Here is a 288358-nt window from a genome sequence, read left to right on the forward strand (position 1 = left end):
TTTTTAACCATTCCATTGTAGATTTTGCTTTATGTTTTGGATCATTGTCTTGTTGGAAGACAAATCTCCGTCTCAGTCTCAGGTCTTTTGCAGACTCCATCAGGTTTTCTTCCAGAATGGTCCTGAATTTGGCTCCATCCATCTTCCCATCAATTTTAACCATCTTCCCTGTCCCTGCTGAAGAAAAGCAGGCCCAAACCATGATGCTGCCACCACCATGTTTGACAGTGGGGATGGTGTGTTCAGGGTGATGAGCTGTGTTGCTTTTACGCCAAACATAACGTTTTACATTGTTGCCAAAAAGTTCCATTTTGGTTTCGTCTGACCAGAGCACCTTCTTCCACATGTTTGGTGTGTCTCCCAGGTGGCTTGTGGTAAACTTTTAACGACATTTTTATGGATATCTTTAAGAAATGGCTTTCTTCTTGCCACTCTCCCATAAAGGCCAGATTTGTGCAATATACGACTGATTGTTGTCCTATGGACAGAGTCTCCCACCTCAGCTGTAGATCTCTGCAGTTCATCCAGAGTGATCATGGGCCTCTTGGCTGCATCTCTGATCAGTCTTCTCCTTGTATGAGCTGAAAGTTTAGAGGGACGGCCAGGTCTTGGTAGATTTGCAGTGGTCTGATACTCCTTCCATTTCAATATTATCGCTTGCACAGTGCTCCTTGGGATGCTTAAAGCTTGGGAAATCTTTTTGTATCCAAATCCGGATTTAAACTTCTTCACAACAGTATCTCGGACCTGCCTGGTGTGTTCCTTGTTCTTCATGATGCTCTCTGCGCTTTTAACGGACCTCTGAGACTATCACAGTGCAGGTGCATTTATACGGAGACTTGATGACACACAGGTGGATTGTATTTATCATCATTAGTCATTTAGGTCAACATTGGATCATTCAGAGATCCTCACTGAACTTCTGGAGAGAGTTTGCTGCACTGAAAGTAAAGGGGCTGAATAATGTTGCACGCCCAATTTTTCAGTTTTTGATTTGTTAAAAAAGTTTGAAATATCCAATAAATGTCGTTCCACTTCATGATTGTGTCCCACTTGTTGTTGATTCTTCACAAAAAAATACAGTTTTATATCTTTATGTTTGAAGCCTGAAATGTGGCATAAGGTCGCATAGTTCAAGGGGGCCGAATACTTTCGCAAGGCACTGTATATACAAAAGTAGTTGGACACTCCTTCAAATTAGTGGATTCGGCTATCTCAGCCACACCCATTGCTGACAGGTGTATAAAATCGAGCACACAGCCATGCAATCTCCATAGCAAAACATTGGCAGTATAATGGCTTTACTGAAGAGCTCAGTGACTTTCAACGTGGCACCGTCATAGGTTGCCACTTTCCCAACAATTCAGTTAGTCAAATTTCTGCCATGCTAGAGATTCCCCGGTCAACTGTAAGTGTTGTAATTGTGAAGCGGAAACGTCTAGAAGCAACAACGGCTCAGCCGCAAAGTGGTAGGCCACACAAGCTCACAGAATAGGACCGCCGAGTGTTGAATCGTGTAGCTCGTAGAAAACGCTTGTCCTCGGTTGCAACACTCATTTACGGAGTTCCAAACTACCTCTGGAAGCAACGTCAGCACAAAAACTGTTCGTCAGGAGCTTCATGAAATGGGTTTCCATTTCACACACAAGCCTAAGATCGCCATGTGCAATGCCAAGCGTCGGCTGGGTTGGTGTAAAGCTTGCGGCCATTGGAGTCTGGAGCAGGGAAAAAGCATTCTCTGGAGTGATGAATCACGTTTCACCATCTGGCAGTCGGACTGACAGATCTAGGTTTGGCGGATGCCAGGAGAATGCCACTTGCCCCAATGCATATAGTGCCAACTGTAAAGTTTGGTGGATGACGAATAATGGTCTGCGGCTGTTTTTCATGGTTCGGGCTAGGCCACTTACTTCCATTGAAGGGAAATCTTAAAGCTACAGCATACAATGACATTCTGGACGATTCTTTGCTTCCAACTTTGTTGCAACAGTTTGCTGAAGGCCCTTTCCTGTTCAGCATGACAATGCCCCTGTGCACAAAGTGTGGTCCATACAGAAATGGTTTGTCAAGATTGGTGTGGAAGAACTTGACTGGCCTGCACAGAGCCCTGACCTCAACACCTTTGGGATGAATTAGAATGCCGACTGCGAGCCAGGCCTAATCGCCCAACATCAGTGCCCAACCTCAGTAATAGTCTTTTGGCTGAATGGAAGCAAGTCCCCACAGCAATGTTCGAACATCTAGTGTAAAGCCTCCCAGAAGAGTAGAGGCTGTTATAGCAGCAAAGGGGGGACCAACTCCATATTAATGCCCATGATTTTGGAATAGGATGTTTGACAGGCATATGTCCACATAGTTTGGTCTTTGGTGTATGTACTGTATATCTTCCCCTGTTGAGTCAAACTTTTAGTCGGAAGATGACACATTATAACAACATTTGTGAATACATTTTATTCATTCATTTTATTTTACCTTTATTTAACTAGGCAAGTCAGTTAAGAACTAATTCTTATTTTCAATGACGGCCTAGGAACCGTGGGTTAACTGCCCATTCAGGGGCAGAACGACAGATATGTACCTTGTCAGCTCGGGATTTGAACCTTTCGGTTACTAGTCCAACGCTCTAACCACTAGGCTACCTGCCGTCCCCCCAAAAAATAATAATAATAAATAAAAAAATACATAGTTTAATATAGTTTTAATTTCACCAATCCCCTAATAAACAGAGTTTCATAAGATAGCAAGACAAAACCTTAAAGGTTATCTTCAATTTCACACATGTGAATCCCACTGTGTTGCAATCTACTATCAATGAATAACACATTAACTGGATTGCAAGGTGAGATGGACTGGAACCACAATCGATCAAGAGAATGGTACATATATCACAATGACCTATTTAGTCAGTCTTAGTTGACTTTCTTGGGGAAAAAGTGTGTTATCTTTTGCCACATCTTGCACATTATCACATAGAGGTCACCTCTATGTGATAATGTGCAAGATGTGGCAAAAGATAACACACTTTTTCCCCAAGTCCTGTGAATAGGGGGATACCTAGTCAGATGTTCAACTGAAACATGTCTTCTGCATTTAACCCAACCCCTCTGAATAATCGACACCAACGTCTTCGGTGCCCGGGGAACAGTGGGTTAACTGCCTTGCTCAGGGGCAGAATGACAGATTTTTACCTTGTCAGCTAGGGGACTCGATCCAGCAACTTTTAACGTCCCAGTGCTCTAACCACTAGGGTACCTGCTGCGAATACATCACACTAACCTAATATAGTTCACCATGTCCCCGTCTACAAACACTTAATATAGTTCACCATGTCCCCATCTAGAAACACCCTATGGACCCTCCCCCACAGGGCTAGGCACTTGTAGTGTAGACCTGAGAAGACGAGAAATGGGTCTCATTCTGCAAAGTTACCTTCCCACTCCCCTTGTTCACTCATCTCTATGAATATGAGACAAATGGGTAGGTGTAAGCAACAGCTCCACCTAGTTTCCGCCACGTTGTTTCACAAATCCAGTCCCCTGAGATCTGTGAAGGAGAGTGAACAAGTGCAGATTGGAGGGAACATCTTCCTGGAATAAAACACAGCCATGAGCTACTATATTGCCTTAACCTTTCAAATCATTTCAATGCTACACAAGTGTGTAGGGGTGGCTTCTGGACAGAGCTGACTTCTCATAAACAACACAAGCTTGCACACTCAAATGCTTGCACACTCAAAAGTTCAAGTAATTTGCTACAGCTTTGGCCATTTGACTGCCTCTGTCCCGTCCAAGAAGCTACAGATTTAGGATCTTAATTTGATCCAGTTTGGTACAGCAGGAAAATAATCCTTCAGCAAACATGAAATGTGGATTATTATATGGATTATGGGTTGATACATTTTTCGCTATGCAGGAAATTTCTTAGCAACAAAAGAATGATCAAATTAAGATCCTACTTTAGTATTGGACAGTCATAAGCCTTGGCTCTCAATACCTCACTGGGAAAAACAGACCCTTGTTTTCACTCACTCCACCGGACAATGCTGCAGGAATGGTATCAATTCCAACAAAATGTGTTTCTGCCAAAACATTCCCATTTACACATTTGGTAACACTATCTATGAAGTGCATACATATAACACATTATAATATCCTTTCTAATGGAATATAACACTGGCTTCAAGCATCTATAATAACTCATAAGTGGTTATAAAACTCAGTATGAGGTTTCATAGATTATTAACTATAATGATTTATAATACTATGGTGCATAATGTATTATAGCAATACTTGTTTGAAATCACAGACAAGACAGTTAATACACACAAGGCCCTATACTATTCTACAGCAATAGATTCACTTACTAATAAAACACCATAATAGGTATTTGTTGGTTTTAAGTAAAGTGTGATAATTTTTTAAGTAATGTGTGATCAGAAAGAAAAAAGTGCAACAGAGTTAACTAACATTACATTTTTTGTATGTCAGTATGATATGGACATTTTAACCAAAGCTTAGATTCTATACACAACAAACATAATGTTGACAAGTACATGGAAAGTGTCTGTCAAGCAAGGTGGTCACATGCATCGCATAACGTTCCCTTCCACCTCAAGTCTGTAGCCTGTTACTGCTGCCAGCGAACTTAGTCCCAGACCAGCTCTTTCAAACATTTATAAAGCCTTATCACTCATTAGCTAGCTCTCCATTCACACACAAATAGTGACTCACAACCTGGTTTTGGTCTTATGTAGCATAATTTGAAAGAGTGTTTTTTACATTAGATAAAAAATAGATACACAGAGCTACAAAATGGTATATCATACACAGCATTTGAGGAACAATGGGAAAGTAATTCTGCTTTGAAAGTCAATCAACTTGTTAATTCACTTTTGAGAAAATCGCCTTTGAATGTTTTTCTATCTAGTGAAGAGCTCTTCTTTGTTTACACCCATTCAGCATTGTTCACACCATTTTAAGCTTTAGCTCCACCCATCATGTTTCACTCTCAGAGCGCACACTTGACGCTCTGGCTGATGATTTGTTTACCTCTGGATAACATGAAAACAGCCTAACTAGCTCTGCTGGCAACATTTCATTATGCTTTTTTGCAGGCGTTTTCTGACACAGGTCATATTCATAGGGTGTTGTACACACGTCATGTAACGTTAGCTCATTTTTATTGATTTTATTTTTATTTCACCTTTATTTAACCAGGTAGGCTAGTTGAGAACAAGTTCTCATTTGCAACTGCGACCTGGCCAAGATAAAGCATAGCAGTGTGAACAGACAACACAGAGTTACACATGGAGTAAACAATTAACAAGTCAATAACACAGTAGGAAAAAAAAGGGGAGTCTATATACAATGTGTGCAAAAGGCATGAGGAGGTAGGTGAATAATTACAATATTGCAGATTAACACTGGATTGATAAATGATCATGTACAGGTAGAGATATTGGTGTGCAAAAGAGCAGAAAAGTAAATAAATAAAAACTGTGGGGATGAGGTAGGTGAGAATGGGTGGCTATTTACCAATAGATTATGTACAGCTGCAGCGATTGGCTAATGCGATCGGCTAATGAGCCAGCCAGCTAACGTTAGCTAGTTAAACAACAATGAACAGTGCCATGGTGCTGGGAGCTAACCAACCATGTTTAATGCTATTATCAGGCTGTAACTAGAACAGAAAACAGCTCTGGGAAACAAATAATAATGTCAACTAGGGAGCCAGCCAACAAACGTTAGCTAGCTAACAGTACACTTTAGCTTGAAATGAAACCACTTTCTGTCAAAATTAGAAAACGTGTAATATCTGAAAATGTAGCTAGCTAACGCTAGACTATTTTACCTGTAAACATCATCATGCATGATGGACGCTTCTCCCTGTCAGGAATGTCATGCCACGTTTGCCCTTAGTTTGAAGATGTAATCCGGAGACAGGTGTTTTCTCCATCTCTTTAGCTGTCATACTCTAATTACACTGATTTCAAAACTTGATCCTCCAGAAAGTGGAGAGCAACACTTTTGCAACTCCACTAGAGTAGACTAGAATATATATTTTTTAAAGTCGCGTTCGACAGGATTACCAACATAGACTGACAATCTCAAATAAGACAGAAGCCTTCTATGGCAGACCAATCCAAACTCCTCTCTCTGCATGTCCAGCACACTCATTATATCTGCCAATCATGGCTAGTGTGAAGGTTGCAAACTTTTTCTGTGGCTTAACCAACAAGGCTCGTAATTTAACAATTGTATTCGTATTTACAGATGGCATACAGGTTTGTTATTAAGGCACATGAACGTTATCATGTTCAAGAAGGCATTTCTGCCAAAAAACACAGTTTGATAAAAAAAAAATGTTACGTTCAAACTGCTCTCCTGTGAAGTGATTTGCAACATAAGCCTAGTTTCCTGAATCGGGTCACAATAGAGATGTTTGATCTTAATTTGATCATGTGATGCAGTGAATGTAGAACGTGTAGTGTATTTGAGGGTAAAAAGGCTTCTTAGGTTTGTAATTTCCACTTTGAAATGTCAGACTTCATCTTCCTTTACGAAAAATGTATCAACCACTCAAAAATGTCCATTAATATATAATCCACATAATATTTCACATTTCCTGTTGCTGCAGGATTGTTTTCCTGCTGTAGCAAACTGGCTCAAATTAAGATCCTACATCTGTAGTAGCACATGAGCACGAGTGACCCGTAGATGCTGATGGTTATCTTATCTATCTGCTAGTAGCAACGTTAGCTAGGAAACTTCACTAGCTACTGGTGCCTGAATTAAAAATCTTACTCTGCAGCACATCATACATCAATACTCTCTTTCACTTACTCTTTAAAAACATTCCCCTACATCTTAATACACAGTATGACCATCGTTATGTTTGGAGGGGAAAGGGAAGGCTTACAAGCCGATGAACACCATCCCAACCAATTTTTAGGGTTTGCCAATTACTACCGGAGATTTATCCTGGGTTTTTGTCAGGTGGCTTTCCTCACTACTGAAACGGGGTCCTGTATGTCTACAGTGGTCAGTTGAGGCGGACAGGGCTTTTGGGCAACTAAGGGCTCTGTTTACTTCGGTGCCCATGCTGGCCCATCCAGATCCCTCTTTGGCATTCATATGGAGGTAGACGCATGCAAGGCTGGGATAGGAGGAGTGCTCTCTCAGTGCTCGGGCACGCCACCGAAGCTCCGCCCATGTGTCTTCTTCTCGAAGAAGCTCAGCACGGCGTAGCAAAACTATGACGTGGGGGACCGGGAGCTGTTGGCTGTCGTCAAGGCCTTGAAGGTGTGGAGACATTGGCTTGAGGGGGCTAAACGCCCTTTTCTCATCTGGACTGACCACTACAATCTGGTATGCTTCCGGGCAGCGAGGAGCCTGAACCCTTGCCGGGTAAGGTGGTCCAAGTTTTTCACCCGTTTTGTTTTCACCCTTTTGTACAGACCAGGTTCCCAGAACGTTAAGGCAGACGCACTGTCCCGGCAGTATGACACAGTGGAGTGGCCCATGGATCCCACTCCCATACTCCCCGCCTCTTGCTTGGTGGCTCCGGTAGTGTGGGAGCTGGATGCGAACATTGAGCGGGCGTCACGTGCTGAGCCCACTCCCCCTCAGTGTCCAGCTGGACGTCTGTGCATTCCGTCTGCTGTCCATGACTGGCTGGTGCACTGTCTTAGTGGGAAGTACTGGTGGCCCACTTTGGCTAAGGATGTGAGGGATAATGATTCCTCCTGCTCGGTGTGCTGCCAGTGTAAGGCTCCTAGGCACCTGCCCAGAGGTAAGTTACAACCCTTACCCGTTCCACAACGGCCGTGGTCGCACCTGTCGGTGGATTTCATAACCGGTCTTCCACCTTCACAGGGTAACACCACGATCCTGGTCGTTGTGGATTGTTTTTCTAAGTCCAGTCGTCTCCTCCCTTTGCCCGGTCTCCCTACGGCCCTACAGACTGCGGAGGGCCTGTTCACTCATGTCTTCCGGCACTATGGGGGGCCTGAGGATATAGTGTCTGATTGGGGTCCCCAGTTCATGTCGAGGGTCTGGAGGGCATTCATGGAACGTCTTGGGGTCTCGGTCAGCATCACGTCAGGTTTTCACGCCGAGAGTAACGGGCAGGTGGAGAGAGTTAACCAGGATGTGGGTAGGTTTCTGAGTTTTTATTGCCAGGACCTGCCGGGGGAGCGGGCAGCATTCGTGCCCTGGGCAGAGATGGCCCAGAACTCGCTCCGCCACACCTCCACTAACCTCTCTCCTTTCCAGTGTGTATTGGGGTTTCAGCTGGTTCTGGCTCCTTGGCATCAGAGTCAGACCGAGGCTCCTGCGGTGGATGACTGGTTCCGGCACGCGGAGGAGAGATGGGACACCGCCCATGTCCATATTCAGCGCGCCGTGCTGCGCTAGAAAGTTGGCGCAGACCGTCACTGCAGTGAGGCCCCGGTGTTTGCACCGGGGGATCAGGTCTGCCTCTCGACCCGAAACCTGCCCCTTCGCCTGCCCTGTCGGAAGCTGGGTCCGCGGTTTAAAGTCCTGAGGAGAGTGAACGAGGTATGTTGTAGGTTACAGCTTACCCCCAATTACCGCATTAACCCCTCGTTCCATGTGTCTCTCCTCAGTCCAGTGGTGGCTGGCCTGCTCCAGGAATCTGAGGTGCGGGAGGTTCCTCCGCCCCCTCTGGACATCGAGGGGTCACCGGCTTACTCCGTTTGATCCATCCTGGATTCGAGACGTCGGGCGAGGGGCCTTCAGTACCTCGTGGACTGGGAGGGGTACGGTTCGGAGGAGAGATGATGGGTTCCAGAGGAGGACGTGTTGGACCCTTCTATGCTTGGACCCTTCTATTCCACCGTCATATGGAACATTATGGTCCACACACTCATAATTCCTGAAAATATATCATAACAAGCAGCAGTGTCTACAATACAAGTGGAAATGCAGTTGTCTACTGTTCAAATTGACATTATTAAGTAATTTAATATTCATATGTGTTTAAAAACAAGCAGTTTTTAAATACAGTTACCTCTGGCATGTAAGGGTTAAGGTTGATTAGTAAAATATTTTAAACAGTTTTATTGTCATGTAAACTGGATAGGTGCAGTGAAATATGTTGTTTTACAGGGTCAGCCATAGTAGTACAGTTCCCAGCAAGCAAATTATGGTATAGTGCCTTGCTCAATGGCACATCGACAGATTTTTCAGCTTGTTGTCTCGGGTATTCAAAATAGCAACCTTTCGGTTACTGGCCCAATTACAGGTACAGACTGTAGCGAAAATGCCTAAGGACTTAAAGCCCCATAAACACCATATATCACTGTCCACAGTCGACTATTCAAACCTCACTAATGCTACCTTGAGGGTTTTTTGTTTATATGATGTGACTTTAATTGGGTCCAAAGTGAGTGTAGAGCAGCATGCATATTCAAAGTGAAGATAAACAAGCAATGTGAGCATGTTGACTGTGTTTCATAAGCCTGTAGCTCTAAGGGAAGATAAAAGCTTCCATAACCTATTCAAGTCTCAAAGTCATTAGATGACAAAGCACTGAGTTGATGTGTTTGCCCTTGGAACTGCTCACCCTCTATATAATACATAGTATTTGATCAAATGAAAAATTCCCCCTCTGGAACCAAGTTTCAAGAAAGATACATTTTGTGAAGACTAAAGGAAAGAGTGTGACTCCCAAATCCTCTGAGTGAGAGAGAGAGTGGGGTGGGGTCATGAATCACTTTGTCAGACTTGTGGGATATTACATTGAAATCAATTTCTCCATTCTGTGTTCTCAATATTGTTGTCATTAAATTCCTTGTTATGAAAGCACAACCTATTTCTCATGTTACCAGAAGCCTAAAATAGAGAGGCAGGCTTCTTTTGATTTGAATGAAAAAAGCAGTTTTATTGGACAAGTTACATATTCTCAAATTGAAAAGGGGAAAATAGGGATACAAGTGCTTCCAGTGGTTACTGGGTTACTGGGTTACTGGGTTACTGGGTTACTGGGTTCAATCATGACATTTTACATGTTTGTCATTTAACAGACACTCTTATTCAGATTACTTAAAGGAGCAATTAGAGTTAAGTGCCTTGCTCAAGAGCACATCGACAGATTTTTCACATAGTTGGCTCGGAGATTGGGAGCAACAACCTTTCGGTTACCAGCCCAACAATCTTAAGCGCTAGGCTACCTGCCACCCACTCATTCTAATGCAACTTAAATCTTTCCTTTCTCTACAATTCCCTTTTACTCTGGCGCATTTGACATTTTTAGCACAGGGGACAAAGTTGTCAAATAAATCTGTGAATGGCATCTTAGTTGAAGATAGTAAACAAAGTCTTATGGGAATTGGAAAAGACTTTTGTCCATAGCACTGAAACATAATCTTTATAATCAATGTATGCCTAGAAACCCTTCTAGCCCACTTTGTCAGAAAACCAACATCACAATGAGACAGCATTGTTATTCACTGCTGCTCTTTAATGATTTGTTTTTCTTATCTCTTACTTGGGCTTGTAAGAATTTCACTGCACTGTTGTATTCGGCACAATTTTATTTTATTTGAATTTCAATCGACTCCTATATTTCTATTTCTCTCCCTTTCCAAATATATATTGCTTACGGTGTGGATGTCAGAATATGTTCAATGTTTCAAATAAAAGGTCCAATATTCTAGTTCTGCCTTAGATGTCTCTGTTCAGAAATTCCTATTGCGTTTTTCTCAGACAAGGGATTTGGGGCGTGTTGGTTTTTGCACAAAAGTTTGGCATAAAAAAAGAGAAAGTTAAGTCGGCAGATTCTGTGAAATGCTGACATTGAGGCTAGCAACAACAGAGAGAAGCCCCAGGGAAACGTTAGACAATGAAGCTTTAAACACATCTCATCACTCTTTAAGCATAGCCTACAGATGTCGGATCTTAACTTGTTCACTCTCTTGTCACCGAGAATTTTTCTTGATGCATCGGGAAATTTAAATGAGCCTGGTGAGTGGCTGAAAATGAGCAGATATTTTTCTCCTTGCACAGGCAGTAGAGTCATTGGGATCAGGACTTGCTATCAAAATGATGTTCTCTCGCTCTCTCTCAAACGCTAGGCATAAGCCCTATTACAGCAACATTTAAATGTACAAAAAAGTATCTGAAATGCAGCCATACACATCAACCACCATCGTTTTACATAGCCTAATAAAACAAGATAGATGTTGGTCTTCACTAGGCTATGACATACAAGTGTCTAGTGTACCTTAAGGTTACGAATGATGTCAAAATTGAGGTCAATTGTGGTCTGGGGTGGTCTAGCGGTTAGGCCCGCTGCATTCAGCGCTCACGTATAGGACCTACCATGTCGGGATGGGTTTGATTCCCACCCATGCCCTTCTGGCACAAACATAACTCAATCATATGATTGACATGATGTATAGTGGTTACACATTTCAAATATGGGCAGTCCTTAGTTATTTTATCCCCGATCTTGACAGGAAATGACCATACCAAACACTTTTGGATAACATAAATAGGAAACAAATAATCAACATTAGTTTCCATTCATACAAATTTTAGGGTAAATTGCCACATTAGATTTGTCGTGGCAAACAAGGAAATGCTTTATTTATATTGCATGGCATGCTTGTCAAATAGATAATTCACCTTTAGTCAGTTAAAAAAGGACTAAGTTGTTGCGATGACAGTACCAACCAGAGGGTGAATATATCCTCCCTAATCTTAAATGGCACTGACTGCCACAGGATTGCACTGAGTTCAAGTCATCGATTTAGACCACAATTAGATAAATTAGGTGTTAGTGAAGGGCTAGAACAAAAACCTTTAAACTCCTGTCCTGTGTATAAAAAAACCTGTGGCTGTCTGACAAAATTTGACCTCAAGCACTGAAAATACTTACATTGCATTTAGAAAGTATTCACATCCCTTTTTCCTCCCCAAAAATGTGTTACAGCTTGAATTTAAAATTGATTACATTTTGATTTTGTGTCACTGGCCTAAAACACAATATCCCATAATGTGAAAGTACTTTCATAACACTAACATGTGCCTACAGGATCAGAGTATCACATCATTCTAAATGGATTCACGTACAGAATAAGAAGAAATGCTCTGAGACCAGGTTGGAGAGGAGGAAGCTATACAATAGTAAGATAATTATTCTGGTTGGGGTCAACTTCATTCATTAACAGCTACTGAGGAGATTCTGTTTTTTGATTCTGTTACTTGTTTACTTGTTATTTGTGTCAGATATTTCCATTTTGAGTTAGTTATTCACTGAATTGCTAGCACTACTTTCTCACACTTATACAGTGGCTACAAACGTCTCCTGCTCAGTGGAATGTAAATGTGTCATCAAGTGATGCAGCCTTCAAATCCCATAATCGACAGGAAAAGTGCTACCTACTAAATTAGGTGCCTTTGGAGGTATGTATGCAGCAGCCGTTGGTTAAATAACAACATTAGTTTTTATTCATACAAAGTGTCAAAACCATTGCCCAGCACTGAGTTTAAACTCGTGATGCTCACATCCGAAGCATGCTGCTCAGACCACTGTGCTATGGCAGTTCACAATGTTCTAACAAGCTGTGAGAATACTTGATGGTATGAGGTTGGTTGGTTTGCAGAGCCTTCTCCAAACCATAGCCCCCTAGGTAAGTGACTGCATTGTATAGCCTATATTCACCACTTCCAGCTGTCCCCTCGCAGCAATTATAAATGTTTTAAATATATTCAAATTCTCCTGTTACAGTGAGACAATATTTCCGCTTTTTTTTTTTAATTGTAGAGACAGGGAGCTAAAAGGTGACTCTCAGGCCCTGAGAACTCACGTTCCTATTGACATGGATTGGGACATTGACTGGGAGCTCACCAGAACCTCGCTCATGCATGGATTTGGCAATCACAATGCAGTCACAGCATACATGGACCCATTTCTCTCTCTCTCTCCCTCACTCTCTCTGTCTCTCACTCTCTCTGTCTCTCTCCCTATCTCCCTCTCTCTCTCCCTCACTCTCTCTCTCTCTGTCTGGCTCTGATCTCTCTCATCACTCTCATTGGTCACTCCTCTCTCCAGCATGTAACTCTACTGCCGTTTGCCGCCTTTGACACCGTATTTCTGTTCCTATGTCTCTTTATCTTTGTGCACTTTCTCTTCCACTTTCTTCCTTGTTCTTTCTCCAATTTGTCACTTAAAGTGTTGCTCAGTACATCATTATGTCAAAGCAGAGAAATGCTTCATTGCCAGCTAACAGTAGCTAGGGTGGAACAAAGTTAGATTTTAATTATCACTTCCTTTTAAACATTCAGCTGGAAATCGAGAGCGTAATGTTTTTAATCAGAACCCATTATGTTTTGCCCACACTATTAACTCATTTAATATGGGAGAATGATGAGGTCAGTTGTTGTACCATTGCAATAACCATACACACGCGCCCATAGACAGACAGACAGACAGACAGACGGACAGACGGACAGACAGACAGACAGACAGACAGACAGACAGACAGACAGACAGACAGACAGACAGACAAACAGACAGACAGACAGACAGACAGACAGACAGACAGACAGACAGACAGACAGACAGACAGACAGACAGACAGACAGACAGACAGACAGACAGACAGACAGACAGACAGACAGACAGACAGACAGACAGACAGACAGACAGAAAAACACACACACATCTGTATGTTGTTATTTTTTCAAATGTAATAAAGGTTCCCTGTCAGATGGTGCTGTCAGGTAAGACAGCATTTGCTCTCGAGTTTAACAAATTGACAGAGGTAATTTGCATACTTGTGAGCTCTGAAGTAAATGCCAGAGCTGTCTTGATAAGGGCCACGTGTGACTGAACACTGATTTCTCTCTCTATTGTATTTCTTCTCATTTAATGTTATCATCTCTAACTCTTTACCTGTGGTGATTTTATTGTAGATTGAATATGTAATGCATATATATATTATTTTATAAAAAATAAAATAAATGTAATCACATAATACACACAACATAATACCAATTACAAACTAGGTGGTTCGAGCCCTGAATACTGAATGGCCGACAGCCGTGGTATATCAGACCGTATACCATGGGTATGACAAAACATGTATTTTTACTGCTCTAATTACGTCGGTAACCAGATTATAATAGCAATAAGGCACCTCGGGAGTTTGTGATATACACTGTATGGCCAATATGCCACGACTAAGGACTCTGCGTTGCACCGTGCATAAGAACAGCCCTTAACTATGGTATGTGGGCCATATACCACACCCCCTAAGGCTTTATTGCTTAATTGAATCAGATCATAATAATTTGATTCAAGGCGATTGACAAATAAGTGTTGATTTACCATAACATGTAATTGGTTAACAAATCCTCAGTAATGGTTTTACCATACTACTTGGCAGGGAAACTCATGGAATGTTTTTATTTTACCTTAATTTAACTAGGTAAGTGAGTTAAGAACAAATTCTTATTTACAATGACAGCCTACACCGGCCAAACCCAGATGACACTGGGCCAATTGTACAACACCCTATGGGACTCTCAATCACAGCTGGATGTGATACAGCCTGGATTTGAACCAGGGACTATAGTGACGCCTCGTGCACTGAGATGCAGTGCCTTCGACCACTGCGCCAGCCTTAGACCGCTGCGCCACCTGGGATCCCTCGACTGTTGCGTCACCCTTAGACCGCTGCACCACTTGGGAGCCCCTGACTGCTGCATCATCCTTAGACCGCTGCGCCACTCGGGAGCCCTCAACTGCTGCGCCACCCTTAGACCACTGCACCACTTGGGAGCCCTCGACTGCTGCGTCACCCTTAGACCGCTGCGCCACTCGGGAGCCCTCGACTGCTGCGCCACCCTTAGAAAGCTGCACCACTTGGGAGCCCTCGACTGCTGCGCCAACCTTAGACCACTGCTCCACTTGGGAATGTGAATATATTTCCATTTTCTCCAGCAGAATGTTTCACACAATTAGACACAGTCCTCTGTATTAATTTCCATGCATCAATGCGGTCAACCACATAGCATGAAATAGAGCGTAACATATATGATATGGTGGCAGAGCTTTGGATGAAGAACAATTGTCAGTGTGACTTTACTATCAGGCTCCCCGTGCAGTCAAAGACATTGAGTCATAGACACTCATGACCTTGTGGCATACATTAAAGACACAAAGGTGCAATTCAATAGTCACTGTCACTGTACCACGTTTACCAGTGTCCTGGTAACCACATAAAGGATATAGGTTGGTAATATTTAGTTTGTGTGTCCAAATAGGCCTCTGTGCTTCAGCAAACATCTCTCAACAGTTACCCTCTTTCATCATCAAATAAATTATGTTTGATTAAAATTGCTGCACAGTACTCATTTAAAACCTTGATTCTTTATAATAATCCTCTGATGCTGGCAGTGATTTCATTGACTATCCTTGGCTGTTAATTTCATCATATTAAGTCATGCCAAAATGATTCTCCCTCTGGCCTCAGACACTCAGAGAGAATATCTTTGTACAAGAGGACTTATGAGTCCAAGGTGATGTACGTTGTGACTTCCTTTAATTGCTATTACATAATGCACTTTTTCTTCAGAGACAATCTCAGAGACCATTTCTGTGTGTGACGGCATGCTGTGTTAATATCAAAGGATTAGTTCCAAGAAAACTCTTGAATTCAGTAAAGTTAAAGTCAAATCCACAGCGAAGAACACAATTGTAACAGTCATGAAACCAGTCATTTTTAGGAATAGCACAAGATTAAGGGATACAATCTATGTTGATATTTTAACACTTTCTCTGTGAATCTTTGCCCAATGTGAAAGCTGGTGTTGTGGAAAATTAGATCCAAAGATGAAGGCAGAGACTATTTAATTGTATAATAGAAAAATCTTGAATCAAGCAGCTGCAGGGAAGATCTATTGTATCTCTGATTTCACAGGGATGAACTCCAAGAGTGAATGGTTCCATGTCCCTTATATAGTGTGAGGTAACAATACAATCATACTGTTTACACAACACTTCTATATACAAGCAACCGTTCCGGAACACAATGGCCTTGTGTTAGGGTGCAGGCATACGAAGAGTCAATGAAAGGAACGGAACATTGAAAGGTTACAACAGTTCACCCCAAATTTTGCCATCAGACTGGTTTCTCTCTTGTTGGTGAACCCATGACTACAGAATAAACCCATAGACTTTCTGGACTTAATGTCCATTCCCACCAGCCACCACAGACAGAAGAATAGCATATTTACAGTAAACAACAGCAGAATGCACTCAGCCTGTAACATATATTCTGCCTTGTCTGAGGGCAACCGGGGTGATCTTAGACAACAATTGGTTTGCACATGCAGGCACCTTTGGGAAAAGGTCAGACTAATACAATGCCTCCTTCCACCCTGTGGGGAGCCAGAATTCTCCCCGGGTTGCTACTGAGATGACCTTGGAAAGGCCATTAAGATGGGGCTGCTATGGTGTGTTTTACTGTTCTCCTCTCTAATAGATATGGGAGCTGGGTGTTGCCTAAATAAGTCATACTGCTCACAGATGCAGCATATACAGTATAAATCTTTTTATGGATAGGGGGCAGTATTTGGAAATTTGGATTTTAATTTATTTACATATTAGGGTACCTGAGGATTGATTAGAAACATTGTTTGACTTGTTTGGGCGAAGTTCCTTGGTAGCTTTGTATGCATTTTGAACGAGGGAAACAGGTGGATTACTGAATCAAGCGTGCCATCTAAACTTACTTTTTTTGGGATATAAAGAAGGACTTTATCAAACAAAACAACCATTTGTTATGTAGCTGGGACCCCTGGGATTGCAAACAGAGGAAGATCTTCAAAGGTAAGTTATTTATTTTATCGCTATTTCTGACTTTTGTGACGCCTCTGCTTGTTTAGAAAATGTTTGTAATGCTTTTGTATGTGGGGCTCTATCCTCAGATAATAGGATGGTATGCTTTCGTCGTAAAGCTTTTTTGAAATCTGACAAAGTGGCTGGATTAACAAGAAGCTAAAGTTTTAAACAATGTTAGACACTTGTATTTTCATGAATGTTTAATAAAACAAATTTTGTATTTTGAATTTCAATCTCTGCAATTTCACCGGACGTTGTCGAGATGGGGCACGAGCACCCCACCTATCCCAAAGTATAAGGGTCTTTCAGGGTCAGCATTTCTAAATGCTTTGATATATATATTTAAATACGATTTTCTTGCAGCTTAACATCTGTAGCTACAGGAATAAGAGTCTGCATTGTATCCAGGTCTGTTTGTGCCTTAGTCAACGTATCAATCATTTATAGCCATGCTAAACCAGCAGAATGAAACAGCATTTCTATATTTATCTATGGTTGATATAAACATTTAATACAATTATTTAATACAATGGGTTCTGTCAACAAAACAATTGACAATAATAATAACCAATAATGAAATCATTATAATCAGTAAACTGTTCAAGCAATGTGTGAGTGTGTAAACTTAACATCATATTATTGCTTCCTCTGTCCTTGTTTTCTCCACTCATTACCTCTCCTTGAAAGTGCATTGGAGCCCAAGGGGACGAACCAATGTACTTTGAGAGGGAGAGGAGGAATGGAGGAAACAATGGAACAATCTCAATTGCATTTCCTTCATTCCTCACATTCCTCAAATCCTCTTTTCTCTGACCTTCTCATCTAATGGGTTTTGAGGAGAGAGAATGCAACGAATCAAGAAAATGCAATTAAGATTCTCCAAAGGACAGAGGAAGCAAGTATTTGACATCTAACATTATTTGACAGTGCCAGACTGACTGACTGACTGACTAACTGAGCTACCGTAATACCCACGGCATGTCCAGAAACAACCCCTAGCCCCTACTGCCCAGAGTCTAGAAACTTGTGGAGATCTGAGAGGGATTGTGGCTTTGTGGAATTTTGGGAGTATTGCTTACACTTGTCCAGATCTCCATAAGTGTCTAGTTGTAGGGGCTAGGGGTTGTTTCAGAACATGACCCCACAACCCTTCAGGTGTGTGGTGGATCTACAGCATGACACTTGAGGTATTGGTTGGATGTTTCATTCCATTGCTATAGACACAGATTTTCACAGGTGTAAGCTGGACACAACCACGGCACCCTACCAGGCTGATCAGACAGGTCTGGGTAGCTGGAGGCCTGCTGGAAACAGAGAAAGTATATATTTACATGTCTAGTAATCACACTCTGGCTTCATTCCAAATAGTTCGATGTGCAACCACTGACAAACTATAGCAAAGTATAGGGTACCTCTAGTCTAGCAATAGATACTGTTGTTTTGGCTGTATATCACCATTTAATCAATCAATCAAATGTATTTATAAAGCACTTTTTACCGATTCAGCCGATGTCACAAAGTAATGTACAGAAACCCAGCCTAAAACCCCAAACAGCAAGCTAATTATCTTGACCTCTGTAACAACATAGAAACCAAAATGTTCTGTCAAGCCTCCAGATTAACATTAATTAATACACTTTGGCTGTTGTAAAATCGCGTGCACTATCACACAAGCTCTTTATCACTTGACTGTCATTCAAAAATCCTTTCCTGAATCAGCTGATGTTGCAGCAATAATGTCCATAAGTAACTAAATAGCTAGACATCAAACGCCCATCAAACAACTATGATGCATAATTATTGACGAACACAGTTATTGGCAGATTTTTGTTTTATTAATCATATTAACGTTATTCATTCTGTTTCAAGAATTGGATTTTACAATCACATACTGTACATTATTTGAAATATGTGTGCCCATGAAAACTGTTTTCACACTTAGGTCTGTGGCAGTCATGAAATTTTGTCAGACAGTTATTGACATGCAAAAGAGGTATGCGTTTAAGTCCTGTGCCATTATTTTATATTATATTATTTTATAGAAAGTAGAATATAATTACTTAGCTGAATAACATAGAAAGGATATTTATACCATTCCAGAGGCAGTTTGCATGTGAAATGTCAGTTGAGTGTGAAAGTGATCATTTGAAACAGGTCCTATATGCTAGATTTAGAACAATTTGGCAACTTTAGTTGTGAATGATACAAACCTAAACATATGGGCTGCATGATGCGACTATTGTCTATTGCTGATCAGGCTCCTGAGTGGCGCAGCAGTCTAAGGTGGGTTGTGCTTGGGTTGTGCTGTGGCGGAGATCTTTGTGGGCTATACTCGGCCTTGTCTCAGGATGGTAAGTTGGTGGTTGAAGATATCCCTCTAGTGGTGTGGGGGCTGTGCTTTGGCAAAGTGGGTGGAGTTATATCCTTCCTGTTTGGCCCTGTCCAGGGGTATCATCGGATGGGGCCACATTGTCTCCTGACCCCTCCCGTCTCAGCCTCCAGTATGCTGCAGTAGTTTATGTGTCGGGGGCTAGGGTCAGTTTGTTATATCTGGAGAACTTCTCCTGTCTTATCCGGTGTCCTGTGTGAATTTACGTATGCCCTCTCTAATTCTCTCTTTCTCTCTTTCTTTCTCTCTCTCGGAAGATCTGAACCCTAGGACCGTGCCTCAGGACTACCTGGCATGATGACTCCTTGCTGTCCCCAGTCCATCTGGCCGTGCTGCTGCCCCAGATTCAACTGTTCTGCCTGCGGCTATGGAATCCTGACCTGTTCACCAGACGTGCTACCTGTCCCAGACCTATTATTTGACCATGCTTGTCATTCATGAACATTTGAACATCTTGGCCATGTTCTGTTATAATCTCCACCCGGCACAGCCAGAAGAGGACTGGCCACCCCTCATAGCCTGGTTCCTCTCTAGGTTTCTTCCTAAATTTTGGCCTTTCTAGGGAGTTTTTCCTAGCCAACATGCTTCAACACCTGCATTGCTTGCTGTTAGGGGTTTTAGGCTGGGTTTCTGTACAGCACTTTGAGATATCAGCTGATGTACGGAGGGCTATATAAATACATTTGATTTGATTTAAGGTACTGCATCTCAGTGCAAGAGGTGTCACTACAGTCCCTGGATCAAATCTAGTAAAACCAAATGCATACTTTTCAACCATTTTCTGCCCACACCTGCCCGCCCGACTAGCATCAATACTCTGGACGGTTCTGACCTAGAATACGTGGACAACTACAAATACCTAGGTGTATGGCTAGACTGTAAATTCTCCTTCCAGACTCATATCAAACATCTCCAATCCAAAATCAAATTTTGAATTGGCTTTCTATTTCACAACAAAGCCTTCTACACTCATGCCGCCAAACTTACCCTAGTAAAAAGGACTATCCTACCGATCCTCGACTTTGGCAATGTCATCTACAAAATAGCTTCGAATACTCTACTCAGCAAACTGGATGCAGTCTATCACAGTGCCATCTGTTTTGTTACCAAAGCCCCTTGTCTTTTTATGGCTGCAGTCCCTGTACAGGGATCAACATCAGGGGAAATTTCAGAGTGACAAGTAATAGTATTCGATAAAACTCAAACTTTCATTAAAACACACATGCAGGGTACTCAATTAAAGCTACACTCGTTGTGAATCTAGCCAACATGTCAGATTTTTAAAAAGCTTTTCGGCGAAAGCATGAGAAGCTATTATCTGATAGCATGCAACCCCCCGAAATACACGAAGGGGACGTAAACAAAATAATTTGCGTAGCCGGCGCTACACAAAACGCAGAAATAAAATATAAAACATTCATTACCTTTGACGAGCTTCTTTGTTGGCACTCCTATATGTCCCATAAACATCACAATTGGGTCTTTTTTTTTCGATTAAATCGGTCCATGTATACCCAAAATGTCCATTTATGAAGACCGTCAGATCCAGGAAAAAACTCTGTTTCAAAACGCAACGTCATTTTTTAAAATTAAAAAAGTTGCCTATAAACTTTGACAAAACACTTCAAACTACATTTGTAATCCAACTTTAGGTATTAGTAAACGTTAATAATTGATCAAATTGATCACGGAGCGATCTTTATTCAATAGCAGCAAGTCAACAAATCATGGACGATTTTCTCTCTTCCATAACTTTCTGTTGTGTACTCGATGACAGGAAGTGCCTATTTCTCATTCCACCAAGGATTAACTTCAACTCAATTCCCAGCACTGGCGACATCGTGCGGAAGCTGTAGGAACTGTAAACTGGATCCTATCTATTTTCTCTTGCCATAGACAATACAGAGACTGGCGGAGTGATATTTTTTTGTGTTTTTTGTGAACAGATTTCCTTGGGGTTTTGCCTGCAACAGACGTTCTGTTATAGTCACAGACAGGCTATCTGAGCAGCTAATCGATTGCTGCAGCTGTACATAGTCCATCTCTAAATAGCCCATCCAATCCACATACCTCATCCCCATATTGTTTTTATCTACTTTTCTGCTCTTTTGCGCATCAGTTTCATACTTGCACATCATCATCTGCTCAACTATCACTCCAGGGTTAATCTGCTAAATTGTAATTACTTTGCTACTATGGCCTATTTATTGGCATACCTCCTCCTTACCTCCACTCCATTTGCACACCATTTTTTCTATTGTGTTATTGACTGTACGCTTGTTTATTCCATGTTTAGCTCTGTGCTGTTGTTTGTGTCGCACTGCTTTGCTTTATCTTGGCCAGGTCGCAGTTGTAAATGAGAACTTGTTCTCAACTAGCTTACCTGATTAACAACTTCTTAGGGCTGCAGCCAGTGAAAGTTGAAAGCGCCAAATTCAAACAACAGAAATCTCATAATTAAAATTCCTCAAACATACATGTATCTTATACCACTTTAAAGGTAATCTTGTTGTTAATCCCACCAAAGTGTCCAATTTCAAATAGGCTTTACAGCGAAAGCACCACAAACTATTATGTTAGGTCACCGCCAAGTCACAGAAAAATTCAGCCATTTTTCTAGCCAAAGAGAGGAGTCACAAAAAGCACAAATAGAGATAAAATTAATCACGAACCTTTGATGATCTTCATCAGATGACACTCATAGGACTTGATGTTACAAAATACATGTATGTTTTGTTCGATGAAGTGCATATTTATATAAAAAAATCTCAGTATACATTGGCGCGTTATGTTCACTAGTACCAAAAACATCAGGTGATATTGCAGAGAGCCACATCATTATAAATGTCGATGAAAATACAATTGTTGGACATGGAAATATAGATACACTTCTCCTTAATGCAACCGCTGTGTCAGATTTCAAAAAAGCTTTACAGAAAAAGTAAACCATGCAATAATCTGAGTACAGCTTTCAGACAACAAAGCAGCCAAAAAGATATCCACCATATTGGGTAGTCAACATTAGTCATAAATAGCATTATAAATATTCACTTACCTTTGATGATCTTCATCAGAATGCACTCCCAGAATCCCAGTTCCACATTAAATGTTTGATTTAGTTCAATAATGTCCATAATTTATGTCCAAAGAGGTACTTTTGTTAGCACGTTTGGTAAACAAATCCAAAGTTATGAAGCGTGTTCCCTAGTTGCAGACAAAATGTCCGTTACTGTCCGTAGAAACATGTCAAACGATGTATGGAATCAATCTTTAGGATGTTTTTTAACATAAAACTTCATTAATATTCACCCCAGAGAATTCCTATGTCTGTAGAAAAGCAATGGAACGAGAGCTAACTCTCTCGTGACCGCGCCTCAGAACCTGTGGCAATATGCCAGTCACCTGGCTCAAAAAGCCCTTATGAGCCCCCACTTCACAGTAGAATCCTCATACAAGTTTCTAAAGACCGTTGACATCTAGTGGAAGCCTTAGGAAGTGCAACATAACCAATATCACACTGTGTATTCAATAGGGGCTGAAAATCGACCAACCTCAGATTTCCCACTTCCTGTTTGGATTTCTTCTCAGGTTTTTGCCTGCATGGGACTGAGGAGCAGGCCGTTTACTCTGGGCACCTTTCATCCAAGCTACTCAATACTGCTCCTGCAGCCATAAGAAGTTAAATAAAGGTGAAATTAAATTAAAAATCCATGCTATATGACATCCGGCTGTGATTGGGAGACTCATAGGGTGGTGCACAATTGGACGAGTGTGGCCTGGGGAAGGCTGTCATTGTAAATACATTTTTTTTTTTACCTTTATTTGCCAAAGCAAATCAGTTAAGAACAAATTCTTACTTACAATGATGGCCTAAAGGGGAACAGTGGGTTAACTGCCTTGTTCAGGCGCAGAATGACAGATTTCTTGCTTGTCAGGTGTGGGATTTGATCCAGCAACCTTTCAGCAAGTTTCCCAACACTCTAACCACTAGGCTACCTCCCGCCCTAAAACTTAACTGACTTGGCTAGTTAAATAAAGGCAAAATAAAAATTATTTGAGAAAGCTTGCTCTTTGTTCCTTGCCTGAGGCTGCACAGCTGTTCTCTCATCAAGTGATCATATTTTCACCCATCAGACTATTCTAAACTTAATCTTGTCTAATATGTAATATATACTAATATGTAAAATTAGTTCAGATTTAGGATGGCCTATTATCAAATTGGCAGAAACAGGTGCAGGGAAGAAAATACATAATTGGTATGTGCTAGAATGTGAATGGAGGCCAAAGGCTTTCCCGCTGTCAGGTTCTGACCTTAGTTATTTTGTTATGTCTTTGTTTTAGTATGGTCAGGGCGTGAGTTGGGTGGGTTGTCTATGTTCTTTTTTCTATGTTGTGGGCTTGTGTTTGGCCTGGTATGGTTCTCAATCAGAGGCAGGTGTCATTCGTTGTCTCTGATTGAGAATCATACTTAGGTAGCCTTTTCCCAACTGTGTTTTGTGGGTGATTATTTTCTGTTCTGTGTTTTTCTGTTCTGTGTTTTTCTTCACAGTACAGTTTTTCAGTGTTCAGTTGTTTCATTAAAGAATATGAACACTTACCAAGCAGCGCATTGGTCCTCCTCTTCTTCCACCCACGACGTGTGTGACACACGCTGGTCCGTTTTTCAATGATGCTGGATAGACTACTTCAGTCTTATAGTGGAGCTGTGCTTAATATGAGCAGCTGAGAAATAAATATAAAACACTTATTTAACTCCACACATCAATCACTGTTTGAGGAGCATGCTGTCACTGACTGACAGGTGATATTCGTGTTTGAGGAGCATGCTCTCACTGACTGACAGGTGATATTCCTGTTTGAGGAGCATGCTGTCACTGACTGACACGTGATATTCCTGTTAGAGGAGCATGCTCTCACTGACTGACAGGTGATATTCCTGTTTGAGGAGTATGCTGTCACTGACTGACAGGTGATATTCCTGTTTGAGGAGCATGCTCTCACTGACTGACAGGTGATATTCCTGTTTGAGGAGCATGCTCTCACTGACTGACAGGTGATATTCCTGTTTGAGGAGCATGCTGTCACTGACTGACAGGTGATATTCCTGTTTGAGGAGCATGCTCTCACTGACTGACAGGTGATATTCCTGTTTGAGGAGCATGCTGTCACTGACTGACAGGTGATATTCCTGTTTGAGGAGCATGCTGTCACTGACTGACAGGTGATATTCCTGTTTGAGGAGCATGCTCTCACTGACTGACAGGTGATATTCCTGTTTGAGGAGCATGCTGTCACTGACTGACAGGTGATATTCCTGTTTGAGGAGCATGCTCTCACTGACTGACAGGTGATATTCCTGTTTGAGGAGCATGCTCTCACTGACTGACAGGTGATATTCCTGTTTGAGGAGCATGCTCTCACTGACTGACAGGTGATATTCCTGTTTGAGGAGCATGCTCTCACTGACTGACAGGTGATATTCCTGTTTGAGGAGCATGCTGTCACTGACTGACAGGTGATATTCCTGTTTGAGGAGCATGCTGTCACTGACTGACAGGTGATATTCCTGTTTGAGGAGCATGCTGTCACTGACTGACAGGTGATATTCCTGTTAGAGGAGCATGCTGTCACTGACTGACAGGTGATATTCCTGTTTGAGGAGCATGCTGTCACTGACTGACAGGTGATATTCCTGTTTGAGGAGCATGCTCTCACTGACTGACAGGTGATATTCCTGTTTGAGGAGCATGCTGTCACTGACTGACAGGTGATATTCCTGTTTGAGGAGCATGCTCTCACTGACTGACAGGTGATATTCCTGTTTGAGGAGCATGCTGTCACTGACTGACACGTGATATTCCTGTTTGAGGAGCATGCTGTCACTGACTGACAGGTGATATTCCTGTTTGAGGAGCATGCTGTCACTGACTGACAGGTGATATTCCTGTTTGAGGAGCATGCTCTCACTGATTGTCAGGTGATAGTCCGGCCAAACTCTGTATGCCATGAGCTCTCCAACCCTGTTTGGGAACTTCAATAGTAACATGTTTTCGCAAAACAAAACATATTTCACTAAACTGTTGATAGCCCCGCTGCGCGCTTCGAGAAATTAATAAAGGAGAGAGGAGGAGATGGAAATGCATGGTGGTGAGATATTCTGTATAGCTAAATGTAATGTGTCAGCCAAATTCCCTATTAGTAGGCTATTCAAAATCAAATACAAATTCACTATAATTGTAGGCCAAATGTAAGCTACCCTGCACAATCAATGAACCAACAGCATTGCCTAGGGCTATACACTCTCTCCCAGACTTGTCAATGGAAATGTTGGAGTGTAGCACAAGGTAACCAGTCCATCCAGTTTACATAATAATACAGTCCACACTCAAAGGCAACAAATTATGTTTCTCGGAAATTAATAATTTGCTGTAGGCTATGTATTGTATAACAGCACAATCATAATGTTAATTAAGTTACGTTTTACACATCAATTACACATCAACCAACACACAGTACCCCGTAATGACAAAGTAAAAAAAGGTTTTGGAAAGGACATGCCCCTCAAGGACATTCAGAGACTTGTCCCGAAGTCACTCCTGCATTGTCTTGGCTGTGTTGCTTAGGGTCGTTGTCCTGTAGCAAGGTGAACCTTCGCCCCAGTCTGAGGTCCTGAGCGCTTTGGAGCAAGTTTTCATCAAGGATATCTGTGTACTTTTTTCTCCGTTCATCTTTGCCTCGATCCTGAATAGTCTCCCAGTCCATGCTTCACTGTAGGGATTGTGCCAGGTTTCCTCCAACTGTGGCATTTGGCACTCTTGGTTTCAATCTTGGCTACATCAGACCAGAGACTTTAGGTGCCTTTTGGCAAACCCCAAGCGGGCTGTCATGTGCGTTTTGCTGAGTAGTGGCTTCGGTCTGGTCACTCTACCATAAAGGCCTTATTGGTGGAGTGCTGCAGAGATGGTTGTCCTTCTGGAAGGTTCTCCCATCTCCACAGAGGGACTCTAGAGCTCTGTCAAAGTGACCATTGGGTTCTTGGTCACCTCCCTGAGCAAGGCCCTTCTCCCCCATTTGCTCAGTTTCGCCGGCCGGCCAGCTCTAGGAAGAATCTTGGTGGTTCCGAACTTCTTCCATTTAAGAATGATGGAGGCCACTGTGTTCTTGGGGACCTTCAATGCTGCAGACATTTTTGGGTACCCTTCAACAGATCTGTTCCTCTACACAATCCTGTCTCGGAGCTCTACAGACAATTCCTTCAACCTCATGGTTTGTTTTTTGCTCTGACATGCACTGTCAACTGTGGGACCTTATAGAGACAGATGTGTGCCTTTCCAAATCATGTCCAATCACTTGAATTTACCACAGGTGGACTCCAATCAAGTTGTTGTAACATCTCAAAGATGACCAATGAAAACAGGATGTACCTGAGCTCAATTTCGAGTCTCATAGCAAAGGGTCTGTTTTTATTTGTAATACATTTGCAAAGATAGATATAAAAACCTGTTTTCGCTTCATCATTATGGGTTATTGTGTGTAGATTGTTGAGGATTTTATATTTATTTAAATCCATTTGAGAATAATGCTGTAGTGTAACAAACTGTGTAAAAAGTCTGAATACTTTCTGAAGGTACTGTATGTGTCTGGGTGTTTTGAATGAATCATCACCTTAGAAATCGCTCTCCATTTCGTTGTGAATATTGCTTTGAAATAATATCCCCACGAAACATTTGACACTCAGTTTCAACCTACTATTGACCTTCTTTCTTCAGATTATCACAGTGAGGCAGTTACTGTTTAGAATGTGATTTTCGATTGCATTTGTATTGTCAGAGTGGTTAGAGAGACAATAGAGCCCCGAGTATCAGGCCATTAGGACCTGTTGGTCGTTACCAAGTTGGGTACTACCAAAGCATGTCTAGAGTGCATAAAAGGAGATTACCGTGACTCAATAGTCACATAGAACTTTACTGCGGTCATGACTGCCATGTGGTGGTAATATGGTCACCGCAACAGCCCTAATCACACAGTAAGATAGGGAAATGTTACAAGGTTACAGTACACTTAAGAGATCTCCATAGAAAAAAAGAGTCTTACAGCAATATCCAGGAATTTCACAGGATTAAGGTCAATGTGTAATTCAGTTGTTCTATGCTTAGTATGTGATATAACAACAAAGAACAGTTTCATAAATGTAAGGAAAGAAAGTTAATGTTTTATGTCACACTATTGTTGCCAAATCTGTGAAGACTCCAAGCATGAGAAAGGATTTAAATAGACTATAGGTTTTGATTCAATTCATAAATTATATATGTTTACCTTTATTTGACTAGTCAAGTCAGTTAAGAACAAATACTTATTTTCAGTGACAGCCCAGGAACAGTGGGTTAACTGCCTTATTAGGGGCAGAAGGCAGATTTTTACTTTGTCAACTGGGGGATTTGATCTTCCTACCTTCAGGTTACTAGTCCAACACTAACCACTAGGCTACCTGCCACCTCATGGGATGTAGATACATATTGAATGTATCTACATTCCCCCTCTATATCTTAATGTATTCACATGAAGAAAGAAAAGCTATTCATTATTCAAGATTTTGGAACAGCTCCAAACAGTTGTCCACTACAAGACATGCTCATTGGTAGCCTAGGTTATAGAAAGACCCATAATGCTTAGCTCACGGTAGATCTGGCCTAAATAAGATACAGGAGAGGAGTTTGCCTGGCAATCTCTGAAGCTTTTTGGTAGCATACTTGACTTACTTCAATGGTCCATAGGTACCTGGAATCCCAAATAACATTAGCAACAATTTAGTTAGAGAAGGAAATGCTGCGCACAAGGTTGGCCCAGGTCTGCCAAAGACTCCCCACAGACTCCAAAAACAAGATAACCAGAAAGATTTTGCACCGTACGCAAAACACATGCGCCCACAATTGTGAGTGTGACAAACACAGAGCCATACAGACAAATTAGGTAAGTGTTTACGACAAAAATCTGCTATAAATAACTAGCATTGGCTTCTATGGAAATTCATGCAGTCTCCTTTTTGGAAAACAGCTGACAAGCCCTTTGATGTTCTTCTTGAGAATTATTTGATTGAATAGTTATTTGTCTTCACAATCCTTAATATACAAAGTGAGTTTACTGAATGATAGAAAAAATATTATATTCAGTTTTGTGATTTTAACTGTCTGAAAAATACAGTACATTAGACATTGTTACAGCACATTAGTGCTGTAGAGATAAAAAATGTTTAAAGTCAATGTGATCCCTGGAATAGCATCTGTAAACATATTTAGTGGCAGCTGATCTAATTCTCTAGCGCTGTTATATTCAAATGTTGTGGGTGGCAGTCTGCATGGAGGCTAGTTAACTGCATTCATACAGTACAGTAGCTTATACACACAGCAGTCTGAATAGAGGCTAGTTAACTGCATTCATACAGTACAGTAGCATAAACACACAGCAGTATGGATGGAGGCTAGTTCACTGCATTCATACAGTACAGTAGCTTATACACACAGCAGTATGGATGGAGGCTAGTTAACTGCATTCATGCAGTACAGTAGCTTATACACACAGCAGTCTGGATGGAGGCTAGTTAACTGCATTCATACAGTACAGTAGCTTATACACACAGCAGTCTGGATGGAGGCTAGTTAACTGCATTCATACAGTACAGTAGCTTATACACACAGCAGTCTGGATGGAGGCTAGTTAACTGCATTCATAGTTTCCACAAAATCTTACTGGTAGTTCTGTTCTATTGTCTGCTCTGAAACCACAATGCCGATGCAAGTACTAAGCCACTCCAGGATTCAATATTATCACAATAACATAGCATACTCATAAAGCTACTAACACTAGTATATAATATACTACAATTCCATAAAACAAAGGTATCTATCTGTCAGGGATGTCTGTACTTTGGCTCTTCCAGAAGGTGACGGTGAAGGTCACTGTGAACTACTAAGCTAGCCATCCGCTACTCCCAGATGCTTGTTCAGCCATTTTGCAACTACGAAACTATGAAATTGAACCTTAAGCACCTTATCATGATCATCAGATTCCATATTTTCAAAAACCATATATATCTTGACTCAGACACAGAAGCCACAGAGAAGGAAACTTTTTAAACCTGTAATCAGTGCTTGAAATCACATTATGCATAAATGTAGCTGTCTGTATGAGCTGGAAGCTACCATTGTGGTTCAGCAGTAAATCTCATTAACCTTTTACTGCAGTGGGCTAAATCAGGGTCACACAGAGTGATTCTTGGTATTCTTAAACAAATCTACTTTGAAACTAAAGTATACACCTCACAGACATGTTTATGGGCTCAAAAAGAAGAAGACACCATAAAAAAAACATCTTTATTAATTATGAAATTGAGAAAAATATGAATAACATTCCACCAATGAGGCCAAATAGTGTGCTACATCCTCCATCTCTGTGACATACGTAATGATATATTTCCTTATGAACACCTCATAAAATATAGCATTTTAAGATGATACCTACACAGCCATACTTTCTCTTTCCCGCTATGTCTCTAAATCTCTCACACACACACACACACACACACACACACACACACACACACACACACACACACACACACGCACACACACGCACACACACACACACACACACACACACACACACACACACACACACACACACACACACACACACACACACACACACACACACACACACACACACACACACACACACACGCACACACGCACACACGCACGCACGCAAGCACACGCGCACGCACACACACGCATGTACACACACACATACTGTACACACACGAACACACACACACGCATGCACACACTTGTTTGTTTTCCTTCCTTTATAGACAATAGGCAAAACATATTGATTTGGCTAATGCAATAATTCTACATCATTAAGGGCTCAGCAGCAAACTGTCCACCATGACTCTGCTTCAATGTGCATGTAAGACAGTGACTGCAGACCTCTGTTTGAACAACCACTGCTGAAAATCTCCATCATGTCGTCTGCACTACATGGAATATGGAGTGATCAATGTCTTGACATGCCTCATGACTAGTTCTCTAGATGTCACTAGTAAGGATGTCATGTTCCCGAACGAGGATTCCGCACACACAGGTCAGCCCTTCATTAGGTTACGCAACAACAAAACTTTTCTCTGCTATTTATTCTGTGCCTCATCAGTCCCCCTGCCTCTCCTTTGGTCAGCCCATCTGACAGAGCGTGTGGGCTCTGCCTGTTAGAACACACGGGAACAGCGGGGGAGACTTCTCTGTCATGCAAGTGCTGTCATTCCTGTTCAGCTGATAATGAGCCACTTCACAGCGTCCCCGGTAGGGGTGGACAAACTCCTGATGGGTACGAGACCTTTAATCTCCATGTCATTCTGCAAATAACCTCACGGACTCCAAATTAAATTCCACTCACCAAGCACAACTTTTGTTCTCAGCACTTAACATCAGATATTAATAGCAGATATTATGTATTGTCCATTTCCTCTTGCAGTCGGGAACACAATTGGAGAGCAGAAAGAGAGACAACAATATTTTGAAATGGGAAATATCAATGCCTTCCCTATTGAAACCATAACATAATCCAGTTATTATTTTAGGAAAAAAAGTATTGGCTTCAATACATAATGAGGGAATAAAATTTGTTCACAAAGCTGGATTACGGCAGGGGATACAGCTCTTCTGTAAACGGCTGGAGACGTTTAATGGAATTGAAATACATGTAGTACAGAACCTGAGCCATCCCACTAGATTTGACATTGGATGTTAAAATGGAAAGATAAATATTCATCAAACTACCAGTTGACATCAGAATTAGACATTCATCCATGCTTCTCAAAAGTGTCAAAGTGTTTAAGGCTAAGTTTAGGTATGAACTCCAAATTATTAATGTTAGGCATGAACTCTGAATGGTTAAGATAAGGGTTAAGGTTTGGGATAGGCTTCAAACAAAAATATGAAAAACTACTTTCAGTCACTGAATTTCAACTTGCAACCTTTGGTATCAGAGGCAGATGTGTACGCTCTTCCACCTCCCCCCATCCGTAGCAAAAGTGGAACCTACTTGAAGCTAAAAGCGCTCACTGTTGCCCTTAGTGGACAATTTCCACCATATCTCCAGAGGTCCTCAGACATGAATGGACGTTGAATACGGGCTTGTATCGCGGGTGACCTGGTTGTCCCCAAATGCTTGTGTTTGGAATAATGATGTCTTGGGAAAGCAGATGCGCTTTGCACAGTGAGTGTTTGGTTGTATTGTAGATGTTCAGTAGCCAGCAACATGTTGTTGGTTGTGTTTGGGTTTTGAGGGGCAATCAGATGACTATAGTTCACAGGGATGCTTCAGAAATGTCACACGGATCATGGAAAAGTAATTGTATCTCCCTTACACTGGATCTGCCATTCTATTCAGGTGTACACACATCTTTCTTAGAGGTGGTCTTGTTTTGGTAATAAATGACTTCCTGTATCTCCAAATAAACTCACATTTAACTCGAAATCATACAACAATTTACAGTATTGCTAATTATGAGCAATAATCTATAGTAATGTAAAATATGTAAGACTATATAAGATACTTCACACTTTGGTCACAACTCAGCAGTTCTGAAAGCACTTGCATGCATGGTTACACACGAACGCACACACGCACACACACACACACACACACACACACACACACACACACACACACACACACACACACACACACACACACACACACACACACACAGACACACACACACACACACACACACACACACACACACACACACACACACACACACACACACACACACACACACACAGACACCCACACACACACACACACACACACACACACACACACACACACACACACACACACACACACACACACACACACACACACACACACACACACACACACACACACACACACACACACACACACACACACACACACACACATGCACAGGGCGAGTGAAGGGGGAAGGTGTGAGGCTGAGAGCATGTGAGTGTGTCAGCAATGTCAGACCTGGTTACTATATAGACAGAGATGCATGGGGTGAACTGACATGGATTGACATGATCTTCACTCACTCTTCAACAAGGGAGTCAACGGAGTTGTCAGGACCTGTCAGGGCCATAGGTACCACGCATCAGTCACTGAAGCAAGGTGATGGAGTAAAAGTCTGGCAGGTCTAATTCAAGGTCCTGGTCTGGGTTGACAGTCTGAGGCCTTCCTAAGTACATTTCCATCTAATCCTTTGGTCTGGGGTTCTTTGAGTGAAGTGACCTTATGAATTCCAATTTCCTTCTGTCAGTGAACAGTAGCTTGCTGTACTGACATTTGTTTACTTTTTTCCGTGGTTATTTTTTTGCACAACCTTAAGGCAAGATGAAAGAATGGTACAAAGCATACATATTTTGTATAAGTAAAGATGTGTGAGAGGGTGAAGACATTGAATGTAAATTGGTTTCCAAAGACTATACTACCTCTACTCTAAGAAAAAAGACACCTTTGATTATGTGCAAAACTATTATTTATTACAATATGCATTTAACCTCAAATAAAATAAAGCCTCTTATAAAAGCTCTTTATGCTCAACCTCAATGTTATTATCCAAGTTACAGCCTTGTTAGCTGCTTTAGATTCTTTTATATACATACATTTGAAATATAACTACACACAAGGCAAGTTGAAGGCATGGCTATGTCTATGCTAGGAATGCAAAAAAGGCTGTGTATCCGTCATTCTCTCAAATTTCTCCAGGAAGCTTTCATCCAGAGCCTGTTTACCAGGCTGCAGTTGTAAATCAGGCTGGGGCTCTGCTAAGACACACTCCTCATTCCACCGGCATCTCCTCTTTTCCGGATCATGCTCTAACGCAGGGTTTCCCCAAACTGGGTCCTGCTCCCACCCCCTCACCTGGTTGTCTAGGTCTTAATTGAAAGGAAAAAACAAAAATTAGCAGACACTCGGCCTCCATGGAATGAGTTTGACACCCCTGATATAACGGATGGGGCAGGCAGACTAAACAGATTGTTTTCTAATCAGCTTTTAATTGGTGTGCAACTTCACTCACCTGAGTTACGAGGCAATTATCTCCCCATACGGGATCTCACGTAATTGATTCATTAATAGACAGTGTAGTTTCACGTTTGGCCTTCGACTCACGTCTTGATCCCCTGCCACAGCAAAGAGAATGAAGTTGAAAGTGCAATGAAGGAACTAAGCATGGCAGCCTACGGTAAATCAATGAAGGCGACACGCTAAAGCACAGCCACGTGTAATCAGACGCTGGGAGAAAGCAGAGCATGATCAGAGAACGAGAAAAGACTCTCCTATTAAAGACGGGTAACGTGACACCTTTGCGAGCAAAAAAAGGAAAGCCATTCAATTCACAGACATATTTTTATTGGTCAAACTGAAAGAGCTCTTATTTGAAGCAACATTTTTTTTCAGCTGTACACAGTATTAGTTTCTGACTCTCCTTCGCAAGCTTGGACTAATCAGCATATAATTGGTACACTTTGCTAGATAGCGCTTGAAACTCAGAATGAGTTGACACAGAAACACAATATGGACATCCTGGTTCCCCTTCACCAGTTAGCCAAGGTTTTACAATGCAGCAATGGTGAGTGCAAAGTAAAGGACCTGTAACATAATGCTATAACAAAATGTGCCTGTGGACATGGACATATTTGATACTGTATCCCTCCTAATATGTCATGCTGCCATATCCATTGGTCAGTAAAAATCCCGTTGTGAAAAGTGCACACAGGCAGCCATCTAGGATGATAAATCAAGCAGACAACCTTATGGAGACAGGAACAGCTGGACAAGAAATACTAGTAAATAGCTCGATCAAAAGCCAAGATATCAAAATATTAAACAAAAAACATTATGCCTAGCCAAATACATCCATTATAAAAAGTGAGTTAGTTGTATGGCATGACGCTTATGCTGTGTCCATGGATCTAACAAATGTTACACTGTTTTACACCAATACCAACTTCACATCCAGTTTTGTTCAAACAAAATCGCTCTATCAGCGTATATGGGTTTCAGGATTATGAACGAATAACATCGGGAAACTTTCTTTTTGGGACGTAATGTCCCAATATCATAAAGGTCACTCCAGGGACATTCCGATTGGAAATTGCACAAACTAGGGTAAAAGTCAAGTGGCTTTTTTCCCCAATCATATTGCAAAAAATGGGCATAAGTCCTTGACTATTCTGGTATTTCTGGTGTCAATCAAATATATATTTTTTATGTTGCACGTAATGATACTTTAAAATGCAACACTGAAATACAGTGACATACTGAAACAACAACTGATAATGTGCATTGTACATATCAAAGACAAAGACAGATATTTATATATTCAAAGTTCTTACTTCGTTTTTTTTTGGAAAATGCATGAATAGAAAGCTGTTTGTGTTATGCTGTCACTATGTATTTTGATATAAAAAAGAAAATATAATAAATAAAGAAAATATTTCTGTGAAGTAAGTTTGTCATTTTATTAATTTGATTGCCATGGTAATGTCTGTAAACGTAAAAAAATAATAAGTAAAATATTATATTAAAAGGAGGGCTTACTCTTAGAAATGATAAAATTGTGGGTATGGATGGATGTCTTCTATCCTGAGCTCTTCAAATTGATTCAAAAGTATATTGTAAAGGCAGAATTGGGCAGGATAAAAAAGCAGACAAAAAGAAAAGTAAACAGTATACAATTCTACAATTGTGACGTAATTATCTTGAAATGCTAATTACATTGAAATAAATTAAAGAAGCAATAAAAAGCTGAGAGCATTTGGACTCGTCAATCAGCTAGCCCATCAAGCTCAGTGTCTATACTGCTTGTTATTCGTTGAGCAGATCAGTCACTCTTTAAGCTTTTGAGGTGTGTATCAGAACTATTTAAAATGCACGTAAAAATAGATCCCTAAAACAAAGCGATTGCTCGTAGGGAAGGAGTTATAAATGATTTGTCATAATATACATTTAATATAATAATTTATGCACCATGCAATTATTAAGTGTTTTACATAAAATACAATGGCATTGTTGTTGTTTTTGACTTGCGTTACAATGTCAGTGTCAGCAATGGTAAAAGCCTGGCTTGAAGAGGTGTAAAATATATCTGTCACTGTAGTATTTTAGTTGTCATCGTTGAAGGATTTCTTGGATAGTTCCGCTATGAGTTGAAGTGGGGTTAATAATGTCCAATGAAGCATGGTAGATAGGTTTCATGTCGTCTTTGTTAAAAAGTGACACTGTACAGTAGCTTCCATGGCAATACGTTTAAATCAGAGTGTGATTCCCCTCCCCACTCCCCCACCCCTGCCAGTCAAATATGTTACACAAGTTCATTCCAAACACCATGGAAATCTGGAGAAAAATAAAAGACATTAACCACAAAAGAAATAAAAATAGGACAAGGACAGGTTTAAATCATTGTACAAAAAAACAAACAGCAACCCAACACAACCAAACACGTATTCTTGAAAAATCCATTTGAAATTGATTTCTTTTTACAGGTTGCACAGTTTATATTGAAACACGGGATCTGGGCTAGATGATCCATTATTAAAGGGGGGAGGGGCGGTCACTCTTCCTCTGTGCATCCCAGTAACTCTGCACGCAAAGTGATCCTGCTGTACCACGACCATGGAAGGATCCGGACAAATCGGGCGTAGATGGGCGGAGCTATCACGTTCTTTCTGTGCGTGTCATTGTCAAAGTTTCCTTGGAACACCTGCGAAAGGAAGGACAGTGGGAATGACATTAAATGAATTGTGATCTTGAACACCCACACAGAGCACAGAAAGCTTATTAGCATATGTGCACCTCATCACGCAAACAAAGGGAAATAAGAAAGGATAGCAAGAGCAAAGGTTAGAAGAAGATAAAGAGAGATGGACATGCTGTGTAGGCTACATAATTCTGATGGCTACATTTCCATAACGTCAATGCCCAGAAAGATGGTCAAGACCTGTGCTTTGTGGCCATAGAAACACATGGCAGTGGTGTTACTGTAGCATCCTATTGTCATTTCCCTCACGGCAGACCATTCTTGGTGCAGTAGCATCCAACAAAACCCAATAGATAGGCAGTTTGCTAAACAACAGCCCAGAAGTAAATTATCAATCTCTCTGCTGATATGTAGTTAAGCGAGCGAGAATAAAATATTCAAATATAAACAAGCATAACAAATGTATTGGGATGCACACTGTGTTGTTGATAAATACAAGCCTTGTGTCTAAGTGTGGTTAATCGACAGTAGAATTAAATGGAATATGGGTGATAGGTACCTACTGGGACCGCTTCATTGAAGGCCGTGATCATTTCAATTAAACAAGCGTGATTATGACTATTTAATTGGGATGTAATGGGACTCGCCATTATGTGAAATGGAAAACCAGTGGGACGGACCCCTGCAGGTGTTGAAGACATTCTGAGTGGTTGACTTGACATCAGCCAACTATGATCCCTAGAAAACCTTCTTTCAGACACCTTTCTATGGTTTTCTCAGGCTTTCTCAGTCCTGTTCCTGGGGCCCCACTGGGGGGCAAAACCTTTTCTTGCCCAGCACCAACACATCTGATTCATTCAACTAATCAAGGGCTTGACGATTAGGTGTTGATGATCAAATACAAAGTTCATTCCTGTTGGTCCCCCAGGACCAAGGACATTCAGTCGTGATGTAAGGGAACTCGAGCTGGTATATATGGTAGAAAGGTCTCAAAAGCTGAACACATTCCGTTTCTGATCTCCTTTGACGTGTTCTGCTGCATGGTGCACAGGATTCCTGTGAAATAATGACACTTGAGCAAGCCACACCGCATTTCCACTCGAAGAATCCTGCTCCTTACTGAAGAGAGCAGTGAGAAGGCCTGCATTATCCTCCTACTGCAAGACACTTCATAGTCACTTCAGACTGCTCAATTCCCAAAATATTCCACAGATCGCTAACACGCACTAAGGTAATTCCCCCACTAGGGAGGATGTCTTCTCAATGGCTTTTCTGGGGCCCTGGGTATGATCAGCGATAGCACTCATACCAAGTCCTTATCATCAGCCCTATACAAGCCCTGGGAGAGTATGCTGAAAGCTCTAGAATTACTGCAGTTCTGACTGGGCACAGTGAGTAGGGCACATAAAGCCTCCCCCCAGTACCCTGCCCTGAACTTCGTCACTTTTACTAGCCAGCTACCACCCACCTGAGAGACTGCCGCCCTATGTACATAGTCATTGAACACTGGTAACTTTAATAATGTGTATATGCTGTTTTACCCACTTCATATATACAGTATATACAGTATTCTAGTCAAGGCTCATCCTACTGCTGTACACACCTTTATTCATTTACTGTCCATAATGTCTATACATACCATAATATACATACATATTTATATTCAGAATCTGACATTGCTCTTTCTGATATTTCTTCATTCCTTAATTCCTTTCTCATTTCATTATTGAATTCGTGTGTATTGTTTTGCATTGTTAGGTATTACTGCACTGTTGAGGCTAGAAATACAAGCATTTTGCTGCATCTGCGATAAAATCTGAAAGATATATGTATGCAACCAATAAAATGTTATTTCATTAGGGCCAAGCGTTTTTCCCTGTAGATCACATAGTCAGGAAAAAGTCCTAACTCTGATTTAGTAGTGTAATAATGGAGAGTTAGAACTGGTTCCGTGCCGTTTTGTATACATCAATATGGGCCTTGTTATCGTTCATGTTGCTTTTATGTAAAAAAAAGTAGACATTATGTAATTCGACACGAGATATGTGGATGTGACCCTTTTGTGCAAATCTCCCATTGACTTCCATACATGATTTGATTTATAACTGTTGACGTGTGCGTCAGATATGATCAACATGTCTGACGCACTCACTAGAGTCTGTATTTATGTACAATGAATGATGTTGTCTTTTATTGCAATCTGCAAATACATTCACAAAAGATTCCCACACCTCCCTATTCCACAAACATGTCAGGTTCCTCTCCAAAAACCACTCCACACTTACTTAGAGGCGTGAATGCCAAAGGTGTGAATTCTTACAAAATAAGTGTCATCTTCGATACCCCTCACACTCAAGGTGAAGACATTATCCAGCAGACTGGTTTAATGGTCCAGACCAGAGTCCTAAAAACGGATGCAAATAGTGATACATGCAGCTATTCAAACATCAAAGTTCCGGCATCGCCAGCATAGCAAACCCACCAATGCAACCACATTTCATTTTGCTGGAACAGAGGAGGTCTTGGTGGAAGCAACCGACACACATGTTATAGACTCATGACCACACAAGACTCTGATCTGGACCATTAAACCAGTCTGCTGGATGCAGATACAGTGAAGGTCTAAAGTGAACACAATATTCTGATGGAGGTATTTAACCCAAAAAGGGCGACAACAGATACACAACCACCCTACAGTCCCTTGAGGAGCTGTTGGAATGGGTTTAGGTAGAGTGGTTGCAGCATACTGCAGTTTACCCCCTGGATCTCTGGTGGTAGTGCAACACAGGGGTCTCAAGGGCCCTTATCTGCATGAAGAGAGGATGACAGGCAATCCAGCCTCTGATTGATGGGGTAAGCAGTATGGTAGGTTTAAACACACACACACACACACACACACACACACACACACACACACACACACACACACACACACACACACACACACACACACACACACACACACACACACACACACACACACGGCATGCAAAACATGGACATGTAAGTAATGACTTTCTCTCTCCTCATGTCTCTCCTCATCTGTTTCTCTCTCCTCCTCCTGTGTTGTTTGGTCTTTTTCTCTTGATCATGTCTCTCCTACTCTGGATTCGATTAAGAATGTCTTTGGTATTCACACGTCTACTCATACAGCATGCTGTACAGTTAAGGACCAACTCTTCATCCTTCATTCTTTTTCATGGTTTCCCTCCCTACAGTTTCTCGTCCCTAGTTGTTTCCTACCGCTCTTTCTCCCACCTCCATTCCACATGAGGCTTTTGAGGGGAGGAAGGCTCAAAATAATGGCTGGAATAGAGTGAATAAAATAAAATATATCTGTTACATGCTTCGTAAACAACAGGTGTAGACTAACAGGGAAATGCTTACCTACGGGCCCTCCCAACAATGCAGAGATAAATAGTGGAAAATCTATATAAAAAATACAAATAATAGGAATAAATAGAAAAACAATAACACAAGGAATAAATACACTATGAGTAACGATAACTTGCCTATATACACGGGGTACCAGTTCCGAGTCAATGTGCAGGGGTACAGTGTAACTGAGGTAGATACTGTATGTACATATACGTAGGGATAAAGTATAGGTAGGAAACGTTGACGGAAACATTATGTACAAAAAAGTTAAGATTAGTGCAATAAAATACACCAAATACCTCAATTGGTCAGGAGCCCATAAAAACAACTGCCATCCCCTCCAGAATGGAATGGTATCAAACACATGGTAACCATCTGTGTGATATGTTTGATACCATTCCATTCACTCCGTTCCAGCCAATTGAGGTGCCAACAGTCACCTGTACTCCAATCTTTCCCCCTATATTGTCACATGGATCTCAGGCTTTAGTCATTCCCTACCACAGGTCTGCAGACAAACACCCTTAACCCTAGAACCGCTAAAGCATTAATTGTAACTATGTGAAAAATATGTGATTACTCTACCATTTTTTAAGTCATGCCCTCCTCTGTCCTTGACTTTTCCTAAATAAGTCTATATAATACACTGACACTGTTAGAAACTTAATATCACAATAAGAACTGGAGTGATAACCAGTTTAGGGAGGGCATGTCCTCTTTTTGAATGGTTTACCCCGTAGCCCCTCCTTTTCTCAACAGTGTGGCCTGCTCCTCTCCTTCTCCCAACAGTATGGCCTGCCCATCTCCTTCTCCCAACAGTATGGCCTGCCCATCTCCTATTCCCAACAGTGTGGCCTACCCATCTCCTTCTCCCAACAGTATGGCCTGCTCCTCTCCTTCTCCCAACAGTATGGCCTGCTCCTCTCCTTCTCCCAACAGTATAGCCAACCAGTCTCCTTCTCCCAACAGTATGGCCTGCCCGTCTCCTTCTCCCAACAGTATGGCCTGCTCCTCTCCTTCTCCCAACAGTATGGCCTGCTCCTCTCCTTCTCCCAACAGTATGGCCTGCCCATCTCCTTCTCCCAACAGTGTGGCCTGCCCATCTCCTATTCCCAACAGTGTGGCCTGCCCATCTCCTTCTCCCAACAGTATGGCCTGCCCATCTCCTATTCCCAACAGTGTGGCCTACCCATCTCCTTCTCCCAACAGTATGGCCTGCTCCTCTCCTTCTCCCAACAGTATGGCCTGCTCCTCTCCTTCTCCCAACAGTATAGCCAACCAGTCTCCTTCTCCCAACAGTATGGCCTGCCCGTCTCCTTCTCCCAACAGTATGGCCTGCTCCTTCTCTCCTTCTCCCAACAGTATGGCCTGCCCTCTCCTTCTCCCAACAGTGTGGCCTACCAGTCTCCTTCTCCCAACATGGCCTGCTCCCAACAGTATGGCCTCTCCTTCTCCCAACAGTATGGCCTGCCCATCTCCTTCTCCCAACAGTGTGGCCTAGTCTCCTTCTCCCAACAGTATGGCCTGCCGATCTCCTTCTCCCATCTCCTTCTCCCAACTGCCCAGTATGGCCTGCCCATCTCCTTCTCCCAACAGTATGGCCTGCCCATCTCCTTCTCCCAACAGTATGGCCTGCCCATCTCCTTCTCCCAACAGTATCTCCTTCTCCCAACAGTATGGCCTGCTCCTCTCCTTTTCCCAACAGTGTGGACTGCTCCTCTCCTTCTCCCAACAGTATGGACTGCTCCTCTCCTTCTCCCAATAGTGTGGACTGCTCCTCTCCTTCTCCCAACAGTATGGCCTGCCCATCTCCTTTTCCCAACAGTGTGGCCTGCCCATCTCCTTCTCCCAACAGTATGGACTGCTCCTCTCCTTCTCCCAATAGTGTGGACTGCTCCTCTCCTTCTCCCAACAGTATGGCCTGCTCCTCTCCTTTTCCCAACATTGTGGCCTGCTCCTCTCCTTTTCCCAACAGTGTGGCCTGCCCATCTCCTTCTCCCAACAGTATGGCCTGCTCCTCTCCTTTTCCCAACATTGTGGCCTGCTCCTCTCCTTTTCCCAACAGTATGGCCTGCTCCTATCCTTCTCCCAACAGTATGGCCTGTCAGTCTCCTTTTCCCAACAGTATGGCCTGTCAGTCTCCTTCTCCCAACAGTATGGCCTGCCCGTCTCCTTCTCCCAACAGTATGGCCTACCAGTCTCCTTCTCCCAACAGTATGGCCTGCTCCTCTCCTTTTCCCAACAGTATGGCCTACCCATCTCCTTCTCCCAACAGTATGGCCTGCCCATCTCCTTCTCCCAACAGTATGGCCTGCTCCTCTCCTTCTCCCAACAGTATGGCCTGCTCCTCTCCTTCTCCCAACAGTATGGCCTGCCCATCTCCTTCTCCCAACAGTGTGGCCTGCTCCTCTCCTTCTCCCAACAGTATGGCCTGCTCCTCTCCTTCTCCCCAGTCTATCTCCTTTTCCCAACAGTATGGCCTGCTCCTCTCCTTCTCCCAACAGTATGGCCTGCCCATCTCCTTCTCCCAACAGTATGGCCTGCTCCTCTCCTTCTCCCAACAGTATGGCCTACCCATCTCCTTTTCCCAACAGTATGGCCTGCTCCTCTCCTTCTCCCAACAGTATGGCCTACCAGTCTCCTTCTCCCAACAGTATGGACTGCTCCTCTCCTTTTCCCAACAGTATGGCCTGCCCATCTCCTTCTCCCAACAGTATGGCCTGCCGATCTCCTTCTCCCAACAGTGTGGCCTACCAGTCTCCTTCTCCCAACAGTATGGCCTGCTCCTCTCCTTTTCCCAACAGTATGGCCTGCTCCTATCCTTCTCCCAACAGTAGGGCCTGCCCGTCTCCTTCTCCCAACAGTATGGCCTGCCCGTCTCCTTCTCCCAACAGTATGGCCTGCCCATCTCCTTCTCCCAACAGTATGGCCTGCCAGTCTCCTTCTCCCAACAGTATGGCCTGCTCCTCTCCTTTTCCCAACAGTGTGGACTGCTCCTCTCCTTCTCCCAACAATATGGACTGCTCCTCTCCTTCTCCCAATATGGACTGCTCCTCTCCTTCTCCCTGGCCCCATCTCCTTCTCCCAACAGTATGGCAGTATGGATGCTCCTCTCCTTCCCCATAGTGTGGACTGCTCCTCTCCTTCTCCCAACAGTATGGCCTGCTCCTCTCTTTTCCCAACAGTGGCCTGCTCCTCTCCTTTTCCCAACAGTGTGGCCTGCCCATCTCCTTCTCCCAACAGTATGGCCTGCTCCTCTCTTTTCCCAACATTGTGGCCTGCTCCTCTCCTTTTCCCAACAGTATGGCCTGCTCCTATCCTTCTCCCAACAGTATGGCCTGTCAGTCTCCTTTTCCCAACAGTATGGCCCCAGTCTCCTTCTCCCAACAGTATGGCCTGCCCGTCTCCTTCTCCCAACAGTATGGCCTACCAGTCTCCTTCTCCCAACAGTATGGCCAGCCCATCTCCTTCTCCCAACAGTATGGCCTGCCCATCTCCTTCTCCCAACAGTATGGCCTGCCCATCTCCTTCTCCCAACAGTATGGCCTGCTCCTCTCCTTCTCCCAACAGTATGGCCTGCTCCTCTCCTTCTCCCCACAGTATGGCCTGCCCATCTCCTTCTCCCAACATCTCCTTCTCCCAACAGTATGGCCTACCCATCTCCTTTTCCCAACAGTATGGCCTGCTCCTCTCCTTCTCCCAACAGTATGGCCTGCCCATCTCCTTCTCCCAACAGTATGGCCTGCTCCTCTCCTTCTCCCAACAGTATGGCCTACCCATCTCCTTTTCCCAACAGTATGGCCTGCTCCTCTCCTTCTCCCAACAGTATGGCCTACCAGTCTCCTTCTCCCCAGTATGGACTGCTCCTCTCCTTTTCCCAACAGTATGGCCTCCCTCCTTCTCCCAACAGTATGGCCTGCCCATCTCCTTCTCCCAACAGTATGGCCTGCCCGTCTCCTTCTCCCAACAGTATGGCCTGCCCATCTCCTTCTCCCAACAGTATGGCCTGCCAGTCTCCTTCTCCCAACAGTATGGCCTGCTCCTCTCCTTTTCCCAACAGTGTGGACTGCTCCTCTCCTTCTCCCAACAGTATGGACTGCTCCTCTCCTTCTCCCAATAGTGTGGACTGCTCCTCTCCTTCTCCCAACAGTATGGCCTGCCCATCTCCTTTTCCCAACAGTGTGGCCTGCCCATCTCCTTCTCCCAACAGTATGGACTGCTCCTCTCCTTCTCCCAATAGTGTGGACTGCTCCTCTCCTTCTCCCAACAGTATGGCCTGCTCCTCTCCTTTTCCCAACATTGTGGCCTGCTCCTCTCCTTTTCCCAACAGTGTGGCCTGCCCATCTCCTTCTCCTAACAGTATGGCCTGTCAGTCTCCTTCTCCCAACAGTATGGCCTGCTCCTCTCCTTCTCCCAACAGTATGGCCTGCTCCTCTCCTTCTCCCAACAGTGTATGGCCTCCCAACAGTATGGCCTGCCCTCTCCTTCTCCCAACAGTATGGCCTGCTCCCCATCTCCTTCTCCCAACAGTGTGGCCTGCTCCTCTCCTTCTCCCAACAGTATGGCCTACCCATCTCCTTCTCCCAACAGTATGGCCTGCTCCATCTCCTTCTCCCAACAGTATGGCCTGCTCCTCTCCTTCTCCCAACCCTGCTCCTCTCCTTCTCCCAACAGTATGGCCTGCCCTCTCCTTCTCCCAACAGTGTGGCCTGCTCCTCTCCTTCTCCCAACAGTATGGCCTGCTCCTCTCCTTCTCCCCATCTCCTTTCCCAACAGTATGGCCTGCCCATCTCCTTCTCCCCATCTCCTTCTCCCAACAGTGTGGCCTGCTCCTCTCCTTCTCCCAACAGTATGGCCTGGACTGCTCCTCTCCTTTTCCCCATCTCCTTCTCCCAACAGTATGGCCTGCTCCTCTCCTTCTCCCAACAGTATGGCCTGCCCATCTCCTTCTCCCAACAGTATGGCCTACCCTCCTTCTCCCAACAGTGTGGCCTGCTCCCCTCTACCCTTCTCCCAACAGTATGGCCTGCCCATCTCCTTCTCCCAACAGTGTGGCCTGCTCCTCTCCTTCTGTATGGCCTGCCCATCTCCTTCTCCCAACAGTGTGGCCTGCTCCTCTCCTTCTCCCAACAGTATGGCCTACCCATCTCCTTTTCCCAACAGTATGGCCTGCTCCTCTCCTTCTCCCAACAGTATGGCCTGCCCATCTCCTTCTCCCAACAGTATGGCCTGCTCCTCTCCTTCTCCCAACAGTATGGCCTACCCATCTCCTTCTCCCAACAGTGTGGCCTGCTCCTCTCCTTCTCCCAACAGTATGGCCTACCCATCTCCTTTTCCCAACAGTATGGCCTGCTCCTCTCCTTTTCCCAACAGTGTGGCCTGCCCATCTCCTTCTCCCAACAGTATGGCCTGCTCCTCTCCTTTTCCCAACAGTATGGCCTGCTCCTCTCCTTTTCCCAACAGTATGGCCTGCTCCTCTCCTTCTCCCAACAGTATGGCCTGCTCCTCTCCTTCTCCCAATAGTGTGGCCTGCTCCTCTCCTTCTCCCAATAGTGTGGACTGCTCCTCTCCTTCTCCCAATAGTGTGGACTGCTCCTCTCCTTCTCCCAACAGTATGGCCTGCTCCTCTCCTTTTCCCAACAGTGTGGCCTGCCCATCTCCTTCTCCCAACAGTATGGACTGCTCCTCTCCTTCTCCCAATAGTGTGGACTGCTCCTCTCCTTCTCCCAACAGTATGGCCTGCCCATCTCCTTCTCCCAACAGTATGGCCTGCTCCTCTCCTTCTCCCAACAGTATGGCCTACCCATCTCCTTCTCCCAACAGTGTGGCCTGCTCCTCTCCTTCTCCCAACAGTATGGCCTACCCATCTCCTTTTCCCAACAGTATGGACTGCTCCTCTCCTTTTCCCAACAGTGTGGCCTGCCCATCTCCTTCTCCCAACAGTATGGCCTGCTCCTCTCCTTTTCCCAACAGTATGGCCTGCTCCTCTCCTTTTCCCAACAGTATGGCCTGCTCCTCTCCTTCTCCCAATAGTGTGGCCTGCTCCTCTCCTTCTCCCAATAGTGTGGACTGCTCCTCTCCTTCTCCCAATAGTGTGGACTGCTCCTCTCCTTCTCCCAACAGCTCCTCTCCTTTTCCCAACAGTGTGGCCTGCCCATCTCCTTCTCCCAACAGTATGGACTGCTCCTCTCCTTCTCCCAATAGTGTGGACTGCTCCTCTCCTTCTCCCAACAGTATGGCCTGCCCATCTCCTTCTCCCAACAGTATGGCCTGCTCCTCTCCTTCTCCCAACAGTATGGCCTACCCATCTCCTTCTCCCAACAGTATGGCCTGCTCCTCTCCTTTTCCCAACAGTATGGCCTGCTCCTCTCCTTTTCCCAACAGTATGGCCTGCTCCTCTCCTTCTCCCAATAGTGTGGCCTGCTCCTCTCCTTCTCCCAATAGTGTGGGCTCCTCTCCTTCTCCCAATAGTGTGGACTGCTCCTCTCCTTCTCCCAACAGTATGGCCTGCTCCTCTCCTTCTCCCAACAGTGTGGCCTGCCCATCTCCTTCTCCCAACAGTATGGCTCCTCTCCTTCTCCCTGGACTGCTCCTCTCCTTCTCCCAACAGTATGGCCTGCCCATCTCCTTCTCCCCAGTATGGCCTGCTCCTCTCCTTCTCCCAACAGTATGGCCTACCCATCTCCTTCTCCCAACAGTATGGCCTGCTCCTCTCCTTCTCCCAACAGTATGGCCTACCCATCTCCTTTTCCCAACAGTATGGACTGCTCCTCTCCTTTTCCCAACAGTGTGGCCTGCCCATCTCCTTCTCCCAACAGTATGGCCTGCTCCTCTCCTTTTCCCAACAGTATGGCCTGCTCCTCTCCTTTTCCCAACAGTATGGCCTGCTCCTCTCCTTCTCCCAATAGTGTGGCCTGCTCCTCTCCTTCTCCCAATAGTGTGGACTGCTCCTCTCCTTCTCCCAATAGTGTGGACTGCTCCTCTCCTTCTCCCAACAGTATGGCCTGCTCCTCTCCTTTTCCCAACAGTGTGGCCTGCCCATCTCCTTCTCCCAACAGTATGGACTGCTCCTCTCCTTCTCCCAATAGTGTGGACTGCTCCTCTCCTTCTCCCAACAGTATGGCCTGCCCATCTCCTTTTCCCAACAGTATGGACTGCTCATCTCCTTCTCCCAACAGTATGGCCTGCTCCTCTCCTTCTCCCAATAGTGTGGACTGCTCCTCTCCTTCTCCCAACAGTATGGCCTGCCCGTCTCCTCCCAACAGTATGGCCTGCCCGTCTCCTCCCAACAGTATGGCCTGCCCGTCTCCTTCTCCTAACAGTATGGCCTGCCCGTCTCCTCCCAACAGTATGGCCTGCCCGTCTCCTCCCAACAGTATGGCCTGCCCGTCTCCTCCCAGTATGGCCTGCCCGTCTCCTTCTCCTAACAGTATGGCCTGCCCGTCTCCTTCTTCCAACATTTGAAAGTGCCCAGCTGACAATGACCCCGACAATTGCCTCAAAACTGAACCTAAACTATATACCGAAACTAATTTCACACATATAACAACAGAATAAATAAATTAAGTAAAGTGATGGGGAGAATGGGTGAGTTGATAAGTGAGGGGAAGCGAACGATGCATAATTATTTAATCACCAATTGTGAATGAAGAACAGGGCGGGCCATTCTATTGTAATTATAGGCCTCATTTTAAAATGGTATGTACTCTATATCAGTCCACCGAATCAAAGCAGTCTTATCAGTCAACTCTGGCCTATTTAGAGTAGCCTATACAGTGAGAGTGTGCGTAATTGTACATTCTGAATGGCTTTCAATATCTGGGATAATTCCACTTCGCCTAGCAGGTGAGCTAGTGTCGGAGAATGTGGTGATGAGGCTTGTGGAACTTTATGTAGGCAAGGGGAGAAATGTCAACACGGACAATTTCTTCACTTCAGGGTTATTGGCGAACAAGTTGCTTGAAAAGTCTGGCCGGCACCATGAACAAAGTGAACAAAGTGAGCTCTCTCACTCTGTGCAAAACAAGGCATCTGCACAGCCATTGTACTCCACAATGGTGCAATAAAATGCAAATTAATTACTTAAAAATCATACAATGTAATTTTCAGGATTTTTGTTATAGATTCCGTCTCTCACAGTTGAAGTGTACCTATGATAAAAATTACAGAACTCCACATGCTTTGTAAGTAGGGAAACCTGCAAAATCGGCAGTGTATCAAGTACTTGTTCTCCCCACTGTGGAATGTTGCAGTCAGAATGACTCCTCATTAGTTTGAAGGGGGCGTCCATCGAGGCCCAGCGGTTCTAGTGTTAACGAGTATCAGAGCTCGGCCCTCTCCCGGTCATCCATTCCCTCCCCTCTCTCCTGTGCCTGACCAGGCCCACTGATCAGAATACCTGAGTAGGAGAATACCTGATTAAACTGCTTAAAAACACAGGGGAATAAAAAAGAGAGAAATATTCAACATCACTTCACCTTATCCGCACTTCTTCCACCTGCACTTTAATGTGTCTTTTCTATCTAAATCTCACAGGCAGCCTGACTCGGCACAGTGCCCTGAAAGACATTAACTCAACATGGTAAGACATGTACTCAACATTGAAGTGTAGTGCTGACAGGGTGCAGTGGAAGTGTTCATTCCACAGAAGGGATTTTGCTCTTGAGTTGTTAACTTGTTAGTTGAAGTGATGAGCATGCGATTTGAGGTGCAACACGTACAGAAATAAAGGCTGTGTTAAAAACAAATCCCATTTCTAGACCATGAATACGACAATAAGAGTGCAATAGATTACAAGGTTACTATTGATATGGATATATCTGGAAATCCATTATTGGGGACCTTCTTAACCGTTTTCAGCTCACTATTAACATTTCTATGACTCCATTTTCTCCACAGCAGTGCAATTTGTGACATGTTCTACCTCCTAAAAACAAAGAAGAGTGGTCTTATCCCATCAAGTTTCGGTGCAGAGAGGCAATTTACAGTAGATTTAATAGAGCAATACACCAAATATTGAAGCTCATTCTATCATGGAGGAATGTTGGAGAATAAAAAACATTTTGGAGAAGGGCCTGTATCAAATCTTACACGTTGTTAAACCGTTCTGTGTGGACCTAAAATCTTTACCCTTGCTATTATTGTACAGTTTAATTGAAGTCTATTGGGCTCGGGAGAAGAGAACCGGTGGTATCAATTGCAGGAGTGCTGCCACAACGGTAATATAGCAGACACAAGATACAGTTGAGCTATTACAACAGGGAGGCCAGCAAGAATAGAAAAACAGCAGTTGATTGAAATATGACAAGGATCTCTCCGGAGCCATCCAGAGACTTCCACTGTCAGGCTCTCTCTATGAAACAAACAGGGTGGAACAAGAGATGTGCAGGACCACTAAAAAAGAACAAACAGTAACAAACAGTGAGAAAGAGGAGAAGAGAAAGTGAAAAAGAGGATGAAGCCTACCGACTTGCCCTTGTGGTTTTACTTGGAAAATAGTAGACCTGGGTTCAAATACATGAGTATTTAGTTATTTGTAATTGAGATACTTATGTACAGTGTATTTTCATACGTTCTAATAATATGACCCGAATCAACTACTTCTATTGTAAGCCTTTCCTAATAATTTCCTACAAATAGCTTACTATTTAAAACATGTTTTTCATATAATCTTTTTTAAAAATGAATTATTTCAAATACCAAACAGACCTTTTTTGAAATGCATGGAAATGTTTAAATATTTAATTTAAAATGATACTTCAGTATACTCCAAAACTTTCCAGGTGTATTTCCAAATACATTCCAATATTCAGCTCGTTACATTTTAAAATAATAAAATGTCAAAATACTAGATCAAATAATATATATTTGTAAGTAATTGAAATACAGTAAATAGAAATTGAAAATCTAGAAGTTCACTGACTGGGTCCAATCTTTATAACGCACAAGTCTCTTGGTATAGTAAAATAAAGTCAATTATTTGTATATTTTCTCAAAAACAGTCTTTAAAAAGGCAAAAATGTCAAATAAAGAAATGCATCTCCCTGCCAAGATGAGGGGAGTTGGAAGAAAAGGCCAGATGTTTGGGTCTAGTTACTTCTGCAGCCTCTCGGAGAAGGCACACCGTGTTCCAAACCTCCTCAAACAAAGACATCCATTTATGTGTCCTCACATGCCCTCACTGACAGTCTAGGGTGGACTTCTATGCTACAGAGTGAGATTTGCAATGACTGCTTACTGCTTTCGCTCTAATCTAATCGCCAATGGTTGTGTACCGAATAGTCCATCTCCTTCCGTTCTGCGGCGCACCTTTGGTTTGACCCAGGAGCCGGCCTTTTCCCCAGCATTGATTTTACTGCCTGAGCCAGTCAAGGGCGTACATTACCGGACGAGCCTGGGGGGACTCAGGGGGTTGACCACTGACCATACTTCATTATTCAAAACTGCTGCAGAGGCGAAGAGTGCAGGTCTCTTAGGCCTAGCAAACTCCAGCTCTTATGTAGCTTGTGGCTAGCTCGGGTGACGCAAGGCAATCTCAGCTCAGCCTTGCCTTCATTGGTTCCGCTCAATCAAATTCACATCCGCAAGCCAACCACTTCTTCAAGCGGCGAGGCAATATAGACCGAATCACAGCTAATCTTGACCCTTCACCGCATGTTTCAGATGTGGTGGTGTACAGAGCAATGCCAAAGGGGGAGGAAACGAGAGCTATTAGTGGTTAATCTTAAACTATGATTGTATTTACGCCATCTAACATGCTGTTACCCTCTGACCTGAGGGGAATTGGCAGGTCCACTGACTAATTAACCCTTTGGCACCTAAGTGGAACACCATTACACATGAATCAATTACTTCTGTGCTTGATTTCCCCCATCAACGTACTCTGCAAATATTGGCAAATAGGAATCCGCAGTGAGATCGGTGGGCTGCTGCGAAGATGGTGCTATCATTGAATGTGTACATTTTTTTGAGTGCAAGTGTGAGGATTTGCATGTTGACGAGTCTGCTTGTGTTAAATCAATGTGTGAGTGTGTCAGTGTTTCCATGTGTCAGTGTATAAATGGAGGTGTGTGGTCCTGTGTGAATAAGCATTTGTTTGATAGATAGACAGATAGATAGCGACGGAATGTATGGTTTATAAATACATGCAACATCTAGGTGAGTGACAGCCAGTAGTGTCTGCGGCCATGTCCCTGGTAGTGTCTGCGGCCATGTCCCTGGTAGTGTCTGCGGACATGTCCCTGGTAGTGTCTGCGGACATGTCCCTGGTAGTGTCTGCGGACATGTCCCTGGTAGTGTCTGCGGACATGTCCCTGGTAGTGTCTGCGGCCATGTCCCTGGTAGTGTCTGCGGCCATGTCCCTGGTAGTGTCTGCGGACATGTCCCTGGTAGTGTCTGCGGCCATGTCCCTGGTAGTGTCTGTGGACATGTCCCTGGTAGTGTCTGTGGACATGTCCCTGGTAGTGTCTGTGGACATGTCCCTGGTAGTGTCTGTGGACATGTCCCTGGTAGTGTCTGTGGACATGTCCCTGGTAATGTCTGTGGACATGTCCCTGGTAGTGTCTGTGGACATGTCCCTGGTAATGTCTGCGGCCATGTCCCTGGTAGTGTCTGCGGCCATGTCCCTGGTAGTGTCTGTGGCCGTGTCCCTGGTAAAGTCTGCGGCCGTGTCCCTGGTAGTGTCTGTGGACATGTCCCTGGTAGTGTCTGTGGCCATGTCCCTGGTAGTGTCTGTGGCCATGTCCCTGGTAGTGTCTGTGGCCATGTCCCTGGTAGTGTCTGTGGACATGTCCCTGGTAGTGTCTGTGGACATGTCCCTGGTAGTGTCTGTGGACATGTCCCTGGTAGTGTCTGTGGACATGTCCCTGGTAGTGTCTGCGGCCATGTCCCTGGTAATGTCTGCGGCCATGTCCCTGGTAGTGTCTGTGTCCAAGGGTATCTGTATGCTGACCGAGGCCTCTCCTCTCGGTCTCTGCCACACTGAGGCTCAGGAGGGGAGAGACTTGAAGAGAATATTTACAAGGCTCAGTCACTCTGCCCAACCAGACCCCCACCCAGACAGAGCCACAGACACACAAACGTTCGCACACTCTCCATATTGCACACACACATGCATGGATGTGCACATACAAACACACACTCAGATTCTCTCCCAAACAGTCAGGCATGAATCCATAGACACACACGCAGGGCTCTTAGCCCAACCTCTCCAAGCCTGTGGCGTAACAGGAAACGCCTATTGAGTCCTCTAGCATTAAATGCCTGAGAGGGGGAAACACCTTGAGAAGTAATATATCTGGAAAGCTCATCACAGCTTTGTCCTGGGACACACTGATTAACAGCCCTCCAGGCCTTGCTCACAAATATGCTCCAAAACACGTGTCACTCATTCTACGGAGCGCCAAGGGTCTGCGGGTTTTCGAATTAAGGTCACTAATTAGGATGTTTTGATAGAATATTTTGTTGTGGCTTGCATAGTTCATTAATAGTTATTTCATATGTAGCATATGAATGTGCCATTATATAGTATCGCTGTATTCTTAGTCTACGCTTATTGTTACAAATGAGGAACTATAGATTTCAAAACAAAAGGTTACTAGGATCCTGCCATTGTCTCCTTTACCTCTTCTCTCTCGGTCCTGCCAGGTTTAACAAACGTTTGAAAGTCTTCCAGTGCTCAAAATTGAGATTGGTTGAAAACGCGGTGGCCTGCATCCAAAGATCATCCTGGGCATTGAAATGATAAACTCCTCAAGCGAGGCATTCAATCAGCGGATGGAGAAGTATTGTCAGGCATGGGCCGCTAAACTGACCATTTATTGGCACATGAGGGCATACAGTAAATTGATGTGTGCCCATTGGAGGGTGATATGTGACATAACAAGTTACCATTATATATCTGTTTTAGAATCCTTATCTTCGCCATTCTCCCGTTATGACAGCCTGCTTCAGGAAACAACAGCTAATTTGATCACTAGTCATAATGCTCATTTGGTGAATTTATGTTTCTGGAAAATGTAGTTCACTATATTCTGTTAAACAGAGACTGGAAGCTGCCAGTGTGTTTTACAGGATTTAATAAATAAAGAGATCTCTGTGTGTGTGTTTAGGTGTGTTTCCTCCCAGGTTAGCTCTACTCTGACCATCCTAAGACCATAAGCAACAGCACCATGAAGTCCTTATCTTTAAGCAACACACCGAGAGTAGCAAAGTAAACAGGCCTCATCTAAAACAACAGCCCGAGTAGTTTTGCTGCTCTCCTGATAGCAGGGAGCCTGCCACAGCCTCCTTCCCTTCCGCTGGCTGCCGTGGGTGATTGGAACAAACACGTGTACTCTATTGAAGGACCGCAAACACATTTTCGGGCAGTGTACCTACCAGGACTGCTAGACAACATGCCCTTATCTGATCCAAGAGACGAGACAGCGGCAGAGAGGCCCCAGCAAGCTGTGCTGGAGCCCGAGATAAGAAGATGCAATGCTAACACAGAGATGAGACAGGGACAGATCTGGACAACTACAGGCTGCACAACACATTTCTCCATTAATTCTGCTTCTCCCATTCATTTACTATTTCATTCAATGGGGTGCTATTCTTGTTTTCATAATGGACATTTTTATTTGGATGCATTTGGGATATTACTGCTGAATGTTGAAATATTGTTTGGCTTTTATAACTCCTAATACTTCTGCTTGAGTTCTGGTAGACACTGTTCCTTCCATTACTCAGGGAATGCAGTGTTTGTGTTCCATGTATTTTCTAATGGAGCAGTTTGGTTATCTTCATGGAGTGTGGATGGCTCACCTTGTCCTTCTTCTGTTTTTCATCTTGATATAGGAGCCACCTCTCTCCATCGTTGCTGTAGGCCACCTTGTAGGAGCCGACGAACTGGACATGGCCAAAGTCCTTGGCCCCCTGGGTGATGATCCCGGTGATTTTAGTAGGGAGGAGCATGTCAACCTGAGAGACAGAGAGGGAGATAAAGAATGGGGTGGGTGGGGTGGAGGGGAGAGGAGAGAGAAATAAACTTAGTCACCTCTCTGACTCAGCTAAACGAAAGTGTCAGTGATGCTGAATTTTCTCCATCCAGTCCGTCAGCATCTTTTCTCTTCTTATCTCCAGAGACGATTTATAAAGACATTGTACATTTGGTTGCAAGAAGTAACCTTCAATTATTCACAGCATATTGAACAACAAGGCCTCTCCTCAGCAGAGCAGAAACCGCCGGCCATTGCAGCTTCTGAGAGCCGGGCAGCATCATATGGGTAAATGTTTTAACACACTCTCATTTGTAGCCTACATCAAAGGGTTTGGTAGTAAACAGCTTCTGAGAGCCGGACAGCATCATATGGGTAAATGTTTTAACACACTCTCATTTGTAGCCTACATCAAAGGGTTTGGTAGTAAACAGCTTCTGAGAGCCGGGCAGCATCATATGGGTAAATGTTTTAACACACTCTCATTTGTAGCCTACATCAAAGGGTTTGGTAGTAAACAGCTTCTGAGAGGTGGGCAGCATCATATGGGTAAATGTTTTAACACACTCTCATTTGTAGCCTACATCAAAGGGTTTGGTAGTAAACAGCATCTGAGAGCCGGGCAGCATCATATGGGTAAATGTTTTAACACACTCTCATTTGTAGCCTACATCAAAGGGTTTGGTAGTAAGCAGTGTAGCTGTTACATCATTTACTTTTAAGGTTCAATTATTCCTCATTATTTAGAGCTAACACAACAGTCCATGTTACTGGCTGTTGTGTTAAGCCTGGACTTTAACACACAATAACAACCATGTTCAGAATGTACCATAACTATCTGTTTTACTATCACCAAGCCCATGCAGGATTTCATGCAATTACCACCAATTAAGTCAATGGTTTGTCTGGGTTAGCATCTCTATACTTATTATGCATTGATTATGGTCAATGACTAATGTATGTGAATTCACAATGCCAAAAACAATACATTGTTTGAATCTAAATTGGAAGAACCTGCGAGCAAGGCACACTGAATGTAAGATGGGTATCCCTGGAGTATAGAACTGTGCATTGAGGGAAAATGCATCTATAGTATCTGAGCAGAATTATGGACTTATAGGTGTTTTCACTTTATCTTTCATAATTTAGCCTCAATCAACATAGCCTTGCATCTGAGGAAATTAACAAGCAAATGTGTGCATGTCCCTAATCATACCAGGTTGCATCCCACAGAGGAACCAGGGAGAAAAACAGGTAATGTTCGGGCCATACATTTTGCATTCTGTCAACGATAAGATCCTCTAAATCTCTTTCACATGACAATAAAAATAACACCTTAATGTGTGGCTTAAGGATCAAATAAATTGCCTGACATTGCACTCTCAGGTAATGTCTTAGAGCTCAACATAGTAACCATGGATGACAGTTTAAAAGAGGAACCATAAATAGTTTTTGACCACAAATGATTTTTTGTATTTTTTATTTTACTTAACTAGGCAAGTCAGTTAAGAACAAATTCTTATTTTCAATGATGGCTTAGGAACAGTGGGTTAACCTCTTGAAACTCTAGGGGCGCTATATCATTTTTGGATAAAAAGACGTTCCCGTTTTAAGCGCAATATTTTGTCACAAAAAGATGCTCGACTATGCATATAATTGGTAGCTTTGGAAAGAAAACACTCTGAAGTTTCCAGAACTGCAAAGATATTTTCTGTGCGTGCCCTAGAACGTGAGCTACAGGCAAAACCAAGATGAAACGGCATCCAGGAAATGAGCAGGATTTTTGTGGCTCCGTTTTCCATTGTCTCCTTATATGGCTGTGAATGCGAGAGGAATGAGTCTGCCCTTTCTGTCGTTTCCCCAAGGTGTCTGCAGCATTGTGACGTATTTGTAGGCATATCATTGGAAGATTGACCATAAGAGACCACATTTACCAGGTGTCCGCCCGGTGTCCTGCGCCGAAATTGGTGCGCAAACCTCAGCTGCAAGTATTTTTCCAGGGAATTCAGAGAAGAAAGCAGGCTTCCACGAACGATATATCAATGAAGAGATATGTGAAAAAACACCTTGAGGATTGATTCCAAACATCGTTTGCCATGTTTCGGTCGATATTATGGAGTTAATTCGGAAAAAGTTTGACGTTGTTGGTGACTGAATTTTCGGTTCGTTTCGGTATCCAAATGTGATGTACAAAATGGAGCGATTTCTCCTACACAAAGATGCTTTCAGGAAAAACTGAACATTTGCTATGTAACTGATAGTCTCCTCATTGAAAACATCCGAAGCTCTTCAAAGGTAAATTATTTTATTTATTTGGTTATCTGGTTTTTGTGAAAATGTTGCGTGCTAAATGCTACTCAAAATGCTAAGCTAGCTTAGCATACTCTTACACAAATTAGTGAATAGCGATGGTTCAAAAGCATATTTTGAAAATCTGAGATGACAGTGTTGTTAAGAAAAGGCTAAGCTTTAGAGCAGGTGCATTATTTTCATTTTATTTGCGATTTTCAGAAATCGTTAACGTTGCATTATGCTAATGAGCTTGAGGCTATAACTGTATACAGGTTTTTTTCATAGCCAAACGTGAACAAAACGGAGCGATTTGTCCTACACAAATAATATTTTTTTGAAAAACTGAACATTTGCTATCTAACTGAGAGTCTCCTCATTGAAAACATCTGAAGTTCTTCAAAGGTAAATGATTTTATTTGAATTATTTTCTTGTTTTTGTGAAAATGTTGCTGGCTGAATTCTAGGCTTATAGCTATGTTAGCAATCAATACTCTTACACAAATGCTTGTTTAGCTATGGTTGAAAAGCATATTTTGAAAATCTGAGATGACAGTGTTGAAGCTTGAGATGACAAAGTCTAAGCTTGAGAGCAAATATATTTATTTCATTTCATTTGCGATTTTCATGAATAGTTAACGTTGCGTTATGCTAATGAGCTTGAGGCTATAAATAGAATCCCGGATCTGGGATTGCACAACGCAACAGGTTAACTACCTGTACCTTGTCAGCTTGGGGATTTGAACTTGCAACCTTTCAGTTACTAGTCCAACACTCTAACCACTAGGCTACCCTGCCGCCCCAGAAATGATCCAGAAGTCCAGGGCAGCAGAAAGTCTAGTGGTTAAAAGCGTTGGGCCAGTAACTGAAAGTTGGCTGGTTCGATTCCCAAGTTGACTCTGTGAAAAATCTGTTGATATGCACTTTTGCAAGGCACTTAACCCTAGTTGCGCTGGATAAGAGTGTCTGCTAAATTACTAAAATGTAAATGTCTGGATTTGAAAAATGAAAAACATTTGTTGACCAATATCATCAAACTCTCTGCAGTTGCATGGCCAAACTGTGGTGGCAAAGTATCAAGACCTAATGTCTATAACATCATGACTGTAACTGTCATTTCAGATCCATGGACAACAAGTTCCATGCACGTGCTGGAGAGAGGACAGGGTGAGTTTTGCCATTGCATGGAAACTAACAAAACATATTGGCAGAGAGAGAATAGCGGTCAAAAAGGAGAGAGGGGAAGTACGATTCAGAGAACTGGATTTCCTAAACTGAATTTACAACATGCAGCAGGAGCCCATAGATTATCCCGATTAGTCTGGTCAGAGTGAGTATGTGATAGTGTGGCTTCTCTCTCATGTTTTCAAGACCCTCACATGACTCTACGTTACTGTACATCATTCCAGACATTATATTAGTATGCATTGCAATACAATTTTACATGAACCTTTTATCCAGAGTGACTTACAGGAGCATTTAGGATTCATGTAGGCTGTAGATTCTTCACCTAGTCGACTCCGGGATTCAAACCAATACCATTTCGAGTACTGGACCAACTCTCTCTTAACTGCTAGGCTACCTGCCGCCCAATACAATATATCACAATGCATTACACACACAAACATGCCTCACTATGGCACGTGTTGCACATGAGCTCACATCTCCACAACACCTGTCATGAAGCCCAGATATTGCTTCAGAGCATGCCTTCAGTCCAGTTCAACCCTCCCAGCTCCTGACAGACTTCGGGGTGAATCCCCAGGGAGTCATAGAAGTTTTCACTACAGACACCCTGTTGGAGGAGCAGGCAGGCAGGCTCAGGCCTGCTCTGTGACTTTTAAGGAGGAAAAGCCATGGCTTGCTGTCAATCTTTCTGTGCTCTTATAAAACAGAGTTACGTGATATGGAGTAAGCAGCCAGCTCTTGGGGTACTGAAAACAACATAACACGGGTTCGCTTTCTGCGGTAGTACGTCAGTTGCACAGTTATGGTCCTAATTTAAGTCCTGGTACAAGGTCACTTTACCATGATATCATGTAGGAGATTATACACATGGGCTTAAATCGTTTGCTATGAATACACTATTCATGAGATACCTCCTTCAAAACCAGAATTGAAAGACCCTCCATCCTCTTTGTTTAACGAAGTGTTCAACAAAGTGTTCATGGGGGGGGCGGGGGCTACAGTATGTTCTTATGGTGCATATAAATATGTTTATGGTAACATCTCTTTTATAATTACAATAATTGCAAACAGCTTTAGAGGGAAGCTGCTCATTGAGAAAAGGAGTGACACGTCACATTGTAATGCTTGATTACCCTCCAAGCAGAGCACAGCGCAGAGGTAATCTCATTCTGGCCAACCAGTCGAGTCTGCCACCAAAACAAAGGCACGCTTGAAGGGGAACCTGTAATTGCTGTCACAGGTAGCGGTCAAAAAATACGACTGCCTCTGGCGCAGCCAGCTCCCAACACTTTGATGGCCCAAACCGAATTAAAGGGTGAGATAAGCTTGTTAGAGCCAGGCAACCCCCCAACCTTCCCCCAACACACTTAACCCTGGCACACCGGAGGCTTTTGAAGTCTTTGCAGCAACCTCTGCATGGTTGTGGTGGAGAAAGACACACAAAAAACAATACCAGCATTCCTTTCTTTCTCTGTCTCCTTCTCCTAGGGGAGTAGAAGACGACACAAGAGTCCCACCCCCCCAACCCCTGTTGTCCATTTCCACCCGTTTCCCCCAACTGCGGAAAACATTTGCGTATTCACAAAATGTATTTTGGAGAATTAATTAGCACTGCCCCTGCAACACCTGGGGGTGCTAGAATTTGTGTCATGGTGCTAAGAGGCGACATATGCATGTGTTTCTCACAGACAAAGAGAGAGAGAGAGAGAGAGAGAGAGAGAGAGACAGAGAGAGAGAGAGTAAGGGAAGAGAGAGAGAGAGACAGAGAGAGAGACAGAGAGACAGAGAGAGTAAGGGAAGAGAGAGAAACTCCCTCGTCTGCTCATTAAGATGAAAGTCGACGTGTAATCCCCATGTCCATATTTGAAGTGGTGGTGTTGTCTGAGGGCTGACTGCTGTAGAGGAACACAGTTATCCCCTCTGCTGCTCCATACCATACATCTATAGCAGCAGACAGCAGCTAGCTCCCCTTCAAGCTGTGCTGATTTAATTGTGTGTGTTGAAGACTCATTTAATCTACACTGCTCATATAACCTGACCCAATTTCTATCCTGCGGGGAAGTGTGCATGTGCTTGTGTGTGTGCCTGGGTTTGTGAGTGTGTGTGGAGTGTACACAGTGCATAGGACAGGAGCCAGGTTAGTATACTGTAAGTACAGTTCGTGCAGGGATGTGGACTGGACAGGATGATATCATGGCCCATCAAACCCAAACTGGGGCCGCCATCGTTAAAGCTTAAAGCAGAGGTGTGAGAGGAATAGGCCAATTCCCATGGTTTTCCCTAGCGTGACATCTGTGCTCAGAAAACTAGATAGGAGTGTCTCTTCCTGTATCTTAGCAAGGGGCCCTGTATTTGAATAAAACACCATAGTATCGAGACATGCAAGTATAATGCTGTTGAGTTTCTTTTTATGAAGGGAGAAATGTGTGTGAGTTTCTATATGTCAACTGTTTGAGTCAACACAGATCCCGACCTGTGAATCCCCTAGCAACCCACAAAGCAGGCTCCAAGCATGTTCTAGAACACCACCTCAATGGATTTAACAGGCCAAACGCGCTCAGGGAAAGCCTGTTGAAGAGGTGGTCGTGTTGAGGCTTAATTAACCTCTTGAAACTCTGGGGGCAGTATTTCATTTTTGGATGAAAAACGTTCCCGTTTTAAACAAGATATTTTGTCACGAAAAGATGCTCGACTATGCATATAATTGACAGCTTTGGAAAGAAAACACTCTGACGTTTCCAAAAGTGCAAAGATATTATCTGTGAGTGCCCCAGAACTAAGGCTACAGGCGAAACCAAGATGAAATTTCAAACAGGAAATGCCCCAGATTTTGAATGCGCTGTGTTCCAATGTCTCCTTATATGGCTGTAAATGCTCCAGGAATGAGCCTACACTTTCTGTCGTTTCCCCAAGGTGTCTGCAGCATTGTGATGTATTTGTAGGCATATCATTGGAAGATTGACCATAAGAGACTACATTTACCAGGTGTCCGCCTGGTGTCCTCCGTCAAAATTATTGCGTAATCTCCAGCTGCATGCACGTTTCCATTTGTTTCAGAAGAGAAAGTCAACTGCCACGAATGATTTATCATCGATGGATATGTGAAAAACACCTTGAGGATTGATTCGAAACAATGTTTGCCATGTTTCTGTCGATATTATAGAGTTCATTTGGAAAAAAGTTCACGTTGTAATGACTGAATTTTTGTTTTTTTTTCTTAGCAAAACGTGATGAACAAAACGGAGCGATTTCTCCTACACAAATAATCTTTTTGGAAAAACTGAACATTTGCTATCTAACTGAGAGTCTCCTCATTGAAAACATCTGAAGTTCTTCAAAGGTAAATGATTTTATTTGAATGCTTTTCTTGTTTCTGTGAAAATGTTGCCTGCTGAATGCTAGGCTTAATGCTATGCTAGCTATCAATACTCTTACACAAATGCTTGTTTAGCTGTGGTTCAAAAGCATATTTTGAAAATCTGAGATGACAGTGTTGTTAAAACCTGTAAGAGATCGCGCTACTTTTTTCAACATTCTGTTAAAAACCGCGCAACATTTCAACGTCCTGCTACTCATGCCAGGAATATAGTATATGCATATGATTAGTACGTGTGCATAGAAAACACTCTGAAGTTTCTAAAACTGGTTCAATGATGTCTGTGACTATAACAGAACGTGTTTCGTGGTCAAAATCGCAAGGAAACCTGATCACAAAATCGACGAAGAAAAAATCAATCCGCCAGTCTCTGTATTGTGTATTGCAAGGCATAATAGACAGTTCCTACAGCTTCCACACGATGTCGCCAGTGTTGTGAAATCTATGCAGCTAAATAATTGGTCATCTGAGTAATAGGCACTTTCTTTCGTCGGGTACACAGCAGGAAAAAATGGAAGGGGGAAAGTGGACTACCTTTTCCAAACTTGTTGCTATTGAATACAGATCGCTCCGTGATCAATTTGATCGTTTATTAACGTTTACTAATACCTAAAGTTGGATTACAGAAGTAGTTTGAAGTGTTTTGTCAAAGTTTATAGGAAACTTTTTTAATTAAAAAAAATAACGTTGCGTTTAAAAACGGTGTTTTTCCTGGATCTGACGGTCTTCATAAATGGACATTTTGGGTATACAAGGACCGATTTAATTGAAAAAAAGACCCAATTGTGATGTTTATGGGACATATAGGAGTGCCAACAAAGAAGCTCGTCAAAGGTAATGAATGTTTTATATTTTATTTCTGCGTTTTGTGTAGCGCCGGTTACGCTAATTATTTTGTTTACGTCCCCTTCTGGTATTTCGGGGTGTTGCATGCTATCAGATAATAGCTTCTCATGCTTTCGCCAAAAAGCATTTTAAAAATCTGACTTGTTGGCTAGATTCACAATGAGTGTAGCCTCAATTGAGTACCCTGCATGTGAGTTTTAATGAACGTTTGAGTTTTAACGAGTGCTATTAGCATTTGGCGTAGCGCATTTGCATTTATTGTTTGCAAGGTGGGACGCTTGCGTGTCGGGTTGCCCAGAGAGGTTAACAAAAGGCTAAGCTTGAGAGCCAATATATTTATTTCATTTCATTTGCGATTTTCATGAATAGTTAACGTTGCGTTATGGTAATGAGCTTGAGGCTATAATTACGATCCTGGATACGAGATTGCTCGTCGCATGACCTGATAATCACAGTCTTGGCTCCAACTCCAGGCAACACTCAGGCCAGTCCAACTGGGAGACACCACATGGGAATATAAGAGTGAAACACCTAACACACACACACACACACACACACACACACACAATCCCAACTCCCAACCCCTTCAATGACTACCGTTTCCACTTGAAGCAGCGGGATGTCAAATCACATAAGGCCTCCGCTGAGCACTGACATGGCAAAAGGCGGGTTCTGTCAAGTAAGAGGTGTGTACACCTCTGTTGCCTCGGGGCCTAACTCACAGTGGAGGTACTAAAGGCTCAGTACTGGCTGTATTGGCGTGAGACCAGCCTCTACTGGGATGAGCTAAGTGCAAGACATGCAAAGTTCAACACAGAACTTCCTGCTCGCTCTGACAAATCGACCTGTGTGCACTGCTTTTAACATTGCCACATGTCGCCTCACCCTCCTAGAGCAAAGGTTCAGTGACAGTTGTGGCGCATACCGAATCCACTTTAGGAAAAAAGTGTCAAGTGTTGAGTGGAAGTAATTGGCTATGTGGAGAAAATTGTGGAGAAATATTGGTGACAGCTTCCCAATATTGGTCAAAAATGAGCTAATAAAAGTGTGCATCTTCAAACCAGAGTGGTAGTTTTAAGCCTTCCAGTAAACTGTAAATCGAAGGACACTACAAAGCAGTCAATGTTCGAGCCAATTATTTTCTCATGTCCTTGATATTAGCATGCATCACACTTCCTTTGTCCCTCCCTCCTTTCCTCACCTCACTCTGTTTCCTTTGACAAACTTAGCACAAACAACTGTCAAATACTCTTTCCACCCTAGGTATAGACTGTTCTCTCTGCTACCGCACGGCAAGCGGTAGCAGTGCACCACGTCTGGCACCAACAGGACCCTGAACAGCTTCTGCCCCCAAGCCATAAGACTGCTACACAAGACTGTTAAATATCAAATGGCAACCCGAACTACCTGTAATGAACTCTCTTGTACTTACTCTTGGATTCTACCCACACACTCACACATGCTTACACTGACACATCAACACAACATATACAAAACATGCACACACATGTGTACTGACACCACATACACAAACACACAATCTCACACACATACCTTTTCCCACTCACCACATATGCTGCTACTGTCTATTTATTATCCTGTTGCCTCGTCTCTTTACCCCTATCTATATGTTCTTAGCTACCTCAATTACCTCGTACCACTGCACCTCGACTCCCTACATGTTATTTTTACTCTGTATTGTAATTCATTATTCACTGTGTATTTATTCCTTGTCACTATTTCTATTTTTGTAATCGTATCTTTATCATTACCTCCGCATTGTTGGAAAATGACTCGTAAGTAAGCGTTTCACTGTTAAATAAAATTAGATTGTATCTGATGTGAAAAAACGTTATACCAAAACATGCAGGTGTAAAACTGTTGAGTGCCTTTGAGGAGAGACGACTGTGATCAGAGTGAATTTGACACAGCACACACAGTTGAAAAGACTTGACAGCCTTTTGTCCCCATCATTAAAACCAGCGGGCCCAAGCTAAGTGCTTGAGAAGAAGATTTAAGCATACATTCACCTGGGTGACAAAAGACAAAGACAGAATGGACTATAAAAACACAATTAAGGTGGGGGATCAATTTCCAAAAGAAAACTTGGATCAAATCCAGTTATTAAAAGGTAAACATTCTACATCCTTCTGGAAAATAAATTCCATGTTTCTAGGGATGGGCTAGAGATAGACTCTGCTTGTCTCATTAACTCAAATCAAATGGGTGGAAGAAAGCGGGCCACGGAATCAACCACGCTGGCAGATCATTTAAAGCACCCATTCATCCTTTGTAATTGTATTTTTAAATCATCACTGTATGTCTAATAAATCACTGTGTGCGTTTCTTTAATGAAAATAACTCATTGCAATGCCCCTTTAAAGCTTTGACAGTGTGGAGAGACTCCATTGGTTCAGTGTGTCGTGTCCCATATCTGTTGGAGAGTAGAGAGAGACACAAATCCACGGGGCATATCCAAAGAATAGCTGTTTTCACCTGAAGTGTGCACACGTAAGTAATCCCCACACGTTTAAAATCATTGGATTGGTGTAGACATGGGCTATAGTATCCGTTATTTCCTTTAATCCATGAAGGGAAGTAAACAAGTGCACTCTTTGGGAGAAAGGATAGATTATTGGGATGCAGGCAGAAATGACCTCGACTGACCTGTACCCCCACACATTGACTCGGTACCGGTACCCCCTGTATAAAGCCTCATTATTGTTATGCAAATGTTCTGTGTTAGTTTTTGAAATATATATATATTTTTTTACTTTAGTTGACTTAGTAAATATTTATTAACTCTTGAACTGCATTGTTGGTTAAGGGCTTGTAAGTAAGGTCTACACCTGTTGTATTCGGCCCATGTGACAAATAGACTTTGATTTGATTTGGTCTTACAACAGCAGAGAGAACGCTGGAAATTACACCCACTGTGATTCTCATAAACAGCATTTACGTTGGATTTGGCAGGTGGCAGGGTTAACACAGGGTTAAGACTTACAGATCAGGCACAGATTAGTATGTCTGTACTCTCTTTTCATCTACTACTGCGATAAAGGGCAGCCATTAATTTTGTTCAAAAATCAATGACAAGTTTATTATACGTTTCTCTTTCCTTAGTGGTCTTTTTGAGTGCTAAAAGTCGCAAGTGCGAAGCATGCACGCACACACGCACACACACACACGTACGCGCACACACACAAGCAAACACACGCACACACACACAAAGACTGTTGACAGACACAAACTGTGAATGCCAAGCAAGTCCTCTAATATGATCTATACCTAGTTCCCTCTAGTGTTGCACCCTTTCTTAAAATGGACAGCTCCAGATCAATCATATTATCATCGTGTGTGACTGACAAGATGCTACATCTACAAGGTGCTCCATCTACTTGTGAATATTCAATAAGAATCTCTGATAGAAAAGCAATAAGATAAGCATATGGATACAAGTCTGGTCTTGGAGTGGGAGATTGGCTTTGATATATGTTGAAACAGCCAGATAGACATGTAAAATGCATAGGAGGCAATCTGGGCAGCACTGATTTGAGTCGAGGCGCCTTCAATCCTTACGTTCCTACAGATCCCTGAGATTAAGGCTCTCTCTCTCTCCACTGGAAACTCATGAATCAATCATTCAAAGATAAAAATAAATAAATAAATAAATAAATAAAATAAAAACATCCAGCATCAGTTGAGGAGAAAAGAGACAGGGGGATGAGGCCGACGTGTGCTAGAAGATAAGAAGAGAGAAGATAATGAAAGGTGAGGTGTAGCATTATCCAGGCTCAAAGGAGGGCTGTTCGTTTAAAGATGTGATGGCCGGGGGACACTAAAAAGCACCCAACTGAATCCGGGAAGCAGATGGATCTAGCGTCCCCACAGTAACTTCGTTTGGAGGCTAATTGAATAAGCGCGCTAGCTGCGTGGAAATTGAATAAAATAGAGCTAAGTAAGGGCCATATTGGACTGGATTGAAATTAGGCTCCACCAATAATGCTTTCATTAAATTAGTATCAGATGTGTTTTTCAAATTAGTTTAAGTTACTTCTAAGATATTCCTGGAATCATGAATTCACCTTTGATGTTCTAATGATTACAAGAGACAATGACGTTTGACGTTTCCAAAGATTCCTGAGCAATAGCTCTTAAATGTTTTTCTCTATTTTTCTCTACAGGCCCCCTGGAGATGAGTATGATGAGTGTACCGACCACGAATCTTATTGTTAGTCTCATCCCGTACTCTGCCCTGGTGGACCAGTCCACACACCTGCCCTAGAGGACCAAGGGCACGCACGCACAGATACACGCACACACACATACACACACACACACACATGATACAGGCTCCATATTTCATATTTGCCATCTTCATCGAATATCACAGCTGTGGCTAAATGGTTGTGTGCTTCTCTCTGATTGCATTGGGAACCACCTGGAGATTTTGTATCTGTAACACTCTTTCTTCAATTAGTTCAGCAAGGCAACTTGGCCGCAGGTGCTGTTCCTATTGATTCCCTTATGCGTGTGGAGTAATAGGACAAATAATGATAAAATGCCAGGTAGCACCGAGAATAAAGAATGCATTTAAACTGATTAGAATTTTGAACGCTCATGGATCCTCAGTCTGCGCGGACAAAATGGCATCATGAATACTTTGGACTAGATCAATATGGAAGGCTGGCAATAGCAATAGTTAGGCTGCAGGGGACTCTGCTGACTGCCTGAGAATACATGACCAGATGCCTCCAGTGGTCCCACAGGGGGCCTATCCTGAAGGACACCGAGGACAGATCACCCTTCAACACTACTTGTTGCATTCCACTTTTTCACCATGCATGTCATTTAATCAAAACACCAATGTCTTCTTTCTCCCAGACAATCAAATCCCTCTATCACACAGCTTTTGACTGCTTTGGAGAGAGACATGCTTCAACTCTGTGCTGTGTTCTGCATAAACACTCAAGACAAGATGTGAGTTTCAACCGGGAGGCATTAGAACAGTTCTCTAGTGTAGATGGAAATAAACATCCAGCTAATTTTATTGATTAAAGAGATTGAGTTTGTGGTCAGAGCAGTATTGCACCAATTTCATTAGGGAAGCAGTGCATTGCAGAAGCCAAGTAATCATAATACTATAATAATACTTTCATTTCTGCAAATACATGTGAAGAGGAACAGAGCAGGTATGTATCAAGTATTACTTCTAATTAACATCCCTGTTTTCTTATACCTAGGGTTTGTCAGTGTCCCTGACGTGTTAGGGAGCGTTGCAGCTTGCTTCATCCACACGTTTCCTGTGACACTTAGAAGATGTCATAATGATTCATTCTCAGGTTCATGAATTTAAACAGAGTAAGTCTACTGTAAATAATATCTGCAAAGGGTTAAGGGTCTATTCAGAATGACAAAGAGGAAGCAGAAAAACAGGAAGTAGACTTCAATTGTATGAAATTCCATAATTATAAAGGATATGAGAGCTTACTAACTTTGGCTAGTGTTCCTTCCTTTACTTTCATGTTTGAAATACATGCCAGGCAACTTTAACTCATTCAGTTCACTTGGAAAGCATTCATACCCTTCCCTTTTCCCACATTTTGTTACGTTACAGCCTAATTCGAAAATGTATAAAATATTTTTTTGCCCCATCAATCTACACACAACACCCCATAATGACAAAGCAAAAAACAGGATTGAGTCGGGGCACAGATCTGGCGAAGGGTACACAAAAATGTCTGCAGCATTGAAGGTCCCTAACAACACAGTGGTTCCCATCATTCTTAAATAGAATAAATATGTAACCACCATGACTCTTCCTAGAACTGGCCGCCCTTGCCAAACTGAGCAATCGGGGGAGAAGGGCCTTGGTCAGGGAGGTTACCAAGAACCCGATGGTCACTCTGACCAAGCTCCAAGGTTCCTCTCCGGAGATAGGAGAACCTTCCAGAAGGACAACCATCTCTGCAGCACTCCACCAATCAGGGCTTTATTGCAGAGTGGCCAGACGGAAGCCACTCCTCAGTAAAAGGCACATGATCGCCCGCTTGGAGTTTGCCAAAAGACACCTACAGACTCTCAGACCATGAGAAACAAGGTTCTCTGGTCTGATGAAACCAAGATTGAACTCTTTGGACTGAATGCCAAGCGACCCGTATGGAGGAAACCTGGCACCATCCCTATGGTGAAGCATGGTGGTAGCAGCATCATGCTGTGGGGATGTTTTTCAGTGGCAGGGAGTGGGAGACTAATAAGGATTGAGGGATAGGTGAACAGAATACAAAGAGATCCTTGATGACAACTTGTTCCAGAGCACTTAGGACCTCAGACTGGGGCGAAGGTTCACCTTCCAACAGGACAACAACCATAAGCACACAGCCAAGACAACACAAAAGTGGCTTTGGGACAAGTCTCTGAATGTCTTTGAGTTGCCCAGCCAGAGCCCGGACATGATCCCGATCTAACATCTCTGGAGAGACCTGAAAATAGCTGTTCAGCGACGCTCCCCGTCCAACCTGACAGAGCTTGAGAGGATCTGCAGAGAAGAATGGGAGAAACTCCCCAAATACAGGTGTGCCAAGCTTGTAGCGTCACACCCAAGAAGAATCTAGGCTGTAATCGCAGCCAAAGGTGCCTCCAACAAAGTACTGAGTCAAGGGTCTGAATACATATGCATACGTGATATTAAATACACATTTTCTTTGTCATTATGGGGTATTGTGTGTAGATTGATTTTAGAATAAGGCTGTAATGTAACAAAATGTGGAAAAAGACAAGTGGTTTGAATACTTCCCGAACACACTGTATTTGCTGCCAAAAAATATGCAGTCTTATTATAAATAGCCTGCAGCTTCCAAACTCAATTTCTCTGCCTAAACTAATCCAATTCAATTTACATCACCTGCCATACATATTATGAGCAGAGCAATAATGAAGATTACAGCACTGTTTTCATTGCAACATGACTTAGTCATTATAACCCCGCAATTAACTCTGCTGTTCTCTTTCTTCAGTCTGTTTAAAGTTGGAGTCCGTAGCGGTGAAACAGCCACATCCGTTTGCCATATTACAACAACAAAGACGTTACTTCAAACAAAGAACACTGTTTTATTTCCCTCTGACATCATTGCACATCATTACATGCATGATAGAACAGGAAAGAATTTGTAACATTTGTTTTACCACAACACTGGTGCTCCTCTTCTCTGTGTAGCCCTTTGCTGCAGTCAAATGGCCTCATGGCCTATAATGTTGTATGGCCTATAATGTATAATATATGTTAACATAAACATATATGGGGGATTGGAAATTATGCAGAATATTACATTGATGGTAGCTACAATCTATATGCATTATTAAAGCTGATGTACCCTCTATTCATTATTTTAAAAACCTGACGAAAATCCTGTGTTTCTAAGGTCATATGGTTTTGTTATATTTCCGGATTCTGTGATGTACAGTATATAAAGTGTTGGGATGAACACTAACACTTAACTGTTTAAGCCCATAACCATGTGTGTGAGGTGCATACTTTTGTTTCTAACTAGATGTGTTTAAGAATAACTAGAAAGACTATGTGACCCTGATTTAGCCCACTGCAGAAAAAGGTTAATAAACAAAACGAAAACAGTAATGATGAATGCCAACAGATACAATAGGGTTCACCAGCTACGCTGCTGAATCCCTAAATACGCCTGGGGCAGCCAGTGGCGCTGTTTCCCTTTATGTGGATCTCAGCTTTAAGGGATTTACTGCAAAAGATAGGCATTTAGAGACATGCCTACTGTATGCTTTCACCCACATTAAGTTTTAAAAGCAGAGCAATCAGAAACACTCCTCTCAACGCATCATTCTGAGCAGTAATGGAGAATCCATCCATCATCCAATCATTGCCTTGTTTTAAAGCGGTTTATTATCCATTTCTGCTCCAATTTCCTACTGAATCGGATCCCATTGCGCTCTGACAATTACAACAGGGTGGCTGGCCTTTGGTCCCTAACCCCATTATGACACACATTACTCTGTAAGGAACACAGTCCAACCTGTTAGATGAACAAGTAACCAGCAGGGTAATGACCATCAGGACAGTAACCAGCAGGGCAGTAACCAGCAGGACAGTAACCAGCAGGCCAGTAACCAGCAGGAGAGTAACCATCAGGGCAGTAACCAGCAGGCCAGTTACCAGCAGGCCAGTAACCAGCAGGCCAGTAACCAGCAGGGCAGTAACCAGCAGGCCAGTTACCAGCAGGCCAGTAACCAGAAGGGCAGTAACCAGAAGGGCAGTAACCAGCAGGCCAGTAACCATCAGGGCAGTATCCAGCAGGGCAGTAACCATCAGGGCAGTAACCAGAAGGGCAGTAACCAGCAGGGCAGTTGTACAGCTATGGCTGTAGTTACTGCATTACACTCTTAGAAAAAAGGGTTCCAAAAGGGTTCTCTGGCTGTCCCCATAGGAAAACCCTTTTGGGTTCCATGTAGAACCCTATATGGAAAGAGTTCTACATGGAACTCAAAAGGGTTCTACCTGCAACCAAAATGGGTTATTCAAAGGGTTCTCCTATGAGGACAGTTGAAAAACCCTTTTAGGTTGTATTGTAGTGTAGCGACTCGCTGATAATTGACTAAGGCAGTGCGCTGCATTTAATATTATCAGAGACCAGTTACACACATGCCCAACTGGTTCTCTCTCAAAGTTTCCATGCAGACGTCCCCCCACCCCCCTCCTCTCCCTACTCCCCATCATCAGAGCTGGGTATAATTATCAGGGTGCCACAGACAATCACCACACATATTTATCACTGTACTGGAGATAATTAGCTGTGAAAATGAAGTGGCCAAGGGATGACAAACGAGCAGGCGAAATGGGATTTATTTTATAGCTTGTTCATAACCTTTGCAGGTTATTGAGAGCAGAATAAATGGATACATCCCAACTGAAGTAGCATGACGACCCAGACATTGTGCAGGTGGTTCTGCCCGATTACTGGGTGACAAATGTCCTTGTAGCAGTCTGGTAAAGTGTTTTGTATTGCCAGTTGATTAACTCATAAACAACTCAAAGCAGTTCAGTGTACAGTGTTACAAGACAGGCCGTGTTTTGTTCTTAAATATTGTAAAGTAACAAAACCTTTAAACTCCAACAAATGTAAGAGAAATTCTTGTCTGTATGACGCGAGCTCCACAGAAGAAAGATAGTGGAATGAGCCCTAGCATCAATCAGTCCTGTCTTATAGCGAAGTGGCTTGGCAGTACCACCCTCTTTATAAATGAATGAAATGTACCCATTGATTCTTGAAGAATATAACTTATAAATGCCTCATGAGCTTAGTTTAGCTGTCGCATCCCATCAGAATCCAAACGATAAGCTTTGTTTTACTTCAATGTTTGTAAACAAAGTGAATGTAATACTGCACAGCCTAAAAACATGGTTAATTAAAATTAGAATTTTGATGTCATTGGATGGTCAGTCCTTGCATTCATAGAATACCTCAGCTTTTTACCGACACAAGGGTGAGGAGGATGCTTTTTTATTGTTTCTACTGCTGATTGCTGCTTTAACATGCTAGCCCAGTGCCCACATTCACCCCAACACAGTTTCCAATAAATACTTTTTTCTACATATTTCAGTTGGCCAGTGCACAGCAGTAATGCCACGTGGAGGTATGGCTGAGAAGTTAACATCATATCTCCACAAAATGAACCAAGGCGGTAACTCCCTCTCACAGGGCTCTCTGGAACAGCCAAAGAGGGCTTGTATTGCATTTAATCCTCCTTGCAGAGCAAAAAGACGACACTGAACCACCAGAGCAGTGCTCACAGGCCATATTTCATCTCTCTGCCGGTGCCACAGGGACATGTAAGCTTATAAGAAAGGCTGGATAGAGGGACTTAAACCTGGTCTACTGAGGTGAAAGCAATTTGTTTACAGTCCTTTGGTTCCTCACTTACAGTGGTGAGGTGCTGCTTCCTATTAGAAGTACTATTTTACACAGGAAAACAATAATGTTGGAAAGGGTGAGCTTATTTTGAAATGAATAAATAGTCTGTTATGAGGTCCCAACAACTACTGGAATACCACATTTGAATTCCAGTATTGTCTTCATAGGGGAATACGCAAGACATTGAGAATACAGTAGATACAATGACATCAGAAGAGTATTCACACCCCTTGACTTTTTCCACATTTTGTGGTGTTACAGGCTGAATTTAAAATGGATTACATTTATATTGTGTCACTGGCCTAAACATAATTCCACATAATGTCAAAGTGGAATTATGTTTTTTGAAATGTTTACTAATGAATGAAAAATCAATAACAGTGCTTAACATGATTTTTTTTATGACTACCTCATCTCTGTACCCAACACATACACTTATCTGTAAAGTCCCTTAGTTAAGCAGTGATTTCAAAAACAGAGTCAACCACAAAGTTTTCCAATGCCTCACAAAGAAGGGCATCTATTGGTAGATGGGTAAAAAAATGTAAGCAGACATTGAATATCCGTTTGAGCATGGTGAATTTACTAATTACACTTTGGATGGTGTATCAATACACCCAGTCACTACAAAGATACAGAAGTCCTTCCCAACTCAGTTGCCGGAGAGGAAAGAAACCGCTCAGGGATTTCACCAATGGTGACTTTAAAACAATTACAGAGTTCATTGGCTGTGATAAGAGACAGCTGAGGATGGATCAACAACATTGCAGTTACTCCACAATACTAACCTAAATTACAGAGTGAAAAGAAGGAAGCCTGTACAGAATATAAATATTCCAAAACATGTCACCTGTTTGCAATAAGGCACAACAGTAAAACTGCAAAAAATGTGGCAAAGAAATTAACTTTATGTCCTGAACACGAAGCGTTATGAATACGAACCATCATTTTATGAGTATGCTTGTCATCGGCAAGGACTAGGGAGTTTTTGAGGATAAAAATAAACAGAATAGAGCTAAGCACAGGCAAAATCCTAGAGGAAAACCGGGTTCAGTCTGCTTTCCAAAATACACTGGGAAACAAATGTACCTTTCAGCAGGACAATAACTTTAAACACGAAGAGAAATATACACTGGAGTTGCTTACCAAGACATCATTGAATGTTCCACAGTGGCCAAGTTACAGTTTTGACTTAAATTGGCTTGAATATCTATGGCAAGAACTAACTTGACAGAGCCTGAAGAATTTTAATAATGTGCAAATATTGTACAATCCATCTGTGCAAAGCTCTTAGACACCTATCCAGAAAGACTCACAGCTGTAATCGCTGCCAAAGTAGATTCTAACATGTATTGACACAGGGATGTGAATACCTATGTAAATTAGACATGTTTGTATTTCTTTTTCAATCAATTTGGAAACATTTAAAAAATATGTTTTCTCTTTGTCATTATAGAGTATTTTGTGTATGGGTGAGAGAAAAACATATATTTAACACATTTTTACTCATGTTGTAACAACAAAATGTGGAATATGTCAAGGGGCTTGAATACTTTCTGAAGGCACTGTATAAATGTGCGTGTATTTGTGCAGGCGTGCGTGTTTGCGTGCGTACATGCGTGTGTGTATGTTAGTGTTGCACGGTACACCGAAACTTCACTTCACTTCGTCTCCCCTGCCTCACATCTCTCCCAGTCAAGATCATCTTTGCTTGAGCCTCGAACTGACTTTGCATGTGAATGACATCATGGATCTTAAAGAGACAATGCACAGTTTTATAAAATAAGCGATTGCTTATTCTATGCATGATCAGTACCATAATATAAGACCCAAATGCAAGGTAAACAGTTTTTCATCTGTAGCCTCATGAAAACATGCTCAATATCTCCATGCACGTACACACTCCTACTGAATATGCATTCACCTGTATTGTGAATAGGTCTAGGTTACTGTACATCTTGATTTACCCAGTTTACCAATAGAGATAAATTATTACAATTGTAGTGTTATGTAGTTAGACTGGTAAAAGCCAAAGTGAAATTGATTGTATTTTTATATAATTGATTCATTAATGCATACATTCAAATACCTACATTTTCAAATGCAATGATATTGAGCTAGAAAGATCTGTCTGGATCAAATGCCACTCTGTGACTTTGGCTAATACGCCTTGTTTTTTGCCGTGGAATGGCTTGGTATTGTTTTGGTATAAGTATTGTGATGGTATCGCGTATTTTGATACTAAACTTGAAGTCAAAATTCTGCTATCGTGACAAAACTAGTCTGTGTGAGTGTGTGTGTGTGTGTGTGTGCATGCTTGCTAAAGGGTATTTTAAAAGAGAGGGGAGTGAGGAGTCTGACTGAGAAATAATGGATAACAGGTCCATCTGTACTGGACACCTGACAGTGAGAAAGAACTAAAGGGGAAATTCCAGGAAAGTTTCACACAGTGTTGAGTCATAGTTAAAAACACACACCCTCTATTATGGAAACGGCAGGGGAGGAATGCCTGTAGAATGCATGTCTTCATGAAGTGCTCTGGACCTACACAATTAGGTTTTAGAACAAACATCAGAACTATGACAACCCCGCATGTTCAGCGTTTGATAATCTCACAATGCAGTGGTGGCTTGTCTATGCAAAACACGATTAACTAGGGCCTGGCTTGTTTATCATAGTCTACACAGACATCTGTTAGTCTTACACTGATGTCGCTTAGGTCAAGAGCTTAAACATAACGGTGTTCTAATATTTTCTGTGTTTGTGTTGCCATAGCAGAATCTACCTGTGTCTTTTGGATTTGAGTGATGGCAATGTTTAACTTCCTGTGGATATGAGAGTAGTGCATTCCCACAGTTTCAAGCATTCTGCTCAGTCACTTCATAACAATAATGATTACAACACTTGTCTCACCACTGGGCTCCTTAGTACGCTGCATGACCAGTTAAAGAATGGAGAGAAGCAGTGGAAAGCAGTGCTGGGGTACGGAGAGGAGGGAGTTTTGTTAGACAAACGGGATGATATTATGTTATGGGATGCTGTTCTTGGGTTGCTACAGTACACTACTACAGTCTCTCTGCTCACCAATCTGTATGGTTGACTCTAGGAAAATGATGCTTTTATAACCTATTCCCAAACAATTTGAGTCAAGACCTGAAGAGATTTTGGTGTTATTTTTCAGGACAAGCAGCACATCATGTTTACACTTTAATGTAGGGCAGTTACTTCAATAACAAACTTGTAACTAGAAAGTAATTCTGTCGCCTGTCTAATATACTGTAAGATAGTCACAATGAGAGAAGGACAAAGAAGGCCAAACCCAAATGTGCATTCTTAATAATGACACAGACAATCAATGGACTATCAGAAGTTAAGAGGCAGAGATTAAGCACTCCATTCCTCCTTTGGTCATTTTTTTTCTGAGGACTGTTTAGCATAACCAGCCAGTCTTACTACTGCTCAAACAATACATGCCAGAAGTTCCATATGTATTCTATGCTGTAGCAGGGATATTGTGAAACTTGAAAAGCACAGTGTCTGGAATGTTCCCTTTGCTATATGGACATGTTAATGTGCATAATTAACTAATCAGCTTATGCCAGCTGGAACGCTTGGCAGCTCGCTTCGATGGCTTCCAGCTTCCATCCTGGCAACATCTTGACAGATTATAGTTCAGGCTCCTCATGTGTAATTGCATCTCCCACAAGGCGTGAATAGATTAAGCAGATATATACAGAATATGTAGTTTGATTTGATATTTTATGTTGTCTTGAAAAACATATTACAAAAATAGTTTTTATTAATATGTAACTTGGAATTTATTGATATAATCTAAAAAAATTGCACTCAAACTCTCAGGTAAGGAAAAACGTAGTATAGACTGTCCCCAATGTAATATCTACACGGCATTCGGAAAGTATTCAGACCCCATCCCTTTTTCCACATTTAGTTACATTACAGCCTAATTTTAAAATTGATTAATTGATTATTATTTTTCCTTATCAATCTACACAAAATATCCCATAATGACAAAGTGAAAACACAAAAAAACAGAAATAACTTATTTACATAAGTATTCAGACCCTTTGCTATGAGACTCGAAATTGAGCTCAGAAGCATCCTGTTTCCATTGATCATCCTTGATGATTCTAAAACTTGGAGTCCACCTGTGGTAAATTCAATTGATTGGACATGATTTGGAAAGTCACTCACCTGTCTACATAACGTCCCACAGTTGACAGTGCATGTCAGACAAAAACCAAGCCATGAGGTCGAAGGAATTGTCCATAGAGCTCCTAGACAGAATTGTGTCGAGGCAAAGATCTGTGGAAGGATACCAAAACATTTCTGCAGCATTGAAGGTCACCAAGAAAATAGTGGCCTCCATCATTCCTAAGTGGAAGAAGTTTGGAACCACCAAGACTCTTCCTAGAGCTGGCCGCTTTGCCGAACTGCGCAATCGGGGGAGAGGGAGGTGACCAAGAATTCCGATGGTCACTCGGACAGAGCTCCAGAGTTCTTCTGTGGGGATGGGAGAACCTTCCAGAAAGACAACCATCTCTGCAGCACTCCATCAATCAGGCCTTTATGGTAGAGTGGCCAGACCGGAGCCACTCCTCAGTAAAAGGCACATGATGGCCTGCTTGGAGTTTGCCAAAAGGCATCTAAAGTTCTCTCAGACCATGAGAAACAAGATTATCTTTGGCCTGAATGCCAAGTGTCAGGTCTGAAGGAAACCTGGCCCCATGCCTACGATGAAGCATGATGGTGGCAGCATCATGCTGTGGGGATGTTTTTCAGCGGCCGGGACCTGGAGACGAGTCAGGATAAAGTGAAAGATGAACAGAGCAAAGTACAGAGAGATCCTTGGTGAAAACCTGCTCCAGAGTGCTCAGGACCTCAGACTGGGGCGAAGGTTCACCTTCCAACAGGACAACTACCCTAAGCACACAGCCAAGACAACGCATGAGTGGCTTTGGGACAAGTCTCTGAATGTCCTTGAGTGGCCCCGCCAGAGCCCAGACATGAACCTGATCTGGGGCGGCAGGGTAGCCTAGTGGTTAGAGTGTTGGTCTTGTAACCGGAAGGTTGAAAGTTCAAACCCCTGAGCTGACAAGGTAAACATCTGTCATTCTTCCCCTGAACAGGCAGTTAACCCACTGTTCCAAGGCTGTCATTGTAAATAAGAATTTGTTCTTAACTGACTTGCCTAGTTAAATAAAGGTAATAACATTTTTGGAATAAGGCTCAAGCGTAACAAAATGTTGAAGAAGTTAAGGGGTCTGAATACTTTCCAAATGCACTATACATACACATTTCTTTGTTATTTTTTGACAGGATTTCTAGTTACAATGTTATTGTTCACAAAACATGTTAATACAATCTACTTAAAAAGCTGAGGAAAAAAGAAGCTTAACAACTTGGGCAATTGTACTGGAGAGTAGTTTTCCATCTCAGGTAAACTCTAAAAGTGCTGGTTACAATGTTGATTGTGATAGTACATCAAGTTCGTCTGTTAATGTTCCCCTCATCAATTGAGAACATGTGGCACACAACGGAAAACATGTGGTCATTTACAGCAACTGCCAGACCAGGCGGCATTAAAACACAGCACTGCAGTTAAATTTTTTTGTGGAAAACTGTATCTTCTCTGTTGTTATATTTGGCAGTAAACATTTGGTTTTATGTGTTATCCAAAAATGTGGGTGAGCGAGTAGGATGAGATTAATGGAAAACTCATTACAATTCAATCCAACCCCCTCTGTCCTTTCTCACAATGGTTCTAGATCAACTTTGTCTTTATCTGTTATCAAGTATAATACTCTGGAAAAAGCATTGCCAGGAAAAAGGAAAAAGCATTGCCAGCGAAGACAACGCTTAGAGAATGTATTTTTCACTCAGTCTATAAAGGCAATAATTAGATTAAAAGCTCTATTGATAAAATCTAACTTTGTTTGTGAAAAATCTAGACAACATTTATTTTTCAAACAACCTATCGAATAAAAGTATCTTTTGACAATATCTCACTTTCTTTGTGAAAAATCTGTCATAGAAACATGATTTGATGGCAAAGGCCCTCTCTCTTATTTGAGCACAATATTTCAAAATACATTTTGGTGGACATCACTCAATTCTCTCTTTGTTTGTTTCAGTTATACAATAGAATTGAGAAGAAGCCTGTCACACTAGTCATAGGGAGATGTGCTTGACAACCTAACACTTTCAATTCAGTACCAAACCTTTATGGAACATATATTCTGTATCTGATAAACATGGGGAAACAAATCAAATCAAATGCTTTTGAGCTGATTGATAATACCATACAACATTGAGCTGATTGATGATACCATACAACATTGAGCTGATTGATAATACCATACAACATTGAGCTGGAATTAAAAAAATGAAGTTAAGGACTTTAAACAGAACAAAAAAGACAAACAAAACATGTATATCTTATTGTTAGTTTATCTTCTACAGGTCAACAACCTGTCTAATGCCACTCCGTAGACCCCTATGAGATATGGACAGAAAAGAGCTGTAGCTCTGTACTCTCTGTAAAAGCACACCAGACAGATCCAACTAGAATACTGAGGGTCTTCTACAGGAAAACCAATATGGTAGGCAAGGCAGGCAAGAAAGGAAAAAGGAAAACATGGAGAAGCAATTTAAAGCCATAATTAGGATAACAACTCGTCTGAAAGAAACTAAGTCAGACCGGCGAGATACTCTCACAGGGAGAAGAGACCCATGGTTCTCATCGTCAGGTTTTGCAGAGATCTGCCTGTCAGACTTTCACCTGGCTCAGTAATTTTGAGTGTAGTTAGTGGTGGATGTGCAGAATTATACAACGGTGGGTCTAATCCTGAATACTGTTTGGTTAATAGCGCATTCCAGAAAGTGTCTATTCCACAAGTTACCACCGGCTAAATCTATGACATTAAAATGCCTATTTACTCTGTTCCATCTGACTGTGCACTCCACTGTCGCATAAACGTAATCTCCACAATCAAAAGCATCTAGACATTATCTCACATTTCTTTTAGACTAATTAACATTTAGTTTTCAACCGCAGAGATTTGTATAAACCTTACTGTCTGTGTCTTCGACAATAGCAACATTGCTTCAATATTAAGAACTGTCCCATACTAATGAACGTCTAGGGGTCGGGAGTCGGGACGAGAGAAAGAGGGGCAGGCAGCGTTTCTCAGGTCGAAATCATGAATCAGTTGATATCTTTTATATGTATATATACAAAGAAATATCAATTGAAAAAAGGTCAAACGAAATGAAGTGCAGCTAGTTTGCAGTCTTTCCAGATTCAGTTTGAAGTTATTGTGTTAGCTGTGTTGTTGGCTAGCTCCTCTGAACAACAGTGTCCTAATGAGGGAGCATATGTTTTACACCATGTGAAATTGTGCCTCATTAGCTCATTGTTATGGATGTATCGAAATAAATGTCACTAGAAAACAGCTTAAACAAATGCAGCTACTGTTGTTATTCTGTCTGTACTGTTTGACATGACTGTAAGTTAGCTGTAGTTGGGTAGCTAGCAAGCAAGGGATAAGAATGTTACCAGCCAGTATGGCAATAGGACATTTAGAACGAACGACTGGGTCGCGTCCATAGATACAGAACAAAAAGACTGAACGACTGCGTCGTGTCTCTGGCAACTGAACCAATAGAACGAACGACCAGCCGACTTGGGTAGCAACGCTAGATTTGTTTCGGACTATATCTTGTGGAAGGATGTAATAGTGTGAATAAAGTCATCAAAATAATGTTTTTATTGAAAATATGTCAATCATCATTTGAATATGTTGGTAACCCATTGTATAAAAGTGATAATGCCCTTGAAGCCGGTTTTTATTGTCCTCGAAGCCGTGGGGTTTGAATGGGGTTTGAACAAAGAGAAACTTGTCTGCATTAGTTTATGGGAGCTTGGATAACCCAAAGCGTCCAGCCTTGACACTAAGATTGATTGTTCACAGGCCGTATTGATCTTTCAACCATGTGAACAAAATACATCAATTCGAGGCTCATCACTATCTCAGTTAAACTCTCCATGCCGTAATAACCATACTGTTATTCTGTTCATGTTCATAGTTCTAGGAAACCTATTGTCAACAGCCCTAATGTCTGTCTTTTGGACTACATCCTTTTGTTGTCATGTTTAAGGTTTGTTGTAATGTTTAAGGTCAAGGCCATGGCTTTCTTTGGGGAAATAAATCAAGACAGCTGACCATATTTTACTCTCCCCAAAGTGTTGTGTGCTACCAATGTACTGTCTCAAAGTGTAGGACACACTCCATAACTTCTAATATAATATGTTCAGAGTGCCGTCTCTCACTCCAGCCACAGCAGTAGGGTTAATGGGACATTAATACTCATCCTATGCATGGGCATTCTGTTGTGATGGCTATTCTGTTGTGATGGCTACCCGCTGGGTAGAAACGTCAATGTCTAGTTTTGATTTACATTTGGTTGAGTTGTCAAGTAATGTGAATTCAATGTGAAATCAACAACACAAATTACTTTTTGTAAATCCAATCCGTTTCCCATGTTGATTCAATGTCATCACATTGATGTTTTGAGTTGAAAACAAGGTGGAAACAAAGTTGATTCAACCAGTACAGTGGATAATGAGCTCATTAGTGATTAATTCTTCAGGTTAATCTGTTCATATGCAAACCAGGGGCCACTTGCAGCCACATCCCTAACACCATTTAGGGGCAAGGCAGGAACTTAATCCATAAAACAGCACAGCTCAGGATAATTTAATTACAAGAGCCTAACACTACAAGTGCTAGTGCTATTGTCTTTGTCCACTGCCTGAGGTGGACTTCACTACTCTCTGGTCCACCCTTTTGACTGCACTACGAAACAAAGATCTGTTAGCAGACCTGCCAGAAGAACGGCCACATCATCTGCCACTGTTGAGGCTCCAAATGATCTGTTTGAACAGATAGAGAAGCTGGTGGAAGAGAGACACTCAGATATCATCTTAATCAGCAAAGAGAAGTTCTTGATCAAGTCAAGATAAAGACATCCACCAATAGAGCGGTATGTATTATTTTTGAAATTACACAACTTAAAAAAGTAGCAATGCACTTCTATATACACTGAATATACAAAACATTAGGAACATCTGCTCTTTCCATGACATAGCCTGACCAGGTGAGTCCAGGTGAAAGCTATGATCCCTTATTGATGTCACCTGTTAAATCCACTTCAAGCAGTGTTGATGAAGGGGAGGAGACAGTTTAGATAATGATTTTAAGCCCTGTGACAATTTTTTAATTTTTTATTTCACCTTTATTTAACCAGGTAGGCAAGTTGAGAACAAGTTCTCATTTACAATTGCGACCTGGCCAAGATAAAGCAAAGCAGTTCAACACATACAACGACACAGAGTTACACATGGAGTAAAACAAACATACAGTCAATAATACAGTATAAACAAGTCTATATACGATGTGAGCAAATGAGGTGAGATAAGGGAGGTAAAGGCAAAAAAAGGCCATGGTGGCAAAGTAAATACAATTGAGTAGGGTATTGGAGGCTATCTTGTAAATGACATCGCCAAAGTCGAAGATTGTTAGGATGGTCAGTTTTACAAGGGTATGTTTGGCAGCATGAGTGAAGGATGCTTTGTTGCGAAATAGGAAGCCAATTCTAGATTTAACTTTGGATTGGAGATATTTGATATGGGTCTGGAAGGAGAGTTAACAGTCTAACCAGACACCTAAGTATTTGTAGTTGTCCACGTATTCTAAATCAGAGCCGTCCAGAGTAGTGATGTTGGACAGGCGGGCAGGTGCGGGTAGCGATCGGTTGAAGAGCATGCATTTAGTTTTACTTGTATTTAAGAGCAATTGGAGGCCACACAAGGAGAGTTGTATGGCATTGAAGCTTGCCTGGAGGGTTGTTAACACAGTGTCCAAAGAAGGGCCAGAAGTATACAGAATGGTGTTGTCTGCGTAAAGGTGGATCAGAGACTCACCAGCAGCAAGAGCAACCTCATTGATGTATACAGAGAAGAGAGTCGGTCCAAGAATTGAACCCTGTGGCACCCCCATAGAGACTGCCAGAGGTCCGGACAGCAGACCCTTCGATTTGACACACTGAACTCTATCAGAGAAGTAGTTGGTGAACCAGGCGAGGCAATCATTTGAGAAACCAAGGCTGTCGAGTCTGCCGATGAGGATGTGGTGATTGACAGAGTCAAAAGCCTTGGCCAGATCAATGAACATGGCTGCACAGTAATGTTTCTTATCGATGGCGGTTAAGACATCGTTTAGGACCTTGAGCGTGGCTGAGGTGCACCCATGACCAGCTCTGAAACCAGATTGCATAGCAGAGAAGGTATGGTGAGATTCGAAATGGTCGGAATCTGTTTGTTGACTTGACTTTCGAAGACCTTAGAAAGGCATGGTAGGATAGATATAGGTCTGTAGCAGTTTGGGTCAAGAGTGTCCCCCCCTTTGAAGAGGGGGATGACCGCAGCTGCTTTCCAATCTTTGGGGATCTCAGACGACACGAAAGAGAGGTTGAACAGGCTAGTAATAGGGGTGGCAACAATTTCGGCAGATAATTTTAGAAAGAAAGGGTCCAGATTGTCTAGCCCGGCTGATTTGTAGGGGTCCAGATTTTGCAGCTCTTTCAGAATATCAGCTGAACGGATTTGGGAGAAGGAGAAATTGGGAAGGCTTGGGCAAGTTGCTGTGGGGAGTGCAGTGCTGTTGACCGGGGTAGGAGTAGCCAGGTGGAAAGCATGGCCAGCCGTAGAAAAATGCTTATTGAAATTCTCAATTATGGTGGATTTATCAGTGGTGACAGTGTTTCCTATCTTCAGTGCAGTGGGCAGCTGGGAGGAGGTGTTCTTATTCTCCATGGATTTTACAGTGTCCCAGAACTTTTTTGAGTTAGTGTTGCAGGAAGCAAATTTCTGCTTGAAAAAGCTAGCCTTGGCTTTTCTAACTGCCTGTGTATAATGGTTTCTAGCTTCCCTGAACAGCTGCATATCACGAGGGCTGTTCGATGCTAATGCAGAACGCCATAGGATGTTTTTGTGTTGGTTAAGGGCAGTCAGGTCTGGGGAGAACCAAGGGCTATATCTGTTCCTGGTTCTAAATTTCTTGAATGGGGCATGTTTATTTAAGGTGGTTAGGAAGGCATTTAAAAAAAATATCCAGGCATCCTCTACTGACGGGATGAGATCAATATCCTTCCAGGATACCCCGGCCAGGTTGATTAGAAAGGCCTGCTCCCTGAAGTGTTTCAGGGAGTGTTTTACAGTGATGAGTGGAGGTCGTTTGATCTCTGCCCCATTACGGATGCAGGCAATGAGGCAGTGACGCTGAGATCTTGGTTGAAGACAGCAGAGGTGTATTTAGAGGGCAAGGTGGTTAGGATGATATCTATGAGGGTGCCCGTGTTTAAGGCTTTGGGGAGGTACCTGGTAGGTTCATTGATAATTTGTGTGAGATTGAGGGCATCAAGTTTAGATTGTAGGATGGCTGGGGTGTTAAGCATGTTCCAGTTTAGGTCGCCTAGCAGCACGAGCTCTGAAGATAGATGGGGGGCAATCAGGTCACATATGGTGTCCAGAGCACAGCTGGGGGCAGAGGGTGGTCTATAGCAGACTGCAACGGTGAGAGACTTGTTTTTAGAGAGGTGGATTTTAAAAGTAGAAGTTCAAATTGTTTGGGTACAGACCTGGATAGTAGGACAGAACTCTGCAGGCTATCTTTGCAGTAGATTGCAACACCGCCCCCTTTGGCAGTTCTATCTTGTCTGAAAAGGTTGTAGTTTGGAATTAAAATTTCAGAATTTTTGGTAGTCTTCCTAAGCCAGGATTCAGACACAGCTAGAACATCCGGGTTGGCAGAATGTGCTAAAGCAGTGAATAGAACAAACTTAGGGAGGAGGCTTCTAGTGTTAACATGCATGAAACCAAGGCTATTACGGTTACAGAAGTCGTCAAAAGAGAGTGCCTGGGGAATAGGAGTGGAGCCAGGCACTGTAGGGCCAGGATTCACCTCTACATCGCCAGAGGAACAGAGTAGGAGTAGAATAAGGGTGCGGCTGAAAGCAATAAGAATTGGACGTCTAGAACGTCTGGAACAGAGAGTAAAAGGAGGTTTCTGGGGGCGATAAAATAGCATCAAGGTATAATGTACAGACAAAGGTATGGTAGGATGTGAATACAGTGGAGGTAAACCTAGGTATTGAGTGATGAAGAGAGAGATATTGTCTCTAGAAACATCATTGAAACCAGGAGATGTCATTGCATGTGTGGGTGGTGGAACTAATAGGTTGGATAAGGTATGGTGAGCAGGACTAGAGGCTCTGCAGTGAAATAAGCCAATAAACACTAACCAGAACAGCAATGGACAAGGCATATTGACATTAAGGAGAGGCATGCTTAGTCGAGTGATCAAAAGGTCTGGAGAGTGGAGAGGTTGGTTGGGGGTCACGGCGATTTAGACAGCTAGCCAGGCCATCGGAAGCAAGCTAGCATAGGATGGACGTCTGTTATTAGCCACCTCTTGCGTTCCGTCAGTAGATTAGTGGGGTTCCGTGTGGTAGAGGCGATTAATCCAAATCACACAACAACAACAAAAATAAAAACAATAGATATAGCTAGAGGCCCAAGAAGAAGAAAAAAAGTATGACAATAACAATTAAAATAAAAATAAATAAATAAATTGTCCGATTGTCAGATAGCAGCCGATAAGACAGCTAATGGCTAGCAGGCCGCAGATGGGCGCCCAGGCAACGTCGCGACGGAGGAACCAACCGGATAACTCCTTCGGGTAGATAACGTCGGCAGTCCAGCCGTGAAGGCCCGGTGGGGCTCCGCGTAGGCAGCAAAACGGGTCCGGATAGGTGACCGCAGCCCAGGAGTGATTGATGGAACTCCTCAGCTGGCTAGCTCCAGAAGAACTGATGTTTGCTCCGGAATCGACGAAAGCTTTAACTAGCTTCTGATTAGCTTCTGGATTAGCTTCTGGCTAGTTTCTGGCTAGCTTCTGTCCTAGCTTGTGATTAGCTTCTGGATTAGCTCCTGGCTAGCTTCTTGGAATTTCTGGCTAGCTTCTTGGAGGAGTACAGATTTGAGGTAAATAACACTTTTTTATACTTTTTTATAAATATAAATTGGTGAGGCGGGTTGCAGGAGAGTGTTTTAAGGATGAGTTTATGGAAAAAAAAATTAAAAAATGTACGAAAAAAGTTGTAAATATATATATACAGTATATATACGGGACACGACAAGACGAGGACAAAAGACGTCTGAACTGCTATGCCATCTTGGTAACAAGATTGAGACATGGATTGTGCATGTGTACCATTCGGAGGGTGAATGGGCAAGACAAACGATTGAAGTCCCTTTTAATGGGGTATGGCAGTAGGTGCCAGGCGCACCGGTGTGAGTGTGTCAAGAACTGCAACATTGCTGGGTTTTTCACGCTCAACAGTTTCCCATGTATCAAAAATGGTCCACCACGCAAAGGACATCCAGCCTACTTGACGCAACTGTGGGAAACACTGGAGTCAACATGGGCCGCCATCCCTTTGGAATGCTTGCCACACCTTGTATTCCATGCCCTGATGAATTGCGGCAGTTCTGAAGGCAAAAGGGGGGTGCCACTCAATATTAGGAACTTGTTCCTAATGTTTGGTATACTCAGGGTATATTTTAGTTTGTCTGATACATTAGAAATATTTATTTACTTAGACTTTTCCAGCTGTCTTTCAGCGGGAAAGAGGAATGGTACGCAGAATACTCACACCACATAGCGCAACAGATCGAAATGTTAAGAGATATTATTTATAATGTTGATTGTTTCTGTTTGGTTTTTTAAAGCTGCTTTATTTTTCTAATCAGGGAAGTACTTGTATATTTTCCAAACGAACTTCAAAAGATGCAAATGCTTGTATGCTAAATTAGTTTGATCTCTATGCTTCACAGGATTCTATCCTCCTCCCTCACCATTATCATGTCCCATCTACATTGGAAGGGGTGGAACAACAATTTCAGCAGTATCTGACTGTGAAACAGGAGGAGTGTGACCTGGAAGAGGTTGAGTTCAAACAACAGAGAGGAGAGCAGAAGAGGTCATTGGTAGGCTGAACCCAACCCTGCACAGCAGCCCCAAAGCCACATCCATCTGCCATACAGAGTCCTGACCCTCTGGTTCTAAGGAGAAGCCAGCACCACAACCCATCTCTGAGAACTCTTTGAGGGAATACCACACTGGACCATCACGGCAAATGTCAGCTCACTTCTCCCCAGCATTCCTCAAGTCCCTTTCAGAATAGTAGCTGCTCCAGATGAGGAACTAGACATTGACGTCTATGAGTGAGGGGAAGTTTATTCGCAAGAAAGCTTGTTTAAAATGATGTAGAAGCAAGCTGCCAGTATACTTTAGTTGGAGCAGTTGCTAAAGGAAAGGAGAGCCACCACCTCTATGGCTTTGCCAGAGAGCACCTCTAGTACCCTGGGCCCTTATTATCATTCATCTGATGATAAGACAAAAAATCTAATCTTTGCTAACGTATGATGGGGTCCCTGTGTCGCCGGTTTCCCTGATAGGGGGTCCCTGGGATGTACCAGGCTACAGCTGACTCAGCTACTTGAAGGGCTAATGAAAGTCAAATAATACTTTTACGTGTCTATTTTCAAAGGATTCATCTTTTACGCGTCTATTTTCAAAGGGTGAATCTAAGAACAATAACAACTTTCAAAGTTAAGAACGCTACAACAATATGGAAGAAAATGGAAGATTCTGCAATAACCAATATCACTCACCAAAAGCATAACCAGATGGCATAATCCTTGGATAGCTTTTCAGAATGCACTGGAAAATTGTTCCACATGTTAAATTAAGGCCACAGAAACCTTAAATTACTTGATAATAGAAAATACATGTATTTCCACGAGATGATTAAAAAGCAGTTTTGGGCTGACCAATGTAGATATTTTCAAATACAACCAATTTAAAAGTTTCAAATCACAATTTTTTATTTGAAATATTTTGGACATCAGAGCAATCTTGAGTGAATCCTATTAGAGTCAGAAAAGGATATTCATATGATAGGTAAGTTAAACAAAACCCTGCAGAGAGCCTATCCAACTGACTGTCTCTTACTATTGGAAGAAAGGCTTACAAATAACTGATGTTGGTACAAGATGGAGGATGTTGGAACATACAGTACCAGTCAAAGGTGGACACACCTACTCATTCCAGGGTTTTTCTTTATTTTTACTATTTTCTACAATGTAGAATAATAGTGAAGACATCAAAAATATGAAATAACACATTTGGAATCATTTAGTAACCAAACAAGTGTTAAACAAATCAAAATATATTTTATATTTGAGATTCTTCAAAGAAGCCACCTTTTGCCTTAATGACAGCTTTGCACAATCGTGACATCCTCTCAACCAGCTTCACCTGGAATGCTTTTCCAACAGAGTTTCCACATATGCTGAGCACTTGTTGGCTGCTTTCCTTTGCTCTGCGGACCAATTGGGTTGATTGGGTTGAGGTCGGGTGATTGTGGAGGCCAGGTCATCTAATGCAGAACTCCATCACTCTCCTTCTTGGTCAAATAGCTCTTACACAGCCTGAAGGTGTGATGGGTCATTGTCCTATTGAAAAACAAATTGAAGTCCCACTAAGCGCAAACCAGATGGGATGGCGTATCGCTACAGAATGCTGTGGCAGCTATTCTGGTTAAGTTTGCCTTGAATACAAAATAAATTAAGAGTGTCACCAACAAAGCACCCCCACATATTCACACCTCCTACTCCATTCTTCATGGTGGAGATCATCCATTCACCTACTCTGTGTCTCACAAAGACACAGCGGTTGGAACCAAACATCTCACATTTGGACCAAAGGACAGATTTCCACCGGCCTAATGTTCATTGCTTGTGTTTCTTGGCCCAAGCAAGTCTCTTCTTCTTGTTGATGTCCTTTGGTAGTGGTTTCTTTGCAGAAATTCAACAATGAAGGCCTGATTCATGCAGTCTCCTCTGAACAGTTGATGTTGAGATGTGTCTGTTACCTGAACTCTGAAGCATTTATTTGGGCTGCAAATTAACTTATCCTCTGCAGCAGCGGTAACTCTGCGTCTTCCTTTTCTGTGGTGGTGCTCATGAGAGCCAGTTTCGTCATAGAGCTTGATGGTTTTTGCGACTGCACTTGAAGAAACTTTCCAAGTTCTCAATATTTTCTGACCTTCATGTCTTAAAGTAATGATGGACTGTCATTTCTCTTTGCTTATTTGAGCTGTTCTTGCCATAATAATTTGGTCTTTTACCAAATAGGTGTCACGCCCTGGTCGTATTATATTGTGTTTGTCTTCATTTATTTGGTCAGGCCAGTGTGTGACATGGGTTTATTGTGGTGTGTTTTGTCTTGGGGGTGTCTAGCATAGTCTATGGCTGCCTGAGGCGGTTCTCAATCAGAGTCAGGTGATTATCGTTGTCTCTGATTGGGAACCATATTTAGGCAGCCATATTCTTTGAGTATTTCGTGGGTGATTGTTCCTGTCTCTGTGTTTGTTGTCACCAGATAGGCTGTATAGGATTTCACGTTCCGTTTGTCGTTTTTGTATTGGTCATTTTTCATCGTGTCACGGCTTTTGTTGTGGGAAGGAGGAGCGGACCAAAATGCAGCATAGTTGTGATTCATTTTATTTAATAAGGAAACTATACACGATTAAACTAACAAAATAACAAACGTACGAAAACCGAAAACAGCCCTATCTGGTGCAAAACACAGAGACAGGAACAATCACCCACAAACACACAGTGAAACCCAGGCTACCTATATATGGTTCCCAATCAGAGACAATGACTAACACCTGCCTCTGATTGAGAACCATATCAGGCCAGACATAGAAATAGACAAACAAGACATCCAACATAGAATGCCCACTCAGATCACACCCTGACCAACCAAAACATAGAAACATACAAAGTAAACTATGGTCAGGGTGTGACACATCGTCATTAAACATGTCTCTAAAATACCACGCTGCATTTTGGTCCGCTTCTCCTTCACCAGACGAAAGCCGTTACAGAATCTCCCACCACAACGGGACCAAGCGGCATGGTAACAGGCAACAGCAGGAGAAACATAATAAGGATTTCTGGACTTGGGAGGAAATCCTAAACGGAGAAGGACCCTGGGCTCAGCCTGGAGAATATCGCCGCCCCAAAGAAGAACTGAAGGCGGCGAGAGCTGAGAGGCGTTGGTGTGAGGAGAAGCAACAGCGGCAGCAGGAGCAACAATATCTGGACTACACAACTTGGGAAGAGATAGACAGGTGGGCGGTCGACTCAGGGAGAGTGCCGGAGCCCGCCTGGGATTTGATGGAGCAGTGTGCAGAGGGTTACGAGAGAATGAGGTTGGCGAAGCAAGCACGGCGGTGCGGAAGGAAGCCTGAGAGTCAGCCCCAAAAATGTCTTGGGGGGGGGGGCCCTGGGAGAGTGTGGCAGAGTCAAGAGTCAGACCTGAGCCAACTCTCCCTGTTTATCGTGAGGAGCCAAGGAGGAGACCAGAACCAGAGCCGGTGTTGGAGCATGGAATTCGCCCGACGGAGCGTGTCGGGGATTTGATGGCACCTGGGTCAGCGCTCCATACTCGTCCTGAGGTGCGTGTTAGTCGGCTGGTGAAGATGGTGCCAGCCTCACGCACCAGGCCTCCTGTGCACCTCCCTAGCCTTGCACGTCCTGTGCCAGCACTGCTCTCAAGATCTCCAGTACACATTCACGGTCTAGCCCATCCCGTGCCACACACCAGTCCTCCGGTGGCAGCTCCCCGCACCAGGCTTCCTGTGCGTGTCCTCGGCCCAGTACCACCAGTGACAGCACCACGCATCAGGCCTACAGTGCGCCTCGACTCTCCAGCGCTGCCGGAGCCTTTCTCCTCTCCTGCGCTGCCGGAGTCTCCCGCCTGTTCAGCGCTGCCGGAGCCTTTCTCCTCTCCTGCGCTGCCGGAGTCTCCCGCCTGTTCAGCGCAGCCGGAGCCTTCCTCCTCTACAGCGCTGCTGGAGTCTCCTGCCTGTTCAGCGCTGCCAGAGCCTTCCTCCTCTACAGCGCTGCTGGAGTCTCCTGCCTGTTCAGCGCAGCAAGAGCTGCCAGCGTGCATGGAGCAGCCAGAGCTGCCAGTCTGCATGGAGCAGCCAGAGCTGCCAGTCTGCATGGAGAAGCCAGATCCGTCAAGGCTGCCAGGATCCACCAGATCCACCAGTCAGCCAGGATCTGCCAGAACCGCCAGCCAGGATCTGCCGGATCCAACTACCTGCCTGAGCTTCCTTTCAGTGCTGAGCTTCCTCTCAGTGCTGGGCTTCCTCTCAGTGCTGGGCTTCCTCTCAGTGCTGGGCTTCCTCTCAGTGCTGGGCTTCCTCTCAGTGCTGGGCTTCCCCTCAGTGCTGGGCTTCCCCTCAGTGCTGGGCTTCCCCTCAGTGCTGAACTTCCCCTCAGTCCCGAGCTTCCCCTCAGCCCCGAGCTGCCCCTCAGTCCCGAGCTGCCCCTCAGTCCCGAGCTGCCCCTCAGTCCAGTGGGTTTCTGGGTGAGGACTACTAGGCCATGGTCGGTGGCGAGGGTGGACTATCCTAGGACGCGAGGAGGAAGGACTAAGACAATGATAGAGTGGGGTCCACGTCCCGCGCCGGAGCGGCCACCATGGACAGACGCCCACCCGGACCCTCCCTATTGTTTTGATGTGCGTCCGGGAGTCCGCACCTTAGGGTGGGGGTTCTGTCACGCCCTGGTCGTATTATATTGTGTTTGTCTTCATTTATTTGGTCAGGCCAGGGTGTGACATGGGTTTATTGTGGTGTGTTTTGTCTTGGGGGTGTCTAGCATAGTCTATGGCTGCCTAAGGCGGTTCTCAATCAGAGTCAGGTGATTATTGTTGTCTCTGATTGGGAACCATATTTAGGCAGCCATATTCTTTGAGTATTTCGTGGGTGATTGTTCCTGTCTCTGTGTTTGTTATCACCAGATAAGCTGTATAGGTTTTCACGTTCCGTTTGTCGTTTTTGTATTGGTCATTTTTCATCGTCATTAAACATGTCTCTAAAATACCACGCTGCATTTTGGTCCGCTTCTCCTTCACCAGACGAAAGCCGTTACAATAGGGCTATCTTCAAGATACCACCTCTACCTTATCACAACACAACGGATTGGCTCAAATACATTAAGAAGGAAATACATTCCACAAATTAACTTTTACAAGGCACACCTAATTATTAAAATGCATTCCAGTTGACTACCTCATGAAGCTGGTTGAGAGAATGCCAAGGCAGTGCAAAGCTGTCATCCAGGCAAAGGGTTGCTCCTTTGAAGAATATCAAATATCAAATATATTTTGATTTGTTTAACACTTTTTTGGTTACTACATGATTCCATGTGTGTTATTTCATAGTTTTGATGTCTTCACAATTGTTCTACAATGTAGAAAATAGTCAAATAAAAGAGAAACCCTGGGATGAGTAGGTGTGAGTAGGTTCTGCAACTAACAAAATTACAGTTAACGAAAATGTTCACTTAATCCAGTACAAACTAATGTATAGAATGTATTATACAAGATACACAATTCACAAATTCTACAGCACAACATGGAGTCATGTCTTAAGTGTAAAACTTACAATGACTCAATAATCCACGTCTTCTGGGAATGCTATAAATACCAAAGATTATGGTGGAGTTAGACCAGTTGGGTCCCGATTTAAATGACATGCAGCTTATAAAGGATTCATAAAGACTTCATAAACACTACATAAATGTGTTATAAATCTTCTATAACCATTTGTCATGCTTGATAAAGGGTTCATAAATGTATAAACACCAATGTCAAATGTGACATAACCCACTATGTAAAAAATGTATTCATTATTTAACCATTATTTTACCAGTTAAGTGGACTGAGAACACATTCAAATTTACAGCAATGACCTGAGGAATAGTTACAGGGGAGAGGAATGAGCCAATTGTAAACTGGGGATGATTAGGTGACCGTTATGGTATGAGGGCCAGTTTGGGAATTAAGCCAGGACACTGCAGTTAACACCCCTACCATACAATAAGTGCCATGGGATCTTTAGTAACCACAGAGAGTCAGGACACCTGTTTAACGTCCCATCCAAAAGAAAAAAAGCACCCTGCACAGGGCAATGTCCCCAATCACTGCGCTGGGGCAGTGGGATATTTTTTAACAAGAGGAAAGGGTGCCTCCTTTTGTCACTCCAACAGCACTTCCAGCAGCATTTGGTCTCCCATCCAGGACCAACCCTGCTTAGCTTCAGAAGCAAGTCAGCAGTGGGATGCAGGGTGGTATGCTGATGGAATTCTGCTGACATAAACCTGTCCTTTATAAAGGGTGGCATAAGCACCGCTTAATAAAGGCTTTATAAATTCAATTAAATTGAGGCTTCACAAAGAGCATAGCAAAGCCAGGATATGGGATTCGATTCCCAGAACTACCCATAAGTAAAAATGGATTTACACATGACTGTTACTCTCTTTGGATTAAAGCATCTACTGAATTTGATATATTATATTTCACTACAACATTTCTAGGATGGCCGAACCACTTTAACTCTTGGCTGGATAGTCCTTCACCCAAAATGCTGTGCTGCAGGATTACACACACTCTAAAGTGGAGTCAATCATGGCAAGAAATGTTGGTAGGGCCTTTTAAAAGCAGGTGCGGTAGATGTTTAAACCACATCATCGGATGACTTTTGAGGTCTTGTAAAAATCGAAGAAATGTGTATTTTTGAGTGTAGTTGCCCTTTAATAGAGTGAGCATGCCCTGCACTGTTGTTTGGTTAGCGGGTTTTCAGTAGCGCAGTAAGCGCACATAAGATGTGAATCGGTCTCCAATAGAATGGGTGGAGTAAAGTAAAATGCCATTTGTGCTGCCACTGGACAGTGAAAAACACGTTAACCTGTAACGGCTTTCTTCGTTTGTCGCAAGAAAGTCGGACCGAAATGCAGCGTGTTGGTTACTCATGTTTTTTAATAAAACAAATGACGATTACATGAAAATACTGAGACAAATACAAAAACAACAAAACGGAACGTGAAACCTAAGTACAGCCTATCTGGTGAAACTACACAGAGACAGGAACAATCACCCACGAAATAAACAGTGAAACCCAGGCTACCTAAATACGGTTCCCCATCAGAGACAACAAGAATCACCTGACTCTGATTGAGAACCGCCTCAGGCAGCCAAACCTAAACTAAACACACCCCTAATCAACCACAATCCCAATGACTACAAAAACCCCAATATGACAACACAATAACATAAACCCATGTCACACCCTGGCCTGACCAACTAATTAACTAAAACACAAAATACTAAGACCAAGGCGTGACAGAACCCCCCCCCCTCCCTAAGGTGCGGACTCCCGGACGCACCTCAAAACCATAGGGAGGGTCCGGGTGGGCGTCTGTCCATGGTGGCGGCTCCCCTTCATGTCCTGGGATAATCCACCCTCGCCGCCGACCATGGCCTAATAGTCCTCACCCAGAACCCCACTGAACTGAAGAGTAGCTCGTGACTGAGGGACAGCTTGGGACTGAGGGGCAGCTCGGGACTGAAGCAGCTCGGGACTGAGGGGAAGCTCGGGACTGAGGGGAAGCTCGGGACAGAGGGGCAGCTTGGGACTGAGGGGTAGCCCAGCACTGAGAGGAAGCCCAGCCAGGCAGTTGAATCTGGCAGATCCTGGCTGGCTGGCAGTTCTGGCAGATCCTGGCTGATTGGCGGATCTGGAAGAGTCTGGTTGACTAGCAGATCTGGAAGAGTCTGGTTGACTGGCAGATCTGGAAGAGTCTGGCTGACTGGCAGATCTGGAAGAGTCTGGCTGACTGGCAGATCTGGAAGAGTCTGGCTGACTGGCAGATCTGGAAGAGTCTGGCTGACTGGCAGATCTGGAAGAGTCTGGCTGACTGGCAGATCTGGAATAGTCTGGCTGACTGGCAGATCTGGAAGAGTCTGGCTGACTGGCAGATCTGGAAGGGTCTGGCTGACTGGCAGATCTGGAAGAGTCTTGCTGACTGACAGATCTGGAAGAGTCTGGCTGACTGGCGGATCCTGGCAGACTGACGGCTCTGGCTGCTTCATGCTGACTGACGTCTCTGGCTGCTCCATGCTGACTGGCGGCTCTGGCTGCTCCATGCAGATTGACAGCTCTGGCGGCTTCTTGCAGACTGACTGCTCTGACTGTTCCATGCAGACTAACAGCTTTGGCAGCTCCTTGCAGCTCTGGCAGCTCCTTGCAGACTGGCAGCTCCATGCAGACTGGCAGCTCCTTGCAAACTGGCAGCTTCTTGCAGACTGGCAGCTCCATGCAGACTGGCAGCTCCATGCAGACTGGCAGCTCCATGCAGACTGGCAGCTCTGGCTGCTCCATGCAGACTGGCAGCTCTGGCTGCTCCATGCAGACTGCCAGCTCTGGCTGCTCCATGCAGACTGGCAGCTCCTTGCAGACTGGCAGCTCCTTGCAGACTGGCATCTCTAGCTGCTCCATGCAGACTGGCAGCTCTAGCTGCTCCACACAGACTGGCAGCTCTAGCTGCTCCACGCAGACTGGCAGCTCTAGCTGCTCCATGCAGACTGGCAGCTCAGGCTGCTCCGAACAGGCAGGAGGCTCCGGCAGCGCTGTAGAGGAGGAAGGCTCTAGAAGCGTTGAACAGGCGGGAGGCTCCGGCAGTGCAGGAGAGGAGAAAGGCTCCGACAGCGCAGGAGAGGCGAGGCGCACTGTAGGCCTGATGCGTGGTGCTGGCACTGGTGGTATTGGGCCGAGGCCACGCACAGGAAGCCTGGTGCGGGGAGCTGCTACCGGAGGGCTGGCGTGTGGAGGTGGTACTGGATAGACCGGACCGTGCAGGCGCACTGGAGCTCTTGAGCACCGAGCCTGCCCAACCTTACCCGGTTGAATACTCTCGGTCGCCCTGCCAGTGCGGCGAGGTGGAATAGCCCGCACTGGGCTATGTAGGCGAACCAGAGACACCGAGCGCAAGGCTGGTGCCATGTAACTAATTAACTAAAACACAAAATACTAAGACCAAGGCGTGACATAACCTTTATTTATTGTAATTTAAATTAGTTTGTAGTAGTTAAGTGTTGAGTTAGATTACTGTAGCTACCTCAATCATTAAAAAAAACAAGTTTAGTGACTTCACAACAATTGCTAGCTATCCGAAATTTAGCTAGCGAGCAGGCTCAGCTAAATACAAATCCCCTAGATACCACAAAAGAGGAATATAATAATATGATTTGAATAGAGTTTCCCATCTTTCCATTTCGCGTTTCTAGTGAAGCACAGGAATTCCCTTGTCCTGATGGTGTGACAAAGGCATTTCCTAACAGACCTGCTAACTTTCTTTGTTGTTACTTTTAATGTTGGAACAAACATGCAGTAACTGTAGCAGGAAGAAAGGCAATTACCATACGTCCACCTGCTTAGGGACAAGCTAAACTTTTCACAGCCCTGTGTAATGTTCAATGAAACTGCATTGCTGAACATTTTGAAGCTTGTAGATGTATTTGTATTGCTTAAAAAATGTACAAATAAAAGGAAATGTATGGTTTGAACATGTTTTTAATGTTTATTTGTTTGAGCTGTTAGTGATAATTCCCTAAGTGTTATTACATTTGTGTTGAACTCATTAAGCCTTTATATATGAGTTATGAATGACCAAAGGTGTCTGACCTTATCGTAAGTACAGAGTCATATGGTACAAGGCATTTATGTATGTGTTATAAGTGACCAAAAGTGTTTGAATTTAAATTAAGTACAGCATCATGCGATATAGTCTTTACGGATGTGTTATGAATTACCGAAGGTGTCTCACTTCAATCTAAGTATTACAGGACACTACATAAAATGTAAATAGATATCATTAACGTTATTAACGTTCTGTTGATTTAAGAAGGTTACTGTAGGGTGTGAGAGGTATTTAAATGATTTGATGGACCTGCAAAGCTTGCGTTTGTGTGCGTGTGTCTGAACCAAGATGATTTGGAGTAGTCCAACCTGAGACTACCACACCAGGCTATTCATCTTCTGTTCCCATGCCGGAGACAAGGGCTTGATTACAACCTGTTACAATGGTGACAACATTTTGTGGTTGATATTTCATCGGGGGAGTGGGTGAATGTGCCCAGCACCGCGCTGTATGGCTATTTTTTTGTGTGTGCATGTTTGTGTACTGAGGGACATGTAACTTGGTTCCAGAAGAAAGACACTTTCAATTTCTTTAGGTTGGGCGCTTTCATCAAGGTAAGTGTTTCTTCGAGTAACGTCGTCCCTAGGCTACTGCACACACAGCACATAGAGTATAATCCTGAGATATCAACCATTTAAAGTTGGCCTTTGTGGGAGTGACCATAGAATTCTATGGGAGTGACCTTACTGAGTAAATTATTTATAATCGTCACTATTTAACACAGTCAAAAAGTCAGAATAATGGCTAAACCACGCCCATTTCCACAATGTATCTTCTTAAAATTAACTGATGGCCAAGTTTGATGCTTTGATCCACTAGACCTTCCACACACGAAGTTCTGGGAAAGAGACGAGGTGTAATGTGACTAACATGACATCACTTTAGAGCTTATCAGCAAATGTTGTCACCCTTTATAAAACACTTGTTTATATCATATTCACCCTAGTGGGTTATGTCACATTTGACATAGGTGATTATGTCACACAGTTATGCCACATTTATGAACCCTTTATAAAGCATGACATATGGTTATAGCTGCTTGCAGCACATTTTTGTAGTGCTTTTGAAGGCATTATGAAGGCTTTATGAAGCATTTATAAGCTGAATGTCATTTAAAGTGGGAATTATTACAATGTAAATGTACTTTTAATCTGTCTATCTGCATATTTCAAGACACGGCATATGAGGGAGAAGTGAGATACCCGATTGGTTGGACAATACTTTTCTCATCAATCATCTTTAAAAAATGTATACTTAAAAACTGGAAATCAACTAATCCTTCAATGATAACAAGGGCGCAAAATGTTGAAAGTGTGTGGGCAATGGAGAGAAACAAAATGGTGCAGCTTGAGGCCATATGGCGGAGAGTGATGCAGGCACTGGAGATGGGGGTGTCAGCAGGTGGGTCTTACAAAAAAATTATGAAAGTCATAACAAAAGTCTGTCTCACCGTTATCATGCACAAAGTTTGTTTGGTCTCCTCAAGATAAAGATACATATGTGACAATATCAACATTTAATTACAGTGACTGGTTCGTTAGTCAGATGAGAGCGGGTTCATTCTCTTCCATGGCCAGATCTAGTCTGGCGTGTTTGCACTCTGTAAAGGATTTTTTTGCTGCTGCTCTACTGCAGTTGTCTTGATTAATTAGAATACTTAATTTGTCACTAAGTGTGATTAATTCCATTCATCTATCAAGTGTAAAGTCATCCAGTAATGTCACTGGTAATCAATTATTCACCATGGCAACTGGTGCGGAGAAGATATTGAACTGTGAGTAGAGTCACCGACATTCATATGTAGAGTATATCCATTCATACACATCCCACGTATCCATACACTACACATAAACAAACACATCCGCGCATTACCATATGAACATCAATACTTCCTGTGACAAACACACTAATGTGAGGTGAAAACATCAATGCTTCCATTTATTTTTCCTTGCCACAGGTCTAGAAGGTGTGGGGAGAAGTGGGTATCGCCATGTATCCTTGTCGTTGGAGGAAGCCATTGATTTAACAGCTGGCTTCATAGCCTCTCCCTCCTCCTGTAGGCACAGCATGTAATATCAAACCACGAGTTTCCCTCTATCCACAGCAATCAATTCAACTGAGCTTCATGGCCTGTCTGGAGCTAGTCTAACCGCACAGCCTTGCCTTTTCCTTCTTAGAAGGCCTTTGCTGTGATAAAAACATATCTCCCTCCAGGCTCAGCCAATCTAATTATGGCTAGACAAGGGGGCACTACTGCGGGGCACTGTTTATGTCACCGCTAAGCTCTAACGGACTATCAGAGAGGTGGGAGACGACAGAAAGGCCAGGGAACAACCGATCACAGAGGTGACCATCAGACACAAATGCTATGCCCTTTATTTTACTGTTTTAGAAAACAAAATATTCCTGTATTTTTACTGCAGTATGTCTAGGGCCAGGTGTTTTCTTCACCATGTCACTTAACCAGCTAGAAAACTCTGGGCCCTAGTCTGGACATGTTACTTAGGCTACTAGAATCCAGAGTTTTGTCCTTGTCAGGTCAGGTGACAGTGTCATAACGAGCAACGTTTTATAACAGATCTTGTGTAATGCCAGGATAGTTTAATTCATGTTGGAACCAGTGCAGCCTGTAGGGAGAAGGTTTTATCTCCTTCCCTGGAACTTCTCAGCATCTTAAGTCAACTGCGGACACTGCAATAAACAATAAGGACACACAGATGTAGAATCTTAATTTGAGTCAGTTTGTTACAGCATGAAAATAATCCTGCAGTTTGTAACAGCATGAAAATAATCCTGCAGCAACAGGACAATCATGGACATTTTTGTAGGGATTGACACATTTTCATAAGTGAACATCAAGTTTGAAATCCCAACGTGGAAATGAAAAACTTCAGAAGCCTTTTTTTTTACCTCAAGTACATTACAAGTTACACATTTCCTGCATTGCACTAAAGTTCTCCTGCAACGGGGTGATCAAATTAAGATCCTGCATCTGGACTATATCTACGGTTGTTTTGAAACACTGATGCACATTCACATCTGGCTAAGTCCCGATGATTCCAAACAGATGTGACCTGCTCTGTTCCCAACTGTTATTCTAGACAAAATCTTCTCATATACTCTCTAAGTCACTCTCTCACGCTTTTTGGTAACAATATACTTCTCAAGTTCCTGGGAGGACAAACTATAAGCGTCCATTGAGGGATGCGTCTTTGCTTAAGGACACGGCTGGGTCGTCTGAGACAATCAGTTACCTTAAAGCACGTACTGGGCTGCAGCTAAAGGTAAGAGGACCAGAGGACAGATTCACAAGCACAGTGCAGGCGTGGCCGGTGTTGCATTCAGGCGTAGTTATTGAAAAGGCAGTAGAATTAGGACGAGTTGGAGTTATGAGGTTCTGGTGGTTAAGTTAGTAGATGTATGATGCTTGCAAAATAAAGTTGAAGTATGTTTCCCCCATAAGGCACATGTTCTGAATGCATATAGTATAAGTTTCTTCATGCAAGTTTCTGCTGAAAAATAACTAATTAATTTAACCTGACCATGTGACTAGGCTATTCCTACGATCCTCTGTTTTTCCTGGTCAGATTATGTGGCCAGGAGAAACTCCAGTTCCTATGTTTCCTTAGATGGGAAGCAGGGGGGTAGCCTCCTACCTGAAGCCACTGGGACTGGTCACTGCGTCCAGAAGTCCAGGCATTGACCTTTCCCTGTTTGTCCAGACGGGCCTTGCTGGGTTCCCAGGTGAACATGTCCATGTTGAGTGTTCTGAAGAGGCTGGATGCTGTGATCTGGTAGTCCTGGATGTGGCCAGACTTCATCCCCATGGGCTCAGAGCAGCCTGTAGAAACAAACTAGTTAGTGGAAACAGTCCTTTCTAATTTGTAAGTCGCTCTGGATAAGAGCGTCTGCTAAATGACTTAAATGTAAATGTAAATGTAGAACTGCAAACTCCATAACAATACTTCCAAAGAAATACGATTTGTCAATACTCAATGGCGCCCCCTATTGTATTTCTTGAGAAATGCAGAACTATCCTGTTCTTACAAGAAGGGGAACTTCAACCCGCACCTAGGTGGTGCGACACCTGTGCAAACCTTTAGTCATGAATTATTACCTGTGAGTTCACAGCCAAGCAGCTCCATGCGCAGGGTGCAGTGTCTCCTACAGACCTGGGGGTAGATGCGCACGTACTGCGCCTCAATGGGGGGGGTGAAGGAGTTGGCAGAGGGAGCGTTGTTTTCCACATTTCCACGGAATATCTGAGGAGGGAAATTATACGACAGAAGAGGGGTTAAAAGCAATAGGAAGGGGGAAGCAAATTGTGAACAGTCTCTCTGTGAACAGTCTCTCACAAGGTCTCTAGTGTCTACTCGAAACTCAACAAATTGCTGCCATTCAATGAGCTCAAATTACTGGAAAAATATATTTTTTAAATTGCACGATTTAAGCAGGTAATTTGTAAGCACACGATGTGTTTCGAATTAGTGGACCAATTACCTTGCCATACAATATAGACTGTTTTACAGTGCTATCCCCAAATGAACTAACATAGTGTTTCACAGGACCCTCTCAGGTGGTATGTATGTTTGTGTGTGTGTGTGTTAAGGAATACAGCTCTCTCTGGATGAATTCAGGTCAGCATTGCACAGAGGTGCCCTCAAAAGGGGGGTCCCTCTGGGTCAGAACATCCGTCTACTCTATGCCTAGCACAATCACAGTCAGACTCAAAAATCTCAGGCAAGAAAATTAACAACTGGGTTTTGAGTTTAGCCTCTCATCCCGGTGTTCTGCATGCCTCATTAATCTTACAGTTGTTAGAGTAACAACTATATACTGTATATATAACAAAAATATAAACGCAACATGTAAAGTGTTGGTCCTATATTTCATGAGCTGAAATAAAATATACCAGAAATTCTCCATATGCACAAAAGCTTATTTCTCTCAGATTTTGTGCACACATCTGTTTACTTCCTGTTAGTGAGTGTTTATCCTTTGCCAAGATAATCCTCCCCCTGACAGCTGTGGCATATCAAGAAGCTGATTAAACAGCATGATCATGACACAGGTGCACCTTGTTCTGGGGATAATAAAAGGCCACTCGAAAATGTGCAGTTTTGTCATAGAACACAATGCCACAGATGTCTCAAGTTTTGAGGGAGCATGCAATTGGCATGCTGATCGCAGGAATGTCCACCAGAGCTGTTGCCAGATAATTTAATGCTAATTTATCTACCATAAACCACCTCCAGCATTGTTATAGATAATTTAACAGTACGACCAACCGGCCTTACAACCACAGAACAAGTTAATGATGTCGTTTGGGCAAGCAGTTTGCCAATGTCAATGTTGTGAACAGAGTGCCCCATAGTGGCAGTGGGGTTATGGTATAGGCAGTTATAATTTACGGACAATGAAAACAATTGTATTTTATCAATGGCAATTTTGAATGCAAAGAAATACTTTGACGAGATCCTGAGCCCTGTTGTGAGGCTCATTTTTGAAAGATATCTGTGACCATTTCAATGAACTGATCTCCTTATATGAACTATAATTCAGTAAAATCTTTGAAATTGTTGCATGTTGCGTTTATATTTTTGTCAGAATATACAGTTGAAGTCGGAAGTTTCCATACACTTAGGTTGGAGTCATTAAAATGTGTTTTTCAACCACTCCACAAATTTCTTGTGAACAAACTATAGTATTGGCAAGTCGGTTAGGGCATCTACTTTGTGCATAACACAAGTAATTATTCCAACAATTGTTTACAGACAGATTATTTCACTTATAATTCACTGTATCACAACCAGTGGGTCAGAAGTTTACATACACAAAGTTGACAGTTGACATCACCAGGAAAGAAAATTGTGTGGATATATTGAAACGAAGACATCAGTCAGGAAGTTAAAGCTTGGTCACAAATGTGTCTTCCAAATGGACAATGACCCCAAGCATAATTCCAAAGTTGTGGCAAAATGGCTTAAGGACAACAAAGTCAAGGTATTGGGGTGGCCATCACAAAGCCCTGACCTCAATCCTACAGACATTTTGTGGGCAGAACTGAAAAAGCGTGTGCAAGCAGGCCTACAAACCTGACTCAGTTACGCCAGCACTGTCAGGAGGAATGGGACAAAATTCACCCAACTATTTGTGGGAAGCTTGTGGAAGGCTACCCAAAACGTTTGACCAAAGTTAAACAATTTAAAGGCAATGTTACCAAATACTAATTGAGTGTATGTAAACTTCTGGGCCACTGAGAATGTGATGAAAGAAATAAAAGCTGAAATAAATCATTCTCTCTACAATTTTTCTGACATTTCACATTCTTAAAATAAAGTGGTGATTCTAACTGACCTAAGACAGGGAATTTTTACTATGATTAAATGTCAGGGATTGTGAAAAACTGAATTTAAATGTATTTGACTAAGGTGGTATGTAAACTTCCCACTTCAACTGTATACAGTTCCTGTCAAAAGTTTGGACACAACTACTCATTCCAGGGTTTTTCTTTATTTTGACTATTTTCATCATGGTGGAATAATAGTGAAGACATTAAAACTATTAAATAACACATATGGAATCTTGTAATAACCAAAAAAGTGTTAAACAAATCAAAATATACACTATTTTATATTTGAGATTCTTCAAAGTAGCCACACTTTGCCTTGATGAGAGCTTTGCACACTCTTGGCATTTTCTCAACCAGCTTCATGAGGTAGTCACCTGGAATGCATTTCAATTAACAGGTGAGCCTTGTTAAAACATAATTTATGGAATTTCTCTCCTTCTTAATGCATTTGAGCCAATCAGTTGTGTTGTGACAAGGTAGAGGTAGTATGCAGAAGATAGCCCTATTTAGTAAAATAACAAGTTCTTATTATGTCAAGAACAGCTCAAATAAGCAAAGAGAAACAACAGTCCAATATTTCGTTATTAAGACATGAAGGTCAGTCAATCTGTAAAATTTCAAGAACTTTGAAAGTTTCTTCAAGTGCAGTCACAAAAACCATCAGGCGCTATGATGAAACTGGCTCTCATGAGGACCACCACAGGAAAAGAATACCCAGAATTACCTCTGCTGCAGAGAATAAGTTCATTAGAGTTAACTGCACCTCAGATTGTAGCCAAAATAAATGCTTCACAGAGTAACAGACACATCTCAACATCAAAAGAAACACTCGCAAAGGAAAACATTTGAGATTTTTGGTTCCAACCGCTGTGTCTTTGTGAGACGCAGAGCAGGTGAACAGATGATCTCTGCATGTGTGGTTCCACCGTGAAGCATGGAGGAGGAGAGATGGTGTGGGGGTGTTATTCTGGTGACACTGTTGGTGATTTATTTAGAATTCAAAGCACACTAAACCAGCATGGCAACCACAACATTCTACAGCGATATGCCATCCAATCTGGTTTGCACTTAGTGGGACAATCAATTGTTTTTCAACAGGACAATGAACCCCAAAACACCTCCAGGCTGTGTAAAGTCTATTTGACCAAAGAGAGTGATGGAGTGCTGCATCAGATGACCTGGCCTCCACAATCACACAACCTCAACCCAATTGAGATGGTTTGGGATGAGTTGGACAGCAGTGGAAAAGCATGGAAAAGCAACCAACAAGTACTCAGCATATGTGGGAACTCCTTCAAGACTGTTGGAAAAGCATTCCTCATGAAGCTGGTTGAGAGAATGCCATGATTGTGCAAAAGCTGTCATCAAGGCAAAGGGTGACTACTTTGAAGAATCTAAAATCTAAAATATATTTGGATTTGTTTAACAATTTTTTGGTTATTACATGATTCCATATGTGTTATTTCATAGTTTTGATGTCTTCACTATTATTCTACAATGTAGAAAATAGTAAAAATAAAGAAAACCCTTGATGAGTAGGTGTGTCCAAACTTTTGACTGGTACTGTACATACATACACTGAGTATAACAAACATTAGGAACACCTTCCTAATATTGAGTTGCACCCCCCATTTGTCCTCAGAACTGCCTCAATCTGTCGGGCATGGACTCTACAAGCTGTCGAAGGCGTTCCACAGGAATGCTGGCCCATGTTGACTAAATGCTTCCACAATAGTGTCAAGCTGGCTGCATGTCCTTGGGTGGTGGACAGTTCTTAATACACACAAGAAACCGTTCAGCATGAACAACTGGTGTGCCTGGCACCTACTACCATACCCTGTTCCCTGTTCAAAGGCACTTAAAACTTTTGTCTTGCCCATTCACCCGCTGAATGGCACACATACACAATCCATTGGTGGCAGGCGTCAAAATGGGGATGGCTGGTTGGAGGACGGGACAGGGGACATGGTGCGCTGTCAAAAATGACAGAGTGTCGGGGAGTCTATTTGGTGGCCGTTCATCCCCAAATAGTATGAAACGCAATCTAAAAGTCATAAAAAGTGGAGGGGGGTAAGTGCTAGGAAGAGGAACCCGGAGTGAGCTGGCTAATTAAAAAGTAATCTCATCATGTCCTCCACTCTGCCCTTGACTTGGTGTGTGGTCTCCAGTTGCTGTGTGTGTGTGTGTCTCACCATGTCCTCGTCTGTGCCCTTGACTTTGTTTGTCCTCCAGGTCTTGCCATCATCACTAGAGGCCACTTTGTAAGACTTGACGTACTCTGGGCTGCCGATGCGCTTTGCACCCTGGGTAATTAGGCCCGTGACCCGCATCCTCCTCTGTAGGTTTATCTGTAGGGAAATAAGGGATAAAACAGCAATCAAGAACCTTGTGTTTGTGAGTTTGTGTGTCTGTGTGTGACTGTGCATGTGTGTACATTTTCATACATGTATGTAGTGTGTGTGTGAGCGTGTGTATTTGTATTTATTATGGATCCCCATTAGCTGCTGCCAATGTTTCTGGGGTATGCATGGATGTCCGAGCTGTGTGCCAGTAGTTTAGACAGAGAGCTCGGTGCATTCAACATGTCAATACCTCTCATAAATACAAATATGATGAAGTCAATCTCTCCTCCACTTTCCACCAGGAAAGATTGACATCTATATTATTAATACCAGCTCTCCGTTCACATCCAAGGGCCAGTACTGAGACAATTATAAATTCCCTATGTCCATTTTTGTGGCACATGACCACACAAATGAACAGTAGTCCAGGTACGACAAAACTGGGGCCTGTAGGACCTGTCTTGTTGATAGTGCTGTTAAGAAGGTAGAGAAGCGCTTTATTATGGACAGACTTCTCCCCAGCTTAGCTACTGTTGTACCAATATTTTTTGACCATGACAGTTACAATCCAGGGTTACTCCAAACATTTTAGTCACCTCAACTTGCTCAATTTCCACATTATTTGTTACGATATTTAATTGAGGTTTAGGGTTTAGTGTTTAGTGAATGATTTGTCCCAAATACAAGGCTTTAAGTTTTAGAAATATTTAGGACTAACTTATTCCTTTCCACCTATTCTGAAACTAACTGCAACTCTTTGTTAAGTGTTGCAGTCCTTTCAGTCACTGTAGTAGCTGACATGAATCGTGTTGAGTCATCCGCATACATAGACACACTGGCTTTACTCAAAGCCAATGGCATGTCATTAGTAAATATTGAAAAAATAAATGGGCCTAGACAGCTGCCCCGGGGAACTCCTGACTCTATGTGGATTTTGTTGGATTCCATTAAAGAAAACCCTCTGTGTTCTGTTAAACAGGTAACTCTATCCACAATATAGCAGGGGGTGAAAAGCCATAACGCATATGTTTTTTCCAGCAGCAGACTATGATCGATAATGTCAAAAGCTGCACCGCACTAACGAAACAGCCACCACAATCTTTTTATCATAATATTCTTTCAGCCAATCATCAGTCATTTGTGTGAGTGCTGTGCTTGTTGAATGTCCTTCTCTATAAGCATGTTGAAAGTTTGTCGTCAATTTGTTTACTGTAAAATAGCATTGTATCTGGTCAAACACAATTTTTACCACAAAATTTACTAAGGATTTGTAACAGGCTGATTGGTAGGCTTTTGAGCCAGTAAGAGGGTTTTACTATTCTTGGGTATCGGAATGGTGTTTGCTTCCCTCCAAGCCTGGGGGCACATATGGCAAGGAGAAGTGGAAATATTGTCCGCTATTATCCTTCGTCATTTTCCATCCAAGTTGTCAGACCCCAGTGGCTTGTCAATGTTGATAGACAACAATACTTTGCTCACCTCTTCCACACTAACTTTACAGAATTCAAGATTACAATGCTCGTCTTTCAAAATTTTGTCAGATAAACTTGGATGTACAGTGTCAGTGTTAGTTGCTTACATGCGTAAATTTGCTAATCTTGCCAATGAAAAAATCATTAGTTGGCAATAGTAGTTGGCAATATCAGTTGGTTTTGTTGTGAATGAGTAATATGATTCAATGAATGATATAGTTGAGTTTGCTTTTTCCCCAAAAATGTAATTTAAGTTGCTCCAAAGCGTTTTACTATCATTCTTTATGTAATTTATCTTTGTTTCATAGTGTAGTTTCTTCTTCTTTTTATTCAGTTTAGTCACAGGTTTTCTCAATTTGCAATGTTTGCCAATCAGACTTATTTTCAATTCCTTTTGCCTCATCCTTCTCAACCATACAAGTTTTCAATTCCCCATCAATCCACAGGGATTTAAACATTTTGTATAGGACTTTTCTTAATAGGTGGATGCTTATTAGAAACTGGAAAAAGCTATTTCATAAATGTGTCAAGTGCAATAAATATTATTTACATCAACAACATTTCTACAAAACCTATTGTATGACCTCTTATACACTATATTAGGCCCAGCCTTTGGAACTTTGGTTTTCCTAGATATGTCTACTATATTGTGATCACTACAGCCAATGGATTTGGATACTACTTTCAATCTCATTTCTGCAGCATTAGTAAAGATGTGATCAATACATATTGATGATTTAATTCCTGTGCTGTTTGGTAGGTTGACTGATAAGGCACTGGTTACAGTTTGAAGCTTTTTCTTGAGTGGGCAGCTTGATGAAAGCCAGTCAATATTTAAAATCACCCAGAAAATATATGTCTCTGTTGATATCACATACATTATCAAGCATTCCAAAGATGTTATCCAGATACTGAGTGTTAGCACTTGGTGGTCTATAGCAGCTTCCCACCAGAATGGGCTTTAGCTGAGGCAGATGAACATGTAGCCATATTACTTCAAGAGTATCATGTTATTTATGTTAGTGCAGGGTGAGCTGCACACAGTGGACTTTCTCCTAGGGCACATCAGTGTGTGTCAGACATCCTCTGGCTATTACACTCAGATCTTTTATCTGATCCTGTCAAGGTCATCTATCTTCCTCAGGACTGTGTGTGAATGCAACATTAGTCTATCCCCTCACACCACATTCAGCCAGCCAGCCAGCCAGTCAATCCAATCTAGCCTGTCAATATACTGCCAAACTAAAGCACTTCTGACAGAGACGGGTTGGGGCTTCAATTAGAATCCTTAAGTTTGACGCACAGCAGTATGACCATTATAAGAGAGAAGAGAGAGAGAGAGTATTTTCTTCAGTCAGAAGTTATTTTATTATTAATTTTAATAGCTCCATATGATGACAGAATTGTAATAGAATACAGCCTATGATGGTAACTAAGGACTGGTGCTGTAATAGAGGACAGCCTATGGTGGTAACTAAGGACTGCTGCTGTAATAGATGAGGATGTATGGTGGTAACTAAGGACTGGTGCTGTGCTGAATGAACACATATGGAAAGAAACAAAGACAGGGGCAAACACACACACACACACACAGTCTCAGCTAAATCTGATTCATTTTCACAACAGTCATAACTGGGTCAAAAGTAGGATCTGCCTAGAAGAATGGGAGAAACTTCCCAAATACAGATGTACCAAGCTTGTAGCTTCATACAAAAAAGACTGTAAGTTGTAATCACTGCCAAAGGTCCTACAAAGTCTGAATACTTAAGTAAATGTGATATCAGTTTTTTAATTGTAATACATTTGCAATAGTTTTTGCATAGTAATTATGGGGTATTGTATGTAGATTGATGAGGGGGAAAAACAATTTCATCCATTTTAGAATAAGGCTATAAACATAACAAACATGTGGACAGAGTCAAGGGGTCTGAATACTTTCTGAATGCACCGTACGTTTGGCAACTGCTACTTCCACATGACAGCTGCTACCACACGTAACATCCTGGAGTCAAATCAGGGGAAACTCAAATGAACTGTGTCCCACAAGAATGAGAGTCATGTGAAAACCAAAAAGGCCCCTGTTCATGATAATGATGGATTGACAATATTTTCTTGGAACAACACCACAAGGGCTAAACTTAGCCTCTGAGATTAAATACGCCTTTGCACTCTGAGCATGTACTTCTTCACTTGCTGACTACAGTAACTCAAGTCTTTTTGACAAAGTCTTACACAACATCCTCAATGCAATCAAAGACACAATGAACACCCACTTATTCTCCACTTATCTCTTGTTTTTTTTCATATTCTGGAGAACAACATTAACATCTTCTCTCTCTCTCTCATTAGTCTACTGTGACTAAAAGGCCTAGTGCTCAGGTAATTGGTGTGATTCTTTGCACGGATAATGACCACTTACAAACACACTTCAGTCACTCCACATAATACTGGAAGTGTCTTAGTTCACGCTGAGTGAGGCTCTGTTGAGAACATCTGCCTGGATACTGCTCAGCGGTGATTGTAAGTTTGAGAAAATTGATTCAGTGTGAGCGAACTGACATAAAAGGCCCATAATTCCCCCGGCCGTATATCAAAATGACACTGCATAACATGAGGATAATTTTCCCCATCATGATCTCAATTCGGCAGTGACAGGGATACGAGAAGAGCTCAGTGTGAACTCCATGGAGGGGGAGGTCTGGAAGAGATGTCCCAGTCGAGAGTCTCTGAGACGGGAAAGGGTTTGAGGTCAGATGGCCCCTCATCTGCCGCCATCATGGCTGCTCTTCAAAGTTTTGTAATTTGCTGGTGCTTATTGGGGCAATGGAACCTCACTTATCTGTACATTGCTACACAGTTTCCCCACTAACAGTGTAGTGTAAGTATGTACTCAAAACAAAACATCCACCCTTTATAAAACACAACCATTAAACCCATCTGCAAACAATATATATTTTTAGCAAATCTGTTAGAGCCAGTAGAGTCGGATCACATCTTGCCTCTTGAGTACGATGTCTCCTGCATCTTGAGAAAGATGCCTCCTGCTTCTTGAGTAAGATGCCTCCTGCTTCTTGAGTAAGATGCCTCCTGCTTCTTGAGTACGATGCCTTCTGCGTCTTGAGTAAGATGCCTCCTGCTTCTTGAGTAAGATGCCTCCTGCTTCTTGAGTAAGATGCCTCCTGCTTCTTGAGTACGATGTCTCCTGCATCTTGAGTAAGATGCCTCCTGCTTCTTGAGTAAGATGTCTCCTGCTTCTTGAGTAAGATGCCTCCTGCTTCTTGAGGTAGGACAGAAGTGAGACCGGATGTTATCAGAAACTCAGTCCTTCCAGCTACCTGCTGTAGTTCACATCATTCCACTCTTAAACTGCGATTTCAAGATATTCTGTCGTCCTTAAAATCCTCCACTCTTTTATACAGTAATTGTTTGAAAATGGTCAATTAGCTTTGGCAATGGTCTCCTCGACAAGCATTTATTTTTATTTCCCTGTGTTTTTTTGAAGTGGCAGAGGACCTGCCAAAGTATTCAAGACCTAAATGGAGGAAGCATTGCGTTTTAAGCCCCTAATGTGGCACATCGGTTGAGTCACGTAGATCCACCCCCCTCAGCGCTGACACTGTGTCATTCATACAGGCTGTAATAATGCTCCTACACATCCTTTAGAGACTCAGAATGGACCAGTCACATACTGTGTTCTTGTCAGAATTAAGAATATGTTTTCATGCCAGGCCGATTAGTTCCACTGACTTAGTAGACGCCTAAAGTCATGAATGTGAATGCCGTTTCCCTGCTGTCGTTTGAACTTTAAAGCTTACTGTGTGGAGGAAGTCAGCACTGACCAATAGAAATTACTGATCATGATTATTACTTGATTTAATTCATGTTGTTCACATATGTTCATATTGTGATCTGATAAACCCTGTGAGGTGTTCTGCAGTGTAGTGCCTACAGATGTAGGATCTTAATTTGATCCCTCTTTTGTTGCTGATGATTTTTTGGCACTGCATGAAAGGCAGATGAGCTTCGTGATTTTATTTTATTATTATTTATTTTTTCACCTTTATTTAACCAGGTAGGCAAGTTGAGAACAAGTTCTCATTTACAATTCCGACCTGGCATAACTTTACAATTTACATAACGTCATTGAAAATACACACTAACACACGGTTATATTAATAGTATTGCATTTTTCATGTAACCTACTTCTGGTCAGCTAACAGCCTAACCACCAATACAAGCAACATTAATGGACTAAACTTTAAAATCCTGTTGCTGCAGAAGTATTTTGCTGTGACAATATAGCTCAAATAAGGTCCTACAGCTGTACATGAAATAATGTACTTCCACATGTGTGAACTGCTAAGCAAAAACAACCTTGAGCAAAAACAGCTTGAGAAAGAACAATAGTAGTTCAGACTAAAAGTGACAATTACATTTTATTTAACTTGTATGTATTCAGGGGAGCCCAATTGAGACCAGGGTCTTATTCTCAATGGTGCCCTGAGAACAAACAACTCAAACATGATAAATCAATAAATCAATACAACAGCAAAAGATAAACTGCATGATACAGCAGATACAGACACACCACATCTCACCAACAGTAATAACCCACCACAATGAACCAAAACACTAATAAACCACAACAATCAAACAAAACACTAAGAAACCACCACAATCAGCCAAAACACTAACGGACCACCACAATCAACCAAAACACTAACAAACCACCACAATCAACCAAACCACTTGCAAAACCTGTGTATACAGAAATAAAGTTCAACATACAACTCCCTTGCAGAAGAGAAATGTGAAGCACAATGGGTGCTGAAAGTTAAAGGACAATGACAACACATTTTTTAATATTCAACATAGAAATACTACCTACATTTTTTTACTGAAGCTTGTAAGACATGACGGCGTCACCCATGATTCACCAAACAATATTTTGATATAGGAAGCAAAGTACTTTCAACATATGTTTTCGTTTCAGTCTCCTCCATCTCCACTAACCGAAGTTATATCCATAACGTTTTTTCTATGAATAATGTAAAATGAACAGCTGTACAGAAAGAGTCATGTGAAGGCCAACTAACAGAGGAGGAACTTCTAGATGCAATTAAAGCCATTAAGTCTCCAAATATAAAATAATGCTATTTCTAAAACAAGCAATAGAAAGTATCAAGTTACAATATTCTTGCAACCAATATAATGTTATATTAATGGAGGATACAACAATCCCAGCTCTGCAGATTTTGCTGTGAAGAGACAGAATCATTAGATAATTTGTTTTGGTACTGTCCATATGAAGCTTGTTTTTTGTTGCAGGTCTAGGAATGGCTGAACAATTGCAACATTTACCTGGAGCTAACTCTACAGATAGTACTGCTGGGTGATTTGAATGAGTTTCATTCAAGGATCAAATATTAACAGCTGTGCCATATAGATTGCAAAGTAGTTGAGAAGAGATTCCAAGGCACATTGTTTATGAACTGATACGCAAAAAGACGCCGGAATCAAAACTTTGAATTTTTTAATTAATATTATTATACAACATTCTTGGAACCAATATAATGTTATATATATGAAGGATAAAACCATCCCAGCTCTGCAGATTTTGGTGTGAAGAGACAGAATCATGAGATAATTTGTTTCCGTACTGTCCATATGTAGCTTGCTTTTGGTCGCAGGTCCAGGAATGGATGAAGAATTGCAGCATTATCTTGGCGCTTACTCTGCAGGTAGCACTACTGGGTTATTTGAAAAGTCCTAGTCAATTGATCAATAGTATAATAATACTTTTTGCAAAAAATTGTATCTTTAATTTACAATCTGAAGAAACTAGGAGAATAGAAAAGTGCAAATCAATCCCAGAACAACAGAAAAGGACCTTGTGAAGATGCTGGAGGAAATAGGTACAAACATTTTCTCTATCCACAGAAAAATGAGTCTTATATCGACAAAAGCTGAAAGGACGCTCAGCAAGGAAGAAGCCACTGCTCCAAAACCGCAATAAAAAAGCCAGACTACGGTTTGCAACTGCACATGAGGACAAAGATCATACTTTTTGGAGAAATGTCCTCTGGTGTGATGAAACAAAAACAGAACTGTTTGGCCATAATGACGATCTTTATGTTTGGAGGAAAAAGGGGGAGGCTTGCAAGTCGAAGAACACCACCCCAACCGTGAAACACTGGGGTTCCAGCATCATGATGGCATCATGAGGAAGGACAATTATGTAGATATATTGAAGCAACAGCTCAAGACATCAGTCAGGAAGTTAAAGCTTAGTCACAAATGGGTCTCCCAAATGGACAATGACCCCAAGCATACTTCCAAAGTTGTGGCAAAATGGCTTAAGGACAACAAAGTCAAGGTATTGGAGTGGCCATCACCAAGCCCTGACCTCAAACCTATTGAACATTTGTGGGCTGAACTGAAGAAGTGTGTGCGAGCAAGGAGACCTACAAACCTGACTCTGTTACACCAGCTCTGCCAGGAGGAATGGGCCAAAACTCACTCAACTTATTGTGGGAAGCTTGTGGAAGGCTACCCGAAACGCTTGACTCAATTTAAACAATTTAAAGGCAATGCTACCAAATACTAATTGAGTGTATGTAAACTTCTGACCCACTGGGAATGTGATGAAATAAATAAATGTTGAAATACTGTAAATCATTCTCTCTATTATTATTCTGACATTTCACATTCTTAAAATAAAGTGGTGATCTTAACTGACCGAAGACAAGGAATTTTTACTAGGATTAAATGTCAGGAATTGTGAAAAACTGAGTTTAAATGTATTTGGCTAAGGTGTATGTAAACTTCCGACTTCAACTGTAGATGGGAGGGGTCGAGGGTAACCGAAGGATAGGGGTAAAATCAAACAAAAGATAACTATTGTAAAATAGATTGTGTTTGCAAAATGTATATAGTATGTATAACCTGGAAGTAGAAGCCTAAGTCTTGTTGTTCATTAGTTTTCATTAGGGGAGGGGTGGAAGTGTTAGTGGAAAATAATTAACAAAAAAATATTTTAAAAAGATGTGCATACATATGCAGTACCTGTTAAAAGTTTGGACACACCTACTTAGGATTTTTCTATATATTTTACTATTTTCTACATTGTAGATAGCAAAGACATCAAAACAGCCCAATTTGGTAAAAGACCAAGTCCATCATTACTTTAAGACATGGTCAGTCAATATCCGGAAAATTTCAATAACTTTCAAAGTTTCTTCAAGAACAGTCGTAAAAACCATCAAGCACTATGATGAAACTGGCTCTCATGAGGACCGCCACAGGAAAGGAAGACCCAGAGTTAGCTTTGCTGCAGTGGATTAAATTCATTAGAGTTACCTGCCTCAGAAATGATCATGTTATGTTGCTACCATGTTGTTGTCATGTTGTGTTGCTACCATGCTGTGTCGTCATGTGTTGCTGCCTTGCTATGTTGTTGTCTTAGGTCGCTCTTTATGTTGTCTTGTCGCTCTTGTCGTGATATGTATTTTGTACTATATATATATAATTTTATATATAAAATATATAAAAAAATTATATATAATTTTGCACGGCCAATTTTTCAGTTTTTGATTTGTTAAAAAAGTTTGAAATATCCAATAAATGTCGTTCTACTTCATGATTGTGTCCCACTTGTTGTTGATTCTTCACAAAAAAATACAGTTTTATATCTATGTTTGAAGCCTGAAATGTGGCAAAAGGTCGCAAAGTTCAAGGGGGCCGAATACTTTCGCAAGGCACTGTATATGGGAACTCCTTCAAGACTGTTGGAAAAGTATTCCCCATGAAGCTGTTTGAGAGAATTCCAAGAGTGTGCAAAGCTGTCATCAAGGCAAGGCTACTTTAAAGAATCTCAAATATAAAAATATATTTTGATTTGTTTAACACTTTTTTGGTTACTACATGATTCCATGTGTGCTATTTCATTATTGTGATGTCTTCACTATTATTCTACATTGTAGAAAATAGTAAAAATTAAGAAAAACCCTGGAATGTGTAGGCGTGTTCAAACTTACAACTGGTACTGTATTAATTACAAACAAATATTGGAATTGGAATTGATAGAAGCAATTCAATTGATGGAAGCTACAATCGATCTGCAACATAAAAAAATAAAAAACACAACGGGCCCAAAACACATCAGCTGGATAGATATTCAGAGTTGATTATGCTCTCAAATCAAGATTGGGTGTAATTGTTGAGGGAATTACCAGCATTGTGGCCATCAGATTGACCTGTGTCCTTGACACAAGCAAAGAACCCCTGTGTGATGAAAAAAAGATCATCTTGCATGCTTTATTCCCCTTCTCCTGTGCCTATATGTGACTCGTTTCAGGAAACTAGGCATATGTCGTGGGTCAATACTTCACAGGAGAGCCATTTGAATGTGAACTTAGAAATGCCTTCTGGAACATGTGAACTTACCTGTGCCTCAATAACAAACTTGTATGCCATCTGTAAATATAAATACAAAAATTAAATTATGAGTCTAGTTAGTGTAACACACAAAAAGACAGGAACCTTCCTGCTAGCCATGATTGGCTGAGATAATGAGTGGGCTGGACATGCCCAGAGATGAGTTTGTATTGGTCTGCCATATAGCACATTTCTGTCTATTTGAGCTGGTTAGTATGTGTAGGTAATCCCGTCTGACGCGGCTTTAAAAAATATATATTGTGTAGTAGAACTGCATAAGTGTTGCTGTGGAAGACCGAATTTTGAAATAAGTGGAATTAGATAATGGTAGCTAAGGAGATGGAGAAAACACCTGTCTCCGGATTACATCTTCAAAATAAGGGCAGCCATGGCATCCGTGACCGGGAGAAGCATCCATCCATGATGTATACGGGTAAGATAGCCGAGCTAGCTACATTTTTGGATATTACACATTTCTAATTTTGACAGAGTCATTTTCATTCCAAGTTAAAGTATACTGTTATCTATTTAGCTAACATTAGCTGGCTGGCTCACTAGCTAATGTTACGTGTATGATCTTATTATTCATATCTCAAAGCCATTTGCTTTGCTAGTTGTAGCCTAATGTTAGCTAGCTAAAATTGAACCTGGCTGGTTAGCTACCTGTAGATTCATGCAGGTTAGTAACGTTATGAGTTGGGATTATGGTTCATTGTTTAGCTTGCTCGCTCGCAACATGACTTAACAAAAGACTCCACTATGCAAGTATGCATTTCAATAGAATGTCACTGCGACAACTGTTGATAGATGTAGCTGGTAAATTCTCTCTGGCTATCTACTCCGATTTCAAGCACTCTCGTCTGAGTGTGCCAGAGCGCAGAATAACTGACAAGTTTCTGAATGCTCAACACCCATTGAATATGGCTGGTGTCAGTAAACGTTGGCAAAAAAAGTGTAAATTGTTGCCAACAGTACAGTTGCAGTCACCAACGCTCTGGATAGAATAAAAACAGCCTAACCTACTCTGCTATGGCGAGTAAAATGGTCAGTGAGGTGTTCTCTCATTTGTGTCTGGAAGTAGCTAGTGAGCTAGCCAATGTTTTGCTGTTAGCTTGTGTGCTTGAATGCTGTTGTTAGGACAGAATGCTCAGATCAACCCTTAAAGAGATGGGTGGGGCTAAAGTTTAAGAGAGTGTGAACGATGCTGAATGGGTGAATGTTCTCTAAGGGCATTGTTGAGGCATCTGTTGATACTGATAGGATCAAAAGAAAGGAAGCACTGCTCTCGGATCAGCTTTCTCCCTTTCCAATCTCAATTTAACATTAGAATTATTCCACAATACCATTGACAGATCAGATCCTAGAGAGATGATATCACCTGTGGCTACAAATATTAAGGCGGTTTATTCTAATGCTTAACCTATTATAATGCACTAAATCAAGATTTTGTGCATCATTGTGCACGTTACACATAATGAAATATATAGAGTCAAAAATGACAGAGAATGGCGTACAAATAGCTAAATAAAACTCAATTCAATTAATATGAACTTGATTTCAATATCATTAAAATGTATAGATATATGCAGCCTATACTGCATGTACCTTTTTATACAGTCATCTCGGATTTCATTTAAAACATTTATCACAGGAGGCTGGTGGCACCTTAATTGGGGAGGACGGATTGTGGTAATAGCTGGGGTGGAATAGGTGGAATGGTATCAAACACATGTTTTCAATTTGTTTGATGCCATTACATGTGTACCGTTCCAGACATTATTATAAGCCGTCCGTCCTCCCCTAAGCAGCCGCCACTGATCTTTATATCCTTTGCTTGTATTGCAAAGAAATGGGCAACTTTGTATTTGTTGTCACTTGTAACATTAGTTCTAAAGATATCTGCGGTCACAGAAATACAGATAAACATCTTGATTTTGTGCTTAGCGGAGATTTTGTGCTTAGAAAAACATCTAACAATGTACTTCGCTGTTCTACGAGTGGTCTGCGGCAGTCATTAAATAACAAGTGTTTTCAAAAGCAACTGATGGTTGGGAAACGGAGATGTAATAATGCTCCTCCAAAGGTTCTAACGATGAACGTAGCCTTAAAATGCTTTTGGCAACCGAGTGCAGGACATCAGATATTAGGACGAGATCTACCAGAGAGGGACATTTCCGAGCTCCCACAATATACGGCACGTGTAAAAGCATAATACAACTCCTGTCCAAAAATGCTCATAATCCAACGTGAATAATGATTTAATGCTTTAATGTCTCTACAAAACTTTGACTCTTACTAAGGGCGTCTGTAAACCGTGACATATCAGTAAATGTCTATAAATGCCAAACCATGACACAAATACCAAGCCATGGCTGTTCTATAGTACTAAAGCAAGTGGTGGTGATTAGCTTTTTTCACTTTTAATTAACTCTTCAATGACTGTATGCAGAGCTTTGCATTTCCAAAACATTGGAGTTTTAAGGGTGGAGTGGAGTAGAGCAGTAGAAGCTGCATCCCCTCAATGAATAGTAACACTTTCTCTTCTCATCTATAGCCTAACCCTGTTAGCATTCACAAGTGATTTGATTTGTTTTAGACATGCATATCGCATCGTCACATCTCAATTCATCCAAGAACCACCAGAGAGGTATGTCGTCAACGTCACGCCAACACCATATTTCCCTGGAGTGTCGCCAAGCAATGTCATGTGTGTGTGAGCCCTAATGAGGACAATCCAGGCTCCCTTACAAAAAGAGACGCGTGAAGAAACACAGACAGGCTCACAAACACAGGCACACAGTTATAAAATGTTATATATACAGTTATAAATACAATACATTTGGAAATACAACCACAAAAGGTGTATGAATACACAATGTCAGTATTATTAAAAGTACCAGTATTGATTTATTTGCTATTCAATAATACAGAGCAGAGAGGAAGATGTGAAGCGAGAGGTTTTACTCCACCCAAAATCTGTCCGGGTGACATAAGCCCTTTTTGGTATGGATGTCTATGAGTGTCAAATTAAGTAAGGCTTATTTGATCAAATAGAAGTTTCATAATGTTTAAGCTGTTACAAATGTACTGATATAAGTGGATACATGTGGAATTCTGGCAACTTTGACAAAAACAACTTAGTTGTTGTGCATGTTGTTCACACACATATCTGCCTTCTCATTTGCTAGAATGGTCCCACCTGATCTTGTCTGCCTTCAATCATTGAGGCCATATATTTCCACTGTTAGAGCGGTCACTTGGCTATATTTTCAATATAATAAATCATCAGCCAAATACAGAACTGGTGTGTTAAACCTAACACCATGACAGGGCTGGCCCTGACACTAGGAAAACACAAAACACCCACACACACACACCCACATACACACTTTCAGAACATACCGCCCACGAGCCTAAAACCCCATAGCGCTGAGAGAAGTATACACCACTCTACTCATGTCCCAATTACCCAGAACCCCTCTCCTGAAGCCAGAGCGCCACAGAATCCCCAACATTATCCCACGTGGCGTCATTAAAGCCCAACAAACCACCTCAGTGGTTTGTTTGGCTTTAATGACGCCACGTCATCTCAGATTTGTCTTATATGCTCCATGCGCTTGGCTGCTTTTCTCTCGCTCCCTCTGTTTCTCTGTCGGTCTCGCTCACCTCTCCCTTCCACCCATGTGTCTCTCTGTCTTCTTTTGCACTGCCTGGCACACCTTTCCCTTCCACTCTGTCTTCAAATTGTATTAGTCACATGCGCAGAATACAACCTTGCAGTGAAATGCTTACTTATGAGCCCCTAACCAACAATGCAGTTTAAAACAAATACAGATACCATTAATTATAGAGCATCAGTAAAATAACAATAGCAAGACTATATACAGGGGGGTACAGGTACAGAGTCAATGTGTGGGGGCACCGGTTGGTTGAGGTAATATATACATTTAGGTAGAGTTATTCAAGTAGAGTAGCAACAAAGAGTAGCAGCGGTGTAAAAGAGGGGGAGGGGCAATGCAAATAGTCTGGGTAGCCATTTGATTAGATGTTCAGGAGTCTTATGGCTTGGGGGTAGAAGCTGTTTAGAAGCCCCTTGGACCTACACTTGGCACTCTGGTGCCGCTTGCCATGCTGTAGCAAAGAGAACAGGAGAGAACAGTGTATGACTAGAGTGGCTGGAGTCTTTGACAATTTTTAGGGACTTCCTCTGACACCACCTGGTATAGAAGTCCTGGATGGCAGGAAGCTTGGCTCCAGTGATGTATTGGGCCTTTCACACTACCCTCTGTAGCGCCTTGCGGTCGAAGGCCGAGCAGTTGACATACCAGGCAGTGATGCAACCAGTCAGGATGCTCTCGATGGTGCAGTTGTAGAACAGTTTCGAGGATCTGAGAAGCCATGAAAAATATTTTCAGTCTCCTGAGGGGGAATAGGTTTTGTCGTTCCCTCTTCATGACTGTCTTGGTGTGCTTGGACCATCTTAGTTTGTTGGTGATGTGGACACCAAGGAACTGCAGCTTAGCATCTGCTTTGTCTGACTACTTTTTTATTGATCTAGTCACTGGTGCTTCCTGCTTTAATTTTTCCTTGTAAGCAGGAATAAGGAGGACATAATTATGGTCAGATTTGCCAAATGGAGGGCGAGGGAGAGCTTTGTATGCGTCTCTGTGTGTGGAGTAAAGGTGGTCCCGCTGGTTGCACATTTAACATGCTGATATATATTTGGTAAAACAGATTTAAGTTTCCATGTATTAAAGTCCCCGGCTACTAGGAGCGGCGCCTCTGGGTGAGCAAAAAATAGGTAGATAGGTAGATAGTGTGGTCTAAAGCTTATCATGAGATACTCTACCTCAGGTGAGCAATAGCTCGAGACTTCCTAAGATATCGTGCACCAGATGCTATTTACAAAAATACATAGTCCGGCACCACTTGTCTTACTAGACGCCGCTGTTCTATCCTGCCGGTACAGTGTTAAACCAGACAGCTGTATGTTGATAGTGTCGTCGTTCAGCCACGACTCCGTGAAGCATAATATATTACAGTTTTGACTGTCCCGTTGGTAGTTTAATCTTCCGCGTAGGTCATCGATTTCATTCTCCAAAGATTGCACGTTTGCTAGCAGAATGGAAGGAAGTGGGGGTTTATTCGATTGCCTACGAATTCTTAGAAAGAAACTTGCCCTCTGGCCACTTTTTCTCCGCCTCCTCATCATGCAAATCACGGGGATCTGGGCCTGCAGTACATCATTCGCGTCGGGCTCGTCAAACTCGTTAAAGGAAAAAAAGGATTCTGCCATTCCGTGGTGAGCAATCACAGTCCTGATGTCGAGAAGTTATTTTCGGTCATAAGAGATGTTAGTGGCAACATTATGTACAAAATAAGTAAAAAAATACGTTACAAAACAACGCAAATAAACTTCTTCTCACACTCTCTGTCTCGCTCACCTTTCCCTTTCATGCATGTATCTGTCTTTTCACACTGTATTTCTCCTCAGATAATCTCTTTTGATCATTCTTTCTATATACCCTCTCCTCCTATCCCTCTTTGACACATTCTCTCGCCCCCCTTTCTGTTTATCGCTCTCTTTAATTTCTGTGATCTATAACAGATTTGGGACAAAAAAATAAAAAATAAAAAATAAAAAAATCCATAATTGATGTCTATTGTTAGAGACACAATGGGATAGTTATTATATCATTTCCTTTCACTAACTGCTTTCAATATCCTCACAGTGAAATGTACCTATTGTTGCGATTACGAATCCAACTAAACAGACACTTTGATGCCTGAACTGGCACCTCTGAGACAAATCTCGGAGTACATAACTGTGTAGGTCTGAGTAAAGGATATTTATTTGCATTTCAGAACGAAAGAACGGCAGAGGTTTAGCACATACATGCTGTGATTCGCTCCAGCAACCCCACTAGTAATACACACGGGAGTGGAACCAACAGCTGTTCTGTCCAGCTCTCACTGTTTAATCTGCCACTAAACCCAATCAGCACTGTGGCACTAGTCAACTGACACACTAATTAACTGCAATGTCACACCACAAGCAAAAATAGTACCTGAAATAGGACCCAAGCATAATATAAGTACTTTAACTTAAACTCTAAAAGCAGATACAGTACGTCACAAATCCTGACTTTCTAAACTCCAGGTAATAGTGCATTGATGCCAACATTCAGATGTACACACACATCTCCGATCATCATTCGCTCTGGTGTGTGAGGAGTTTTAGTGGGCACATCTGTCCCTGTCTAGTAACCTGAGTGACTCGTCTCTCCCAGCTGGTATCTGAGTCTTACCTGGATCCAGGGCCATCTGTCGTTCTCGGCAGCCGTCCATGCGTTGACCAGGCCCTTCTTGTTGAGCCGGGCGAAGTAGGGGTACCACTTCTGCAGGCCGAACAGAGCACGATGTGTGGATGAGGCTGTTATCTGCTGGTTGGAGATGATGCCCCCCTCCATGCCAAGTGGTCCAGAGCATTCTGAGAAGACAGAACAAAAACAGACATGTATAGGGTTAGATAAAGGATGAAATACGTTTGCAATCATACATTTCACAGTTATCTGGCTAGTGAGTTTAAGATCGAGGTTGTTCAAAACATGAATATTTTAATAAGGCATATGTATAGGTGTGCAACATGGGTGCAGCATTCTTTCTTCATAGGAATAATCTGATGGTCCACTGTCCCATTCTCTACAGCACTGCTGCTTTTCAATGTTCCTTCCTCAGTCCATGATTTTCTGTCCATGTCCATCTGTCTCAGAACAAGATGTACCTCATGGTTGGGCTCCCCTCCGTTACATCAGGCAGAGTCTCGGTCATAAACACTGAGTTTTTGCCTTCGTTAACCGTAATCTTATCTTTTTGCTGCTCTCTCCCATGGAAATCCTGTCCTTGATGTCGAAAAGAGTCAGGTCACCTTGACTTGTGTTCATCAAACTGTTGTCATTGATCTGGTTCATCTCCAGGACATCCTCAATGTTTCCACTATGACACAGTCCTCAATTAGAGAGCCCTCAGACTGGCTCCAAAGGAACTCCAACTATTTTGCCTGGACAACATCATCACCACAGTCAACAGACCCAAACAGGGTTTATATACCATCAGTGCTCCAGAGATAAAGTGGAGAGGCATGACACCAATATGGCTCTAATGAAATCACCCAAAGTGTAAGAATCCTTTTTACTGAGAATCTGCTAAGCAGCATGTCCAGGTACTTTAGCAGCATTTTAACAGCCGCATCTGTGGATTTTATACCCTGCCAAAGCTTTTCAAAGACAAAATGCTTCTTGTGCAGAACTTGGGAGTGCTTCCTTTTATTATATCCATTATAATGCACACCGTGTCAAATATGTAATTTCTTAAGCAAAATCAAACAATTGGGCCTCATCCCAGAAATTCTTACAAATATTCATTAAAAACATGTGAGAGTTGAAAACAAATCGAAAATTAGCTACATACTGTAGATTCCTCACATGCCCATCGCAGTGAGTGAATGTGGACCAAGGAATGGCACATTTTGGCTGCTCTTACATCAGTACTTGGAAACAAGTACAGAATCGTTTCGATTTTAACAAGAACACATAACAACCCTCGACTGTCAGGTGTTTAGCACCTTCTCTCCTTTTTATAATTGCTATTCTGTGTGCAAAAACATCTGTTTTGCTCTCAAAGAACACAACAGTTTGTAAGTTTCCACCTACCTCACACTGTAGTCAATTAGAGTGACATGATGCATGGGAATGGAACGATTTGACCATGTAGCAATAATAACTGTACGCTTTGGGTTTGATTTATCGTCCAGAGAAATGCAGTTATGCTACGTAAATTAGTCTTCTTCAAATGCAACTCCACAACAAATAATGGTCGCTTTGTATATGTAATGCAACTAGAACATTTCAGATTGTCTGACTAATCATATCAAACAAAAACAAAATCTCATTCTCTTTTCAAAATAGACCAACTCAATGTGCCTTATACCAACCATCCACCCCTGTGTTTCAGGTGAAGGGGAACCCTGGTTTTAGAGCTTCTCTAACTACTTTGGGCTTAATTCTATTTTTAGTGTTTTGCTCAAGCGTGCAATAACAGGCTTCTATGACACGGCTTTGCAAAGCATCTTTAAGACCTTTGCCCACAGCGTTCTCGAGCGTCCACAACTCACAGCTATGCATGACTGCTTAATATTAGGTGAGAGCTTCCACGCTGTGCAAAAACACTGCTGAGTAGAGGCACTCTTCTTAGGCGAATAAACCAGCATGTCATCGAGCTAGGCTTAGCATGAAGGTGTCATGTGCTTTCAGACCTGCTGTGTACGCTTAGTCTGTGATGAGTGCTTTTCTTCAGTCACCAACTTCACATAATTGCACATAATTACAGATATGTATTTTTCTAACTGAGGATGAATTTTAAGACCTGGGTAGGTAAAAAGCTTCTTACGACTGCTAACCCTTAGGATGTTTCCACACCTGTTCCCTTTCAGCCAATTTTTGTGAACTCAGTGCTGTCCTTTACCTACCCAGCCTCAATTTGATTTGATTTGATTTGATTTGTCCAAAGTAACTTCGACCCCTCAAAAGATCTGGAGAGATGGTCTGAGTGCTGTTCGTGTGAAGTCTCAAATCAAAATCAAATCAATCAAAATGTATGTCACATGCTTCGTAAACAACAGGTGTAGACTAAGAGTGAACTTATTAATTAGAGATCCTTTTCCAACAATGCAGAGTTAAGATAAAGATACATTTTCTAAAATAGAAATAGTGACAAAAGGAAAAAAAAACACAGTGAATAACAAAAACAAGTATTGTTATTGTAACAGGGACTACTGTACCAGTACCGAGTCAATGTGCAGGGGTACGAGGTAATTGAGGGAGCTCCATACATAGTAGGGGTAAGGTGACTATGCAACAGGATAGATAATAGACTGAGCTGTAGCAGCAGTGTATGTGGTGAGTGTAAAAGTGTGTGTGGGGTTGTGTGTGGGGGGCGTCAGTATGCATGTGAACCATGTTATACTGTATGTGTGTGTGGTATATGTAGTGTGTGTGTGCTTGTGTGTGCATATGTGTGTGTTGGGTTGTAAGTGTAAATATGTGTGAGTGTTTGGGTAGAGTCCAGTGTGTATAGAGTCAGTGCATGAGAGTTAGTTAAAATAAGGGTCAATGCAGGTAGGCCGGGCAGCCACTAAATTAGCTATTTGGAATAATTGTTTAGCAGTCTTACACGCTGACCAGACCAGACACGTCGCATGCGCGAGAGTTGCAAAATAAATATACACATACATGTTATTCAATCATTGCACCAACACTGCTCGCGAGCGTCGGCGTGGCCAGGCGCTAAAATAGAACATCATTCTATTTGTGATGCTCAACGCACTGCAGGTCCTGCCTCTCAAATCCCCTCATTGGTTTTTAGGAGCATATACCCACATGCCATCTCCTCATTGGATTTTAGGAGCATATACCCATGTGGATAATTGAAAGATGAGCGTAAAGTTGGTTGCCAACAGCCATATAAAGTCCAAAGAAGAAAAATAAGCCTGAAGGAAGGAGGAAAGATGAAGAGAAACAAATTTGGTTTACCATTATCTGTGGATTAATTGTCGGAGTAGAGGACCTTGTGCATTTCAGGAAAAATAAGCAACCCAATGTTTATATCCCAGGACAAATTAGCTCACAACAGCAAGCTAGTTAGATACATTTCCATAAATGTTTCATGCTTTACAACCTGTCCCCAAATTAATATAATTAGTTCAGAGTTTGCTTTTATATTTCAACCTGCGTGTTTTCATCGTGTCTGGTGTGGGGTACAAAATCGACATGCGCGAGATAGCACCTACAGGCGCGCGAGTGGTTTGGTCAGCATGTTAAGGCTTGGGGATAGAAGCTGTTCAGGGTCCTGTTGGTTCCAGACTTAGTGCACTGGTACCACTTTCGGTGCAGTATTAGAGAGACGTGGGGACGGCGTTGTCGATGCACTTATTAATGAAGCCGGTGACTGGTGTGGTAAACTCCTCAATGTTATAGGATTAATCGCTGAACATATTCCAATCGGTGCTAGCAAAACAGTCCTGTAGCTTAGAATCCCCATCATCGGTCCACTTCCATATTGAGCGCATCACTGGTATTTCCTGTTTGAGTTTTTGCTTGTAAGAAGGAGGAAAGAGTTAATATATGATTTTCCCAAGGTAGAGTAAGGGAGCGCCTTGTATGTGTTTCTGTGTGTGGAATAAAGGTAATCTAGAGTGTTGTCACCTCTAGTTGAACAGGTGACAGATCAGATCTTGATGATACATAGAAAAACCAGTAAGATGTATATCCATGTACTCGTTCAGCCACGACTCTGAGAAACATAGAATATTTCAGTTTTTCAGGTCATGTTGATAGGATAGTCTCAAACAGAGCTCATCCAGTTTGTTCTCCAGTGATTGCTAGTAAACAGGCGGTCATTGGCGGTGTATTTGCTCTCTGACGTAGTCTCAAAATGATGCCGGCTCGCCTGCCTCCCGCTGCTTCCTCTTTCAACTACTTGGGATTAGGGTCTGGACTGGGATAAGGAGAAATACCAGAGCTGCCAACTTGTTGAAGTAGACATTTTGTCCAAATCGGGGTTAGTGATCGCTGTTCTGATGTCCATAGGAAACTATGGAGACATTACCGTGCAGTACCCCATAAGGAAAAAGAGAAAACAGGTTTTTATGAATTTTTGCAAATGCATTAAAAGTAAAAACAGAAATACCTTATTTACATAAGGATTCAGACACTTTGCCATGAGACTCGAAATTGAGCTCAGGTACATCCTGTTTCATGTGAACATCCTTGAGAAGTTTCTACAACTCGATTGGAGTCCAGCTGTGGTAAATTCAATTGATTGAGCATGATTTGTAAAAGCACACATCTGTCTCGCTTTAAGGTCCCACAGTTGACAGTGCATGTCAGAGCAAAAACCAAGCCATGAGGTCGAAGGAATTGTCCGTAGCGCTCAGAGACAGGATTGAGTCGAGGCACAGATCTGGGAAAGGATACACTAACATTTCTGCAGCATTGAAGGTCCCATGAACACAGTGGCCTCCATCATTCTTAAATGGAAGAAGTTTATGCCACCAAGACTCTTCTGAGAGCTGGCTGCACTGCCAAACTGAGCAATTGGGGGAGAAGGGCCTTGGTCAGGGAGGTGACCAAGAACCCGATGGTCACTCTGGCAGAGCTCCAGAGTTTCTCTGTTGAGATGGGAGAACCTTCCAGAAGGACAAACACTCCACCAATTAGGCCTTTATGGTAGAGTGCCAGACGGAAGACACTCCTTATTAAAAGCCACATGACAGCCACCTTGAAGATTGCCAAGAGTCATTTAAAGGACTCTCGGACTATGAGAAACAAGAATATCTGGTCTGATGAAACCAACATGGAACTCTTTGGCCTGAATGCCAAGCGTCACGTCTGGGGGAAACCTGGCACCATCCCTATGGTGAAGCATGGTGGTGGCAGTGTTAATTGTACTATACTGACTCTGTTTTACAAGTCTTTCATTGAGAGTACTTTAACTTTTTGTATTTTTTGTTGGTTTGGCAATTCCACTGTCAGCCAGAGAAATATGCTGAGAAGGATTATCACCACAGCAATCATGGTACTTGGAGTCAAACAGGCAGGCCTGGATTAGATCTTTAACTTCTTATTGCCTGGGGGCAGTATTGAGTAGCTAGGATGAATAAGTTGCCCAAAGTAAACGGCCTGCTCCTCAGTCTCAGACCCTTATTATCAAGTAATAAACACTGTTGTGGGAGACGCAATGGCAATTTTGAAAACAACACCAACAGTAGATCCAGTTGCTGTAACAACGTAGCTAGGGAAGCAGGGAGCCGGTGATGTCTGAGGATTGTCCTCAGGAATAGTCTCTCTGTGTGTGTGTGTGTGTGTGTGTGTGTGTGTGTGTGTGTGTGTGTGTGTGTGTGTGTGTGTGTGTGTGTGTGTGTGTGTGTGTGTGTGTGATGAGTGGTGGACAGCCTTGGGGACACCATCCATGTCTGTATCCATGTCTGTGATGTCTGAGGATTGTCCTCAGGAATAGTCTCTCTCTGTGTGTGTGTGTGTGTGTGTGTGTGTGTGTGTGTGTGTGTGTGTGTGTGTGTGTGTGTGTGTGTGTGTGTGTGTGTGTGTGTGTGTGTGTGTGTGTGTGTGTGTGTGTGTGTGTGTGTGTGTGTGTTTGTGATGAGTGGTGGACAGCCTTGGGGACACCATCCATGTCTGTATTCCAGTCTGATAACTCACTCCATTTTCTTTCTCTGGTTGATTCATCATCAAACAGCTCATAGACTGTATGTTCTGGGTGTTTCTCAATATGCATACTACTGTGCTCCACACTTTCATGCTCCAAGTGCATTCTCTTGAGTACGTTCTTGTGAGGACGAGAGTGTGGAGAACGCATAAAACATTTCATTTGATGGCCTCCTTGAGTGGCGCAGCAGTCTAAAGCACTGTATCGCAGTGCTTGAGGCGTCACTACAGACCCGGATTTGATACCAGGCTATGTCACAGCCAGCCGTGACCAGAAGACCAATGAGGCAGCGCACAATTGTCACAGGAGTCGCCTGGGTTAGGGGAGGGATTGGCCGGCCGCGATCTAGTGACTCCTTGTGGCGGGCCGGGCATATGCATGCTGACTTCAGTCCCCAGTTGAACGGTGTTTCATCCGACATATTGGTGCGGCTGGCTTCCGGGCTAAGAAAACAGTGCGCCAAGAAGGCCGGGTGGTGTTTTGGAGGACACATGGCTCTTGATCTTCGCCTCTCCCAAGTCCGTAGTGGAGTTGCAGCGATGGGACAAGACTATAACTACCAATTGGGAAGAAAAAGGAGTAAAAAAAACATTTCATTTGAGAAGCACTCGCATTCCCCCTTCACTGAACCTTCTTCCAGCCAGGACAATGGTACACATGGAGATGAAGCAAGATATACACTAAGCAAAGATTTTACTTCATAATTATTAGCTAGATATATTTTAATCGTAATCTAGCTAGCCAGCTAACCAGTTAAACAGGCAAATTATCTGCATTATCTAATTATCTATTATCTATGTTATGCAAGGTAGATCATTATGCAAGGTAGGTCAATTCTTCGTGGCTATCTAGCTAGCCAGTTAGCCCTACTGACTTACTATGGACTTACCAATTCAAAGAACATTCCTTCTTCTAGCTAGGACAATGGCAATAAAGATGAAACGATATATACAAAGCAAACATTTGACTTAATATGTGAATTGTGATAATGTTGCTAACCAGACAGTAAAACAGGCAAATATGGCCTAAAACCAATGTAATCCAAAGTAGATTCTTCGTGGGTAGCTAGCTAACAATTCTTTCTGGCTATCTGGCTAGCTAATAGTATTAGCTAGCTCTATTGACTTACTATGGGATTACGACCTATGCACACTACATAGTGGGTATTGTATTGTAGGCAGGTAACCATGCCAAAATTATCACAGCATGTATTTATTAAATTATCAATATAAAATATTGTAGTCAGGCAACATACGAGATGTAATTTCGTAATATTTCCTTCCGAAGTCAGAGGTATATTCTCTCGCTTCAGCTCAAATAATGGCTCATTGACTTCAAGAAAATGTGTTTTTACATTGTTGCGTCATATTTCTGTGCATACTTTCCGTTGAAGCTTGCATCGATGCATGCTTCAAAATATGTATAAACAGAGTACACATTCGAGAAGTGCCCTCCTTGCTCCGTTTTGCATACATTGATTTGGATTCATACTCCGACCCTCCGTGCTCGGAGCACGGTTGTATGCATTTTGAGAAACACCCTATGTGTCATATGGTCATAAGTCCACCTGCTGTATATTAGGGGTAGTATGGTAAGAACATCTCCTGGCATGCCAGAAGGTCAATCCATTGAAAGAGCAAATGAGTACATTGGCAAGTGAGCGATGTCAGTGTCTCCAAAAGGCTTTTGTGTTTGCTCAAATCTGGTATCTCAACTCCATCTGTGCTCTTGTCAGCTTTGCCTGGTCGTCTGCCTCTACAAACAGAAAACTATTGATGGAAAAATGTTATTTTCTAAATAACCTATTTTTTGGGGGGGAGAAGAAATAGCTTATTTGCTAAAATTTTAACTAAAAGAATGAAATGGTTTGAGGGGACCGGTGAGGGAACCTGTCTTATCAAAGATTAATATTAAAGTGAATGCTAAGCATTGCTAATGCTCCATTGTGTTGACATACAATCCCAATTTCATTTGCAGGTTGGCAATCTCTGGCCAATCCCCTGGATTCAAAGCCATGAATACTAATGTTTACCAAAGGCTGCCTTTCTGAGGTACACCGCAGAAACCCTCTCAATCTTGTTATGCCAGAGCAGGGAATCTGTTTTTTCTTCATCCTTTCATCCCTCAATCAAAAGACGGTTTGGGTGGAATAAAAAAAGCACATCACAGGATAAACTTATGACACCTATATTCATGACAAGTTTTAACAAGGATTCTTTTCCTGAGCTGCGTCCGTAACTCAGAGTTCAATAATGTCGAAACAATATGCCTTGTTTTTTTCTCGTTTCCTGTCGCTCTCTATATTCTGTTATTCAATCTTCACTACAAAGAACTTGTCTTCTAAGGCTGATTTATTTTAGCATGTTTTTCCCCCTTGACATTACCTACCCTTTATGTTATGACTTGATATAGCACCTGGATTTGTATAATAGTCCTAATGTATAGCTGATATGATTAACCACAATTCTGTTTAAATTATAATGCCATTTTAATGCCAGATATCCGAATTAGTGTTGTGACCACAGATACTACAGTTGAGCATATTTAAAAACTATTTTTTTAAAGCGCTAGTCCAGTTCAACCCCCCCAACTGTACTGCCAGGGAAGCCATTCTATAACACTGAAGAAACACTGTAGCAACGAAGTCTTAGCAAATGCTCCAACACTTTACCAATACTGTTGCTTTAGACAATCTGTAACAACTCTGTGTAGAAACACTGTAACAATGTTGTAGCAATTCTCTACCAAACCTAGCAGCAACCCCTGCAGCAATGCTTTAACAATGCTACGACAACTCTGTGGCAACGTTCACCTTGTGGAGATAACAGGGCTCCTTTAATGATCTGTCTGCCAGCCATTCGTCCGTCAGTGCAGGGCAGATGTGGCTGAAGGCCCTAGGCCTCAGCTTGCTGCTCCCTGTGCATACTTCAGCCCCCCCGACAGCACACACATCCCTAACGCCACCATCGCTACCATGTGACAGCTGAATACATCTCCCACAAGGCTTACCTACAGCCCCAACAAATTCGAGGCACACTGAAATTAAGGCCACCGCAGCAATACTAATGAGAAGGAAGACTGGAGGACTGGGGAGAGAATGAAAACCTATTCTGAGGTGTGAATATGATTGCACTAATATTCAAAAAGTTAAGTTTGACTAATTTCCTGTGAATGCCCACCGGCTTGATGCAGGCTCTCACACACACAAACAAACACCTGTGCATGCACACACACTTTGCCAGTGGGCATTCACCAGTGTGAGTCCCAACTGCACTCCTAGAAATTCCCAGAAATGGCTTAATGAATGAACAAGGTCTTTTTGAGCCAACAGGCTCCAGGGTTTGGAAAAACAAGCCACTTCTGAAGATGAGAGAGACCGTGAGCAGTCCTCTCATTCTGTGCAGCCATGGAAAAAAGAAAATAAACATCTCTGGTACTCCCTCTCTCACCCTACTGCTCTCAGAATAGCTCAGCGTTGAATAAGTATTTCTCCACCTCTGATCTCCAGCTTTTATCCAAATCAAAGACAGGGTTTGCACTTGGTCTGGTTGGAGGTATACATTTTATATTTGTAAATTTTTTGGTTCAAGGCATTCAATTGGTTGACACTCTAGTTGCCCTATGTCATTGCCATTAGTGAATGTGTGGTGTCAAATCTCAGACAAGTATAGTTGTTAATTTCCAATAATTGCTTTTCAACTGATGAAGATTGCCTGATTGATTTACAATGACAAGCCCTTGAGTTTTGCCCCTCGGACAATTTGTTTATTGGTTGGTTTATTCACATGGATGATATGTATTTCAAAGACTTTATTATGGATTTCCTTTCCACATGCTTCACAGAGCAGGATGACGTTTATTGGGATGAGTTTTGTCCTGGAGGCAGAACTGAGCGATTTCTGCTAGATGGGCCAGCTGCAAAGTCAAAATTGGCTATATTGTAAAGATTCATGAAAACAACATTTCACTTAGGGCCCCCAAAAGGCAAGGGTCGGCTCTGATGGCATGTGGATGTGGGTGTGCAGATCTGTGGACCACTGCGGCCCCCTCATGATGAGTTCAGATTTGTGGCCCCCACCCCCACTAAAGTTGCCCATCCCTGCTCTACAATACAATAGTGTTGTTATTGCTCCAGTAGAAATTGTTCAGACAGCGACTATTTCATGATGATAACGTAAAAAATGAACTTTCACACTTGGGGCCTTCACAAAATGCAAACATAAAGATGTTGATTTCTGGTGCATATCTAGATGAAGTTGTTTACAGACTGTAAATGCTGAGGCACTTTGTAGTGACATTTCCCTCTGTTGGAAAAGGACTCTGCTATCTGGCGAGTGCAGGCTTGGACTAATCCATCAAACAGCTGTCTTCTAAGCAGTGGCTGTGGCCGAAACACAGAAGCCAGGTTAGAAAATAGTTCAAGGCTCCCAATCCTCGCCTGATTCCAAAAGTCCACTTTTGTCTGCTCTTGAATCAGTTCAAATTCATACAAAACCAAAGATATGAGGGGAAATCAGAACTGTAGCTCTGAGTGTGTCAAAGAGACCAAAACATGCTGGTGGAAATGGTATCCAGGGTGTTGCTGTAATGTACATATAGATGCTTATAAAAAATATATTTAAAAAAGGGTAATTGTGAGTGGTCTTATTTTTTTCAAAGAGAACTTCAGTACTAAATGACAGGAGCTGTACTTGACTGCACATATATTGTCATTGTCTGAAATCTGTCTTGCCTACTATTACCTAAACTGCATATTGTGTACTAATCATAATACATACTATTTAGAACATACTGTTTCGTAAAAACAATTGCATTAATCAACAAATATCAGCATACTAGGCTCATCCTACTGAGAATACATAATCTAATGCGCAATTACTTTGATTCCCACCATTCATTCATTTTGGTACAGTGCATCCCCTCAGTTGATTATCAGCTATTGTCAAACACACGTCTGTCTCAAAAGACAATTATCTTCCTTTAAAGTGTGCAACGAATTATACGAGATGAAAAGCCAAAAGTAATATGACATCCTGGTATTTAAAGCACACACATTTTCCTCAATTTAACATACTATAAATATTTTTTTTAAATTGCATACCCAAAATGCCTAGAATTGTATTGTTTATTTGTATTTATTTATTTTACCTTTATTTTGACAGATTATGAAACCATCGGCAAGCATCAGTAACCAACACTATCAAGGACAGTCTACAGCAGGCCAGGGCAATTATTTTCCATGGAGTGCCATATTAGACTACATTTTTGCCATTGCGGGCCAGATTCATATTACAGGATTATACATCATGTGTATGACTGTGTTGACAGATTTCTACTGTAAATCACGTCCAGGTATGCTACTTATTTAACTTTTTTAGCATGCACAGAAATAAACCACATCCATGTTCTTCTTTTGGTAGGTATTTTCATTATTAAACATGTAATGAACTACACCGAGAGAAAAGTACACTGTGTATTCAGCACCATGGACAGAACTATTGTTAATGGTTATGCACAAAATAAAAGAAAGAACTCAACATTACATTTACACTACTCAATCAGTGAAGGAGTGAAGAAGTGAAGATTGTGATTGGGCATTGACTAGAGCAGTGAAGTCAGGTATAGTTTCTGACATCGCTATGCGCAGGATTGCTGAGAGGTGAGAGTCAGTAAGAGATAATCTGTGCCTTGACATGTTATATTTCATCAACACAAATGTCTGTTCACATACATAGGTTGACCCAAACAGTACAAACATCTTCTGAGCATGGCTCCTAATGTTTGAAAAGGTTTGTTCATCGAGAGATGCATAGAACCTTGTCAGTGACTGTCACGATTTTTGTCGTCGGATGAGGAAGAGTAGTCGGACCAAAGCGCAGCATGGTAAGTGTTCATGTTTTTTTTATTGAACTGAACACTAATACAAAATAACAAGAGAATAAATTAAACCAAGGTGCAAACACTAAACAGAAAATAACTACCCACAAAAAACATGTGGGAAAAAGCTACCTAAGTATGGTTCCCAATCAGAGACAATGATAGACAGCTGTCCCTGATTGAGAACCATACCCGGCCAAAACAAAGAAATATAAAACATAGAAAAAGGAACATAGAATGCCCAACCAAATCACACCCTGACCAAACCAAAATAGAGACATAAAAAGCTCTCTACGGTCAGGGCATGACAGTGACATTGTTTTGAATAGTTCTCCAATCACTGTATTAGACTGAAGATCAAAAAACTGAAATTGCTGGTCAGTGGCAGCGTTATCCACATTGAAGGTGAAAGGAGAGGAAACAAACAGCAAGTCGTTTTCCAGCACTATGAAATCCTCAAAACAACGAGAAAACTCACAATTCCAAACACGCATCAGCAATATATACTTCTGCCGCTGGTCATCTGATAGAAAACAGACTAGTAGTGTGGGAAGGTGGGTGAGATTGTTGGCTTCTACTTGGCGGGTCAGGAGGAGTAATTTCCCTTAAAGGCTTTGACAAGGCTGTACATCTGATGTACAAAAAGGCCCTTCCCTTGTAGTTTGGAATTCAGTTCATTCACGAGGGCCATGATGTCCATTATGAAGGAAAAAAAATCAGCCAACCATTATTTATCTTGCAGTTGAGGGAAATCCACGTATTTCCCTTTCATTTGCAAAAACTCAGCAATCTCAGACTTCAGGTCCCACACACTTTTAAGTACCTCCCTCAAACTCAGCCATCTCACGTTTGTGTGGTAGGGGAGATCTGCATGACCTGTCTCTTCCAACAGTGATATATATTTATATTTTTAATTATTTTATATTTATTTAACAAGGAAAGTCAGTTAAGAACAAATTCTTATTTTCAATGACGGCCTAGGAACAGTGATTTAACTGCCTTGTTCAGGGGCAGAACGACACATTTTTACATACTGCCTAGGGTTTAAAGATTTTGTTCTTATGAAGTTTACCACTTCAGTGACTGTATCCACGACATGGCTCATTTTCAGAACACATTTACAGAGCACCTCCTAATGAATAATGCAATGCAGGAAAATAATTTCCTGATCTGGGTTCAGCTCAGCTACTTGAACTTGTATCCTTTTCAAAAGCCCAACATTTTCTCCTGTCAAGTTTAGGCACCCATCTGTGGTCACACTGGATAACTTTTCAAAACTCAGTCCCAGCTTTGCCACACACTTATTAACCTCCTCCAATACATTTTCCCTGTGGTTGTGCTCTTCATTGACTGCACTGAAGCAAGCTACTCTGTAATTTCAAATTCTGGGGTTATGCCTCGTAAGAATATCGACACGTGCATCACTGCTCTCATCCAGGGCCAAGGAGAAATAGGTGAAATTCTTTACCTTGTTTTTCAACTGTTGTTCCATATTCTCTGCGATGTCCTCAACACGCCGTGTCATTGTTCGTCTTGACAGGGAAACATTTTCAAACAGGTCTTTCTTGTCGGGGCAAAGTATTGCTGCAGAGTAAATTTAACATTCTTTAATGAATTCACCCTCAGCAAATGGCTTGCTATGTTTAGAAATTTGGTTTGACTGTATATAGCTAGCTCTCGCAATTCTGTTGTTTGCTGAATGCAGTTTTGTGAAAAGTCCTTGCTGCTTATGCAACTGAGAAAGCAACTCTTTCAATGCACTTGCCCTCATATTCCTATATTTCTCTGCATGCTTCGTCTGGAAGTGTTGGGACAAGTTGTAGTCTTTCAAGACAGCTATTATCTCTTTGCACACTAAGCACACATCTTTCCCTGATACCTCAATAAAGAAATATTTCGACGACCACTGTTGCTCGAACACCCTACATTCATTGTCTACTTTTCTTTTCTTTGAAAATCTCATTTTTGGCGCAATTTCTAGCTAGCTACTATTTGTAACTGTGACGTGTGTGTCAGCTTGTCAGTCACTGTCTGTCCTCGTGCAGTTGTTATTTATACTTGCCTTCAAAATAAATGTCCCACAAGCGGTGGGAGTTAAATCATTACACAAAGGTGAATATTCAATGGGCTTTTTATTTGAATAAAAATATGTTTTTCAAAACTTTACTATCGCAAATTCTACATGTGATCTGAGCATGATTCCGCGGGCCGTATCGAATCAGGCCGCATACGGCCCCTGGGCCGGCCTCTGCTCTGGTCTACAATATCATCTAAGGCATTTGCCATATCATTTACAGTGGTGTAGTAATGTTATATGATGTACTGTTTTATCTTTTGTTATGTATGTAATGTAAGTGCTTTAATATGTTTGGACCCTAGGAAGAGATAATGGGGATCCCTAATAATGTAATAAATACATAAACAACCATGGTAGCCGTACTGGTGCTATATTTAGATCTGAATCCAGATTGATTAACATTAAGAATACCACTTGCTGATAGAAAATAAGATGATTCTACTATTTTCTGTAAGAAAAGGAAATCTGGAAATGGGTTGATAATGATTAAGTTTACTACTATCCCTGCCCTTATGGAGTGATAGCACTGTTACGGATACAGTTATCCTGTGTGTGTGTGTATCCTGTGTGTGTGTTTCTTTTCTCTCCTTCTCCCCTCACAGGTGAAAATCATCACTCCCCAATCAGTCAACAATCAGAAGACACACCTCCTCCTATTTCCTGACCTATCACAGTTCCTTCCCCATGGTTTAAAAACCCCATCATTTGTTTGTTCTAGAGCTCAGCTCAGCTCAGTTCAATCTCTCTGTAAATGTCATGTCTGTAGGTCTCTGTGTTTCACTCTCGCTTTGTGTCTTAACCTCTCTTTTGTTTAAGCACCTCATAGCACTTTGTCATCACCTGTGAGTATTGTTTTTGGTTATGGTGTTTGTGTTTGATTGCTGGTGGGAAAAGGGGGAAACCAAGACAAGTCGCCCATGGGCATACACTACCCGTAGGTGAACTTTGTTAAATACACTAGTTAGAACTGGGCGGACCACCCACTGTATTTTTGGATAGTTAGTTAGCTGTTGTTAAAGTAGGCTAGTCTAGCTTAGGGGTGTTTTTGAATACTTATTGTTTCTTTCCTTGGGTCCAGCTCAGCCCCTTTTCCTGCTCCCCCCATTACCGTGTGTTTATAAATAAACCTAGAGTTTGACGGTAGATTTCTGTTGTCGTGGTTATTTCGTTCACACTTTTCCTTTGTCACAATAATAATTTGCATGAGTTATGTTACGGGTCTCATTACCATCCCCCCTAGACTGTCGGGCCAGAAGGGATTCATAACAAGCACAAAAGCTGATTTACACACTTTTGAAATATTTCCTAATACTAAAGTTTAAAAAAAAGATGCGTGTTACTGAACCAGCAATGTTGGGTGCTGCATACTTAAGCAAAGACGGACCTAAATTGTCAGCCCCTAATAACTTATTGGTGTCAATAGCTAATAAGGCAGCAAGAACTTCTGTTTCTGTCAGTTGCCAAAAAGAAAACCCCTGACTACCATTCCCCAAATCACGTGTGGTTGACTGATCATCCATCGAGGCAACTGCAGACTGTATGTGTGAAGAACAGTCAACTGACTGGCCAAGACCAGTATGACCACCATTTCTTTCAAATAGGAAACCAGCTGAGATAAATGCTGATTAAAAACATCACAAATTGTAACTTTTCAGTAATGATGCAGGAGTCTAAAACGACTTGCTTAGGCAGGGAAATACAGGTACTTCAGTAAATGAATAACAGTTTTCCAGAATTTAGAGGGATCACTAACAGAGTCTGTCATAGTGCTAAGGAAGTAGTTTGATTTGGCCTGTTTAACCGAGGCAGTTCACCTTTTTCTCAATTGCCTAAATTACTTCCAATCAGCTAACGGGCCAGTTTGTCTAGCCTTGGCCCAGGCTTGATTTCTTATGAAGAGGAGAGCACCATGGAAAAGTTCAGGTTTTGACTGAGTCACTTGAAAGGGGCATGTTTATCAGCCATATGGACTACAACAGCATCAATCTCTGTGTGCTGACAGAACGGTAGGGAGACGCTTAGTAATATCCTGTACTCAAGCCCTGGGTTAGCACACCCTGGGTTAGCACAGGGTTTTTGCTCGAGAAACACCAGAGCTGCCGAAGACTACAGCCGGCGAGATAGAAGAGGACATCTGCCTATTCCTACACCTTACATGATTTGGGAGACCCGTCGAGGACTTGTGAGAGGCAGAATCTCAAAAGGTCCTCAACTCTTGGACACGGTTCGAGCCTCCTATGACCAACAAAGTCTCATTCACCGTAAAAGCCAACGGAGAGGGAGTCAGAACAAGGGACGAAGGTGCAGGTACCTCTCGAAGCAGAAGCCCCCAGGGATGAAGGCTCTGGAACCTCTGGATCAAGGGCGATGAAGCTGTTTGAAGTCTGTATCTAGTCTGGGTTTCCTACCACCAAAGAGGCCCCAATTGCCAAAGTCTGCTACTTTCGTGCCTCTCTGGCTGGTTGGCAGGGTAAATAATAGGATCATCCACTAAGTCATCCAGAAGCATTCTACTAACTCAATTTTCCAGGGGAAGGGGGAGACGCCTTTACGGAGGGATCACTTCAGAGCTCCAGCCAGTCAGTTATGGAGAGATGACACGGGGGACGACACGCCCATCAGATCAGAGCAGCGTCCAGCTACTGGAGTAGAAGAGAAAGAGAATGTAGGCGGAAGTGGATTCCCCAGTAGCTTGTTTAAGTTGGCTACTTGTTTGCTAAGAGTAGCCACTTCGCCTTTGTAGTCCTCTACGAGCAAACAGTTGCTCCATTGAAAGTCTGGACGGTCCACAATGTCCCGGAATAGAGCAAATTAGATAATATATTTTTATATACATCTAGATAATATATTTTTTAAACCTTTATTTAACTAGGCAAGTCAGTTAAGAACAAATTCTTATTTACAATGGCAGCCTTACCGGCCAAACTCAGACGACGCTGGGCCCCCAATCACGGCCGGTTGTGATACCGCTGGATTTGAACCAGGGTGTCTGTAGTGACGCATCTAGGACTGAGATGCAGTGCCTCAGACCGCTACACCACTCAGGAGCCCATAATGCAGCATTGAAACCATTCATTAGCAACCACTATTTGAAACTACAGGCGAGCTAGGCCAGCTAGGCTAGCTAGGCTAACTGTGCTTCCGTGTCATTCTTCTTGACAATAATTTACAAAATAATTGCTATAAACTACAGTGGGTTCACAAATACAGCCTCACCCTGCCTCCCGAAACAAGCATAGCCTGTGAAAAGGCAAAAGCACAAGCAACACACACCTGAGTCACAGACCAGTATGGCAAACGGAGAGAAAGTAGAGGACTTGCTCATTGTATGGTTCCTGGCTGCACATACACTATACAAGTGGTGATGTAGAAGCAAGCAGTAAATTTCAGGGCAGTGAGCCCTTTGTCCAAGTCAGTCTCATCTCGAACAACCCAGAATCCTCACAACAATTTCCACAAAACACAGATACAGACCCTTGTGGATTTAGATACAGAAAGAGGTTAGAGTAAGAAACAAAGAAAAGAAACAAAGAAACAAAATTAAATGATTTGCCAGCACTAGTTACCAACAGTTCTGTACACCAGGCAAGGCTGATCATAAAAGAGAAGAGCCAGGCGAGGCTGATCATAAAAGAGAAGAGAAAATAAGAGAAAAATACAGCACTTACTGTATTGGCAGTTCCTTCCCATGTACTCCCCGGGGCATTCGCACGAGTAGTTGGCAACCAGATCTGTGCAGATGCCCCCATTTTTACACGGGTCTCTCTCGCATTCGTTAACATCTGTAAGAGCCAAGAAAACAGAAAAGAGGCACATTAATATCTTTGAAGCAGAAATGTTTGCAATTAGCAGGACATGGTTCCAATTAATTTGCATTCGTGGGGAATATTTATTGAATCTGCTCCATTTGATACTTGATTCTGCCTCCCCAAGATGCTTTCGCTGAGACGGAGCGGCTGGCTTCCTGAAGCTAATAAATCAAATGGTTTCCTGGGATCGACCGTTAATGCTACCCACCAATTTAGGTTTGGGACTTTCAACAAACATATATACAGGGGCTTGCAAAAGTATTCAACCCCCTTGGCATTTTTCCTATTTTGTTGCCTTACAACCTGGAATTAAAATATATTTTGGGGGTGGTTGTATCATTTTGATTTACACAACATTCCTACCACTTTGAAGATGCAAAATAATTTTTATTGTGAAGCAAACAAGAAACAAGACCAAAAAAAGAGACTTGAGCGTACATAACTATTTATCCCCCCAAAGTCAATACTTTGTAGAGACACCTTTTGCAGCAATTACAGCTGCAAGTCTCTTGGGGTATGTGTCTATAAGTTTGGCACATCTAGACACTGGGATTTTTGCCCATTCTTCAAGGCAAAACTGTTCCAGCTCCTTCAAGTTGGATGGGTTCCACTGGTGTACAGCAATCTTTAAGTCATACCACATATTCTCAATTGGATTGAGGTCTGGGCTTTGATTAGGCCATTACATGACATTTAAATGTTTCCCCTTAAACCAGTCGAATGTTGCTTTAGCAGTATGTATAGGGTCGTTGTCCTGCTGGAAGGTGAACCTCTGTCCCAGTCTCAAATCTCTGGAAGACTGAAACAGGTTTCCCTCAAGTATTTCTCTGTATATAGCGCCATCCAACATTCCTTCAATTCTGACCAGTTTCCCAGTCTCTGCTGATGAATGAATTCCCCACAGCATGATGCTTTCACCACCATGTTTCACTGATGGGATGATATTCTCAGGGTGATGAGAGGTGTTCGGTTTGCGCTAGACATAACGTTTAACTTGAGGGCCAAAAAGCTCAATTTTAGTCTCATCTGACCAGAATACCTTCTTCCATATGTTTGGGGAGTCTCTCATATGCCTTTTGGCGAACACCAAACACATTTTCTTGTTTTTTTTTCTTTAAGCAATGGCTTTTTTTCTGGCCACTCTTCTGTAAAGCCCAGCTCTGTGGAGTGTACAGCTTAAAGTGGTCCTATATACAGATACTCCAATCTCCGCTGTGGACCTTTTTCAGCTCTTTCAGGGTTATCTTTGGTCTCTTTGTTGCCTCTCTGATTAATGCCCTCCTTGCCTGGTCGGTTAGTTTTGGTGGGCGGCCCTCTCTTGGCAGGTTTGTTGTGGTACCATATTCTTTCCATACTTTAATAATTGATTTAAAGGTGCTCCGTGGTATGTTCAAAGTTTCTCATATTTTTTTATAACCCAACCCTGAGCTCCTTGGTCTTCATGGTTCCGCTTGCTTGGTGGTGTCCCTTGCTTAGGGGTGTTGCAGACTCTGGGGCCTTTCAGAACAGGTGTATATATACACTGAAATCATGTGACAGATCATGTGACACTTGTGCACACAGGTGGACTTTATTTAACTAACTATGTGACTTATGAAGGTAATTGGTTGCAAAGGGGGTGAATACATATGCACGCACCTCTTTTCAGTTTTTATTTTGTTATAATCTTTTGAAACAAGTAATTGCTTCATTTCACTTCACCAATTTGGACTATTTTGTGTATGTCCATTACCTGAAATACAAATACAAATCAATTTAAATTACAGGTTGTAATGCAACAATATAGGAAAAATGCCAAGGGGGATAAATACATTTGCAAGGCACTGTAGCAGGCTACTCCACCACTACTGTGTAGACTTGAGCTATGCAATGTAAAGAATGTACAGTACATTAGGTAGTGAGGAACGTACACATCTTCAATCTAGCTGGAACTAGCTGGTCTCATGCCATTTCATCTACAGATTACAGAACAGTGACACATGTCAGCAATCATGTTCTTTAGAGGCAGATCAAAATCAGTGCTGTACTGTTTACATTCTAAAAATTCCCTATTGGTCCACAGTCTGTTTGCTATGTTTGTGATCTGATACTGACGTCAGTTAGCGTTTGGGGCAAAGTCCTGCTGAGAATAACCCACTGTGAACCGGATGTGTTTCATGACAGGAGATCTCATAAAGGCATCCACTTTATGGCATCCTGCCAGTCTCATGCACACAAGAAAAAGGTTGGAATAGATTTTGAGAAGAATCCATAACTTGGCATTTGGAAACATACACATAAGCAAAGGTCTCATTTCCGCCTCTAGTAAGGTGAGTACTAAGACACTTAATCCCACTCCAAAGCATGCCCTACTCTTCAGTGACTAATAAACACTGATTTAATGATTATGGAACAAACTCTGCAAGCTTAAGGACACAAATATGAATAAAGTATAAGCCTGTTAGGATGTTTTTCTGATGATTTTCTGAGATGTTATCTTCCACATCTAAGTGCAGTATCCTTGCTAATACATCCATAATAGCACACATGCCCTCGGATCAGCTGATGACATTTGGCCAAGCCCACAGCATACAATCAAAACTCCAAATTAAGGTTAGTCTATTTAGCAGCGTGACAAGACAGTTGAAAGACAAATTCGATACTGTGTTCTAAAAGTTGCGGAACGTCACATTCATAAAGGTAAATGCTACCGTGTTCCAGGTGTGTCCCAGACAATGTTCCAGACTTCATTCTGGGAACACGTGTGGCCCTCATATAGGCACAGATTACACTGTGATGTTCAAAGAGCACATATATATGTGGAGCATCAGTCACAGTAGCCCCCTACTCATATGATGCATGTGATGATGGAGAGAATACCCCTGCTGAGATGAACCTTCTCAACCTGACAGTGATGAGAATTCAAGCACTGAAACGAATAAAGATGAGCCCTCCATAACTGAGCAGAATCAGCTGGAACATGCACACCACAGGGGAACAAAGAGAATAGCATTATATGTTGAAAAGCATATCATCTGGACCATATGTCTAAAGTGAGAAAGACAAGGGCTTTCACTGTTGCCACTACAGACATAGACATTGGTGGGTCATTCTGTGAAAAGAGTACCTTTGACATTTTAAGTAGAAATTGTGCACGAACATTGACTTTAATAAAAAAAATGTTATTTTATATCAGACATTTTTTTATAAACAGTTGAAGTCGGGAGTTTACATACACTTAGGTTGGAGTCATTAATTTGTTTTTCAACCACTCCACAAATCTCTTGTTAACAAACTATGGTTTTGGCAAGTCGGTTAGGACATGTACTTTGTGCATAACACAAGTAATTTTTCCAACAATTGTTTACAGACAGATTATTTCACTTATAATTCACTGTATCACAATTCCAGTGGGTCAGACGTTTACATACACTAAGTTAACTGTGCCTTTAAACAGCTTGGAAAATTCCAGAAAATGATGTCATGGCTTTAGAAGCTTCTGATTCTGAATTTACATAATTTAAGTCAATTGGAGGTGTACCTGTGGATGTATTTCAAGGCCTATCTTCAAACTCAGTGCCTATTTGCTTGATATCATCAGAAAATGAAAAGAAAATCAGCCAAGACCTCAGAAACAAAATTGTAGACCACAAGTCTGGTTCATCCTTGGGAGCTATTTCCAAACGCCTGTAGGTACCACGTTCATCTGTACAAACAATAGTACGCAAGTATAAACATCATGGGACCACGCAGCCGCCATACCGCTCAGGAAGGAGACGCGTTCTGTCTCCTAAAAATGAATGTACTTTGGTGCGAAAAGTGCAAATCAAACCCAGAACATCAGCAAAGGACCTTGTGAAGATGCTGGAGGAAACAGGTACCAAAGTATCTATATCCACAGTAAAACGAGTCCTATATCGACATAACCTGAAAGGCCGCTCAGCAAGGAAGAAGCCACTGCTCCAAAACCGCCATAAAAAAAGCCAGTCTGTTGTTTGCAACTACACATGGGGACAAAGAACATACTTTTTGGAGAAATGTCCTCTGGTCTGATGAAACAAAAATAGCACTGTTTGGCCATAATGACCATCCTTATGTTTGGAGGAAAAAGGGGGAGGCTTGCAAGTCGAAGAACACCATCCCAACCGTGAAACACGGGGGTGGCAGCATCATGTTGTGGGGGTGCTTTGCTGCAGGTGGTTCTGGTGCACTTCACAAAATAGATGGAAAATTATGTGGATATATTGAAGCAATATCACAAGACATCAGTCAGGAAGTTAAAGCTTGCTCGCAAATGCGTCTTCCAAATGGACAATGACCCCAAGCATACTTCCAAAGTTATGGCAAAATGGCTTAAGGACAACAAAGTCAAGGTATTGGAGTGGCAATCACTAAGCCCTGACCTCATTCCTATAGAAAATTTGTGGGCAGAACTGAAAATGCATGTGCGAGCAAGGAGGCCTACAAACCTGACTCAGTTACACCAGCTCTGTCAGAAGGAATGGGACAAAATTCACCTAACTTATTGTGGGAAGCTTGTGGAAGGCTAACCGAAACGTTTGACCCAAGTTAAACAATTTAAAGGCAATGCTATCAAATACTAATCGAGTGTATGTAAACTTCTGACTCACTGGGAATGTGATGAAAGATATCAATCTATTATTCTGACATTTCACATTCTTAAAATAAAGTGGTGATTCTAACTGACCTAAGGCAGGTAATTTTTACTAGGATTAAATGTTAGGAATTGTGAGAAACTGAGTTTAAATGTATTTGGCTAAGGTGTATGTAAACTCCTGACTTAAAATCTTGCTAAGACCAGGAATCTTGCCAAAAATCTGTATTTTGACTTGCCCCTCTGTCAAACCTGTGTCACATCTAGGAAGATTTTAACCCACTTAATCATTTCACCATCATTGTAAATCCCTAGTTTTTTGTGTTGCTTTGATAAAGTAAATTCTGAAGATTAGTGATTCATTTAAGTATTTCCCTCATTTTAAGGTCTGAACGTGAACTGAACTCTCATTTTAATGTGTTGAAACTATTCAATTGGAAAAAATTAAATTCTAAAGAAACATTGAACATTTAATAGTCAAATCATAGACTAAAATCTGGTGAGCTGATTCTATTGTTTTTGGCAATTTTGCCATCTAAGTGCAGTATCCAAGCTAACACATCCATAACACACATTACCTCCCATCAGCTGATGGCATTTGGCCAAGCCCACCGTTTACTATCAAAATTCCAAATGAGGATTTTCTGTCTATATCTGAATTGAATTCTTAGTTTGCAGTGTGATGAGACTGTTGCAATACTGCATTCTGAAAGTTGAGGAACATCACATCCACATTGGAATGCCTGTCTATTGTGGCATGTGAAATTTGCATGTGCTCCCTTGACAATGTTTCAGACACCGTTATGGGAACACATTAGCACTCGTTATAGGCTAACATTCCATGTATTTACTATTATATTCAAAGAGCACATAGACCTATGGAGTACCAGTCACAGTAGTCAACCCTCATATGATGCGTGTGATGATGGAGAGAATATCTCTGCGGAGATGAACTTTCTCAACCTGACGTTGAAAGCACTGAAAGTGGAGTTCTGCCAAACTGCAGAATGAATTGATCAAAAGCACATCTCAGGGTTCAGTCCTGTTCGATTATGCTTAAGAGGTGACACAATTCCTCTTTGAACTTCGGGGAAACATTGTAGTCATTTAGCAGACACTCTTAATAACCAGGAGCAATTAGAGTAAAGCATCTTGCTCAAGGGCACATCAGCAGATTATTCACCTCGTCTGCTCAGGGATTGGCCCAATGCTTTCAACCACTAGACTACCTGCCACCCTGAAACAGACCTGACCAACTGCTCAGTTTGCAAAGACAAAGTAAAGGAGTATTAGGACGCGCTCTATTCAACTAGTCTGTGTCCCACAGTTTTCAACGGATTCCATTCATGATGACTAGGATTACATCATGCATGAAACACCTTTCTGATATGTCCAAGTGATATTTTGGCATGATGAAATACTATTACCAACACATGTTGCTGATCATTGTTGTCAATACCCACAAAGTGACTCTAATAGTGTGATAATATTTGTTTGAAAGGAATCCAGTGAAACCCTGTAACACTGCCGAGGTGAGTAGAGCCCATTTCCTGTTGGAGACCTTGTCTGTAACAGTGCTCTGTGATGGCACCAAAGGACAATTACAGGTAATTATCCGTCCATGCAAGGGGCACCGTGATTGAAATGAGAGCACCCAGTTAGACACCCTGTCCCCCACTGACTAACATATTATTAGCTGTGAAATGAACAAACAAGCACTTGTCGGAGGGATTCCATCTTGATAGCAGGAGGCTGTCGCAATCAAGGAGGATTATGTTTTAATTAATTCAACCTAGAGGGGCCTAACAATCTCGTTAAGAATATTAACCTGACAAACACTGACTAGTTTCTGCATTATACATGACAAGAAGGGCCAATCATCATTAAAGCTGAGATTTTCAAAACGGCTTTTCAAACTCATTATCCTGCATTATTTCATAGAATTGCATGAAGGAGAAAACCCCCCACTATGAATTATCAAAGAGGGGTCTAAAAAAAGAAAACATAAATCAGTCATGCCATTCAGAGCTGATTATACAGCAGAGTATCGAATTGGCTGATTGGGACACTCAGATGGTATTTAATAGGGTTCCCACCTGCCTGTGTCCAGATGTCGGATCTCACGGACAGAAATGGTTGCATTTGTCTCCATCTCAACCTCTCTTTTTGAGGTCATTCAGCCGTCTTAAATATTTTGCACTTACAATGCAGCCATATGGCTAAATGTAATTGATATTTATCCCACAAATTAACATTATTAGTAGTTATTAATAGAACCTTAGCAGGGAGAATACACATGTATGACACAACGGGTACCATAAGAGGTTTAACAACATTAAGGCAGTTTTATACAGTTTAAAATATTACATGACATTATATTTTATAGCACATAACCCAATGCATTTATTGTATTCCCTCAGGCCACTACTCCACTATCACATATTTACAATACAACATCCATGTGAACGTGTGTGTAGAGTGCGTGTCTTATCATTTGTGTCTGTATCTGTGCCTGTACGTGTGTGTACAGTCCCCGCTGTTCCATAAGATGTATTGTATCTGTTTTTTAAATCTAATTTTACTTGCATCAGTTACATGATGTGAAATTGAGTTCCATGTAGCCATGGATTTATGTAGTACTGTGTGCCTCCCATAGTCTGTTCTTGACTTGGGGATTGTGAAGAGACTTTTGATGGCATATCTTGTGTGGTATTCATGGGTGTCCGAACTGTGTGCTGGTAGTTTAAACTAGAGGTCGACCGATTAATCGGAATGGCTGATTAAATAGGGCCGATTTCAAGTTTTCATAACAATCGGAAATCGGTATTTTTGGACACCGATTTGGCTGATATTTTTATTTATTTTCTTTTTACACCTTTATTTAATCTTTATTTAACTAGGCAAGTCAGTTAAGAACACAGTCTTATTTTCAATGGCGGCCTAGGAACGGTGGGTTAACTGCCTCGTTCAGGGGCAGAAAGACAGATTTTCACCTTGTCAGCTCAGGGATTCAATCTTGCAACCTTACAGTTAACTAGTCCAACGCTCTAACCACCTGCCTCTCATTGCTCTCCACGATGAGACTGCCTGTTATGCGAATCCAGTAAGCCAAGGTAAGTTGCTAGCTAGCATTAAACTTATCTTATAAAAAAACAATCAACCACGCATAATCACTAGTTGACTACACTTGGTGATATTAATAGCTTATCTACCATGTCCTGCGTTGCATATAATCAATGTGGTGCGTATCGTTGCTCCAATGTGTACCTAACCATGAACATCAATGCCTTTCTTAAAATCAATACACAGAAGTATATATTTTTTAACCACATATTTAGCTAAAAGATATCCAGGTTAGCATGCAATATTAACCAGGTGAAATTGTGTCACTTCTCTTGCGTTCATTGCACGCAGAGTCAGTGTATATGCAACAGTTTGGGCCACCTAATTTGCCAGAATTGTACGCAATTATGACATAACATTGAAGGTTGTGCTATGTAACAGGAATATTTAGACTAATGGATGCCACCCCTTAGATGAAATACGGAACCATTCCGTATTTTATCTAAGGGGTGGCATCCATTAGTCTAAATATTCCATTAGTCTAAATACTCCTGGTTCGAGCCCAGGAGGAGCGAGGAGAGGGACGGAAGCTATATTGTTACACTGGCAATACTAAAGTGACTATAAGAGCATCCAATAGTCAAAGGTTAATGAAATACAAATGGTATAGGATAAATAGTCCTATAATTCCTATAAAACTACAACATAAAACTTCTTACCTGGGAATATTGAAGATTCGTGTTAAAAGGAACCACCAGCTTTCATATGTTCTCATGTTCTGAGCAAGGACCTTAAACGTTAGCTTTCTTACATGGCACATATTGCACTTTTACTTTCTTCTCCAACACTTTGTCTTTGCATTATTTAAACCAAAATGAACATGTTTCATTATTTATTTGAGGCTAAATTGATTTTATTGATGTATTATATTAAGTTAAAATTAGTATTCATTCAATATTGTCGTAATTGTCAATATTACAAATACAAATAAAAAAATCGGCCGATTCATCGGTATCGGGTTTTTTGGTCCGCCAATAATTGGTATCGGTATCGGCGTTGAAAAATCATAATTGGTCGACCTCTAGTTTAAACAGACACCTCTGTGCATTCAGCATGTCAACACTTCTTATAAAAACAAGTAGTGATGAAGTCAATCCATCCTCCACTTTCGGCCATGAGAGATTTACTTGCATATTATTAATGTTATCTATCCATGTCAATCAATCAAATGTATTTATAAAGCCCTTCTTACATCAGCTGATGTCACAAAGTGCTGTACAGAAACCCAGCCTAAAACCCCAAACAGCAAGCAATGCAGGTATAGAAGCACAGTGGCTAGGAAAAATTCCATAGAAAGGCCAGAACCTAGGAAGAAAATCCGAGAGGAACCAAGCTATGAGGGGTGGCCAGTCCTCTTCTGACTGTGCCGGGTGGAGATTATAACAGAACATGGCCAAGATGTTCAAATGTTCATAGATAATAATAATCAATTTGAGAATAATGAATTTAAGAGCCAGCCATGCTGCCCTGTTCTGAGTAACTTTCCGATGTCCCTCTTGTGGCACCTGACCACGTGACTGAACAGTAGTCCAGGTGCGACAAAACTAGAGCCTGTAGGCTGCCTTGTTGATTAAAAAGGTTGTCACGCCCCCCCCCCATCTTAGCTACTGTTGTATCAACATGTTTTGACCATGACAGTTTACAATCCAGGGTTACCCCAAGCAGTATAGTCTACTCATCTTGCTCAATTTCCACAGTATTTATTACATGATTTAGTTGAGGTTTAGGGTTTAGTAAATTATTTGTCCCAAATATAATGCTTTAAGTATCTGAAATATTTAAACCTCTCTGTTGATATCACATAGAGAGACGGGGATGTACATTAACAAGCATTTCACTTGTTAGCACTTGGTGGTCTATAGCAGCTTCTCACCAGAATGGGCTTTAGGTGAGGCAGATGAACCTGAAGCCATATTACTTCAGTATTTAACATAAGATCCTCTCTAAGCTTTATAGGAATGTGTTTCTGAATATAAAAGGCAACACCTCCACCTTTGGCATTTCTGTCTTTTCTGTATATGTTATAACCATGTATTTCTACCACTGTATCATCAAAGGTATTATCTAAGTGAGTTTCAGAGATTGTCAGAATATGAAGGTAATCTGTTACTAGCAAATGATTAACTTCATGAACCTTGTTTCTTAAGCTACATATGTTAACGTGGCTATTTTTTTTGCACTTTCTGTGATTCTCGAATGTTTTCATTGCTTTCCTGGGAAGCTTAGCAGAAGTAGACATGCTCATGTTATTTATGTTAGTGCAGGGTGAGCTGCACACAGTGGACTTCCGACTAGGGCACACCACCTTAGTGCTAACAATATAACTCTAGTTCATGGTACATTATTACTGCATACAATAGCTGTAGGATTAGCAGAGGCATTCCGGGCAGTTAGAGGGACATACATTAGGTTTCTTACATTGGGTCTTCTAACACCCCTGGGATAATGTACATTTTCTGAGTTGGGCTTGGATCATTAATAAGTCTCAACGCAGCCTTATAATGCCGTGAAAGGATCCAGGAACACAAATGATTTGGGTGGAACCCATCCTCCTTATAAAACATGCTTTGTTTCCAGAAGGTGCCAAAACTGTCAATAAATGTTACACCAACAGAGCTGCAATAGACACGTAGCCAGTTATGGAGGACTAAAAGTCTGCTGAAATGTTCAATGCCACGATTTAGGGAGGACACAGGGACAGATATTATGGGGCGTTTGTTGGTGTCAAGCCGAGACCCAGTCAGTTCTTTAAAATCCATCTTCAGCTGTTCTGAGCTGTCCTTCATAATGTAATTGAATCCCACATGAACTATGATAGGCTCAACTTCATAATGCAGGTTTAAAATGTTTGGGAGCAGCTTATTGATGGCTGAGCCATTCAGATTACTTTTCAGTCATTTAGCAGACACTCTTAAGTAGAGCAACTTACAGTAGTGAGTGCATACAATTTTCATACAGGTCCCCCCGTGGGAATCGAACCCACAACCCTTGCATTGCAAGCACTCTGCTCTACCAGCTGAGACACACAGGACCAGATTGCCTGCAGCAGGCCATAACACAGAGACACACACAGCCAGGGCAATGATTTGCTCCTTTTTGAGAGACCAGCCACCCTTAGAAACTCAGAGGTAGAAAAGTAAGACGTTAAAGTGCTGTGTTGCCGGTAAATCAGGTGAGAGAGAGCGGATTACTTGAGGGAATGCAGTTAATCCGTCCAGTGAGAGACGGAGAGAGACGGGGATGTGCTAGTCCATGGGGTCAGGTAAACAAACACCCTCCCGGTTCCATCTCGCTATACCACAGGCACAGGGCCAAAGACTTAGGAACTGAGAGGAGTCCAAGGCAGCCTCTTTGCATTCGATTCAGTAATTAACATATAATAAGCATGTAACGCACCACACATTGCCAAATGGTTCAGTTTGCTAAGCTCATTTGATGAGCATGATTATGTGCAATCACCATTAAGCAGGGTAGGATGATGTGTTTCAAACGTGGTTTCATCTACTGTATTTAGAGGCTGTTGCGATGACCATATTACCGCCACTCTGTCAGGCATGAGTCATGACTGCAGTATAATTCCATGTGACTGGTGAGTCACCGTAATCTCCAGTTATGCACTCTGGGCATGCTTTGGTAGTACCCGACTTGCTAATGACCACCAGGTCCTAATGGCCTGGTACTCAAGGCTGTATTGTCCCTGACATCAAATGCAAATGCAATCAAAAATCACATCAAACACTTATCATGTTCTAAACATGTTCTAAACTGAGTGTAAAGCATGGTCATTGTGGATGTTGTTTCACAGCCTAACAAAATGAAATGGACGGAGCTTTCTATAAGGTGATGATTCATTCAAAACACCCATACGCATATTACAGATTATGTATATGCATAGGCTTATGTGACATTATACAATACATACTGTACATAGCCTACCAACAATTAGGCATTGCAAATCTGATTTAAGATGTATTTGGTACGTAATTGGTCTAGCCTATACTCCAAAATATATATATTTTGAGTAATCACCTTTGAGTGTGGACAGTATTATTATGCATACTGGATGCACTGGTTACCTTATGGTACTCTCCAAAATGCATATCCATAAATCTGGGAGGTAACATTTAGCCCTAGGAGATGCTGTAGGTTCATTGATTGTGCAGGGTGATTTTGAATAGCCTAGTAATAGGTTTTTTTATTTATTTTCCTAATGAATTACCTTAGCTATACAGGATCTCACCACCATGCGTTTCCCTCTCCTCTCTCTCCTTGAATACTTTCTGCAGCGCGCAGAGAGGCTGTCAACAGTTTAGTGAAATATGTTTTGTTGCGAAAACATCAATGTTTCCAAACAGATTTCACTTGGTTTCCCAAATGAAGCACTGGATAGCTGCAGGAACGAGGTTGGAGAGCCCATGGCATACAGAGTTTGGGTGGAATATCGCCTGTCCACAAGCAAGAGCATGCTCCTCAAACGGTGGTTGATGGGTGGAGTGAAATATTTGTTCTTATATTTATTTCTCAGCTGCTCATATTAAGCACATGCTCCACTATATAACCATAGTAGCCTGACAGGCATCATTGAAAAATAGGATGGCCTCCATTCGCTATTCGAATGCATACAGACGACTTGTTTTCTCCCTTGCCCCTGTTCCTGCCCATTTGACAATGGGCCATTCTAAATCGAAACAAACTTTACATATTAGTAAAGACAATATTAAATTGACAATAGTATGATGGGTGGAAATATGAACGCTTGATGAAAGAGATCTGAGCAGCCTGAGGCAAGTAAAAGAGCACAAGCCTTTTTTGCGACTTTCACAAATCATCAATAACCTAGAGTTGCAACATGCAGCCCATTTATGTTTTCATTTCTAAGACATTCTACGGTTTTCTAAGGACACAACTAAAGTGGCAAAATAACTCTAAATCTAGCATATACTGTAGGTCCTGTTTCAAATGATCACTTTTAGCCAAAAACCATACAATAGGCCAACTCATCTTTTATTCTTCTGAAATACATTTTCTTGTTATCATAATGTTTCTTTAGACCTGACTAAAATACATAATGGATTATTGTGGTGTATATTAAAATAATTTTTATTATTATTACAATTATTTATTTCACTTTTTTCAAATGTAGATGTTCAGGGGCTTTAATGCAGCTTTTATGCGTGGAGATGCTAAACATGTTTGTGATAATTAACAGTCAATTACCGTGAGACCGGCTGGCTTAGGCATGACAATAACCTGCTGACAAAATGTATTTTACTAATTTCATTCTAAAGATATTTTCAAGAACACAGAAACAGTATGTCAAATTAATCTGTTTCATAGAATGTCATGCAATAGGGTTTTACATGAGCCCATGAAATACACATCATTCACAAATATGCACATTATTGTAGCTGAGAACCAACTTTTTTCTAGTCATTACACCACATCATATAAATGTGCAAAGAGAGAACAACACAAAACAAACTTGTACATCCAAAGCGATGAGTGATTTCATAATCTTCGTCATATAATGTACCATTATCAGAATGTTACTGAGCTGATCCTGAAGCGTTCATCTATCTCACCCAGACAAGCGCCTCGGGATCAAGTGAAGCTTCACTTTCACCCTGACTCAGCTCAGTAAAATTATACACAGAGGAGACGGCAGAGCAGAGGCTTAAACTGATTTGCTGTTCAGAGCACATCAGGCGTTTTTTTTTTCACCGTCGGGCTAGGAGGGGTAAGGAGGGTTGTGGAGGGAGTCTTTCTGTGTGTGTGTGTGTGTGTATAATATTAATAATAATATTATTCTCCATTAACTTGGCCTTCTCCCTCGGAACCTGTCCAGACTGCCCTCTGCATTCCCTGGCATTTTCATGACTACATCAGATTCTCTACGTTCTAAGAGATGCTACTACAGATATAGAATCTTAATTTGAGCCAGTTTGCTACAGCAGTAAAATAATCATGTAGCAACGGGAATCGTGAACTATTATGTAGATTATAATTAATGGTCATTTTAGTAAGAGTTATTACATTTTTTGTTAGTGTAAATCAAGCCTGAAATTTCAAAGTTGACATTACTAACTTTAGAAGCCTTTTTATAACTCAAATACACTTGCATGGACATTCTCAGCAACAAAATAGTGATCAAATTTGATCCTAGATCTGTATAGCTAGAGTATAAGGGATATTTTTGATGGTAATACACATTTTGTATTGTGTAATATTTCAAGTAATGTACAAATGTTTCATACCATTTCACAGAAATATGCATTTACTCAATGTTGAACTACTCCCATTTTCAGTATGGGCACCTGTCCATTCTAAATCATAGAGCTAGGCTGATATAAATGCACTAGAAAAAACGAAATCAAATCATTTGCAGCAGGCTTTGGGTGGACCAGGGATAATGCATGCCAGATAGCCCGTGCCACTAAGCGCTATCTCGCAACCTCACCTCCCCCTCCCCCCATTCCATCCGGACCCCGATAACACCTTAGTCTACAGTTAGACCTGGGGCCTGTTCTGATTGGACCAGCGTAAGGACTCACTCCCTGCCCCTCCCCCCTCTTGTTCTTTACTAAGCGTGTCTCAGTCGGACGATAATGAGAGTGATGAATAGCACTCTGTGGCAGAAAGGGATACTTGCGGAGAGTGCTAAATTGGCTGCACTACAGCCCTGCTACACCACAGCCCTGCTGCACTACCGCCCTGCTGCACTACAGCCCTGCTGCACTACCGCCATGCTGCACTACAGCCCTGCTGCACTACAGCCCTGCTGCACTACAGCCCTGCTACACTACAGCCCTGCTACATTACAGCCCTGCTACACTACCGCCATGCTGCACTACATCCCTGCTGCACTACATCCCTGCTGCACTACAGCCCTGCTATATTACAGCCCTGCTACATTACAGCCCTGCTACACTATAGCCCTGCTGCACTACAGCCCTTCTGCACTACAGCCCTGCTACACTACCGCCATGCTGCACTACAGCCCTGCTGCACTACAGCCCTGCTGCACTACAGCCCTGCTGCACTACCGCCATGCTGCACTACAGCCCTGCTGCACTACAGCCCTGCTACACTATAGCCCTGCTACACTACAACCATGCTACGGTACAGCCCTGCTACACTACAGCCCTGCTACACTACAACCATGCTACGGTACAGCCAGTCCGCTCCATCTCATAGGCTCATACGTCAGAGGGACTATATAAAATCCCAGGAAAATGGTAATTAGTTTTACAATTGACTGAGTCACAACAACTCCGAACAGAAACCTATGAACAGATCCCTACCAGACAGGTAATCAAATCCACTGTGCTGCCCAGGTACACTTGACTGTGTGACTTAATCGTAATTGCTATATTATTTACGTTTCCCATCGAAAGGGTTTTTGGAAGTGACATGTGGCTTATACATATTCAACAGACTGTCAGTAAGCCTGATAAAGAGCACAGCTGAGTGACCCTCATTAAAATGAATGGGCACTAATAGCTTGTAGTCCTGTCACATTTGTAAATGGCCCAAACTTAATTAGCAGAATGAAAGGTAATCTCCTCACAGGCGTTGCCCCCGCATCACAACTACCACCTACTCTAAATTATGAAGCCATTTTAATGTGGCTGAAAATCCACGACTTTTTAGTACAGTATCCTTCTTCTTGGAAAGGGCTATATGTAGAACTTGATCCTGACCTCTTGTTTTGTTAAATTGGTTACTTTGAGTCACTGGTTGGATAATTACAGCTATCTGGGGTGTATTCAAAAGGGTGAAACATTCAAATAGCAGCCGATAGAAATGTAACTCATAAAGCAGACTTTTTTATTGCACATTGATAGACTAAAATTGTCTATTCAGCAGAATACATTTCTGAACAAGCTCCAGTTGTTTAATTCTGCTATTCTAGTGAATATCCTTGTCCTCTCTTACTCCGGAATCCTTGGGACGTCCCAACTCTGACGTCCCCACATTGAAGTTTAAATTTAAAACGGTTAGGTAAGGGTTACGGTTAAGGTTAGGTTTAGGTTTATGATTGGGGTTAAGGCCTTCCGAGTGGAGCAGTGCCTTAGGAGTCTAAGGCACTGCATCGCAGTTTTGTGTCATAACCAGTTGAGACCGGGAGTTCCATAGGGTGGAGCACAATAGGGCCAGCATTGTCCGGGTTAGGGGAGGTTGGCCGGTGGGGCTTTACTTGGCTCATCACGCTCTAGCGACTCTTTGTCGCGGGCAGGGCGCCTGCAGGCTGACCTGGGTAATCAGTTGAACGGTGTTTCCTCCGACACATTGGTTCAGCTGGCTTCCGGGTTAAGCGAGCTGGTGTTAAGAAGTTAAGAAGTACAGCTTGGTGGATCATGTTTCGGAGGACACATGACTTGACCTTCGCCTCTCCCAAGCCCATTGGGGAGTTGCAGCGATGAGACGAGATGGTAATCACGAAATTGGGAAGAAAAAAGGGTGGGGGGTAGAGTAGGGGTTAGAGTTTAGGGTAGGGACGTGCGAAGGATTACGGATAGCACTAACCCTTCCTATATAGCAGTAATCATCCTACTTGAGATGGGTCAGGGTGTTCTCAAGGACAGGGTCAAAGCCTGATGATTCATAGTAAGCCTTCAGGGCTGATGTTCAATTTGATGTTGAAATATATGGCAAACCACATCTCTTCCCTGATGACTGAAATAAATCCATGTGGGAATTGAAAAACAGATCTCCAGTTTGAGCTGTCACAGCTACCCTCGTGTTGGGCACAGACAGACAAACAGGCATCTCAATCTGTTGCGCAGAGGAACAAACAGTGGGGCAAAAAAGTATTTAGTCAGCCACCAATTGTGCAAGTTCTCCCACTTAAAAAGATGAGAGAGACCTGTAATTTTCATCATAGGTACACTTCAACTATGACAGACAAAATGAGACAAAAAAATCCAGAAAATCACATTGTAGGATTTTTAATGAATTTATTTGCAAATGATGGTGGAAAACAAGTATTTGGTCAATAACAAACAAGCAAGATTTCTGGCTCTCACAGACCTGTAACTTCTTCTTTAAGAGGCTCCTCTGTCCTCCACTTGTTACCTGTATTAATGGCACTTGCTTGAACTTGTTATCAGTATAAAAGACACCTGTCCACAACCTAAAACAGACACACTCCAAACTCCACTATGGCCAAGACCAAAGAGCTGTCAAAGGAAAACAGAAACAAAATTGAAGATCAGCACCAGGCTGGGAAGACTGAATCTGCAATAGGTAAGCAGCTTGGTTTGAAGAAATCAACTGTGGGAGCAATTATTAGGAAATGGAAGACATACAAAACCACTGATAATATCCCTCGATCTGGGGCTCCACGCAAGATCTCACCCCGTGGGGTCAAAATCATCACAAGAACGGTGAGAATCCCAGAGCCACACGGTGGGACCTAGTGAATGACCTGCAGAGAGCTGGGACCAAAGTAACAAAACCTACCATCAGTAACACATTACGCAGCTGTAACAGTATAACTTTAGACCGTCCCCTCGCCCATACCCGGGCTCGAACCAAGGACCCTCTGCACACATCAACAACAGTCACCCACGAAGCATCGTTACCCATCGCTCCACAAAAGCCACGGCTCTTGCAAAGCAAGGGGAACTACTACTTCAAGGTCTCAGAGCAAGTGACATCACCGATTGAAACGCTATTTAACGCTAAATCCTGCAGTGCCAGACGTGTCCCCCTGCTTAAGCCAGTACATGTCCAGGCCCGTCTGAAGTTTGCTAGAGAGCATTTGGATGATCCAGAAGAAGATTGGGAGAATGCCAGATGAAACCAAAATATAACTTTTTGGTAAAAAATCAACTCGTCGTGTTTGGAGGACAAAGAATGCTTTGTCCTCCAAACATGGGGGTGGAAACATCATGCTTTGGGGCTGTTTTTCTGCAAAGGGACCAGGACAACTGATCCGTGTATAGGAAAGAATGAATGGGGCCATGTATCGTGAGATTTTGAGTGAAAACCTCCTTCCATCAAATCAAATCAAATCAAATTTTATTTGTCACATACACATGGTTAGCAGATGTTAATGCGAGTGTAGCAAAATGCTTGTGTTTCCAGTTCCGACAATGCAGTAATAACCAACAAGTAATCTAATAAACAATTCCAAAACTAATTTCTTAGACACACTGTAAGGGGATAAAGAATATGTACATAAAGATATGAATGAGTGATGGTGCAGAGCAGCATAGGCAAGATACAGTAGATAGTATTGAGTACAGTATATACATATGAGATGAGTATGTAAACAAAGTGACATAGTTGAAGTGGCTAGTGATACATGTATTACATACGGATGCAGTAGATGATAGAGTACAGTATATACGTATACATATGAGATGAATAAGGGCATTGAAGATGAAACGTGACTGGGTCTTTCAGCATGACAATGATCCAAAACACACCGCCCGGGCAACGAATGAGTGGCTTCGTAAGAAGCATTTCAAGGTCCTGGAGTGGCCTAGCCAGTCTCCAGATCTCAACCCCATAGAAAATCTTTGGAGGGAGTTGAAAGTCTGTGTTGCCCAGCAACAGTCCCAAAACATCACTGCTCTAGAGGAGATCTGCATGGAGGAATGGGCCAAAATACCAGCAACAGTCTGTAAAAACCTTGTGAAGACTTACAGAAAACGTTTGACCTTTGTCATTGCCAACAAATGGTATATAACAAAGTATTGAGATAAACTTTTGTTATTGACCAAATACTCATTTTCCACCATAATTTACAAATAAATTCATAAAAAATCCTACAATGTGATTTTCTGGATTAAAAAAATATTTTTTTCTGTCATAGTTGAAGTGTACCTATGATGAAAATTACAGGCCTCTCTCATCTTTTTAAGTGGGAGAACTTGCACAATTGGTGGCTGACTAAATTCTTTTTTGCCCCACTGTATATCATTAACTTATCAGCCATTCTACAGCACACTGAGGTAAAGATGGCAACCATTGATTATAGGTATTCCTTATAGTTTACAATTGGCTCATTCATCCCCCTCCTCTCCCCTGTAACTATTCCCCAGGTCGTTGCTGCAAATGAGAACGTGTTCTCAGTCAACTTACCTGGTAAAATAACGGATAAATGAATAAAATAAAAATAAAAATACCGGGATAGAAATTACATGGTATTTTCCGTTAGGTGGTTCCTCATGGTGGAGAGTAGTTCAGATTGCAAATTTAGAATGATTCTTCCCTATAGGCTGATTTCTGTGTTCTGCTGCCTCTAGTGCTCGTCTTCTCACCACTTCAGTGGTTCAACACTCATCTTGTTTTTGTTTATTTTTGAAAATCTTCACTCAATCCTGACAGTTTTGAGGTTACGGTGTACACTCACAAAGCAGAAGATGGATAAAAGAACCATCATCTCACATCATCTCTCAGGGAAAGACAGGCTTGCTAACTTAGTGGGTTGAAAGTTGAGTGTGCGGTCTTCATTAACAGTAGCTGAAATAACCTGGAATAAATACAATGAGCTACTTCAAACTCAAGAAGTTTCTCTTACACGCACACGCACACACACACACAAGGCTCAGTGTGAAGTACCAGTGCTCTTCTTGGTCTGTTGATATCTTAATTTGAGGAGATTTTCATAGTTGAAAATATTTGACTAGTGTAATTGAAGTCAGACCTCGGGGGTGAAATCCTATTAGCTATGTAAATTGCATGGAAAGGAAACAGTCAGCGTTATTTCCCCAGTTTTGCCACTTCTTAATCTGGATGTATACTACAGCCTTCAGTGTTGTTCATGTGATGGGACTGGTGCCTGTGAGGTGAATTGTGTCCTGTTCATCTCTGTTGACAGATAAGGCCGCGACATGGCCCATCTCTCACACTCATATCACAGAGCTGTCTATCTAAATTTGTCAGTCAGTCACAATTACATACAGATCTCACAGCTCAGCAACGTGAGTGTTTCCCCCATAAAGGAATGTCTTAAACTCCATCCCAGTACACAGTTTACTCAGCTTCCCTTTTCCTGTATTGTTGCATGTCATGTATGAGATCCCCACTGAGGGACATGATGATACATTTAGTGGTGAATGAGGGATTAAGACCAGTGTATTGAAAGGACACACGTATTCAAGTGGGATTTGACTAGTGAGGAGCTACTCAGAAACACACTGTGAATGGTGATGGTTGAAAAGACTTCTAGAATGCTGGTGAGAATCATGTAAAGCCCTGTTTACATTGGCACTTTGAAGTCCAGGTTGGGCTGGCCTTGGTGGGCTAGCTCAAATTGCATTTCCACTGCCTCCAGAAATGAGAAATTATGTCATGTTGTTAGGTAACCAATATGTGACATCAGCTAGCTTCGCTAATGTTATTAGCTAGCAAGATGTTTAAGAATTTAATTCCCTCTCACCATGCTGAAACTAACGTTACCCCATACTCATGCTAGTGCCAGCCAGACTCAGAGCCATGTATTTAGTTTGCTAACGTTAGCTAGCTAGCTAAACAGTTAGTGTTATCGCTAGCACAACAGGCTAGGTAGCTAGCTTAATTCCGACCTTGCTTGCCATGGCATTGGCTATTAGCTAGCTACCTAACCAAGCCAGGTTTGTTATGATGTATCTAATGTAGCTAGCTTTCAATATGAACTGGCCAGCTAAAATTCCTACTAGCTAGCTAGTTTGTTTCAACTCTGATTTGCTAGCTAGGTAGCTAGCATTCGAGGGCTGAACGTTCTCATAAAAGTTTATTGTGTAGTGCAAAAATGAATAAAGGATCCAGTTATAGTGGTAATTTGTGTACTGCTTGCCCAATGTGCTAGCTAACAGCAACAAGCTCTGACGAGCTAGCTAACATTGTGTCAGCATCCAGCAGTGATCAGCTTGGTGGTTACATAGTAATGGTACCACCAGCCCAAATTCAAATTGAGCTGTTACCAGTTGTGAAACTGGCCCGGGTTTCTCTCAAGCCAGCTCAAATTTGAAAATTCCATTCGAGCCAGCGGAAATTTGGCCCTAATGTGGTCATAATTTTAAGTGCCAGTGGAAATGGGGCATAACAGACAAAGCATCCAGGAGAGAGATAGAGTCACCAGAGGACTGTATGCCTGGGATTCAGGGGAGATGTAAAGAGCCCTCGACACCCCGGCCGAATGGCACTCTGTTGAGAGCTCAGTGAGTCATCTTAATAAGCTCAGAGTGAGCATCTACAAGACATATGAAAGGAATACTAATCAGTCAGAACAAGAGGGTCTGATCTACCATGGGCACACTTCACACCATGGAGATTTTCTAACAAGGACCTTTAAAGAGGATATGAGGTAAGGGGAGGAGAGGAGAGTGTAGAAGGGGGCTTTAGGAAGAAAGAGGTGACAGTGTTGGAAAGTTCATTATTCCCTGTTAAAATTCAACAACAAATCAATAAATAAAAACAGTAAGGTTCAAATAGCTTTAGTGGTTTATGTGGTCATTTGGTAGGCATTCCTATCCAAATAGACAATTCAGTATTTGCAACCCTTATTGGAATTGAACCAACTATGTGAGTCCTACTGTAACAGTATAACTTTAGACTGTCCCCTCGCCCATACCCGGGCACACACCAGGGACCCTCTGCACACCTCAACAACTGACACCCACAAAGCATCGTTACCCATCGCTCCACAAAAGCCGCAGCCCTTGCAGAGCAAGGTGAACTACTACTTCAAGGTCTTAGAGCAAGTGACGTCACGCTATTTAGCGCGTACCACCGCTAACTAAGCTAGCCGTTTCACATCCGCTACACTTTTCCGCAGCAACCAGTGATCTGGGTCAACAGCATCAATGTAACAGTATAACTTTAAACCGTCCCCTCACCCATACCCGGGCTCGAACCAGGGACCCTCTGCACACATCAACAACAATCACCCACGAAGCATCGTGAAGCATCGTTACCCAACGCTCCACAAAAGCCACGGCCCTTGCAGAGCAAGGGGAACTACTAATTCAAGGTCTCAGAGCAAGTGACATCACCGATTGAAACGCTGTTTAGAGCGCACCACCGCTAACTAAGCTAGCCATTTCACATCCGTTACACTATCATCATCAAAACCTTGTCAGCATGGACCTCTAGTACTTCCAGATAGAAGTTAGGTGTGCAGCTCAGTAAGAAATATGAGTTTGTCTTCAAGACAGCCCACAGATCTCTGGGTTTAGTTCAAAAGCTGGCAAGCAGTCCACTCTCAATCTCTGTTTGAGTCATCTCACGCCAAGCTCAATCTTTGGGGTAATTTGCCTTTATGCCGTCAAATTATGTCCAATAAGTAATGCTGATACATTATTTCCATTTCTAGCGGACTATCAGAAAACAATTAATGCCTTGCCACTAAAGTGCTGACATTTAAAACAATTGAATAAGACCTGCTTCAGAGTATTTGTAGCTTTATAAGGCACTGCAATTTACATCCATCTACATGACTCTAACAGCTAATGCAACAAAGTACCAGTGTAAAAGCCTCGCACCATGTGTTTAAACCTGGAGGATATCCAGCAATCATTTTACAAATAGTCAAATTTGTCAAGTAGAAAAAATAGTCATGGTACAATTGATCCTGCTGGTTTTCACAATTAACTGAAAATATATGGTTTATGCAGACTCAATATTGATGTTGACGCAACAAATTAGAATGCTGCAGTGGTAGCTCTGGGGAATCAATTCAGAGCCAATTCAATTACTCCTTCCTAACCAGTCTACTCCTTCTTAACCCTTTATCTCTGTGCTGTTTATTTAAAAGGTCCAATGCAGATGTTTTTATATCAATATAAAATAAGTTCTGTGTACTGCATCATTCGTGGGGGACGACATGTTTACTGTTGCCCTGTTTTCAATTAAAATAGTCAAACATTTGCTTAGACTGCTTCTTACCAAAGTGCAATTTCTAAAGCAATAATTTAGCTAGGACTGTCTGGGAGTGTTCTCAGTGGGGAGGGGAAAACTGAAAACCAGCTGTTATTGGCAGAGAGGTTTGGAACTCTCATTTCTAATTGGTCAATTAACTAATTTACCGCCTAGTGAGGCCAAAAGTTCATCCCACCAAAACATGAAATGTCAGTCTTTTCAAATTGTTCCTACAACATAGTGTGAAAATATATTTAAAACACAGGTTAATCAAATGTTTGACTGCACTGAGCCTTTATTTTTTTAAGAAGGCAAGTCAGTTAATAACAAATTATTATTTACAATGACAGCCTACCGGGAAACAGTGGGTTAACTGCCTTGTTCAGAACAACAGATTTTCACCTTGTCAGCTCAGGGATTTGATCCAGCAACAGTTCAGTTACTGGCCCAATGCTCTAACCACTAGGCTACCTGCCGCCCCAATGAAGACAAATGTTTCAAATCAAATCAAAATGTATTTATCACGTGTGCCGAATACAACCGGTGTAGACCTTACAATGAAAACTTACTAACCAATGGTGCGGAAAAAAAGGTATGTGTGTGCGTGTGTGTGTGTGTAGGTAAGTAAAGAAATAAAACAACAGTAAGAAGACATTTGAAAAAAGAGTAGCAAGGCTATATACAGACACCTGTTAGTCAGGCCCATTGAGGTACTATGTACATGTAGGTATTGTTAAAATGACTATGCATATATGACGAACAGAGAGTAGCAGAAGCGTAAAAAGAGGGGTTGGCGGGTGGTGGAACACAATGCAGATTGCCCGGTTAGCCAATGTGTGGGAGCACTGCTTGGTCGGGCCAATTGAGGTAGTATGTACATGAATGTATAGTTAAAGTGACTATGCTAATAAGATAAACAGAGAGTAGCTGCAGCGTAAAAGAGGGGTTGGGGGGGGGACACAATGCAAATAGTCCGGGTATCCATTTGGAGTCTTATGGCTTGGGGGTAAAAACTGTTGAGAAGCCTTTTTGTCCGAGAGTTGGCACTCCGGTACTGCTTGCCATGTGGTAGTAGAGAAAACAGTCTATGACTGGGGTGGCTGGGGTCTTAACAATGTTTAGGGCCTTCCTCTGACACCGCCTGGTGTAGAGGTCCTGGATGGCAGACAGCTTAGCCCCAGTGATGTACTGGGCCGTACGCACTACCCTCTGAAGTGCCTTGCGGTCGGACGCAGAGCAATTGCCGTACCAGGCAGTGATGCAACCGGTCAGGATGCTCTCGATGTTATAGCTGTAGAACCCTTTGAGGATCTCAGGACCCATGCCAAATAATTGTAGTTTCCAGAGGGGGAATAGGCTTTGTCGTGCCTTCTTCAAGATTGTCTTGGTGTGTTTGGACCAATCTAGTTTGTTGCTGATGTGGACACCAAGGAATTTGAAGCTCTCAACCTGCTCCACAACAGCCCCATTGATGAGAATGGGGATGTGCTCGGTGCTCCTTTTCCTGTAGTCCATAATAATCTCCTTAGTCTTGGTTACGTTGAGGGATAGGTTGTTATTCTGGCACCACCCGGTCAGGCCTCTGACCTCCTCCCTATAGGCTGTTTCGTTGTTGTTGGTGATCAGGCCTACCACTGTTGTGTCGTCAGCAAACTTGATGATGGTGTTGGAGTTGTGTCTGGCCATGCAGTCTTGGGTGAACAGGGAGTACAGGAGGGGACTGAGCACGCACCCCTGGGGAGCTCCTGTGTTGAGGATCAGCATGGCAGATGTGTTGGTACCTACCCTCAACACCTGGGGCCGGCCTGTCAGGAAGTCCAGGATCCAGTTGCAGAGGGAGGTGTTTAGTCCCAGGTTCCTTAGCTTGGTGATGAGCTTTGAGGATACTATGGTGTTGAACGCTGAGCTGTTGTCAATGAATAACCTTCTCACATAGGTGTTCCTTTTGTCCAGGTGGGAAAGGCAGTGTGGAGTGGAATAGAGATTGCATCACCTGTGGATCTGTTTGGGCAGTTTGCAAATTGGAGTGGGTCTAGAGTTTCTGGGATAAAGGTGTTGATGTGAGCCATTACCAGCCTTTCAAAGCACTTCATGGCTACGGACGTGAGTGCTAAGGGTCTGTAGTCATTTAGGCAGGTTGCCTTTGTGTTCTTGGACACAGGGACTATGGTGGGCTGCTTGAAGCATGTTGGTATTACAGACTCAATCAGGGACATGTTGAAAATGTCAGTGAAGACACTTGCCAGTTGGTCAGCACATGCCCGGAGCACACGTCCTGGTAATCCGTCTGGCCCCGCAGCCTTGTGTATGTTGACCTGTTTAAAGGTCTTACTCACGTCGGCTACGGAGAGCGTGATCACATAGTCATCCGGAACAGCTGATGCTCTCATGCATGCCTCAGTGTTGCTTGCCTCGAAGCAAGCTTTGAAGTGATTTAGCTCATCTGGTAGGCTCGTGTCACTGGGCAGCTCACGGCTGTGCTTCCCTTTGTCGTCTGTAATAGTTTGCAAGCCCTGCCACATATGACGAGCATCGGAGCCAGTGTAGTATGATTCAATCTTAGCCCTATATTGACGCTTTGCCTGTTTGATGGTTCGTCGCAGGGCATAGCGGGATTTCTTGTAAGCTTCCGGGTTAGAGTCCCGCACCTTGAAAGCGGCAGCTCTACCCTTTAGCTCAGTGCGAATGTTGCCTGTAATCCATGGCTTCTGGTTGGGGTATGTACATACAGTCACTGTGGGGACGACGTCCTCAATGCACTTATGGATAAAGCCAGTGACTGATGTGGTGTATTCCTCAATGTCATCGGAAGAATCCCGGAACATGTTTCAGTCTGTGATACCAAAGCAGTCCTGTAAATTAGCATCTGCTTCATCTGACCATTTTTTTATAGACCGAGTCATTGGTGCTTCCTGCTTTAATTTTTGCTTGTAAGCAGGAATCAGGAGGATAAAGTTGTGGTCGGATTTACAAAATGGAGGGCGAGGGAGAGCTTTGTACGCGTCTCTGTGTGTGGAGTACAGGTGATCTAGAATTTTTTTTCCCTCTGGTTGCACATTTAACATGTTGATAGAGATTTGGTAGAACTGATTTAAGTTTCCCTGCATTAAAGTCTCCGGCCACTAGGAGCGCGGTGAGTGGTTTCCTGTTTGCTTATTTCCTTATACAGCTGACTGAGTGCGGTCTTAGTGCCAGCATCTGTCTGTGGTGGTAAATAAACAGCCACGAGCGTGTCCTTGAAGCATAGGATAATACAGTTTTTGATGTCCCGTTGGTAGGATATTTGTGATCGTACCTCGTCTAGTTTATTGTCCAATGATTGCAAGTTTGCGAGTAGTATTGACGGTAACGGCAGCTTTCCTAGTTTCCTTCTGCGGGTCCAGACGAGGCATCCGGCTCTTCTTCCTCTGCGTCGCTTCCTTTTGCGAATAATTGGGATGTCTGCCCTGTGGGGTGTTTGGAGAATATCTTGTGAGTCCTGCTTGTTGTTGTTGTTGAAGAAATCTTTGTCTAATCCAAGGTGAGTGATCGCTGTTCTGATATCGCCAGCAGCCTACCACCCTGCATACCACTGCTGGCTTGCTTCTGAAGCTAAGCAGGGTTGGTCCTGGTCAGTTCCTAAATGGGAGACAAGATGCTGCTGGAAGTGGTGTTGGAGGGCCAGTAGCAGGCACTCTTTCCTCTGGTCTAAAAAAATATCCCAATGCCCCAGGGCAGTGATTGGGGACACTGCCCTGTGTAGGGTGCCGTCTTTCGGATGGGACGTTAAACGGGTGTCCTGACTCTGAGGTCATTAAAGATCCCATGGCACTTATTGTAAGAGTAGGTGTGTTAACCCCGGTGTCCTGGCTAAATTCCCAATCTGGCCCTCAAACCATCATGGTCACCTAATAATCCCCAGTTTACAATAGGCTCATTCACCCCCCTCCTCTCCCCTGTAACTGGCCTGTGAACGTGAAATGTTCTACTCTGGTCGAGGTCCATCCATTTGGCTTGCAGTCAAATTATTCCCAGCACTTTTCGATAGTTAGAGTATTCTCTCTTCTCTTCCTTGTTCTCACTCTTGACATTTTTTGCTTCACCAACCTATATACAGTAATTCCTTATTGTTGATGAAGTACACTCTTCTGACCATACAGAATGAATAGGGATATGGCTGTACTTCCCGAACATTTACTTGTAGTGTTTAGACTGTTGAGTCCAGCTGAACACCCACGGATAGGCCCTGTTGTAAGTGCCACTGCCACCTGGGATTTGGGAATGCGTCTCTATTTATGCTGCTTGGAGGTGTGCCAGTGGGGCCACTCCTGGCTGCCTGCTGCAGAGGCTGGGGTGACAGCACAGCCCAAGTGACAGAGGGTGTGTCCGCACAATTAGGCTCAATAACCACTCGATCCCGGCGACTCCTCCACAGGAAAGATAAACCAGGTGAATAAGTGCACAGAGACAGAGAGGGAAGCAGAGGAGACAAATATAAAAGCCCCCAACTGGAACGAATGTGTTCAGGATCAGTTTTGGCCTGATTCTCTCATCTGTTTTATATTTTGTTTTGTTGCAGGCTTCTAGTTATATCACCAGCTACTCTCTTTAACCAAAACATATATCTGTGCATCTCTGTTGTTTCTCTTATTCCCTTCGTTTGGCTTCCTTCACTACCAGCTGTCTCTACTTTGCTCTCTCTGCCTCTACTTTTAACTCTCTCTCTCTCTCTCTCTCTCTCTGCCTATACTATTCACTCTCTCTCTCCTTCTCCCTACCTCAGTTCCCCCTCTTTATCTCTATTTTCCCCCTCTCCCTCAGCTCAGACAGGCAATGATTTGACTGACAGCTAAGCTTAGTCTCTCTTGAGTGCTGCATGCGGAGGCAGATTGTGTCGCTCAGTCAACAGCCTTACCCAGAGATGGAAAGGTCAGTCCTGATCTGAGGGGCTAAGGGTGTAGAGAGAGACTGAAAAATATTTCAGGGTCTGAGGCAGGCCTCACAGACCTACCTAAGCACCTTGATTCCAGCTTGTTTCCCCAGCTTGTTATCCCAGATACCTAAGATAAGGCCAACTCCTCTTGGGCCTGAGAAATGGCTAAATTTACATTTGATGCACAACACTGATCTGTCTGAACCTTTTCAACCTTTTTCAATCACACACAGACGCTTGGGCACAAACATCAGTTCAACCTCTAGTTATATTGTATTTGTTTGGCGTTCATTATTATTGTTATACCGGCTTTTTCCCCCATGTAAAATAACATTCACATTCCCGTGAGATGGTAAGGCCAAGAATGGTGTAACTTGGCATGATGGTAAAGGGCCAAAGGCCACATCCTCCCATGCGATGCAGTACCAATTGGCCACATGGTGGAGCTATAACAAGCGATTGAATATGCAAACCTTTAAAGGTCACAACCTTCACCCCATGTGACTTAGAGTCATGAAATTTGGTACATAGGTCCCTTTCCTTACACGGAACAAATCTGTCTGAAGAATACATAAAATCTGCTATGATGGATTTTACACCATTTCGAATTTTGTGAAAAACACTTAAAACGCTACCTTTGGCAGCGAATTACCAATCTGCATGAAACTTGATAAATGGCATCTACGGACCAATGTCTGTAAACACACTATAATCCAGGCTAGTATGTTAAACAACATGGCCGCAACTGACCAATAAACATGCACATAGGCTTGGTCTGTCACAAATGCATATAAATCAGTCACAGATATTTGATTTGTAACAATACTTGGTTCACATGTTCTGACCACTGTGAAGACTCAACATTTGCAAGCAAATTTATATGGCTGTTCCACTGGATGTCAGAAGGTGAATTCACCAATTTGTAAGTCGCTCTGGATAAGAGCGTCTGCTAAATGACTTAAATGTAAATGTTAAATGTATATTGACTACACAGTGACGCTATAATGAGTTTAGCTAACCTGTAAAGTCTGATTGAGTTTGGCCACATTGTGGAGCTGTTGGATAGGATAAAACATTAATGCAAGCTCATTGGCTCCTAGCGGCCATATTTTTTCAGATAGATTCTTGGAAGATGTGCATTCATAGATGATATATACCAAATTTGGTTCCGATCGGTCCAGCAGGTTCTGTAGAAGATATGTTTAAAGTAATCAACATCATTGAAAATGGTCCAAAATATGGTACATCAAAAGCATATTATATTGCATGATCAGTTTGATTTTGATTTCTGATCGTCGGTAAGCGTGCTAAATAGTACAGACGTAACTCATCCTTGGGCAATGTGTCCAATTTGTTTTGATGGTACCACCGTGGGCACACAGCTGAACCCCGGCAACACTGGTTTATATTTGGTTGAGTTGTCAACTAACCTGAATTCAAAGTGATATCAAAAGATTTGACCATGTCATTGCATTTAGGTTAAAAGTTGCGTGAAAAAAATGAAAAATTCCCTTATGTTGATCACTGTTTTTCAAACGTAATCAGTTTTCCCCATTGATTCAACATCATCACATTTAATTTTTTTGTTGAAATGACAAAAGGGCATCATCAATGGATTACACAGTCACAGACATGGAAAAAAACACAATTTAATCCTGTCAAATTATTTTTCAGGTTATTTTCGAGCTATGTAATTTTCATCCACCTAGGCTAATCGTGATTAATTAATTGACATTGCTGGGGGAGCATGATTTGGATATTTGAGTATTGGACCACATTCAACCAAACTCTACTACAACTTAGCTCACAGCTACACTATATCCAATCAGAGGTGCCCTCATTAAAACACAGTCACCCTTATTATAGAATGTTAAATATTTTGAGCTAAAATGGATGGCCTCTAATGAAGGAAAATAATGAAATAGACTTTTGTGTAAATAAATATGCTCGCTCCATTCCTAAAACTTTGGGAAGAGAGATCAAAATATTGATGCAGGGTCTGCAGTAAAAGACAGCTCTAACAGACCACCCCCCTCTGCTCTGTGGAGACAGAAAGAGAGAGACAAGTCTCAGAAATGACCGCCCTATGCTTATGACTGTACAATAGGGAAGACTGCCAACTGTTGTTCTTTAAGACACACACACACACACACACACACACACACACACACACACACACACACACACACACACACACACACACACACACACACACACACACACACACGTGTCCACACTATCTCGCATTTCTACTCACTCAAACAGTGCAAGTCAAAGGTTTGGACAAACCTACTCATTCAAAGGTTTTTCTTCATTTTCACTATTTTCTACATTGTAGAATAATAGTGAAGACATCAGAACTATGAAATAACACATATGGAATCATGTACTAACCAAAAAAAGTCATAAACAAATCAAAACATTATATTTGAGATTCTTCAAAGTAGCATCCCTTTGCCTTTTTGACAGCTTTGCACAGTCTTCTCTCTTCATGAGGTAGTCACCGGAAATACATTCCAAAGTTCATTTGTGGGATTTCTTTCCTTCTTGAGGCGTTTGAGACAATTAGTTGTATTGTGACAAGATAGGGGTGGTATACAGAAGATAGCCATATTTGGTAAAAGACCAAGTCCATATTATGGCAAAAACAGCTCAAATAAGCAAAGAGAAATGACAGTCTATCATTACTTTAAAAGACATGGAGGTCAATCAATCCAGATAATGTCAAGGACTTTGAAAGTTTCTGAAAGTGCAGTGGCGAAAACCATCAAGCACTACGATGAAACTGTCTATTGAGGACCGCCACAGGAAAGGAAGACCCAGAGTTACCTCTGCTGCAGAGAATAAGTTCATTAGAGTTAACTGCACCTCAGATTGCAGCCCAAATTAATGCTTCACAGAGTTCAAGTAACGGACACATCTCAACATCAACTGTTAAGAAGAGACTGTGTGAATCAGGCCTTCATGGTTGAATTGCTGCTAAGAAACCACTACTAAAGGACCAATAAGAAGAAGAGCCTTGCTTGGTCCAAGAAACATGAGCATTCGACATTAGAATGGTGGAAATATGTCCTTTTGTCTGACTTTTACAAATTTTAGATTTTTGTTTCCAACCGCTGTGTCTTTGTGAGACGCAAAGTAGGTGAATGGATGATCTCCGCATGTGTGGTTCCCACCGTGAACCATTGAGGAGGAGGTGTGATGGTGTGGGGGTGCTTTGCTGGTGAAACTCTGTTATTTATTAACTTAACCAGCATGGCTACCACAGCATTCTACAGTGACATGACATCCCATCTGGTTTGCACTTAGTGGGACTATTATTAGTTGTTCAACAGGACAATTACCCAAACACACCTCCAGGCTGTGTAAGGGCTATTTGCCAAGAAGGAGAGTGATGGAGTGCTGCATCAGATGACCTGGCCTCCACAATCACCCGACCTCAACCCAATTGAGATGCTTGGGATGAGGTGGACCATAAACAGAAAGGAAATCAGCAAACATGTGCTCAGCATATGTGGGAACTCCTTCAAGACTGTTGGAAAAGGATTCCTCATGAAGCTGGTTGAGAGAATGCCATGAGTGTGAAAAGCTGTCATCAAGGCAAAGGGTGGCTACTTTGAAGAATCTAAAATCTAAAATATGTTTTTATTTGTTTAACACTTTTTGTTTACTACATGATTCCATATGTGTTATTTCAAAGTTTTGATGTCTTCACTATTATTCTATAATGTAAAAAATAGTAAAAATAAAGAAAAACCCTTGAATGAGTAGGTGTGTCAACTTTTGACTGGTACTGTACAGGCTGTACCTTCTCTCACGCTAACACACACGTGCAGGGATACACAGATACACCTCTGCCTCTTAGACTCTTGAACAGTAGACAGAGCACAACAATTGGAGAAGTGGAAAAACAGCTCTAACAAAGTCACTGAGAGCATTTCATGGAGATGGGATGCCGTGAAGTGAATATAAGTCTGTTGCGTGTGCAAAGCATGTATCTTGGTGAAGGTTTGACTGTGTGTGACTGTGTGTACTAAAGAGAGAAAGACAGAAATGGCGGTACCCCTGCATCTCCCCAGCAGCATATCAAATAAATGTGTCTAATGCAGACATAATTGGAGAGCCCAACAGTATGCCCAGATGTGGATCTAGCATCTCTGTCGCCTGTGCAGATGAAAGGCCGCTCTGATGTTGCCCAGGTGTGTTGACTTACAGTAATTGCTCCTTAGACTACGCCATGAACACAGGCTGATTCCCTCAGAACAGGGAGCCGAGCAGGCGTCAGAGCCAACAAGCCGACAGCACCTGTCAATACATCATCAAATATGAAAAAACCCACACATCCTACGTTTAGCTTCAATCAATTGTGCCCTGTTGGCATGATTTGAAAATAAAGAAGGCAAAGACTGCTTATTGATAAAAAATGGGAGATGAAATGTGCTCTGAGACATCTGGCCAAGGAATAAAGGGATGTAGTGAAGGCACAGCCCCAGCCCATTCGGAGAAGAAGCCATGTTTTAAACTTGTTTTCCATGGAGCCAGCTTGGGAACACTGTGCATAGCCTTTCCCGCTGGCTGGGATTCTGAGCCCTCTCTACCTACATTAACCTATTTCAGGAAGCTCATAGTACACTGCTTTGCTGTTTACTCATACTGAGCTGATGTGCTGTATCCTTCTACATCATTGAGAGTGAGGATAGTGGAGCACCCTGAGATCCAAGCGAGAGCACTGTTATAATGATGGTGTGCTTTTTCATTTAAGCCTAGTTTATCATCTCTTCCTGACAGGATAGGTCCGATGTTTTGAAATGGAAATGCCTCATGTTGACTACAGCCTGCCATCTGATCGCTGTAGGCAGTTCTGCAATGGAGTTAACAGGGGGTACTGTTACAGTACAACCAGTGTTGTCCACTGGATTAGTTGAGAGTCCCAAGACAAGTGGTTGTATCATGACACATTAACCCTACAACAAAGACAGAAAAAACACATAGAGAAAGCAAGAAAGATGCTTCCGCAAAATGTAAACAACAGCAAATTAACCTTTGTTTGTCTGTATTGTCTGACCTTGGTAGATGGAAGACGCAGTATGTGTGTCCAAGACAGGCTTGACCCCTACAGACACAGAGGTGATCACTCCCAATCACCTGCCTTTTTGACACTTCATTACAATAATAAGCCATTTTCCGAAAACTGTGGTCTGACAGTCGGCCCCCTGTCGCCACGGGAACATGACAGCGCATCATTTGAGTAATGACAACGCAGCGGCACTTTCTCTCAAAATAAGAGCTGCGATAATAACAGTGATGATAATAAGCCAAACCGCCAGGGACTTGCTGTGCCTTTTACAGACTGTGGAGACTCCTGGAAGGTCGCCAGCTTGAGAACCGATCATATGGGGACACTTGAAAAACAAACATACTATAATACATGCCAGAAAACGGGTTGATTTTACAGATTGTGTGCAATACAAAGCCTTGATTCAACAACTATCACATAACATATCAGATTTGACAATACATTTCCCATGTATTTTCACAGCAGACCGAATGCGCGCTGACTCCATTTTACCTAGGAGAGGCTGGATAAGCGTGTGTATATCCATCTGCTCCCAAGGGATTTCATCCAATACACTTTCAGTCACATACTGTAATCTTCACAATCCTGGGATTCTCCATCCTTGTCTTGGCGCTGTGCCCCAAAATATTGTCCATTTTATCATCTTATATTGATGAAAGCCTAAACTGTCCATCATTTCAAGGACCAGATGCCCAACTGTGTTAGAATCAGAGAATCCCTAGTGCTAACAAACCAAATGTTCACATTCTATTAGAGAGAACTACAGCACAGTACTGCATCCTGGAGAAAGCTAAAGGTTTGCTTGGTAGATACAGTATTGAAACAGAGATTTATTGGGCTTCAGTAAGGTGTGCACATCAAATACATAAACAAACAAAAAACGTCAGATTTATTTTTGAGACATATCATATAGCCCTATAAGAAAACCATTTTGGGTTCCAGGTAGAGCTCTTTAAGGGTTCTATGTAGAACCCTCTGCAACCAAAAAATATTACTCAAAGAGTCCACCTATGGGGACAGCCGAAGAACCCTTTAAGGTTCTACATAACATATTTTTTTCTAAGAGTGTAGGATTAGAAGCCAGACGTGCAAAACACACCTTCCTATTTTTCCTTGATAACTAGTTTTCCTTGGCAAAGCCAACACAATGTACTTCAGCTGCCGACCCTGAATGTACAAACCTATTCTGTAAAGCTGTTTGCGAATTTGTCGCTGAGGTGTCTGAAATGCCCTGTCTGTGCTCTAAAATCTCAACAACTCAACTTGTCTCCTGAATTGCTCAGCACAACAAAAAGTTAACTCAGATGTAGACCCGTCCATCAAAACAGACTTAAAATAGCTTATATTTTCCGAGCTGTTCATGCCATGTCATTTATGTCTGTGCTTCATAAACCACCTCTGAAGAGCATGGTGTGAAATACTGTCTGTGTTTAGGATAATGCTCAAAGGTGTGAAATTGGATTTGGGTCTGACAGAGTGAGCAGGTAAAGGGAACGGCAAAGGCTTGCGTTTCTCTGCTGCACACTCAAACCCGAGTACTGGTAACATCATATACAGTACTGATAACGTGCACATCATGTAGTACATGTTCAATCAAAATAAGAGCAAGAGGTGAACATACTGTGGTTAGTTCAGTAGTAAACAACATGGTGAAGTGTTCTCTTGACTTTATTTGACTTGTGATTTGTTTTAAAGCAAAATAAGCTGTGAAATGGTGTCAAGCCAGACAACATTACATTTATTCCAGTGTTCAATATGCAAACACATCTAAGTATCGTCTCTGCTTCTACCTACTTGTCATTCTGGATTCTGCTGGATTCCCTGGCAATATTTCTCCATTTAGAACGAAGGCACGCAGGCAGCCATTCAACTCGGGTTTGTTCCTCTCCGATAAAATCAGACCGACTCAATTTTATCTTTTCCATTAAGCTCGTCAGCAATTAAAAGCCCACCCGCACCTCAACAAAGCCAGCAAAGCTGTCATTCTGAGGGAACGATTATTCCTGTGACTTTATCAATTAATTGCAGAAATTACCCAGACACTAGATTTTGTTTATTAATGTTGTGTTGTTATGTGTTAATAACATTTAGACTACATTACCCAGCAGGCTAGGCGGATGGTTGAAGAATGCCTTGCATGGCTAAACATGGAGTTTTCTAGCTGAAGTATATGTTCATTAAAAGTAGTTCAATCTACGCCCTGGTTTGTCATTATATAAGGAACAAACATAACATGGTGTCAGATTTGTAGTCGCTATGACGAGACAGAGAAAAGAAAGGAGTAACTGCAAATTTCCCTGACGAAAATTGAACATTCTACCACAATTCAAGTGACGTGAGTAGTCGAAGATGCTAGCTTGCAAGAGCGAGGACAACGAGCCGCAGCAGCGAGAGCGAGGTTGCATTGGAATCTGTTAACGAGCAAGTTGATGAGCAACATACTGAAGTAAGAGAAATTGACACTTTTCCTGTTCTCCGTCATGGATAGGCTTTGTCCTCCTACTCCTATGCAGTTAACAGGCAATTTAGCTGACTATTGGAAATGTTTCAAGCAGAGATTCAATATCTACCTAGCAGCCAGTGGCGCAGGGGGAGATGATGACAAATTGAAAGCTTCCATTTTTCTTCATGTTATTGGAGAGGATGCATTGGACATTTACAATAGCTTTCAGCAAGACGAGGCAAACTTGACATTGACTGTGCTAATGGCTAAATTTGAGGAGTACTTTGTACCAAGCCAGAACGTCACATTTGAGAGATACACATTTTTCTCTCATGATCAGATACAGGGAGTAAGTTTTGACCAGTATTTGACTGAGCTGAACACGCTGAGCAAAATGTGTGAATTTGAAAATCTGAAAGACTCACTAGTGAAAGACAGGATAGTCTGTGGCATACTTGATAATGGACTCAAGGAGAGATTGCTGCATGAGCAAGATTTAACTTTGGATAAAGCAGTGAATATGTGTCGAACAGCTGAAACCACCAGAGCACAAGCTAAAGAGCTGTGCAGGGATGAGATGTCAGTGTATGCAATAAAAAGAGAGGAGCACCACACACAACACCTTACAAAACAAAAACAAGCAAAAGAGAGAAATCAAAACACTACATGTGGAAAATGTGGATATATCCACAAGCCAAAACAAATGCCTTGCATATGGCAAATCATGTAACAACTGTGGGAAAAATAATCATTTCTCAAAATGCTGCAAAGCTGAGGGTACAAAGAAAAAGGTTCACACAGACGAGGAGATGGAAGAATTCTTTGTTGATTCTGTGGAAATATGCAGTAAATGCTGAATGGATTGTGCCATTGAAGGTGAATGAAACTATAATACTATTCAAACTTGATACTGGAGCACAGGTAAACCTGTTATCGCTGGATGACTACAAAACACGAAGGTGAAGAGCAAAATACACCGGGTGAAAATGAAGTTTACTAGTTATACTGGTGAGAACGTACCAGTCAAAGGTAGCTGTTAGTAACTTTACAGCACAAAGGAAAACAGTTCAGAGCACTGCTGCTGATTGTGGAAAAGAGTGTACAGCCTATTCTAGGAATCAATGCATGTGAAAAGCTCAATTTGTTGAAAAGAGTGTATGTAGTGACATCACAGGCTGAAAATGACCAAGAATCACTACTGGCTGAGTACGAGGATGTGTTTGAGGGTCGTGGATGTTTACCAGAAGAACACAATATGTACTGATGACAAAATGACTCCAGTTGTGCATGCATGCAGAAACGTTCCATTTGCATTGAGGAAAAAGCTCAAAGAGGAACTCGGACGCATGGAAAAGATGGACGTCATCACAATAATGGATGAACCTACAGACTGGGTTAAGCTCACTGGTTATTGTGGTGGAAAAGAACGGCGATCTCAGGATATGTCTAGACCCGAGACCCGAGAGATCTCAACAAAGCAATCAAGAGAGAGCATTTCAAGTTGCCAACCAGAGGAGAGATAATGTCGCAGTTTGCTGGAGCAAAGTTGTTCAGTAAGCTTGATGCCTCATCAGGATTCTGGCAAATGAAGCTAGATGATGCAATCTCAAGGCTATGCACATTCAACACACCTGAGGGAAGGTACAGATTTCTTTGTCTACCATATGGGATTCTCTCAGCGCCAGAGGTCTACCACAAGACAATCCACATGATCTTCAAGCACATTCCAGGAGTGGAGACTATGATGGATGACATCATTGTCTGGGGGTCCACAAAAGAAGAACACGATGCGAGAGTGAGACAAGTGCTGGACCTGACACGGAAAGTCAACCTAAAACTAAAAAAGGACAAATGCGAGTTTGGTGTGAAAACACTTCCCTTGGTGGGAGATGTACTTTAAGAGGATGGAGTCAAACCAGACCCGAGGAAAACATCAGCCATCAACAACATTGAGCGCCCGAAGAACAAGGACAATGTGAGACGCTTCATGGGCATGAATACCTACCTTGCAATGTTCATACCTCAACTGTCAGCACAGTCCGCTCCACTCCAATGTCTTTTGGAACAGAAAAATGAATGGGAATGTTCACATGAACAGGAAAACTGCTTAAAAAACCTAAAGAAGAGCCAGTGCTCAGATTCTATGATCCAGAGAAAAGCACAAGGATTTCTGCAGACGCGTCACAGTTTGGCCTGGGAGCAGTTCTTCTGCAACAGCATGACGACACATGGCAACCCGTCGCTTATGCATCCAGAGCCTTGCCAGGTGCAGAGACAAGGTATGCACAAAGAGAGAAAGAAGTACTGGCGAGCACATACGCTTGCGAAAGGTTTCACCAACACGTCTAAGGACGAGACTTCGAAGTGGAAACCAACCACAAACCATTGGTGTCAATCATGTCTAAGCCACTGAATGATTGTCCAATGAGAATCCAGAGAATGTTGGTCAGACTACAAAAGTATGATGTGAAGATGATCTATACCCCTGGAAAGTTCATGTTCGCCGCCGACCCTCTTTCTCGAGCAGTCGACAAGAAGGAGAGCTTCGACACACAGAAAAACACTGAGATTCAGGCCTATGTCGACATGATCGTAGCATCACTTCCTGTGTCTTCTGAGAGAATGGAGCAGATCAAAAGAGAGACCGCAGCTGACTAACCAATGACAGAGTTGAAAGAAACAACACTGATAGGATGGCCTGCACAGAAAAACAACTGTCCAAGGGGAATACAGGATTACTGGATGTGCAGAGCAGAGCTCACCACTGTGGATGACATAGTGTTCAAAGGCAACAAGATTGTCATTCCCACGACACTACGCATGCTACAGAAAATACACGAGGGCCACTTGGGTGAGGAAAAATGCAAATGACGAGCACGAGAAGTAATGTACTGGCCAAGAATGAACCAGGAAATCAGCCAGACCACTGCTTCATGTGAACTGTGTTTGACCTACAGGCCAAAGCAGCAAGCAGAGCCGCTAATGCCTCATCAGGTACCCCACAGACCCTACTACAAAGTTGGTGTTCACCTTTTTGACTGCAATGGCAAAAGTCACATTGTTGTTACCGACTACTACACAAACTACTCTGAAGTAGCAACACTGCCAACTACCTCCAGCAAAGCTGTAATCACCTAGCTGAAATCAGTCTTTGTAAGACATGGGGTTGTGTCTGAACTGTACTCGGACAATGGCCCGCAGTTCTCAAGTTCCAAATTCCGATCGTTCTCTAACGACTGGGGATTCCGACACAACACCTCCAGTCCCAACTTCCCAAGGTCCAACGGCTTAGCAGAGAGTCCAGTCAAAATTGTCAAAGATCTGATGAAAAAGGCACACGATGGAAAGGAGGATTTCCTAAAAAATCTTATGATCTACCACAGCGCACCGCTGCAGAACGAACTTTCACCTGCACAAATGTTGATGGGACGTCGCACCAGAACCAACCTACCCATCCATGAGGACTTGCTAACACCCAGAGGGGCTCACAAAGTCAAACTTGCAATGGAAAAACAGAAAGACAAATAAAAACAGTGACAGGACAAAAAAAACTGAACTGGGCCTCCCGGGTGGCGCAGTGGTTAAGGGCGCTGTACTGCAGTGCCAGCTGTGTCACCAAAGACTCTGGGTTTGCGCCCAGGCTCTGTCGTAACCGGCTGCAACCGGGAGGTCCGTGGGGCGACGCACAATTGGCCTAGCGTCGTCCGGGTTAGGGAAGGCTTGGCCGGTAGGGATATCCTTATCTCATCGCGCACCAGTGACTCCTGTGGCGGGCCGGGCGCAGTGCGCGCTAACCAAGGTTGCCAGGTGTTTCCTCCGACACATTGGTGCGGCTGGCTTCCGGGTTGGATGTGCGCTGTGTTAAGAAGCAGTGCGGCTTGGTTGGGTTGTGTATCGGAGGACGCATGACTTTCAACCGTCGTCTCTCCCAAGCCCGTAGCGATGAGACAAGACAGTAGCTACTAACAATTGGATACCACAAAATTGGGGAGAAAATTTAAAAACCTGAACTGAAACCTGGAGATCAGGTACGACTCCGAGACATCACTACAGGAACCTGGATGCAGCAAGGGTGTGTGCAGAGAGAAGTTGCAAGTTCGAATCCCTGAGCTGACATCGCTACATCTATCGCTACATCTGTTGTTCTGCCCCTGAACAGGCAGCTAACCCACTGTTCCTAGGCCGTAATTGAAAATAAGAATTTGTTCTTAACTGACTTGCCTAGTAAAATAAAGGTATAATAAAAAAATTAAAAACAGAGCATGGATCACAAATGAGATGAAACAGAGTGGATCTAAGGCTGCAGCCATTCACTCAGGGACTGAGGATCATCAGGAGGATACTGAGGAAGCGTCAAATGCCTTTAGAAATGGACAATTCAGTCAGAACACCCTGACTGACAATGAACGCTGTCCAACTGTTTCATGAAGCACTTCAGCAGAACGACCAAAAAGGACTGTCAGAGCCCCTGAAAGGCTTATGGAGAATTGCTAAAAAAAAACTGAATGTTTGGTTATTGTGAAAAGAAATAGAGCCACAATAGAGTATTTTTGGACAGACTATATTTAGTTGAAATTTTTAAGGAAAAATATTTTAAAAGTAGTTAAACCTACCATTGTCATTATATAAGGAACAAACATAACAAATGTCTTCAGATACATGTACGGATTTTTATTAATTTGATTGTAATGAGTGAAAATAAAAATGGCAGCCAATAGTACGTATTCAGTTTGGCAGCCATTAGTATGCATTCCGTTTGGCAGCTTTCAGTATGTATTCAGTTTGGCAGCCATTAGTATGCATTCCGTTTGGCAGCTTTCAGTACGTACTCAGTTTGGCAGACATTAGTATGCATTCCGTTTGGCAGCTTTCAGTACGTACTCAGTTTGGCAGCCATTAATATGCATTCTGTTTGGCAGCTTTCAGTACGTACTCAGTTTGGCAGCCATTAGTATGCATTCCGTTTGGCAGCTTTCAGTATGTATTCAGTTTGGCAGCCATTAGTATGCATTCCGTTTGGCAGCTTTCAGTACGAACTCAGTTTGGCAGACATTAGTATGCATTCCGTTTGGCAGCTTTCAGTACGTACTCAGTTTGGCAGCCATTAATATGCATTCTGTTTGGCAGCTTTCAGTACGTACTCAGTTTGGCAGCCATTAGTATGCATTCCTTTTGGCAGCTTTCAGTACGTACTCAGTTTGGCAGCCATTAATATGCATTCCGTTTGGCAGCTTTCAGTACGTACTCAGGTTTGCAGCCATTAGAACACATTCAGGTCGGAAGTCAGCAGTATACATTAAGTTTTGCAGCCATTATTAGGCATTCAGGTTGGTAGCCATTATTACATATTCAGGTTAGCAGCTATTCGTATATATTCAGGTTGGCTGCCATTAGTACGTATTCGGTTTGACAGCCAGTAGTACCTATTTAGATTGCAGCCATTAGTACACATTAAGGTTCGCAGCCATTATTTCACAATCAGGATGGCAGCAATTATTACATATTAAGGTTGGCAGCCATTAGTTATGTATTCAGGTTAGCAGCCATTAGCATGTATTTAGGTTGGCAGCTATTAACACGTATTCAGGCCATCTCAAATAGGTTTCTCGCCATCAGGGCTTAATGGGAAACAATAACTGAATTATGATGTGCATGCTAACAGGATCACTCATTCTGAAATCAACCTTGGGCCAAATTCATGAGGCTAATGTTGAAAAAGTCAGGATTAAATGTAGAGCTGTCACTTAGTCAAAGAACTTGTCCCTTTCACTTGAAATTAATTAAAAGGCAGACTAACTAAATGGAGCACAGATATATATATATACACACACACACACAAAACCTTTCCATAAGCCATCACATGCGGAAATGGTCAGAAAAGTTGGCGGACAAGGGCACAGCGAGTGTGACGTGGCAGTAGAACAAATACACATGGGTGATACAGTCCTTATCATTCCTTTCTGTATAGCATTAAATTACAAGATATCATTGTGTTTTATCTGGATACTTTACAATATGGATATATTCAAGAATTGGTTAAGTTTAACGATGGGTAGCATTTTGCAGCATTCCAGTGTATCAATAAGAACAAATCACAGTTATGGTATTAAAGATCAAAAACACAATAACAAAAGAATTCCACGCATTTATTAAGTAAAGTAATTGGAATTAATTTAACTTGAAAGCTAATAAAATCTAAAGCAAGTAAAAAAACATTTAAAAGACTGTGGTGACATAAATGCAGTCAATCTCCCCTGTCCCTCATGTTCATTTAGACAACCATAACTCTCTGTTGACTGTCTCGAATGCTCTCTTTCTCACAATAGCAGGGAAGATAAGAAAATCACTTTCCTCCAGAACATCTATGTTTATCTTCTGGGTCTGTTTAACCTACATGTAAGTGGGGAAATACCAGATGCATCTGGTACCAGATGCATCTAGCTATCCCTCTTGCTCTCTCTCTCTCTCTCTCTCTCTCTCTCTCTCTCTCTCTCTCTCTCTCTCTCTCTCTCTCTCTCCACCCTTTCTCTCCCCCACCCTTTCTTTCTCTTTCTCTTTCTGTCTCTAAACTAATATCCATCCCGCCCAGACTTCACCAGAATATATTAAAGCTGCTCTTCATTATTTACAGACAGATATGTGAGGAAGATGGCCTGCATATAGGAAAGGAAACCTAATGCCCAGATCTGCCAAGCAGAGACAGGGAGAGAGGGTATAGGGACCACAGGAGCTGGCCTACATATCATCCAGCAGGATATAGGATTTAGCGCTTCCAAACAAAGACTAAACTTTGGCCACTAATCCAGAGTTAGTGGCTAGCGTGTTCCCTACTTCGTCCTTGTTTATATATGAATTGCTTTCCTGTCTGAGGGGTAAGGTTACTTTGATAAAGCACACAAAATCAGTGCAAGTAAAACTGTAATAATGTAATAACGATAATATAATACTCTAAAAATGTGAAGTAGAACTTTTCAAAGGATCACCTTGTAGCTTTGACTACATGTTGCTCTCATGTTGATCTATTCACACCGTCGCAATGGCTTTGTGTTAGTTTTGTGCAAAATAAAAAGCAACACAGATTTACATGTTGAATTGAATAATGCACTGCATTGTTCAAGGATATGTTCATAATTGTGTTTGTCTTAGTTATTTTACAGGAAACATCCTGAATACAAATGATGTGTACATGTACACACACGCACGCACGCACGCACGCACGCACGCACACACACACACACACACACACACACACACACACACACACACACACACACACACACACACACACACACACACACACAGATAAGATGCAGTAACACCAGCTCCAGTTCAAAGTCTTACATCATGTAGTGAAGCAACATACATTTCCTAACACTAACATTTTTAAGTGCATACTCTACAAAAGAAAGCAAATTCCACACGTTTACTTTCTGTACCTGATTTACTGCTCTGGCATTTTGCTGAACCCACTCTTTCAAGTTAAACACAGCTTTGCTTGAAACACACCTTTACATTCTGTAAAAGACCATTATTTGTTTTCTCTAAGCTCCTAAATGGTCATGACAGGTGAGTATTTAACCAGTGTCAAGTCTTTATATGAATGGCAAAATGTTCTTTAAGATCTCTACTTCAATCTTATTTCACATGGAGATTTTGCCTAGAAATGTTAGCACTGGTTGATACAAGGATAATGATGATCATCCAACTTACTGTGCTGGCAGTGGATTCCGTTGAAGCCGGATGGACACTTGCAGACATAGCCTATGAACGTGTCGCCTCTGTAGGTTTCACTGATTTCACATATTCCTCTGTTGTGGCATGGGTTCGGGTGGCACGGTCCTGAGTGGAGAAACAACAAACAGAAGGAGACAAAACATGGTCAACATTATCAAGGGGTCTTTTGCCATTATAACTATTGACTAGATATGGATGCTTGCGCAAACATCATTACAGTAGTGATGCATTGCATCAGGTTGTGGTCCAGCCTTCTCCTTCAGAGAATCTCCGACTGACTTAATGAATCCAATACCCTGGGTTGAACTCTAAGTAAGAGGAAAGGACTGGTGGGTAAATAGATGGATGGGGAGTGATAGATAAAGTGCCTGTCATTCACAGAGTTCTAGTTCTAGAGTTCTGCAGAACTTCCCAGAGCTAGCCTCGTACGAACCATCCTGAGCTGCCCAGAGCTAGCCTCGTATGAACCATCCGGAGCTGCCCAGAGCTAGCCTCGTACGAACCATTATGAGCTTCCCAGAGCTAGCCTTGTACAAACTATCATGAGCTGCCCAGAGCTATCCTCTTACGAACCATCATGAGCTGCCCAGAGCTAGCCTCGTACGAACCATCCTGAGCTGCCCAGAGCTAGCCTCGTACGAACCATCCTGAGCTGCCCAGAGCTAGCCTCGTATGAACCATCCTGAGCTGCCCAGAGCTAGCCTCGTACGAACCATCCTGAGCTGCCCAGAGCTAGCCTCGTACGAACCATCCTGAGCTGCCCAGAGCTAGCCTCGTATGAACCATCCTGAGCTGCCCAGAGCTAGCCTCGTACGAACCATCCTGAGCTGCCCAGAGCTAGCCTCGTGCGAACCATCCTGAGCTGCCCAGAGCTAGCCTCGTACGAACCATCCTGAGCTGCCCAGAGCTAGCCTCGTGTGAACCATCCTGAGCTGCCCAGAGCTAGCCTCATATGAACCATCCTGAGCTGCCCAAGGCACAGAGGCTGCACTAATGATCCTGGAATACCTCACACTAGGAAAGCAGCATTTCCTAAGATAAACATAGCGTAGAGTTCAGCCTGTTTAACTGCAATGAAGCCAACAAATACACCCACACAGCAAAACACACATTAAATAAGTGTAACGGTTTTCGTCTGGTGGAAGAGAAGCGGACCAAAATGCAGCGTGGTATTTTTGAGACATGTTTAATGACGATGAAAACGAACCATACAAAAACAACAAATGGAACGTGAAAACCTATACAGCCTATTTTTGAGACATGTTTAATGACGATGAAAACAAACCATACAAAAACAACAAACGGAACGTGAAAACCTATACAGCCTATCTGGTGACAACAAACACAGAGACAGGAACAATCACCCACGAAATACTCAAAGAATATGGATGCCTAAATATGGTTCCCAATCAGAGACAACGATAATCACCTGACTCTGATTGAGAACCGCCTCAGGCAGCCATAGACTATGCTCGACACCCCCAAGACAAAACACACCACAAAAAAGCCATGTCACACCCTGGCCTGACCAAATAAATGCAGACAAACACAACATACTTCGACCAGGGCGTGATAATAAGCAAAGCTGAATTTAAGAACAGTCAGTTAAAAAAATTCTAATTTTCAATGACGGCCTAGGAACAGTGGGTTAACTGCCTGTTCAGGGGCAGAACAACAGATTTTTACCTTGTCAGCTCAGGGATTTGAACTTGCAACCTTTCGGTTACTAGTCCAACGATCTAACCACTAGGCTACCCTGCTTCCCCAAAACTCAATATGAGCAAAACATATTTTATTTGAAAGTGCCTGGTCTGTCTCAGTTGATGATGATTAATAACTTGGTTAGCACACTCATCTTTTCCCAGGCCTTTTCTATTTTTCCAATTCAGTTTTTCTACAATGTCATTTCTTAGGGAATAATAATGACAGCAAAGGCTTGGACTCAAAGTTATTACAAGAAAACACTTATGACACAGCAATATGTCACTGCACTGACAGTGACTACCACATGGTGCCATAACACTGCCATCTAAAACCCCTCACCGACGACTACTACGTGCAGTGTGGGCCAAATGTAAATGACAAGGCCTCGATGAAGGCTTATTGGATTCATAACTCCGAGCCTGCCAATAGCTCCCTCATGTTTTAAACAACGAGGTGTAGAACTGCCTGGATGCTGTCAGAACTTCCCAGTTGAAGTTTGATGGCAAAACTTTTGTAATCTCTCACAGGGAAGATATTAATGCAAATAACTTTGGAGGGATGGGGGGATCGACTATCAAATTATGTTGTTTAATAATGCTGTGATTTACTTATTTGTCAGAGACTTAAACATCAATCAGATCTATTTTATAACCAGGAGGGTAGGAGCATCGCCCGTTCACAATGAATATATCGTGACTGAGAAGGCTTATAGTTACGTATTGGCTCAACACATATTTACACATGGGATGTTAAATAAAACAACTTGAGACAATATTCAATGCTTCAAAGGACATGAAACATGTCTTTTGTTAAAAAAACAAAAACAAATAGTTGATTTAACTGCCTTTTTATTATTCTAACTGCCTTAGAATAACTGCATTTATTCTATTTCCCTTGTCTTCAGTAACACCTATAAAGGAAGAGATGACAGGTCTCAGGGTTCGATTCATGTCCTCGCTCTCACATCGATGGGTGAAGGACCAATTTCAGCCCAATTGCTAGTGTCCAGTCAACACACAAACAGCCTATTCTCTCTCATCTGCTTAACCTAAGTCACAAGAAAAGAGTAGCAATGTCACGACATCATAGAGATCCAGGGCAGATTCGGCCTTCAGAATGAACACAGGCTAGCTTATTGCTACGTGTTGTTGGCAGTGTCACGCCGTTGCATATGAATTGCAAACGAGGGTAACCCTATCAAAGTCAAGCCCATTCCGCCTCACTCCTGTATCAGTATTAATGAGACTTGTGGATAATTAGTTGAACAGAGAAAAGTATAATAGCTTTCACAAAGGCCTTGCTCTCTAAGGAGGAGGAGAGGGTGTCAGGCGTCAGGGCTGTTTTGACGTGACGATCTATAACAGCACAAAGGAACACTGAAAGCCTCTCTAATGGAGAATGCATCCCTGCACAAAGCACAGCCACAGCAGAGTGAGAGAATGAGAGACAGAGAGAGAGAATGAGAGAGCGAGAGAATGAGAGAGAATGAGAGAGAGAGAAAGAAAGAGAGCGAGAGAGAGTTAAAATGAGAGAAAGAGAGAGTGAAAGAAAGAGAGAGCGAGAGAGATAGAAAGAGAGAGAGCGAGAGAGATAGAAAGAGAGAGAGCGAGAGAGAGCGAGAGAGAGAGCGAGAGAGAGAGAGTGAGAGTGAGAAAGAGAAAGAGAAAGAGAAAGAGAGAGAGAGAAAGTGAGAGAGAAAAAGAGAGAAAGAGAAAGAGGGGCGGTCTATATTAGCAGTGTCCTTTGAGACTTCACCCTGCTAAAACGTTCTTTGTCCTACGACGTTGTTCTCTTTCCTGTCGGTGTGTGTGTGTGTGTGTGTTGTAAAGAGGTTGAGGGCTTTGCTGTGCGAATGTCAGCCACTGTAGTCTTGTGCGCACTAGCCCTTGATAGATGTGTGCCACGCGATGCCTGCGCGAGCTCCGCAATTTCCCTTTGGCCTGCAAAGAGAGCCCAATCAATCAACGGGGGAAAAACCTGAATAAGTGGTTAAACACAGAAAAGCGTCCTATGTTTCCTCTAAGATCAATCACAAAAGGCTGACATTTTCGGTGTGTCGGGTACAGTCGAGCCCCTAAATCCTATTTGGCAGGTTTTAGGAACATTAGCTTGTTCCGATGCTGGGGGATTGTATATTTACCCTGCTAAATTTCATTAGGCCGAGGGATAAACCATATGAACTGAGTATACAAAAAATTAGGAACACCTGCTCTTTCCATGACATAGACTGACCAGGTGAAAGCTATGATCCCTTACTGATTTCACCGGTTAAATCCACTTCAATCAGTGTAGCTGGATTGTGTATGTATGAAATTCAGAGGGTGAATGGGCAAGACAAAATATCTAAGTACCTTTGAACAGGGTACGGTAGTAGGTGACAGGCACACCAGTTTGAGTGTTTCAAGAACTGCAACGCTGCTGGGCTTTTCAAGCTCAACAGTTTACCATGTGTATTAAGAATGATCCACCACCCAAAGGACATCCAGCCAACTTGACACAACTGTGGGAATATTTGGAGTCAACACGGGCCAGCATCCCTGTGGAACGCGTTTCAATACCTTCTAGAGTCCATGCCCCTGACGACTTGAGGCTGTTTTGAGGGCAAAAGGAGGTGCAACTCAATATTAGGAAGGTTTTCCTAATGTTTTGTACACTCAGTGTACATTAAAGACAGCAATCTAAACTCCTCAGTCAACTCCGTATACAGTCTACCTAAGACCATGCACCTTTAAATCTGATTAATCATATTTGATTATGATCAGGCATTGGCTATGTTACTGGGATTTCTTCCTTGTGGTTATTCTGGGTATTTCATTTTTCTCATCCAGCATTTCTCGATGTCTTACTATATACGTTCCACATGCATATGCCACAAAAGTTTGCTGTAAAGTGCATCTTTCAACCAACAATGTCGTTCACATTTAAAACGTCTCAGCAACCTGAGGAATGCTTAACGTTATAGCGTCGATTACAATCTCTGGTGGTCCCACATAAAATGGGTTGAGTGGTGGAGAGGGGGCAGAGTGAATCAGGGGCGGATTGAACCACCCAGTGTGGTTGGCTGATCATCAGCATGATTACCTTGTATTTACAGTCACAGAATATTCTGAAGGCTGGCACCCCCCACCCTAACTGTGACTTCACAGAACCTCAAGCCTCAACCATCCCCCATCCTGACCCCTTATCAGGGCTAGTAGAGAGGAACCCTCCCTCATCACCACACTTGTTAGAGCACGTCATTTATGTTAGTCAGGCTCCATATCCACTGTCCTCAATTTTAATCAGCTGTGCAAAAAACAAAATGTGCACCCAGGGGGCCCCTGGACCGAGTTTGGGAAACCCTGCTTTAGAGGACTGAGTTACACTGAGGACAGAGCCTGAAAAACAGAAATGACTGACAACCCAATAAATCCACAAGGGACTGTGTACATATCTCTGTATTGGGATACATAATTGAGCCACAACTCTAGAGCATGCCTGCTTGTCGTCCTAAAAAACTAAAATGAGTTACCTCCGGTTAGTTCAGCCATTCTTTTTCCTTTTCTTTGTAAAACTTTTTTTTTTTTTTTTTGCTTACGACACCTGGTATTCCCAGGCGGTCTCCCATCCCAGTACTAACCAGGCCCGACCCTGAACAGGCAAGATCAGGGTGGTATGGCCACATGCGTATTTTTCCATGTTTTTTTTACCCTGTTTTCTCTCTGAATTAGGTCCTTTGGCTAATCTCTGCAACTCCTTAATGGGCTCGGGAGAGGCAGAGGTTGAGTCGTGCATCCTCCAAAACACTACCTGCCTGGCCGTCTACTTCATATCACACTGCTCGCTTAACCCGGATGTTAGCCGCAACAATGTGTCGGAGGAAACACTGATCGACTGACGACCTGGGTCAGCTTGCAGGCACCCGGCACTGTCTCAAGGAGTCGCTAGAGCACGATGAGCCAAGGAAAGCCCCACCGGCCAAACCCTCCCCTACCCTGGAAAGCACTAGGCCAATTTTGCGCCGTCCTATGGGGGTCCCAGTGACGGCCGGTTATGACACAGCCAGGGATCAAACCCCAGGCTGTAGTGACGTCTTAGCATTGCGGGGCTGTGCTTTTGACTGCTGTGCCACCCAGGACCAGCCATTCATATGGGGGAAATTAATGAGGAAAGAATGAGGTTTGGGGATAAAAGCAGAAAATAAGGTCTATTAGATCACTTTTTTGGTCAATTGCACACAGATCCAAACAACATTTGACTTGTTCTTTTAACCCAGCCCCTTGAAAGACACACATACAGTTTTTTTGAAGAGGTGCAGGGGGCTGCCACACTGGGCACCATTGTTGTGGGGGTTATTAAGTGGGCACACCGGCAGGGAATAGCATCTAGGATTTGATACCAGCAACCCTCAGATTGCCAGCTTTGTTCCTATCATATTTCCCCCGTCGGCCCCGGGATTCGAATTGGTAACCCCCTGGTTGATGGCTCGCATCTCTAACCTCTAGGCTACCTGCACCCCATATCGTATTAGTTTTGTTCTATGAGATAATATCAGTCAGTTAACATGACATTTATGAATTATGAAACCTCTATGAGTTTAAATGTGCCTGTTCTGATTGCATAAATGATTCAAAATTCACAAAAAGTTAGCTGATGAAGATTATTTAATAGAAAATAATTATTAGATCTCCTAAGCCTGTGTTTACCACATACTGTACCTTATTTTCGGCATTTAGCCAAAAACCCTACAAAAACAAAATGTATTTCATGTGGCAGAGTTAGTGTCTACAGAAAGATGACATTACTATTGCTCTTTATTCAAGTCTGTTTTACACAACAATGGGAAAAATGTATGGTCTGAAAAGGCCAAAAAAGTACAGTAAAGATATACATAAAGTAGTTTATAGATTATGCAATCAAATGTAATTTGTAACACATTGTGAACCCTCAGTCCTTTACATTGGGTATAGTTTCCACTTGCATGGGTGGTAAATTAGGAAGTTCCAATTCAGAGCCTCTGCTCTAAATGTATACTTGGTGAGACGGCAGTGGGCTCTAACATTGGCCTGATTATGTCACTTCCTTTTATTTGACACTGCTTCTTCAGCCCACCCTTCACAGTGCTCTCTGATAGCAACTGGCATGGGTCCACATTAACGGACAGTAGCCTTCTCAGCAGGACACATCCTGGGATGCTTTTAGTAAGTCCTTTCCTCTTTACCTTTCTATCTGTACATGTCCTTGCACCCTGCCATGACGAAATGGATCAGACACATTGACATTTGACAATGACAGACGAATGCACTTGCAAAGTCAGAAAGTATAAAAGGCACATCAAAGACGTAAGACGGAACTGCCTAAGACTCCGGCATGTCAAATATATCTCCCAGGGAGGTCAAAACAAAATACACCATTCAAGACGTTGACAGAAGAGGAAGAGAAGGAAAGACTAGTCAGAACATGGAAATGTCACAACAGTAGCAGAGGGGACCTTGGAAGAAAGTTCTTCCTGTTCTGACCATGTGAGCCAATCAAACCTAATTAGGCCTGAGCCAATCAGACGAAGACTTCTCCAGGAGAAGAGTCGCCGCACCAGGGTGGTCAACGAAAGTTCGCTGGCATAAGTCTCTCCATAATACAGTCAGGCATTGACTGATTCACTTATTATTGGCAATGCATAGGCCCTTATCACACATTGGACATTCTGTGAATCTGGAAAAGTCATGAATGCCCAGTTCGTAATGGAATGAAAGAAAGCCTGTGCTTCATTCCATAAAGAGTTTTGTTAACCAGTCAAGCTCATATGACTACATCGAGATCTGTCAAGCACATTTCTCAAAAGGAAGAAAGTACGGGAGGAAAAGCTACAACAAAGAGATGCATAGAGGAAGTTAAAAGGTCATGGTGTTTTCCATTTCCTTTCATCCAATATATACAGGGAATGTGATCCCATACAAGGTTACCCCAATAGAGATCTTAATATTCTCAGAAAAAGCCCCAGCTGACTCCTCTTAAGCACCTCTGTGCAGAACACAAACACGGCTTCTTTCCTAACAGTTCATTAATAATCAGTGCCGAGCCTCATATGTCAGCACTGCCTCTGACACGTCAGGCATTGGAAATAAAGCAGCACATAATTACGTGTGAAAGAGTGATCTGTTCAACATCAGTAACATGATTTAAATAGTGTATTAGACTGAATGGAGATCATACTGCCATTAAGTGGTCGAATCTGCAATAAGGCTAAATTAGCATTAGTGTGTATAAGGTATTACTCACACACTTGAACTAATAAGAGGACGAAAATGCTGTGCCAAGCTTTTCACTTAGTACCTTTTTTCAAACATCACAGTGGAATCGTATAGATGATTCTATGCAGATTGAAAGAGAAGGGAATTGGCTACTTTAGGAGCACTAGTATGCATACTGTAAAGAAGCTTGCACTGTGCAAGAACTCACGCTGAATGTACCGGAATTGTGAGGAGCTTTTAGCATGTCAATGTCTGAGTGGTCCAGGTCTAAGAGTAGAGCACAGAAATGCAGCATGGCCATTATATAAAGTGCTATTTTACACAGAAAGTCCAGTCTTGTGTTACATAATGGCCAACCAGTGCCCATTAAACCTGCAACTCCAAATCAAATCAAATTTTATTTGTCACATGCACATGGTTAGCAGATGTTAATGCGACTGTAGCGAAATGCTTGTGCTTCTAGTTCCGACAATGCAGTAATAACCAACAAGTAATCTAACTAACAATTCCAAAACTAATTACTTATACACAGTGTAAGGGGATAAAGAATATGTACATAAAGATATATGAATGAGTGATGGTACAGAGCAGCATAGGCAAGATACGGTTGATGGTATCGAGTACAGTATATACATATGAGATGAGTATGTAAACAAAGTGGCATAGTTAATGTGGCTAGTGATACATGTATTACATAAGGATGCAGTAGATGATGTAGAGTACAGTATATACGTATACATATGAGATGAATAATGTAGGGTAAGTAACATTATATAAGGTAGCATTGTTTAAAGTGGCTAGTGATATATTTTACATCATTTCCCATCAATTCCCATTATTAAAGTGGCTGGAGTTGAGTCAGTGTGTTGGCAGCAGCCACTCAATGTTAGTGGTTGCTGTTTAACAGTCTGATGGCCTTGAGATAGAAGCTGTTTTTCAGTCTCTCGGTCCCAGCTTTGATGCACCTGTACTGACCTCGCCTTCTGGATGATAGCGGGGTGAACAGGCAGGGGCTCGGGTGGGTGTTGTCCTTGATGATCTTTATGGCCTTCCTGTAACATTGGGTGGTGTAGGTGTCCTGGAGGGCAGGTAGTTTGCCCCCGGTGATGCATTGTGCAGTCCTCACTACCCTCTGGAGAGCCTTACGGTTGCGGGCGGAGCAGTTGCCGTACCAGGCGGTGAAACAGCCCTCCAGGATGCTCTCGATTGTGCATCTGTAGAAGTTTGTGAGTGCTTTTGGTGACAAGCCGAATTTCTTCAGCCTCCTGAGGTTGAAGAGGCGCTGCTGCGCCTTCTTCACGATGCTGTCTGTGTGAGTGGACCAATTCAGTTTGTCTGTGATGTGTATGCCGAGGAACTTAAAACTTACTACCCTCTCCACTACTGTTCCATCGATGTGGATAGGGGGGTGTTCCCTCTGCTTTTTCCTGAAGTCCACAATCATCTCCTTAGTTTTGTTGACGTTGAGTGTGAGGTTATTTTCCTGACACCACACTCCGAGGGCCCTCACCTCCACCCTGTAGGCCGTCTCGTCGTTGTTGGTAATCAAGCCTACCACTGTTGTGTCGTCCGCAAACTTGATGATTGAGTTGGAGGCGTGTGTGGCTGTGCAGTCGTGGGTGAACAGGGAGTACAGGAGAGGGCTCAGAACGCACCCTTGTGGGGCCCAAGTGTTGAGGATCAGCGGGGTGGAGATGTTGTTGCCTACCCTCTCCACCTGGGGGCGGCCCGTCAGGAAGTCCAGTACCCAGTTGCACAGGGCGGGGTCTAGACCCAGGGTCTCGAGCTTGATGACGAGCTTGGAGGGTACTATGGTGTTAAATGCCGAGCTGTAGTCGATGAACAGCATTCTCACATAGGTATTCCTCTTGTCCAGATGGGTTAGGGCAGTGTGCAGTGTGGTTGAGATTGCATCGTCTGTGGACCTATTTGGGCGGTAAGCAAATTGGAGTGGGTCTGGGGTGTCAGGTAGGGTGGAGGTGATATGGTCCTTGACTAGTCTCTCAAAGCACTTCATGATGACGGAAGTGAGTGCTACGGGGCGGTAGTCGTTTAGCTCAGTTACCTTAGCTTTCTTGGGAACAGGAACAATGGTGGCCCTCCACCCCCGTTTACAAAAAAGAGCCATAGATACAGTGCATTCAGAAAGTATTCAGACCCCTTCCATTTTTCCACATTTTGTTGCGTTACATAATTATTCTAATATGGACTAAATACCCTTTTCCCCCTCATCAATCTACACACAATACCCCGTAATCACATAGCAAAAACAGGATTTTAGACTTTTCTTTCAAACTTATTAAAAATATAAAACAAAAATAACTTATTTATATACTGTAAGTATTCAGACCCTATGAGACTCGGAAATGAGCTTAGAAGCATCCTGTTTCCATTGGTCATGATTGAGATGTTTCTTCAACCTGATTGGAATCCACCATTTTTAAATTAAATTAATTGGTCATGATTTGGAAAGGCATACACCTGTCTATATAAGGAAACCAAGCCATGAGGTTGAAGGAATTGTACGGTAGAGTAGCCAGACAAAAGCAGTAAAAGGGTACATGACAGCACGCTTAAATTTTTCCAAAAGGCACCTAAAGAATTCTCAGACCATGACAAACATGATTCTCTGGTCTGATGAAACCAAGATTGAACTATTTGGCCTGAATGCTAAGCGTCTCGTCTGGAGGAAACCTGGCACCATCCCTACTGTGAAGCATGGTGGTGGCAGCATCATACTGTGGGGATGTTATTCAGTGGCAGGGACTGGGAGACTAGTCAGGATCGAGGGAAAGATGAACGGAGCAAAGTACAGAGAGATCCTTGATGAAAACCTGCTCCAGAGCGCTCAGAGCCTCACACTGGGGCAAAGGCTGACCTTCTAACAGGGCTATGACCATAAGCACACAGCCAAGACAACACAGGAGTGGCTTTGGGACAAGCCACTGAATGTCCTTGAGTGGCCCAGCCAGAGCTTGGATTTGAACCCGGTCAAACATCTCTGGAGAGACCTGAAAATAGCTGTGCAGTGATGCTCCCTATCCAACCTGACAGACCTTGAGAGGATCTGCAGAGAAGAATGGAAGGCACTCCCAAATACAGTTGTGCCAAGCTTGTAGCTTCATACTCAAGGCTGTAATCGCTACTGAGTAAAGGGTCTGAATACTTGAGTAAATGTGATATTTTAGTTTTTTTGCAAAAATGTCTAAAAACCTGTTTTTGCTTTGTCATTCTGGGGAATTGCTTATAGATTGATGAGGGTGAAAAACGATTTCATGCATTTTAGAATAAGGCTGTAACGTAACAAAATGTGGAAAAAGTCAAGGGCTCTGAATACTTGCTGAATGCACAGTACATTATTAATATATTAAACAAGTTTATGGGGATTAATAAGGCCCTCACAAGCGAAATAATGAATGCTCCCTTACCACATATTAAAAATGCATATCAAATTCATCGTTAATTAAAACCAGTAGAGAGCAAACGGGTATTGCAGTAATTAAAAATGATGTGTATTTCATATCCAATAAAGAGAAGAGATACTGTTACGTTCCCCAGTTTCTGTGTTGTTGTGGGTTTGTATGTGTATGTATTTCAGGAAATGGCTTCCTGGATTCCTAAGCAGCTGATTGGTCGACCCCATCGCTGATTGGAGCTCTGACCACTCCCGCTTGTCAGGGGATACAGCTGTCTCTTCAATGACCAACTTGATAAAAGCCAGTGTTCCTCCCTCAGGGAGGAGAGCTTCTTTTTATGTCCTGTGTTGGTTGTTGTGGCAGTCAGTAAAAGTTTTGATTATATTATTTTGTAGCCTCTCCTTCATAGGTATGTGTATTCCAATAGCACTTAGTGTTATTGGTTAATGAAATTGTTCACGTAAATTATTGGTAAATTATTCGGTTTCATTTGTTCCCAGGGGGGGAAGGGGAATGCACCTTGGGAGTGTGCCTGCGGGCATACATAACCCGTAGTATTTAATCTGTCTATGCACACTAGGTAAGTCCTCTAGAGAGAGGATTCCTTAACTTTGACTTTCTTTGCTTTGGTTCCGTCCAGACCCTTTTCCCCACATTACCGTGTTTAGAAAGAATAAATTCCCTGTAAATGGCATTTTTCTCTGCCTCTGTCGTCCTTCCCCGCACCTACGATCACATACTTTTTTCACTCCACGGGGAGTTGAGATGTAGTGGGGTGTTGCGTTCCCTCCTCCAATAGGTGTACGTAACAGATACTGTATGTCAAGATGTTCACAAAATTGAAGATAATTCCTGAAGCTGTCAGCGAATGCTATACAAATGTGTCACACTTCGTTTTATTAAGCACTGCTTCAGATTTCAACTTTAGCATTCCAAAATAATGTTTCTCCCCAATTCTGTGATACATATACAGTACCAGTCAAAAGTATGGACACACCTACTCATTCAAGTTTTTTATTTATTTATACTATTTTCTACATTGTATAATAATTGTGAAGACATCAAAACTATGAAATAACACACAAGGAATCATGTAGTAACCAATATCAAAATATATTTTTGATTCTTCAAAGTATCCACCTTTTGCCTTGATGACAGATTTAGCACACTTTTGGCATTCTCTCAACCAGCTTCACCTGGAATTCTTTTCCAATTGTCTTGAAGGAGTTCCTACATATGCTGAGCACTTGAAGGCTGCTTTTCACCCACTCTGCGGTCCAACTCATTCCAAACCATCTCAATTGGGTTGCGGTTGAGTGATTGTGGAGGCCAGGTCATCTGATGCAGCACTCCATCGCTCTCATTCTTGGTCAAATAGTCCTTACACAGCCTGAAGGTGTGTTAGGTGATTGTCCTGTTGAAAAACAAATGATAGTACACTAAACGCAAACCAGATGGGATGGCATATTGCTGCTGAATGGTATGGCGTATTGCTGCAGAATTCAAGTGTCCCTTGAATTCTAAATAAATCACTGACAGTGTCACCAGCAAAGCACTCCCACACCTTTACACCTCCTCCTTCATGATTCACGGTGTGAACCACAAATGCGGAGATCATCCGTTCACCTACTCTGCATCTCAAAAAGATATGGCAGTTGGAACCAAAAATCTCAAATTTGGACTCATCAGACCAAAGGACTGATTTCCACCGGTCTAATGTCCATTGCTCGTGTTTCTTGACCCAAACAACTCTCTTATTATTACTGGTGTCCTTTAGTAGTGATTTCTTTGCAGCAATTCTACCATTAAGGTCTGTTTCATGCAATCTCCTCTGAACAGTTGATGTTGAGATGTGTCTGTTACTTGAACTCAGTGAAGCACTTATTTGGGCTGCAATTCCTGAGGCTGGTAACTTTAATGAACTTATCCTCTGCAGCAGGGGTAACTCTGGGTCTTCCTTTCCTGTGGCGGTCCTCATGAGAGCCAGTTTCATCACAGCGCATGATGGTTTTTAAGATTGCACTTGAAGAAACTTTCAAAGTTGAAATGTTCCAGATTGACTGACCTTCATGTCTTAAAGTAATGATGGACTGTCGTTTCTCTTTGCTTATTTGAACTGTTCTTGCCATAATATGGAATGGTTATTTTACCAAATAAGGCTATCTTCTGTATACCACCCCTGTCTTGTCACAACACAACTGATTGGCTAAAATACATTTCACAAACGTACTTTTCACCAGGCACATCTGTTAATTGAAATGTATTCCCGGTGACTACCTCATGAAGCTGGTTGAGAGAAGAGTGTGCAAAGCTGTCATCAAGGCAAAGTGATGCTACTTTGAAAAATCTCAAATATAGTGTTTTGATTTGTTAAACACTTTTTTGGTTACTACATTATTCCATATCTGTTATTTCACAGTGTTGATGTCTTCACTATTATTCTACAATGTAGAAAATAGTAAAAATAAAGAAAAGGCCTGAAATGAGTAGGTGTATTCAAACTTTTGACTGATATGTACATTTTCACCATTTTTATTTCACTCTGGAGTCAAACATGCACATTTAGTTTTTTACAAGTACAAAATTCTTTCCACAAGGATATATTCACACAACTAAAGCTTGTAACACCTGACCCTATCAAACAGCAAACATTGGCTGATTACTGTGTGGTTTGCCATGACTGGTGTTAGGGAACATATTCAAATGAAGGATGAAGGTTGTGATGCCTGGATGATGGCTGTGTTGCCTGGATGAAGGTTGTGTTGCCTGGATGAAGGCTGTGTTGCCTGGATGAAGGCTGTGTTTCCTGGATGAAGGCTGTGTTGCCTGGATGAAGGTTGTGATGCCTGGATGAAGGTTGTGTTGCCTGGATGAAGGCTGTGTTGCCTGGATGAAGGCTGTGTTGCCTGGATGAAGGCTGTGTTGCCTGGATGAAGGCTGTGTTGCCTGGATGAAGGCTGTGTTGCCTGGATGTCAGGCAGCTTTTCAGCTGATATGACTGGTGAGAGATGTTCCATTGATTTCACACTGACATACCCCTTCTATAACCCTGGAATTACATGGCACTGATGGCAGTGGCACCTTGTAACAAGGTCAGATTTTTGGGCGTGTTATTAACATGGTAATTCACAGGTGACTTTCAAACCTGTAATTACAAAACATTAGTTACTTAGTGAAACAAGAAAGTATAATAGCACCAGTCATTTTTACATTTTGTGTACTGTCTGTGTGTGTGTATGCGTGCTTGTGTTTGTGCTTTCCTGAGTGTGGGCACACATTTGTGAGTAACTGAAACGACATAACATGATACTACATGTGTTTTGCCTTGCATATTGTTTTTAAACACCTCCATTCACATGCTCAAATGGGCACGTGATATGGAATGTCACATGAAGAAAATCAACTTTGCTATGAAATAACAGAGGTATTATTATTAAAGGATCAAAAAACAGTTCAGAAATTTGAAAAGTTGCAGATTAGGTTAATCTATATACTTGAATAACAAAGAAGAACATTCTACCATAGCAACACACGATTCTGACCTCATTGTAACCATCTAAAACAGAAGAAATTATTAAGAAGAGATGCACAGGACATGACGTGAGCATGGAGATATGAATGCTGTTGTCTATAGTGCCAGCAATGCAGGGTGTTGACCACAGCTGAATATGTCAGAGTTAGGGTCAAATCCATCTAAATTAATGGATTCAGGAATTCAGTCACATATAACAATTTCATGTCCAACTAAAACTGACTGAGGGTGAAATGGAATTGATCCCTACTTTTATTAGATTTTTTCAGGGTTAGATCAGCTTTAAAATTGCAGATAGATTGTAGCTTCCATCAATGTAGTTGTCTGCATTACTTCCCAAGCCCCATATATTTATTGCAAATACTGTATATACATACATAAATATAACTATATATACAGTTGAAGTTGGAAGTTTACATACACCTTAGCCAAATACATTTAAACTCAGTTTTTCACAATTCCTGACATTTAATCCAAGTAAACATTCCCTGTTTTAGGTCAGTTAGGATCACCACTTCATTTTAAGAATGTGAAATGTCAGACTAATAGTAGAGACAATCATTTATTTCAGCTTTTATTTCTTTCATCACATTCCCAGTGGATCAGAAGTTTACATACACTCAGTTAGTATTTTCTAGCATTGCCTTTAAATTGTTAACTTGGGTCAAACGTTTCAGGTAGCCTTCCACAAGCTTCCCACAATAGGTTGGGTGAATTTTGGCCCATTCCTCCTGACAGAGCTAGTGTAACTGAGTCAGGTTTGTAGGCCTCGCTCGCATACACTTTTTCAGTTCTGCCCACAGGTTTCTATAGGATTGAGGTCAGGGCTTTGTGATGGCCACTCCAGTCCTTGAGCCATTTTGCCACAACTTTGGAAGTATGCTTGGGGTCATTGTCCATTTGGAAGTCCCGTTTGCGACCAAGATTTAACTCCCTGACTGATGTCTTGAGATGTTGCTTCAATATATCCACATAATTTCCCCCCCCTCATGATGCCATCTACTTTGTGAAGTGCAACAGACCCTCCTGCAGCAAAGCACCCCCACAAATTGATGCTGCCACCCCTGTGCTTCACGGTTGGGATGGTGTACTTCGGCTTGCAAGCCTCCCCCTTTTTCCAACAAACATAACGATGGTCATTATAGCCAAATAGTTATATTTTTGTTTCTTCAGACCAGAGGACATTTCTACAAAAAGTATGATCTTTGTCCCCATGTGAATTTGCAATCCGTAGTCTGAATTTTAAGTGAAATTATCTGTCTGTAAACAATTGTTGGAAAAATTACTTGTCATGCACAAAGTAGATGTCCTAATTGACTTGCCAAAACTATAGTTTGTTAACAAGAAATGTGGAGTGGTTGAAAAATCACTTTTAATGACTCCAATCTAAGTGTATGTAAACTTCCGACTTCAACTGTACATACATACACTACCGTTCAAAAGTTTGGTGTCACCGAGAAATGTCCTCGTTTTCAAAAGAAAAGCATATTTTTTGTCCATTAAAATAACATAAAATTGATGTCAAATCTCTTAACACCATCCATATTGGATTTCTAATTGCCATATATTTGTTCAACTGTGATGTGATGGTTCACAAAAGTTCTGAACCTTTATTCTCACTGTTTCTACAGATTGTAAATTGAAAATATTTTTGGGGGGCTAAAAGTATTATTATATTATTAATCGATTGACTATGACTTTTCAGGGTTAGCTCCAGATAAATATTGCAATTATTCAGCCATTCTTGGACCTGTGACCAAAAACAAGCCACATATGGACAAATGACCTTATAATTCTGCCTCTTCGCAACTAAATCTGCAGAGCTGGGTAGGTTGGATCCCCCATGTAAATAACATTCTATTGGTTGAAAGAATTTTGTGTAATAATTTAAGTAAAAAAATTCAAAGTTTTCAATCCGTCGTTGTTTTGCGCATCAATTCATAAACCATGTGCCATGGAATCATTACATCAAAAATCTCTTCCCAAATCTCTTCCCCTATTTTGCAACCCCTACTTTACGTAGGCTCATGTTTCCAGACTATTGACACCAAGGAGATACCCAAAGTATACCCAAAGTATTCCCATTACCAACTAGAAACAAAAACAACCAGACAACATTCATAGAGACCTCTCAACTCTGGGATTTTCTGTATTTGACAAGTCTAAAACTGCAATAAATAATATTTCAGTTCCATTTAATACATACAGAGTTTATAAAAAGCTTCTTCTGTTACATTTATTTTCCTCTTTCAAGGTAACTGGACATAGCATGTGATTGCCAAACATGCTTTCTGAGGCAGCAGAAGATGCATTGGAGGGCTTTTATAATAAACCACTGTGCTGATCCTAAAGGGATAGTTACCCAAATGACAAAATCACACGTTGTTTTCCTTACCATGTAACCAGTCTATGGACAAGGTACACCAGCAATCCATCCTGTTATACACCATATGCTAATAATAAGTGCATCAAATAACATCAGCCAGCTGCTTGGGGAAGCATGAGGACAATATCACAGAAATGCTTATGGAGGCACACTAACCAGAGTTTATACATTTAATTTAAATGTTTTATTTAACCTTTATTTAACTAGGCAAGTCAGTTAAGAACAAATTCTTATTTACAATGACGGCCTATACTGGCCAAACCCGGACGACGCTGGGCCAATTGTGAGCCGCCCTATGGGACACCCAATCAAAGCCGGTTGTGATACAGCCTGGTACAGAGCTCATACAGAGATGGAACGTTTTCCTCTCACTAACTACCCTGACTCATAGGGCTATTCTCAAGTAAGAAGAATGTGTAGAATGCTTATTGAGGCTTTTTTATAGAAGAGCATTCTCAAAAAAGGAAGAATCTAATTGAATAATCACTCCTACCATCTTGACACGAATTATATATCACTCAATTATAGGCTTACTTCAATGAGTTTCATTCTTTCATTCATATTTGCGCAATCAAATATTGTGGACTTGGTTGGATGTTTGGCAGTGTTCTGGACCAAAGTGGTTTTGAGTTCTCAAACTTGGGGAATCTATGTTGTTGATCAATGGTAAACATTTGTTCTGTGAAATTCTCTGTTGCAAGGGAGAACAACACAAGTCTCTGATTGGTTCAATTCTTGTTTAGAGTTTGGGGAGTATTAGGCAAGGTTTGTATGTTTGTTTGTTCAAAGAGAGAAAGTATCTAAAAGTATCACGTAAACATCTTTGGTAAAAAAGTTAAAAGAAAACTTAACAAAAAAAGAGAGACACATGGAGATCAGTCAAGCAAAGTGACACTGACTGGGCTTGATCAATCAATCAATCAATGCAGCAGGAGCCACAGCAGTCACAGGGGTGTGTGTGTGTGTGTGTGTGTGTGTGTGTGTGTGTGTGTGTGTGTGTGTGTGTGTGTGTGTGTGTGTGTGTGTGTGTGTGTGTGTGTGTGTGTGTGTGTGTGTGTGTGTGTGTGTGTGTGTGTGTGTGTGTGTTTGAGAAGGTGAGAGAGTGGGAGAGTGGTTGAAGGGATACAGGAAAGGTCATATTATGATTGTACTGATGATGGAACACACACACACACACAAATGAGGGGAACACAAGTTACCAATTGTAGAAATACCCCACCTGCTGAAGTCAGCTCCACACCATCTACTGCTGTAGAGACAGAGGGAGGGGAGGGAGGGAAGAGGGGAGCAAGAGAGGAGCAAAAGAAAGAGCAGTTACTTTATTGTTAGATTTTCAGATAATACTACAAAAGCGTAACTATAAAGGCTTTAATGGTATAATACTACTAAAGGGTAACTATAAAGGCTTTAATGGTATAATACTACTAAAGGGTAACTATAAAGGCTTTAATGGTATAATACTACTAAAGGGTAACTATAAAGGCTTTAATGGTATAATACTTCTAAAGGGTAACTATAAAGGCTTTAATTGTATGATACTACTAAAGGGTAACTATAAAGGCTTTAATGGTATAATACTACTAAAGGGTAACTATAAAGGCTTTAATGGTATAATACTACTAAAGGGTAACTATAAAGGCCTTAATGGTATAATACTACTAAAGGGTAACTATAAAGGCTTTAATTGTATAATAATACTAAAGGGTAACTATAAAGGCTTTAATGGTATGATACTACTAAAGGGTAACTATAAAGCCTTTAATGGTATGATACTACTAAAGGGTAACTAGAAAGGCTTTAATGGTATAATACTACTAAAGAGTAACTATAAAGGCTTTAATGGTATTATACTACTAAAGGGTAACTATAAAGGCTTTAATGGTATAATACTACTAAAGGGTAACTATAAAGGCTTTAATGGTATAATACTACTAAAGGGTAACTATAAAGGCTTTAGTGGTATAATACTACTAAAGGGTAATTATAAAGGCTTTAATGGTATAATACTACTAAAGGGTAACTATAAAGACTTTAATGGTATGATACTACTAAAGGGTAACTATAAAGGCTTTAATGGTATAATACTACTAAAGGGTAATTATAAAGGCTTTAATGGTATAATACTACTAAAGGGTAATTATAAAGGCTTTAATGGTATGATACTACTAAAGGGTAACTATAAAGGCTTTAATGGTATAATACTACTAAAGGGTAACTATAAAGGTTTTAATGGTATAACTCCATCATGAACACTGAAGGTTTTGTATTTACAATATAATTATTGATCAAAGAATTTATTAATCATTCGACTGATGGATGGATGAGACACTCAAATACTCTGTTAATAATCCTCCCACATTGAGTCACAATGCGGACATCCAACACTGCGGACACAATATATTACCCCCCCCCCATCACAACGCAATAGCATGCATGCATACTGTACGATATAACAGGTAAGCGGGTGACAATCAACCAGACACAGTACCACAGAAAAGCATAAATGTACACAATGCCATCATGAAATGTTAGCGCTTGGCCAAACCCCATCCCCCACAAGGCCTCCATGGCTAAAATACTGGCTACTAGCCTCTCACTAATGTGGACTCATCATTCTGGACCAGTGTACAGTAGGATTACTTTGTGAGGCATACATACACGGCCAAATCCCCCTTCTAATCCGAGTCCTATGCCATGGGTGAGTGGCAGGGCTAAGGGCTGGGCTGTCTGTCTCCCATCGTTATCACAGCTCTCTATCTCTACCCCAATCATAAGCTAGAGCAGGCCTGCCTCAAACACGCAGACACACACCCAGCCAGACCCAGAGATCCCAAGGGGAGGTGTTACTGTATATACTGTAAAGCTGTTGTCTTCCCTGACTTTGTGGCATCTACCATGTTATTTTTCTTGATGTAAACATGAGGTTGCAATCTAAGCAGAGTCTGTGTTTCTCAGGGAATGAGGGCCTGTCTATGAATAAGGAGAGTTAGGATTACTTTCATGTGCATGTTTTCATCTAAACACTGCATACTAATGGGAAATTAGCATGTGGGAATGGTAAGTACTACATATACCATGAGATAGAAAGAGAGAAAAAGAAAAAGAGAAATCAAGGAGAATGAGAGAGAGAGAGAGAGAGCTATGTGAATTTCAATATTCAAAGTTGCGACAATGTAGCAACATTTCCTTCCATTCCACACACAAAAACAAACACATTTTTTGCTTCAAATATTATTTGCTAAAGTTGCTATCATTGGGTTCCCTCAAACACCTGGGTACCGGGCCATGTAAAACTCACCCACTGTCTGTCTCTTTGTTTGTTAATCGCCAACCTGCCTCTAGGCCGACTACTGATCGGAAGGGGCTCCGAGAGAGCGAGCACCAGTGAAGGTTGTGCAGCACCTCTCGTCATTTGGTTTCTTCCTTTAAGGGGTGCTTTCATTGTTTACCAGAAATACTGATGTTTGTGCAAATGTCTTTGTTTTGTTGAACGTGTTCATTGTTGGCCATTGTTATGTCAAGTGTGCAATAGTATTGCCTGTGAAGTGTAGCCAAATGTGAAGTGTAGGCTTTTCATTAAAAAGATTGGTTTCCAGTTTAAATGTGTGAATGGTTTGTGCCAGGCTAGGGCAGGTCCTGTGATGTCCATTCTCTTCTCTAACTGTCATTACCTTACAGTCCAAGGTGTATGAATTCAGAGACAGACTGGATATGTTTAGCCATCCTTGAATGACAAACTTCAAGGCCCAATGCAGCTATTTTTTTTTGTCAATATCAAATAACTTCCGGGTAACAATTAAGCACCTTACTGTAATAGATTTCCATTAAAATGGGGGAGAAAACTATTTCAAAAAACAATAATTTTAAAGACACTTGAGCAGGGTACTGTTTAAAACATGTTGAACATGTTGAGCATTTTAGCCAAATACAATACTGAGAGAGAGAGACACATGGACAGACTCAATTTCCTTTTTACAAAATAAAACATCAACATTGTCTCTGCCAATTTTCTCTGGAGGGACCCTAGTCCTAAAAATACACTCACATTCTCAGACAGATGCTAAATCATCTCCAAGGGTTCTAGTACCTTGCACATTACCACGCTAATCCAATAAACGGAGTCTGCTTTATGTCTTCCAGTCCTTTTAACCCATGACTCGTTACGAGTGGTAAGAGTTTTTCCTGTTTTCCTGTTGGCTCGTCCAATGTTCTATCCTTTGCACAGTGTCATAGCGGTGATTACTAAAGATGAGAGTTGCTATAAAACACACACGCATAAAAACACGCACATAAGAATGCCAGTAAACAGATGCATATGAATGAACATCCATAAAGAAATGCACCGAAAACCCCAGCTCATGAGTAACTGAGGACAAAGACAGTGAAGAAGCTAAAACTAGGAAGTTGATCTCCTGCTATTCCATATGTCTGGCATGAGAAGCTCCTCGTGGATGTTTCCCATGCACCAGAAGACTCCTCTGATCCCAAGACCAAGAGACTAAACACATTCCACAGTTCTCTTATTGTGGTTTCCCTTGTGTCCCTTTCTCTTCAGCCACTGTAAAGACCAACACGTTCATGTATGCACACACACACACACACACACACACACACACACACACACACACACACACACACACACACACACACACACACACACACACACACACACACTCTAGAGGTCTTCTCTGGTCCAAAAAGTTGTACCCTGACCTGAACGGACATGAGGACAATCAGACCCGGACCCGAACTGACCCGACGACAACTAGACCTAAACCTGACCCGGTTAAAGCCAAGTGACCAAAAAAACATGTTTATCAGCCAAGTTGCCCTTCTGGTTAATGAATAGGTATTAATGAAACACACTGACACAAGCATGCACAAAAGACAAGGGTTGTTCCTATGATACACGATCCAAATTTCACCTCCTATGTCAAGTGTGTGTTCCAAAGATGATGGTAAGACCAATGTTATCTTAGGCTGTGACTAGCCCAACAACACTGGGGAATTGTTCTGGACAGCACACGCCAAAACATGGCCAGAGGACTGGTGTGTGTGTGTGTGTGTGTGTGTGTGTGTGTGTGTGTGTGTGTGTGTGTGTGTGTGTGTGTGTGTGTGTGTGTGTGTGTGTGTGTGTGTGTGTGTGTGTGTGGGAGGGCTTAAGTGGAGGGATTGGTGGCCTGCTGTAATGGCTGTTACTTATACATCTAAGTATGATTATTTTCACAGTATGATGTTGTTGGAGCTAGTTGGATGAAGATATTCTCTGTAATGTTATTTTATAGTGGCTTGCCAAGAAAAACATACTGTATCCTTGACTTTGCTCAGCTCAATACAATTTTGACTGGGGACATTAACAAACAATCTTAACTCCAGCCATATACACTGATTATACCAAACATTAGGAACAACTTCCTAATATTGAGTTGCACCCCCCTTATGCCCTCAGAACAGCTTCAATTTGTCGGGGCATGGACTCTACAAGGTGTCAAACGTTTGACAGGGATGCTGGCACATGTTGATTCCAATGCTTCCCACAGTTATGTCAAGTTGTCTGGATGTCATTTGGATGGTGGACCATTCTTTATACACAAGGAAACTTTTTAGTGTGAAAAGCCCAGCAGCGTTGCAGTTCTTGACACAAACCGGTGCACCTGGCACCTACTACCATACCCTGTGCAAAGGCACTTAAATATTTTGTCTTGCTTATTTAACCTTTGAATGGCACACATATACAATAAATGTCTCAATGGCTTTAAAATCCTTATTGTCCCCTTAATCTACACTAATTGAAGTGGATTTAACAAGTGACATCAATAAGGGATCATAGCTTTCACCTGGATTCACCTGGACAGTCTATGTCATGGAAAAAGCAGGTGCTCTTAGAGTTTTTGCCAATTGTTAACACACAATTGCTGAAACTACATCTCAGGTACTCAAAAATCTAAACACAAAAGAGTTAGCCAATTTCCCCCAAATCCCACAGACCCTTTGCTAAATGAAACACTGTAATCAAAATCACAGCAATGTACTCCCTGCTCAAAATGAAACTCTGCACACAAATGAGACATACACAAATAAGATGAATCTAACTTAGTGACAATCGAGATCACACTAATGTGACATATTCAAAACATTATTATCAGAACCTATTTCAGTGTAAAGACTAAGATTTTGTTACAGTATACGGTATATTATTTGTGTGTACTCAAACAAGAATGTTTTATATTTAACATTACTCAATACATTGTCCAACAGCATACTGTAATCACACATTCTGTAAATATATTTTGCATATGGAAAGGAAGAAAAGTAGGCCTATTTGTACTACTGTAGTGTATGTTATATCAATTGTACGGAATAGATATGTTATGGCTGTGTAAGGGAGGCGAAGTCAGGTGCCGGAGAGCAGAGTAGAGTAAACATGTGCACTTCTATTCCGTTCAACAATAGGCACAAAAAATGATATAAGTGCCCAAAAACACGGAACTTAAACTATAAAAGTATCGCGAGTGAACAGACACCATATACAATGAACAATTATTCACAAAGACATGATGGGGAACAGAGGACTAAATGCATGTAGATTGACTGGGGAATGAAAACCAGGTGTGTATGGAACAAGACAAAACAAATGGATACATTAAAAATGGAGCGGCAATGGCTAGAAAGCCGGTGAAGTCGATCGCCGAACGCCGCCCGAACAAGGAGAGGAGCCGACTTCGGTGGAAGTCGTGACAAGATAAAGAAAATGTCAAAATACAATACAATCTAAATCATAAGTCAAGAAAAAATCAGTCATGTCTGTTGTTCTGGTCAGGCCACAAACCTTCCTTAACATCACAGGTGATATTCTCCTTGGCCAGAGAGCGGGGGAAATATCTTCTGGCATGACGTATCCACCCCTGACAGGACTCTGGAATGTCACCACAGGCCTCCTCCATTGCCTGGAGAAGGGCCATCCATTCATGAGGTTTGCAATCATACACCTTCCACCGCCATGCTGAAAACAACTCCTCAATGGGATTGAGAAAAAGAGAATTGTAAACCTGGGATGGTCATGGAACCAGCTGCAGACCTGAGCAGCCCGATGGAAACTCATGTTGTCCCAAATTAGAATATACATTTGCTGCTCAGGATCACCTGGCCCTCTATGCTCTGGCTTTAAAAAGCTTGTCATGTAAAGTGTTCAGGAAATGAAGGAGATGGGCAGTGTTGTATGTTCCAAAGGTGGCATGGTGGTGGAGGACCCCATTGTGGCTCATAGCTGTGCATATGGTGACATTTCCCCCTCACTGGCCAGTTACTTCAATGATGGCGTGTTGACCAATGATGTTCCCTCCTCTCCTCCTCGTCTTCGCTAAATTGAATCCAGCCACATCTATGAAAATTAGTTCCTGGGTGATGGGATTTACAAAGGTAGAGCATTGTTTGTTATATGTTTGTCATAGAACTGCAATCTGAGTATAAAGCAAAACATGTGCCAATAGTATTGCAGATGTGGTGTATGGTTCTGCCGAATGAGTTACAGGTTTGTGTCATTGTGCCTCATGGGCCAGTTTTAGTGTATAAGCAATTGGGAAAAACTGTAATGTTTTGTATATTCAGTGTATAGTTACAGAACTAACAAACACTAAAAATAAACTATTGTGAACTATTGTTCTCATGTTATCTTCCCAATGCCTCCACACATTTCTCCGTATATGGTAGATAAATACTAATGTATTTTTTTTCTTTGTTTGGTAAGAATGGCTTACAGCAAGACATTTTACAGTATAAAATTCTACGAAATATGACTTAATATGTCATTTCTTCAGCACCACAATATAAATAAAACTCAAAGCAATGCCGACAGCATTATGAAACTACTCAAAGTCTTAAACATAATGGGAAATGTTCCAACCTCACTTTTCTTAACATTTGCAAAAGCTCATTAAGAGAAAAAGACTTGACTATTGCATTCATTGAGCAGTCATATAACTTGCAAGCGTTGTATCCTGTCAAAATCATCACTCTCTAAATGTTAGAAAATTGCACCGTTTTGTAATGAATTACAGCTGGTAAGATTTGCCTCTTCCACTACAATTGTAGCCTAGGGGACTTCTTTTGTGAGAAGTTTGAGTGGCAGTAACTGCAAAGTGCATTTCCATAGCTTTTGTGTCTGTGTCTGTCTACGCTTTAAAAAAGAAAAGAAAACTTTCATAAAGGCGAGACTTTTTCAAAGTGTGTAGGCTTTCTGTTGGTTATGTATGCATTTTGCTCATTTTAACTGTCACTGTCTATGAATCAACTAAAGTTAACTCTAAAAGGTAAACAAAGATGGGACCAAAGACTTGACTTCAGCTTGCCAATAGTGGGCATGTTTGTATATTGCCAGCCAGCATGTTTCATGATGGCAGAGCTCGTGTGCCTGTAAGCCACAGCAGATGTTGCCTGCTTGGATAGTGCAGTTTACGAGTTGCTTTAGAGTTGCTGAAAGACAGCAAGTACTGACACACACGCATTAGTGACATAGGAGTAATCAGGAAGTAGATGGAAGGATATTGCATGTCTATATGGAATGGTATTCAGGCCAAATAAGCTGAAATAAGTAAGCAGATCGTAAGTCATGCTTGTCTGTGACCTACATACTGACAAATCCAATATGTTCAATACGGACAAATCCCAAACAGGGACAGTGTATTTAGAAAATGGTAAAAGCGATATTATACTTAAGGAGTTGTATTTGTGCAGCAGACTGATAACATTTCAAAAAAGTTTTAGATAAAAAAAATCCTATGAAAATACAGTTCTTAGCAACCCTTTTCAGATGTTTCAGAAAATATTCCAAACTAGCCATTCTGGCGAAAAAGCACTAGTGAAGACTTTTTCAAAGGGACCCCCTCTTCTCTGCCTGAGATGGTACTGTCAGTGGCATGATGTGACTGCCCTGGGGCAGATTGGCTTCATCTGAATGACCACCCTTAAAACCATCCACAACGTAAATGGGTACTAGCCAAGTCGTCCAGCAGAGGCCAGAAATTACCCCAATGTATACTGAGGAGATGCAGGGAACAATGCGTAGTGCACATATACAAAACCCCACAGACGTCTATGGGTGGATGTGTTAGAATAATCGCACGATGCATTTGCCCAGCAGTGGGCCACGAAATAGACATGGTTATCATAACGTAAACCAAATCTGCCCATACACACTGTGGAACAATAAAGGGGTGTTTGAGCATGTTATCTGTGGTTGTAGATATGCAGACATTGTATTATGACCTGAGTTCATTTTTTTACTGTACTCAGATCACCATTACTTCCACAGACATTTCAGTCACTTAGCCAACACTCTTTTCCAGAACAATTAGGGTTAAGTACCTTGCTCAAGGACATGTCAACATTTTGTTCACATAGTCGGCTCGGGGATTTGAACCAGCCTCCTTTCAGTTAACCGCTAGGCTACCTGCTGCCCGAGACAGGTAGCGCCTCATTACTCTAAAGGATATGGCATGTATTGCACAAGCCATTTTTACCAACAGTGATTTTTTATGATTCCATGACTGATTTAATGAAGAAGGGGAAATTAAAGAAAATAGGAACATGCTTACTGGGAGATCTGAATCATCTGAATCTTAATGATCAAATAACTTTGCCGTTGTCAAATTCTTGAACAATCTGACTCATTTTTTTTTTAACCTTTATTTAACTAGGCAAGTAAGTTAAAGAACAAATTCTTATTTTCAATGACGGCCTAGGAACAGTGGGTTAACTGCCTGTTCAGGGGCAGAACGACAGATTTGTACCTTGTCAGCTCGGGGGTTTGATCTTGCAACCTTCCGGTTACTAGTCCAATGCTCTAACCACTAGGTAGGAAGCTGGAAGCTGATGAGGAAAATACCAGGTAGTGCAGTGGGTCAGAGTGATGACAGCTTTTGGATGGCCTCAGAGTCATGAAAGAACCAAAGGACTCTAGTTTCACAGCAGTACTAACAGCCCCAGACAGAGCGCTCTGCTTCTGTCCAGAAGTAGTACATAAGGCGGACCACCTCATATCTATCAGACCTGGTTCACATACAGTACTTTCAAAATACTTGAGATACTCTTGATTGCCTAGTACAATGTAAAAAAAATAGAATAGTCCCAAAAAGTACAAACGGTCCACCCTGCACTCCACTCATAAATATAACCAGTCAACTGTAAAGTACAGTATGTCTTAAACGGACCAGTGGTACATTCAGGCATACAAATTGACTGGTATTTAGATAAATCATGGTCTCGATGAATAACGTATTCCTTATGTAACTGGTCAAATCCTTGAGCATTGAGAGTCTGACAATGATGTCTGAACAATGCTGAGCAGTGCTGACGAGTGAGGTGTGACGTCATAGACGGGTAACGCATATCACTCCTGCTATGTGCCCACCGGCCCACGGCCCAATGACAAGGTCACAACCAATCTGGTTAATGGATCTTATCTCCATTAAGCAGTGTGGCATCAGGAGTGACAGTGCTGTCACCGCTAATTTTGGCAGCCCAGACACCATTCTCAGAGACTGAAAAATCCTGTTTGTGTCTGTGAAGTGGCCTAGTGGAGAACCGAGGACACGATAACTTTGTGTTGGAGATTTTGTGCATCCTATTGGCTTAACATTCCAGTGTTGCAGAAGGCCACTGACACAGTGAATGTGTGTCTGCAGTAAAATTGGTCCAGTCATTGTTATAATAAAAAGCAGTTTACTTTAATGCAGTCACATAACTGTCTATGAATTTATTTATTTATTTTTATTTCACCTTAATTTAGCCAGGTAGGCTAGTTGAGAACAAGTTCTCATTTGCAAATGTGACCCGGCCAAGATAAAGCATAGCAATTCAACACATACAGCAACACAGAGTTACACATGGAATAAACAAAACATAAAGTCAATAATACAGTAGAAAAAGAAAAGAAAAGTCTATATACAGTGAGTGCAAATGAGGTAAGATAAGGGAGTTAAGGCAATAAATAGGCCATGGTGGCGAAGTAATTACAATATAGCAATGTAACACTGCAATGGTAGATGTGCAGACATGAATGTGCGAGTAGAGATACTGGGGTGCAAAGGAGCAAGATAAAAAAAATACAGTATGGAGATGAGGTAGATAGATGGGCTGTTTACAGATGGGCTATGTACAGGTGCAGTGATCTGACAACTGGTGCTTAAAGCTAGTGAGGGAGATGTGAGTCTCCAGCTTCAGTGATTTTTGCAGTTCGTTCCAGTCATTAGCAGCAGAGAACTGGAAGGAAAGGCGACCAAATGAGGAATTGGCTTTGGGGGTACCCAGTGAGATATACCTGTTTGAGCGCATGCTACGGGTGGGTGCTGCTATGGTGACCTGAGCTGAGATAAGGTGGGGCTTTACCTTGCAGAGACTTATAGATAACCTGTAGCCAGTGGGTTTGGCGACGAGTATGAAGCGAGGGCCAACCAACGAGAGCGTACAGGTCGCAGTGGTGGGTAGTGTATGGGGCTTTGGTGACAAAACGGATGGAACTGTGATAGACTGCATCCAATTTGCTGAATAGGGTGTTGGAGGCTATTTTATAGATGACATCGCCGAAGTCCAGGATCAGTAGGATGGTCAGTTTTACAAGGATATGTTTGGCAGCATGAGTGAAGGATGCATTGTTGCGATATAGGATTCTAGATTTAATTTTGGATTGGAGATGCTCAATGTGAGTCTGAAAGGAGAGTTTACAGTCTAACCAGACACCTAGGTATTTGTAGTTGTCCACATATTCTAAGTCAGAGCCGTCCAGAGTAGTGATGCTGGACGGGCGGGCAGGTGCGGGCGATGATCAATTGAATGGCATGCATGTAGTTTTACTTGCATTTAAGAGCAGTTGGAGGCCACGGAAGGAGAGTTGTATGGTATTGAAGCTCGTCTGGAGGTTAGTTAACACAGTGTCCAAAGAGGGGCCAGAAGAATAGAATGGTGTCGTCTGCGTAGAGGTGGGTCAGAGAATCACCAGCAGGAAGAGCGACATCATTGATGCATACAGAGAAGAGAGTCGGCCCGAGAATTGAACCCTGTGGCACCCCCATAGAGACTGCCAGAGGTCCGGACAACAGGCCCTCCTATTTGACACACTGAACTCTATCAGAGAAGTAGTTGGTAAACCAGGCAAGGCAATCATTTGAGAAACCAAGGCTGTCGAGTCTGCCAATAAGAATGTGGTGATTGACAGAGTGGAAAGACTTGGCCAGGTAAATGAATACGGCTGCACAGTAATGTCTCTTATCGATGGCGGTTATGATGTCGTTTAGGACCTTGAGCATGGCTGAGGTGCACCCATGACCAGCTCTGAATCAGTGACAGATGTACGTTTTGATTGATGTCATGCAGTAAATGTGCATCAAAGAATATTACTTGATTGTATGTTTTGAGTTAAGCATTTCATAAATAAAGAGCAACAGTATATACTGTAGAGCGAGATTTATGTATATTAAAATGTCATCAAACATCATAATCACTGAAGATGGAGGCTTGACAGACCATAAAATTACTTGTTTTTTTAATGAAACCTCCCATTGTGGGATACTGCGAATGATGCTCACATGACAATAACAGGCTGGGGACATCTCGGTTGGTTTGGTTTGACTATTGTATGAGTTCTGAGAATGGACTTCCCATGGAGTCATTCACGGTAAGCCCAATGTAAAGAATTACATCAAACTGTGACATTCTTATTATCATTCGGTTATGTATTTTTTTCCAGGAAATTAGAGTGAGTGACAAATACGGGCACAACTCCTGCAAAACAGGATGTATCTATTGATTGGAGTAGATCCATCTCTAGATGTGATGGGGTGGTCCAATCACAGTCACTCATTCCTTTGCCAAACACCTGTAATTGGCCAATTAAATCAGACAATTAGTGAGGCATACATGAGAAGCCCTGGGAATAATACAATGCATTGGCAAATTAAAAAGATGGTTGACTTGGCTGGTGTTTACAAAAATATCACCTTGTTGTGGGTGTTAAGCTAATATAATTATTAATTAGAACTATTAATGTGACAGAATCTTCAAGAACCAACCATATTGCTGGAATTAATTAGCAGAAAAACGAAGACTATTCTCTCTCTCTCGCTGAGAGGCAAATGTTCCACATACCTCCTATACATCATCATTCCTCAATTTGATTGTTGTTCCATAACAGAACATGGTGAGACTGACGTGATCAGGATGCACAGTTTGAAATATCGAAATGAACTCTGAACCAACTATATTAATTTCAGGACAGGTTGAAAAGCATTAAACATTTATGGCAATTTAGCTAGCTAGCTTGCTGTTGCTAGCTAATTTGTCCCGGGATAACAACATTGGGTTGTTATTTTACCTGAAATACACAAGGTCCTGTGCTCCGAGAATTAATCCACAGATAAAATGGTAAACCGAGTTTGTTTCTAGTAATCTCTCCTCCTTTAGGCTACTTCTTCTTCTTTGGACTTTATATGGCGGTTGACAACCAACTTTAAAGTGCATTACCACCACCAACTGGACTAGAGTGTGGACCGCAGTTCATGTTTCAATCACCCATGTGGGTATATGCTACTAAAAACGAATGAGGTGATGGGAGAGGCGGGACTTGCAGCGCATCAAGCTTCACAAATAGAACCAAGTTCTATTTTAGCGGCTGGCTACACAGACGCTCGTTGACACACAGTAGTAATGGGTGCAATGATTGAATAACATGCATGTGTACATTTTTTTGCACTCTGAACCAACTATATTAATTTCAGGACAGGTTGAAAAGCATTAAACATTTATGGCATGTTTCTCACGCAGGTGTGGTCAGCATGTTAGAGTGGGTGGGTTGAGCAGAAAATTGTATCAATAGTTGGAAGGCATTATTCAATAGTGTAATATGTTTTAGAATAAAAATTGCTCGGACTCTGAAATAGCTTATAGTTAGCTACTGTGATATTTACTGTCAATTTGAGTTGCAGACCCAGAATATCACATTGACAGCCACAACAAAAGGTAAAGCAAGGAGGACTACGTAATCCAATTACAAAAATGAAGTAATTTTAATTAGCCTGGATTACTTACTTTAAAACAACTTGTAATCTGATCACAGTTACATTCTTAAAAACAGCTCATTAACTTCTAGATTACTTAATCTAATATCAAAGGGGAAATTCTGGAACCCTATTTTGATAGTAAAATAAGAACAACAATTCCCTAGTCAAAACCCAAATTCATGACAATCACTGGTTAAGGTTGCACATCAAAATATCTGGAATAATGATTCCGTGCTTCAAAATGATGTTAAAATAAACTATTTATTTATTTAAATGTAACATTTTAGTAATCTTTAGTTTACTAAACTTCTTAATGAAACTCTTCGAATGACTTTTATAAGATGAAGAGGCTACAAATTATATTGCGTGATCCCACAGCAATTGTGGTGCAGTCAAATCATGTGCTGGCGCCACCAACTGAACATGTTAGCATGGAGCCCTGTGATTATGCTCTAACACATAGAATAAACATATGCATTAAAGGATCTTTTGGCTCTCACACTAATCCCCAATTTGTAAATACTCACATTACTAAAAGAAACAATTCTATATTTAAGTATTATAAGTTAACAAAATGTCATCAGATTGTTACTCATTTTGAGTAATCCATATGACTACATTACCAATGACTTTATTTAAAAAAACACACTAACGGATTACATTTTTCATGTAATCCGCCCAACCCTATCCACAAACCACTACCTGCTACGTTAACATGTGGCTTTGGTCAAATAAAAAAAAACAATGCACTCTTAAGAATGAGCTTTGAGTCTCTGTTTCCAATCATCTGGCTCATATTAGAGATACATTACATCAAATCAGATGTTCTTATAAAGCCCTTTTTACATGAGCAGATGTCACAAAACTATTGTACTGAAACCCAGCCTAAAACCCCAAACACCAAGCACAGTGTCTTTGAAAGATCTTGAAATCAAACAGTAATGTTTTGCAAGTAAAACATAATATATTTTTGTAATCTTCTTCGGGTTGCTTTCCTATTAAAATGTGTCCTAAGACAAAATAGAGGAAAATGTGTGTGACATTTTTTTTAAATGTACAATTGCATTGGTGGATAAATAAACATTTCATAGCCCTTTTAGGGGATTCATTTTTTTGACAACATGAATAAAATCTAAAATTGGGCATCAAATTACTCTTTCAAGCATAAGAAAAGGTCTAAGAAAAACACATTTCTGGGACTGACGGGAATAATATATTTACCCTTTCAGCTCAGGCCAATAGTCAGACACATCCACTTCCTGATTACGAGCGATCATTTGCCTTCTACTTTTAATCAATATGTTTTCCACATCTGCTTTCGTGTGTGTCTGTGAGAAAACAATTGTATATCAGCATGGATGTACTCAATATCACTCTCTGTTCCACATAAACATCCTGTTGGAGTAGCGTCATACAAAGAAACTGCTGTGACTCTAATGAGGAACATCCCATCTACACATGGCAATAAAAACTATTCTGTTTGTAGCCACATTCTGTGTGATATGATAGTTTTGTCTGGGTGTAGGCGCCGTACAAGAGATGCATTGTGGGTCGAGTCGCAGCCAGAAGTTGACACATCAGTCAATTAATGCAATGGGACACCCATCCATTCTTGATTGAATCATTTAAAATCTCTGTACATTTCTAAAGAAAAGATGGCAAATGGCAGTTGCACATTTCTGGAAATCCTTTGTCATAGAGACACAGAAGACCTTATTAACACCATTGTGTTTTAAATAACTATTCACTTCTTGTTCTGGTACATCAAATTCACTCTGCTACAACCCCAAATGTCTTAAAGCTAACATTTACTGCAAGCAGAGTTAAGAATCTGTCAGATGCTACAGAGCCTCCCCAGAGAGTCAGGGAGAAAGCAGACTCCAGATGTCATACGGTAGCTATTGTGCTGTTGAGCGGTATTATGAAAAGACTTTACACAATGGATTTATAGTGTTTCCAAATGAACTTTGCAGAATATTCCACATAAATACAGAACAGAGAATAGGCCATATTGCTTGGATTGCAAAAATGTCTTGTAAAAGCTGCTATAATATGCAAATGCCAGTCAGCTCCTGCTCTCCACTCCTCTAAAAGTCACTGTAGTTGTATTCTGGTGAACATGTGGTTGGGTCAAAGCCCCAGCTTCTCGCATTTTACTTTTTTATGACTTTTAAAGCCATACAATATGTGTAAATAAAACATAAAGCACATCCTAATAAACCAAATACACGGAGAGAGAGAGAGAAAATGTGTGTTTAAGAAAGAGAGGGAATTATCGAATGCTTCTGTTTATTTCACTTTAGTTTATTATCTATTTCACTTGCTTTGGCAATGTAAACATATTTTTTACCATACCAATAAAGCCCTTTGAATTGAATTGAGAGAAATGAGCTAAGAGAGAGAGAGATGAGATGAGAGAGAGAATTATTTTCGGCTCTATAACAAAGAACAAACAGCAAAAACATATACATGACCAAATAGCAATCTTAGAATCAACTAATCAACTACCAGAACACACTGGATTCTCCAATTACATTGAATTAACTACATGACAAAATACAAACCCTCCAACCCAAAAAGGCCCGTGGTGTTGATGGTATCCTAAATAAAACAATAAAATATACAGACCACAAATTCTAATTGGCTATACTTAAACTCTTTAACATCATCCTCAGCTCTGGCATCTTCCCCAATATTTGGCACCAAGTACTGATTACACCAATCCACAAAAGTGGAGACAAATTTGATCCCAATAACTACCGGGGGATATGCGTCAACAGCAACCTTGGGAAAACCCTCTGCATTATCATTAACAGCAAACTTTTACATTTCCTCAGCGAAAACAATGTACTGGGCAGATGTCAAATTGTCTTTTTAACAAATTACTGTATAACAGACCATGTATTCACCCTGCACACCCTAACTGACAAACAAACCAAAACAAAGTCAAAGTATTCTCATGCTTTGTTGATTTCAAAAAAGCTCTCGACTATATATCAACGAATTGCCGAGGGCACTAGAACAGTCTGCAGCACCCGGCCTCACCCTACTAGAATCTGAATTCAAATGTCTACTGTTTGCTGATGATCTGGTGCTTCTGTTCCCAACCAAGGAGGGCATACAGCAGCACCTAGATTTTCTGCACAGATTCTGCCAGACCTGGGCCCTGACAGTAAATCTCAGTAAGACAAAAATAATGGTGTTCCAAATGAAGTCTAGTTGCCAGGACCACGAATACAAATTCCATCTAGACACCATTCCCCAAGAGCATATACAAAACGATGCATACCTCGGCCTAAACATCAGCACCACAGGTAACTTCAACAAAGCTGTGCCATCAAAGGGCACATTAAATTTGACATACCAAATAGGATCTGGCTAAAAATACTTAAATTAGTTATAGAGCCCATTGCCTTTTATGGTTGTCTGAGGTCCGCTCACCAACCAAGAATTCACAAAATGAGACAAACACCAAATTGAGACTCTGCATGCAAAATTCTGCAAAAATATGTGTGCACACTGCCCACAGAATGAGGTGGAAACTGAGCTACACTTCCTATCCTCCTGCCAGATGTATGACCATATTAGAGACACATATTTCCCTCAGATTACACTGATCCACAAAGAATTCAAAAACAAATCCAATTTTGATAAGCTCCTATATCTATTGGGTGAAATACCAGTGCGCCATCACAGCAGCAAGATGTGTGACCTGTTGCCACAAGAAAAGGGCAACCAGTGAAGAACAAACACCATTGTAACTACAACCTATATTTATGTTTATTTATTTTCCCTTTTCTACTTTAAATATTTGCACATCATTACACTGTATATAGACATAATATGACATTTGCAATATTCTGGAACTTTTGTGAGTGTAAAGTTTCCTGTTTCGAGAGAGAGAGAGAGAGAGCAGGAGAAAGAAATGTGCAGGGAAAAATGATATCTCTAGGACCGGTATGTGCAGATGACTGAGGCATGTGAATTGGGATTAAGTGTCTCACTGCCATGAGGAGGGCAGGAAGGGGTGATGGGGAGAAGGGGCTAGGGCACAAGCCAAGGAGACAAGCTGCCACACGCCAGATGGGACGCCATATTAACATTTCAGAGATCACACCTCGCCACCTGTGAACAGTTACACACTGTATGACACCACCGATACCATAGTGACAGACACACAACGCAAGCTTCAATCCACAACCACCAACGCAGCATGGGCTCAGTTTGAGGTTGGATACACCCATGCACACACAATCACAGATGTGTGTGTGTCATTTCTGGGGGTGTTTCTGATCTCACTTACCAACCTCCACACCTTTAGCACACTTGAGCCCTGAGAAACCAGTGAAACACTCACATGAAAAGGCCTTGTCAGCCAGAACATTGAGTCAGGTGGCCCATTTTCACAGTGATTGGTACGAACATTTCCCTTCCAAGACGCTGGGAGACAAGAACACTGGATCCCGAGGGGTTAGAGAACAGCAAGATCGCTCATATGTGACCTACTTGTTGTGTGTATTTACTGACATGTACAGTATGTACAAGTGATAGATGCACACACACACACACACACTACATGTTCACATTTTGTAAATGTATGTAAATTGTAATGTCTTTTTTGTTATGTGACTGACACAAGTATGGCTAGCTGTTGCCATTGGAGTCCGCTAATGGGGATAATTTGTTTGGCACAATAATCTAAAGAAGGAGAATTGGAATTTGATTAGAATTCAAATGAGTTCAGAGAGTGAGCTAATGTCAGACTGGTCACAAGATTCTACAGGGTTGGTAATCCGCAACACAACATTAGTCCATTTTCAAAATAAATGTTTTGTTGGGATGGTTCATTCTAAAAGGCCCAACTTTGCTCTGGTGTTAGCTCATCTTTACAAATAGCTTCTATACACCCTCCTCTAAAGTGGATTGACCCATGGTCCACAGTGATAAATACTGAAGCATTTATTTAGACCACCATCCAAACAAAATAACACTCTTCTTGGGCTTCACAAAGATAATCAGTTGACTGGATACAAGCCAATATAAAGTCATTATATTTTAATGGAACACAAAAGGACTATCCTTGCGTTTGATATTGGTTCACCAAATGACAAAAGAAATCACAAAGGCGGAAAAAGTACAGAGGCTTTTTGTACACATGGCAAGTGACTAGAACATGATTTGTTCTCATCAAGAAAAGCCTGATTCATCCCTATATAGTCCACATTGTCATTGTAGAAATAGAGGGAGACAAGACACTCCTCATTTGGCAAAAACTGGTTGAATCAACATTGTTTCGATGTCAATTCAACAACAACAACAAAAAATTGATGATGTTGAATCAACATGGAAAAGGGAATTTTGTATTCTCACCCAAATTTTAAACCTAAATCCAATGACGTTGAGATTTACGCTGAATTCTGGTTAGTTGACAAATCAACCAAATGTAAATCAAAAGTAGATGTTTAACTGATGTCAGTGCCCAATGGGTCTCTTCTGTAATTTAGATTAAATGTTTAAACGGAATGAGAGAAAGAAGAGAGAAAAGAAAGGCAATAAAAATATGCAGAAAGGAGTCAAAGGAGCCCAGGCAAACATAGAATACAGACTTTGTGGTCTTAACAAGCCGACACAGTGAGAATCTGTTCCCAAAGAAAGGCAGTGCCAAAACAATGCAAAGACGAATAAAACCAAGCAGACAAGATGAGGAATAGAAAGAGAGAGAAAAGAGAGAACGAAAAGAGAGCATTGCATCTCTGTGACAGCCATAGCAAGTAGCAATGACATGGAGCAGGCCGGCCGTTTATCTCTAAATAGCGCGATTGCTTTTTGGAGGACGCAGCCCGGGGAGATGGATCTGCTTTGTTGATAGTCTGCTAGGGGTTTGAAGATGAGAGAGACCTTTGGTGATGCTGGGAATCCAGTGAATCGCTGAAGCCATCCTTCAACCCTGCCCCCTCTACGGGGTTAAATACATCTGCTGAGCCGATGGGATCCAGGCGGCAGCGAAACTGTGAGGTTCAGACAGTGATGGCTTCATTTTCATGACGAAAGCCAAGGGATCACAATGTCATGTAAATGTTTGTTAACTTTGAGAGGTTGCTTTGGTTTATCTAATGGTGGATCTGAACTGAGAGGATGATTAGTCTACTATACTGTTTGTTTCCCCGACATTCATATACATGAAGTCAGCCCTTGGCGTTTGCAACCCAAACCACTACAGTCACGGTCGTGGTGACCGTGGTGTTGGGACTGAACCAGATGCCATAATCACCAGGTATGGTCGTGCTTCAGTTGCTATGAGGTAGGTGGCTTCTCCAAACTGTAATCATTGCTTGAACTCGGGGCGGCAGTGTAGCCTGGTGGTTAGAGCATTGGACTAGTAACCGAAAGGTTGCAAGTTCAAATCCCAGAGCTGACAAGGTACAAAATCTGTCGTTCTGCCCCTGAACAGGCAGTTAACCCACTGTTCCTAGGCCGTCATTGAAAATAAGAATTTTTTCTTAACTGACTTGCCTGGTTAAATAAAGGTCAAATAAAAAAAAAAACTTCAGACCCAACCACTTTTCCTTCTCCTTGGGTTCCATGTCTAAAGACCCGATTCAGCAGCCACAGAAATCTCCATGTCTCCTTCCAAACCGTTCAAAGGGACTGAGGGTCTTTCCTCCCAGCCATAGGCCAACAGTCTGACTTAGCTTATCCAACACTTTGTCTGATAAGTGCTTCCATCCACATAAGACGACCTCCACCACTTTCCTTTCTCATTCCTGAGATTTAATCAAAATTGCTTTCCAACTGCTTGTGACAAGAAAGTTCCGGGAACTTGCCCAAAGTCAGTGTGGTAGAAGACTGATTTCAGCTTATTTCCTCTTAGAAAAAAAAATGCTATCTCGAACCTAAAATGGTTCTTCGGCTGTCCCCATTGAAGAACTCTTTGAAGAACCCTTTTTGTTACCCAGTAGAACCCTTTTCAGTTTCATGAAGAACCATTTCCACAGAGGGTTCTAAATGGAAACCAAAAGGGTTCTACCTGAAACCAAAAAGGGTTCTCCAATGGGCACAACCCTTTTTATAGCCCTCATCACTGTGCACTGCCTAGCCTGCTTTGCCAGCTCTAAGCCCTGTAGAGGTTCAGAAGGCTTCCCTCTCAGTAAGAGATCAATAACTCACCTCATCATGGGCGAAGGGCAGCCATAATGCACTCTGCTTGGGGCCTGCACAGATCAGGGGCTTACAGACTAACCTGTAAAATGGACCAAGGCTTTTCACAAACTAAACCTGTGTCCTAAGTAAATTATAGTTAGAAAACACACAATTATTGGCAATTATTTACATCAATCAATATATTGATTGAACAACGTGTCCTGTGGAGGCACTTTTCAATATCATATTCTTCCACTTCTCAGGTAAAACACAAACACAGCGTTTATCAATACACTATATGAAAGAATGTAACATGTTTGATATTCTACATACTTTGATAGTCAGAATAAACTGACTCCAAACTCATACAAGAGGATATGGTAATAGAATTCTCCAGGAACTCTACAAAGCTGCATTTTCCAACATCATTTATCTTCTTAAGCAAGAGCTATGGAATGCAATACTGATTGAGTCTTATCATGGACATCTAACATCTAGAATAATCCAAAAACCTCAATGTTATTTGAATGTTTACTTTGAGCCTTCATCCCTCTGTTGTTATTAAATTGAACTTGGCAAATATTTCACATTGTTTAATTTCAAAGGCAAATTGTAAAACTCTATAGTGCCAAAATGTATAGATGATAAAGTGAGGTAATAAATGTGCAAAATTGTGCTTGTGTTCTTGTCTGTGTCTGAAATTCAAGATATGACAGGGTCAAATTGCATTAAATAACAAAAGCTAATCAAAGCAATTCACACACATAAGAGACAAGTCTCAAGGGAGTCCCAGGAGCAGCTGGCAGACAATTTTACCCAGCTGAAGTTCTGACCAAAGTGCCTCTCGCGGATCTCCAATGCCAGTCTGGCATATGGTGTATCTTAACCCAGCACAGTGATATTTCTTGAGGCTCTCTATGTAGCCGAGACAACGTTTCCTTTGACTTTCTCACTTTGTCACACTTTCTGCTGTTGCCAACACTAAGGCATTTTGGTTTACTCCAGCCTCTGAATGGGGGTAGAAATGAGGTCTGCTAATGTGATAGCTTTGACATTCCATCAATACCAACATACAATCCAACAAACATCATTCAGCAAATGTACCATATTTTACCCAATAGCAAACACATTTGAATTATACAATACCGATCACTTTTACTTGGATGAATCGTTACACTTTGCTTGAGTACAACTATTGTCTGCAATAACAAAATCACATCTCACATTGGATTGAACGATATTAAACACTAGAGGTCAGAATTATTGACGAGATGGAAGGAGCCCCAAATCCCATCCAATAGCTCCTGCTGAGAGCTTGTCACAAGACAACCCTTTCAATGCAGATATCTAGGTTACTGATGCATCTGTGATCTCAGATCCCAGAGCTGACTACATTAAACACTGAGTGGTGTGATTGCTCCTCTCTCTACTGTGTCATTACTGATGCCCTACTTCAGGCCCGAGCTGAGCCAGGAGAGCGTAATTCTACGTTGTTACTAGTTATCACAGTCAAAAAGTCAAAATTGGCTATATTGTAACAATTAATGATAACAAAAATGTGCTTTTTTAAACTTAATTTAAGGTTATGGTTAGACATAAGATTATCAGAATGGTTAAGGTTAAGGTTAGGGTTAGACATAAGATTATAAGAATGGTTAAGGTTAAGGTGAGGGTTAAGTTTAAAATCTCATGATCAGAAGAGAAATGGTATAAATAGGCAAGGTTTACTACTTTGTGGCTGTGGTAAATAGTGACAACCTTCTTGCTGCTAGACTCATTAGAGGGTCTTAATTTGATCAACCTGTTGGAGGAGAACTTTCCTGCAATGCAGGACACTTTAAACTTGTAGTGTATTTGACGTTTATAGGTGCAATTTCATGGTTTCTAAAATTGTAATAGTTCAACAAATTTCAGTTTATGTGACAAAATAAGTAAGTATAGTGTAGAGAATCATTCTACTATCTAAACAGCTGTGAAATATTTTTCCAAAGCTGGTGAACAAAACCGAAAGTAAAAGACGCAAAAACACAACTTAAGAATGGATAGCATGAAAAGAGTGCACATGAAAACAGATCTACCGCTTCTTAGACTTGCTTTCAAAAACAATGACAGATCTATAACACACATTTCTATGTGAATTTAACCAGAAAGTTACTTATTACAGCTTTAAAAACACTTCTAAAGTTTGTAATTTCCACTTTGAAATTTCAGGCTATCGACCCAACCAAAATGTCCATGAATTATAATTCATATACAGTATTAATTCACATTTCCTGTTGCTGAGTATTATTTTCCTGCTATAGTAAACTGGCTCAAATTAGGATCCTACATCTGCATCGCTTCCAGAGACAAGATCACCCTGATTAATTCTCGTGGCACGGTTAATATCATCCATAAAACATGTTATGAAATTAAATGAAATTGGGTAAGGGGGGGGGGGGTTGTGGAACGGAGCGAGGCGATAGGTTATTGCACAATTAAAAAAAAAATTTACAGTCAGAGATCCAGAAAATATATGAATATTTTACAGTACATTGAGACATTAAAGCATTTCGGAGACCTTGTTCATTAAATGGTTGACTCAGGAACATTCTTGTTTGCCTGATGATGTTCACATGGAATTTTAGATGAATAAGACATGACTCCTTAAAAACAGAGCACGTTCAGAAGACTAATTCCCAACACCCGTTAAAGTAACATTTTCAACACTGGAAAATCCAAAACAAAAGCTGATTGCTGTAAGGGCAGAAATAAATCAAGAGTCAATCGTCAACATGTGCCCAATGGGCACAGACATCAATTGAACGTAATTTCATTGAAATAATGTGAAAACAACATTGATTCAACCAGTGTGTACACAGTGGGTGTGTACTGTGTAGGAAAAGTATTTGTGTCCAAAGACAGGACTGTTTTGTGTCAAAGACAGATGTCTCATTAGAAAGAGATGGTAAAAAAAGCTAATAGCAGATACCTATTTCCTGTCTTTGGAACAACTACGTACAAATACAGGCTTTCCATATTAGCACCGATGCATACCAACCTGTACCATCTTAACCAACACCCTGTTGGACTTTAACACTTTAACTCTCACTCCTGGTCACTCCTGGTCACTCCTGGTTACTCCTGGTCACTCCTGGTCACTCCTGCTTACTCCTGGTCACTCCTGATCACACCTGGTGACTCCTGGTCACTCCTGCTTACACCTGGTCACACCTGCTTACACCTGGTCACTCCTGCTTACTCCTGGTCACTCCTGCTTACTCCTGGTCACACCTGGTCACTCCTGCTTACTCCTGGTCACACCTGGTTACTGCTGGTCACTCCTGGTTACTCCTGGTCAGTCCTGCTTACTCCTGGTCACTCCTGGTCACTCCTGGTTACTCCTGGTGACTCCTGGTCACTCCTGCTTACACCTGGTCACACCTGCTTACACCTGGTCACTCCTACTTACTCCTGGTCACTCCTGGTCACTCCTGCTTACTCCTGGTCACTCCTGCTTACTCCTGGTCACACCTGGTCACTCCTGGTCACTCCTGGTTACTCCTGGTCACTCATGCTTACTCCTGGTCACTCCTGGTCACTCCTGGTTACTCCTGGTCAGTCCTGGTTACTGGTTATCGGTTGTGGCTCCAGCTCAGCAGGTCTCTTGGTACTGAGCTTTACCCTTCAACATCAGAAGTCATTTTATACACTCGGTTTGAAATGTGCATGGTTGTTGAAATCTTATCAGAAACCAACAGGTCTTTATCAAGCTATGGCGAGTATAAAGCAATTTTCACAACTCAAATACAATAAAATATATACTACTGTATTCACTACACACACAATCTTACCATATGCTCGCAAACAAAGACACACAAATCACACAAGGGAACAGGCCTACCATATCAAAGTGTTTTGTTCCTGAGATCAAACCGAATCAGGATGCAAGCCGCAGTGTTCTACCAAAGAATACATTAGGAACTGATGTGGCATAATTAGAGCTCTGTGAACATGTGTGATCAGTCTTAGCCTCCAAGGCCTGAGTGTGTGAAGAGAAGGCTTACAGCAGGAACAGATAACAGGGAAGATGCTGGTGAATAGTCCTCAAAACCTGGTGAAGAATACAGTGAACAGCCTCCTCAAAAAGCCTATTGATTTGCCCAGAGGAGTTTTACATTTATTCCACGTTTGAAATGGGATGATTGTCTATAGAGACTGACAGAATGTAGTGAATAGAAACAACAATAAGGATAGTTTTCAATCGAGGGACTTTGCTAGAAAAGCCTTTTGATGCCGACATAACTGCACCCTTTTTACAGAGGTTTTGTAATTGTCTCAGGGGTAATTTATTGCAAAATACCATTAGAGACATCCCCCAGTAGTAGACACACTATACATATAACTCGTAAGTTTCAAACTGAAATATATTACTCTTAACTCTGTTTTGTTCCACTGAGGTCTGCGATTTGGTGTGGAGAGTTAATTGCCATATTTGTACACTGGGACATGTAATATTCTTATCAGAAGAATGCTAAATTGAGGGTTTAAATTTCCACCACGCCCATCTCCTCCGACCCAGCTGATATTAATCACACTAGCAGAGATGCCTCCATCTACAAAGGAATCATATTCATTTTATGAGGAAGAATTTCTGGGGTTAGAATGGGCCAGAACTCCCAGCAACAGAGGAGGATCAGTGAGAAAATGAGGAGAGGAGAAGAGAGGAGAAAATGGAGAAAGAGACAGACAGACAGAACAGCAAACAGAAAGACATACAGACAGAGACAGAACAGCAAACAGACAGACATACAGAACAACAAACAGACAGAACAACAAACAGGCAGACAGACAGACAGAGACAGAAGAGCAAACAGACAGACAGACAGAGACAGAACAACAGACAGACAGAGACAGAACAACAGACAGACAGACGGATGGACGGACGGACGGACGGACGGGCGGACAGACAGACAGACAGACAGACAGACAGACAGACAGACAGACAGACAGACAGACAGACAGACAGAACAGCAAACATACAGACAGACAGACAGACAGACAGACAGACAGAGACAGAACAGCAAACAGACAGACAGAACGACAGACAGACAGACAGACAGACAGAGACAGAACAGCAAACAGACAGACAGACAGACAGACAGACAGACAGACAGACAGACAGAGACAGACAGAGACAGACAGACAGACAGACAGACAGACAGACAGACAGACAGACAGACAGACAGACAGACAGACAGACAGAACAGCAAACATACAGACAGACAGACAGACAGACAGACAGACAGACAGACAGACAGAGACAGAACAGCAAACAGACAGACAGACAGACAGACAGACAGACAGACAGACAGACAGACAGAACAGCAAACATACAGACAGACAGACAGACAGACAGACAGACAGACAGACAGACAGAGACAGAACAGCAAACAGACAGACAGACAGACAGACAGACAGACAGAGACAGACAGAGACAGACAGACAGACAGACAGACAGACAGACAGACAGACAGACAGACAGACAGACAGACAGACAGACAGACAGACAGACAGACAGACAGAACAGCAAACATACAGACAGACAGACAGACAGAGACAGAACAGCAAACAGACAGACAGACAGACAGGCAGATAGGCAGAGACAGACAGGCAGAGACAGACGGACGGACAGACAGACAGACAGACAGACAGACAGACAGACAGACAGACAGACAGACAGACAGACAGACAGACAGACAGACAGACAGACAGACAGACGGGGCAATAAATGCATCAAATGGCCTGCTATGAACTCTGACTGTTCTCACAGATCAAGTTAACATCACATGTTGGAATCCAACCTGCAGGGTCATCGTCCTACTGAACACACCATGAGGTATAATTACTCCATTGTCCCATTAACATGTTGAGGGTGGGCACCAGATCACTGATTAAAGAGGCTGTTACTCAGTGGAGGGAGTGTGAGGAACAGTTCCCATGTTCACAACAGATAAAACAACACTGACAGCCAACAGAAAAATGACCCTGTAGGGGTCTCTCACCCCGTCTGACGTCCAAATTACAATTTTGTCAGTCAGATATCAATAATGGAAAAAACGGATCTACAATATCTAATTGTCAATTACAGACCTTATTGTCGTCTGTTTTTACAGATGCATCCTTGATTGGGTTGTGAATGCTGGATCTAGGGGTGTCAGGAAACTTGGGAGATTTTAAGCAACCTCATATGGTGATACAGGTAAAACATCTTCCTTTGTCATATTAACTTCCTTCATACAGATGTAGGATCTTAATTTGAGCCAGTTTGCTACAGCAGGAAAATAATCCTGCAGCAACAGGAAATGTGAATTATTATGTAGATTATAATTAATGAACATTTTTGTAGTGGAAATTACAAACTTTAGAAGCCATTTTAAAACTCAAATGCACTACACGTTTGCATTTCCTGATGAGCAGGAATATTCTCAGCAACAAAGGAGTGAGAACATTAAGACTCAAGCCCCTCACAGCTTTGGTGCATCGTTTTACTTTTGGTGTGACATTTTTGTTGTTGTATGGTACATCAACCTAAAAATGTACACTTTGATTAAAATCTCAGGGGGATAAAAGGGCATACATTCTCATGAAATAACCAGCTGAACCCCCACATCTTGACCCATGGATTACATGCTGGTCTGGCCAGCAGCTTGAGGCCTTTAGCTATGGTGCGGATACCCAGTGTGTACAGACAACTCTCCCTGATTAACCCTGGCATCCTGCCAGCCCAGATCAACAATGTCCTCCCTGCAAGGGGGCCAATATGAACAAATCAACATGGCTGCTCAAGCCCTGTACACAGACTGCCTTGGGGACTGGAGGTGCACACTAAAGGGAAGCATGAGCTAAAGCTAAAGATACAGAGACATCAACCTATCGCCTTTCCCTGCAACTGGGAAGAAGTTCTGCAAACGTATTGTGCCATCATGAAATAAATGTTAGCTAAGTCTTCTGGTCTCATAAAAGTCCCCGTGCAGTTACAAAACAGGCAGATTGTGCAAGCTTACTTACTATCACCAACACTTTAAAACACACACACATTTGAGGAATGTCTGGTGTGGTTAGCGGTTAGCTGATGTCTGGACACCACCCACCACAGCCTTTGGCATGTTTAGAGAGTATCAGACATTAAATCCACATCATATCTGAGTCAGTAATACAACTGAAAACTGTAACTGAAAATGTATCCAGAATATAACCATTTCAAATAGACAAGAAATAGCTTGGTTCATGTTATTTTAATATGCCATGCAAACAAACAAAGGGGGGTAAGTTATGTGTAGTTTTTTCCCATTCTTTCGATTCCATGATAAATGTCAGTCACTCCCCCACTACATAACATAAGAAAGGTATGTAGATTAAAAAAACACAGCAAGACACAGATACACTCAATGGAATGGTTGTTCACTTGAAAAATAGCTTTGTCCATTCATAGATGCAAATTTCTAGAGACACACACACACACACCCGACAGACCACATCCCTAAGCTATTCCACATTCTATGCACATTCCACTTTCAAAATGTTCCAATATTTATGTGCGGTGTTAGGCATAATATAATTTACATAGAATACCTTTACAATAAAAGACAACATGACATTTGAAAACCAGTTTCTACAATCAGTGTTTCCCAACTCCGGTCCACGAGTATCCCTAACAGTACGTACTTGTGTTGTGGCTCCGGACAAGTACCCCTGATTCTACTTGTCAACTAATCATCAAGCCATTGACAAGTTGAATCAGGTGTTTTTGTCTGGGGTTACAACACACATTTCGGGGTACTGTAGGTCTGGAGATGGGAACCAATGGTCTAAATCATGAGAGAGAGGGATGAGACATTGACCACACTCTACCGGGAGACCAGGTGCCTTCTAAGCAGCCGGGAAATGTTTCAAAGGGAAAAAAACCTCAGAGGAGAGAAAATCTCATTCCTCAAACCCAAACTCCCTTCTGAATTTAAAGTGACAATCAGTAGGTGAAACAATAACAAAGTGCCTCCCCACCGCTGTGGCGGTAAAAAGCTGAGGGATATGGCTGGAAAAATGTAACCACTCAACTTCATAGACAGAGCTATGGATGCAAGGACTGACCATCCATGATATTAAAATTATAGTTTTAATTCTTTAGTCTATGACAATGGGTGAGGGGTGGTGGAGGTGCTAATCTGACATATAGAATATGTTTTAAGATGATCATGTAGCCATTTGATTTTGAATTTTAGGACCCCCTCAGGTATAATTTTAAAAAGCCCATATAAACACATTGAATAACACATTAATAAATGGCAAAAAGGACCGTCAAAAAATGTATCATAAGAAACAAGGTCTGTCCAAAATCTAGGACATATAAAAAACAAAAACTTGGGAAATGCATATGTACTGAACAAAAACATAAACACAACATGCAACAATTTTATTGATTTTACTGAGTTACAGTTCATATGAAGAAATCAGTCAATTGAAATGAATTCATTAGGCCCTAAACTGTGGATTTCACATGATCTGTATCTGTTGGTTACAGATACCTTAAAACAAATGGGACTCACAATAGGCCTCAGGATCTCATCACTGTATTTTTGTAAATTCAAATTGCCATCGATAAAATGCAATTGTGTTCGTTGTCCGTAGTTTATGCCCGCCCATACCATAACCCCACCGCCATCATGGGGTACTCTGTTCACAACCACTCGCCCACACGACACCATACACGTGGTCTGCAGTTGTGAGCCAAATTCTCAAAAACAACTTGAGATGGCTTATGATATTGAAATTAACAAATTCTCTGGTAACAGCTCTGGTGGACATTCCTGCAGTCAGCATGCCAATTGCACGCTCCCTCAAAACTTGAACTATCTGTGGCATTGTGTTGTGTGACAAAGGTATAAGGTGCACCTGTGTAATTACCATGCTATTTAATCAGCTTCTTGATATCCTGACACTTGTGGGGGTCGTAGCAGAACGGAGTATATCCATAGTGGTCATAATTGTTTGTAGGTCAGACCGTTCGGACGCTACAGACATTGACATGAGAAGACCCATTTTCAAGAAGTCTCACGGTCTGACAAACACCGATCTAGCTTTGCTACCTTTCAATGCAGATGCGGAAGTGCAACACTGGCAGATGCAGTGTTTAGAGACACATTCAATGCAAAAAAAATGGATATCTCTAGCTTAAACTGATGGATTTTGATGGGGATTTTTTTATCATGTAACTTAGATTGACACACAGGTGCATCCGTTGACTCTGGTGGGCTATGTAGTGTATGTTTATATTTACTTGCCCCTTTAACAGTAGCGTGCCGTGGTTCTGGGGCCTGGGCCTTCAGTGAAGTCCTACACAGTCCCACCCGAATTAATCCACCTCTTATTACCATTATTATGATGCCATGGCTCTAGACACTATACATTTAGACAGAAACGCAGTATAACCAGGCGTTGCGTCACTTTGAAATTGACATTTTTATTCAGAGAATTGCAGGGGAAGAGTACAAAACCTTTTCATTGTGCAGCTTCGTTGCCCTGCACGCTTGTTCGTTGAGCTGTAGTTCCACTCGGGTGTCCCCAAAACTTTTCAAAAGCACCATTGTTTGTAAGTGCCCAGCCGTACTTTGGTGTCTCGTTGCTGCCTTGGTTAGACAACTCAGGTTTGCAAAGCCAGTGTGGCTCCAAACACCAAATCGATCACTTGCAAATAATAGGCATTCCCAGCAGTACAGTTTGCAGTGCTTCTCGGGGCCTGTCTTTGTAGCGTCGTCTTTGTAGCGTCGGCGTCTACCTCTCCTGACAATGTCTAACTTTTCTTGAAAAGTTTTTCTTGAGAATGGCGTTATAATTATATCCTCGACCAAATCGATATCTTCTCCTTCCGCCATTGTGGGTTGAAAAAACAGTTTAGTAGTACGCAAATTAATTCGTTGATCAATCGTTGATCAATTTCAGTTTCCTAGTTTCCTAGTTGGTAATCCAATCAAAAGACGTGCAGGCACTACGCCTGCTAGCTGGCTCCTGTGTAACACTGGAGCCAGCCAGCAGGCGTACAATAGCCAACTCTAAAGCTGATTGGTTGACACTAAATTTTAATTTCCATTCACTTTAAGCTACAAGCGCCCGCACTGTTGATTCTGAAGGCCTGAGTGCAGATTTTAGACCCCTGGCAACACATGATGGCTGAATATGATTGGATAAAATATCTAACATAAAGACCAGCCCTCCAAATCGCTATGAAATGAAGAGTGTAACTCTTACTCTGGGGAATAATTAAATACATATTTGTGGGAAAATATATTTAAAAAAATATATATATTCTGATGATGTTTAGGTCAGCAGAGAAGGCCTTGCTGGCCCTGACGGCCCACCACTGCCCTTTAAGCATCCTTCTTATTTACTGTGCTGGTGCAAGAGGCTGCAACCCAGGCCTATTAGATCAATGCTCTGCCTCCAGAGCTGAAGGAACAAGCTTTTTTCCACTAACCATCCGCCATCACCGACCCTAACCTCTCCCATCATCTGGTGTTGATGTTCTTTAGGTTGAAGGGTGATACCTTGCAGATACCTTCCACACATTGGGCTGGTCTCTATCTGAGCCAACACCCCAAGGGGAATCTAAAACAGCTGCACTGGAGACATTTCACATAACTAAATCATACCTCCGTTCTCACTAGATATTTTTTCAAGGATCATCTTTCGCCCCAAATAGCCCCAAATAATAAACCCCATTTGTCTTTCTTGCCTTGTCTGAGCTACTCTTATGACACACACTGGCTCACGTACTCATACACAACAATATTATTCCAACAGTCATCATATCCCATAGGTGGGCTCCTTCTTGATAACACAAAAAAAGACTACCATACACAATACCTATATTGAAGAGGCTATTAGTCTATATTAGGCTGTATGGTGAAACATATCAGTGTGTTGACATGCTGGTTGAGTGGTAGGATGACTGAAGCTTTTGGTTCTACAGTCAGTGTCTGAGCAAAACACAAGAGGAACCCTTCCTGGATTAGCTCTTCATTTTAGCGATGACATTTCTGGGTTAGCTCTCAAAGTATCAGAGTTAAAAACATATGCGAGCAGCCCACATAGTTAATATTCACAAACACACACACACGAACACACACACACACACACACACACACACACACACACACACACACACACACACACACACACACACACACACACACACACACACACACACACACTTGTACTGTACACACACAAATTAACAGATGCATAACTGCACACACCCATACTATCAAATGATGGATAAGCATGCACACAGACACAGATGCAAAACCACACACGCACACAGGCTCTGGCACATTCAATTAAATAAAAGTTAACAGAGCAGGGAAAATGCTGTGAACTCTGGGAGAGCTGATGAGTCTGAGAATCGGATGAAATGCACAGACAAATCTTGGGATATTGCATGTGCCTAATGCAGTTAACGTGCCTAACAACATCACGCTGGGAGTGCTGACTAAGGGAGAGAGGGATAGAAGCACAGAGTATGGGAGAGAGAGAGAGACCGTGAGAGAGAGAGAGAGAGAGAGAGAGAGAGAGAGAGAGAGAGAGAGAGAGAGAGAGAATAAGTGTGTGAGTGTGACAGGGAGGGAGGGAGGGAGGGAGGGAGGGAGGGAGGGAGGGAGGGAGGGAGGGAGGGAGGGAGGGGAGGAAGGAAGGAAGGAAGGAAGGAAGGAAGGAAGGAAGGAAGGAAGGAAGGAAGGAAGGAAGGAAGGAAGGAAGGAAGGAAGGAAGGAAGGAAGGAAGGAAGGAAGGAAGGACAGTATGGTAGAGAGAATAAGTGTGTGAGTGTGATAGAGAGAGAGAGAGACAGAGAGAGAGGGAGCGATAGGGAGAGAGAAAGAGAGGAAGTGAGAGCGAGAGAGAGAGAGAGAGAGAGAAAAATGACTCAGAAATGCTCACCTCTGCAGGTTAAAGTACCTCTTCAATAATTCACATGGTTCTCAGTGGTTGCTAGACCCAAAGTCTTAGAAAAACTAAGGTCCCTGTTTAATCAAACCTGCAGTTTACGGTTAAAGTAAATAAAAACATTATTACTCTGAGGAGAGAGAGAGTTCAATTATTAAACATTATTACTCTGAGGAGAGAGTTAAATACAGTTCGCTTTACTGTGCCTTTACGTTTTCTTTTTTCCCCCTGCACAGTTCGCATTGTTCCATTTTGTACTTGAATCCAAGTACATATTCATCCTGCAAGAGAACAAAAAGGTGTAAGGAAGTCCATGATTTGGAGTGTACCCTTCCAGAATTAAAATTAGCCTCTCCTATCTCCTGGGGTGTGTCGGAGGTAAGATCTTAAGCCACCTCCCATTTGATCCAGAATAAGAAGATCGGGCTTATTGAAAATGCAGTGGTGTTCCTTTCTCTCATGGAGAGATTTTATCAGAGCAAAGTAGAGCTATATTTTATTAACCTGCAATCATATTTTGACTAAAGGAAACTTAACCCCCGTGTACTACTACTACTACTACTATATCATTGGAGGTAGGACACATCTTCAAATCAAATCGAAGTTTATTTGTCACTCGTGCCGAATACAACATGTCACCTTACAGTGAAATGCTTAATTATAAGCCCTAACCAACAGTGCAATTTTTAAGTAAAAAAAAGGTATTCGGTAAACAATAGATAAGTGATGAAAAAAATGTATAAAAGGAAAAAACGCCCAAAACATTTTTTTTTTTTTTTTTTAAATAACAGTGAAAATAACAGTAGCGAGGCTTTATACAGGTGGTACTGGTACAGAGTCAATGTGCGGGGGCCCCAGTTAGTCGGGCTAATTGAGGTAATATGTACATGTAGGTATAGTTCAAGTCACTATGCATAGATGAAAAACAAAACTATTTTGAAAGAGGCGTGGGAGGCCCCAGTGTACAACTGAGCAAGAGAACAAGTACATTAGAGTGTCTAGTATGAGAAACAGAAAAAAAGTCCTCAACTGGCAGCTTCATTAAATAGTACCCGCAAAACACCAGTCTCAACGTCAACAGTGAAGAGGCAACTCCGCGATGCTGACCTTCTAGGCAGAGTCGCAAAGAAAAAGCAATATCTCAGAATGGCCAATAAGAAGAAAAGATTAAGATTGGCAAAAGAACACAGACACTGGACAGAAGAACTCTGCCTAGAAGGCCAGCATCCCGGAGTCGCCTCTTCTCTGTTTACATTGAGACTGGTGTTTTACAGGTACTATTTAATAAAGCTGTCAGTTGAGGACTTGTGAGGCATCTGTTTTTCAAACTAGGCACTCTAATATACTTGTCCTCTTGCTCAGTTGTGCACCGGGGCCTCCCACTCTTCTTTCTATTCTGGTTAGAGACAGTTTGCGCTGTTCTGTTCTGTGAGTAGTACACAGCGTTGTACAAGATCTTCAGTTTCTTGGCTATTTCTCGCATGGAATAGCCTTAATTTCTCAGAACAAAAATAGGCTGACGAGTTTCAGAAGAAAGATCTTTGTTTCTGGCCATTTTGAACCTGTAATCAAACCCACAAATGCTGATGCTCCAGATACTCAACTAGTCTAAAGGACAGTTTTATTCCTTCTTTAATCAGAACAGCAGTTTTCAGCTGTGCTAACATAATTGCAAAAGGGTTTTTTAATGATCAATTAGCCTTTTAAAATGATACACTTGGATTAGCTATTGTCCATTGGAACACAGGAGTGATGGTTGCTGATAATTGGCCTCTGTACACCTATGTAGATATTCCATAACAAATCTGCCGTTTCCAGCTACAATAGTTATTTACAACATTAGCAATGTCTACACTCATTTTTTTGCTGTTTTAATGGACAAAAATGCGCTTTTCTTTCAACAACAAGGACATTTCTAAGTGACCCCAAACTTTTGAACAGTAGTGTATATCAGGCCAACAAAATCTGTACATCCGTGGCTTGACCCGAGACTACTCTGTTGTCTTGAACGTTTATTCTAAGACGTGACCAAAAATGATGGCATCACTGTTTTGAGGAACACTCCTTGATTCAATCAGTGATAAAATGTGAATAAGGTCTTGCCCTGAAAAACACCAAAACAATAATATGTGACCCTAATAGAGGTTAAATAGAGATTAAAGGGCCTGCGCTTAATTATAGAAAACATCTGGCTCAGGTTTCTTGTGAACAGATCAAATATAAATCTCATCCAAAGCTCTCTGCATCATTTCTCTCCTTACAGTGCCTGTCCAACTTTAATCTCACTAACAGTCCTAAAGCCTCTGTGTTATTCTAATTCTAAAACGTGCTGGAAATCTTAGGACATCTAGTGGTCTCTGATTTGGTCTTTTGTATTATAGTCTCAACATTTCTTTTCTTTTCAGTTTCAACTGAACTTTTACTACAAAGCCACTCCCTGTGACCTAGACAGAGTAACCTTTTGACCCTAGCACATTTAACCATAGTATTTTACCACCTAATGCTCTCCGAATAACTCCGGATTGAGAGCCGATTAGTACAACACATACAAGTTCACAGTAAAGATACATACCACAATAGCCATTAGCCTATCAACACAGAGGAGAAAAATGAACTCCCCTCCAAATATTATTATGACTAAACAGCATCTGCACTGACAATGCCACGTAAGGAATAAAAGAGAACAATGAGTCTGGCCTATGACACTTCATCAAGAGTAGAGGGCATTATGAAAATAATCACTCCTGTTTCACCCCTGTGTCTATGTGTTGCATTTCCATTTGCTTGGATTGTCGTCCAATGAGCACCCAGGATTTTCACAGTTATCGCGGCTGATGATCTCAGAGTTTAACCACTCTCCATTGATTGAAGACCATGCCATTTACAGGGAGAGTGAAGGGCAATGTGGTAGATTGCAAGGCTACATTATTAAAAGTGACCTTAACATAAGCCATAACCTTCCGTTGAGGAATGGTGGATGGATAGAATGGCCGTTCAGATAGATAGCTATCATCTGCATGCATTTAGGACGTGTTTTACTAACATGCTGCTTCGTAAACTAAACCAAACCCTATTTTATTGTGGGGTCCGCTTTTTCATATTTCCTTTGAGGGAATCAGTTTCAGTTGACTTCAGATCATAAAATTCAAAGCTAACCAAGGCTGTCCTTGGTTCAGCGATATAAATTATATTTTAATCGTTTAAGACACTGCATATTAAAAATATAAGGTTTTGTCTGTTGTTCTTAAGAATTATCACAAACCATCTTGCACTAATATCAGTCATTTGTTTCTACACTGATTTTAGGTTTTGGATATCCTACTGCAATTATGATAGAAAAATGAAGAACAGCCAAGTCTGCTCTAAAATACAATACATCTAGAAGGTTTTGAGAATAGTGCACTAGCCACAAAGCTATGACAGGTCACATACGTATGGATGGGAATAATGAATAAAGCTTCATAATCTTGTCATGACATAGAGACAATAAAGCTGGTCAGAATTAAGGTTACACTTAGCTTACATCTCTTGTGGTTCCATAGAAAGAGGTGTCACTTCTGAAAGTGATGTGTGTGTCAATGGTAAGAAAAGTACCCAATTGTCATACTTGAGTGAAAGTAAAGATACCTTCACCCAGTAAAATACTACTTGAGTAGAAGTCTAAATGTGAGTTAAAGTCTAAAAGTATTTGGTTTTAAATATACTTAAGTATCAAAAGTACAAGTATAAATCATTTCAAATTGCTAATATTAATCAAGCCAGATGGCACAATTGTATTTATATATAATTTTGTTACGGTTAGCCACTACAACATGCAGACATAATTTTCAAATTAAGCTTTTGTGTTTAGCGAGTCCTCCAGATCAGAGGCAGTAGGTAAGACCGGGGACGTTCTCTTGATAATTGTGTGAATTGGACCATTTTCCTGTCCTGCTAAGCATTCAAAATGTAACGAGTACTTTTGGGTTATTTTCTTTAAGAATGTAGTGTAGTTAAAGTATAAGTTGTTAAAAATATAAATGGCAAAATAAGGTAAAGACACCCCCAAAAAACTACTTCAAGTATTTTTATTTAAGTACTTCACACCACTGCCCTTAGTCATGTGGTGTACCCAGGCAAGTGTGCGGACAATGGGTGAGAATCAGCCTTGGGAACCAAACCATATGTTACCGCAGACAGAGCTGCCCTGTGACACTCTCAAACACTCAATGGAGTGTTTGATAGAAACATCTCCACAGACACCTGCTACCTTGGGCAATACAGAGGGGTGAGGGGGAGAATATAACTGGGAAAATATTGCTTCAGAGGATTGGAGACACTAAAATCCAATTGGAGCAAATTCTCGAGTGGGATTAGACACTTGAAGTAGGGATCATTGTGTGAGAATTCAGGGAAGATGTGATTGATTTGTGATCGGCTCTGTGACTGTTTTTTCCTGCAGTAAGCCTTGTGGACCACCCACTGTCCTCTTAGCTCAAGACAAAATATGAATTTACTGCTGCTAAAAAGATTTTACTGCTGCTAACAAAGTTTACTTGCTCATACTGACTCTCATCTGACTGAACATGTGATGTAATACCAGCTGGAACAACCGTTGTGATCACATATTTGTAGATATTGTCCCCTCAGAGTTTGCGAAGGGGATATCATTGTGGGAAATCAACTCCCCCCACTCCCAACCCCCCCAACCCCTACCCAGTACACCATTATCCCATGATGAGCTTAAAGCCACAAACAGATGGACAAAATCCCACTACATTTTCAGGAATAAAAGATGAATATGATCAATTGAATGCCTCGCTCTGGATATATTTTTAACTGACTGAGCCTTGAAACAAAATAGACCCAATGTACCTTGGCTGTGCGTGCATTGTGCAGATACTAGGAGGGAGTTTTATGTCTTGACACTGGGAGCCGACACAGTGAGACTTAGGGCCCCAGCAGTCTTACTACTACTGCTCTAAGCACAGCCCGACAGGAGAGGCTTAGACCTGCCTGACAAGGCTGACTCCTGAGGCTAACTAACGTGTTGCCAAATAACTAGAGACAGAGGAATACATTACCCATTTACAGGTGTAGGATCTTAATTTGACCACTATCGTGGCAGCAAAAGGACTCCTGCAGCAACATGATTTTAATGTTTAGTCCATAATGTTGCTTGATCGGTGGTTAGGCTATTAGCTGGCCAAAATGTAACTACATTAAAAGTTCAACACTGTTAATATAACCATATGTTAATTAACGCAGGTTTTCAGTGAATTTATGTAAATCACAAAACTTATCTACATTTCCTGCGGTCCAGGAAATTTCTCAACAACAAAAGAGTGATTAAATTAAGATCCTACACTTGTTTGAAAATAGGCAAATAAACTTTATTTAACCAAATTATACACACAGAAGAAGTAGACATATCAATAGTGGGGGAAAAAGTACACAATTGTCATAAAAGTATAGATACTTTAATAGAAAGTTACTCAAGTAAAAGGGAAAGTCAGACAGTAAAATAATACTTGAGTAAAAGTCTAAAAGTATTCGGTTAAAAATATACTTAAGTATCAAAAGTAAATGTAATTGCTCAAATATACTTAAGTATCAAAAGGAAAAGTATAAATCACTAATTATATTAAGCAAAGCAGACATCATTTTCTTGTTTTTAAAATGTATCGATAGCCAGGGGAACACTCAGACATTATTTACAAAATATGCATTTGTGTTTAGTGAGCCAGGCCAGAGGCAGTAGGGATAACCAGGGATGTTCTCTCGATAAGTGCTTGAAATAGACCATTTTCCTGTCCTGCAAAGCATTCAAAATGTAACGAGTACTTTTTGGTGTCAGGGAAAATGTATGGAGTAAAAAGTACAATATTATCTTTAGAAATGTAGTGAAGTAAAAGTAAAACTTGCCCCAAAAATAGTAAAGGAAATTACAGATACCCCCAAGTACTTTAAAGTATTTTTACTTTACACCACTGCCTATCAATATGTTTACAAGATGGAAGTAATTGATTACTTGTATGTGCATTACTTAAACATGTTTATATGTCATAAGCATTGAAAGCAAGTCTAAGAAGTGGTAGATATGTTCTATGTGCGCTATTTCTATGCTTGTTTTTGCATTTTATTACTTTGTACACCAGCTTCGAACAGCTTAAAATACATTACAGTGCCTTTGGAAAGAATTCAGACTCCTTGACTTTTTCCACATTTTGTTACATTACAGCCTTTTTTTAAATGGATTGAATTGTGTTTCCCCCTCATCAGTCTACACAAAATACCTGTCACGCTGGCATAAAGGGTCGGGAGACAGGCGCAGGAATACGTAATAGGGATTTTTAGTACTCCCAAATTACGGCGTGCCGTGTAAATGGCACGGGGACGAAGACCAAACAAACACCATACAAAACGCAGGGATGAAATCCAAACAAAAGAGCGAGTTGTACCCTGAATAAATAACACAAGCGCACAATGATTAACACACGGAATGAGACCCATAATCATCTGGGTAATCCACAATGGCACGAAAGCCAAAACACACAGCACAGGTATTCACACAACCAATGGACATAGTAACAATAATCGACAGGACAATGGTAAACCAAGGACACACTTATACAATTACTAATCACTGGGATAAGGGGCCAGGTGTGTGTAATGAACGTTCCGGAGGGATCCGTGACAGTACCCCCGACGTGCTGCACAAGCAGCGCAACAACACCGGCCTCGAGGATGATTACAGAAACGCAGTGTGGGTCGATCAGGACCTGAAGCAGCTGCCGAAGTTGCAGCGGCGTCGGACGGACCAGTAGCATCGGACAGACTGGTTCTGGCGATGACGGCCGGCCCAGTTGCAGCTGCCGAAGTTGTCGTCGGACGAGCCATTCCCGCTGTCTCCCTTAACGGTCGATTATCTGTCACGTAGGTATGAATGATATGGAGACAAGCGCAGGAATTGGTAATATGGGTTTTTATTTCACCCAAATTATGGCATGCCGCGTAAGGGCACGGGGAAGTAGACCAAACAAACACATAACAAAAAAACATGGCGCACTTATACAATTACTAATCACTGGGAATTGGGGCCAGCTGTGCGTAATGAAAGTTCAGGAGGGATCCGTGACAGTACCCTATAATAACATAGCAAAAATAGGCTTTTAGACATTTTTGCAAATGTATTAAAATAAAAAATGGTAATATGACATTTACACAAGTATTCATACCATTTACTCAGTACTTTGTTGAAGCACCTTTCGCACCGATTACAGCCTCATGTGTTCTTGGATATGATGCTACAAGCTTGGCACACATAAATTTAGGGAGTTTCTCCCCATTCTTCTCTGAAGATTCTCTCAAGCTCTGTCAGGTTGGATGGGTAGCATTGCTGCAAAGCTATTTTCAGTTCTCTCCAGAGATGTTCGATCAGCTTCAAGTCCGGGCTAAGGCTGGGCTACTCAAGGACATTCAGAGACTTCTCCCGAAGCCACTCCTGCGTTGTCTTGCCTGTGTGCTTAGGGTCATTGTCTTGGTGGAAGGTAAAACCTTCACACCAGTCTGAGGTATTCAGCGTTCTGGAGCAGGTTTTCATCAAGGGTCTCTCTTTACTTTGCTCCCTTCATCTTTCCCTCGATCCTGACTAGTCTCCCAGTCCCTGCTGCTGAAAAACATTCCCACAGAATGATGCTGCCACCACCATGCTTCACCATAGGGATGGTGCCAGGTTTCCTACAGATGTGACACTTGGCATTCAGGCCAAAGAGTACAATATTGGTTTCATCAGACCAGAGAAACTTGTTTCTCATGGTCAGAGAATCTTTTTGACAAATTCCAAGAGGGGTATCATGTGCCTTTTACTGAGGTGTGGCTTCCGTCTGACCACTCTACCATAAAGGTATAATTGGTGGAGTGCTGCAGAGATGGTTGTCCTTCTGGAAGGTTCTCCCATCTCCACAGAGGAACTCTAGAGCTCTGTCAGAGTGACCATTGGGTTCTTGGTTACCTCTCTGAACAAGTCCCTTCTCCCTCGATTGCTCAGTTTGGCCAGCTCTAGGAAGAGTCTTGGTGGTTCCAAACTTCTTACATTTAAGAATGAAGGCCACTGTGTTCTTGGGGACCTTGAATGCTGCAGAATACCCTTCCCCAGATCTGTGCCTTGACACAAAACTATCTCTGAGATCTACGGACAATTCCTTTGACCTAATGGCTTGGTTTTTGCTCTGACATGCACTGTCAACTGCGGGACCTTATGTAGACAGGTGTGAGCCTTCCCAAATCATGTCCAATCAATTGAATTTACCACAGGTGGATCCAATCAAGTTGTAGAAACATCTCAAGATCAATGGAAACAGAATGCACCTGAGCTCTATTCTGAGTCTCATAGCAAAGGGTCTGAATATTTATGCAAAGAAGGTATCTGCTTTACATGTTTTATACATTTGCAAACATAAAAAAAAATCTGTTTTCACTTTGTCATTGTGGGTATTGTGTCTAAATCAATGAGGGAAAAATGATTTTAATCAATTTTAGAATAAGGATGTAAACGTAACAAAATGTGACAAAGGTCAAGGGGTCTGAATTCTTTCAGAATGCACTATATACCACAGCATTGTTGAATACTCGTTTCTGATTGTCTAGCATTTTAGAATAGACATTAAAACCAGATACCGGGGCAGTTGGAAAGGATATCGGGACAGTTGGGAAATATATTGTGACTCATTGCAATCATGACGCAACAAGCGTCTACACATGCAGACCATACTTGCTACAAGGGTACAGGAGGCTAAACCAACAAACGCAGGTCCAATGAGGAAAAACGTAGCTATCTAGCATTGATTTGTTTTGCAGAGACTGATGACCTAACGTGGTGAGTGATGAACATGAATTTATACAGTCTCTACTGTTGCAGTCATGATGCAAATGGCACTATGCTGTCAAATCCTCCCACGTTTGTAGTTTCACTAGCTGTTTTCAGCAACTAATATTTTTGAATTCGGTTGTCATATTGGCAGGTTTGCTAGCAACAAACTATTTAGCTAGCTTCTAGTCTAGTGTTTGATATGCAGTGCGATCTACTTGTAATGAACAGTGTCGAGTGTCCTGATGAGAAGGCAAACGTTTCTAGCTATGCCAGGCAAAATCAGGCATTATCATTGTTATGGTTGTATCCAAATGAATGTCAACAGAAAAACAGCTACTTTCCTGTTATTCTGGCTGCAGAGGTCATGACTGTGTTAGCCGTAGTTAGCTGGTTAGCTAGCAACAGAACATAAAGAACAAAGGAACATAAAGAACAAACGTCCTCAAATATCAAACTAATCGAACGACTGGGACTAGCAACCAAAAGATAAGAAAGTATGAATTTGCTTATACAAATGTAAATATTGATGAAATAGAGGTTCAGATAGTACAATGATTCTCTACACTATACTTGCTTGTTTTGTAACATAAACTGAAATTAGGCAAACTATTAGAATATTAGCAGCCAGGAAATGGCGGAGCAATTTCTACATATTGCACCTTTAATAAATGTAGCGATGTGTCACCTAGAGTACGTATTTTATCCACCAGAAGTAAAATCTTCTGACCTGACTTACAGTAGGCTAACTGCTGTGTCAACACACTATCCTCATTTCACTCTTCAACAACAGCTGCACAGATCAAAGGGGGTAATTGGCTGCCAAATTACTCATGTAATATGCGATATGCAGACTTCTATGGTCACCATAATTGCACAAGATAACTGTTGATTTCTAAATCATAATGTCTCAATGTTGATGACTCATTTTCATTCAAAAAATCTTCAGTTATTTAACTGCAATTCAAACACGCAACAGTCTCAGTAGTAGTTCAAGTGAGATCCCAGTTTGCCTAGCCTACCGCTTTGAGATGTTTTATGAGGTCATGGGTAGCCTAATATGGGTTTCGCATTGCAACTACTGTTATAATAGGGAGTAAAAGCAACGGTTTGACATTCCCTGAAATTATCAAGCAAGATTACATCTCGTTCCATCATCCGCTTTCACATTATGATCTGCCGAAGACATTTGTCATTTTCTGGCTTCCTTCTCAGGTTGACATTTATTGTAATTTATCTTGCCCTGGAGGCAGCTCTGCAGATTGGTCACTAGCTGGCACATCTACAAAGTCATAAAATCTGATTTTAAACCTAACCTTAACCACACGACTAACCGTTTCAAAATAAATGTTCATGAATGTGTACAATATGGCCCATTTTGACTTTGCAGCTGGCCAATTTAGCAGAAATTGCTCTGTTCTGCATCCAGGGCAAGAGTCATGACAATAAAGGTCAAGCTGAGCTTCTGTCCCCTTAATTCTGGTAATAAAATTCTGCTGTAAAATATTACTGGGGTGGTTCATAAATCATTTTCACATTACCCTCCCCTTGTACTGTAAAAAAATAAATTGCCCCCCCCCATTTAATTAGCCAAAATTAAATGTAATGACCACAAATAACAATAACTGTAGTGGCTGTGTTTATAAACGTGGAAATGTACTTTTCCACTTCAGTATGCTTTTGTGGCATAGTTGATGACACGCAGGGCTACTGTGCCAATGCACCACACAACCAATAAGCAAAGCATAACTGCATACCAATTACCCACTTCAAGCACTTCAACATCATGGCTGGCGTTTTCAACACCACAATAAAATAGACTATGTCAATCACGACAAACATAAAATACATCCTTCCCTACCTTGTACCCAGTATGGAAGACCTGGAGAGACAATATCCGAACGTCATTAACGCTTTTTGGTGTTTTGTAACAGATGTCTCTTTCCACTCATCAATCGCCGGTGCACAGTTTGGATGCTGGAATTACACTAAAGTGGACGAACGTGCCCAAGTAGCCAACAGGAGAGTTATGATACGCCAGGAATAGCCGCTCAGATCGGAGAGGATTCAGAACGGGTGTTAAGCTTTGCTGAATAACTGTCAAAGCTACTGTGCATGCTCCTTAATATCGGTATTATTTCCATAAATTATGCTACCATACACTATTGGAAAATGAAAAATAACTCAGTTAACACTCACTGTATATGTCTACTGCGTTTACCTCTTGCATAACATGAGAACCAGGGCGTATTTAGTAGCCTAGAATATTTTGCCACATCCCGTATTAAAACATGACACTTTGATGGGAAATAAATGTTCAATCTTGCCACATATAGCCTATTCTGTTTCAGCGGGTGTCATTGGATGTAGAGAAACCAACCCAGACATAAAGCATAGCCTACTTCCTCTCGACTATCCCCATCCATAAAATTGCGCTCCTCTACTCACCTTTCACAAGATGCGGGACAGCCGCGCTCAAGCAGAGGACGATGAATACGAGTAACGGTCCCATCATCTCTCAAATAGCAGGTTTCACTTCCAATGTTAAGGAATGTGAGTAAATCACGAACCAAAACAACAAAAGTTCTTCCTCTCACTGAGCCGCAGGGCTAGTCTGTGACGGTAGTACCCTAGTACCTCCTCTTCGACTGGCGGTGGTAAGTCCTCTTATTTTCCGAAGAGAGTCACGGACAGTACCGCACTCGTCTACCTGGAATGCTGAGTGTTGAAACAAGTGGCAGTGCCAAGGGTCCGCTACCTGCCTTACCCTCTCCGCAGTGATGCGCGATGTGATCCGATAGCCAAGATAGATTGTGCGTGCGTGCAGGTCCCGGTAGACGGTTTCACTCTGAGTGCGCGTGAGTGTCAGAGACTGTGTGTGTGCGAATGTGTGAAAACACTGTCGGATGAGGAGCGCGCAGTACACGGTCGGTCACAGCAATCCGACTGGGGCGCTGTCTCACTGATAGAGACAAACCCCAGCTCCTCCCAACACGTGCTGATACTGCTAGGCTAATGGCTACAAAGCACCGCCAAATTCAGAAGGGTGGGATGTAGATTATATTATCAGCCACTCTTCTCCCTCTTCTCGTTTCTTCCACCAGACCCCTGGGAGAACTGGCAATGCTCACTGTTACAAAACAGGTCCCTTCATTTAGCTGCTCCCAGCTCCAATTTTAGGCTAATGTCTTCTGGAAAGCAGTTCAGTTCAAGATCTCAGCTGACATGCATCTCTGTCCAGGTTCCTATTAGAGGGTTAGTTCTGAATTTATATGCTTACGCCAGGGGGTCTCCTCACTTGAATATGCAGACTTTCTTATTCATCCAAATGATTTCATGAGCTTTCCTCCCATCAGAAGCATCTTCTCTGATATAAGAAGTAACACTTCATGAAATCATATGCCTATGGGCAGATATATCATTTGCATTACATTTGAGTCATTTAGCAGATACTCTGATCCAGAGTGCATCCATCTTAAAATGGCTAGGTGAGACAACCACAATCACAGTCATAGTAGGCTTTTTTTCCTCTTTAAAAGTAGATCTCAGCAAAGTCAGTGCCGGCAAGAAAAGACGCAAGCGGGTGTTAGTGCAAACAAAGCAAGGCTGTTTGTGTTTTTTTTCTTCAAAGACACTTTTTCAAGACCTGGGGTTTCAGACGTTTTCGGAAGATGGGCAGGAACTCAGCAGTCCGGACTTTGGGAGGGCTAAAAGAGGTGTCAGAACGGTGTGCCGTGGTTGGGGTGTAGGGTTTGAGTTCATTTGAGTGTTTTCTAATTCATCTCTCTGTGTTACTGTACACTGAGTATACCAAACATTACTGTAGGAACACCTTCCTAATATTGAGATGAACGCCTTCCACAGGGATGCTGGCCTATGTTTACTCCAATGCTTCCCACAGTTGTGTCAAGTTTTCTGGATGTCCTTTGGGTGGTGGACCATTCTTGATACACACGAGAAACTGTTGAGTGTGAAAAACCCAGCAGCATTGCAGTTCTTCAAACCGATGTGCCTGTCACCTACTACCATACCCTGTTCAAAGGCACTTAAATATTTAATCTGAATCCCACAGATACACAATATATGTCTTAATTGTCTCAAGGCTTAAAAATCTTTCTTTAACCTGTCTTCCCCCCTTCATCTACACTGATTGAAGTGGATTTAACAAGTGACATGAATAAGGGATCATAGCCTTCACCTGAATTCAACAGATGTCAGGGAAAATGCAGGTGTCCTTAATGTTTTGTATATTCAGTGCATATTTACTTTACTATATATATATATATATATATATATATATATATATATATATATATATATATATATATATATATTTACACACACACACACAGTTGAAGTCAGAGGTTTGAATTCACCTTAGCCAAATACATTTAAACTCAGTTTTTCGCAATTCCTGACATTTAATCCTAGTACAAATGTCCTGTTTTAGGTCAGTTAGGATCACCACTTTATTTTAAGAATGTGAAATGTCAGAACAATAGCAGAAGAGAGAATCATTTATTTCAGCTTTGATTTCTTTCATCACATCCCCAGTGGGTCAGAAGTTTACATACACTCAATTAATATTTGGGAGTATTGCCATTAAATTGTTTAACTTGTGTCAAACACTTCGGGTAGCCTTCCACAAGCTTCCCACAATAAGTTTGGTGAATTTGGACCAATTTCTCCTGACATAGCTGGTGTAACTGAGTCGGGTTTGTAGGCCTCCTTGCTCGCACACACTTTTTCAGTTCTGCCCACAAATACCTTGACTTTGTTGTCCTTAAGCCATTTTGCCACAACTTTGGAAGTATGCTTGGGGTCATTGTCCATTTGGAAGACCCATTTGCAACCAAGCTTTAACTTTCAGACTGATGTGTTGAGATGCCGCTTCAATACATCCACATAATTTTCCTTCCTCATAATTTCCCTTCCTTTTGTGAAGTGCACCAGCCCCTCCTGCAGCAAAGAACCCCCACAACATGATGCTGCCACCCCCGTGCTTCGTGGTTGGTTGGGATGGTTTTCTTCGGTTTGCAAGCCTCCCCCTTTTTCCTCCAAACATAACAATGGACATTAGCCAAACAGTTCTATTTTTGTTTCATCAGACCAGAGGACATTTCTCCAAAAAGTACGATCTTTGTCCACATGTGCAGTTGGCTTTTTTTATGGCGGTTTTGGAACAGTTTGTTAACAAGAAATTTGTGGAGTGGTTGAAAAACTAGTTTTAATGACTCCAACCTAAGTGTATGTAAACTTTTGACTTCAACTGTATGTACTATATATTTACTTTACAGGATTGATGTATTCATCTGTTCCAGTTATTCAGGGAGATACATTGAGAAGAATACGGTAGAAATAAAGCATTATACTCAGGACCTTCAGAGAGGACATGCCTTGTACTTCGCAGCTTGTCAATGTGTCTCATGTCTAGCCAAAACAGGAATGACCAGGTCCAATTAGGAAGCAGGATACTTCCAACCATGGAACATACCATTTTGTAACGAATGACACTGGGGACGAGAAGCAGGTACCGGGAGTGAACATTTAATTACCAATGGACATAGGACAGGACAGTGTCTGGACAGGAACACACAACAACATTAATGCTGACACATGGATCTAACCAAAGAAACAGACAGATATAGGAGGAGCAATGAACATTGTGATGGAGTCCAGGTGGGTCCAATGAAGCGCAGGTGCGCGAAACGATGGTGACAGGTGTGTGTAATGATAGGCAGTCTGTCACCCTCAAGTGCCAGAGAGGGAGAGCAGGAGCAAGCATTACACATTTAAAACCAATCGCAATTGATCATGTGATAGGCATGACGTGAAAAACAATGCAAAACATTTAACATAAATACTATTCACATTTCATAATAAACAGCACTTCAGCGAGTGCCAGGTAACCAATAATAACCAAGTTTACTAATAATTATTATTTTTTCCCTGCCATAATCAATGATTTTCATGAACCTCAAAGAGGCTATAAACATGGTGCTCTTAGACTCACCAGTGTTTGGCACTCAGTCGAACCTCCAACCACCTCGAGGACAGATAATCTCTTCAATATCGAGGCAAAAGGTTTACGATATAAATACTTTACATTGCATGATTTTACCTTTGTGAGTCAATTTTCTTCATGTTCACTATGTGTATTAGTAACTCTGTATCACAAAATACCTAATTAAAAAGAGTCACTAAATAGTTAACCAAATAGCTTCCTATCTGCATTGACCCTTTTTGCACTCTCTCTTTTGACTCATCACATACATTGGATTCGGAAAGTATTCAGACCCCTTGACTTTTCCTCATTTACAGCCTTATTTTAAAATGTATTGAATTGTTTTCCCCCTCATCAACCTACACACAATACCCCATAATGACAAAGCAAAAACAACGTTTTTAGATATTTTTGCAAATTTATTATAAATTAAAAATGGAAATATTATATTTACATAAGTATTTATACCATTTACTCAGTACTTTGTTGAGGCACCTTTGGCAGAGATTACAGCCTCGTGCTCTTGGGTATGATGCTACAAGCTTGTCACACGTGTATTTAGGGAGGTTCTCCCATTGTTCTCTGCAGATCCTCTCAAGCTCTGTCAGGTTGGATGGGGAGCATTGCTGCAAAGCTATTTTCAGGTCTCTCCAGTAATGGTCGATTGTGTTCAAGTATAGGCTCTGGCTGGGCCACTCAAGGACATTCAGGGACTTGTTACGAAGCCATACCTGCATTGTCTTGGCTGTGTGTTAGGGTCGTTGTCCTGTTGGAAGGTAAAACCTTTGCCCCAGTCTGAGGTCCTGAGCGCTCTAGTGCATGTTTTCATCAAGAGCTCTCTGTATTTTTCTCCGCTCATCTTTACCTTGATCCTGACTAGTGTCCCAGTCCCTGCCGCTGAAAAACATCCACACAGCATGATGCTGCCACCACCATGCTTCATTGTAGTGATGGTGCCAGGTTTCCTCCAGGTGTGACGCTTGGCATTCAGGCCAAAGAGTTTAATCTTGGTTTCATCAGACCAGAAAATCATGTTTCTTATGGTCTGAGTGTCCTTTAGTGCTGAGTGTCCAAGAGTGATGTCATGTGCCTTTTTTTAGGGAGGAGTGGCTTCCGTCTGGCCATTAAGGCCGGATTGGTGGAGTGCTGCAGAGATGGTCGTCCTTCTGGAAGGTTCTCTCATCTCCACAAAGGAACCCTGGAGCTCTGTCAGAGTGAGCATTGGTTTCTTGGTCACCTCCCTAAACAAAGGCCAATCTCCCCCGATTGCTCAGTTTGGCCAGGAGGCCATCTCTAGGAAGAGTCTTGGAGGTTCCAATCTTCTTCCATTTAAAAATGATGGCCACTGAATTCTTGGGGACCTTCAATGCTGCAGAAATGTTTTGGTACCCTTCACCAGATCTGTGACTCGACAAAATCCTGTCTCGGAGCGCTACAAACAATGGCTTGGCTTTTGCACTGACGTACTGTCAACCGTGGGACCTTATATAGTTCAGGTGTGTGTCTTTCCAAGTTATGTCCAATTGATCGAATTAACCACAGATGGACTCCAATCAAGTTGTAGAAACATCTCAAGGATGATCCATGGAAACAGGATGCACCTGAGCTCAATTTAGTCTTATAGCAAAGCGTCTGAATACTTATATATTACTTTTCATACATTTGCAACAATTAAAAACAACTGTTTTCACTTAGTCATTATGGGGTATTATGTGTAGATTAATGAGGGGGGAACATTATTTAATCAATTTTGGAGTAAGGCTGTAACGTAACAAAAAATGTGGGAAAGTCAAGGGGTCTGAATACTTTACAAATACACTGTATGCTAAGGAAAGCCTTTTTAACATATGAATTGAATATTCATTTTTTATCAATAATTGTATTGTTTGATATGAAAACGGTAATTATCGATATAAAAATCGCTATCAATAATTCTATGATAATGACCTGCATGGTGGCGGGATTAAATTGTCATGCTCCTACATACAGTCGCTAGGGAAAGTCTGCACACCCCTTGCACAGTCTTCAGATTTTTCTACCATCAAATTAAATATAAAAAAGGATTCAATAAATTAAAAAATCCTACAGATATACACAACTTACTCTTTTTTTTCAAAGTGAAAGAATTAAAAAAAACATTTCCAATTGATTCTAAAAATGAGAAATGTAAATGCATTGATTGTGTATGTCTTCACACCCCAGAGTTAATACTTGGTGGAAGCAACTTTGGCAACCATTACAGCTGTGAATTATTTTGAATAAGATTCTGCTAACCCTTGCTCAACTCTTAGGTCAACATTTCCATTGCTTTATGAAAATTACTCAAGCTTAGTAAATTTGGTTGGAAATCATTGATGGGCAACAAAAGAGTCCACTGTCAGGCCCTGACCTTAGAGCCTCTTTATTTATGTATTTGGTTAGGTCAGGGTGTGATTTGGGTGGGCATTCTAGTTTTCTATTTCTTTGTTGGATGGGTATGGTTTCCAATCAGAGGCAGCTGTCTATCGTTGTCTCTGATTTGGAATCATACTTAGGCAGCCTGTTTTCCACCCTATGTTGTGGGATCTTGTCTTTGTATAGTTGCTGTTTAGCGCTAGAGCTTTATGGTCGTTTTGTGTTCTGTTGTTTTTTGGTGACAATTGTAAATAAAGTAAAATGTACGCTTACCATCCTGCACCTTGGTCTAATTCCAACAACGGACATAACACCCACCTTCCTTGCAGATCATTCCTGACTGTTTGCACATTCAAATCAAATGTTTTGTTAGTTAGTATCATCACACGTTTTGAGTTCCTTTAACCATGACAGAAAATATTTTCACCGTCCCATTCCTTTTTCCATGCAACTTCATTTAAAGATGTACAGTCGTGGCCAAAGTTTTGAGAATGACACAAATATTAATTTTCACAAGGTCTGCTGCCTCAGTTTGTATGATGGCAATTTGCATATACTCCAGAATGTTATGAAGAGTGATCAGATGAATTGCAAAGTCCCTCTTTGCCATGCAAATGAACTGAATCCCCCCAAAACATTTCCACTGCATTTCAGCCCTGCCACAAAAGGACCAGCTGACATCATGTCAGTGATTCTCTCGTTAACACAGGTGTGAGTGTTGATGAAGACAAGGCTAGAGATCACTCTGTCATGCTGATTGAGTTTGAATAACAGACTGGAAGCTTCAAAATGAGGGTGGTGCTTGGAATCATTGTTCTCCCTCTATCAACCATGGTTTCCTGCAAGGAAACACGTGCCGTCATCATTGTCTTGCGCAAAAAGGTCTTCACAGGCAAGGATATTGCTGACAGTAAGATTGCACCTAAATCAAACATTTATTGGATCATCAAGAACATCAAGGAGAGCGATTAATTTGTTGTGAAGAAGGCTTCAGGTCCAGCAAGTGCCAGGACCATCTCCTAAAGTTGATTCAGCTGCGGGATCAGGGCACCACCAATACAGAGCTTGCTCAGGAATGGCAGCAGGCAGGTGGGAGTGCATCTGCATGCACATCTTTTGGAAGATGGCCTGGTGTCAAGAAGGGCAGCAAAGAAGTGGCTCGGGGAACAAAACATTGATATTTTGGGTCCATGGCCAGGAAACTCCACACTTATGAAATGCTTGTAGTTAGTAACATCTGACAAAAATATCTAAAGACACGCAGCAGATTTGTGAACCATTATATTTGTGTCATTCTCAAAACTTTTGGCCACGACTGTAGAGTGAGTTTCCTGTAAACAGTATGTTACAGTAGATATAATTTCTTTAGCCACGTAAAGACTGATCATCTTTTCTCATAATCTACTAAGCCATTATAATTACAACTGGCTATACTTACCCCTTACCATAACTAGATACTATTCTCATTCTAAATGTGTCATAATTAGTGCTTGGAAAATTACTGCCATAAGAGGAATCATGACGGTCAACAATAGAGATTTCAAATGTTTAGAAATGAAGAAACAGGTTCTAGCAATATGCACAAAGCAACTGTCATTTTTATGTTCTTTTTTTTCTCGCTTTTTTGTTTTTTTATTGCCTTGCCTATTGCCTGTGAGCCAATGCCACAAATGTTAGAAAATTGAGTTAGTGTCACATTCTGACCTTAGTTCCTTTGTTTTGTCTTTGTTTTAGTATGGTCAGGGCGTGAGTTGGGGTGGGCAGTCTTTGTTATTTTTTCCATGATTTGGGATTTCTGTGTTTGGCCTGGTATGGTTTTCAATCAGAGGCAGCTGTCAATCGTTGTCCCTGATTGAGAACCATACTTAGGTAGCCTGTTTTCACCCTTGAGTTGTGGGTGATTATTTTCTGTTGAGTGTTTGTATTCTGCACCAGACAGAACTGTTTCGGTCGTTCACGTTGTTGTTTTGTATTTCAGTGTTCAGATTGATTCATTAAATATTAAAATCATGAACACATACCACGCTGAGCTTTGGTCCTCACCTTCTTCCACCAACAACGACCGTTACAGAATCACCCACCACAACCGGACCAAGCAGCGTGGTACCCAGGAGCAGCAAGTTCAAGACTCCTGGACTTGGGAGGAGATCTTGGATGGCAAGGGACCCTGGGTACAGCCGGGAGAATATCGCGGGAGAATATCACCGACCCAAGGCAGAGTTGGAGGCAGCGAAAGCCACGGATCTCGAATCCCTCATCGCTTTGACCATCTGAATCGATGTCCCTGACGATCTTGTTGCCGAGAGAACCCTGACCTTCCGAAGCTGGCTGAGTCACCGCTTCCCGAGCCTATTCAACTAATAGGTAGAGCTGGGCTATCACCAGCAGAACGGCAATACAGGATCAACACAAAGAGTTGTCTGTATTGCGGGACTCTCAGTCATTTTGTGTCCTCTTGTCCTTTAAAAAGATCAGGCTCATTGGAGCGAGTACTCTGGTGGGCCCTATGGAGAACCTACCTGACTCCTTTGTTCGCACCCCTGTTCATGCCATTCTGCTGTGGGGAAACCAGTCTAAATCTCTTCGGGTCCTCATTGACTCTGTGGCCAATGTCTTTTGGACGCTACCCTGACTTCCGAGCTGAACATCCCCACTCAGCCCTTCTTCTTTCCCATGAATGTTAGAGCGCTGAACAGGCACTCTACAGGCCAGGTCACTCATATTACCACTCCCATCAACCTATGGATGTCAGGGAATCACAGCGAGACTATTCAATTCCTGCTTATCAAGTCTCCTCCGATTCCCGTGATATTGGGATTCTCCTGGCTCCAGCGATACAATCCCCTCATCAACTGGTCTCCATCATGGGCTGGCCACGCCCAGTGTCTGATGTCAGCGCAACCTGCCCTGGAACCTCTTCCTGGGGGCTCGGAAGGTGCCCAGGACCTCTCCGCCATTCCCGTGGAGTACTAGGACCTTTGGGAGGTGTTCAACAAGGCCCGGGACACTTCACTTCCGTGTTTTCCAAGCTGGATCTATGGAACGCCTACCACCTGGTTCGGATATGGGAGAGGGATGAGTGGAAGACCGCCTTGAACATGGCCAGCGGCCACAACGAGTATTTGGTCATGCCATTTGGCCTCACCAATGCCCCTGCTGTGTTCTCCGTGACATGTTGAACCGATTTGTCTTTGTCTACATTGATGACATCCTTGTCTTCTCCCACTCCCCCTAAGAACATATACTCCAAGTCCGACAGGTTCTTCAACATCTCCTGGAGAACCAGCTGTTTATTAAGGCAGAGAAGTGCGAGTTCCATCTCTCCACCATCCTCTTTCTGGGGTACATCTTCTCCGTTGGGAGTGTCCAGGGAAGGTGAGAGTGGTGGTGGATTGGCTTCAATGCTGTTTCACCCGGGGTTACAGCACCCTGGCTTCCCCCCTGTCAGCACTCACCTCTCCCAAGGTTCTGTTCACAGGGTCCCCTGCTGCTGACCGGGCAGTCCGGGACCTCAAACACTGCTTCACCACTGCTCCCATCCTGGTTCATCCCGATCCTTCCCGTCAGATTGTGGTGGTGGCCGATGCGTCGGATGTAGGAGTGTGGGCGGTCCGGTCCCAGCGTTCTGCCCTGGACCTGAAGCTACATCCCTGCGCCTTCTTCTCCCATCGCCTTACAACTACTATGTGAGAAATTGTGAGCTTCTCGCAGTGAAGATGGCGTTGGAGGAATGGAGGCACTGGCTGGAGCGGGAGGAAAACCTATTCATCGTATGGGCTGACCACAAAAACATGGAGAATCTCTGCACTGCCAAGCGCCTCAACTCCAGGCAAGCTAGATGGACCCTGCTGTTCACATGGTTCAACTTCTTTCTCTCATATCGGCCAGGATCCAAGAACATCAAGCCGGATGCACTCTTGCCATTATAGACCCACGGCTATTAGCCCAAGACCATTCTTCCCACCACGTGCCTGGCGACGGAATCTCAGCTGGGATATAGGAAAACAGGTCTGGGAGGCACAGCATTCCAAGCCTAACCCCGGGGGGGTCCAGATAACCAGATGTTTGTGCCTTACGCAGTCTGCTCCGATGAAGCTTTTGCTGGCCCACCATGGTCCCTGACGTCGCCGCATTTGTCGCGGCTTGCACGGTGTGTGCACAAAACAAGACCACTCAACAAGCTGCCGCTGGTCTCCTCAAACCTCTGCCTGTCCCTCACCATCCCTGGTCCCACAAACTTTTGAATGGTACTGTATATCTATCTCTTATTATAAGAATCAACAATTGTACTAAGGTGTGCCATGCATTTATCCTGAATTTGGTGCCAAAGTTACCTGGCTCAATCATCTTTTCAGGTCCAATTCAAAATGTAATGAGGTCAAGAAGTGTGAATGAGTAGCCTACAAACTGAAAACGTTGGCTCTCGGCATCATTCCTTTGTTTTACCTGAAACTGGAGGTTATTCTATCTATGAATCTCTCTGTCTCTCTATATCTATCTCTTCTTCCCCCTTCTCTCAAGGGGGAAGATGTTTTTCATACCCTCTCACTGCCTGTTTCATCTCCTGTGTCTGCAGGTCCTTGTGCTCTTCTTCCCAATCAGGGCCCTTGAATTCTCTTCAAGGCCTCACTCTCACCTTCTGCCACATTCACTACCAAAGCCAGTCTAACAAAGACCCAAGGCAGAGGCACAGAGAGAGAACAAAAGAGAGAGAGAGAGAACATAGGGATGGATTGGGAAAGATGGAGAAAGAGAGAAATGAAGAGAGAAGGAGAGAAAAGAGAGCAAGGGACAGATTGAACTTGTACGGGAGGAATGCAGGACCAAATTAGATACTCTTGGAGTACAGACACTGAATTAATTCCAAAGAGAATATTGCATTGTCTTCCCACCCCCCTCTGCATTGGGACACAGAGCAGTGTTATTTTCCCTGGGCTGGCATCCCTATTCCTATTTTCTTTCTGCAGATAGTCCCTGGCTATTGATACCGCTGGCATCAATGCTTTCTCTCTATTTATTCTGCTCATGCTGTTGCTATTGCAGCTGCTCCAGCACTGTAAATGTGCTCAAATAAGCTAAAAGAGCTCCAGTTTTTTTGTGGTGGGACATTAGCCATATTTGACAAATATACAGTAGAAAGAGCATTGTATGGCTGAAACACATTGAAACCATGTATGCAAAATATCACATCTTATATTGACCAAATCATATTTTACAGGTCGGGAATAGATCTGGAAGGATAGGAGTTCATGACATTTAAGGTGAGAGGAACTTTCTAAGTCATCAAAATGTGAACTATGGGGACTTTCATGTGTTGCTATGAGGAACATTTTCTGTTACCCACTACCATGTGACCATAATAACGGCGTTTTGCCACTGAACGCCCCTTCCCATCTGTTTCCACTGCATACAGCCAATGGAAGTTGCTGGCGGCCTCTTGAAACACTTGGCCTGCATTGAGAGATCCAAAAACCTGCATTTTTTAATTCAAACTGTGGTTGGAAATGGTATCTGGCTGAGTTTGCTGATTAAGTCCACTACGCTCTGAAGCTTTTTGTCAGTTGGTTCTAACTGCATAATAGATTGCAAAAAAATGTTTAATGAGCATGGCCTTATTTCTATTACAGCATACTGGATGACTGTCATTCATATTCCATGTAATCAGCTCAATATCAATAGGTTTAGGTCAGGCAACACATAGCAGCTGTGAGTATTTCTGGATAAGTCTCGAAGAGATTTGCACACCTGGATTTTAAAATATTTGCACATTATTCTTTTAAATATTCTTCAAGCTCTGTCAAGTTTATTGTTGATCATTGCTAAACAGCCATTTTCAAGCCATGACATAGATTTTTAAGCCGATTTAAGTCAAAATTGTAACTAAGCCAGTCAGGAACATTCAATAGCGTCTTGGTAAGCAACTTCCGTGTATATTTGGCATTGTGTTTTAGGTTATTGTCCTGCTAAAGGTGACTTTGTCTCACGGTTTCTGTTGGAAAATAGAAAACAATATTTTGCTGTGCTTAGCTATTCCATTTGTTTTTATCCTAAAAAACTCCCTAGTCCTTGCCGATGACAAGCACACACATAACATGATTCAGGCACCACCATGCTTGAAAATATAAAGAGTGGTACTTCGTGATGTTTTGTTGGATGTTCCCCAAACGCTTTGTATTCAGGATATAAAGTACATTTCTTTGCCACATTTTTTGCAGTTGATAGCAAGCTGTCAAGGCCCTGAGGCAGCAAAGCAGCCCCAAACCATGATGCTCCGTCCACCATAGTTTACAGTTTGGATGAGGTTTTGATGTTGGTGTGCTGTGCCTTTTTTTCTCCACACATAGTGTTGTGGGTTCCTTCCAAACAACACAACTTTAGTTTCATCTGTCCACAGAATATTTTGCCAGTAGCGCTGTGGAAGTTCCAGGTGTTCTTATGCAAACTTCATAAGTGCAGCAATGTGTTTTTTTTTTGGACAGCAGTGGCTTCTTCCATGGTGTCCTCCCATGAACATCATTCTTGTTTAGTGTTTTACGTATTGTAGACTCGTCAACGGAGATATTAGCATCTTCCAGAGATTTCCATAAGTCTTTAGCTGACACTCTCGGATTCTTCTTAACCTCATTGAGCATTCTGCGCTGTGCTATTGCAGTCATCTTTGCAGGACGGCCACTCCGAAGGAGAGTAGCAACAGTGCTGAAATTTCTCCATATATAGACATTTTGTCTTACTGTGGACTAACATTTAGAGATAATTTTGTAACCCTTTCCAGCTTTATGCAAGGCAACATTTCTTAATCTTAGGTCTTCTGAGATCTCTTTTGTTTGTAGCATGGTTCTTCTCAGGCAATGCTTCTTGTGAATAGCAAACTCAAATTTTGTGAGTGTTTTTTGAGGCAGCTCTAACCAAAATCTCCAATCTCATCTCATTGATTCGATTCCAGCTTAGTTGACTCCTGACTCCAAATAGCTTTTTGAGAAGTCATTAGCCTTGGGGTTCACATACTTTTCCCAACCTACACTGTGAATGTTTAAATGATGTATTCAATATAGACAATAAAAATACAATAATTTGTAGGTTATCAGTGCACACCGTAAGTGTCTATTGTTGTGACTTAGATGAAGATCAGATAAAATTGTATGTTAAATAATGCAGAAATCCAGGTAATTCCAAAGGGTTCACATACTTTTTCTTGACACTATATGGCAAAATAACACATCTGGCTAATTAAAATGTAACTAACTTCCTCATAATTGGAAGGACCACTTCCATGTACTCTTTAAATTGGGCTCACATTAAACAACATCATGAATTGTTATGTGAATGGAACCGGTGAATTGCGGCAACCTAGTAACATAACGTGAATTCGAAAAGTATTCAGACCCCTTCCCTTTTTCCAAATGTAATTACGTTACAGTCTTATTCTAAAATGGATTAAATAAACGGTTTTCCTCATCAATCTACACACAATACCCCATAATAACAAAGCGAAAAATAGGTTTTTAAAAACAGAAATACCTTTTTTACACAAGTTTTCAGACCTTTTGCTATGAGACTAGAAATTGAGCTCAGGTGCATCCTGTTTCAATGGATCATCCTTGAGATGTTTCTACAACTTGATTGGAGTCCACCTGTGGTAAATTCAATTGATTGGACATGATTTGGAAAGGCACACACCTGTCTATATAATGTCCCACAGTTGACAGTGCATGTCAGTGCAAAATCAAAGCTATGAGGTCGAAAGAATTGTCCGTAGATCTCAGAGACGGGATTGTGTCGAGGCACAGATCTGGGGAAGGGTACAACACATTTCTGGAGTATTGATGGTCCCCGAGAACACAGTGGCCTCCATCATTCATAAATGGTAGAAGCTTGGAACCAAAATACTCTCTGACCATGACAAAGAAGATTCTCTGGTCTGATGAAAACAAGATTGAACTCTTTGGCCTGAATGCCAAGCGTCACATCTGGAGGAAACCTGGCACCATGTTTTTCAGTGGTAGGGACTGGGAGACGAGTAAGGATCGAGACAAAGATGAATGGAGCAAAGTAGAGAGAGATTCTTGATGAAAACCTGCTCCAGGGTGCTCAGGGCCTCAGACTGGGTAGAACATTCACATTTCAACAGGACAACAACCCTAAGCACACAGCCAAGACAACGCAGGAGTGCCTTCGGGATAGGTTTCTGAATGTTCTTGAGTGGCCCAGCCAGAGCCCGGACTTGAACCCGATCGAACATCTCTGGAGAGACCTGAAAATAGCCATGTAGCAACGCTGCCTATCCGACCTGATAGAGCTTGAAAGGATCTGCAGAGAAGAATACAAGAGGCTTGTATAAATAGTGAAGAGAACAAATCCCTGTGGTACACCTTCATCCACATCAAGAAATCCAGACTTAACATCATCAGTCATGATGGCCTGAATTTTGTCACTAAGATAATCATGAAACAATGAACTGGCGTCAGAGCTCAGGCCTATCGAGGACAACTTATTCAATAAAATATCATGATCAACAGTATCAGAAGCTTTTGACAGATCCACAATCAAAGCAGCACGCTTAGTGTATAAAGCATGGACAAAATCATTAACAACTAAAGTGGTTGCTTTAATAGTGCTATGCCCAAGCATAAACTCTGATTGGTTTACCTTCAAAATAAAATGTTCAGATAAAAAAGAGCAAAGTTTTACATTTACCAACAATTTAAGAATCTTAGCTTGACAAGGAATCCTTGAAATAGGGCGATGATTATTAAGATCGCTACTATCCCTGCCCTTATGGAGTGGTAGAACAAGAGCTGATTTACATACTTTTGGAATATTTCCTGAAAAACATGTTTGGAACTCCCCATCCCGGATCCGGGATCGTGACTAAAGCCTCAGGCTCATTAGCATAACGCAACGTTAACGATTTCTGAAAATCGCAAATAAAATGAAAATAATGCGTCTGCTCTCAAGCTTAGCCTTTTCTTAACAACACTGTCATCTCAGATTTTCAAAATATGCTTTTGAACTATAGAAATTGACTAATTTGTGTAAGAGTATGCAAAGCTAGCATAGCATTTTGAGTAGCATTTAGCACGCAACATTTTCACAAAAACCAGATAACCAAATAAATAAAATAATTTACCTTTGAAGAGCTTCTGATGTTTTCAATGAGGAGACTCTCAGTTACATACCAAATGTGCAGTTTTTCCTGAAAGCGTCTGTGTGTAGGAGAAATCGTTCCGTTTTCTAACTTGCATCTGGCTACCGAAACGAACCAAAAATTCAGTCACCTACAACGTCAAACTTTTTCCGAATTAACTACATAATAACGACCGAAACATGGCAAACGTTGTTTGGAATCAATCCTCAAGGTGTTTTTTCACATATCTCTTCATTGATATATCGTTCGTGGAAGCTTGCTTTCCTCTCTGAATCCCATGGAAAAATACTGGCAGCTGACTTTTGCGCACCAATTTCGGCGCAGGACACCGGGCGGACACCTGGTAAATGTGGTCTCTTATGGTCAATCTTCCAATGATCTGCCTACAAATACGTCACAATGCTGCAGACACCTTGGGGAAACGACATAAAGGGTTGACTCACTCCTCTCGCATTCACAGCCATATAAGGAGACAATGGAAAACAGAGCCTCAAAAATCCTGCTCATTTCCTGGATGCCGTCTCATCTTGGTTTTGCCTGAAGCTCACGTTCTAGGGCACGCACAGAAAATATCTTGGTAGTTCTGGACACGTCAGAGTGTTTTCTTTCGAAAGCTATCAATTATATGCATAGTCGAGCATCTTTTTGTGACAAAATATCTTGTTTAAAACGGGAACGTTTTTCATCCAAAAATGAAATAGCGCCCCCATAGCATCAAGAGGTTAAGTAGAACATGTGTGTCACGTCTAGTCAAGGTGGGTGGAATCAGGCGCAGAGAGCAGAATGCGATAATAACGTTTATTCTCCGGTGAACAAAAAACAAACAACAGTCAACCCAAAATAAAGACAGGGTGAAAATATCCAAAACAGGATAAAGACTAACCGGAGAAAAAACAAACAGCAAACACCGACAGACAAAACGAAATGACAAAATAAGCAATCCCGCACAAAACAAGGGCGGGACAACCTACATTAAATACAGACACTAATTAACTAAACAACACACAGGTGAAACCAATTAGACAAAACCAATAGAAACACGAAAAAGGGATCAGTAGTGGCTAATAGGACGGTGACGACGACCGCCGAGGTTGGCTCTCCTGCCCATTCGGGCGGTGCTCGGCGGTCGTCGTCACCGTCCTATTAGCCACTACTGATCCCTTTTTCGTGTTTCTGTTGGTTTTGTCTAATTGGTTTCACCTGTCGTGACAGTACCCCCCCCTTGACGCGCGGCTCCCGCAGCGCGCCGCCACCGTCATCGAGGACGACCCGGAGGACGAGGTGCTGGGCGATCTGGGTGGAGGCGGTGGAAATCTCTCAGGAGGGAAGGGTCCAAAATATCCCTCACCGGAACCCAGCATCTCTCCTCCGGACCGTACCCCTCCCAGTCCACGAGGTACTGTAGGCCCCCCAACCGGCGTCTAGAATCTAGAATGCTTCGAACTGTATACGCCGGGGACCCCTCGATGTCCAGAGGGGGCGGAGGGACCTCAGGCACCTCACCTGCTTGCAGGGGACCAGCCACCACCGGCCTGAGGAGAGACACATGAAACGAGGGGTTAATACGGTAATACCTAGGAAGTTGTAATCTGCAACACACCTCGTTTATTCTCCTCAGGACTTTGAACGGCCCTACACACTGCGGCCCCAGCTTCCAACAGGGCAGACGGAGAGACAGGTTTCGGGTCGAGAGCCAGACCCTGTCCCCCGGTGCAAACACGGGGGTCTCACTGCGGTGCTGGTCAGCGCTCCTCTTCTGCCGTTCTCCCGCTAGCCGTAATGAGTCCTGAACGGCTTTCCAGGTGTCCTTGGAGCGCTGTACCCATTCCTCCACCGCAGGAGCCTCGGTCTGACTCTGATGCCATGGAGCCAGGACCGGCTGGTAACCTAACACACACTCAAAAGGAGATAAGTTAGTAGAGGAGTGGCGTAAGGAGTTTTGGGCTAGTTCGGCCCATGGAACATACCTTGCCCACTCACCAGGCCGGTCCCGACAATAGGACCGCAGAAACCTGCACACATCCTGGTTAACGCGCTCCACCTGCCCATTACTCTCGGGGTGAAAATCTGAGGTTAAGCTAACCGAGACCCCCAGTCTCTCCATAAACGCCCTCCACACTCTGGACGTGAATTCGGGACCCCGATCAGAGACGATATCCTTAGGCACCCCATAGTGCCGGAAGACATGGGTAAACAAAGCCTCAGCAGTCTGCAGGGCCGTAAGAAGACCGGGCAACGGAATGAGACGACAGGACTTAGAAAACCGATCCACAACGACCAGGATCGTAGTACTTCCCTGGAATGGGGGAAGGTCGGTAAGAAAACCCACCGATAAATGTGTCCACGGCCGTTGTGGAACGGGGAGAGGTTGTAACTTCCCTCTAGGCAGGTGCCGAGGAGCCTTGCTCTGAGCACACACTGAACAGGAGGAGACATACAATCTCACGTCTTTAGCCAGTGTGGGCCACCAGTATCTCCCTCTCAGACTCTGCACTGTCCTCTTGATACCAGGATGACCCGAGGAGGGAAGAGTATGAGCCCACCTAATTAGCTTGTCCCGGACCACTCTCGGCACGTACTTGGTCCCAACTGGACAGTTAGGAGGAGCCGGCTCTGACCGTGAGGCCCTTTCTATCTCAGCGTCCACCTCCCATATCACCGGTGCCACGAGACATGACGGTGGAATGATGGGAGTTGGCTCTACTGACCGTTCCTCGGTATCATAGAGGCGAGACAGTGCGTCAGCTTTAGTGTTTTGGGAGCCTGGCCGATATGTGAGGGTAAACTGGAACCTAGTAAAAAACATGGCCCATCTAGCCTGACGTGGATTTAGTCTCTTAGCTGCCCGGATGGGCAGGAGAGCCAACCTCGGCGGAAGTCGTGACAATGTGGGTTATTGAGCCAACAATTATGGGTGCTGCACACTTAAGCAGACCGGGTTCCAATTGGCATTTGCATTTCTCTACAAGTAGGGTAAGTCAACATGTTCTTTCTACTTGCGCACGCACACACACACACACACACAAACACACGCACTCACACTTACACACACAGAAATCAGTACCATGGACATACACATTATATTTAGCTTACGTTGATTGGACTAAATTGTTTTTGGAATCTTTTACTTCTCACCGTATTAGACTAAGTATAGGTGATTTGATGATGTTGAAATGTTGAAGTTGAAATGGTGCTGGAATAGTGGAAGCAGCTCCTGTTTTGGTTGGAGCATGCGGTAACTCTCTGCTGTTCTAAATCAATAGCTGTTTAGAAGTCTGAAAAGAAAATGTCTGAAACATTAACTTGATTGACCATGCTGAAGGTCATGTAACGTTTATGACATGCAATATGCTTTGTGGATGCCATGAAACAAAGGTGTGGTTTGAATTCATTCTGCCGCTGTCTTGTTATTGTCTCGGCCTTAGGCCTATACAGTGGGGAGAACAAGTATACAAAGCTTGTAGAGGTCTGTAATTTGTATCATAGGTACACTTCAACCCTGAGAGACGGAATCTAAAATGTAATCCCTATTTAATCCCTGATGTCCTTACACAGCTCTCTGGTCTTGGCCATTGTGGAAAGGTTGGAGTCTGTTTGATTGAGTGTGTGGACAGGTGTCTTTTATACAGGTAACGAGTTCCAACAGGTGCAGTTAATACAGGTAATGAGTGGAGAACAGGAGGGCTTCTTAAAGAAAAACTAACAGGTCTGTGAGAGCCGGAATTCTTACTGGTTGGTAGGTGATCAAATACTTACAAATTAATTACTTAAAAATCATACAATGTGATTTTCTGGATTTTTGTTTTAGATTCCGTCTCTCACAGTTGAAGTGTACATGACAGAATGACAGACCTCTACATGCTTTGTAAGTAGGAAAACCTGCAAAATCGGCAGTGTATCAAATACTTGTTCTCCCCACTGTATATATAAAAACAAAAACAGGTGTAGACCTTACAGTGGAATGCTTAATTATCACAGTGTCAAGGCATGTGAACTAACAGGTTATAGCGCAAACAAGTCACTTATCACAACACATATGTTGTAATAGGGCTTTTTTTCTGTCTTGTTTCCCCAGTGATTTTATCCATGCACCGTCAATGCTTCACACAGTTTCCTCCTCAGAGGGACACCTGGCAGGGTGCCTCTGTTCTTCAAACAGTTTTGTTTACTTTCTGTTTGGGCAGTTAAGTACGCCTTGCCTTTCAAGCAGTGGCAAAGTACCCAATTGTCATACTGTAGTAAAAGTAAAGATACAGTACCTTAATAGAAAATGACTCAAGTAAAGGTGAAAGTCACCCAGTAAAATAGTGCTTGAGAAAAGTATAAAAGTATTTGGTTTGAAATATACTTAAGTTTAAAAGTAATTGCTAGAATATACTTAAGTATCAAAAGTAAAAGTATAAATCATTTCAAATTCCTTACAATATATGAAGTGAATCAGACGGCACAATTGTTTTTGTTTTTTTTCTGGATTGAAGCACACTACAACACTCACACATAATTTACAAATGAAGCAGTTGTGTTTAGTGAGTCTGCACGATCAGAGGCAGCACATTCAAAATGTAACGAGTACTTTTAGGTGTCAGGGAAAATGAATGGAGTGAAGTAAAAATGGTCAAAAATATAAATAGTAAAGTAAAGTACATATACCTAAAAAAAAATGACTTAAGTGGTACTTTAAAGTATTTTTACTTAACACTCCTTTCAAGGCCCCATCTCGGTTCTTGTGTTGGCATAATTTCTGGTGTTTGCATACTAATATTTCCTTGGGAAATTGTTGTTGATTAAATGCACACTTGTGTTGTTTACGTTTTACAGGAAAAGTATGGTATCGCCATGGTGATGTTTGGCCCCTCATGCTGTGTAGTAATCCTGAGGCGGTGCTCTTAATGTGTGCTAAGTCAAGCCATCAAAATACGGCCCTGGTCTCAGCCTTGCACATACAGTATCTGAAGGCCTGCTTGATTCACCACCACAAGGCCATATATCAACACAGGGGGGATGGGTGAGGACTATATTTCTTGCAGCACAAAGATCAATACGCCGTGCACCCACGAGACAACCAGATTTACAACATAACAGTGTGAGTTATGAACATACCCTCTTTCTCCTCCCCACCCTGACGATCAGAGAACAGAGGATCCACCATCTTGAGACAAGCTTATCAATTCAGTTCAAAGGAAATCAGCGGCCTCAATGCATTATAATGTCTATTTAAAGGCTGTTAAAAGTCTGATTATTGACACATGTAATGCTATTTTGTGGTATTTACAGGCAATAGAAGTAAGCTTGATTTTTTTTATTAGAGTTTGATTCAGGACCTATCAACATGCTTTGTCAATTCCTTCATTTAGTCAACAATCTGAAAGGCAGTAACCTCAGTCGAGACATCTATCCTAAAATACAATCTACCCAAAATATATTTAGGTACACTTGAGTCACACAGACATTAGCCAACTATTTGGTATATCCTAATGGCAAAGGGTAGTTGTAATGCCCTTGTTTAGAAGAAGAGCTCATGTGGGTCCCTCTGGTTGAAGCTGTTGACCACCCGACGGTGAACGTTCCTCAACCCAGCCAAACCAATAATTAAATCATCCTTTATTACCGTGAAGGTCAGGAAAAAAAAATCACACTTGTGGTTGTGGGAAATTCTCAACTCACATGTGTTGAGGATGTTAGATCACCATGCTGCTGTGCAGCTCAGTGAATTGATGAAAATACCTTTGGACTAAAGCCTTGGTCAAGGCCTCTGTAGTCGTGGTCTTGGAAAATGTATTTACTCTGACTTAATGCAAAGCTCCAAGATCAGTCAATTAATAAAATATGACCTGTGTATTACAGCATCGTGTTTAGGTTAAAACAGGTGAAATATTGTTGAGTTCAAATCTATGTGTAGCAATCCTACCAAACTAATAGCATCCCATTTAAATTTTAGTCAGACAAGCTTATGCATGGTGTGCATGGTGAATCTATTCATGTAATATTGAATATGTGACCATAAACATCAGTATTGCTGCCCCCCCCCAGATAAAATAAATGGAAACTTATGTTTTGATGTGGTCATCCTGTCTGGGTTGGCGCCCCCCCTTGGGTTGTGCCATGGCGGAGATCTTTGTGGGCTATACTCAGCCTTGTCTCAGGATGGTAAGTTGGTGGTTGAAGATATCCCTCTAGTGGTGTGGGGGCTGTGCTTTGGCAAAGTGGGTGGGGTTATATCCTTCCTGTTTGGACCTGTCCGGGGGTGTCCTCGAATGGGGCCACAGTGTCTCCTGACCCCTCCTGTCTCAGCCTCCAGTATTTATGCTGCAGTAGTTTATGTGTCGGGGGGCAGGGTCAGTTTGTTATATCTGGGGTACTTCTGTCCAATTCGGTGTCCTGTGTGAATCTAAGTGTACATTCTCTAATTCTCTCCTTCTCTCTTTCTTTCTCTCTCTCGGAGGACCTGAGCCCTAGGACCATGCCCCAGGACTACCTGACATGATGACTCCTTACTGTCCCCAGTCCACCTGGCCGTGCTGCTGCTCCAGTTTCAACTGTTATGCCTTATTATTATTTGACCATGCTGGTCATTTATGAACATTTGAACATCTTGGCCATGTTCTGTTATAATCTCCACCCGGCACAGCCAGAAGAGGACTGGCCACCCCACATAGCCTGGTTCCTCTCTAGGTTTCTTCCTAGGTTTTGGCCTTTCTAGGGAGTTTTTCCTAACCACCGTGCTTCTACACCTGCACTGCTTGCTGTTTGGGGTTTTAGGCTGGGTTTCTGTACAGCACTTTGAGATATCAGCTGATGTACGAAGGGCTATATAAATACATTTGATTTGATTTGATGTTTTGAATGCAACCTGTGCTGGTCAGTGGTAAACAGCCCTACATGGGAAGGGGGAAGCCTGTGGTTTTCTTACAGAGGGAGCTCCATGTCCAATAGTTACTGTAATGAAAGCCCAACTGCATGTGGTACCTGATTCAGTGATTGTTCTGCACTCATCTCTATACCTTTCGCTGGCGGTCACTGAATGACTATTCCCTTGCAATGCAAAACGATTTCTCACAGGTGGCAATCAAAAACACACCCGCACAATTTAGAGTTAATGGCCCTAAAGCTCAATTTTGCAGCAAATGAAGGGATTACCTGTGCTTAGATTGTGTGGAACTAAATATAGACATTCATCTTCTGTGATCTCCCAGACCTGTGCCTGCATGTATGAGCAAATGTTTCTGTGCCTGGCTGTTAGTGGGCCTGCAGCACATTTTCCACAAGCCTAGCTGTGATACATCAGATGCCAAGTTGGACGTCAATGACACACAGGACACTGTGGGTGGAGGGGATCGAGGGTAAGGAGACTGAGGAAATAATTGATTCTTTGTTCAGCTCAATCATGTGGAATGATATTGAATTGGATACGGTTTAGTAGGGTCACTGAATCTGGAAATAATTTGTTCAGAGAGTCAGAGAAGCGTATTGTGAAAGTGGTCAGACTTTCAGACCTAAGAGTTGTGTAAATGTGAACTTAATCAATGAGACCTACTGTACCCAAAAATATACTGAACAAAATATACATACAACATGTAAAGTGTTGGTCCCGTGTTTCATGAGTTGAAATAAAAGATCCCAGAAATGTTCCATTAGCACAAAATGCATATTTCTCTTAAATGTTGGACACATTTGTTTACATCCCTTTTTGTGAGAATTTCTCCTTTGCCAAGATAATCCATCCACCTGACAGGTGTGGCATGTCAAGAAACTGATTAACTGGCATGATCATAACACAGGTGCACCTTGTGATGGGGACAATTAAAAGCCACTCTAAAATGTGCAGTCTTGTCACACAACACAATAACACATTTGTCTCAAGTTGAGGGAGTGTACAATTGGCATTGTAACGTATACGCTGGGAGTTGGACAGCAAGTGCAGGTGGTAAGTTTAATAATAAATGGAACATCGAACTACACAACAAACATGAGTAGCATATAGACTTGAAAAACATAAACAATACTGACTGGGGAAAGAACAGAAGGAGTACCAGATATAAGGGATGTAATAAGTGAGGTAATGGAGTCCAGGTGAGTGTAAAGCTTGATGCCAGGTCTGCGTAATGATGAATCCCAGGACTAGTGGTTCATATACCAGCGACGTTGAACGCCGGAGGGGAGGAGCGGGAGTAGACGTGACAGGCATGCTTACTGGAGGAATGTCCACCATAGCTGATGCATGTTTGTTTCTCTACTAAAAGCCACATCCAACGTCTTTTTATAGAATTTGGCAGTAAGTCCAAACGGCCTCACAACCGCAGACCACGCATACATGATTGTGTGGGCGAGCAGGTTTGCTGATGTCATCGTTGTGAACAGAGTGCCCCCAATGGTGGCGGTGGGGTTATGGTATGGGCATTTTATCGATGGAAATTTGAATGCACATACAATTGAAGTTGGGTCAGAAGTGTACATACACTCAATTAATATTTGGTAGCATTGCCTTTAAATTATTTAAATTGGGTCAAACACTCCAGGTAGCCTTCCACAAGCGTCCCACAATAAGTTTGGTGAATTTTGGCCCATTCCTCCTGACAGGGCTGGTGTAACTGAGTCAGGTTTATAGGCCTCCTTGCTCGCACACGCTTTTTCAGTTCTGCCCACACATTTTCTACAGGATTGAGGTCAGGGCTTTGTGATGGCCACTCCAATACCTTGGCTTTGTTGTCCTTAAGCCATTTTGCCACAACTTTGGAAGTATGCTTTGGGTCATAGTCCATTTTGAAGACCCATTTGCGACCAAGCTTTAACTTCCTGAGTGATGTCTTGAGATGTTGCTTCAATATATCCACAATCTTTTGATGTGCACCAGTCCCCCCTGCAGCAAAGCACCCCCAAAGAAGCACTGAGTTTGAAGGTAGGTCCTGAAATACATCCACATGTACACCTCCAATTGACTTAAATGATGTCAATTAGCCTATCAGAAGCTTCTAAAGGCATGACAATTTTTGGGGAATTTTCCAAGCTGTTTAAAGGCACAGTCATCTTAGTGTATGTAAACTTCTGTCTGTAAACAATTGTTGGAAAAATGATTTGTGTCATGCACAAGCCGACTTGCCAAAACTATAGATTGTTCAGAAGAAATTTGTGGAGTGGTTGAAAAACGAGCTTTAACGACTCCAACCTAAGTGTATATAAACTTCCGACTTCAACTGTGGATACCGTGACGAGATCATGAGGCCCATTGTCATCCCAGTCATCTACTGCCATCACCTCATGCTTCAGCATGATAATGCACTGCCCTATGTCACAAGTATCTGTGCACAATGAAAATGTCACAGTTCTTCCATGGTCTGCAAACTCACCAGACATTTAGCATGTTTGGGACGCCTTGATTCAACGTGTACGACAGCTTGTTCCAGTTCCGGCCAATATACAGCAACTTCGCACAGCCATTGAAGAGGAGTGGGACAACATTCCACAGGTCACAATCAACAACCTGATCAAGTCTATGCGAAGGAGATATGTCATGCTGCATGAGGCAAATGGTGGTCACACCAGATACTGACTGGTCTTCTGATCCACGCCCCTACTTTTTTAAAGGTATCTGTGACCAAGAGATGCATATATGTAATCCCAGTCCATAGATTAGGGCCTCATGAATTTATTTGAATTGACTGATTTCTTTATATAAACTCTAACTCAGTAAAATCTTTGAAATTGTTGCATGTTACAAAAGACATTCACATTTTAAACATTCAGGCCATCGTTGTCAGACATTTTTTCTGTGAACATATAAGATTGAATGGATCCTTGAGGACAAAGGCAAGAATGTTTGCTCTTACAACCTGCATTTCATACAAAGGACTTAATCAGTAATGGAAAGAAACGGCTTGTTTTGTTTAGACAACAGTCATGTCTCAGTGAGCAGCAGAGGCATTGCTTTGACCGTATCGATGGAGAATAGTGGCTTTCAGAAACACAAGACATTGAGAGAGTGGTTGTTTCTGAGCGAAACATTCCAGCAGCCATCTTTTGGTGAAGCTGGTTGTTTTGTTCAATACAATTGTTTAACACATTACTACTTGCAGCTATATTCTAAAGCTAGCATACAGATGTATTAAAAGAGTGGTAGTGCTGTATTTATGTAATGTACTTGTATATAGGCCTATCAATAAGGATGAGGAATAGATCTGTTGCAAAAAACCACGTGTCCTCTGGGAGTTCAGGATGCAGAGGCCTGCTCTGAGGGAGAGCCAGCTAATAACGATTGGACTAATAGATCAGATGTTGCCTTGGCATGTTTTATATCATTATACTGTTCTGGAACACCCTCTGATGTCTTTTTTTCAGATCTACTAGCCCTACATCAAATATTTTGGTGATGCATACAAAGTTCAAAGACAACATTTGAAAAAGCCATTGCAAGTGTTTTGACTTCGCCATAGGCCTTTACATGTGTCAATATCAGTTTTGACACATTACTGCATTGGCAACAACATCCCGTCAACCTAACAGTGGCAGAGTAAATGCAAGAGATTCATCTTTGCATCAACATTGACCCTGTGGGCGAAAAATATGAAATGATCGTTAAACGAAGCAAAGACAAAATCCAAGCTGACATGACAGTTCCATTGGCCCCTGGGAAAGAATCCTTTTATGGACATCCATGGTGGATACTGACCTGGCCATCCGTCTCCATGTTCCCAACACATAGCACAATAGTTCCCAACACATAGCACATTGTAAAATGATAGCTGTCATGGAATGTTTGTGCCCATTCTCGCCAAGCCAGGCATAAAACAGTCATGTTCATGCACCCAAGTGAAATACTTAAATTATGCAGGGTGTTGCTGAAGGTAGTCTTGGTTGAGTATGTATCTCTGGCAATGAGAACGTCTGTCTGCCAGGCAAGAAAAGGATTTTCAATTTCCCCATCTACATCTTTTGCAAAGCAGCACACTTGACATTTTTCCGTTCCAATTTCAGGAACGTCTTTGAGGAGTGAAAGCCTCTGAAAAGCTGCCCCCCCCCCACCCCCATTGATTTGCAAAAAAGCAGCGAGAAGATGGAGTAATTAGCAAATTTGCTTTTGGAGCTGAACATTGAGCTGTTGAAATACGTTCCTTCTCATCACTAAGAAGATTTCAGCCTCTTCTGAGAGGTTTTGAAAATGCCTGGATACAAGGACCAGTTACTTCTAATATATTTGAGTACAATTCAGTTGGGTTCATCTCAGCTCTGCACAACAGTGGAAAAATCTGGAGGGATAAACTAAACAGAAACGTCCCTTTTTCACGCCCTGTCTTTCAAAGATAATTCATAAAAATAAAAATAAATAAATAAATAACTTCACAGATCTTCATTGTAAAGGGTTTATACACTGTTTCCCATGTTTGTTCAATGAACCATAAACAATGAATGAACATGCCCCTGTGGAATGGTTAAGACACTAACAGCTTACAGACGGTAGGCTTTTAAGGTCACAGTTATGAAAACTTAGGACACTAAAGAGGCCTTTCTACCGACTCTGAAAAACACCAAAAGGAAGATGCCCAGGGTCCCTGCTCATCTGTGTCGTGTCTTTGGCATCATTCAATTGAAGACTGTTATTTTATCAAATCAATTCTCTTTAATTATTATTACGTGATTAAACTAATCATGAAAATGTAATTAACTAGGAAGTCGGGGCACCAAGGAAAATCTTCAGATTAAAAAGTATTAATTTTCCTAATATAACAATTCAGATATTTTAATATCTGATCAATTAGTCTTCTAATTAATTAATTATTCTTTACCTCACGTTAGTCTCATTCCAAACATTGTAAATTGTTGGTTATCTGTACGAACCCAGCCTTTACTATCAATCATCCATATAACCAATTGTCTTAATCATTTATTTACTTACTAACTAACTAAATAATCACAGAAATGCATAAACAAACAACACAGTAGATACAGTTACAATTAAATGATTGGGGAGGTTCCCTAGTGGGCTAAGCCGATATGACGGCTTGGTGGACAAAGGGAAGTGGGTGTGGACTGAGAAGGGCGGGAAAGAAAAGACTCACTACACAGTTTATAAATATATTAATTGAAATGCTAATCCTTTGCACATGAACGCTCACTCATTCCTTTTGTTGGAAAGTTCATCCGAGCGTCTCTCTTGGTTAGAATGTATACTTCAGGGTACCATTCAGAAATGTTCTTATAGAATAGATGTTTTGGAGGTTGTCGGTCTTCGCATTTCAGGTTGACATAATTTCTAGCTGCAGACTAGTAATTAGTATCTAAGATTTGTTCTTATTCGGTCAGGATCGATGGTCTCAGAGTTTGACCATTTCGAGCCGTGTAGCCATGTAGTATGGTTAGGAATTCAACAACAATTACAACCTTAGCTTATACTGAGGTTTTTGTGGTCTAAACTCAACCTGTGCCCCCTCAGCTGACCGAGGTAAGCGTGGTCTGAAGAGGATTTCTTCAAGTGGGGGTTTAATTCATAACAGTAGAAAAGGGCTTTTCCATGACGCCAGATCATGCCTGTGCTCATGGGGGCGGGCCAATGACTTAGTTAAACTTTAAAGGGAATACAATTCTCCCACATTAACATCATTACATAATTTCACAAATAGTTTCATCTTTGCTTCATCTTTATTAATTTTATACAATAATTAGACGCCATCCTCATAATGGAGGCTCCTGTATAAACAGAGTTATAATAATGTGGCTGTATTGTCTTTCATGAGGTCACACACATGAAACAAAACGTAGCTGGCTTCTCCACTGACCGTTTACACATTCTCCAAAACATGGATATTGATCAGTTCATAAGTTCCGTGATGTAGAAGAAGTTCCTTTGTTCTACTGTGAAACTCTCTCTCTCTCTATTAATGCATGGCCAGGAGGAGAGAGTCTCCTCCAGGAATTTACGAAATGAGAAAACAGAACCTGGGTGTAGGAGGGAGAGAGAGGGGGATGCCACGCTCTATAACCAGAAAGGGCCACGGCATGACATCTGCGTGAACGTGCCTTAGGCATGCTGCAAGGAAGCATGAGGACTGCAGATGTGGCCAGGGCAATAAATTGCAATGTCCGTACTGTGGGATGCCTAAGACAGTGCTACAGGGAGACAGGACGGACAGTTGATCGTCCTCGCAGTGGAAGAGCACGTGTTACAACACCTGCACAGGATCGGTACATCTGAACATCACACCTGCATAACAGCGCATACATCACAACGCATAATACCTCCATCAATGCTCAGACTGTCTGCAATAGGCTGAGAGAGGCTGGACTGAGGGCTTGTCGGCCTGTTGAAAGGCAGTTCCTCACCAGACTTCACCGGCAACAATGTCGCCTTTAGGTACAAATCCACCGTCTCTTGACCAGACAGGACTGGCAAAAATAGCTCTTCACTGACGAGTCACGGTTTTGTCTCACCAGGGGTGATGGTCAGATTTGTCTTTATCGTCGAAGGAATAAGCGTTACACCGAGGCCTGTACCCTGGAGCGGGATCGATTTTGGAGGTTTGGAGGGTCAGTCATGATCTGGGGCAGTGTGTCACAGCATCATCGGACTGAGCTTGTTGTCATTGCAGGCTGTCTCAACACTGTGCGTTACAGGAGGACATCATCCTCCCTCATGTGGTACCCTTCCTGCAGGCTCATCCTGACATGACCCTCCAAGCATGACAATTCCACCAGCCATACTGCTCGTTCTTTGCGTGATTTCCTGCAAGACAGGAATGTCAGTGTTCTGCCATGGCCAGCAAAGAGCCCGGATCTCAATCACATTGAGCACGTCTGGGACCTGTTGGATCGGAGGGTGAGGACTAGGGCCATTCCCCCCAGAAATGTCTTGGAACTTGCAAGTGCCTTGGTGGAAGAGTGGGGTAACATCTCACAGCAAGAACTGGCAAATCTGGTGCAGTCCATGAGGGGGAGATGCACTGCAGTACTTAATGCAGTTGGTGGCCACACCAGATAGTGACTGTTACTTTTTTGTTATTTTTGACCCCCCTCCATTTGTTCATGGACACCTTATTCAATTTCACATTATTCAATTCAATGTTTGATGAAAATAAACGCAGCTCACAGTGAGAGGACGTTTCTTTTTTTGCTGAGTTTTCACTTAGCTGTACGCTGCAAATTGTATTTTCCGAAAGAGTCCAATAATTCAATTTTTTTTCTCCCCCTTGAATTATTCAAGAATAAATCAAATCAAATGTTATTCGTCACATACACACGGTTAGCAGATGTTAATGCGAGTGTAGCGAAAGAGTTCTGACCAATAAATTCAAGTAATCTTTTTCACAACAACTACCTTATACACACAAGTGTAAAGGAATGAATATGTACATAAAAATACATTATACAGAAACCCAGCCTAAAACCCCAAACAGCAAGCAATGCAGGTGTAGAAGCACGGTGGCTAGGAAAAACTCCCTCACCTAGGAATAGATTATAACAGAACATCAAGATGTTCAAATGTTCAGTAAATAGCATGGTTCAATGTTAATAAAGAAATGCTTGTGGTTCATAGTTCTGACCATGCAGTAATATCTAACAAGGTCCGAGAGAGAGAAGGAGAGAAATCTAACCTAACAATTTAACAAACAACAACATAAACTACTATACACTGAGGCAGGAGGGGTCAGGAGACACTGTGGCCCCACCCGAGGACACCCCCGGACAGGGCCAAACAGGAAGGATATAACCCCACCCACTTTGCCAAAGCATGGACACACATCTTCAACCACCAATGAACATGTACATAAAAATACATGAATGAGCGATGCCCGAACTGCATAGGCAAGATGCAGTAGATGGTATAGAGTACAGTATATACATATGAGATGAATAATGTAGGGTATGTAAAAAATATATAAAGTGGCATTGTTTAAAGTGGCTCATGATACATTTATTACATACATTTTCCATTATTAAAGTGGCTAGAGATGATACATTTATTACATAACATTATTAAAGTGGCTAGAGATGAGTCAGTATGTTGGCAGCAGCCACTCAATGTTAGTGATGGCTGTTTAACAGTCTGATGGCATTGAGATAGAAGCTGTTTTTCAGTCTCTCGGTCCCTGCTCTGATGCACCTGTACTGACCACGCCTTCTGGATGGTAGTGGGGTGAACAGGCAGTGGCTCGGTTGCTTGTTGTCCTTGATGATCTTTTTGGCCTTCCTGTGACATCGGGTAGTGCAGGTGTCCTGGAGGGCAGGTAGTTTGCCCCCGGTGATGCTTTGTGCAGACCTCACTACCCTCTGTAGAGCCTTACGGTTGTGGGCGGAGCAGTTGCCGTACAAGGCGGTGATACAGTCCGACAGGATGATCTCGATTGTGCATCTGTAAAAGTTTGAGTGTTTTTGGTGACAAGCCAAATTTCTTCAGCCTCCTGAGGTTGAAGAGGCACTGCTGCGCCTTCTTCGTCACACTGTCTGTGTGGGTGAACCATTTCAGTTTGTCTGTGATGTTTATTCCGAGGAACTTAAAATAAATTATTAGTTTGAGGGTTTTTCACACTTAAATTTTAGTCAACTGTTGAAAATAAAGGCAAGGACTCAGGATCTGGACAAGAGCAGAACCAGGGACAATGTGGTGGGATTGCATGGCAACAATAATGCCTATCTCTAAGTGATGAAAGCATCCTGTCAATAAACGAGTTAAAAATTATTCAATACATCCTTTTGTTAAAATAGTCTACTTGTAGTCTAATAAAGAGCAGACTGTATTTAGAAATGCTTCACTTAAAGTGGAACTGCCTCCTAGAACCAACTTCTTTGGTTATAAACGGCCTATGTGGCATCGAAATGAGTCATAAACATTATTTCTAGTGTCAAAATTGTGTATTCTTCAAACGTCATGGAACTGTCTTATATGGGATACCATACGAAGTGATGACGACTAACATGTACCACCAGACATAATGTTGATTGGTACAGTATCTGTATCGGCTGTGAATGACAATAGAATTTGTAAGACAAATGTAATATTTGCAGATTGTTATATCAGCAGAACACTGCTTCTACAGTGTTAGGATGGTGAAGGATGGTTTATTCTACATGGAAGTGTTCACTTGAAGTTATTGAAACAATTTGTTTAGATTATCTACATAAGTTCAGCAATTGCTCTCTCCTCATATTACTCTGAAGGTAGTCTCGTCCAGAACCATGCGAAACGGGAGCCTGGGGAAGTCCATGTCACAAAATCAGCTGAAAAAAGGTGAAAACTCAGGGTGTAAATCAGTGACGCCTCGCAACACATCAAACCAATCAAATGCCTTGCTTAGTGGAGGTGCTCACTAGATTAGTGTCGTAGGTACAACAGTGTGTGAGGATGGCCGTGAAATCGCTGATTAAGACCCCATCAAAATATGTTGATGTATGCCGTGTTTGTGGTGAACCATATGAATGTACCAGGAACAAGCAAAACCTTTTGCAAGGTACATCGTGATCGGTAAATCGTGATCGGACTACACACTGGCTTTAGAAGAGATAACGGGAGTTTTCAAAAGCAGTATGTGGCTCCTATCGCAATCTTCTACTCAAGTATAAAAGAAGTGCCAATGACATGGAAAGAAACATCTGTTTTGTGAGGGAAATAGCTAATTCTAGATTTAGAACGAATAATGTGCCGTGGCTGTCTCGACCCCCAGAAGTACTAAAAGAGTGTCTGTTCAGGAAAGCACAGAGTCCGGCGAGACGAGGCCTATCGCAGGGACGCAGCCCCAGCAACACATGACCAGCCACCAGATATAGGAATTAAACCGCTACAAGCACCCATTTTTTTTGTCTGGAAGTGGCACTCACAAAAGTGATCACTGCATCGTTTTTTTTCTTCCCCCCACCTTTATTTAACCAGGTAGGCTAGTTGAGAACAAGTTCTCATTTACAACTGCGACCTGGCCAAGATAAAGCATAGCAGTGTGAACAGACAACAATACAGAGTTACACATGGAGTAAACAATAAACAAGTCAATAACACAGTAGAAAAAAAGAAAAAAAGAGTGTATATACATTGTGTGCAAAAGGCATGAGGAAGTAGGCGAATAATTACAATTTAGCAGATTAACACTGGAGTGATAAATGATCAGATGGTCATGTGCAGGTAGAGATACTGGTGTGCAAAAGAGCAGAAAGTAAATAAGTAAAAACAGTATGGGGATGAGGTAGGTCAATTGGGTGGGCTATTTACCGATGGACTATGTACAGCTGTAGCGATCGGTTAGCTGCTCAGATAGCAGATGTTTAAAGTTGGTGTGGGAGATAAAAGTCTCAAACTTCAGCAATTTTTGCAATTCGTTCCAGTCACAGGCAGCAGAGAACTGGAAGGAAAGGTGGCCAAATGAGGTGTTGGCTTTAGGGATGATCAGTGAGATACACCTGCTGGAGCATGTGCTACGGGTGGGTGTTGCCATCGTGACCAGTGAACTGAGATAAAGCAGAGCTTTACCTAGCATGGACTTGTAGATGACCTGGAGCCAGTGGGTCTGGCAACGAATATGTAGCGAGGGCCAGCCGACTAGAGCATACAGGTCGGAGTAGTGAGTGGTATAAGGTGCTTTAGTAACAAAACGGATGGCACTGTGATAAACTGCATCCAGTTTGCTGTGTAGAGTATTGGAAGATATTTTGTAGATGACATCGCCGAAGTTGAGGATTGGTAGGATAGTCAGTTTTACTAGCCCCCCCTCCCCTCTCTGATTCAATTGGGTTAAATGTGGAAGACACATTTCAGTTGTGGCATTCAGTTGTACAAATGACTAGGTATTCCCTTTTCCCTTCTCATATGGTAGTTGTGCTTCTTGATCAGAAAGTGTTTGCATTGACACCTGGCAGGGTCTACCCAAGCTATGAGGAACTAGTGTTGTGGATCAGCAATCACAAACTGAACTTACACCGTGAAAATAAATATATGTGTGCTCGTTTGGCACATGACAGAGGGACAAACGTTGACAGCTGTAGTGCTGAGACACTAGAAAGGACATTATCTTAAATGCAAGAGTTAGATAAGTAATGTAGGAAATAAGACGTAGTAATGAAACAAATGACAATGAAGACTAAAAATATGCTAATTTTAATAATAGGCCGTCATTGTAAATAAGAATTTGTTGTTAACTGACTTAACTAGTTAAATATATATATATATATATAAATAAATAAAAAATTACACCGTGTTGAGGATAGCGTGGTGGATGTGTTGTTACCTACCCTTACCACCTGCGGGCGACGTTTCAGGAAGTCAAGGTAGGTAACAACACAAGGGTAGGTCCCAAAACATCCACCACGCTAATCCTCAACATGGGAGGCCCCTCAGGGGTGCGTGATCAGTCCCCTCCTGTACTCCTTGTTCACTCATGATTGCATGGCCAGGCATGACTCCAACATCATCATTAAGTTTGCTGATCCACTGGCAGAGGGAGATGTTTAGTCCCAGGGTCCTTATCTTAGTTATGGGGTTTCAGGGCAATATGGTGTTGAACGCTGAGCTGTAGTCATTGATATAGGGGGCGCTCTTAATTTTTGGATGAAAAACGTTCCCGTTTTAAACAAGATATTTTGTCACGAAAAGATGCTCGACTATGCATATAATTGACAGCTTTGGAAAGACACCACTCTGTCGTGTCCAAAACTGCAAAGATATTATCTGTGAGTGCCACAGAACTGATGCTACAGGCAAAACCAAGATGACATTTCAAACAGGAAATGGCACAGATTTTGAGGGCGCTGTGTTCCTTATGTCTCCTTATATGGCTGTGAATGTGCCAGGAATGAGCCTACACTTTCTGTCGTTTCCCCAAGGTGTCTGCAGCATTGTGACGTATTTGTAGGCATATCATTGGAAGATTGACCATAAGAGACTACATTTACCAGGTGCCCACTTGGTGTCCTCCGTCGAAAGTTGTAATGACTGAATTCTCGTTTTTTTTTCTTAGCCAAACGTGATGAACAAAACGGAGCGATTTCTCCTACACAAATAATCTTTTTGGAAAAACTGAACATTTGCTATCTAACTGAGAGTCTCCTCATTGAAAACATCCGAAGTTCTTCAAAGGTAAATGATTTTATTTGAATGCTTTTCTTGTTTTTGTGAAAATGTTGCCTGCTGAATGCTAGGCTAAATGCTATGCTAGCTATCAATACTCTTACACAAATGCTTGTGTAGCTATGGTTGAAAAGCATATTTTGAAAATCTGAGATGACAGTGTTGTTAACAAAAGGCTAAGCTTGTGAGTGAATAGATTTCTTTCATTTAATTTGCAATTTTCATGAATAGTTAACGTTGCGTTATGCTAATGAGTGATGATGTAGGCCATGACCAGCCTTTCAAAGCACTTCATGGCTACAGATGTGAGTGCTATGGGTCGGTAATCATTTAGGCAGGTTACCTTAGTATTCATGGGCACAGGGACTATGCTTTAAACATGTTGGTATTACAGACTCAGACAGGGAGAGGTTGAAAGACACTTGCCAGTTGGTCAGAGCATGCTTGGAATACACGTCCTGCCAATCCGTCTGGCCCTGTGGCCTTATGAATGTTGTCCTGTTTAAAGGTCTTAATCACATTGGCTGCGGAGAGCGTGATCACACAGTCGTCCGGAACAGCTTATGCTCTCATGCATGTTTCAGTGCTACTTGCCTCGAAGCGACCATGAAAGTAATTTAGCTCGTCTGGTAGGCTTGTGTCACTGGGCAGCTCGTGGCTGTGCTTCCCTTTGCAGTCTGTAATAGTTTGCAAGCCCTGCCACATCCGACGAGCGTCGGATCCAGTGTAGTACGATTCGATCTCAATCCTGTATTAACGCTTTGCCTGTCTGATGGTTCGTCGGAGGGCAAAACGAGCTTTCTTATAAGCTTTTGGGTTAGAGTCCCGTTCCTTGGAAGCGACAACTCTACCCTTTAGCTCAGTGCGGATGTTGCCTGTAATCCATGGCTTCTGGTTGGTGTATGTACGTACAGTCAATGTGGGGATGACATCATCAGTGCACTTATTGATGAAGCCAGTGACTGATGTGGTGTACTCCTCAATACCAACGGAAGAATCCTGGAGAATATTGCAGTCTGTGCTAACAAAACAGTCCTGTAGCTTAGCATCTGCTTCATCTGACCTCTTTTTCATTGGCTGAGTCACTGGTGCTTCCTGCATTAGTTTTTATTTATAAGCAGGAATCAGGAGGATAGAATTATGGTCAGATTTGCCAAATGGAGGGCGAGGGAGAGCTTTGTATGCGTCTCTGTGTGTGGAGTAAAGGTGGTCTAGATTTTCCATCTGGTTGCACATGTAACATGCTAGTAGAAATTAAGTTTCCCTGCATTAAAGGCCCTGGTCACTAGGAACGCCACCTCTGGATGAGCGTTTTCCTGTTTGCTTATGGCCGTGTACAGCTCATTGAGTGCTGTCTTAGTGCCATTATCGGTTTGTGGTTTTAAATATACAGCTACAAAGAATATAGATGAAAATTATCTTGGTAAATAGTATGGTCTACACCTTATCATGAGATACTCCACCTCAGGCGAGCAAAACCTTGAGACTTTCTTAGATATCTATTCCTGTAAAAGTCCTCATGTATACACAGTCTGCAAGTCATCCCAACACTGAATCATCATAGTCATCATCACTCAATTGTTATCATCCCCCAAAACCTCAGCGATGATAGACAGTAGTGCAATACCATGTCTCATATCAGCAATGGGCAGAGCAGAACATTTTTCCTAAATTCAAGAAAGTAAGTGTGCACCATCTCAAATACAAGGTTGTGTAATTTCTCTCAGGTATTGCCTATGCTGTTCACTGACCAGCCTATGTCTTGGTTGTAATTGTTGTCCTGCATGCCTCTCCAAAGGACTTGAATTTCCCTCACATACATCCCTGTAGTTGCATGAGGTAGCACCATTGTCACAGCAGTCATGTTTGGGTTCTATTGGTTGCATGAACTCATCATCAAAGAGCTATAACAGTTTCACCCGTCTGCAGCTAGTACTGTTTGACACAGACAGTCTCATCTCATCTGAAACTCCAGCAAGCTGTCTTCCATGCTTCAGGATAAGTGAATGTGAGCTTATGATGTCCCTCTCCACTCGGCCATATGCCAGCATGTAGAATTCAAGGTCTTGAGGTTGCCTATAATTGTTGTCCCCCCCCCCTGTCCGGGGGTATCATCGGATGGGGCCGCAGTGTCTCCTGACCCCTCCTGTCTCAGCCTCCAGTATTTATGCTGTCGGGGGGCAAGGGTCAGTCTGTTATATCTGGAGTATTTCTCCGGTCTTATCCGGTGTCATGTGTGAATTTAAGTATGCTCTCTCTAATTCTCTCTTTCTTTCTTTCTCTCTCCAGGAGGAACTGAGCCCTAGGACCATGCCTCAGGACTACCTAGCATGATGACTCCTTGTTGTCCCCAGTCCACCTGGCCGTGCTGCTGCTCCAGTTTCAACTGTTCTACCTGTGGCTATGGAAACCTAACCTGTTCACTGTGATTACTATTATTTGACCATGCTAGTCATTTATGAACATTTGAACATCTTGGCCATGTTCTGTTAAATTCTCCACCCGGCACAGCCAGAAGAGAACTGGCCACCCCTCATAGCCTGGTTCCTCTCTAGCTTTCTTCCTAGGTTTTGGCCTTTCTAGCATTGCTTGCTGTTTAGGGTATTAGTCTGGGTTTCTGTACAGCACTTTGATATATCAGCTGATGTAAGAAGGGCTATATAAATACATTTGATTTGATTTTGACACCCTTAAAGTATACACCATTCCTGTTGATGAAGTAGCCATCACAACTCTGAGATAAGATGTCTCATCTTTCAAGGCTGCTATGATGTGCAGTTTTATGTGCTCAGTTGTGTCTCTGAAAGGGTAAATGTCGAAAAGCCTGTTTTCCAGTGTTTTCTCTGCTCTAGTTGGATGCACAGATGTCTACCCAAGGAAATGCTGACGAAACTTGTTGTACAGCAAAGAACAATCTTCCATTCTCTTACAGTATATGACAGTCCTTGGGTTCTCAGGCCCCAACTCTGAGCAACCATGAACACTTCTCTACAGCTCAGGAGGCTGGTGAGGGGAGAACTGCTCATAATAATGGCCCTCTAATGGCCCTCTTGAAGCATGTGGGAACAGCAGACCGGGATAAGGATTGATTGAATATGTCCATAAACACACCAGCCAGGTGGTCTGCGCATGCTCTGAGGATGCGGCTGCCATCTGGGCCTGCAGCCTTGTGAGAGTTGACACTTTTAAATGTTTTACTCAAGTCGGCTGCAGTGAAGGAGAGCCTGCAGGTTTTGGTAGCGGGCTGTGTCAGTGGCACTGTATTGTCCTCAAAGCGAGCAAAGAAGTTGCGTAGTCTGTCTGGGAGCAAGACATCTTGGTCCGCGACGGAGCTGGTTTTCCTTTTATAGTCCATGATTGACTGTAGACCCTGCCACATACCTCTCATGTTTGAGCCGTTGAATTGCGACTCTACATTGTCTCTATACTGATGCTTAGCTTGTTTGATTGCCTTGTTGAGGGAATAGCTACACTGTTTGTATTTGGTCATGTTTCCTGTCACCTTGCCCTGATTAAAAGCAGTGGTTCGCGCATTCAGTTTTGCACGAATGCTGCCATCAATCCACGGTTTCTGGTTTGGGAATGTTTTAACTTCTTGCGTCGAGCAATCCGGGATCCGGGATTCTATTTATAGTCTCAAGCTCATTAGCATCATGCAACGTTAGCTATTCATGAAAATCGCAAATGAAATGAAATAAATATATTTGCTCTCAAGCGTAGACTTTTGTTAACAACACTGTCATCTCAGATTTTCAAAATATGCTTTTCAACCATAGCTAAACAAGCATTTGTGTAAGAGTGTTGATAGCTAGCATAGCTATAAGCTAGAATTCAGCCAGCACCATTTTCACAAAAACAAGAAAATGAATCAAATAAAGTCATTTACCTTTGAAGAACTTTGGATGTTTTCAATGAGGAGACTCTCGGGTACATAGCAAATGTTCAGTTTTTCCTGAAACATTCTTTATGTTGGAGAAATCGCTCCGTTTTGTGCATCACGTTTGGGTACCAAAAAAAAACGAAAATTCAGTCATCAAAACAGCAAACTGTTTTCCAAATTAACTCCATAATATCGACTGAAACATGGCAAACGCTGTTTAGAATCAATCCTCAATGTGTTTTTCACATATCTCTTCATTGATATATCGTTCGTGGTAGTCTACTTTCTCCGGTGGATCGCTTGGAAAAAGACGTGCAGTTGAAGATGACGCACCAATTTCGACGGAGGACACCGGGCGGACACCTGGCAAATGTAGTCTCTTATAGCCAATCTTCCAATGATATGCCTACAAATACGTCACAATGCTGCAGACACCTTGGGGAAACGATAGATCGGGCAGGCTCATTCTTGCGCATTCACAGCCATATAAGGAGACAATGAAAAACAGAGCCTCAAAAATCCTGCTCATTTCCTGGTTGAAGTTTCATCTTGGTTTCGCCTGTAGCATCAGTTCTGGGGCACTCACAGACAATATCTTTGCAGTTGTGGAAACTTCAGAGTGCCCTCTTTCCAAAGCTGTCAATTATATGCATAGTCGTGCATCTTTTTGTGACAAAATAGTGCTTAAAACGGGCACATTTTTTTATCCAATAATGAAATAGCGCCCCCATAGATGTAACAGGTTAATAGACGCTGTGGGTACAACATAGCCGATGCACTTGCTAATAAACCCGCTCACCGAATCAGCATATTCATCAATGTTGTTGTTCGATGCAGTGCGGAACATATCCCAGTCCACGTGATCGAAGCAATCTTGAAGCGTGGAATCCGATTGGTCGGACCAGCGTTGGACAGACCTGAATGTGGGAGCTTCCTGTTTTAGTTTATGTCTATAGGCTGAGAGCAACAAAATGGAGTCGTGGTCAGCTTTTCCGAAAGGAGGGCGGGGGAGGGCCTTATATGCGTCGCAGAAGATAGAATAACAATGATCTAGGGATTTGCCAGCCCTGGTTGCAGAATCGATATGCTGATAGAATTTAGGGAGCCTTGTTTTCAGATTAGCCTTGTTAAAATCCCCAGTTACAATAAATGCAGCCTCAGGATATGTGGTTTCCAGTTTACTTAGAGTCATATTAAGTTCTTTCAGGGCCGTCGATGTGTCTGCTTGGGTGGTTATATACATGACTGTGATTATGATCGAAGATAATTCTCTAGGTAGATAATGCGGACGGCATTTGATTGTGAGGAATTCCAAGTCAGGTGAACAGAAGGATTTGAGTTCCTGTATGTTGTTATTGTAACGGCATTCAGAGGTGTAAGAAGGATCGTACCAAAGCGCAGCGTGGTTAGTGTTCATCTTTTTAACCTCTTGCGACAAAAAAACCCGTATCCGGGAGCGTAATCATAGCCTCAAATGCATTTGCATAACGCAACGGACATAAATACCCCTAGAAACTTTTACTATTCATGAAAATCGCAAATGAAATGAAATAAATATTCAAACACAAGATTAGCCTTTTGTTAACAACACTGTTATCTCAGATTATCAAAATATGTGTTACAGCCAACGCTAGACAAGCATTTGTGTAAGTTTATCATGGCATAATGCTATGCTAGGATCTGCTGGCAGCAGGCAACATTTTCACAAAAATAAGAAAAGCAACCAAATTAAATAATTTACCTTTGAAGAACTTCAGAGGCTTTCACTCAGGAGACTCCCAGTTAGATAGCAAATGTTCCTTTTTTCCAAAAATATTATTTTTGTAGGCGAAAAAGCTCTTTCTTCATCATGCTCGTAAAATGCTACAACTATAACGCCAAACTTTTTTCAAAATTTGCTCCATAATATCGACAGAAACACGGCAAACGTTGTTTAGGATCCATCCTCAAGGTGTTTTTAACATATATATTCAATAATATATCCGTCGAGGCAATTGGTTTCTCATTAGAAGCGATTGTAAAAATGGCTACCTCAGTATTTTACGCGAGATTTTCTGCGGGAGACACCATGTGACCACATGCTATATATGGTCCCTTACAGCCATTCTTCAATGGAAATGTTATGTACTTGAGTGAAGACCCAAAAGCGGTTTTAACAGAAAACAGAGTTCTTTAATGAAAAACAGGAATGGCATAAATCCTCTTCCAACGTTGACAATGGAACAAAAAGAACGTAGTATAGTGCAGAATGCACCTGCCAGGCAGACTCCGACAGGATAGGACAAGGTGGAAGCAAACGAGACGACAGCTTGCTTCTGGCATCAAAAACACAAACAAGAATCAGACACTGAAAGTAGCAGGAACAGAGAGAGAAATAGAGACCTAATCAGAGGGGAAGAGAGAACAGGTGTGAAAGAGTGAATGAGCTAGTTAGGGGAGATGTAGAACAGCTGAAGAATGAGAGACAGAGAAGGTAACCTAAAAAGACCAGCAGAGAGAGACAGAGTGAAGAGAAAGGACAGGAACAGACATAACAAGACATGACAGTACCCCCCCCCACTCACCGAGCGCCTCCTGGCGCACTCGAGGAGGAAACCTGGCGGCAACGGAGGAAATCATCGATCAGCGAACGGTCCAGCAGGTCCCGAGAGGGAACCCAACTCCTCTCCTCAGGACCGTACCCCTCCCAATCCACTAGGTACTGATGACCACGGCCCCGAGGGCGCATGTCCAAAATCTTACGAACCCTGTAGATGGGTGCGCCCTCGACAAGGATGGGGGGGGAGGGACGAGCGGGGCGCGAAGAACGGGCTTAACACAGGAGACATGGAAGACCGGGTGAACGCGACGAAGATAGCGCTGGAGAAGAAGTCGCAGTGCGACAGGATTAATGACCTGGGAAATACGGAACGGACCAATGAACCGCGGGGCCAACTTGCGAGAAGCTGTCTTAAGGGGAAGGTTCTGAGTGGAGAGCCATACTCTCTGACCGCAACAATATCTAGGACTCTTGGTCCTACGCTATTAGCGGCCCTCACAGTCTGCGCCCTATTACGGCAAAGTGCCGACCTGACCCCCTTCCAGGTGCGCTCGCAACGCTGGACAAAAGCCTGAGCGGAGGGGACGCAGGACTCGGCGAGCTGAGATGAGAACAGCGGAGGCTGGTACCCGAGGCTACACTGAAAAGGAGATAGACCGGTAGCAGACGAGGGAAGCGAGTTGTGGGCGTACTCTGCCCAGGGAGCTGTTCTGACCAAGACGCAGGGTTACGAAAAGAAAGACTGCGTAAAATGCGACCAACAGTCTGATTGGCCCGTTCGGCTTGACCGTTAGACTGGGGATGAAAGCCGGACGAGAGACTGACGGAAGCCCCAATCAAACGGCAAAACTCCCTCCAAAATTGAGACGTGAACTGCGGGCCTCTGTCGGAAACGACGTCAGACGGAAGGCCATGAATTCGGAAAACATTCTCGATAATGATCTGAGCCGTCTCCTTAGCAGAAGGGAGCTTAGCGAGAGGAATGAAATGAGCCGCCTTAGAGAATCTATCGACAACCGTAAGAATAACAGTCTTCCCCGCTGATGAAGGCAGTCCGGTGATGAAATCTAAAGCGATGTGAGACCACGGTCGAGAGGGAATGGGAAGCGGTCTGAGACGGCCGGCAGGAGGAGAGTTCCCAGATTTAGTCTGCGCGCAGACCGAACAAGCGGCGACAAATCGACGACGCGTCACGTTCCCGAGTGGGCCACCAGAAACGCTGGCGAATGGAAGCGAGCGTACCCGAACGCCGGGGTGGCCGGCTAACTTGGCAGAGTGGGCCCACTGAAGAACGGCCGGACGAGTAGGAACGGGAACGAACAGAAGGTTCCTAGGACAAGCTCGCGGCGACGGAGTGTGAGCGAGTGCTTGCTTTACCTGCCTCTCAATTCCCCAGACAGTCAACCCGACAACACGCCCTTCAGGGAGAATCCCCTCGGGGTCGGTGGAGACCTCAGAAGAACTGAAGAGACGAGATAAAGCATCAGGCTTGGTGTTTTTTGAGCCCGGACGATAAGAAATAACGAACTCGAAACGAGCGAAAAACAGAGCCCAACGAGCCTGACGCGCATTAAGTCGTTTGGCTGAACGGATGTACTCAAGGTTCCTATGGTCAGTCCAAACGACAAAAGGAACGGTCGCCCCCTCCAACCACTGTCGCCATTTGCCTAGGGCTAAGCGGATGGCGAGCAGTTCGCGATTACCAACATCATAGTTACGTTCTGACGGCGATAAGCGATGAGAGAAAAACGCGCAAGGATGGACCTTGCCGTCAGAGAGAGAGCGCTGAGAAAGAATGGCTCCCACGCCCACCTCTGACGCGTCAACCTCAACAACAAACTGACTAGAGATGTCAGGTGTAACAAGAATAGGTGCGGATGTAAAACGATTCTTAAGAAGATCAAAAGCTCCCTGGGCGGAAACGGACCACTTAAAGCACGTCTTAACAGAAGTAAGGGCTGTGAGGGGAGCTGCCACCTGACCGAAATTACGGATGAAACGACGATAGAAATTAGCGAAGCCCAGAAAGCGCTGCAGCTCGACGCGTGACTTAGGAACGGGCCAATCAATGACAGCCTGGACCTTAGCGGGATCCATCTTAATGCCCTCAGCGGAAATAACGGAACCGAGAAAAGGGACAGAGGCGGCATGAAAAGTGCACTTCTCAGCCTTCACATAAAGACAGTTCTCCAAAAGGCGCTGGAGGACGCGTCGCACGTGCTGAACATGAATCGAGAGAGACGGTGAAAAAATCAGGATATCGTCCATGTAAACGAAAACAAAAATGTTCAGCATGTCTCTCAGGACGTCGTTAACTAGTGCCTGAAAGACAGCTGGAGCGTTAACGAGGCCGAAAGGAAGAACCCGGTATTCAAAGTGCCCTAACGGAGTGTTAAACGCCGTCTTCCACTCGTCCCCCTCCCTGATGCGCACGAGATGGTAGGCGTTACGAAGGTCCAATTTGGTGAAAACCTGGCTCCCTGCAGGATCTCGAAGGCTGAAGACATAAGAGGAAGCGGATAACGATTCTTAACTGTTATGTCATTCAGCCCTCGATAATCCACGCATGGGCGCAGGGACCCGTCCTTCTTCTGAACAAAAAAACCCCGCTCCGGCGGGAGAGGAGGAGGAGACTATGGTACCGGCGTCGAGCGAAACCGACAAATAATCCTCGAGAGCCTTACGTTCGGGAGCCGACAGAGAGTATAATCTACCCCGGGGGGGAGTAGTTCCCGGAAGGAGATCAATACTACAGTCATACGACCGGTGTGGAGGGAGAGAAGTGGCCCTGGAACGACTGAACACCGTGCGCAGATCGTGATACTCCTCCGGCACCCCTGTCAAATCGCCAGGCTCCTCCTGTGAAGAAGAGACAGAGGAAACAGGAGGGATAGCAGACATTAAACAGGTCACATGACAAGAAACATTCAAGGATAGGATAGTATTACTAGACCAATTAATAGAAGGGTTATGGCGCACTAGCCAGGGATGACCCAAAACAACAGGTGTAAAAGGTGAACGAAAAATTAAAAAAGAAATGGTTTCGCTATGATTACCAGAGACAGTGAGGGTTAAAGGCAGCGTCTCACGCTGAATCTTGGGGAGAGAACTACCATCTAAAGCGAACAAGGCCGTTGGCTCCCCTAACTGTCTGAGAGGAATGTCATGTTCCCGAGCCCAGGTCTCGTCCATAAAACAGCCCTCCGCCCCAGAGTCTATCAAGGCACTGCAGGAAGCAGATGAACCGGGCCAGCGGAGATGGACCGGAAAGGTAGTGCGTGATCCAGAAGGAGAGGCCTGAGTAGTTGCGCTCACCAGTAGCCCTCCTCTTACTGATGAGCTCTGGCTTTTACTGGACATGAGGTGACAAAATGACCAGCGGAGCCGCAGTAGAGACAGAGGCGATTGGTGACTCTCCGTTCCTTCTCCTTGGCCGAGATGCGGATACCCCCAGCTGCATAGGCTCAGCATCCGAGCCGGCGGGGGAGGGTGGCAGTGATGCGGCAGGTGGCAGTGATGTGGAGAGGGGAGCAACGGAGAACGCGAACTCCTTTCCACGTGCTCGGCGACGAAGATCAAACCGTCGCTCTATGCGAATAGCGAGAGCTATTAAGGAGTCCAGACTGGAAGGAACCTCCCTGGAGAGGATCTCATCCTTAACCTCGACGAGGAGACCCTCCAGAAAACGAGCGAGCAAAGCCGGCTCGTTCCAGTCACTAGAGGCAGCGAGAGTGCGAAACTCAATAGAATAATCCGTTATGGATCGATTCCCCTGACATAGGGAAGACAGGGCCCTGGAAGCCTCCTCCCCAAAAACAGAACGGTCAAAAACCCGTATCATCTCCTCCTTAAAGTCCTGAAACTGGTTAATACACTCAGCCCTCGCCTCCCAGATTGCCGTGCCCCACTCACGCGCCCGTCCGGTGAGGAGAGAAATGACGTAGGCGATGCGGGCTGCGCTCCTGGAGTAAGTGTTGGGCTGGAGAGAGAACACCACATCACACTGAGTGAGGAATGAGCGGCACTCAGTGGGCTCCCTGAGTAACAGGGCGGGTTGTTGATCCTGGGCCCGGAGACTCGGAAACCCTGGAAGTGGGCGGTGGATCGAGGTGGAGTTGGTGAACCTGTCTTGTGAGGTCGGAGACTTGGACGGCCAGGGTCTCAACGGCATGTCGAGCAGCAGACAATTCCTCCTCGTGTCTGCCTAGCATCGCTCCCTGGATCTCGACGGCGGAGTGAAAAGGGTCCGGAGCCGCTGGGTCCATTCTTGGTCTGATTCTTCTGTTATGTACTTGAGTGAAGACCCAAAAGCGGTTTTAACAGAAAACAGAGTTCTTTAATGAAAAACAGGAATGGCATAAATCCTCTTCCAACGTTGACAATGGAACAAAAAGAACGTAGTATAGTGCAGAATGCACCTGCCAGGCAGACTCCGACAGGATAGGACAAGGTGGAAGCAAACGAGACGACAGCTTGCTTCTGGCATCAAAAACACAAACAAGAATCAGACACTGAAAGTAGCAGGAACAGAGAGAGAAATAGAGACCTAATCAGAGGGGGAAGAGAGAACAGGTGTGAAAGAGTGAATGAGCTAGTTAGGGGAGATGTAGAACAGCTGAAGAATGAGAGACAGAGAAGGTAACCTAAAAAGACCAGCAGAGAGAGACAGAGTGAAGAGAAAGGACAGGAACAGACATAACAAGACATGACAGGAAATGCCTAAAAAGATGTCACAATGCTGTAGCCCCCTTTTTGGAAAACGTGGAAAGCGTAAGCTCATTCGTAGCTCATTCACAGCCATATAGGGAGTCATTGGCATGAGGCGGTTTAAAAAAGTGTCACTTCCGGGTTGGATTTTTATCTAGGTTTCGCCTGTAACATCAGTTCCGTGGCACTCACAGACAATATCTTTGCAGTTTTGGAAACGTCAGAGTGTCTTCTTTCCAAAGCTGTCAATTATATGCATAGTCGAGCATCTTTTCGTGAAAAATAACTTGTTTAAAACGGGAACGTTTTTCATCCAAAAATTAAAATAGCGCCCCCTAAATCTAAGAGGTTAATAAGAAATTGAACACTTCAAAAATACAAAACAACAAAGTGACAACCGAAACAGTTCTATCTGGTGCAGACACACAAATACTGAAAATAACCACCCACAAAACACAAAGGAAAACAGGCTACCTAAATATGGTTCTCAATCAGGGACAACGATAGACAGCTGCCTCTGATTGAGAACCATATCAGGTCAAACACAGAAATAGAAAATATAGAAAACCTAACATGGACTGCCCACCCCAACTCACGCCCTGACCATACTAAATAAAGACAAAACAAAGGAATAAAGGTCAGAATGTGACAGTTATGATCACACTACGTCTCGTTAATCATAAGGCATACACCCCCGCCTTTCTTCTTACCAGTTTGCTTCTGTCGGCGCAATGCGTGAAGAAACCAGCTGGCTGTACCGACTCCGATAGCGTGTCTCGAGTGAGCCATGTTTCCGTGAAACGAAGAACGTTAATGTCTCTGATGTCTCTCTGGAATGCTACCCTTGCTCGGATTTCATCAACCTTATCGTCAAGAGACTGGACATTGGCGAGTAGTATGCTCGGGAGCGGTGTGCAATGTGCCCGTCTACGCAGCCTGACCAGAATACTGCTCCATCTGCCCCTTCTACAAAGTCGTTGTTTTGGGTCGCCGGCTGGGATCCGGTCCATTGTCCTGGGTGGTGGGCAAAACAGAGGATCCGCTTCGGGAAAGTCGTATTCCTGGTTGTAATGTTGGTGAGTTGACGTAGGCTCCTCACTACGAGACAAAGCAAGTACTAAAATCAATGTAATCTATATATTTTTTTGTTGCAAGCTAGCATTATAATTTTGTCTGATATGACAAAAA

At 42.3% G+C, this 288358-nt stretch overlaps 1 protein-coding gene across 2 annotated transcripts; it reads right to left on the reverse strand.

Moving 5' to 3' along the window:
* Positions 1–33644: 33644 nt before the first annotated feature.
* Positions 33645–242527, reverse strand: LOC135521163 (EGF-like repeat and discoidin I-like domain-containing protein 3). 2 transcript variants are annotated; one of them, XM_064947126.1, is made up of 10 exons: positions 241914–242526; positions 198670–198699; positions 180159–180287; positions 137309–137422; positions 119713–119894; positions 103347–103502; positions 98920–99064; positions 98459–98643; positions 53226–53381; positions 33645–36047 (listed from the first exon to the last, which is right to left on the reverse strand). In XM_064947126.1, exons 1-10 carry the CDS (start codon positions 241978–241980, stop codon positions 35898–35900), a joined length of 1314 nt encoding a protein of 437 aa, XP_064803198.1. In that variant the 5' UTR covers positions 241981–242526; the 3' UTR covers positions 33645–35897. The 2 variants fall into 2 exon arrangements, with proteins under 2 accessions (XP_064803198.1, XP_064803255.1); XM_064947183.1 differs by lacking the exon at positions 198670–198699 and having other exon boundaries at positions 241914–242527.
* Positions 242528–288358: the final 45831 nt, after the last annotated feature.

This window comes from Oncorhynchus masou, chromosome 1 (assembly GCF_036934945.1).
Source record: "Oncorhynchus masou masou isolate Uvic2021 chromosome 1, UVic_Omas_1.1, whole genome shotgun sequence".
NCBI classification, from domain to species: Eukaryota; Metazoa; Chordata; class Actinopteri; order Salmoniformes; family Salmonidae; genus Oncorhynchus; species Oncorhynchus masou.

Coding starts and splice junctions, on each gene's coding strand:
- LOC135521163 (XM_064947126.1), bottom strand. CDS start 241,980: ATGATGGGACCGTTACTCGTATTCATCGTCCTCTGCTTGAGCGCGGCT. Junction 103,503..119,712: donor ACAGATGGCCCTGGATCCAG/GTAAGACTCAGA, acceptor ATTTCCCTACAG/ATAAACCTACAGAGGAGGAT. Junction 99,065..103,346: donor AGGGCACAGACGAGGACATG/GTGAGACACACA, acceptor TTCCCTCCTCAG/ATATTCCGTGGAAATGTGGA.